The 288,358-nt window shown below is 48.0% G+C and overlaps 1 protein-coding gene and 1 long non-coding RNA gene across 10 annotated transcripts; one reads left to right on the top strand and one right to left on the bottom strand.

Annotated features, from left to right (window-relative positions):
- Positions 1-69,630: 69,630 nt before the first annotated feature.
- PAX2 (paired box 2) lies at positions 69,631-183,826 on the bottom strand. 7 transcript variants are annotated; one of them, XM_065551549.1, is made up of 10 exons: positions 170,765-171,449; positions 167,072-167,237; positions 165,692-165,889; positions 128,937-129,022; positions 126,785-126,904; positions 101,630-101,805; positions 99,751-99,877; positions 81,448-81,549; positions 74,589-74,675; positions 69,631-73,134 (listed from the first exon to the last, which is right to left on the bottom strand). In XM_065551549.1, the coding sequence occupies exons 1-10, from the start codon at positions 170,805-170,807 to the stop codon at positions 73,013-73,015; spliced, it is 1,227 nt and encodes a 408-aa protein (XP_065407621.1). In that variant the 5' UTR covers positions 170,808-171,449; the 3' UTR covers positions 69,631-73,012. The 7 variants fall into 7 exon arrangements, with proteins under 7 accessions (XP_065407621.1, XP_005285598.1, XP_065407625.1 ...); XM_005285541.4 differs by having other exon boundaries at positions 167,072-167,240; positions 170,765-171,422; XM_065551553.1 differs by lacking the exons at positions 99,751-99,877; positions 170,765-171,449 and adding an exon at positions 183,567-183,826 and having other exon boundaries at positions 69,631-73,153; positions 167,072-167,240.
- Positions 178,018-212,105, top strand: LOC112059977 (uncharacterized). 3 transcript variants are annotated; one of them, XR_010589168.1, is made up of 6 exons: positions 178,018-178,328; positions 178,910-179,074; positions 180,762-180,839; positions 195,192-195,297; positions 199,010-199,071; positions 210,113-212,105. It is a non-coding gene; the product is annotated as an uncharacterized LOC112059977 (long non-coding RNA). The 3 variants fall into 3 exon arrangements; XR_002889266.3 differs by lacking the exon at positions 199,010-199,071 and having other exon boundaries at positions 178,030-178,328; XR_002889265.3 differs by lacking the exons at positions 195,192-195,297; positions 199,010-199,071 and having other exon boundaries at positions 178,166-178,328.
- The last annotated feature ends 76,253 nt before the right edge of the window (positions 212,106-288,358 follow it).

Raw genomic sequence — 288,358 nt, 5'->3', positions numbered from 1 at the left:
GAGAAAGGCCTTTAGTCCTAAACTGTGTATGTATGGGGCTGATGAGAGGGAGTGAAGGGGGGTGGTGGAATTGGAGCAGGACTCTGAGCTCAGGGGTCCCCCAAAACATCTGTACCAGCTGTATAAAGAAAGTGAAATGGGAGGGAATGGGGCCTCAGCGAACATGATGTCCCTAGCCCCATATTTTTCTCAAGGTGTGTCCGAGTGCCTGCATGTGCTGGTGTCAGGGGCGACTCCAGGCACCAGCGCACCAAGCGCGTGCCTGGGGCGGCAAGCTGGTCGCTGCGAGGGCGGCAGTTAGGCTGCCTTCGGCAGCATGCCTGCGGGAGGGTCCGCCTGTCCCACGGTTTCGGTGGCAATTCGGCGGCAGGTACGCCGAATCCGCATGACCAGCGGACCTCCCACAGGCATGCCTCCGAAAGCCGCCTGACTGCCGTGCTTGAGGCAGCAAAATACATAGAGCCAACCCTGGCTGGTGTGTGCGTGTACGGTAGAGTGACCAGAGAGCAAATGTGAAAAATCAGGACACGGGGTGGGAGGTAATAGGAACCTATATAAGAAAAATACCCCAAAATCGGGACAGTCCCTATAAAATCGGGACATCTGGTCACCCTGGTGTACGGGTCTGTGTGCGCATTTGTGTGTCTTTGTGTTCCCGGTTCAGAGTGTGAATATATGTGGTTTCTTTTGTTTCTGCGTGCATGTGTCTCCAATTGTGTGTGTGTGTGCGTGTGTGTGCACACGTATGTTCTCATATGCATGTGTCTCCGATTGTGTGTGTGTGTGTGGACATGTATGTTCACATGTGCAAGTTGTGGGGATATGTGTGTACGCGTGCATATGTGCACAGAGGCAGATTAAGGTTTCCTGGGGTCCTGGGCCAGACCAAGTGGGGGGCCCCTCCCCCCTTCTGACTGCAGCCCTGCTCACAGCCCCATCTCTTTCTGCCCATTCCCCAAGGCCTGCTGCCCCTGTTTTACCCAGGATCCCCCCCACTCCACCCTCCATTGCAGCCACGCAACCCCTTTTGCTCCTTTCTGACCCTCCCTCACAGCCACAAGACCAGAGAAGCTTGGTCCCTGCGCCACAGCCCTGGGGCATAGCAGGGAGTTAGAGCTCCTCCAGTCCCAGGGCTGCAGCTGGGGTCCAGGTGCTGGGGCTTCCCCCACCACCCCCCGCCTGCCACTTCTGCTGGGGTCGGGCGCAGGAGCTTCCCCTGCCATCCCACGGCTTCTACCGGGGACAGGGTCAGGGGCCACTTGGGGGGCTCCCACACCCTGCCCGCCTGGCGGCTGGGACTCTGGGCTTCCGCTGCCTGGAGGTGGATTTTTTCCAGGCCCCCACACCTCCCGTTGGCCGGTGGCTAATCCACCACTGCATGTGCATGAGTCTCTGATTGTGTGCGTATGCGCATATGTACGGGTCTCCCATTCTGTTCATAGAATCATAGAATCATAGACTTTAAGGTCAGAAGGGACCATTATGATCATCTAGTCTGACCTCCTGCACAATGCAGGCCACAGAATCTCACCCACCCACTCCTGTATCAAACCTGTGTCTGAGCCATTGAAGTCCTCAAATCATGGTTTAAAGACTTCAAGGTGCAGAGAATCTTCCAGCAAGTGACCCATGCCCCACGCTGCCGAGGAAGGCGAAACCCCCCCAGAGCTTCTGCCAATCTGCCCTGGAGGAAAATTCTTTCCCCACCCCAAATATGGCGATCAGCTAAACCCTGAGCATGTGGGCAAGACTCACCAGCCAGACACCCAGGAAAGAATTCTCTGTAGTAACTCAGATCCCTCCCCATCTAACATCCCATCACAAGCCATTGGGCATATTTACCGCTAGTAATCAACGACAAATTAATTGCCAAAATTAGGCTATCCCATTATACCATCCCCTCCATAAACGTACCAAGGTTAGTCTTGAAGCCAGATATGTCGTTTGCCCCCACTACTCCCCCTGGAAGGCTGTTCCAGAACTTCACTCCTCTGATGGTTAGAAACCTTCGTCTAATTTCAAGTCTAAACTTCCAGATAGCCAGTTGATATCCATTTGTTCTTGTGTCCACATTGGTTCTGAGCTTAAATAATTCCTCTCCCTCCCTGGTATTTATTCCTCTGATATATTTATAGAGAGCAATCATATCTTCCATCCGCCTTCTTTTGGTTAGGCTAAACAAGCCTACCTCTTTGAGTCCCCTTTCATAAGACAGGTTTTCCATTCCTCGGATCATCCTAGTAGCCCTTCTCTGTACCTGTTTGGACCATGTATGTTTCTGTTGTCTATCAATCCATGTGTCTCCAGCTTTGTGTGTTTCCATGTCTCTTGTTACATGCGTGTGCATTTATATGCCTTTCTGTGTGTGCGTGTAAATCTGTGTGTCTCCAATGTGTGTGTGTGTATTTGTATAGCTCTGGTTCTGTGTGCGTGTGTGGGTCTATGTATTTTCCAGATGATGTGTGAAAGCATGTATCTCTGGTTGTCAGTGCGTGTGTGCACATGCCTGTGTCTTTTCCAATGGGCATATGTGAGCATTTGTGTATCTCTAGTTGTGAGTCTGTGAGTGCATGCGCATGATGTTTGTGCTTCCCAGTGATTGCAAGTTAATATCTGTGTCTCTCTGGTTGTGTCTGTACTCATGTGTCTGCATAAGTGTCCATGCATGCTAGTCTCATTGTGCTGGGTATTTCACCCTCTTTATGATGGGACCTTACAAATCAACAACTGAGGCCTGGCTTTGTCCATTTCGCCGGTGCTGTCCAGAACAGAGTGACATAGGAAGGAGCCAGGGGGCTTTTGGGTGAAGATCAAGAATGACTCAGAAGGAATTAAGGGGGAAAAAATATAGGGGAAGGTAACATAGAAGTACAACATGACACACAATCCTCCAAAACACAACACACACTGGTTTAGTATGACACACGGCGGTCCTGCTCCTTCACTATCAAAGCCAGTGGAAGCTTTCCCATTGAGTTCAAATGCAGTATTACTGAGCCTGATTGATTGTACAGCAGGCCCAGATGCTGCAAGCAGGGTGCACGTAGGTGGATCTACGTGTTCTCCAACCTCAACGACCTCTGCTCTGGCTACATATGTAAAACTCTTGTCCCTCGTCAGTGTGTGACTTATCTTATGGGCTGGCTTAAATGGGGATGCAGTTTGTCTTCTTGGTAGAGCAGGGGATTGGGAGTCAGGACTCCTGGGGCCTACTTCTTGGCTCTGCCACTTATTTCTTGTGCGATCTTGGGTCAGTCACTTAACAGCTCAGTGCCTCGGTTTCCTCATTTGTAGAAAGGGGATAAGGATACTGAGATGCCTCCAAGGGTCATTCTGAGGTTTGCTAGGCTAACGGCTGTAATGTGCTTTGAAATTGCTGGATAAAGGTGCAACTGGAGATCACAGTACTGTTGTCAGTGCCAACTGACTATAGCTGGCTATTCATTCTAAAGGCCATGATTAGTCAGGAGCACTGAAGAAATGTTCCTTAGGTTAACAAAGTGTCACCGGGGCTTTTAAAAGCAAAACTGAGATCATCAGTGGGGTGATGTTTGGACTAGACCCTAAGGGTCTGTTCTTGGCAGAGGGCAATAGGACAAGCGCTGCTGGTTTGCTTGGTGATTTGGGTTCTAACCCTCTAAGAAGTCCCATCTCCTCCCCACTTACAGTGGAGGTAGGGGTCAGTGTCCTGGCTCCCCTGCCTGCCCACCCTTGGGGCCAGGAGTTCGTTCAGCAGGTCCCCTAATGCATGGGAGCAGGGGTCTTCCCAATAAAGAGAGCGTGAGCATCAATGAGTGCTCAGCCATTTGTTAGCTCAGAGTTTGCAGAGCCATGTACGTCCCTGCTGATGAGTGCACAGATAGAAGAGTAAACAATGGCAGCCAGATTTCCTGCTGCAGTGAAAACATACCATTTGTCAAAGAGAGGAGAAAGTACTTGTGGCACCTTAGAGACTAACAAATTTATTAGAGCATAAGCTTTCGTGGACTACAGCCCACTTCTTCGGATGCATATCCACGAAAGCTTATGCTCTAATAAATTTGTTAGTCTCTAAGGTGCCACAAGTACTCCTGTTCTTTTTAGTAATACATCAGCAACCCCCATCAGCCCCCGCCCCCGCTACCCTCAGCACGTCAGGCTCGCCAGCAGCCCTGCCGATCAGCAGGAGCGCCACCAGCTTTTCCGCCGCCTAGGTCCCACCCGGAAGGTCCTGCCGCGGAAATACCGCCACGGTCGCCGCCCCCCAAATCGCAGCGCCCTGACTTAAAATCCCCCCTTCAATTCCAACCAGATTGAATATACTTTTGCCTTTCCAGAGGCACTACAGAGAGAGAAAGATAACACTGATGGCTCCCTCTTCCCAGTGGCCACATGGCAATTGCCTTTAGTATTAAGGGGGTTAGTCCCCATTCCATGTAGGGGACAAATTCCAATGGACAGGAAAGGACAGAATATACAAAGTACAAGTTTATGTGAAGTAATAAAGAGAGACTTATCCTGGAAAACTACAGCTGATCCTGATGCACAGGGGGAATATTCATAGATTCCAAGGCCAGAAGGGACTATTGTGATCATCTAGTCTGGCCTCCTGTACAGCACAGGCCAGAGACCTTCTCCTAAATAATCCCTAGAGCAGAGCTTTTAGACAAACATCCAATTTTGATTTGAAAATTGTCACCGAATCACAGGGTTAGAAGGGACCGCAATGGTCATCTAGTCTGACCGCCAGTCTGTGAAGGAGAATCCACCACAACCCTTGGTAAATTGTTCTGATGGTTAATTGCTCTCTGTACACCTTATTTCCAGTCTGCATTTGTCTAGCTTCAATGTCCAGCCATTGGATGGTGCTATCCCTTTCTCTGCTAGACTGAAGAGCCCATTATTAAATAGTTGTTCCCCATGTAAGTACTTCTAGACTGTAATCAAGTAACCCCTTACCTCCTCTTTGTTAAAATACATAGATTGAGCTCCTTGAGTTTCTCACTATAAGGCATGCTTTCTAATCCTTTAATTCATGGCTCTTCTCTGACCCCTCTTCAATGTATCAACATTCTTCCTGAAAGCATAAATATTCATTGAGAGGAATAAGCCTGGAAAGCAATAATGCTGAAAGAGAACTAGGTGTGAGTATGAGCAGTAACTTAGATATGAGTTTACCCTGGGAAATGCCAGGAACTATAAAGCCGTGGGACTGGTTCTCCCTTCCCCCACACTTTTAAAGTCATTTACACCTGTGCAAAGCAAGAGTGAAGTGGATCTGCTTTAGCAGCATTGTAGACCCATGCTGCAGTGGTGGTTTTAACTACTGAGGTGCAAGGCAATAGAGCAGGGATCGGCAATCTTTGGCATGCAGCCCATCAGGATAAGCCCCTGGCGGGCTGGGCCGGGCCGGGCTGGTTTATTTACCTGCCCCGTCTGCAGGTTTGGCTGATCATGGCTCCCACTGGCTGCGGTTCACCACTTCAGGCCAATGGGGGCTGCAGGAAGCAGTCTGGGGCGAGGGATGTACTGGCCGCCGCTTCCCACAGGCCCCATTGGCCTGGGATGACGAACCGCGGCCAGTGGGAGCTGCGATCGGCAGGTAAATAAACCGGCCCGGCCCGCCAGGGGCTTACCCTGACTGCGTGCCAAAGGTTGCCAAACCCCGCAATAGAGAATCAGTCCCAGTGTGAGTTTAGGAGAGGCACCTCACCATGGAGCAGAGACATGGCTGTCCCTCTGCATACAGCTCTAGTGAGACCCTCGCCCTTGGAGTACTGTGTTTGCTCTGGACCCTTCTTAGGGTGCCCAGAAAGCAAGTGTGAAAAATCAGGACAAGAGGTGGGGGGCAATAGGGGCTTATATAAGACAAAGCCATGAATATTTGAACTGCCCCTATAAAATCAGAACATCTGGTCACCCTAACCCCTCTGTCTGAGGCATCACATCATGGAACAGGGAGGGGATGGGTTCACTCTTTACATGACTCTGGTGTGCTTGCACCTAGAATATTGTGTTCAGTTCTGGGTACCTCACTGCCAGAGATTTCTTGACGAAGTGGAGGGAGTTCAGAGAACAACAAAGAGCAGGATGGGTGCAGAGGGAGTGACTTGGGAGGAATGATTAAGAGATCTGGAAGGCATCTCCTCACCTCGGGGGGAAGCACTCACTCCCACTGCATGTTAAGTAGAGGAGAATAAACATCTAAGAACATCTAGCTTGGCCCAGCAATGATCAAGGGCCTACAAGATGTTGAGGTGTTGGACATCATCTTGCCTAACCCACTGGGGATTGAACCAGGGACCTCCAGAGCTAAAAGTACAGGCTTCTACAGCTTGGGATAAAGTACCACAGCTAGAGCTAGCCCCAACTCCAACCTTTGGTGGCTGGGATACAGCTTGGGACCTGTAGCCTACACTCACCAGTAGGTAACACTGAACACTCTCAACTCCTATTAGCTTTGGCAGGAGTTGAGGACACCCATTCCCCACCAGAATGCACTCAGCACCTCCCAGGACTGGGCCCAAAAAGTGGATATGACCATCTGCAAATACCTAAGGGTGCAGGCACCATAAAGCAAGGGGTGTTATTTAGCATCTGTCACACTGACACTATTGGTTCAGAGACGGGTTGCAGAGCTGTGGCATGTGAAAGAGGATGTAGATTGGATGCTACTGCAGCTGCCCTCAGAAGTGAGGCTGCTGGAGGCTGCTGGTCTCTGCATGTGATGCTGCTCATCTTGACCCAAGAGGCCTTCTGATTGGAGCAAGATGAAGCTGTGTGTGCTGGGACATGTAGTCTCTGTAGACAACCTTTCTGCTTTAAAAATGGGGAAAGGGCTGCACTTCACTCCGTTTGATACAAACAAGGTGGATTACTTTGATTTTCTAATGTGGACCTTGGATGGGTACAATTTAGGGGTGTCCTTATTGTAGCCTGTTATGAGGGCTGCGGGTTGCCAGAGAGGGACAAGAATTGGCATCCTTCGAGTGTCTGGTCCCAAGGCTGGTGGGATGCAGGAGTTCTTCCAGGCATATTCATTGGCATGAATGGATGGGGGATGTGATGCTATCGGTGAATCAGACACCTCCATGTGTCCCGTCATCTCCTGTGTTGAAGGAAGCCATGTTAACCATTTCGGTGAACCCTCAGTCCTCAGGCAACCCAACACCTCTACCAAAAACCAAGGAAAGAAAGCCTAAAAGGGCGAAGAAGGATTTTCATTATGAAGTTAATTAGCTTCTGCGCCAAGCTGCACCTTTTCAAGAGGAGGAATTAGAGGGATTTAATTGCTTTATCAGCCTTCTCTTTGATTCTCAGCAATCAGGCCGATTCCATTTAATTTAACTGCCACAGATGAGAAGAGAATTGATGCACTCACCTGCCTCGGAGCAGAAAGAGAGAGGGAGCAAGAAAAGTCAGAGAAATTGGCAAATATAGTGTCTGCAGATTAATGAAAACCAACAGCATTTGCTCACAATTGGAAGCGATATGCCTGCCCCGAGGTGTTTGGAGCGGTGCGTGTGCTGCTGCGCACCGTGACGTGAGACCCACCTTAATGGGAGGGAAGGGGGGAAATGGGGTGGACCTGCCCTGGGGAAACAGGGAAATGTATTTCCAAGATGATCGGGGATCAATTAATGGGTGGCTATGAAGGGGGGGCTGGGGAAAGAACAGCAGTGTCTCATGCTGGCCTATCAGCAGGTCACTGTGCCAGTGAGATTGGTGTAATATTTGTTACATCTTCTGCCGTTGGACTGCTTCTCCCCTTGTGGGATGAAGGGCTTGGTAACATCATGGGTGATGCTGATGAGCTGTGTGTTCTTTTGTGGGGGTGCAGAAAACTGCAGTTGTGTGACTCCTTACTGTCTTATTTCCACCCCACATCGGTATGGGACTCCCCTTTCCTTGGACATAGTCGATGGAGGGGGGACAAGAGACAAAAACAACAGGAAGAAGAGAAGACGAGAAATGGAAGGGAGAGAAGGAGGAAGAACCATCAAGTGTTAAGGAAGGGAGAGGGGAAGTTGAGGGGGTCAGAACTGGGGATCTATCAAGGCAGGGGTGTGTTGGAAAGCATGTCTCAGGCAGATCCAAATAGGATTCCAGCATCACACGTCTCTCTCAGTGCTTCCCAACGGTAATCCCTTCAGCATTGCTAGCTCCCATTGGGGTGCTGAAAGGAGGTTGCTCCCTCACTTTATAGTAAAGGCCTTTGTTTTGCTGAATGTAGAAGCTCTGCTTTGTTCTTAGTCTCAGCAAAGGTGAGATTCCAGCCCAGATCTTCAGGGAGGGACCTTGCCCCAATGAAGCTGATGAGACTTGGTTGGGTAGGGCCAGCCATTCAGGGTAGGGTGACCAGATGTCCTGTTTTTAAAGGGACAGTCCCGTTTTGGGGGGCTTTTTCTTATATAGGCGCCTATTACTCCCTATCCCTGTCCCTTTTTTCCCCACAGCTGCTATCTGGTAACCCTAATTCAGGGAGTAAGCACATTCTCTTTTCTGGTGGGACATTAGACTAAGAAAATCAATGAAGCTGGTGGACAGTTTTCGGATGGAATGTTTTCCCCTCAGAAAACGTTGTTTCATCAAATCTGAAACTTCCCAAGGGAACCTGTCAATTTTGATGAAATTTTGTTTCTGAATTCTCTGCCCCCACTTGCCTCCCCCCTGAAAAAAAGCCTTTCCATGAGGTTGAAACATTCTCTTTTGACATTTTCGGAATGGAATGTTATGATTTTCTGTTTCAACACAACTTTTCATTCAGCAATTGTTTTTATTTTATGATATGAAATTTACCAACAAATCGGAACATCTGTGTCCAAACTAAACATTTTGATTTTATTAGAATGATTTTTTCTTCAGTTTACCCCCAGACAGAATGTTTTCTGAAATACCGTTTCAGGTACAATTTCGAAATTTGTGGTTTCCATTCCAATTCGGAATGAAACAAATTTAGAAATCACAAGGATTTCCTGTGAAATGGAAATTCTGGCTCCTGCACAGCTCCAATATTCAGGGCTCTTGAGTGAGCCCCTGAGAGCATCAGGACATAATCCCATCACTGGTTTATAGTGCTGATGCCATTGTAAGTAGTTGATAGTCCAAGTTTTAGATGTTTTAACTCTCACATGCTTCTCATCTGTACTAGGCTTTTGCTTGTCATTTACACTGGATTGGTCTTTTGGGTAGAATTTGAAAATGAGGAGGATTATTGTTCACAAAAAGCCAGGCTGAGATGAGGTTAGACCAGCTATCTGTTCGTAGGCCCTGGTACAAGCACACACACACACCAGCCCTTGACCCCAAAGGGCTGACAATCTAAATAGACAGAGCATCCAAGGCATAGAGAGGTGAAGTGACCCAGAGCAGCAAGGGACTCTGGGTAACCAGCAAGGGTGTAGGTCACATAGTAGGATCATCTGGGCACATCTCAATCAATCACCTGCTATCACAGAATCCTCAGTGGCAGCTCAAGCCCTCCTGTTCTCTGCCTGTGGCATACCAGAGTGTAATACTTCAGTCTCATTCACTCCAGTCATTGGGTTTAGTATGTGGGTGGTGGCCTGGGACTCAGGAGTCAGACTAGTGGATCTGAAAGTCCATTCCGGCCTTAAACTATGACACAGGCCGAGTTGTTCAGCTGGTTGGTAGCAGAGCCTGGAACAGAACTCAGGTCCCCTGACTCCTACTCTAGTGAGCTAACAACTAGATCACATTGTCTCACTAACAGCTCCTCCCTCAGCTGGAAGCCAGAGACCAGGGTAGATAAGAAACTGGGGTGGTTAGAAGCGGTCACCTTAGCTAGAACCCAGAGTTCAGTCTTAGAAGACAAAGCTGGCTCTTGGCTAGAGCCCAACACCCTTGGGTGGAGACTTAGAAAGCAGCAGCCTGCTGGTCTGTAATTGAAGTCCCGGGAGGGAAATCTCACCTGGCAACCCAGCTCGGCTCAGCCCTGGCGGTTAGATGAAGGGGTTAATAAGGTATTATTTCCCAGCAAAAGCCCTGACGCTGCATTTCCTCATGCCTGCCTGCCAGGCTTGGCCTAGCTCTGTGGATCAGAGGCTGGTTATCACTAATATTGAGCTGTTGTAACCTCTGTCCCCTTTGATTAAAGCAGTGCTGCTGTGAATTTCTCACTTAATCACGCCTTGGCTGGCGGGGTCAGCTTGCAACTCGGCAAGTTCAGAAAACTACAGTAGAGGAGAGAAAGGTAAAATGTATTATGCAAATGTGATTATGATTGAGTCAGACTCCACCTGGCCCAGACCTCCTGCCACCGGCAAAGCTGAAGAGATATTAATAAAGAATCCGTCCTTCTAAGAGCTGATCTGTCCAGACGGGGAGTGGATAGGAGAAGCAACTCTTGCTCCCCGCGACCTGCTGCATTGTTGGGGGGTGCAGGGTAGACAATGTTCCTGGAGTGTGTGGGGTGGTCAGGATGCTGGGGGCAGAGAACGTGACTGCCCAGTGTTTTCCAGCCCTATGGTTGGCTCTTTACAACTGTTCCATGGAGCACATGGAAATGAGATCTTAGCCAAAAGGCCCAGAAGCAAGAGCACTTCTTTCTGCTCTTCTCCTTGGGGTGCGCGGGGACAGTGGGAGGTGGCAGGTGGCCTAGCAACTTGTGGCTGATTCCAAATTCCCCAGGAGAGTCAAAGCAGCTTGTTGGTCTCAGGGGGACTAGGAGCCTGGGTACAAATCCTCAGGGAAAAACTAGGATGCTGGTAAATTTGTCAGACTGGATGATCACAGTGGTCCCTTTGGGTCTTAAAGTTTCTGAGAATGCACAAGCAGGAGGGAGGCACAGAATCAGGAATCAAGAGATCTGGATTCTGGCACAGGCTTGCTATGGGCTCTCCTTTCCTGGTGCCTCAGTTTCCCTGCCTGTACAATGCTACTGCTGTGCAGAGGGGGCGTGAACATTGGCAAAGTGCTTTGAGGCGCTTTAGAAGGGCACACTATTGCAGTAACTCCTGGAGGGCACAGCCCAGACACACAGTGTGGGAAAGGCCCAGCCTACCTCCAACAGTTTATAAACTAAGCAGAGAAGACAGGCAAGCAGTGGGAAGAGAGCCAGAAGCAAAGGGTCTTGCCCAAGGTCACCCAACCAGTCAGTGGCAGAGTCAAGAATAGACTCCAGAGTCCCGAGCCAGTACTGTTCCCTTTGGACCACACTACAGATCTCTCTCCTTCCTGCCAGCATCCCACCAAGAGTTCTTCCTGGCGGCACTGTCTTGCTGAGGATTGCTTTGTTAAGCTGAGCTTGGGAAGGAACAGGTGGGGGTGTTCCGAGGACACTGATGGGGAAATGGGGCTGCAGGGGTGCTGCTGGGATGCTGCTGAGCGGTAGGTGAGGGGAGAGACCAAGCAGGAGAACTGACATGGAGCAAAGCAGGGCTGATCTGGGGAGCAGGGCCCAGGGAATGGCTAGGAAAGCAGGGCCACTTCTGTGGTTCTGCAGTGCTGGTCTGAGCCAGGGAGCAGAGCACAGGGGGTGGGAGTGGGGGGGGCGCTGGCAGAGGAGTGAGCACGGCGGGGCATTCCTGATCAGACCCTCTAATTAACTGCTCGCTCTTGTTTTATTTCCTTCAATCTTTCCATTTTTGCATCATTTGTTTCCCTGTTCGAGCGAAACAGCGAGAAACTTTTTAAAATTTAAATTCCGAAGTGCTGGAGCTGGGCTCCCGCTGGGGAGAAAGTCCTGGAGCTCTGCTCCTGATGGCTTTGGGAATGGATGGTGATGTTTCATTGATTCCCGCTCCCTTCCAAAAGGCAGGTACCATTCTGCTCACTCGGGTCATGTGCTCCTCATTATGTGCTCAAACCTCAGAAGCAGGGGCCTGGAACTACAATGCCTGCTGCTATTTGAAAGGCCCCTAAGCTTGAATTTTAGTAGGTAACACAGGCAGATATCTTCCCATCATGGGTTCTTTCTCTATTTATGCCTGCCTTTCCCTTGGTTGCTTCTTGCTGTGTTGCTATAGACGCCACAGATATTTATTCTGTATTTATTAGAGGTGTCAAATGCTCCTGCACATGTGGCTCAGGGAACATGGACTAGTGAGTGATCTAATTAAAATCACATGCAATCCCCTCTTTAATGAGGGAACACTAATGCTTAGTGCTCTTTGTCCAAGTGCTCTAGGAAAGTAACAGCATTATGGTCCCCGTTGTGCAGCTGGAGGAACTGAGGGACCGAGAGGAAAGTGACTAACCCAAGAGCACGTAGTGAGGCAGTGGCAGGACTGGGAATAGGACCTAGGGCTCCTGATAGGCCGGTAGCCTATCCCCTGCACTACACTGCCATCCTAGAAAAAATGGATTGTCTCCTAATCTAGCTGCCCCCACACCCACTGCAGACCTCTGAGAGAAGAGATTGGCCATGCACCATGCTCTAAAGGTAATAAACTGAGCTTCTGGCTGGGGAAGCAGATGCCACAGTCAAAGGTTCTCCACTGAGAGCTCCTAGCAGCCAGCCCCATGATGTTTCAATCTAAGGACTGTTAACTTGAGCAGCCAGCTGGTCTCAATCAGCAGATAAAGGCAGATAGCACTGAACAGGGCTCTGTAAACCAGACTCAGTGCCTTGTACTGCTCCTGTGAATTGTAAACCAGTGCGGCGACTGAAGAATGGGTATGATGGGCCACCTCCTCAGCTAGGGTGACTCTGAGGATCTGGCCCTGGGTGCAGGATGTTCCCAGTGGCAGCAGCATGCAGCACAAGCTGGACTTCCAAAGTGCCCTTCAACTATAGTGTAGTTTCCAGTAGCAACTCCAGATCAGTATTTTGGACGGGTCACTGTAACTTCTGACTGTGCCTCCCCACCTTGGGTTGGAGTTGATAATTTGTTCATGGAAGTGGAGGCCTTATTCCTCCCTGGGGGCAGTCCTGCTGTTACAGCGCCCCCGACTGGCGTGGGCGTGGCACACCAGAGCAGCTGCCTCTGCCTGCACTCCCCCTATAGAAACTGGACATGCCACAACAAGCAGCCAGGGTTGGTGCATGGAAACAGGGATGAGGCTGGGTTAGGGTGAGAGTTTGATCCAAATCTGTCCCCACATTGAGATCAACAGGCGCTTCAGCTAGGGTGACCAGATGTCCCGATTTTATAGGGACAGTCCTGATTTTTGGGTCTTTTTCTTATATAGGCTCCTATTACCTCCTACCCCCATCCTGATTTTTCACACTTGCTATCTGGTCACCCTACATGAAGCATTTACCCTAGGCCAGTGCTGGGTGTGCCTGATGATCCTGCCCACATTTTGTGCCCTGTCGTATTCATAGCCCAGGCATGTCAAAGGCAGAAGCGCCCCCTATAGGCCTTGTTCCCTGGGTCTCACTGCAGCTAGTCTCTCTCTCCCCCACCTGAATGTCTTCCCATCTTTCCTATGGCCCATCTTCCTCTTTGCCTTCTATGGCAACAGTGGCTGGCTTATTCTCAGGAGACTCACCAGGCAAGAGGCAACCCAAAGCCACAAGCTAGGCTTCTTTTACCTTGAAAAGGAGTAGCCAGGAAGGGACCCCATTTGCCTAGAACATCAGCATTTCTTCAGCCCAGGGAGGGAGGAGAGGTATTTGGGTTCAGGAAGTGGAACAGCTGATAGGTGAGAACAAGGCTGAGGATTTTCTGTCATCACACAGGACTAGTCACCCCTGCATACTCCCACCCAGTGCTGGAGAGGTTTGCTCCTCCTGGGAAGAGGGGGTGAACTCTGTCTCCATGTTCATCCAATCCTAGGCCTCTTCCCCCACCACCAGTCGACCCCAAATGCCCCCCAACCCAGGCCTAGACCCCACCATTATATTTATTCACAGGGGCTGGGATTTCGAAAGGAGCTGAATGAAGTTGACACCCAGTTCCTACTGACAGCCAATTGGAGCTGGGCACCTCCCTCCCATGGTTAAGGTGCTTGGGAGCACTCTGCTGTACTCTGTGTACGGCTGTGCACAATGAGAGATTCACAGCTCCCTGCCCCCATACTCTGGGAAGCCTGACACTGCACCCCCTTAGGCTGCTTTGGAAATCCAACCTCCGGGTTTTCCCATCCCCACTGCTCTCCTGGAACCACAGAATCATAGAACCATTGGGTCAGATGACTGCAGAGGTCATCTTGTCTAACCCCTTGCCAAGGTGCAGGAGTTGTTGGGTCTAAACCATCCAAAACAGCCTGGCTGCTCAGTCTCCTTTGGACAACCTCCAGTGAAGGAGCTTCCACAATCTCCCTAGGCATCTGTTCCACTGTCCTACTGGTCTTACAGTTAGGAAGTTTTTCCTGAGATTTAATCTAAATCTGCTCTGCTGTAGTTTGAACCCATTGCCTCTCATCCTGCCCTCTGTGGCAAGACAGAACAATTTTTCTCCATCTTTTTTATGGCAGCCTTTCAAGTATTTGAAGACAGTTATCATATTCCTGTCCTTAATCTCCTCTTTTCCAAACTAACCATACCCAGTTCCTTCAGCCTTTGCTCACATGGCTTGCACTCCATCCCTTTGACCATCCTTGTTGCTCGCCTCTGGATCCTTTCCAGTTTCTCTACATTCTTTCTATACAGTAGTAACCAAAATTGGACAGTACTCCAGCTGAGGCCTAACCCGTGCCAAGCACAGCGGTACTATCACCTCCTGTGACTTGCATGCTCTGCCTCTGTTAATGCATCCCAAAATTGCATTTGCTTTTTTCACACCAGCATCATATTGCTGGCTCATGTTGAGGCTGTGATCCTAACGGATTGCGGGGGGGATTTTCTAAAGTGCCTAAGTGACTAAGGAGCACAAGCCCCAATAGGACTGTAGCGTCTCAATTACCTAGGCACCCTGAAGTCCAGCCTTGCTCTCCAATGATCATGCAATTGGCCAGACTGAACTGCACAGTCACTCTGGGGAAGGGGAGCCAGACTGGTCATTGCCAAGCCTGGCAACATACCCTAGCAAGGCCTTGGGGAAGTTGTCTGTGGGAGTCATTGATCCCCATCTGCAAGGCACTACGCTAGGTTACCTGAAGGCCTGGGAGGGGCTACCCCACCCTACCTGAGCCTCACTTGTCAGGGAGTGTCCTTTGGATCAGCTGTCTGCTGTGTTCTTCTCTCCTCACCACCCAGCCTCCTGCAGGCGATTCCATTATGGAGCCTTGGGGCAAATCCCAGTCTTCCCCTCCAGCCCTTCTATGCTGCCCTGGCAGGATATATGGGAGCCAGGGGAGTCACAGCAGCCCAACACTGCCTTGGTACAAAGCCCAGCGCAGGCAAGGTGGCAGGAGCAGGACTAGAGGTGGGAATGGCCATGGTGGGATGGATCTGTAACTCACAGTGCTACAGAGATTGAGCTGCTGTGGACCATAGATAATCCTTAAGGGGCTGCCATGAATTAGAGCATTCCTGGGGCTGCTCTGATTTACACTGGGGACCAATTTCATCCCCCAGCGTAGCCCAGCATCCCAAGGGTGCCAAAAATGGCTTAACGCTACTTCCTTCTGTCTGGAGGTGCAACGTAAAACCTCAGCCTTATTGTTGTCACAGCTGAAGCTTTTAGAGTGTGCCCATCACCATCATATCCTGCCTTTCCCCCCTCCTCTTCTTCCTCCACTCTTTCTCTCAGTCTTCCTTTCCCTTCTCTCTTCCCCCTCTGCCTTCCACTCCCCTGCCTGAGTTTGCTGCCTCTTGATTAAAATGTTGACTTTAACTTGGAATTAACCTGATTAATGTAATTGAAAGTAAAAGTCCACTGCTCAGCACTTTGGATGATGAGTGGAGATGGATTGAGAAAGAAAGCTTTCAGATTGAATACACTTCTCTCCTCTGGCTGTTAATTGCACCGTTTACTGGTACCTGACTCGCTGACCGTCAGTGTTTAGGCCAGTTAATGATGATACACAGTCCATACTTTCCAGAGATAATTAAAAAAAAACATTTCAGCAGACACTGTGCTGCAGGGAGCTTTCCTGCCTGTCGCAGTCAGCAGGCCCCAGGGCTTGCAGCGTTTGAAGATGGAAACGACTGCTCCTTGGGTGCACTGAGTTGAGCAGGCCTTTGTTCTGCTGTTTGGGAGGGAGGAGAAATGGTAGCAGTTCTAAACTCCTGCTCTAATGCGCTGGACTCCAGAGTGTAAGATAGCCGGTGCCCAGTTAGATCTCTGGGGCAGGAAACTTGTCACCATGCTTCTTATGAGGAAGACTGGTCTTGTGGGTAAGGCCCAGGGATGAGACTTAGCAGTCCTGGGTTTGATTCCTTACTCTAGGCCAGATTCTTAAGTATTTAGGAACCTAACCAGGCAGATAAGCACCTAGCTGCCTCACTCTTATTGAAACCCACGGGACTGAGGTGTTGATGTGCATTTAGAAGTCCCCTTATCTACTTCTTTAGGCACCTAAAGGCTTGTTAAAATCTGGCCCTCTGTGCTTCAATTCATGATCATGAAACATTCACTGAGAGAAGGGGCAGGTGGGTCCCCATTTTACAGATGGGGCGTTTCAGAGTCCGTATGGAAGCAGGAAGGCAATGGAGGCAGGGAACCCAAGCATGATATGGTTAATGGCCCGGCAGCTCAAGAAGCTATTCAGATCAAATCTGGTCACAGCCACACCATGAGAAAGAAACGGCAATTGTAGTGGGAGAAACGTAAGATGCGGGTTGAGGTGATGGAGAACTTTGTCTAGCAAATAACCAACCACATCCAACAAATAGCCAGACATCCTTTAAATGGCCCAGAAACATAACACTTGGCAAAGAATCGGCAGGAGCTATGAGAGAGATCAGGACATTGCAGAGAAACTAAAGCCCCATCTTGTTGTGGCAATCTTCACCGCAGATGATGTTGTGGAGATCCCTTCCCTGGACCTAGTCTGTTCAGGCAAAAAAGGTGAGGCACTGTCAGAGACTGAGGTGTTAGAAGAGGAGGAGGTGGGGGTAAAGTATATTAGAACAAGCCCCCAGGTGTAGATGGTTTCACACAAGGGTTCTGAAGGACCTTAAGAATGAAGTGGCTGAGCTGTTGATACAAACATGGACTCTCATTGAAATCAGCTACTATACCAGAGGGGAGCAAATGTTACATTTACCGTTTAAATGGCGCTAGATGTGATGCAGAGAAGTGCTGAAAACCTTTACTTCAGTACCAGGTAAATTGGTTGAAACAAGAATTAAATGCAAACGTGATTGAAATATCAACAATATCTAATGGAAGGTAGTGAGACCACATGGTCTAACAATCCCACCAGCTTTAATATGGCCAGTGCCCTCACACAACAGTGTCTGCATCCCCACCCACCAGAAACCCATCTAATGGAGGAAGGGGAAGCCCAGGACAGCACAATACAGAGAAACCAGCCCAGTGTCTGTGAAGGTAAATCCTTCCTCTCCAGTCTACTAAAACTCTGAGAGTATCAAGAAAATCAGAGATAAAGGAGAATTGATTGAGATAATTTTATTTGAACTTGTAAAAAGCCTTTGACAAAGTCCCCTACAGGAGATGTTAAGGAAAGAAAGTAGCCATGCGGTGAGAGGCAAAGTACTGTCCTGGATCAGAAATGGGCTAAGGGGTAGAAATCCAAGAGTAACTAGTCAATGTTTAATGCGGTGAAAGATTAGCACGGGTGACCCATGGCTTTGTAATAGTGCTCAAGTTGTTTAGCACAGAATCATAGAAATGTCAGGCTGGCAGTGTCCTCAAAAAGGTCATCTAGACCACCCCCGACATTGAGGGAGGCTTACGTACCTCTAGATAATCTCTGACAGGTGTCTGTGTAACCTATTCTCCAGTGATGGGGATTCCACAACTTCCCTTGGTAACCTGTTCCAGTGCTCAACTACCCTTAGAATTAGAAAGTTTTTCCTAATATCCAATATAAATCTTCCATGTTGTAAACTGAGCTGATTCCTTCTTGTCATGCCTTCTGTGGACACAAAGAACAATTGATCACTGTTCTTTTTATAAGAACATTTTACATATTTGAAGACTGTTATTAGATCCCCCCTCAGTCTTCTCTTCTTGAGACTAAACATGCCCAGTTCTTTCAACCTTTCCTCACAGGTTGTGTTTTCTAAACCTGGTTATCATTTTTGTTGCTCTCCTCTGGACTCTCTCCAATTTGTCCACATTGTTCTTAAAGTGTGGCACCCAGAACTGGACATAATATTCCAGCTGAAGCTTCACCAAAACTGAGTAGAGCGGGACAATTACCTTCCGTGTCTTACATACGACACTCCTGTTAATATACCCCAGAATGATATGAGCCTTTTCTGCAACTGAATCACACTGTTGGCTCATATTCAGTTTGTACATAAGAACGGCCATACTGGGTCAGATCAAAGGTCCATTAAGTCCAGTATCCTGTCCTCTGACAGTCGCCAATGGTAGGTGCCCCAAAGAGAATGAACAGACAGGTTATCATCAAGTGATCCATGCCTGGTCACCCAATCCCAGCTTCTGGCAAACAGAGGCTAGGGAAAGCATTCTTGCCCATCCTGGCTAATAGCCATTGATGAACTTATCTTCCATGAATCTATCTAGCTCCCTTTTGAACCCCGGTATAGTACTGGCCATCACAACACCCTCTGGCAAGGAGTTCCAGAGGTTGACAGTGCGTTGCGTGAAAAAATACTTTCTTGTGTTTGTTTTAAACCTGCTACCTATTAATTTCATTTGGTGTCCCCTTGTTCTTGTATTATGAGAAGGAGTAAATAATACTTCCTTATTTACTTTCTCTATACCACTCATGATTTTATAGACCTCTATCATATCCCCCCCTTAGTTGCCTCTTTTCCAAGCTGAAAAGACCCAGTCTTATTAATCTCTCCTCATACAGAAGCCGTTCTATACCCCTAATCATTTTTGTCGCCTTTTTCTGAACCTTTTCCAATTCCAATATATCTTTTTTGAGATGGGGCGATCACATCTGCACACAGTATTTAAGGTGTGGGCATACCATGAATTTATATAGAGACAATATGATATTTTCTGTCTTATTATCTATCCCTTTCTTGATGATTCCCAGCATTCTGTTTGCTTTTTTGACTGACGATGCACATTGAGTGGATGATTTCAGAGAACTATCTACAATGACTCCAAGATCTCTTTCTTGAGTGGCAACAGCTAATTTAGACCCCATCATTGTATATGTATAGTTAGGATTATGTTTTCCAATGTGCATTACTTTGCATTTATCAACATTGAATTTCATCTGCCATTTTGTTGCCCAGTCACCCAGTTTTGTGAGATCCTTTTGTAGCTCTTCGTAGTCTGCCTGGGACTTAACTATCTTGAGTAGTTTTGTATCATCTGCAAATTTTGCCACCTCACTGTTTACCCCTTTTTCCAGATCGTTTATGAATATGTTATATAGGACTGGGTCCAGTACAGATCCCTGGGGGACACCACTAATTTACCTCTCTCCATTCTGAAAACTGACCATTTATTCCTACCCTTTGTTTCCTATCTTAATCAGTTACCAGTCCATGAGAGAACCTTCCCTCTTATCCCATGACTGCTTATTTTGCTTAAGAGCCTTTGGTGAGGGACCTTGTCAAAGGCTTTCTGAAAATCTAAATACACTATATCCACTGGATCTCCTTTGTCTGCATGCTTGTTGACCCCCTCAAAGAATTCTAGTAGATTGGTGAGGCATGATTTCCCTTTACAAAAACCATGTTGACTATTTCCCAACAAATTATGTTTATCTATGTGTCTGACAATTTTGTTCTTTATGATAGTTTCAACCAATTTGCCCAATACTGAAGTGAGGCTTACTGGCCTGTAGTTGCCAGGGTCACCACTGGAGCCCTTTTTAAAAATTGGCATCACATTAGCTATCCTCCAGTCCTTTGGTACAGAAGCTGATTTAAATGATAGGTTACAGGTGACAGTTAGTAGTCCTGCAATTTCACATTTGAGTTCCTTCAGAACTCTTGGGTGAATACCATCAGGTCCTGGAGACTTATTATTGTTTCGTTTATCAATTTGTTCCCAAACCTCCTCTAATGACACCTCAATTTGGGATAGTTTCTCAGATCTGTCACCCAAAAAGAATGGCTCAGGTTTGGGAATTTCCCTCACATCCTTAACAGTGAAGACCGATGCAAAGAATTCATTTAGTTTCTCCACAATGGCCTTATCATCTTTGAGTGCTCCTTTTAGCATCTCGATCGTCCAGTGGCCCCACTGGTTGTTTAGCAGGCTTTCTGCTTCTGGTGTATTTAAACATTTTTTTGCTATTAGTTTTGGAGACTTTGGCTAGCTGTTCTTCAAATTCTTTTTTGGTCTTTCTAATTATATTTTTACACTTCATTTGCCTGAGTTTATGCTCTTTTCTATTTTCCTCATTAGGATTTATCTTCCACTTTTTAAAGGATGCCTTTTTGCCTCTCACTGCTTCTTTCACTTTGTTTAACCACGGTGGCTCTTTTTTGGTTCTCTTACTATGTTTTTTAAATTGGGGTATACATTTAAGTTGAGCCTCTATTATGGTGTCTTTAAAAAGTTTCCACGCAGCTTGCAGGGATTTTACTTTTGGTATTGTACCTTTTCATTTCTGTTTCACTAACCTCCTCATTTTTGTGTAGTTCCCCTTTCTGAAATTAAATGCTACAGTGTTGGGCCGCTGTGGAGCTTTCCCCACCACCGGGATGTTACATTTAATTATATTATGGTCACTATTACATTCATCTCTTGGACCTGATCCTGTGCTCCACTTAGAACTAAATCAAGAATTGCCTCTCCTCTTGGGGGTTCCAGGACCAGCAGCTCCAAGGAGCAGTCATTTAAGGTGTCAAGAAACTTTATCTCAGCATCCCTTCCTGAGGTGATATGTGCCCAGTCAATATGGGGATAGTTGAAATCCCTCATTATTATTATTATTATTGAGTTTTTTATTTTAATAGCCTCTCTAATCTCCCTGAGCATTTCAGAGTCACTAACACCATCCTGGTCAGGTGGTCTGTAATATAGCCCTCCTGCTATATTCTTATTTTTCAAGCATGGAATTACTATTCATAGAGATTCTATAGTACAATTTAGTTCATTTAAGATTTTTATTTCATTTGATTCTATGCTTTCTTTCACATATAGTGCCACTCCCCCACCAGCACGACCTATTCTGTCCTTCTGATATATTTTGTACCCTGGAATTACTGTGTCCCATTGATTATCCTCATTCCACCAGGTTTCTGTGATGCCTATTATATCAATATCCTCATTTAATACTAGGCACTCTAGTTCATCCATCTTATTTAGACTTCTAGCACTGGTATATAAGCATTTTAAAAACTTGTCATTTTTTGGCTGTCCCCTATTGCATGACGTAATTGAATGGGACTTTTTTTCATTTGACTGTTTCTCATCAGCTCCTCCCTGTATGCCATCCTATCCTCCTTATTAGGACATAGAGAATCTCCATTTATAGATCCTCCCCTAAGGGATGTCCGAACCACATGCTCCTCCGCACCTGTTGGCTTTCCCCCAGCCCTTAGTTTAAAAACTGTTCTACGACCTTTTTAATTTTAAGCGCCAGCAATCTGGTTCTGTTTTGGTTTAGGTGGAGCCCATCCTTCCTGTATAGGCTCCTCCTCTCCCAAAAGCTTCCCCAGTTCCTAATAAATCTAAACCCCTCCTCCCTACACCATCGTCTCATCCACACATTGAGACCCTGCAGTTCTGCTTGTCTAACTGGCCCCTGCACGTGGAACTGGAAGCATTTCAGAGAATGCTACCATGGAGGTCCTGGACTTCAGTCTCTTTCCTAGCAGACTAAATTTGGCCTCCAGGACCTCTCTTCTATCCTTCCCCATGTCGTTGGTACCTACATGTACCATGACCATTGCCTCCTCCCCAGCACTACACATAAGCCTATCTAGATGTCTCGAGAGAACTGCAACCTTCGCACCAGGCAGGCAAGTCACAATGCGGTTCTCCTGATCATTGCAAACTCAACTATGTTTCTAATGATTGAATCGCCCATTACTAATACCTGTCTCTTCCCAATAACTGGAGTTCCTCACCTGGAGAAGTATCCTCAGTGCAAGAGGATACCACATCATCATCTGGGAGGAGAGTCCCAACTATGGGATCCTTTCCCCCTGCTCCAATTGGATGGTCTCCTTCCCTGAGGCTTTCATCTTCCTCAACAGCACAGAGGCTGTCAGACCAGGGGTGGGCCCATTCTACTGTGTCCCGGAAAGTCTCATCTATGTACCTATCTGTCTCCCTTAGCTCCTCCAGCTCAGCCACCTTGGTCTCCATAGACTGTAGAGGGTCTCTGAGGGCCAGGAGCTCCTTGCACCGAATGCATACATATGCCACCAGCCCATAGGGCAGGTAATCATACATGCTGCATTGGGTGCAATAAACTGGGTAGCTCCCACTCTGTCCTGGACTTCTGCCTGCATTATCTTTTTATTCCCAAAGCTTGTTCCCTTGTTGGTGCTTTGTTTTTATCAAGTGGTGTTTTGACCTTGAAGTGCAAAGAATGTTTGGTGTATCTAGCCCCTGCTCACACGTCCCCTGTAAACTCCCTTGCCAAACTCCCGTTAGCCGCTCCTGTTTGCTAGCTCGAAGTGATCCACTATAATCCACAGATCCTTTTTGGCAGCACTACCACCTACCCAGTTATTCCCCATTCTGTAGTTGTGCATTTGATTTTTCCTTCCTAAGTATAATACTTTGCACTTGTCTTTATTGAATTTCATCTTGATGATTTCAGACCAATTCTCTAAGATCATTTCGAATTCTAATCCTGTCCTCCAAAGTGCTTGCAACCCCTCCCAGCTTGGTATCATCTGCAAATGTTGTAAGTGTACTCTCCAGTCCATCAAAGTTGTTAGTGAAAATAATGACTAGTACCAGGCCCAGGACAGGCCCCTGTGGGACCTTGATATGTCCTTCCAGTTTGACAGCTCTGAATATGGTTTTGCAACCTGTTGTGCACCTACCTTATAATGATTTCATCTGAACCCCATTTCCCTAGTTTGCTCATGAAAATGTCATGTAGAACTGTGTCAAAAGCCTTGTTTGAATTCATTCACTAACAACCCATGTGAAGAGCAATCTGACCCAGAGACTCAGCAGCCAAGTCTAGATCCCAAACAAACGTAACTAGCCCAGAGTCCAACCACCCTCCGCAGCAAGTTTCCAAGCACTGAGAGTGCCCTGCACACCCCATTCTCCCCCACCAGCACAATATTTCCAAAGGAGTCCAGTGTTTCAGATTAAAGAGCCACGGTATGGAATTAAGACTAATGCACCGACCGTCCCACCGAACAGTGGTGATAGCTTCACTCGTTGTATTGCTCCAGTGGAAGCTAATGCAGTGCCATTCAAAGTAAAATACATGCACGGGAAACTCCTTGTGGACACAACCGCTAATTTGTGCATGAGTAGAAGTCGCACTTTCACTCATTTCTCAGGAAAGCACCATGTAGGCAGCTGGGTGGGTGCCAGTGGCCAGGGAAACCGGGGTCAGGGAAGACACTGGCAGGGACAGGCACTGTGGAGTGTCTCCAATTACTGTCCCTTTGCTCAGGCCTTGGAGGAATTGTGTGCAGTGCAGGAACTCCATGGTGTTTAATGAGGGGCTCAGGGCGATCTGCTTCTGGGAGTGAAAAGAATGGGAAGGATTGTTAGGGATAGTCCAGGGCATAAACTAGGAGAGGGGGATTCAACAGGGTTGGGGGACCAGTTGCCACTGGGAGTTGGCACCTAACTGCTTTCGGTGCCTTTGAAAGTTTCCCCCCTCCCCCTCCGGACAATGGAGCGAGATCCAGCTGGCCATCAGGGAAGGTTTCCTGACTGTGGGCTAGATCCTGCCCATGACTCCAGTGGGGTGGCACAGAGGGAATGGAGCACCCAATATGGAGCAGTGGGACTCAGTGCTGGAGTTACAGAGAACTGGGCCCTTCCGGGGATGGAGTAGGGGCTCGAATAGGTCTCTAGTAGAATCTGTTCCCTGAGCCCTGTGTGAGGGAGTGGCACTGCCCAGACCCCTTAGAGGCAGGAGGCCCCTCTATGGAGGAGGAAGAGCAGCCGAAGGGGTTGCTGTGGAAGCATGGAGGCCAGCCTGGCTCTCCTTTGCTATTCCACACACACACAGCCCCCTGCACTAAGTGACATCAAGCCTCATTATTTTCATCACATGCCACATTTGTAACCTGTTACCAAGTAAATTGTGATAAAATAGACTGAAGCAGCCCAGGCTCTGACTTCCTTCACTGAGAGCCTGCGGGGAGCCTAGCAGCCAGGCAGAGAGCCTCGCACAGCTAACTTCTTAAAGGGGCAGGGCCCATTTCCGTACAACAGCGGGGCTTAAAGGATGGCAACATACACCAGAAGGTGGTTTAACAACACTCCCCTCGCACTTTCCATGCAGGGATCACAAACATGAATTGGTTCATCCTCATGCCAGCCCCAGGAGCTAGGTCAGTATCATTATCCTCATCTTACATCTGGGGAAACTGAGGCACAGGGGGAGGGAACCTGCGCATTGTCACCCTGCACCTGGGCTGGGAACAGACTCGCAGCCTCCTGACTCCCATTCCTGTGCCTGAAGCACAAAACGGGCTCCTCACGGTCTAGGATTAAAGTAGCAGTGTGAGCAAATGTGAAACATTTCTCTGCCTCCTCCATGCTGGGCGAGTCCTGCTGAGCCTGGACAGTGCTGGACCCCACTGGTGCTAGGTACTGTGCATGCACACAGTTAAAGACCATCCCAGGATACACTTCATAAGACGATACCCTCTATACATGGTTTATAGAGGGTTAACACAGGATTACTAGCTGTTATAGGCATGTTACAGACATGAGGAGCATGTGTTTTCGATGGCCACAAGCACAGCAGTAAAAGGCGTTTGGGATGGTTAGAAGCAACCACTGTTGGACTCTAACAACTGGTAACAACGGATTGACCATTTATTAAGTCATCTGTTCATCAGGCATTATCCTGGTTTAATCATAACCTTAATAGAACGTGTGACCTGTTTTCTGTCTGCGTCTTGTCCAGCAGGCAAAGGGAGCATTGGGCTCTGCCAGGTGACACAAGGACTCTACGGCAAAGCCAGATCTCCAGAGTCCCTTCTTCCACTCACACCATGACATGAGTGAACATGATTTTTAAGCCAGTCTGGTTTATTACTAAAGGTACACCAGTGCAATAGGTGGCTGTGCTGGCTGGGGAATGTAGCAGAACTCCACTGTCACCCCCCTCTGCTGTCCAGGGCACCTACTCTTCTGGTGCTCATTAATCTCATTTAATTAGTGATATTCTTCTCCCTCTCCTTCTTTCCTTCGCTCAGGCTAGTATCCCTGCCTCTGCCCTTACCTTCCCTGGGTGTTTTCTGGTTCAGACCTGCGATCCTCACTCAGGCCGCACTCCCGTGGAAGTGCTGCCCATGCAAGGGCTGAATAAGGCCTCCAGCATTTGGGCCTCTGTTTATTCCTCTGGGGTTGAAAGACTTGCCCAGTCACTGAGCTAGGAATAGAACCCACGTCACCTGGCTCCCAGTCCAGTGCCCTTCCAAGCCTTGTTTTGTATATTCCAATCTAACCTTGCCCTCTCTCCTTGTATTCACTCTTTAGACTGTACCTTTCTACTAGCTGATTTCCCCACTTCTATTTTCCCCATGTGCTATTAGCACTTACTCAGATTTCTCCTGCCTTGTTGTAAAGAAACACACCTCCTGGTACGGGTTGGCACCTCCACTATTTAGACTTAGATTCCTTGACTAAGGTGTTTTCAGACAAATCAACACTGACCCCGGCACCCAAGGTGAAGGTCCTTCCCCCCCCCCACATAGGCTACTGGCCCTGGATCATCAACAAACACGAAAGCCCTGTATGGTGGGAAGTTCCATCATTCCAGCAGATGGGTTCGTGGAGAGGACAGCATTGAATCCCTAGATGCAGCACCGCAGGCAGCCCCCTGGGCGGTGGTGGTTTCCTGAAGGGTCAGGACTGTGAGCTGTGCCGTACGTGAAATTCTCTTTTCTTTCATTAATTGAGGGTTGGCTGGTATGGAGAAAGTGACTGGAATAGCTCCCTATTTGGACACTGTTGTGGAATGAAAGTGATTTTATTCCAGAACAATGTTGTGGAAGTGCATTAATATTCCAGAATAAAGAATTATTAATCCAGAATTATCCTGGAACGGAGTGTCCATGTGGAGACCTGTTCTGGTTAATTTCCCCATGTAGACCAGATATACACTTCTACTTTGGCCAGGTGGCAGCTTCGTCCTCACAGCCTAGCAGTCTGGGGCATACCTGGCAGGTTGGCTTCTCTGGGAAGGGAAAGCTCTGTGCTTATGGCAGCCACTGCTTCCCTTCAGAGAGTATTCCATAGTTGATTAGATCTCACTGGAGTACGGGCCCTCAGGCTGAGCAGCAAACACGCTACTCCTCTGAATGGCCTCATTGACTCGGATGGGCCTACACATGGGAGCAATGTTAGTTACATGCATAAGTGTTTGTAGCATCAGGCACTGAATTTCTCCTTCTTTAATTCCACCCCATTACTCCTCTTTATACCCTCAACTCACTGCCAGTAATTCCTCTCCTGCCTTGGAGACAGACCCTAACTCGTGCTGAGTAGCACCTGACTCCATGATTGGTCCATTGACTTCAGTGGCATAAGATGCTCTTCAAGGTGCTAGGTGCCCAGATACTAAAATGTGGGTATGGTACAAGAACCCAATTATTTATCTGTATTACCATAGCACCTAAAAGTCCTAGTCATGGACCGGGAGCCCATAGCTCAGTGGTTTGAGCATTGGCCTGCTTAACCCAGGGTTGTGAGTTCAATCCTTGAGGGGGCCATTTAGGGATCTGGGGCAAAAATCTCTCTGGGGATTGGTTCCCCCTTTGAGCAGGGGGTTAGACTAGATGACCTCCTGAGGTCCCTTCTAACCCTGATATTCTATGATTGTGCTAGGTGCTGTACCAACCAGACAGTGCTTGCCCCAGAAAGCTGCCTCAGGTCCCCATCTATAAAACCACAGGGTAGGTCTGGTCTTACAGTACAGACACTGAGCACCCCACCAGCCCGGGTATAATAGCAATGAGGCACTGCGTAGGCGAGTAGAGGGCAGACAGGCCTGAACCCCTGGGTTTGTACCCTACACAGCTATCTACATGCCCAAGTAGTGCCTTACCCATCTACGCTGCTAGGCTATGCCTCTGCTGCCGGAGCCTTTCACGGCTGCCTGTAGCTACACATACCCTACACTGCAAGTGTAGACTAGGCCTAAGAGGACAGGCGTTACCCAGGATGGTCCAGATTCTGCTCTCAGTTGCACTGGTGTAAGTCATGGATGATCCCACTGAGATCAGTGGGGTTCCTCTGCATTTTCACCACCATAAGGTCAGGGGGAGTCTAGCTCTAAACATTCGTAGATGGTAAGTTGCCAACCCTCCTGGACTGGCCAGGAGTCTCCCGGAATCAGCCTCAATCTCCTGGTGACTATTAAAGGCAACCCGAGAGATTTTAATAGGCCAAAGTCAAGTGGGTGATGCAGCAGGACTAAGGCAGGCTCCCTACATGCCCTGGCTCCGCATGGCTCCCGGAAGCGGCTGGCATATTCGGCTCCTAAGTGCAGGGGTGGCCAGGGGGTCTTTGCGCGCTGCCCCCTCCCTGAGCACTGACTCCACAGCTCCCATTGGCAGGGAACCATGGCCAATGGGAGCTGCGGTGGTGGTGCCTGAAGGCAGGGATAGCGCACAGAGCCACCTGGCCGCCCTGAACCTAGGAGCCAGACATGCCGGCTGCTTCTGGGAACCACCCAGCTGGAGCTTGGACTCCACACCCACTTCTGCACCCCAATCCCTAGCCCTGTGCCCCCTCCCGCACCCAAACTCCCTCCTGGAGCCTGCACCCCGAACCCTCTCCCACACTCCAACCTTGGCCTGCAGAGACTGCCCTCCCTGGGGGGTCAAAGGCAAATCAAGTCTCCATGTGCATTAAGTGTTGGGGTTTCCTCATCCCAACTGGCCTAGAGAGCCAGCCTGTGGAACGGTCCATGCCCTGCCCCCCCTGGTCTCTCTACTGCTGAGTAATTCAGGTGGCTCAGAGAGCTGGGCACCAGCAGCTATTCAGGGCTTTATGGAGAGCTGGGGAACAGGTCACTGAGCTGCTGACAATGGGCGCCGAGAGAGCCACCAACCTGGGATCGAGTGTTGGGGAAATGGTGGGAGGTGCAAATTCACAGTGCCAGGGAAGCTGCTTCCCAGCTGCCTTGGGCACCAGCTCCTGCTTGCAGCCACCTGCACCTCTATCAAAGGCGCCTTTGATTATCCAGGTGCCCCTGGAAAGTTCTCCTATGGCAACTAGGAAAGGCTGTTTGGCTGGGAATGAAGTGCTCATCATAGGCAGCAGGGCAAAGTCTCACTCCTCCTTTGCACACACAACAGCAGTGGCAGGAGGGCTTTCCCCCTTCATCACACCAGGCCTTATAATTAGGCTGGGGCCCTGTGACGTGCAGTGTGCCCTCCACTCCCATTAGCTTCCAAGAGAGCACAGCATAAAATCAGGCCCATTCACAGCCCATCCCTGCTCTGCAGATCCAGAGACGACTCGGGACTGCTGAGGGGAAGGGGGTGTGGGGGGGAGAGGAGGGAAGAAGCAGAGTGAGGGCAACTGGCTTCAGCAGTGTTACTGAGCATGCTCAGTCTGTGTGAGCATGCTCAGTACAAGCCAAGCAGCAAGTTGGGGGTGGGGCACGTGACCCTGCATGCCCCCATCCATGTGTCATCTCTGACAGGGCCGGTTCCAGGGTTTTGGCCGCCCCAAGCAGCCAAAAAAAAAAAAAAAAAAAGCCGTGATCGCGATCACAATCTGCGGCGGCAATTCGGCGGGAGGTCCTTCGCTCCCAGGTGGAGTGAGGGACCATGCGTCGAATTGCCACCGAATACCTGGACCTGCCGCCCCTCTCTGGAGCGGCTACCCCAAGCACCTGCTTGAGAAGCTGGTGCCTGGAGCCGGCCCTGATCTCTGATATCTGTCCCAGCATCCTTTGTGCTGCCTTCCATAGTGCTTCAGTCCTTAGGGAAGCTCCTGGCACACCCCCTTTCATGGCATTCCGTTTCTCCAGTCATTTCGGTCTGGAGGGCTTTTATTTTACATTAAAGGGGAGCAAACAAGATGGCACCAAAGTACGGCCTCCATAAGAGCAACCGCTCTGTGCTCTCTCCTCTGGCACTACGCTGCATCTGCCCTGCTCCATGCCCGGGCAGCTGCCTCCAGTGACAGCAGCCTCCCAGGCACAGAAAATGAAATCCTAACATTTGCACCCCCTTGGCATCACAGATTAAAAACCTAGGAAAAGGAACTGGAGTGAGGTCAGGCCTCTCCCCACCCATGAACAACTGCTGGCGATTCCCCTTTGTGAGGTGTGAGGACAGCAACCCACAGGCTATGCTGAATCAGAGACATCACAACGTTGGCAGATGCAGCTGTCCTGCAAGGAGGGACCACGTTCTGTCCCCATAACACATATGCCCCTGCTGCCCACCCTGCGTTTGAGCCTTGTGTGTTCAGCCAAGCCTGGAACTGCCCACATAAAATCAAAACACCACAAAATGAAAAAAAAGGAAGCAAAACTTAACTACATCTACTTCCTGAGCAAATGCAAGAAACAACATCGCCAGAAGTCTCACCATCTATAACCTTCTGACCACTACATACAACTCCAAATGTGCCGAACAGCTCTGCAGATGGACTTCAGAAAAACTGAGGAACCACTTACTGCACCTTACATACTCCAGAAGGGGCCACCTCAAACAAGAAATCACCACATGCTCCCACACATTGCAAGGGGGGTGGGAAATCAGGAAATGTATCTGGAAATCATGTGAGAAGTCCAAAACAACTACCAAAAAACCTGATGAGAGCCATCCAACACAAAAAGAAAGTGGAACCAACCACTACTTCACAACCCACAGAACATCATATCTGGAGAAGCCATGGCACCCGTATCTACCCCATGGACCCCATCTACACAACACCTGAACATCAGTTTATCAAGACTACCCCTAACTGAATTAGCTGTACTCTAAGGGAAATTAACTTCTGCCTCACTACAGAACCTTATACTGTACTAACATGTGGAAAATTCTTCTGCTGACTCCACCTAAAAAATTCTTTCACAACAATTTCACAATTACCATGTCCCCACAATCATAAGAAATAAGAATCCTCTGACTGGACAGAGTGCATGAAGTCACACACTTGATCATTACATTGACTGTCTAAGGAAAAATATTGACTGTGAAATCCTTAAACATCATATCCACCACAGTCTCTCCACCACCAAGAGGACAGTTATGCAGTCCCTGAAATCTAACCACCAGATAGGATCAACCCAGCAGATAAAGGGGGCTCCATTGTAGTCCTCAACCACAAGGACTACATTAATGAGGCCAATTGTTGACTCTCCGACACCACCTACTAAAAAGTTCTCAAAGAAGACTCCACACCACAATTTCCCCAGGAATTTAAGGTTATCATCAAATCTTTCCTCAAACAACTTCAAGAGAAACTCTACAAACTCATCCCCCAAGAAGCCACCCCCAGGGACCTTCTACATGCTTCCCAAGATAAACAAACAAGGGAACCCAGACATACTCACATATCTGGCCACGGCGATCTTACTGAAGGAATGTCAGGACTCATAGAAACCATCCTTCAGGCCACTCACCACATAAAGAGCCAGCTTCCTCCAGGACACAACTGTCTTCCTCCATAAACACCACAACATTAACAATCTCCCTCAGAACACTATCTTTGTCACCATAGTTGTCATCTCCCTATACACCAACATCCCTCACAAGGATGACATCGCTGCCTGCCTCAAATATTTACAAGACAATGGACAGGTCTCAGCTCTCCACCCCAAAAACACATCGCCAAACTCATCCCTGTCATCCTTACCCATAACAATTTTATATTCAACAAACACTTTGTCCAAACCATGGGAACAGCCATGGGTACTAGGATGGCTCCTCAGTATAGCAACCTCTTTATGGGTCACTTTGAAGAAGAATTTCTGGACAAATGTGCCACAAAACCATGATATACCTGTGATACACTGATGATATTTTCATCCCCTGGACGGACGACTTAAACTCTCTCATAGATTTCCACCACAACTTCAGCCACCACCACCCATCCATTAAACTCTCTCTGGAACACTCCCACACTATCAACTTCTTTCACAACAGGATCAGTTTCAACAATGGAACCCTACAGACAACTATATACAAGAAATCCCCAGATCATCACACTTACCTTCACAGATCTAGTAAACACCCCCAAACACAACAAGAAATTGGTCATCTACAGCCAGGCACTCAGATACCACAGAATGTGCTCCAAAGAGAAAGTCTGGGATATAGGCCTTAACACATTCAAAACCGCCTTCACCAGACAAGGACACTCCACCAGAAAATTATATTGCATCATGGAATGGGCCACCCAAATAATCCAAGAGAACCTGCTTCAATTCAGAAATAAACCCACCTAGGACTGCACACCCTTAGTTGTCACCTACCACTCCATACTGGAACCCATAAAGGGTATCAAACTACTACAACCATACTCAGTGGGGACCCCATCCTGAAAGAAATATTTCTTGAATTCCCTCTTCTGGCCTTCAAACAACCCCCCAAATTCTCCAAACTCACATCACAAGCAAGATCCCTGCAGACCAGGACACCCCAACACAAAGCGGCACCAGACTCTGCCAGAACAACAGATCCAAAACCTGCAGACAAATCTCCACTGCTACAATGATCAACATCCCCCATAACACACCTTTCAAGATCCAGGGGTCCTACACATGCCTATCACAACATGTGGTGTACCTCATCCAGAGCACTAAATGCCCCAATAGCAACTATATGGGTGAAACCAGACAATCACTATGCTCTCAAATGAACTACGCAGGAAAACTGAGACAAAAACACCACACCACCTGTGGGTGAAGACTTTTCACAAAGCGATCACTCTATATCTGACCTCTCAGTCCTCACCCTCGAAGGAAACCTGCACAACACCTTCAAAAGATGAGCCTGGGAGCTTAAATTCATAACTTTGCTAGATACTAAAAATCATGGTCTTAATAAAGACACTGGATTTATGGCTTATTACAACAATGTGTAACCCACTAACCCCCCTTTTTGTCCTGTGACTATAGGGCTGTTAACAAGTCACTTTACCTTGAATGGTCCCTTAGAATATGTACTAATTACTAATGCTAAATTATCTGTTCCATCTTGTATTTAGCTGTGACACTCTCAGTACCTTTCCAGACCTCTCCATGTAAGAAGAGCTCTGTGTAAATTCGAAAGCTTGTCTCTCTCATCAACAGAAATAGGTCCAATAAAAATATTACCTCACCCACCTTGTCTCACAATCTCAGGCATTTATGTTGCTAACTCTCACGATGTTATCACTAGTCTCACAACAATTGGTGTTTTTCTTACAGCCCCAGCTCCCGGAGTCAGGTGATTGCATGAGAATCTCAGCTTTTGTTTCTTTAAAACAGGTACATTTCTAGCTCTGGTTGCTGAGGAGAAAGGCTTGCAAATGTGTCCTTAGTGCACCCTAAAGGTTCAGAAATCAGAAGGCAAAGACCTGCCCCCCACAACAACATTTATTGAAAAATCTCATGATGTTAAAATAATCTTATAAATGTTGATGCTTGTGGGTGAAAATATGGATTTCTACAATACTCGTTGGTCAAATGTCTCATTACTATGGTCTGCTGCTGCACCTGAGCTGCCTATGCTACCAGCCTATAGATGTGAGTGACTAGTCTCACTGGGGGATCCGAGCTATGGAAGTAACTTTCCCCGCTCGTCTGCCAGAATGAGAAGATGTACTGCAGCATTCTGCCCTGCTGCATATCAGGGTCATCTGGATCCCCGTGCACTGTGTCCCTGAGCTGTAATCCATGCTGCCCGACAGCGTGTCAGCACCACCTGCATTCCAGTGCAGTGTCCTTGTAATATACTGCTGCAAATCAATATCATCTGCATCCACTGCAAACCCCAAAGGATCCTGCAGCGTTACTGCAAATAACCATAAACTATACTACAAAGTAACTCTCCAGTGGCCAATAAAGTGACTTGATGCAGTACAGTGCAGCATCCCACATGGACAGGGAACCAATTAGTCACCTATGTACCAACCCAGGGAAGGAGGCTGCCATGCACTGCAAGGCGACAGTGCTCTGAGAAACACACCACAGGAAGGCAGTGCCAGTATGCTGTGATGGCCCCTGTATAGGTTCACAGCAGCAGGGCAGGGCTATTCGGAATGACAAGGAGAGACCAAGCACTGCACGAGATTGGGAGATGGAACCACTGTCTTACCCACAGAGGCAGTTTCCCTAGAAATGGGCTAAGGTGCATTAGCAGGCCAATGCAGGGAACTTTACATTGACATTGCTGCTGTTGGGTCAGTTGTGTTGAGGAATAGATGACTTGCGTCTCCAGTACTGTCAATCTTACACCTCTGACAAATAATATGGCATACCCCAAGCATTCAAAAATTGAGAGTCAGGCCCCCCAAAATCATGACAGTTGGCTTAAAAATCAAGAGATATTCAAAATAGCAGCTTTGGTGTCCTGCTTGTTTTCCTTTTTTATTCTTTATGGGCTACATTTTCCAGCTTTTCTCTACAACCACAAGGGCTAAAAAAGTGCCTCCTTTTAAAAGAGGAGAGCCTAGTCTCTCCTGTAATCCCAAGACTTCAACTGCTGGAGCCTTACAAAAAACAAACAAACCACAAATACTTCAAGACCCATGATAAAAATCAGGGGAGAACTTGGCAACATTGGTCAGAGAAGTGTGGGTTGGTTTGGAGCAGCTCAGGGAAGCCTACTGCATTAGACCAAGGCCATGTCTACACTACAAAATTATGCCAATCTAATTTATGTTGGCATACAGCCGCCACAGTAACTACATTGCTTGTGCGTGTCTACAATTTGCTCCTGGTGTTGGTGGTGCATGTATCGATTTTACTGTCAGTGTGGGGCATTGTGAGATAGCTCCTGAAAGCCAGTAACAGTCAATGTCAGCAATGCAGTGCCTACACTGACACTGCGCTGACCTAACTACATTGACCTTGACTCTATGCTGCTCATGCAGGTGGAGTTAAGTTGGCAGGCAGTTAACTGCCAGGCAGTTACATCGGCAGGAGCGAAATATAAGTGTAGACACTACCCTAGTCAGATTGATGTAAACTGCTTTTCCTCAGTCTAACTCAGTCATGTAGACCAGACGTAAGGAGATTAATAGGAACTCTACTGAGGCGGAGCCTGCTGGGTATAACACAGGGAATGGATAGATAGCACAGTGCAGCAAGAGTGTGTTCCAATGGGTGCATTCTCGAATCCTGAGGCTCTCACTCAATCACTGCTCAGTCTATAATTAGGCCAGTGAAGTCAATGGATGTTTCTCCTGGGGGACTGCTCTGCCACCTCAGTACCTTTAAAAATCTGGCCTTTAGTCCAATATGAGTAAGGACCTCAGGAACTTGAGGGTGCCTAGATCCAAGCTCCAAAAGCAAGAAGGTTGAAGCATTAGCTGCTGGCCTTTGTCTACCTAAACAGCAATGGAATCTGGTGTTACAAAACAAACACATCACACCCGCAGTGCTCAGAGACGCGGATGAAGACAGGTACTCAAATGCCGATTATCTGAGGTACAGAAGGGATGTCACAGAAAAGGGGAGACTAATTTTAACTGTGCTGGGGATTAAAAGCCTAGGAATACTATAGTGCTAGCTGCATTAGAGGCAGTTATGATTATTATTCCACTAGCAGCTAGATACCAATTAAGCTCAGGGCCCCACTGTGCTCCGTCCCGTACATACACATAGTGAGAAACGACCCCTGCCCCCAAGAGCTTACAGTTTAAAATAGACACAGACTGAGAAGACAAAGTAACTTGCCCAAGGTCCCAGAGCAGGTCAGTGAAAGAGCCAGGACTAGACTTGAGGTCTCCTGAGTCTTAGTCTAGCTGCCTGTCCCATAGGCCATGCTGCCTACAAAGACAATGACCTAGCAGGTATCATGAAGTGACACTCTTACACATAGTTATGCAAGTTCTTTTTCATCGTTTGACTCTTGGGAAGACATGCTGTGTTAGGTTTTTGTCGAGAGACTAGCTGGGGAGAGAGGCAGCTGGGAGAGCAGCAGGAGAGTTTGCCATCTGCTGTGGGCTCTGACTAGAGTCAATTCCCGAGGCACAGTTGCTCCTTGGGAACCAGGCATTGAAGTTTGGCCGGAACTCACAGACTTTAAGGTCAGAAGGGACCATCATGATCATCTAGTCTGACCTCCTGCACTTTGCAGGCCACAGAACCTCACCCACCCACTCCTCTAAGAGACCCCTAACCTCTGGCTAAGTTACTGACATCCTCACATCATGAGTTAAAGACTTCAAGTTACAGAGAATCCACCATTTACACTAGTTTAAACCTGCAGGTGACCTGTGCCCCATGCTGCAGAGGAAGGCGAAAAGCTCCCCAAGGCCTCTGCCAATCTGAGCTGGAGGAAAATTCCTTCCCAGCCCCAAATATGGCAATCAGTTGGACCCTGAGCGTGTGGGCAAGACCCACCAGCCAGACACCTGGGAAAGAATTCTCTGTAGTAACTCAGAGCCTTCCACATCTAGTGTCCCATCACTGGAGATATCTGCAGCAAGCAAATTCCTGGAAGAAGAGGTTGCCCTGCATGATGTTTAACCATATAATCTTGGGATCGGTTTGTGTGTATACATAAAGCAAGAGCACCTCAAGCATAGCCCGACTCCATGTCACTGGTTTCTAATTCAGTGGGGAGCCAACCTGCAAGACCCTGCCTCTGATACTGTTTGCCAGTGGGGCGAGGCTGGTGCCAAAAAGGGGCAGCAATAGACTAGATGAGATTTCTCCCAGTACACTCCCAGGGTGCTGCAGAGAAGTGTCTTGAATGAATTTGGTCCCTGAAGAAGTGCAGCTCTGGTGTGCTATAGAGCGGGGAGGAGCCCACGTTCTTGGATGGGCTGAAGACTTGTTTACCCTGTTTCTCCATGTCAGGTACTTGCACAAGAGCATCACCACAGCACCTCTTTCCACAGCCAGGCACTTTTTACTAACAAAAAGGTCACATGTTTTTTTTAAATTTAGATCTAATTATTTGTCATGCGAAAAAATGGCTTCTTTCCCTAGCCAAAAGGCTCTCTGAAGTGACCCAACAAGGAGAGGTGCGATGATGCTCTTTCCTTCTGTACTCTAAGCCTTGCACCACAGATAAGTGCTGATGAGGATACGCACTCTTCCGTGCTGCATGGCTTCCAGTACCAGTACTAGCGACTACTCCCTGCAGCCAGCCACACATCGTCTCTATCTGCGTGCACTCCTTGGTGGAGATGGTTGGAAAATGAGGCTTTTTTCATGGAAGTTTTTGATGAAGAAAAATCTTTTCTCTCTAAATCTTCCACAGAAAATTGATTTTTTTTCCAAGTGAAAATTTAAATAGTGAAAAATTTCAGCCAATGCCTGTGTAGTAGTTTTGGGCCGCGGTTCGGCCCTCAGCGGGGCTGTGGGGTAGCCCACCGCCTTGCTACAGTCAGAAAAGAGCCCCGAGCCCTCAATCAGGGTGGGGCAGTAATCACACAGTCAGGCAAATACCCAGGCCCTTAAGCAGGGGCTGGGTCAGAGTTTGTAGCAGCCCAGGCCCTAGGTCAGGGCGGGGCAATAAGCCAATAGTCAGGCAGGCACCCAGCCTCTCTAGGCCAGGGGAAAAAGGGGGAGTCTGCTACCCAAGGAGTGGGTGGCAGGGGGGACGCAGGCCCTCCCACTCCACTGCGTCCCAGCCCGGGGCCCTAGCAACGACGGACGTTCGCTGCTGTCAGTGGGGATCCTGGCCGCAACACACTGACATCGGCTCTGGCAGTGCAGCAGCCAGACTGGGGTCGGCTGCCCCCGGGCTACTTCCACATTCCCCCTCATATGGTACCTGGGCCGTCTTAGTGTCGTCGGTGCTCTCCACCAACATGGGCTCCTCAGGGTAGGTAGCAAAGGGCAGGCTCGGCTCCTCCTCGGGGTAGCTGGCACGGGGCAGGCTTGGCCAGTCCTCCTCGGGGTAGCTGGCGAGAGGTAGGCTCAACCGGCCTGGTGAGTCAGCAGGCTGCTCGCGGCCTGTGGCTGTTTCCCAAGCGGGAGCTCGGCCAGGGACGTCTGCTCTCTCCGCCGGCCTGGGCTCCACTGAGCTCTGCAGGCGGGCTTTTATACTTCCGGGTCGGGGCCGTGACCTCGGAGGGGCGGGCGCCGGACCCAGTGGCTCCACCCACGTTGGTAGTAGGGGAGGTTCGGCCCTCAGCGGGGCTGTGGGGTAGCCCACCGCCTCGCTACAGCCTGAAATACTTCAGTTCAGAAATTCTGCCATGGAGTTGTAGTTTGGAATGCCTCATGCTTCCATTGTCTTCCACAGGTTGAGCTTCTTGGTTAATTATACCTCTCTTGATGCACCACACTTTCCCCTCTTGGAGAAGGGTTGCAGTGCATCAGAGAACTCCTTGGCCATGGTGCATCATGGGAGATGTAGGGTACAGCTGGGAAGCTTAGACCATAGCAGAGAATAGGGACATAAAGCAACCAAACTTCTTCTCCTATGAAGCACTATGACAGCATTTCCAAATCAAAATATTTCAGGTTTGGGGTGTTCAGGGATTTTTTTTGGAAGGGAGGGTGTCAACATTTCCTGTGGAAAGCAAACTTCTCACAAAAATATTTGTTTAATTAAAAAACAATTTTCTGTTGAAAAACATGGTCATTAGAAAATTTTCAACCATATCAACTCCTCACACACTAACAGAGACCATGCCATGTTGGGCAGCACTCAGGTCATAGCTGAAGTGCTAAGCAGCGTTGCATTTGGCAAGCACTTGGATGGATAACCTTCAAAGAAAATTTAGGTTCTGGAGGAAGAGAGATTGAAGAGATTTGGATTGTTTGCCTGAGAAAGGGGATGAATAAAATGGGATAAGATAAAAGTATATAAACTAATGAATGGTCTAGTGAAGGTGGACAGGTAGAAGAGAGGCTCCAAGTCTTGTAATACAAGACCAAGGGGGTAGCCAAGGAAAATGAAAGGCAGCAAATTCTCAACTGAAAGGACACCCTGTACTTTTTCACTCAGCTGTGGAACTCACTGTCACAGGAAGTCATTGAGGCAAAGAATTTAGCGCGATTCAAAAAGAGATTGGACATTTATATGGATAAGAATAGCCAGAATTATCATCAAAATTAATGATAAACATACTGGAAGGGATATTAAACCTCCTGCTTCAGGTCTTAAACCAATCTCTAACTATTAGGGCTAGTCTACACTCCCGTGCTACACTGGCACAGCCGCACCACTGTAGCGCATCGCTGAAGATGCCCTATGCCGATGGGAGAGTGCTTTCCCGTTGGCAGTGATCCCTCTAATTTGTCCCATCCATGTGCGGAATGAATTTTGTTATGTGCACCAATGTGGAGGGGATGTGTGACGCATCACCTTCATATTGGTGCACATAAAATTCATGTGTCGTGGTGCAGCTGAGGGGTTTGGAGTGTGGGAGGGGGCTCAGGGCAGAGGGTTGGGGTGCTGGGGGTGAGGGCTCTGGCTGGGGGTGCAGGCTCTGGGGTGGGGCTGGGGATGAGGGGCTCAGGCCTGGGGGAGAGGGTTGGGGTGGGGCTGAGGGATGAAGGCTCTGGCTGGGGGTGTGGGCTCTGGGGTGGGGCTGAGAGGTTTGGGGTGCAATGGGGCTCCTTGGGGCTACAGCAGGGAGAGAGGACTCCCTCCCAGCTCTCTGTCTCCACAGCTGCACCTGGACTGTGGGAGGCTGCGGCAGGTCCAGGCCGGGCTGGGTGAGGGTGGGGAGAAGGGTGCCTGTCCCCCAACTGCAGCAGGTTCCGCGTTGGGCTGGGTCGATGTTTGGGGAGAGGCATCTCTCCCCACCACAGCCCTGAGCGCCTGTGCGGTGCTTAATAGGCAGCTGTGTGGCTGCACAGCTTAGAGGGAACTTAGCCCATCGGCATGATTACTCCACCTCAAATGAGAGGCGGAAGCTATGTTGGTGGGGGAGCATCTCCTGCTGACATAAAGTGGTGTCCACATCGGCGCTAAGTCAATGTAAATTATGTCGCTCCAGGGGGTGTCTTTTTCACAGCCCTGAGCAAGGTAATTTACATCGTTTTAAGTGGTAGTGTAGACAAGCCCTTAGAGACCAGGGTGAGACCTAATGGGGGAAAGATTATTTCATGTCTGCTTCTGTGGGTTCTTACACCTGCCTCTGAAGCAGCTGGTGCTGGTTAGTGTTAGTGATACTGGACTAGATGGGCCTCAGGTCTGATCTGGTCTGGCAATACACCTCTACCTCGATATAACGTGACCCAATATAACACGAATTCGGATATAACACGGTAAAGCAGCTCCGGGAGGGCGGGGCTGCGCACTCCGGTAGATCAAAGCAAGTTCAATAGAACGTGATTTCACCTATAACACAGTAAGATTTTTTGGCTCCCGAGGACAGCGTTATATCGAGGTAGAGGTGTACATACTTTCCTAGAAGTGTTAGCCTTACTATCCTAATCAGTCTGGGCAATTACATCCTGCCTCCCTCAAGTCCACCTGTTGTTTCAGTTCTACAGGCTTTTCTCCTTCCCTTTCTGCTGTGTAGTACTGCTAAACAGCTGCCACTTTCCACTCAGAGGTGGCTGCAGTTCAGTGGTGGTTGAGGCACTCTCCATGTATGGTTATAAGGCTGGGGGTTACTTTGAAAGGCAGGTGCTCTATAAAGGACAGCTAACATGTTAGAATTGAGGATTACTCCAAACCATGCACTGAGTGGGGATCAATTCTGACAGCAGGCCTCAAGGCTTTAAACATGGCCGGAGATGACATGGAGTGGTGTGATAGAGAGCTAGCTCTATCTAGGGCTCACTTACACAACAGGTGAGGGATATCTGACAGGGAAGGAGAAGTGGTGCAGCAGGACATGTGAAGGGAGATGGTTATGGTAGAGGCTACTGACCCAATCTGTCTCTTCTTCTGGTTTTTCCACCTGCTAGGACTTGATATGTTCTTCTGCTTCCCCTTCAGGTAGGTCCTGGGTGGGCAGGAAGCAAGGCGAGCACATCAGGGTCTTCTCTCCCTCCACCTGCTGAGTCCAGGGAATGGATGGGAGCACTGAGAGCTTCCTTGCAAGGGATTTTCTAACTCCCATCCCCTTGTTTGGCTGGGGGGAGGGAGAGTGCTCTAGGGGCAGGCAGAGAGCAAGGCACGGTTGCTTCTGCTCCCAGCTTGTGGGATGGTCGACTGTTCGTCAGCTGAGAACAGCATGAAGATCATTCATGCACTTGGGCAAATCTAATTTTTGGCACACATCTGTATGCACTGCATGTCAGACAAGCCAGGTGGGCTCAGTTTGGAGATCCACATTTTAAAGAGACAAAACTGGACAAAGTGAAGGGGAGAGCAAATTTAAAAAGTGATCCCAGGGTTTTGGGAAACAAGTCTCCTCAGGGCAGAGTAAGAGCTGGGTGTGGGTGCAGGGGGGCCAGAAGAGAAGGGGGAAGGTCCAGTGGTTAGGGCAGTAACTGAGGATTTGGCAGATCTGGGTTTAGGTCAGTCTTTTGCCACAGACGTCCTGCATGAGCTTGGTCATGTCACTTTCTCTGTGCCTCAGTTCCCCATTTCTGAAATGGGGGATAACATGTCCCTAGCTCCCAGGGGTGCTGTGAGAATAACCACATTAAAAATAGTGAGGTGCTCAGTTACCATGGCAATGAGGGGGCCTTACAAGTACCCTAGATAAATAGGATAGGCAGCATAATGGTCTTGTGATCCAAGCAGTGCTGCTGGTTGCTGTTAAACACGTTACATTCCCCTCCAGAAGTGGTTGTGTTTTAGGGGTGACTGAAGTGACCCTTGCACACACTGATGTTTGTGAAGTGCTTTGGGATCCTTAGGGATGAAAGAAGCTAAATCAATGTACAGTGTCATTCTAAAGTGGTCAGGGGTTATTCCTGTTGCTTGCTAAGCACAGGTGACCTGCTCCCTAGGCACTTTGGAGGACCAGGAGGACAGAACAAGGCAAAAGGGACTTTAGATGCAGCAATGAGAATTCACAAATCTCTAGGGACCACAGTCCCAGCTGGTGTAAATCGGCATTGCTCCATGGAAGCTACACCAGTTTATGCCAGCTGAGGACCTGGCCTGTGACTCTACAGACAGGTTGAAAATGGGGCAAGGTGCCAAGGGAGGTAGTGCAATAGGCAGCACTAGAGAGATTCGGGACAATGGTTCTCTGAGGGCTGGTGAATGTGGTGAGGGAGGGACTAGACTACTCCAACATTCTAACGAGGTTTCACATTGTACATTTCACAATGGTACTCAGTCTCACCCCCAGGCAGGGAATCATTTGCAAACAGTCTCTCAAACTACACCAGTTTCCTCGGTGCTGGGATAAAATAAAAGCATGAATTTACAATGTGTGGCATCTTTCTGAGCTGACACAGGGGTTCCATCTTGTCTCAGCTGATGGGTCTTTCCTCCCCACTCCAGCCAGACCACCAGAGTCTTAGCTGCACAGGGTACCCCAATGAGCAGGGCCTGGATTTCACACACACAGAGAGCAGGTATGTGGCATTTAGGAAAAGGTTATAGAGGAGATCTATGGCTGTCTCTCTACAGGAGATATGGACCAAAACTCAAACCCCAGAGCTGAACACTCCCAAAGTTCAGACCTGGCTCAGGAGCCAAACTCTCCGCAGAAGCCCTGTATCTCTTGGGCGTAGTAGAGTAAATGAGGTGGGTATGGGAGGTGCACAGATACCTGCAGCTCTGTACTTGTCAGCGGAAGGCAACCCACCCCAGCGTGGAGGGAGAAGTGTCTGTTCCTCCCTGGGATGCTTGACTCAGAAAACATACCCTTGTTTGAGAAAGCTGGGGAACCACTGCTGCCTTCCCATGCAAGAGGACCATTGCTGCCAGGGCTAGTTAGCAGTGAAGAGACACATTGCTCAAGCTTTCACAGGTAAGTGAGGCTAGAGTACCCCCTGAAGTCAATTGCAGAACTTGTATTAAGTCAAGGGGCCAACATTTCCCCCAGAGTTTTCCACCCAGAGATGGGAGATTAGGGGTTGCACATGGCTGATGTGTAAACCCTTGGCAGGCACCAGCACATGACAAATGTCAAACAGGGTTGCCAGTCAGTTGCATGCTCCTGTCTAGGACTGTAGTCAGGAGACTCCTCCAGTTCCTGGGTGGATTATTTAAAGAGGAAGCATCAAGCATGTGCTTCCTAGCCTTAAAGGCACAGTGAAGGGACAAATTGCCAAACTCCCATTCCAGCTACTGGCAGCCATGGGATTCCCCCTTTGCCTCCCACCCCCATGGTTTTTAACTCTTCCCTGCCTGGGAGTGCCACTTTTACCCAGGGCACCGGCACTGCTCTTGCTAGCTGGCCCCCTTGGTTGATCACGCAGGGTCAGTGGAAGGGGCTAGGGTGCGGAAACGACCCCTTCTGCCCACATGCTGTGAGATCGCTTCCCAGTGACAAGAAGGAAAGTTGATGAGTCCGTACAGAGACAGCGAAGTGGCCACCGTGCTGCTCCACATAATTAATAAATAAAGCACTGGGGGAGTTTTTGCCATGGCGGCTGCTATGACAGGGCTGTCTACGGTGCACTTAAGCATTAAATGACCAATTTCTGTCAGACTAACTTCCCAAGCCTCTCTCTCTCTCTCTCTCTCTCTCTCACTCACAGAGCTAGCTTCCTCGCTCCCTGCACTTGGAGTTTTTCAGCAACTGATGGCTCCTGGTTCATTTCTGTGGAATTAATTGGTCCCTGAATGAATTCTGTTGACAGGGCAATTTATCATGTGTTTGGGTTGACAGTGCTGGAGAGTGGCGGGGGGTGTGAGTGGGATGAGGGGAGATGGACAGGGTGGGGGTGGACAGGAAGATGAAGAGGAGGAGGAGTGGAAGAAAGAGGAGGAGGGGAAAGGAGGAGGTTGTTTTGGGGGGAAAAATAAAATTCTATTTATCTTCTGCTCCCTCCCCCACCCCAGCCTGGTGCTGTGAATATGAGAAGGGGGTGGCTGTTTGGCTTCTGATGGCTCCTCGCCAAAAGTCACACCATTGGCTGGACAAATAACAAAGACAAAATAACTTTCCTGGTGGCTCCAGGCTTAACCCCAGACCTCTGCACTGCCAACCCTCTATGGCTTGAGCAGGATCACAGGGCAAATCAGATTAACCCTTATAATGCCATCATGTCCCAAACAGCTTCTTCAGTGGCATCCCTCCAATAAGGCACAACCTGAGTTACCCTCATGGCATGGTTAGCCACAATACTCCCCTGCTGGCCACGGTTATCAAAGCCAGCAAGGGGATTTGGGAATTGGCCTTTGACAATCTCAACCTCTGCATTATGTCAGGTCATCCAGGTTTTGGACAATAAGGGAATTATCACTGTAATTAATATTGGGGAGTCATCTTCCAGTAGCTAAGGGACATACATATATATAGGTCTCACTACAGGAATCTCCAGGTGACAGTCTGATCTGTGCTATGCAGATCAGGCTAGGTGACCACAAGTGTCTTTTCTGGCAGTAGGTTCTAGGACACTTCACATGCGGAAAGATACGGGCTCAGCATGCAAAGAGTTAAAACCAACCTCAGCAACGAGGGAAAGAACTGGCACCTAGAGAGTTGGGTAAATAATCTAGATCAAGTCACTGGTCTCTCTTCCAGACAGCTGGGAGGCCTTTATGTAACCTAAGGACACAGTCTGGAAACACCTGTGCTGAAGGCAGGTCTTTGGAATGGGCGGGTGTCAGTAGCAGCCCCAAACATTATCTTCACCTTTGTCCCCATGCTACCTAGCTCTGCCCTCCACAATGGAGCTGGGACTTTCCAGAGCCCCCATTGTTGGCCTAACTCTGCTCCTGCTGAAGTCAATGGGAGTCAGTTTCAGAGTGGGAGTTTTACCATCAATGCAACTGGAGCAGAGTTAGGCCAATGTTGTTTGCTTCCGAAAGTCTGGACTCTGCTGCGACCTACATTTGGCCCGTGGAGCCAGGAGAGGCACTGAATTTCCAGTGGCCAGGGCCAATTTCAATGGTGAACCATTGAAGTTACACAGGAAGTGCACCAGCCAGGATTCATTTGCAATGGGCTAACGAGGCTCTCCTGGGATGAAATACAGGTACATTTCTGTCCATGCAGTGGAAGACTTGGGGCTCTTGGCTTAAAAAGGGGATAGATCAACAATTATTATTGCTGATGGGACTTAGATCATAAACTCTTCAGGGCAGGGATTAAAAAAGAACTAGATAAATTCATGGAGGTTAAGTCCATTAATGGCTATTAGCCAGGATGGATAAGGAATGGTGTCCCTAGCCTCTGTTTGTTAGAGGGTGGAGATGGATGGCAGGAGAGAGATCACTTGATCATTGCCTGTTAGGTTCACTCCCTCTGGGGCAGCTGGCATTGGCCACTGTCGGTAGACAGGATACTGGGCTGGATGGACCTTTGGTCTGACCCAGTATGGCCGTTCTTATGTTCAGGGCATTTTTTGTTCTGAGTGTATGTGCAGAAGCTCACAATGGGGCCTATGTACTAACAATAATAATAAATAGCAAATAGGGCACTAGGTTTCCCTGCTACAAGTTATACAGGAAGGATAAGTTAAGCACACAGAGCTTGGCGAATGTGAGCGATAGATAAAGGGGATCATTCCAGGCTGGGGTGTCTGAAGATGGAATCTAGCTGGTTACAAATTCCATGAAACAGAAATACCTGCCTAATGGTTTTCTATAATACACAGGCATTTGTACAGAAGCTGAGATCCACCTGGTAATGTGGTCAAATAGGTTTGATCTCAGAATACAGATCATAGATGTTTAACTTAAAGAAGATTAAGGGGTGACTTGATCATAGCCTATAGGTACCTATGTGGGGAACAAAAATTTGATAGTTGAGGGCTCTTCAGTCTAGCAGACAAAGGTATAATGAGATCCAGTGGCTGGAAGTTGAACCTAGATAGGTTCAATCTGGAAATAAGGCCCAAGTGGTTAACAGTAGGGATAACTAAGCACTGGAACACCTTACCAAGAGGTGGTGGTGTGACGCTCTGTACCTTGGGAGAACACCCAGCACCCCCATGTTCATCCTTACAAAATGATTGTGTGGTATCCAATGCAAAGTTTGTCATGTTGGGTGTCTTCGGAAGGCTTATGATACACTGAGCATTGTTATAGTAATTGTTACAGTAATGTTATAGGTTATAATTTCATGTATATAGTTATGAGGCTGAAACTGTGTCTTCATGGCTTAAAATAAGCCCAGGCAAAAACTCTCCAAGAGCAGAGAGGCAGTTCACACCTCATCAAGGCATGTATGGGACAAACCTAGCTCAGCCTCACAGGAACAAAGGATGCTGGCATAGGCAGCAACAAAAGGATCTCTTGGACTCGAGTGAGTCACCCCCCCTTCCTTTGGTCAGTTTGGGACTGCAATGAGGTAATGTTCATCTGACTCGGGGGCGGGTGGGGGGGAGGGAGGTAGCAAAGCCAAGAGGGAAGAAAGGACATGATAAAAAGGAGAGATGTTTGCCATGCTCTCTCTCTTCCACCTACATCTACAGACATCACCACCAAGCGACTGAAGCGCTGATCAAAGGGGAGATCCTGGCTGACGGGCAACCAGCCAGCCTGTAGTGAGAAGCATCTAAGTTTGTAAGGGCACTGAAAGTGTTAAGATCAGCTTAGAATGTGTTTTGCTTTTATTTCATTTGACTAAATCTGACTTGTTATGCTTTGACTTATAATCACTTAAAATTTATCTTTGTATTAATAAATCTGTTTGTTTATTCTACCTGAAGCAGTGCATTTGGTTTAAAGCGTGTCAGAGACTCCTCTTGGGATACAAGCCTGGTACATATCAATTTCTTTGTTAAATTGATGAACTCATATAAGCTTGCAGCATCCAGCGGGCATAACTGGACACTGCAAGACAGAGTTTCCTAGGGTTGTGTCTGGGACTGGAGATATTGGCTAGTGTCATTTGGTTGCACAATCCAAGGAGCAGCTTACAGGCCAGAGGCTGTGCGTGAACAGCCCAGGAGTGGCGGTTCTCACAGCAGAGCAGGGTAAGGCTGGCTCCCAGAGTCAAGGATTGGAGTGACCTAGCAGATCATCGGTCCGGATAACACCAGAGGGGAACGTCACAGGTGGATTCTCCATCACTGGAGATTTTTACAATCAAGACTGGCTTTGGTTGAACTAGAACATCTCAGAAAAACAGCCATTGAAAGAGGAATTAATGCAGGGAAATCCTGTGGCATGTAAAGGATCCCAGTGGTTCCTTCTGGCCTTAATATCTGATTATGAATCTGCCCTGGGATAAGTGTGGCAATGAACTTGAAAAGTTTAAACTAGATTCTAATCTCATGTAGTCCCCTTTTATATGAGTGCAACTCCACTGACTTCAGATATCTTATTTACATGGTGGAAGTTGAAGGAGAATCAGTCCTTCTGAGAAAGAGGACTGTATGGAACCAGCCAGGAGAACATTGGGTGTAAAAGGACACTGTTTCACTGAAGTCAATGGAAATGCAGCAATTTAAGCCCCATGACAATTTGGTCCATTGGGTCATAAACACCGATTTTTTATGAGATACACAAGAAGAGTCCCTATAAGAAGTCAATGGCTATTAGCCAAGATGGGCAGGGATGGTGCCATTTGCCAGAGGGTGGGAGTGGGTGGCAGGAAATGGATCACTTGATGATTGCCTCTTTCTGTTCATTCCCTCGGGGGCACCTGGAATTGGCTGCTGTCAGAAGACAGGATACTGGGCTAGATGGACCTTTGGTCTGATCCAGTATGGCTGTTCTTATGTTCTTAAAGTGGTGAGTAAAACCTATAATTTGAAATGGAGGTGAACATCAGTTTTAGGGTTGAAAAAAGCATCAATTAAAATTTGTGCTTTAATAGCACAGATAACAAGTAAGCTGCACATTGAAACTAGAATATGAGGGGCAAATAGCCAAAGATAGTAGGACAGAAGATTAACAAATTATTCAACACAATCTGCATGGACTGGAGAACTGATTGCTGTTAGCACTTAATGCAAGAGGTCTAGTGAGATCTCCACACACTCCCTCACACTGTGGATTTAGGAACATAGGAATTGCCAGGTGGGATAACACCTGAGGCCCATCTAGCCCACTATCCTGTCTCCAAGAGTGGCCAGCACCAGATGTTTCAGAGGAAGGTGCAAGAACCCCCAGAGTAGGCAGATGTGGAATAACCTGCCTCCTGCATTAGGACTCTCTCTCATCGCTAATAGCTAGAGATTGACTTAAGCCCTGAAGCACAAGATTTAATATCCCTGCCAAAGTTTGTTGGCATTAATTCTGGCAACTCTGGATATTCCTGTTATCCATATTCAATCCCTTTTTAATCTTGGTAACTTCTTGCCCTCAAGGGAATCCTGTGGCAGTGAGTTCCACAGTTTAGTTTTGTGTTGTATGAAAAAGTTTGATCAGTTTTGAATTTTGCCGCCCTTTAATTTCTTCATTGAATGTCTCCTTGTGCTCTGGTGACTTGCCAGGCCTGGGAATGCTAAGGAGGCTGCAGGCTCAGCCTCTGGAGAATGAGGCACCCTGTATTGCTTGTCAAATCAGTCCTCCTCGGCCAGGGAATGTCCCTGAAACATAGGGCTATGCAGATAGCTTAACCAGCTCAATGGCCGATGAAATGCAGCATGGATAGAGGTAAGGAAATGGCTCTGGGGCATAACTGAGCTGAAGTCCTTGTAGACACTGATGGCCCCTGAACTTCCAGGATTCTTTGAGAAGGGACCCCCTGGCATCATTGTGGATGGTTCAGATAATGTTTCTGCCCAGGGTGCAGCGGCAGCTAAAGCAAATGGGATGCTTGGTGGAGGAGACAATACATAGATTATCCTGGCCTTACATTGAGGGATGGTTGCCCACAACTGGAGGATCAACTGGGCCCTGTTTCGGTTAGCTCACTTTAAGCTTAACACAGCAGAGATTGCAAAGGTCCAGGGAAGGTCAATGAAATGGGCAGCAATACAGCAGGACACATGCATAGACTAAGACCCATAGGGCCCATTCGGATGATCAAGCCTGACCTCCTGCATAACATAGGCCAGAGAACCTCCCCCAGTAACTTCTACATCAAGCCAGGACTTCTGCTTGAGCTAGAGCATGTCTTTTAGAAAAATACCCAATTGTATGTCAATACTGCAAGTAATGGAGAATCCACCCTGATGGGAGCTGGCAAAGGCTGGGGCTAGCATCAGGGGATGACTCCAGTTTGCATTCTGTACTCAGTAGCTCACATGATACTATAGATGAGGGGTTGTTGTGGATCTTTTCCAGCCCCTTCCCCCTGCAGCTCGTCCTAACTCCAACTCCATCCAATACCATTACCCCCCTTTCTTTGAATGATTTCCCTATTTAAAAGCCAGAAGCCACATCTCTGGCCTTTATGGAGTCTGACACAGGGCAGGCTTCATGGGCAAGGGAAGAGCCAGGAGAGTTGATGGGAGTGGAAGGAGAGGGGGACACTTGGACACCTGTAATTTTTCCTCAAAACACCACACACCTACCTCCTACACAGAGCAAAGCAGACAGTCAGAAGGGCTTCATGGAAGTAGCCTCCTCCTTTCCCCCAGAAAGGCTCCACTATTACATGGCAGTCCCCTGAGCTTCTTCTGACCTCCAAACAAAGACCTAATGAACAAGTTTATGCTTCCATATGCCTGCACCCAAACCTCTGACCCCATATAGCCCCTGGCATAAGAGGCACAAGTCTCTAGGAGCTATGCCCACTTAAACCAGGGTGAAACTGGGCCCAGATTCCTGGCTATCATCTTTATCTCAAACCAGACGTGTGACCTTGTGCAAGTCCCTTCACTTCTGTGCCGCAGTTCCCATCTGTAACATGGGAGCAATAACATTCTTCTCCATCATTAAAGTGCTTTGTACAACACCAGATGAAGAGCACAAAACCCCCCGCTAAATCTGGCAATTCGAGTTCAGCCATTTGTGAGTTATTAGCATGGGGGGAAATCCCTGGAATTTCCCCCAAACTCAAAGGTCTATCCTTCCCTGGCTCAGATAACACAGAAGTGCCACCAGGGCCTTTTGTCAACCTTTCAACAATAGAAATCACATCGGGGGAGGGGGGGGGGAGAAGAGAAGTATGACACTAGCAGGAGAATGTTTGGGAAAGTTATGAGTGGGTGAAAGTTTTCACAGCCCTCTGGCCTAGTCCAAAGCCCCATAGAAAGACTTCCATTGACTTCAATAAGTTGTGGAGCAGGCCCTTGTAGAGCTGATACAAATATACTCCCAACTTGATTGCACCTTGTTCTGGGTGGCTGGGCAAGCTGGCACAAGGAGCTCTCTCCTCTTAGCTCAAGGGCTACACAAATCCAGCTCCTTGGTGATGTTTGACACCTCCATAGGGGTAGCTGGTTCTACATTGGTCAAAACATCCCCTGCCACCCCATTTACTTCTGGCTTGAGCAGAAGGCTGAGAAATCCCAGGCCTGCCATTTAATCATGCATGCCTCCCCCCCCACACACACACACAAATGCCCTGCATCTCCCTCTCCTCCAACACAGGAGGTGACATCTATTATTGGTCTCGGGGACAAAGAGGTCTCGAATCAAATCACAATGGCATTGATTTTTGGCTTTTGCTACATCAGCCAAGCAACATATGAACCACGAACAGGTCCAAATAGGCAATCCATACCCAGAGATAAAAATCAAAGAGACACCCTGGATGATTATGGAAACCCCAGTGGCATCTGCATAGTTAAGGGTCTGCCTTACTGCCAGTAATAACACCCCACCCCCCAGACTGTCCATAACCCCCATCCCCTTTGGGTCAGAAGCATCTCGTGTGGAGTCTCAGGTCAGGAGAGCCTTATTTTAGAAGGGAGTAAACTCAGAAAAGTTGTTCTCAAGGAATAAAAGTGTAGGACTTCACTAGGGCTCTGTCCAGCCATGGGATCAGAGCTTTTGGTTTGGAGCTTCTCTACCAAGTGAAAAGTGATTATTTCTACTACAGTATTGCCTGGAGCCCCGGTCATAGACCAGGTCCCATGGTGCTCAGCACTGTACAGGCAGAACAAAGAGATGGTTCCTGGCCCCAAACAATTTACAAGCTTAGTGAGAGACAAAGCAGGTGAGGTGATAGCTTTGACAGGACCAACTTCTGTTGGAGAGAAACAAGCTTTCAAGCTACACAGAGATTGAGACCTGAAGAAGAGCTCTGGGGAGCTCCAAAGAACATCTCTCACCACCAGAAGTTGATCCAATCACAGATATTACCTCACCCACCTTGTTTCGCTAATATCCTGGGACCACCACTCACTGCAAGCTATCATCTTAGTAAGAAAAGGGATAACAGGCGGACAAAGGCAGACAAGGGAGCACAAGGAAACATAGTATTGTATAGCATTGTATACAATGTTGTATAAGCTTAAGTGTTTTAGGAACAGAAAAGTGACTCACCACTAGCACTCCCTCTCATGGCAGGTTTTCCTCATTCACCACCCCCAGGTCACAACCGCTCTGGTCTTGCAGTGGTCTGCCCCTTCTCCCAACTCAGCCCTCCAGCTGGTCACTTTCAGTCCCACCCCTTCTGGGGTAACAGAGAAGGCAATAAACTGAACTCAGATCAGCTGAACTCTTCATCCCTTTCCAGGCTCTGCAGGGCTGGCCTCCCACACCTGCATCAAGTGACACCTCCAGGGCCCAGCTCCAAACACAACAGTCCATCTTCCCTTGTGTCAGGGTATTTCTGCACCACTTTTTCCTAGAGGAGCAGTAGGGGAACCCAGGCAATCCCCTTCCTTTGGGAGCAGCCCAGGGACCCCACAGCGAGCAACTAAGCCCTGCTCCCTCAAACTCCTCATTATCTCCCATGACTCCTTCCTTTGCCTGCCTCTAGGTCCTTTCCCACAACTCCTCTGTAGGCCTGCTGTATATTCACCTCTCTCTCTAGGCCCTTCCTTCACACCCTAGCAGCCAACAGGACTGTAGCCTCCATCCCAATCACCTCCCTTTATACTCACCACCAGCTCCTCCCCCAGCCGGGCTTCCTCTCCAGTTGGGCCTGGTCCTCCCGACAGTTGCAACCAGGTGCACTAATTGCTTGTGACCTCCAGTTAACTCTTGCATTACCTGTGTGGGATACACAACTCATCCCAGGAACTTACAGCGGAACCAAAAAAGGGCTTGGTTGGAGCATGAGAAACGTCCCATATACCCCTGCTGGTTGGAGAACTAGGGGCAGATTTTTCATAAGGATTCAAGGCCAGAATTTGGGGGGGAGCCAAATGCCCAGCTCTCATTTAGGCACCAAAAGAAGGGCCAGATTTTCCAAAGCACCCAGCAACTGCCATGGTGACACCTATGGCTTGGTTGTCAAAAGGGCTCCACAACCAACGTGCACCCAATGTCCTGACCTCTTATGAAAATCTGATCATTTCTTTATGTGTCTTGGGCCTGGTCTACACTAGGAGGTTATGTTGAATTTAGCAGCGTTAAATCGAATTAACCCTGCACCCGTCCACACAACGAAGCTATTTAGTTTGACATAGAGGTCTCTTAAATTCGATTTCTGTACTCCTCCCCAAGGAGGGGAGTAGCGCTAAATTCGACATGGCCATGTCGAATTAGGGTAGGTGTGGATGGAAATTGACGCTAATAGCTCCGGGAGCTATCCCACAATCCACCACTCTGTTGATGCTCTGGACAGCAGTCCGAGCTCGGATGCTCTGACCAGCCACACAGGAAAAGCCCCGGGAAAATTTGAATTCCTTTTCCTGTCTGGGCAGTTTGAATCTCATTTCCTGTTTGGACATCGTGGCGAGCTCAGCAGCACTGGCAACGATGCAGAGTTCTCCAGCAGAGTTGACCATGCAATCTCAGAATAGAAAGAGGGCCCCAGCATGGACTGATCGGGAAGTCTTGGATCTGATCGCTGTGTGGGGCGATGAGTCCGTGCTTTCGGAGCTGCGATCGAAAAGACGGAATGCAAAGATCTATGAGAAGATCTCAAAAGCCATGACAGAGAGAGGATACAGCCGGGATGCAACGCAGTGCCGTGTGAAAATCAAGGCGCTGAGACAAGCGTACCAGAAGACCAAAGAGTCAAACGGACGCTCCGGATCCCAGCCCCAGACATGCCGTTTCTACGAGGCACTGCATTCCCTTCTAGGTGCAGCCGCCACCACTACCCCACCACTGACCGTGGACTCTGAGGATGGGATATTGTCGACGGCCGCTTCCACGGAGATGTTAGCGGACGGGGAAGATGAGGAAGGTGAGGAGGAGGATGAGGCAGTCGACAGCACTTACAACGCAGATTTCCCAGACAGCCAGGATCTCTTCATCACCCTCACAGAGATCCCCTAGCAACCGTCCCCAGGCATTAACCCAGACCCTGAATCAGGGGAAGGATCAGTCAGTAAGTGTTTTAAACATGTAAACATTTATTTTGAACAGAACAGGAATATTAACAATGGGTTTTTCATGATTTGTTTGCCCTAGGCGCTTAACGTTTTAGTCCTTGGCAGTGCAACTACTGCAAAAGAACCTAACAATGTCCGGTTTATCATGATTAGTTTGCCCTAGGCACTCTACTTTTTAGTCCTTGCTAGTGCAGCTACTGGAAAAGAAGGTCTATATGTCCGGGGATAGAGCTGAAATCCTCATGGGACATCTCCACGAAGCTCTCCTGGAGGTAATTGGAAAGCCTTTGCATGAGGTTCCTAGGGAGAGCGGCCTTATTGTGTCCTCCGTGGTAGGAAACTTTTCCTCGCCAGGCTATCATCAAGTACTCTGGGATCATTGCCTTGCAGAGCATGGCGGCATACGGCCCTGGTTTTTGCTGGCTTTCACGCAGCATGCGTTCTTTCTCGGTCTCAGAAATTCTCAGCAGAGTGATGTCGCTCATTGTGACCTGCTTAGAATTAGGGGAATGTTACTATTGGGACTGCTTGCCTGTTCCTTTACAGAACTGTCACCGGCGTTTTACCACCACGCGGTGGAGGCGGGAGAGGGGCAGCATACAGGGATCTTTCCCGGGGACAGCCGCGAGGGGGTGGGACAGGGGCAGAGTTCATGCTTGCCGGATTGCCGGCAGCAGGAACTGCCCAACGATAGGAGCATTGCTTTGAACGTGAAAGGAGGGCACTGCTCTAATTTAAGTTTTAAGCAGCCAAAAGTCTACGGCTTACCATGTCAGCCTGCTACCCGAATTCCGCTGTCCTGCCCCGCTTGTCTGATCTCCACTGCAAGACCCCAGGCACACCGAATGCGAAGGCCGAAAATTCGACCTTGTCCTGAGTGCGCATGTGATAGGTGCTGTGCATGGTCTTGTTCACAGAGAAAGACTATGTTCATTGTTCACAAAAAATTATCTTTGTGAGGAATTCACTCCCTTTTTCCCATCCCACAGCTGTGACTGTCTCCCGACCTACCCTGGCATCCCCCTCGCAGAGGCTGGCGCAGATTAGGCGGAGAAAGAAAAGGACACGGGACGATATGTTCTCAGAACTTATGGGCTGCTCCCGAGCCGATGCGGTCCAGCAGACTCAGTGGAGGGAGAACATGTCGCAATACCAGCGAGCACACAGCGAACGGGAGGAGAGGTGGCGGCAGGAAGACCAGCAGGCGACTCAAATGCTGCTTGGACTAATGAGGGAGCAAACGGACACGCTCCGGCGCCTTGTGGATGTTCTGCAGGACCGGAGGCAGGAGGACAGAGCCCCGCTGCAGTCTATCTCTAACCGCCCTCCCCCACCACAAACTCCCATACCCCCCTCAGCCAAAGTCCCAAGAAAGAGGGGCGGCAGGGGCCGTGAAAACTGTCACTCCACCCCTGCAGACTGCTCAAGTACCAGAAGGCTCTCATCCCCAAAAATTTGATAAGTCCTTTCCTTCCCGCCTCACCCAAGCCCCTGTCCCAGTTTCACCCCCTAACTGTGTAGTTGCTAATAAAAGATACGTTTCTGTTAATTACTGTTTCCATCATGTTCTTTTAGGGGAGAGTGTGTTTGAAGGGGGGGAAGGGGGTTGGTAATTGGAGAGGACAGTCACCTTTACCAGGGTACAGACACGGGGGCAGGTTCAGCAGAAGGTCACACACACATTGCAGTCACTAGGCACCCTGGTCAGTCTGGGAGGTGGTTTTCATGTTCTGTGTGTGTGTGTGTGGGGGGGGGGGGGGCATGTGACTTTGTAGTGGGGGAGGGCGGATAGAGATCTTATACTGCGGTCCTTATCCTGGATCACAGAGCCACACAGCAGGGGATCTGTAACCGTCCTCCCCCGCCACAAAGTCACATAGCCCCCACACACAAAGTCCCGAAAAGGAGGGGTGGCAGGCTCCGTTGAAACAACCAGTCCACCACTGCGGACCTCTCTAGGAGCAGGAGCCTGTCATTCCTCGAGTTTAGAAGCGTTCTTTCCAACACTACGCCCGCTCCCCACCACAGTCTGCGTCCCAGTTTCAACACTTTACCACGAAATCCGTAATAAAGAAAACGGTGTTCATTAACAAAGTTCCATTTATTTTATTTTTAAACGTGTGTTGGAAGGGGAGGGACAGGGTGAACGGTGTATGTAGCTGGAGAGGATAGTCAACAGTAAGTGGGTAAAGAAACGGGGGCAGGTTCATAGATTCATAGATTCTAGGACTGGAAGGGACCTCGAGAGGTCATCGAGTCCAGTCCCCTGCCCGCATGGCAGGACCAAATACTGTCTAGACCATCCCTGATAGACATTTATCTAACCTACTCTTAAATATCTCCAGAGATGGAGATTCCACAACCTCCCTAGGCAATTTATTCCAGTGTTTAACCACCCTGACAGTTAGGAACTTTTTCCTAATGTCCAACCTAGACCTCCCTTGCTGCAGTTTAAACCCATTGTTTCTGGTTCTATCCTTAGAGGCTAAGGTGAACAAGTTTTCTCCCTCCTCCTTATGACACCCTTTTAAATACCTGAAAACTGCTATCATGTCCCCTCTCAGTCTTCTCTTTTCCAAACTAAACAAACCCAATTCTTTCAGCCTTCCTTCATAGGTCATGTTCTCAAGACCTTTAATCATTCTTGTTGCTCTTCTCTGGACCCTTTCCAATTTCTCCACATCTTTTTTAAAATGCGGTGCCCAGAACTGGACACAATACTCCAGCTGAGGCCTAACCAGAGCAGAGTAGAGCAGAAGGATGACTTCTCGTGTCTTGCTCACAACACACCTGTTAATACATCCCAGAATCATGTTTGCTTTTTTTGCAACAGCATCACACTGTTGACTCATATTTAGCTTGTGGTCCACTATAACCCCTAGATCCCTTTCTGCCGTACTCCTTCCTAGACAGTCTCTTCCCATTCTGTATGTGTGAAACTGATTTTTCCTTCCTAAGTGGAGCACTTTGCATTTGTCTTTGTTAAACTTCATCCTGTTTACCTCAGACCATTTCTCCAATTTGTCCAGATCATTTTGAATTATGACCCTGTCCTCCAAAGCAGTTGCAATCCCTCCCAGTTTGGTATCATCCGCAAACTTAATAAGCGTACTTTCTATGCCAATATCTAAGTCGTTGATGAAGATATTGAACAGAGCCGGTCCCAAAACAGACTCCTGCGGTACCCCACTCGTTATGCCTTTCCAGCAGGATTGGGAGCCATTAATAACAACTCTCTGAGTACGGTTATCCAGCCAGTTATGCACCCACCTTATAGTAGCCCCATCTAAATTGTATTTGCCTACTTTATCGATAAGAATATCATGCGAGACCGTATCAAATGCCTTACTAAAGTCTAGGTATACCACATCCACAGCTTCACCCTTATCCACAAGGCTCGTTATCCTATCAAAGAAAGCTATCAGATTGGTTTGACATGATTTGTTCTTCACAAATCCATGCTGGCTGTTCCCTATCACCTTACCACCTTCCAAGTGTTTGCAGATGATTTCCTTAATTACTTGCTCCATTATCTTCCCTGGCACTGGGTTGTTTTATTTCCCTTTTTATAGATGGGCACTGTATTTGCCCTTTTCCAGTCTTCTGGAATCTCTCCCGTCTCCCATGATTTTCCAAAGATAATAGCTAGAGGCTCAGATACCTCCTCTATTAGCTCCTTGAGTATTCTAGGATGCATTTCATCAGGCCCTGGTGACTTGCAGGCATCTAACTTTTCTAAGTGATTTTTAACTTGTTCTTTTTTTATTTTATCTGCTAAACCTACCCCCTTCCCATTAGCATTCACTATGTTAGGCATTCCTTCAGACTTCTCGGTGAAGACCGAAACAAAGAAGTCATTAAGCATCTCTGCCATTTCCAAGTTTCCTGTTACTGTTTCTCCCTCTTCACTAAGCAGTGGGCCTACCCTGTCTTTGGTCTTCCTCTTGCTTCTAATGTATTGATAAAAAGTCTTCTTGTTTCCCTTTATTCCCGTAGCTAGTTTGAGCTCATTTTGTGCCTTTGCCTTTCTAATCTTGCCCCTGCATTCCTGTGTTGTTTGCCTATATTCATCCTTTGTAATCTGTCCTAGTTTCCATTTTTTATATGACTCCTTTTTATTTTTTAGATCATGCAAGATCTCGTGGTTAAGCCAAGGTGGTCTTCTGCCACATTTTCTATCTTTCCTAACCAGCGGAATAGCTTGCTTTTGGGCCCTTAATAGTGTCCCTTTGAAAAAATACCAACTCTCCTCAGTTGTTTTTCCCCTCAGTCTTGATTCCCATGGGACCCTACCTATCAGCTCTCTGAGCTTACCAAAATCTGCCTTCCTGAAATCCATTGTCTCTATTTTGCTGTTCTCCCTTCTACCCTTCCTTAGAATTGCAAACTCTATGATTTCATGATCACTTTCACCCTGGCTGCCTTCTACTTTCAAATTCTCAACGAGTTCCTCCCTATTCGTTAAAATCAAGTCTAGAACAGCTTCCCCCCTAGTAGCTTTTTCAACCTTCTGAAATAAAAAGTTGTGTGCAATGCAGTCCAAGAATTTGTTGGATAGTCTGTGCCCCGCTGTGTTATTTTCCCAACATATATCCGGATAGTTGAAGTCCCCCATCACCACCAAATCTTGGGCTTTAGATGATTTTGTTAGTTGCTTAAAAAAAGCCTCATCCACCTCTTCCACCTGGTTAGGTGGCCTGTAGTAGACTCCTAGCATGACTTACCATGACTTACCAGCTTCTCTTTAAACAAACTTAATAGTCACAGGTTACCCTGCTCACTGAGGAACCTAGCTTTCAAAGCCTCCCGGATGCACAGCGCGTCCCGCTGGGCTCTTCTAATCGCACGGCTGTCTGGCTGGGCGTAATCAGCAGCCAGGTTATTCGCCTCAACCTCCCACCCCGCCATAAAGGTCTCCCCCTTGCTCTCACAGAGATTGTGGAGCACACAGCAAGCTGCAATAACAATGGGGATATTGGTTTCGCTGAGATCAGAGCGAGTCAGTAAGCTTCTCCATCTCCCCTTGAGACGTCCAAAAGCACACTCCACCACCATTCTGCACTTGCTCAGACGGTAGTTGAAGAGTTCTTTTTCAGTGTCCAGGGCGCCTGTATAGGGCTTCATGAGCCAGGGCATTAGCGGGTAGGCTGGGTCCCCGAGGATCACTATAGGCATCTCCACATCCCCAAGAGTTATTTTCTGGTCCGGGAAGTAAATACCTTCCTGCAGCCATCTAAACAGACCAGAGTTCCTGAAAACACTAGCATCACGAACCTTGCCCGGCCATCCTACATTGACGTTTGTAAAACGTCCCCTATGGTCCACCAGTGCTTGCAGCACCGTTGAAAAGTAGCCCTTTCAGTTAATGTACTGGCTGGCCTGGTGGTCCGGTCCCAGGATAGGAATGTGAGTTCCATCGATAGCCCCACCGCAGATTGGGAATCCCATCGCGGCGAAGCCATCTATGATGACCTGGACATTTCCAAGGCTCACTACCTTTGACAGCAGTAGCTCAACGATTGCGTTGGCTACTTGCATCACAGCAACCCCAACGGTAGATTTGCTGACGCCAAAGTGATTCGTGACTGACCGGTAGCTGTCTGGCGTTGCAAGCTTCCAGAGGGCTATGGCCACTCACTTCTGGACAGTCAGGGCTGCTTGCATCCGGGTGTCCTTGCGCTTCAGGGCAGGGGACAGCAACTCACAAAGTTCCAGGAAAGTTCCCTTCCGCATACAAAAGTTTCGCAGCCACTGTGATTCATCCCAGACCTGCAGCACTATGCGGTCCCACCAGTCCGTGCTTGTTTCCCAGGCCCAGAATCGCCGTTCCACAGCATCAACATGACCCATTGCCACCATGATGTTCACGGCGCGGGGTCCCGTGCTTTGTGAGAGGTCTGTGCCACTCTCAGACTTCATGTCCTCACCGCACTGCCGTAGCCTCCTCGCCCGATTTCTCAGCATCTGCCTCTGGAAAAGGTGGATGATAAGGTGCGAGGTGTTGACAATGGCCATAACTGCAGCGATGGTCGCAGCGGGCTCTGTGCTCGCAGTGCTGTGGCGTCCGCACTGTCACTCACCAGAAAAGTGCGCGAACTGATTGCCCGCCTGCGCTTTCAGGGAGGGAGGGCGGGAGTGACGGTTGGATGACGACAGTTACCCAAAACCACCCTCAACACATTTTTTCCCCCAGCAGGCATTGGGGGCTCGACCCAGAATTCCAATGGGCAACGGGGACTGTGGGAACTGTGGGATAGCTGCCCACAGTGCACCGCTTCCAATGTCGATGCTTGCCCCGTTAGTGTGGACTCACAAAGTCGAATTACTGTCCTTAGTGTGGATACACACGTTCGACTTTGTAATATCGATTCCACATATTCGATTTAAGTACAATCGAACTACTCTCATAGTGTAGACATACCCTAAGAGGGAGCTGGGCTTCTCTAGACTCTGCCCCAGACTGTGCTCCTTTCCAAATGTCCACCAGGCTGGAGGTGTGACCCTCTGGACTTTCTGCAAGTGGTTGGAGACCTAGTCTTTCTTCTGGAGACTTGTGTGGCTTTATAAAGAGGCAGCATTACCTAGTGGCTAGGGCACCAGCATGGGAGTCTGGAGAGCTATGTTCTACTCCTGGAACTGTCACTGACCTGCTGAATAACCTTGGTTGAGTCATTTCCCTCTCCATCATGTTGATGTAGTGTATAAAATCTTTGGGGCAGGGACTCTCTCTCATTCTGTGTTTGTACAGCATCTAGCACATGAGCCCTGATCTCAGATGGTGTCTCCAGGTGCTACTGTTATATGAATAATAATGCACATAGATTGCATGTTGTTTTCCATGCCTGGCACCTGTAACTTCACCACTTTCTAGGCTCATCCAGTACCCCAATGCTGGTTGCTATAAGCGCTGACTTTCTCCAAGCTCTTTTCCAGAGCTTGACCAATGAACCATGATGCAGAGTTTGCAACTTGATTTCACAAGCCACGCCAGCAAGCTTCCACGTGAGTGTTAGCTGGCACAATCTAGCATAGAAACCAGCCAGGGTCTCAGCTGGTGCATGTCTCACTTGCCTGAAGTCATATGTTCTAGATGCGTTATATTGCCAAGTCCAAGCATCAAACATCAAGAGTCAGGCTCCACAAATCCTGAGATCAGCTTAAAAATGATGAGCTTTTTTTAAATGTTTTTTTCCCTTTGCCTTGCGGGTTCTGTGCCTGTAGGTCACATTTACATTTTCAAGCTTTTCTCTACAACCAGGGCGGCTAAAAACTGAGATTCTCCCCTAATCCCAGGATTCCAGGAACTAGGTCTAAAGTGCCAGATATTACAAGTTCTGTGCTCAAGTCGTGCGAGTTAGCAATGCTGCCACACAATCGATTTCTGAGAGAAGTGGCTAGCTACAGCTGGGCTAAGCGAATTGCAGCAACGCCCACTAGACAGTACAAGAGACAAAGTGGGCGATGGAACCAAAACAGAAGGAAAGAGAAAATAAAAAGTGAGTGGGGCTGGGTTTGTGGGGTGGCTTGAGAGGCGGATCTGCAGTCAGGTGGCAGCATGGCAGGGGGAACAAGATGCCTTGGAAGGCAACGAGCTAGTGTGAGGAGAACATTCCAGTTTTGACACGCTCAGAACTTCAAGCCAAACTGTGCTAAAGCTCCAGAGCAGGGAGTGCCATTCCCATCTTTGCTGAGGGCTAAAGAAGCTGCCAGGAACCATGTGTCAGACATCTTTGTTGTGGGCAGCAGAGTACAGAATCTTATAGCGGAAACTGGTGGAGAAGTTCAAAGGGGCTGGCTGCTAAGAATCTGCAATACCAGACTAAACAGGAAGGAAGCAGCAATGAGTGAGGCCTGGTCTACACTAGGGGGTAATCGATCTAAGATACGCAACTTCAGCTACGAGAATAGCGTAGCTGAAGTCGACGTATCTTAGATCGATTTAGAATCACTTACTTCGCGACCTCGCGGCGTGGGATCAACAGCTGCCAGTCCCCCGTCCACTCCGCTTCTGCCTCTCGCCGTGGTGGAGTTCCGGAGTCGATGGCAGAGCACTCGGGGATCGATTTATCGTGTCTACACTAGGTGCGATAAATCAATCCCCGATAGATTGATCACTACCCGCCGATCTGGTGGGTAGTGTAGATGTACCCTTAGTTACAGGTTTGAAAGAAAACAACAGCAAGGAGCAATTGTCGGCATGATTGTTGCATCACCTAAGATCCCATCATGGAAGGGATGGAGCAGTTGTGCTTTGTCTACACTAGCACTTTTGTCAATCAGGGATGTGAAAAAACACACCCCGACCTACAAAAGTGCTGATGTGGCGAGTGCTATGTCGGCGGGAGACGCTGCCCTTCCAACATAGCCACCGCCGTTTGTTGGGGATGGTTTAATTACACCGGCCAGAGAGCTCTCTCCCGCTGGCATAGAGTGGCTACCCGGGAGACCTTACAGTGGCACAGCTGCAGTGCTGTAAGGTCCGTATTGTAAACTTAGCCTTACTCAGTGATGGCAGAAAGGGATCAGCAGCATCAGACATCTGTTGGGTGCCCTTGATACTGAAAGCCCTCAACTACGCCCTTCTGCCATGCTATGGCCCAGACTGTGACAGTGCAGCCAACTCTGCCTGTCCAAAAATCAGGACGCAGGCCTGCAAACAAACCCTGAGATTAGATTCAAACTAACAAATGTGGGGTTCTTTTTATTTGCTATCTGGTTCTGAAGCCTTTAAATGGTCACATTTGCAAGTTTTTCTCCTCAACCAGGAGAGCTACAAACTTTTTTTCTAAATAGTTGAGATTCCCATGTAACCACCTGACTCCAGGAGCTGGGGGTCTAAGAGAAACACAAGACATCACTAGATTCACCATCAGAGCTAGCAACACGGCTGCGAGTGGTCCATCTGCAGCTGCATGGGGGGTGACGTGGTGATCAAGAAGGCTTCCCCGGCTCCTGCAGCTGCCCGGGGACTGCCCCAGACCAGCAGGCCATGAACTCTGTGGAGTGCTCACGTTTGCTCTTCTCCTGGGGGCAGAATGCCGAAAGAACAGTGGGGAAGAGGTGGGGCCATAGTGGAGAGAAGGCGGGGCTATAAGTGGAGTGTTTCACACGAACCATGGCTAAGTCCTACAGCCATGACAGGCCACTCATTGCTGGCAGACGCAAGCACTGCCCAGCCTCACGGTGCCTGTTTGGATGTCACTTGAAATCCCCTCTAAACAGGTGACAGTTTCAATGGACAGGGTGTGAAGTTCCCTGGACTCCAATCTCCATGAGGAACAACCTCCGCCCCACAGCTCTAACTTCCATGGAATGTGTGGAGTAGATTATTGCTGCTTGCTACCCAACCTCTCCTTCCTGTGTTGTCTGAAACACCTCTTCTCTCTCACATCCAGGGTCTTGCACAGTTCCTTTCTCCAGGGTCCTGGCTGGCAGGACTCTGTGTCTTCTATTGGATGGGCAATTGGACCTTGGCGGGGTGCTCAGAAAAGTGGAGGGAAGGACTTTGGTGGTGTCACCTCCCACCCCAGCTCTGCTGTGGCTCATCCCCCAGAACCCCGATGGCATAATCTGCCAGATCGAACAGTCTCACATCGCCTTTCCAGTCATCGGGAAATCTGTCTGCACTGAGGGGTTGCGGCTTTAATTCACTACATGAGAAATGATGTACAGAACAAAGCCAATGGGAGCCCCAGGCCTTTCCCAGAGCCAGGAGGAAAGGGATGAACTGTGGATTTTATTGAAAATCTGAAACTGAAAAAGGCAAACTCCCCCCTCCCTCTTCCGAAGCCCCAGCCGCCAATAGGGATTCAAGGCTCCATGAAGAGTCCCTCTGAGCACAGGGCTGAACCGGAGGAGTGACAGGTGCCTCCTGATATGCCTAAATGAGAAGAGCCAATGGGAAGAGCCTACTCAGCTTTTGTTGTCATCTGGCTTTGCTCGTAAAAGATGCGTTTGATTGACAGATGCATCAAGGTTCACAGTTTATTGGTTTTTGCAAAAGAGCCAGATCTGCCAATTTAGACAGGGGAGTGACACAAAACTTTCCATCTAAATGGACTAATTTTACCACAGGGAATTCCCAGGCAGAGCGCACCAAGGCAGGCGCAGTCCTGTTTTATTTTTTAACAAGGACTGAATGACAAATATAAACGACAGTTCGAGGCTGATGGAACATCAGCATTTGACACTTCACAGGGGAGCGGTGAAATAAACAATAGGCAGAGAAATTGAATTAGAATCAGCTGAGAGTCAGGGGTGCTAGAGGGAGAGAGATGGCCTGATCCTTCACAGTCATTTACATCAGGGCAAAGTGAGTGCTAAGTCGGTGTAACGTAGCTTTGCTAGCCGTTTGCATCCATTTGCATTGATGTACATAGCTGCACAAAGATGCATGGCAGTGGAGACCCAAACCTGAGGGCAGCTAATCGCTCTCTCCCTGCTAATTCAGGTAATCCAAAGCTGCGTTATTGACAGCATCATCGAAGTTAAAGATGGCAAAGAACTACAGAGTGGTTTAATTGATCTCCCTGCCAATGCTGGACTGTTCCTTACAGGACATTGTCTAGGATTCTGTCCAGTCTCGTTTCATTCTGCCATCTGCTAACTTTTGAGTGCTTGGTTTTGCAGCCTAATTTTAATTTCATTTTTTGTATGGAACTTCATAGATCACAAAAATAAATAAAAAATCTCCATCATGTGCAAGTGTAATGATCCTGACCATAGGTCATCAGCCTTGGCCTTTCAGGTTAACAACAGAGCCGTTACAACTTGAACTACAGGAATAACACTGTTAGCTGATAGCTGTAGTAGGCTGTTATCCTCTTTGTGCACAAGCCACTTAGGGAGATGTGACTTAAACACAATTATTTGCTGCAGTAGCATGCTGGGAATCTGGATTCCTGGGTTTTATTCCTTGTTCAGGGGTTGAGAATGTGGGCTGGTCATTAAACCCAGCCAGGGAAGTGGAGGGAGACTGTGATGTAGGACTCTTAGGTCTGGTCTACACTGAGGGGATCGATCTGAGTTACGCAACTTCAGCTACATGAATAATGTAGCTGAAGTCAACGTACTTAGATCTACTCACTGTGGTGTCTTCACTGCGGTGAGTTGACAGCTGACACTCCCCCGTCGACTCTGCCTGCGCCTCTCGCTCCGGTGGAGTACCGGAGTCGATGGGAGAGCACTTGGGGGTCAATTTATTGCATCTAGACTAGACACGATAAATCGACCCCCACTGGATCAATCGCTGCCCATCGATCCTGTGGGTAGTGTAGACAAGAGCTGGGCAAATCATTGATTTTTTTTTGGTGTTTCGTGGTTGAACCAAAATATCGCCAAAAAAAAATGTTTTTTTTAATTTGACACGAAACAACAATTTTTCATTTTTTTTCTCACCAAAATAATAACCCTCTCCCAAAAAGGTGTCATTTCAGGACGAAAAAACATTTTGTTTCACATGAAACCCAATGTTTTGTTTTCAATATTTTTAACTGTTTTTGTTTGTAGTTAAATCTGGCTAAATTGAGAGGCACCATTTCATTCAGAAAATGTGGAAACAAAATATTGTGACTTTTTCAGAATTTTTCCCCATTGTTTTCCCCAGCTGAAACTATTTGCCAAATTCAACCCGAATTCATGAATAATTTTGCTCAACCCAAAACTGCATTTTTTTAGTGAAACCCCCCCGCAGGGAATCATGGTGGATGCAGGAGGTACTCTGAGTGGACAGGAGAGTGGGGGAGGAAAGGGGCAGAAACACGGGGACCATGCGCTTGGCAAAGTCATGTACAATATGGATGGACAATGTGAGTGGGACAGAAGACTGGGTGGGGGAAAGGAGGGGGCCACTGAGGGGAGAGGCAGAGCTGCAGAGGAGGGCCACATGATAGTGAGAGGAGCGGGGGATGGAGCGAGACAGACTGGCAAATCCCTCATCCCAGGGGTAAGGCTAGGGTAAGTGGAATGCCCTCTCCACAGCCAGGAAGGAGGCTACATTTATGTTTATGAATTTTACATTGAATCCGGAACTTGAAGTGACAAACACACCTTGGAAGGGTGGCTTCTCCTACAGGCTCAAACATAAGCTGGCAGCAGGGAAAAAAAGGATATTTTTGTTTTTAAAAACCACCCCAAGGCCTCATGATTTTTCAGCCTGTCTCATGATCTGTGTGAGTGTGTCTGATTCGTGATTTTTCAACACTTATGCTTGGCAACACTGCTCTTCCTTTCCCCTCCTACTGCAGTCCCCACTCTCCTCTTCCCCCCTTGTCCCAGCCCTTGGAAGCTCTAGGGAGGAGTGGGGGCAAGGAACTGATAGGCCAGCTACCACCAGCTTCCGTACTGTCCCAGCTCCTGTGTCTGAAGCCTTGTCAGCACTCAGTATATTATCCTGTGTCTTGTGAGATTTGGGGCACTTCCGGAAGCCCCAAGCCCTGCAGGGCTGCAATGAGTTGAGCAGCTCAGCTTTCATTAAAAGAGAAGTACTAGTAAGTTTCTGGCTCTTAAGGTTTGGAGAAAAGCTTGAAAATGTGCCCCAAGTGCTCCCAAAGCCTCCAAAACCAGAAGGCAAATAAATATTGGGTTCGTTTTAATATGTAGGTTTTAAAAAATCTCATGATTTTACCCAAGCTCTTGAGTTTTTACCCAAGCTCATGATTTTCAGAGGGCCAGACTCGTGCCTTTAAAATGATTGGGGTTGGCAATCCTGGGTTTGACAAACTTCCCATAATGCATCATGGGGAGCGAGGGCAGCTTCTCTGTGCTGAATCATGGGAAATTAATTGGCCAGACACTGCCTCCAGCTGCCATGCCAATGCAGTCTAGTTTTTGTTCTTTACAAATCCGTGCAGTTTATTGTCCATGTCTCCATTAGCCTCTAGCTGTTCTGTGAGTCTTCCCTTCACCCCCATATTTCCCCAGTATTTTATTCAGGATAGAAGGACCAATATGTAGACACGTGAGCTGTTAATTAGCAGGATCATTCTTCTTTTCTTTAGAAGATGGGTACCATATTTGCTTGTCTTCCATCCTCCCCAGTCGCCATGTTTTTTCAGAACTGATTGCCAGGGGACAGAATTCATTAGCTAACTCAATATCCTCAGATGCATATCATCAGGACAGGTTGGCTGGGACCATACACGCTCATGGATGCCAAGGGCTCTGTTACCTGCTCCTTATTCAAAACTCTTTTTATAGGGCCTTCGTCATGTCAGAATAGTTCAAGTTTTCTTATCCAAGTAGCTATAAAAAGAAATTCATTGTCTTGGCCATTGTTGTGCTATCCCTTATTTCATCCATCTCCTTGTTGAGGCTCAGATTCTGATGCCCTTACTCATGCATAGTACCTTGCCCTTGAGAATGGCCATGGGCTGCAGTAGGATTAGTAGAGGGATAAGAGTATGCAGGAGGATGGCAGAATCTGGTGCTCTCTACTATTTCTTTTTTCCAGGCTATAACAGCTCCTGCGACTGGATGTTTTCTCAAACTATGCTGTAGCTCAACCATGAATTACAGGGCTAGAGGCCGGAATTACAGAGTGAAATTTTCTGGCCTATGCTACGCAGGAGATTAGATTAGATGAACAGACTGGCTTTAAAAAACGATGTAGCTATTATTAAAACGGAATGAAATTTGAAAATCCATTTTCCTTTCCACCAGTGACACTGGTTGTTGACTCTTAGTGAGATACTCATCTCTGACAGTGAATGTAGATTGGTCAATTTCCTTTGTTTGTAGTCAGGTTCACTTCCCAGTCTTCACACATCAGCCTATTGCTGTCCTGGGCACAGGGGTGCTGGAACAATTTGTATAGTGTGGGAGCTGAGAGTCATCGAACCACACTGTAAACCCTGCATATGAAGGAAACCACTTCAAGCCAGGGGGTGCAGCAGCACCCCCTGCAACCCTAATTCCAGCACCTATGCCTGGGCGTATTCCTAACACCTGCAACTGTGCAGAGAAAGGTAGTTTTGTTTTGTAGAGGATACTGATATTTCAAAATTTGGTCTTGTTCTGATTTGGAACAAAACCCCAAAATTCTTTGTGAAAGGGACTGGAGTCCTGGCTCTGGGCCTGTCTGCCTGCCTGGGGGAGCTGCCGTGGACGCTGGCTGGAGGCACTGGGGTCTGCAGCTCTGAGGCAGTCCACCAAATGGTTCCATTGCAATATCGTCAATTTCGACGAATCAGCATTCTCCAAAAGAAAAAAATGTTCTGGAGAAAACAAAATTTAAATTGAACCAACTGTTTTGATTACAAAAACCGAAGCCAAAACAATTTCATGGAAGCATTTCTGTCCAGACTTCAGAGGAGCTATGCTGCTTTACATAAACTGGGGATCTGGTCCCTTGATGTCAATGGAACTATGCAAATTTACATCTGCTGAGGATCTGGCCCATTGATTTTGTGTAAAAACAATTTAAAGAAGCATGAAAAATGTGGATGCAAACCTAGTTTGGCCAAATTGCGAGCACCTTGCTAGGGTTTCACTGGGCCTGTACTAAGTTAAGCTCCCTTGGACTTCATGTTGAGCTGATGCCTGAGGAAACATTGAGTAAACAGTTCAGGATCTGGCCTGTTTACGGTTCTCCTTAAAATAACATACAGCTATTTCTTATGCAGAGGATGAATACTAAGGCTGGTGACTGGGCTATTAATGATGTTGCATTAAGTTTTGCCCCTCAACTGACCAGGATGATTCAGAGTAGAGAGGAGGGTGCGGTAAAGCACCAGGTTACAGGGATTCCACTCATGGAAATAAAGCATATGTATGTAAGTGTAACAGAGTGGCAGGGGTCTGCTCTGACAGCTGTCAATCACCCTCCCTTCTGTTGAGGCTTTGCAAACTACACCCACTCTGTCCAATCACTTTGGTTGAGAATTGGGACTAACTCTGGAAGGTTAAAATAGGCCCGGAAGATACCTTGAGCAAGTGATGCTAACCCCTAAATGAGACTACAAGGAGGCTGGAGAGGGGTGAAATGGGACCGGTGCCCTAGGTCACTGTAATGCAATGGCTAGCCCAGTAACATCTGGACTGCTTGGGAGACACCAGATGTATCATTGGGAGTCCATTGAGAGAGATCAGTGGAAGAGGAAGTTCTGCTGGCACTTCACAGGGCTGGGAAGCTGGGCTAGTGGAAGCTCACAGAAGCGGGACACATTGCTAGAATGCATATGGCGCCTTCTATCAAGCAGAGTGACAGTTAGAAGTAGTGGTGTTTATTGTTTACAGGGTGTCCAAAGGGTGTAGGTGCAGGGACTGTGACAACCCAGAAACCCCGGGGTGAATCTACTGTAGAGAGAGAAAGAGAAACAAGCCAGGAGCCAGCAGGGTGACATACAAAAAAAAATTGTTTTTATTTCTCATGTGCGCACACACACAAACAAAAAAAAAAAAAAAAAAAGGAGAAGAGGAGGAAGAAAGAAGAAAAGATTCAAACAGAATTGAAGCAATGAGGAAAAGCCAAGAATGGCTGCAATAGCCTAGAACAGGTATGACCCTACGCCTGACAATGCCCTCCTCTCCCACCCAGCTTCCTCCCAACGGCTGCTGCTAGTTCTGGTTTGATTGTGTCGTCAGTTCTAGAATTGTTATTTGATCCCTTTTTCCTGCCTTTCAAATCTTTGTCACCTTCCCAGACCTGAGCGGGGAGCACATTGCAGTAGCATGGGTGGGTCCTACAGAAACCCTCATCCAGTCAGTCCCGAGCAAGACGGGTCTGGCTGTTGTTTCTTTCCTTGGGGACTGCAGATCCTTTGGGCGAAAAAAGTAATTTTTTTTTTCAATAGTTCAGTAAAACAAGATTCCTTTTGGGGGGAAAATGTACCCAGAATAACACTCGCGAGGAGAGATGGGTGCAGGGTTGTTTGGGTTTTGTTTGTTTAATATCCTCACATTCATGTTGTGATTAGTTCTGAAGCCTTGCTCTGAATTTGACTCAGCACTATTGATGGATCAGAAAGCATGCAGACATGGCCCCGTTTCAGCACCCCGAGGTAAAAAACCCCACATTTACAGGTCATAAAAGGTGTCGCTTTAATGGAATCATCCCTCCCTCCCTTCCCTCCCCCATTGCTCCCATATCCCAGCAAGGCCGCTAAACAAGAGGTCAGTTAATGAGAGGACACAGGAACTTCAGAGAACAGGCCTCAAGTGCCACCAGGTTCCAAATGCCGCATTTCCTGTTCCTTCCAGCAAAGCACATCATTTGCAACAGCTCATGGGATTCTTTCCCCCGAAAGAGAAAAAAATGGGTTATGCCACCCTTCTGCTTGGTCTGTTAGAGAGAGCAAACATGGCGATGGAGCAAAGAATGAATGGAAAAGACAAGGAGAGCAAGGAAGAAGAGTAAAGAAAAGAATGACAATAAAGAGAAGAGAGAGAGAGAGAAAGAGGAAAGGAAAATGAGAGGGAAGGGCAGTGGAAATCATTGCTATTGCTAATAATACTTTACACTTCTGTAGAGCTTTCTATCCAAGGACCTCAAAGCAGTTGGCAAAAGTAACAAATTCAGCCTCACCACCACTCTGTAAAGTAGGGAAGTATGATCATGCCCATTTGACAGGTGGGGGACTGAGGTGCAGAGAGATGATGTGACTTGACAATGTTTCCCCAAAGCCAAGAAGAAAACTCAGGAGTCCTATCTCTGTCATCTGGTCTGACCACTGGAAACATCAGTCCCCTCTCCAGAAGTGATGGTGGGCTAGAAATGAAGGAGTAGTGGAGGAAGAAATAAAGGGTGTTGGGGAGGAAGATAAAGAGGAGAAATGAAAGGAGGGAGAGGAAAATAAAGGAGAGCGAGGGAAGGAAAGAGAGCAGAATGGAGGAGAGACGTGAAACACAGCGACAGATTTAGCTGGATTTTGCATAGTGATTTTGTTTTCCTTCCAAACTTTATTTTTTGTTTGTTTTTTGTTGTAATTTTTTTTTAAGAAAAATGAAAAAAAAAATCCACCTAAAATAAACCAACTCCCAGGCTCCTGGGGAAGGAGCCCTTCTACAATTTGGCTGTTCCCTCAGGTTCTGGATTTGTGCTGTGCTTTATTGAACAGATAGTTTTGTTTTCAGTGAGCACAACGAGACTTGCACAGTACAGACAGAGCGTTCCTTATGTACAGGATGAGACGAGGCTGTTTTAATAACTACCATGATGAAGATGGAGATGAACTTATATACAAGAGGAATTGCCTTCACATTACACACATTATCTTCCTACAAAGCAGCAATTGTATTTGCAAATAACATAATATTAAATAATTGGTAGAATTTTTGTGTTTCCTGCATAGTCCAATCTAATGGAATCTATATGAATATTGATGGTTTTCTTCTGCATAATATCACCACATAAATCCCCGTGTCAGCTACTAGACTTTAGCTATAATACTGCTTTACAATGCATCCATCGACTGTAACTCAAAACAACCAACACAAGAAACTCTTTGGCAAATGTAATTCAGTACATTCGCATGGGGCTTTACGGGGGAGGTGATGGAAGAGGATAAGAATGCCTGGTCCTCTGCATATTACTCTGTACTTCTGTTTTCCTGATCAAACCCACTTGCTGTTCTTCTAAACTTTCCAGGCCAAATCAATGCATGGGAGAAATCCCCTTGCATCAGTGGAGTTAAACCAACTATGAATTTGGCCCTCTGAGCATCAAATTAAACCAGCCATGACTGAGCCAACCAAATCCTGCCTTCTCAGCCTGTACTATCTCTCTGTGAAATGCCATCATAAGAGTGGACTTTTCTCAATGGCTAGTTGCTTTGGAACAGGCTTCCTAAACTGCATGTTGTCCAATGTGAGGTGTGTCAGTCTCATGTTTTCTAGCCCCTTGGGTTATTCTAGTTGTCAGGCTGGGTGAAGCTGGATTTTGGACAAGGAGAGCAGAGGTACTACTGAGAGAATCAAATGGGGACATCACGGCTTATGGTCCAGCATTTATCTAGTATGTGGGGGACAAACCAAGGGGATGATAAGGGTGAGTTTTTAAAAATGATTAACCAGTGTCTCTTTTTTCATAGACTGAGACAATAGGCAAAATTCTCAGCCCAGTCACAATGACATAAATCTGGATAAATTCCAATAACCATTGACTTCAGTGGGTTCACAGTAATGAATCTGGAGCAACTCCATTGACTTAGTGGAGGTGGAGTAACTCTGTTGACTTTACTGGAGTTACTCAAGATTTACCAGAACAGATTTTAGGCCCTTATCTTCTGTGTAAACAAAAACACTCCCTCTTAGCATTCTGTGCCATCCCATTGCAGAAAACGCATCCATATGGTCACCCTGAGATATGCAAGTGCTGAAAAGAGCTCTGGGTGAGTGGGGTCTTTGGGCCCATACAGCCAGTTGCTGACGATGGACTTTTCTTGCCTTCAGGCTAACCCTGGAGACAGAAAGCTGAGTCAATGTGCACATTTCATTCAGAGGCTGGGAACCATGGGCTATATACAAATGCTAGTTTTGGAAATTGCTCCACGGTTCACATTTCCACCCTCAATAGGTTGATTCTATCCTGCCTTTATTCATGGACAGTGGCCCACTCATCTTATCCCAATCCTCTCTCTAAACCAACAATAAGAATCTACCTCTTGCTGCCCAGGAGACCAGCTCTAGCCTTTATGTTTTCTTTGACTAGCTTTTTGGGAGTGTCAGTCCAAAGAACAGGAGCATCTGAAGTTGCCAGCAATACAGGAGTAATAAGCATTTCCACTGACAATCAGCCTTTTGCAAAACAATGCTTGGCAATCACTGGGGAACCAAAGAGAGCAGAGAATCACTACAGAACCATTACAAGAGCATTCAGGTATCAGAGAGTGAATATTATGGGGGGTAATATAGGGTTGAGGGTGCAAGGATGAGGGTATAGGGGATAGATGTTAGGGTGCAGAACACAGAGAACTAAGTGTAGGGATTAGGGTGAAGGGACCGTGGGAATGGGATAGGGCATAGATAGCAAGGCTGTAGGGGTTTGGGAATTGAGAATAAAACACTTAATGGGACTGTAGGGATTAAGATGTAGGTATTCAGGGACCGGTGTAGGGCACAGGTATTAAGGTGTGGGAGTTAAGATGTCAGGTTGACTGAGGCAGGTGTGGGTGAAGGGAGTAGGTGCAAGTTTAAGTGCATGGGAACCAAGTGTAGGGAACCAAGCAACAATCCCAGCCAATTCTGAATCTGTCTGTTTCAGCTCTGCTGGCTGAAGGGAGATCTAATGGACCTGCATGAAACCCCACACGTTCCTTTCTACCACAAGCGCAGTTAGAGCAAGAGACTGGGTTTGTTTTCTTTGTTTGATGACAACTGACACGGAAAAAGCTGACTTCCCACGGGGTGCGTTTAGTTGGCTGGTTTGTTTGGTAATTTTTTTTTTTGCCAGATGTGAATTGTCCACACTGCTCCCCAAAGAATGGGATTGGGATTAGGAAAAGAGGAGGTGATGGGGCCTCCAATCCTCTCCACCATCACATTCTAGTGCAAAACAGAAAGGAAATGAAACCCAAGAGTGAAAGGGGAGCATCAAACATCAGAGGAACTTGTGTGCCATTCGGGCGAGGGGATTTGGGTTTATTTTTCTAGGGTTTTTTTTATTTTGTTTTTTTGTTGATTTTTTTTTTTTTTTTAGAAAATTGGGGATTTGTTCATTTTTTTTCCTTTTTACAGACCTTCATGACAAAGCATAAAAACACAGTTATATTTATATATCTATTTATATATTTCTTCATTTCATCGGTCGGTTGGTTGATGTCGCTCCATCCTCCTGTCTGAGCTGATTGTGTGTCACAGAAATCATGTTTGTGTGTGTTTCAACCCAACTCCGGCCTGCGAGGTCACAACACGCCGGGTGTGGCCTTCAAACGGAACCTTGAAGGAAGCCAAGACATGAAGAGAAGAGTGGGGATGGAGCACACAGAGAGACCTGGGGCGGGGAGGAGGGAGGAGGAGGAATGGAGAGTGTTGCACTTGGGCCTTTCCTTCACTGCCAGATGGGTTGCCTCTCTGTGCTGCCATCCCCATGCTAGCCAGACCAGTCCCTCAGGCCTCTGAAACAGGCTTGTCGGTTAGCGTTTTGAAGCATCCACCAAGGAAGAAAGTTTCTCGAGGGAACAATTTGTTGCAGGTGGCTTCCTCCCCACTTCACCCTGCCTCTACCGCTCCCTGGAGAACAGGGTCCTGTATAAACAAGGGTTGCGGGTTGCATTGCTTGAATTCCCTCAGTCTTCAAAATCAGGGAGGCCTTGCATGGCTGAAGTGTGCCTGGGATGGTTTGAAGGTCTACAGCAGCAGGTGAGCTGGTCACAGGCCTTTCCTGTTGTCCACGGAAGTAGTTGAGTTGGGGCGAGGGCCAGAGTGCAGGGGACGCATATTTCTCAGTCCGATGTTGCGAGCGCTTCGATCCAGCACATTCTGCAGGGAAGGGGAGGGATAGCTGGGCGTGGAGGGGGACGGAGAAGTTCTCTTCACCCTTCCCGGGGATGGAGAAAGTTGATCAGACAGGTACAATATGAAGGCCTAAGCTGTCGCCCTGCAGTTTCATGTGGTTTCCATGGTAACTAGTGGCGGTCATAGGCAGCGGCAGCAGTGGGAGGTGCAGCGCCTCGGGATGTGGCACTATAATAATAAGGGGAACCTGAAAGTTAACACAGGAGAAGAATGGACTGGTTTGAAAGGACAAACAGTAAAAAAATAAAAATAAAAAAAGAAGAAAAGAAAACAAAACAAAAGAAAAGAACAAAAGGAGAAGGACCAAAGGAAGGACCTGTGGCCAGGAGCAGGTGGGCCAACACTTCCACCCAACTGCTGTATTTCTCTGAGGATACATTGCCACACATCATGCTCCTCGCAGAGCTGGTCTCGCCAGGGCTGGGAAATCCTCTTTCCTGTAGACCAGCCGTTCCCATGCTATGGGCTGCGCCCCCACTTGGGGTTGTGCCATCAGCAGATGAGACTGCGATCCCAATTGAATATGATGGCACCTCCACCAAATGGCGCCCTCTGCTTGATGTTGCATGCACCTTGAGTGCACACCTATTTCTGCTGGGGCCCTGTGGAGGCGCTGCAAAATGAGCACCCTGTCCTGGATTCTTTGGTTGCTTTGTTGCTTTCTGGTATTGTGGGAATCAATAAGTCTCCAAATGGGGGTGTGCAGGCAAAACATCTGGGACCCATTGCTGTTGCCCTTCTGCACAGGGGCTGAGAGGTGAGTGTGTGAGTATCACTCTGGCAGCACCCTGTACCTGAGCTACAGCAATTCATCTGCTGTAGGCCTCTAGGGGTTGGATTGACTGAACAGATGTGATATGGAGCTGTGAGCCATCTCCAAACACAGCTGGGGGAGAAACAAAACAATTGTCCGTTGTTTCATTGCTTGGGATTTTGGTCACACTTGGAAGAGAAGCTCTCCGGGTGGTTATTGTATGGGAGTTAAATAGTGATTGATTATTAAGATCACATTTGCTGAGGTTTAACAACACTGGAATAAAATTTGTATCTATTACCCAGTTGTTAAACCTTAGTGAATATGTAGTTAATAATCACAGCTTATTTATTTTACATACAATAAATCTCCTCCTGTTCCCCTACAAGGAAATGCTGTGTGAGAGGACAGAGTTTTAGGGCTTTTCTCCCTCCCCCCAACAGATTTTACTTTTTCTGTGAACATTAGGTTCAGTGGGGCTCCAACCCTGCTGGACAGACTCCACCAGCCACCCACAAACTTGGTCAAATTGACCCAGGCATTGTGGGCATTGCTCCTGGGTGGAGAACTTGCTGACCACCCTTGGAATGGGCTCTGGGTGCAACCCATGGAGAAAGGAGAATCTGAAGTGGATTTCTGCCCTAATCTGAAGTAGAGTCTTGGAGCAGCCTCAGGCCAGAGAAAAAACAGATGTCATGAAAATACTCACTGACAGGCCAGATTGGACAGTGAGGGAAAGGACTCTTAGCCTGGCCAGATACTTGCAGACCCATTTCAGAAAACAAACGAACAAACAAAAAGAAAACAAAGAGACGTACAGAAGGAGCGCGAGGCGGGTGTGTGTGTGTGCGGGCGGGCAGGTACTCACTTAGTAACGCGGGGTTGCTGAATCGCCAGGCCTCATTGTAGGTCGTGTACTGAGGGTGACTGTAAGGGTTCCCCGAGAACTCACTCCCTGCAAGGAACAAAGTGGGAAGTGAAACACAGTGGGAAAGACATGTCTCTACCCTTCCCCTGAGCTGGCGCTTAGGTTCATCTGACCCAGGCCATACCAGTTTGTGCAGTTTCCTCACCCACCTGGAAGTACAACTTAAGGATATACAATTCTTTAATTTTCAGTGCAATGCTGCCGACCCTGGACAGTCAAAAAGCATGAGTCAGGCCCTCAAAATCACAAGATCTTTCTAAAATGTTTAAAATATTGGTGTCTTTTTCTTTGCCGCCTGGTTTCCAGATCTGCAGGGTGCACTGTGGGGTCATATTTTCAAGCTTTGCTCTGCAACCATGAGGGATAGGAATTTGCTTTTTTTTTTTTTTTAAATGAAAGCCAAGTTCCACACCTAATCCCATGACTCCAGGAGCTGGGCCTTTAAAAGAAACACCAAATATTGCAAGACTCATGATAAAACCACAGGAATTGGCAACACTGTCAATAGCAACTCGCGTTGGTCAGTTTTGTTCTTAGTAGGATGCTGGGGGTTGTGAAATAGGGAAGGTTTGTTAAGGAGGAAATCGTGGGTGATCATCAGAAGCACTTCACAGGGAAGTGAGGGGGAATGCTATATATGAACTGCAGAGTGGAATATGAATGCACAGCCCTTTATTTCCTCCCCCCTCCATAGCATCGTCCAAGACACAAGAGTGGCTCTGATGTTATGGGCGCCTCATTGATATTCTCTCAATGACTCTTTCAAGTACATAAAAGGTTGTTACAAGGAGGAGGGAGAAGAGTTGTTCTTAACCTCTGAGGCTAGGATGAGAAGCAATGGGCTTAAATTGCAGCAAGGGCAGTTTAGGCTGGACATTAGGAAAAACTTCCTAACTGTCAGGGTGCTTAAGCACTGGAATAAATTGTCTAGGGAGGTTGTGGAATCTCCATCATTGGAGATTTTTAAGAGCAGGTTAGATAAACACCTGTCAGGAATGGTCTAGATCAGGGGTCGGCAACGTTCGGCACGCGGCTCGCCAGGGTAAGCACCCTGGCGGGCTGTGCCAGTTTTATTTACCTGCTGATGTGGCAGGTTCGGCCGATCGCGGCCCCCACTGGCCGCAGTTCGCCGTCCCGGGCCAATGGGGGTGGCGAGAAGCGGCGCGGGCGAGCGATGTGCTGGCTGCTGCTTCTCACCGCCCCCATTGGCCCGGGATGGCGAACCGCGGCCAGTGGGGGCCACGATCGGCCGAACCTGCCGCGTCAGCAGGTAAATAAAACTGGCCCGGCCCGCCAGGGTGCTTACCCTGGCGAGCCGCGTGCCGAACATTGCCGACCCCTGGTCTAGATAATACTTAGTCCTGCCATGAGTGCAGGGCACTGGACTAGATGACCTCTCGAGGTCCCTTCCAGTTCTATGATTCTATGACTTCCATACAAAACTTGCTCAGGTTACAAGTCAAAAGGTGATTTTTCCAAATGCTAGTGCAACGGATGCTGCTTGAGTTTGAAAGGTGAACTGGGTTCTTTCTGCCTCTGGGTTCTCTTTGTCTCTTCATCTTTGCCTGAGATGGGCCCAAACCAACATGCCTATGAACTCTGTGAAATGCTGGAAATCTGGATCAGGATCCAAATTTTGCAGCTTTGGCTCAGAAGAGCACCCAGTGCACCTCCCTCGCTACATGGGCTCTTCAGGGCTAATGAACTTGCAACTGAGAAAATATGACTGGAAGACAAACGTTGAGGTCAGACTGGGTGATCATAATGGTCCCTTCTGATCTTAAAATCTATGAATCTGTTGAATAAGGAGATGGCATTTTTAAATAGATACTTGTTTGATCATCACCTCTCTTTAATGAAACTGCAGACAGGCTGGGAAAGAGCAATGCCAGCCGAGAGCTAATGCAATGCACTCAAATGTCACTGAACATAGGTCTGAACTTTGACAGTGGGAAAAGAACAAAGTGGCCATGGTGCCTGGTCTGTACAGTCTGATAATAACTTGCCAGCTATTCTCTGTAGGGACCAGAGTCCTTGGTAGAGAAACAATGAGTGTAGAAAGCATCCAGGCCTTCTAATAGAGATCCACAGCATGGAGGTTAAAGGCAATAAAGCAAAGTACATGGAATGCCTCAGACACAATTACCAAAGAGATTTCAATTCATTATTCTCTAATCTCTGCTAGTGCTTCCTTCTCAGGAGCATTAGAGCCAATGGGCCATATTCTCTGCTGGTGGAAACTGAGTCCATGGAGTCAACACAGCTACAATGATTTACCCTTGATAAGGTCCTATTGGGTTTTCTAAGGAATTTAGAATAATAGCATAAACTAGTCACCATAAAAAGGTCAACTTTTGTCAAGAGCTATACCCTCCTTCCATCCTCCCCCCTCTGGGGTCTAAGGTACTGCAGTTACAGTAGTTCTTACTCTGAGGGCTTGTCTGCACTTGAAATGCTACAGCTGTACTGCTGTAGCACTTCAGTGTAGACACTACCTATGCCGACGGGAGGGGCTCTCCCATCAGTGTAGGTAATCCACCTCCTCGAGATGTGGTAGCTAAGTCAATGGAAGAATTATTCCGTCACTTTAGTGCTGTCTACATGATGACTTAGGTCGGTTTAACAATGTTGCTCAGGGAGTTGGATTTTTCATACTCTTGACTGATGTAGTTAAAACAACCTAATTTTCTAGTGTAGACCAGGCCTGAGTAGAGGGAAATAGATCAGATTCTCAGATTCTACCGAGTTGGAGCTGTTGGCAAATGTTGACTTTATAATGGCAACCACTGAATGTGCTTCCAATCCAGAAACATCCAGTCCTGGAAACCCTGACAGATAGATGGGGGATAGTCAGAACATCCCTGCTAGAGATAACACGGGATGCCCTGGGGGGCAGGCAGAGGGAGACTACACAGAGGCAGAGTACCAAGCATGGCCCTGCTGTAACACCACTGAAGTGTGCTGCTCAGCAGAGTTGTACCAGGGAGAAACCTAGCCCAGAGAGAAGGAAAAGGCCAACCAGATGGGCATTTCTGCTCCAAGCTGGCTCATATAGCATAGCCCATGTCTCGGTATGGCTGCGGGGGAGAGCAAAATTCTGATATTTCAAAGCCTCTCTCTCTCTCTCTCTCTCTCTCGCTCCCTTCTCTGTTGTCATCCTAAACTGTTTACAGTGATCCTAAACCACAGGTTAAGTAGAGGAGAAAGAGCCCCACTCTGGTGCAGCCATGGGGAGCTGGGGAGGATGGAGGGCAGCCATTGGAAACGGTGTTTATTGACGAGGAGTGAAAGCATGCATGCAGTAGGATAATGAGCTTTTGAGCTCAACTGTGACCAAGAGGAACTGAGCTATTGCCTTTCCCGATCGCTAATGAAACAAGTGTAATTTCCTCATCAGCATTGGATTCTGTTTAATGCTCCCCCCGTTGCTGCTACCAGCCCTCTGCAGGCTCCATGCTGCTCTCTCTAAACCCCTTCTCCTTTTGGAGAGTCCTCCAGAGGGTTTGCAGAGTGACTCCAGCAGGCAAAGGGGTTGAGGCTGGGGCTGCCAGCTTCTCTAAAAAAGAGGGGGAAGGGAGTCAGGGATTGAAAGTGTCCTGTCACTTGAGCAGCAAGCCTCCCAAGCCTGGAACATGCACAGATCCAGCATAACATTAAAGTACTGTCTGATTAATCCTCCTTTGAGTGACCAATTCCTGTCCTTTGCAGGACGATGCACTCAGTGACCTAGTAGCTTCCATCCATCTCTAGAGCCAGTGAGACTAAGTTGCAGCTGTGAAATGTGTGCAAACAGGTGACTGTGAATGCAGGACACATCTTAAGGCAGCATCTGTATGAGCCAGAGGGATACTTGTACCACAGATTACCCATTTTGCACATGCCTGTGTGTCTCTAAGGAGGACAAACTCCTTTCTGTTACACCAGTGCAACCCCATTGATGTCAGCGGGGTTTTACTGATGTAACAGAGATGCATTTGGCTAGAGCTGGTCAAAATGTTTTAGAGGGAATAATTTTCCTTCTCAAAATGCTGCTTCAACTAAATTGAAATATTTCACAGGAATGTGTAGATTTCAATGACATTTTCAACAGACAAGTTACAAAATTATTCAAAATTGAGTATTTCGTTTAGACGTCCTTGTTTTGTTTCCACTTTCTCATTTCATCTTAACTTTCCTGTTTTGTTTAACTTTCTTCTTTTGTTTTATTTTGCTTTGACATATATTATTGAAACTAAGCATTTTGATATTATCAGAATGTTTTGTTTCAATGTTACTGCACCAAATATTTCAATATTTTGATTTTTTGTCACAATTTGAGATAAAAAACAAATTTTGAAATGTTGGAATTTCCTGCAGGACAGAAATTCCATGTGTGTCCCTTTGGATCCTGAATGCAATCCCCTGAATCTGAACCTTTCTTCGCAGAGTCTGTGTTGTCTTATGATTCAGTTCTTTAGGCCATACATCTGCACCTCATGTCCAACCACAGAGTCACATCTATGCTCTGGCATCTGTATCATGGCAGCTTAACACAGGAACCAGTAAATCAGGGAGGACCTAAAGAGGCTCCAGTGGTGAGGACCTAGTCTCAAGATCCCTGCAGTGGAGTGGACGTTCAAAGCAACTGGACGATGCAGCTCTCTGGCATGTCGGTACATTTGATTACATCCCAGGAAGATGTTCTCCGATTGGTCAGCAAGAAACCTTCTCTTACATAATTCCTGTTTCTGATACACTTAAAGAGTTTCCTACTATTTGTATCTAAGTCTCTGGATGTTTGCATTTCACATTCCCCATTGGGCCTATCAACGTCTATCTTATGTTCTATGGAACACAGTTATGATGGCTCCAGTTGGACTAGAATACAGGAATTGCCAGACTGGATCAGACCAGTGGTCCATCCATCCAGTCCAGTATCCTGTGACTGAAAGTGGCCAGCACCTGGCACTTCATAGGGAGGTGTAAGAAATACCACAGCATGTCCAAGTAGGCACCAGGAAAAATGTCCTCCTAACCCTCAGGTTGGCTTAAGCCCCAACATGGTTGGATTTTCATTTTCAGAAGGATACCTATTTGGCTTGAATAATTTCTTACACATTGCAATTTAACTAGCCTGGTTTTTTTCCTTACCTTCCTGCTTCCATTCTTTGTTTTGGGTGTCTGCATGCCCTGGGTGTTAACTCTGTTGTCATATGGGTAAGCTGAATTCCCTTACCCTTGACTTAAGGGTCTCTCTGATTAGCTTCCTCATTGTTGTCAAATGCACATTTTCTAAAGCGGACTGTCCCAGAGCTAGATTTTGATATGATCTCTGCCATGGGGATGATGAACTTCATTATACAGTGGTCACTAGTATCGAGTGCCTCAAGGAGAATTACTTCTTAAATAGACTCCTGTGAGTTACTAAGCGTATGTCTACACTTCAAAAAGAGGTGTGTTCTTAATTTGGGTTAAAATAGCAGAGAAGGCACGGCAACACTACTTTAAGCATAAACCGGTTATAAGCTTTAAATATGTGATTACCTGAATTCACCCATTATGACTGGGTTTTGACTGCTATACATCACCTTTGTGTTCCCCTCGCCCTCGAACCAGCTGGGGGCCAAACCAGCTCTTGGCACAACTTAGAGCAGGTTTGGGGCTGCTCTAAATAATGCTGACTCTGCACCACTTGGAGATTTCAACACACAGATAGCGGCGGGGCAAGCTTTGCAGCCCCTCTGCACTGCTGGAGTGGTAAAAGAGGCTGGAATGGTGCAAGGGGCTGGAGTGGGAGCCAGAATCTGGCCCTATCACTTTTCCTGATCCTATAACCTTACAAGTATATCCCCAGTTATCTTAGGGCTGTAGGCAGTGGGTAGTTTGTTAGCCCTGGGCAGAGAACACTACTACTACTAGCCAGTACCTCTAGGGATGTAATCAGGGATTAGTCAGTTAAGGATATTAGGGCTCAGACCTGCACACATTTATCGTCAGTGATAGTGTTCACTGTTGTGAATAGCCCCGCTGACTAGCAGTATGCTCAATAACGTTTACTAGATCAGACCCTTAGCTAGCTATTCCTGGGGTCTGGGCAATGGCTAGTTGGCCTTTCTGTGAGCAGCAGGCAGTACAAGTTAGTCAGACTTGTGCTGAGTGAAGATATTTATCCGTAGCCAATGGGTAGCAGAGAGCCATTTGTCTCTTGGATGCATGGAGCAGGTAGCTAGATATCCTTATTCTGTGGGCAGTGGCTGTGTATAAGAGCAAGCAGTCTGTGGGTGGCTGGTTAGCCCTTGTGTTGTTGTAATAAGTAGTTTTCCTTGAGTTGTGCTACTTATTCCTGGTATGTGGGCAATGGGTTCTTAGTGAGTCTAGGCTGTGGGTAGCACTGTAGCCACCCATGGCTGTAGATATTAAGTTACCATTTGCATCTGGCCCTTAGCTGTCCTTTGGACAAAAGACAGCTTGTTACCCTAGGTGGGTGGGTAGTTAATTATCCTGAGTCATGAATAGTGGATAATAATTTACATGGACAGTTGGAAGTTAATTACGATAGTTAATGAATACTAAGATTAATTAATTACCATAGGTTATAGATAGCTAGTTGCCCTTAGCTGTGATGAATCAGTTTTCATGGGCAATGGTAGTGCATTATGTTTGACTGTGAGCCATGGGTAGCAGGCAGGGCTTTAAGGGCAGCAGAGACACTGATGGGAAGGGACTTAGAGCTGTAGCAGAATACTCCGGTGCCTGAGCAGAATGATCAAGGCCTATACACTGGCTAAGCACAACACAAATGCTTTTGGCATTGACTTACCAGGTACCATTCCTGCGAGAGTTGACGTTGGGTAGCTGCCCTGTCCAGTCGGCGGAACATGGGGTGGGTAACCGGGCAAGGTGGTGCTCGCCATGTCACGACCTGGAAAGAGAAGGAAGTGGGGACAGAGGATGAGCAGTGACTTGAACTGAGATCCTTCAGCACAGAGCCTGGTGTCTCCTTCTTTCCAAGTGGCCAGGAGCCTCTTGGGCAAACACTCTGAGACTCTGCCTGGGACCTCTAACCTTCCTTTTCATTGGAAGATTTTCATTTGGAGACCTTGATGCTTTTGAGTCCAAGCTGCAAAGAGGGCACTGAAAAGGAGCCTCTTCAAGGCTCAGAGTCATTCATTTCATCCCACTGTATACACTGAAGCTAGTTGGGCAGCTTGGATCTATTTAATCTAATAGAAGCAAATCTAAGCTGCATAGGAAGTTCTACCACATTCATCACTGGAGTAGCTGAGTTCCTGCATGTGGTGCAGGCAGAGAGAAGCGGTATGGTCCAGTGCCTAGAGCTGTCAGAAGACCTGGCTTCCATTCCCAGCTCTGCCACTGTCCATCCTTGGGCAAATCACTTCACTTCTCTGTGTCTCTGTTTCCCCTCCCACTATTTGTCGGTCTAGGCTGTAAGCTCTTTGGGGCAGGGAGTATCTCTTCCCACATGTGCACAATACCTAGCACAATGGGGCCCCTCTAGGTGCTGCTGTCATACAAATAAAAAATAGGACCTGAGGTTTTAATTTGATCCCTTCTTTACTTCTGTCACAGATACAAGTTTTCACTGGTTCTTTTGCAAGCCCCGGAGTCAGGACGCCTTCGCCTGCAGGGGATGGGCATGGGGATGGGTGCGGGAGGAGAGGGGCACAGGCCGGTAGATGACAGGGGTTTATTTTTCACCGCTGAGTAAGTGCAGCTGTAGGCTCCTTGCCTGCTGCCAGAGGCATGTCCTCATTGGGATGGGTTCACCTGGAAGCGGGCCAGCGAGGATGGCATTTTGCTGTGAGTGCTCATTGCATTTAAATGAACTAAAATCATCTCAGAAGCTGCTGGGAGTTTCAAGCCAAAACCAAAATAAAAACCCCTCTAAATAAATTAAGACAATCCTTTCCCCACCGCTGCTGGGATCTTCCCAGCTCAACCTCCTATGCTGCCTACCGAGATCTCAGCCCACACCAGCCCTCCAGATTCCTCTGCTGAGCTGTAGCTTGCCATGGAGCTTGTGCCGTTGGCTGCTGCCTTGTTAAATCCATTCTCTGTTCTGTTTGGAGACCTGAATCCCAATTCTCCTTCATCTGTGCCCATGTGAATCAGGACCAGCCACCCCCCAGAAGTCAACAGAGTAGCACTGGTATATGTAGATGTAAGGAAAACCAGGCCCACTGTTTCAGCTCAGCTTATGGGAGAAATCAAATCTGTGGACTGGGCCCTGGAACCAGCCTTACATTCAGCACTCAGGGTAAATGAACCCTACCTCCCAGCAGAGGGTGAGTTCTCTCTAGGGGGTGGTGGGTAGAATCAGTGTCATAGCTTTTGGACTTTGACTAGTGATTGGCGAACCAGACTGGTTAAAATAAGAAGAAATGCAAGCCTTGGTCTGTCCCTTGAGAGGGTCCCCACCCATTGCCATCTCTCCTCACCCTGGATGGTGGGAATTGGCGGGTTGGTTCTGCTGCACTCTGTCCATCCCCCAGAGGCAATGCCTAAGAGTGCATCGTGCCATTCTATAGGTTCTTATCCCACCCTCATCACGGTGGTACCTTAGTGATTTCCAGTCATGCATTAAGCAACGTAACTAACATCTGTCATGTGTGGGTTGTTCTTTCTTTCATCCTCTCCCTCAGGGGAGAATTATGTGTACAGTGGCGCGTCCATGCTTCGGACTCGCTGGGCTTTCCCAGGCTGAGCAGCCTGGCACATTACAGCAGGTGTCAAGTGGGGAAAAATGTCACCGAAAAGTGGTGGAGACCTCTCGGCTTGATATCCCTGTACTGAAATGCTGCCATGGCAGGTGAAGTACATACACGTTGACATTCCTACTCAAATGTGGGGAGGCAGGCACATGCACACAAATCACATGAGATCTACGCCCACTCAGATCTAGGTACACCCCCTTCAGATTCACACCCAGATCTAGGTACACCCCCTTCAGATTCATATCCAAGTATAGGCACCCCCCGACTCACATTCATACCCAGATGTAGGCACACCCTTCACTCTACATTCACACCCAGATGTGGAAAATACAGTTGGAGTTGGACACCTAATTCCCTAAGGCTCCTTCAACAGTGCCAGCCTGGAAAAAGAAGGTGACAGCTCTCCTCCGTCTGGGTCAGTGTGGCGATGCAGACTGTGCCACCATCTTGGCTGTGGTGGAATCAAACCAGATTACACATCAGAGTTTCTCCATGGGTTTCTCTGCTGACATCACATGGGGGCCCTGCTTTACTTTGCTGGGGTTTCACTTGGTTGTAGATTGGTAGAACCTGTGACACTCTGGGGTCACTGGGGGTAAAGCTGCCTAGTTCTTTAGATGGGGTTTTGGTTGCCTCTCAAAAAACATCAATGGCCTCATTGAGGAACATTTTTTCAGGGTGGTGAACACTCACTGACATCAATGGGACTATTCAAATAAGAAAGAGAACGACAAGGGGAATAAGAGTTCTGCAGTGGAGCCCTGGAGCATGCCCTGCACTCAAACTTCTTTCAGTGTCAGTGCGCAAACAGGCTCATCACATAAGTTCCCTGTAAGCTGCATGGCCACCATGCAGGCAGGGAGAGCCCAGCCTAGGCCCACTGGAGCTGCCGGGGAGAGGAGCCCTTCGCCTGGCTCAGCCCAGCCCAAGCCCACCAGAGCTGCCAGGGAGACGAGCCCGTCTGTTGGCCCGGCCCAGTCCAGTGCCACCGGAGCTGCGGGAGCCCGTCCGCCGGCCTGGCACAGCCCACGCCCGCTGGAGCTGCCTGGGAGAGGAGCCCCTCCCCCAGCCCAGCCCAGCCCATGTGCGCCAGAGCTGCCATGGCTGGGGAGAGGCACCTCTCATCCGGCCCCGAGCTGCTGCCGCGAAGGAAGGCTGAGGGGTGTCCTCTCTCACCACCACAGACCCGGGGCAGCCTGGACCCCAAACCCCTCATCACAGAGCCCGCACCCTCAGCTGGAGCCCTCACCCCCTCCCACACCCCAACCCTCTGCCCCAGCCCTGAGCCCCCTCCCGTACTCCAATCCCCTCATCCCCGGCCCCATCCCAGAGCCTGCACCCCCAGCCAGAGCCCTCATCCCCCCACACCTGAACCCTCTGCCCCAGCCCTGAGCCCCCTCCCACATTCTGAACCCCTTGGCCCCAGCCCCGCCACACATCACCTCCATATTGGTGCACAGAACAAAATTCATTCTGCACATGGATGTAAAAAATTAGAGGGAACACTGCTCATCACCCACCTGAGCTCACAGGTCAATGACAAAGCCAGATTGCTGTCTGATTTCTGACAAGCCTCCATTGCCAGGCCATTCCCGCAACCCAGGAACCTCCTGAGTGATCAAAACGGAGTCCTCGACTCAACTGTGGCTCTCTGAGCTAGAGAACGGAACCTTGAGCTTTCTCCCATCTACAGTTCCCTGGCCTGAAGGCAGAGAGATACTGAAGGAACCTGCATCTCCTGAAACATTTCACCGTGCTCTGCTCCAGAGGCTGCTTGTCGAATGTGCAACTAGAGGAACATTGCTGGAGATAGCTTGGGCTAGGCGAGACACAGAACTTAGAAGCACCAAGACGCTGCCTTAAAGCTTGGACCAAGAGATCTCACAATACTGTTTTGCTTCCTGGTCTCCTACTGGGAGGTTCTCAAAAGAGCCAGAAAATAAGGAATAGAGATTTTAACAATGCAAACCTCGATGAAAAGGGAGAGGTTAGAGGGAATAACAACAACATAGGAAGTAGAAGGTAGAGGTGGCACTGTTTTCATTGGGCACTTTCCAAACTTAAAGTAGTCATGGGCCCTGAGCTGAAAAGCTTAATGCACTGAAAGGACATAAAACACATTCCCTAGATGGTAGAGCCAGAACTGCCACCTTGGGTCATCCAGTCTGAGTCACCACACACTTTTGCAGGATGGAGTTCCTACTATTTGATAGACTCCAAGGCCAGAAGGGACCATTGTGATAATCTATATGACCTTCTCTATAGCACAGGCCAGAGAACTTCCCCCAAATAATTCCTGTTTGAACTCATTCAGAAAAACATCCAATCTTGATTTAAACATTTCCAGTGATGAGGACTCCACCACAACCTTTGGTAAGATGTTCCAATGGCTAACTGCCTTCACTGTTACAAATGTACACCTTATTTCTGGTCTGAATTTGTCTAGCTTCAACTTCCACAGCCATTGGATGGTCTTAGATCTTTCTCTGCTAGACTGAAGAGCCCATTATCAAATATTTGTTCCCCATGTCAGTACATCTAGATGGATCAAGTCACCCCTTAATCTCCTCTTTGTTAAACTAAATAGATTGAGCCCCTTGCATCTATCGCTATAAGGCGGATTTTCTAAACCTTTCAGCATTCTTGTGGCTCTCCTCTGAACCCTCTGCAATTTGTCAATATACTGTTTTAATTGTGGGCACCAGAACCGGACACAAGATTCCAGCAGAGGTAAAATAACCTACCTGCTCCTGCTCATCTAACCTGTCTGTGAATCTCTGCTGTGTTGGTCCCTCAGTTGCCTCCCACAGGAATCTGTTCCATTGTCCAACTGCCTTGGCAGGTAGATTTTTCCTTCTTGTCTTAGCAGCTTCTTACACTGTGAAGAAGCCTCTTTCTTCATTTCTATTGTTAGCTCTAAGGCTGGCCCATTTGAAGACTTCATAACTTTATCATCTCCACTCTCTCCCCACCACACCTCTTATCTTTCAGCCTTTGAACCATTGTTGTATTAGTTGCAGCTTCTTAATCTCTTTCCTTAGCTGGGGGCTAGGACTGCTCACAGCAGTCTGGTGATGCATGCACCAGAGCAATGATACTGGGATGGGAGGGAGCAGTGCAACAGAGTGGGGAGGAGAGGGATGCACAGGAGGGTACAGGGAGTGGGATGCAAGAAGAGGCAAGCAGAACAGGATGGGGTGTGGGCGGAAGCAGTGCAGGGGGCAGGGATGGAGAAGGATGCTCTGAAGCTTCTGGACTGTCCTTTCTGCTCCTCCATCCTCTCTGTGGGGTCAGGGTGCATGGTGATGTGGTGCCAAAACCCTTTTCCCTAGGAAAAGTGACTGCTGTGTCATCTCAGACCCAAGCTAGGGTTCCTTGGTGGAGGAGTATGGTACATCTCCATTGAGAGACTTCTGAATGGGAAACCCAGATGTGACAGAATTGGGCCAAGTCAAATTGGCCATCAGAGTACTCAGTGAAGACCCAAGTAGAACCTAGTTCTCAGGGAGGTAGGCTACCAGACAGAAACCCTGGGCCCCCAACCTAGGTGTCTATGTCAGGGACTCACCCAGCTCAGAGATCTAAAATGTGGCTATAGACTAGCACCCATGGTCGTTTGTGCCCTCAAGAATGAGGCAAGTGTCAGAAAATATGGAAGAGAAGACTGTATGGTGGGATCAGGCCCAATCCAAGTTTGACATGGCAAACCTCTACCCTCACGTCAATGAATGGCATCACTCTGCCATCATGGCAGGTATTGCCAGCGGCGTACAGGTGAGTCAGCTTGGGTGACCTTGGTTTGTATAGAGTTAGGCATGTGATAGATGGCAAAGTCTTTCAGACTCTCTCATCACTTGGGCGGGCCTTATCAACTTCAGGTGCCCGAATCGATGCTAGGTTGTAGCGCCTGTCTAGGTGGTGAGAGAGGGGAGTTTCTATGTCTGAGTGCTGCTTATTCTGAGTGCACCATACAATCCCCAACATGTCTGCCTCTAGCACATCTGTCTCAGATAGGTTTGCTGGCAGTCAAAAAGGCAAATTTGCTATGTGTGGTCTCCTCCAGGGATCTGGAACCTTTACGGCCAGCAAAGAACTCTGAGCACTGGGACCTCTTTGCAACAAGTCTGTCTGCAGTGAGGACACAAGTATATGACACATTTCAGTGCAAAATGACAAATGTGGTGAATCAGTGTCAAGGTACCTGTACCAAGTGCACTGTGGTCTAGCGTGATCACTCCCTACCTTTGTAGCCTGGAGATTTGCATGGCCACCCAGCAGCGTAGAAGCTGAGCATCTCCCACATAACTGGGGAGAAGCTGCCCTTCCAAACCGGGGTTCAATAACCAACCCAGGACAGATTAGCCTCAGGCAGTTGCAGGTCTCTATATCCCAGCGTAGCACAGCAGGTCTGGCTGGCACCCAGAAGGAGAGAATCGTGGGTGGGCAGGAGTGAGGGGTGATATGGGCAGAGGTTAATCCTGTTTGCACAGCCCCCAGGCACATGGGGTTTTTCCAGTCCCTCCTCTGCTTTATTTCTCTTTTAAAGCATTGAATTTTCAGCTCTAATCCTTTCTAAACCGCAACATTTTTCAGGCGCTCTGTGTAAGTGAAACCATAATCTCTGGTAAAACAGACTGCTTAAGCTGCTGCAGCATTAGGCCAATCTGATCCAGCCCCTGGATTTCCTCTCTGCCCAGCCACCACAGAGAGGATTTCAGCTTGAAAGGCTTACTAAAGCCCTCGCAATGGGAACAACAGCGCCAGGCCTTGCCTTGCAAAGCTGGGCAGGGTTAAGGGACCAGAAGCTATTTGTCCCAGTGTTTTGAGGTGGTTAAAGCACCTGCCAGACTTGCAGTGGAGATGATCCCAGTCCCCACTTGCACACATCAGGGCTTAGGAAGAAAAATTCCTCACACCTTTCAAAGGCAGCACCTCAAACTCAATGGAGGGGACATAGGGGTGGAGAGCAACACAGCATGGGTGACAGGGATGCAGATATACCAGAGACCTTCCTCTGGTGGGCAAAGAGTGCATGATCAGAGGGCAAAAGATGAGCATCTGTCTGTCAGTCTACACTAGGAAACTGCATAGTTGTAACTCACTTGCAAGACAACTCCACTGGTGGACAACACATAAACATGTCTACCACCATGTTATCTAACCCTGCCCTGAGTAAAAGCACCTATGTTTGTCTGCAACATAGCTTTCCCCATTGCTACCACTGGTAGAGCTACCCAGGTAGTGAAGTACAGCTACACAGTGTGCCATGTAGACAAGATCGATCAATTGATCCCATCCTCCTAAGAATCTGTCTCTCTCTCACACACATACACACACACACCCCTAAGCAGCTAGAAGAGACACCCATTTTTCATTTTAACTCATCCCAAACTTCAGTTGCAGATTCAGTCTGGATGGCCCTTTTCACTGTAGCTCTTCAATCCTGTGGTATTTCAGGTAAAGGAAGGCAGACCTCTCCCCACATCTCCCCCCACGCACAGACATCCTGGAAGTGGCATCAGTCCAACGAGCCATGGCGCTGCAATACGCTGGCTTGTCTCTTTCTCATTGGGAGGGGCGTCCCTCGGTAAGATTGCATTAGGGAACCCCGGCAGTATCTGTCAATGTCTTATTACTATGGAAATCAACCAGCAATTGAATCAGAAATGGAACAGCTTGTGACCCCTCCCAAGAAGTGAAGAGCCTCATCCTATCTTATTCTAGGTTCCCTACACATTGTAAAGGACGCTCGGTGTCCAGATGCTGCCCAGAGTCATGTTGGGGAAAGTTTTGGGGGGCCAGAGGTGTGGGGGGTGTAGCTACTATGACACTCATCTGTGACAGAGCTGCAGAGGACTAAATATCTTCCCCACTTTCAGCTCCTCTCTCCCCCCTGCACTGGCTGAGTTATGGCTGTTTTCCTTCCCTCCTAATACTCTCCTCTGTTATCCTGGTGGGCAGGCAGAATTGGTGATCTCTGGCCTAAATTCCTCCCACAATTTTGGCCAGACAGAGCGAGAGGAAGATTCACAGCTTTGGGTTCCTTCGGAGACTCATCTCAGCATTTATTGCCCTCTCTGTGGCTGATGGGGGGCGGGGGAAGCGGGTTGGTTTGCAGGAGGGATAAGCTGCTTGTTTTTCAGTGCCGGTTTCCTGGAGGACAAACTAGCTGCATTCAGGGTTTCTTTTCTTTACACAAAACAAGGAAGGGAATTCCTGGATGGCATGTCCCCACTCAAGGGGTCACTAGGCACACCCTCTTAATGCACTGCTGTGCACTGTCTTGCCAATATTTATGAGTCCCTCAGCATTTCCCTGTTCTATCTAAGGTCTTTATCTGGCCCCCACTCCTATTGTATCTGAGCACTTCCTGATCTTTAGTGCATTTATCCTCACACTGCCCCTGTGAGGTAGGGAGCACTATTATCCCCATTGTACAGATGGAGAACTGAGGCATGGAGATGCTAAGTAACTCACCCAAGGTCACACAGGAAGTCTGTAGCAGTGCAGGATCTTGAACCCAGCTCTCCCAAGTCCTATGCTAATACTCTAACCATCGAACCAGCCGCCTTCCCTATGGCAGCTCCCCCGCACTTAGAACAGATTGTCCCGTGCAAACTGGCAGGGCCAGATCCTGAGTTGGTGTAAATTGGTGAAATTCCACCAAAGTCAATGGAGCCGTAAGTCAATTCCACCAAAGTCAATTTCCATCTAATCAGGATCTGGCTCCAGAGGTCTTACGAGTCCTGCAGGTGTGACATACTGTATCTTGCACTGTGGCTGTTTCCACTCCTTCTTTGACCTTCCTTTTGCAAGAACGTTATGAAAATCATGCTCAAGCTAAAAATCATCCTGTATTTAAAACTCTCTCCCCCTTTCCCTGTGTTGCTAACATTCCCTTGGTTATAACAATGGAAAGGATGCAAAGACCCTAATCTGCTTTTCAGGGCAACTGCTCTTGCTTTCTGTTTGCACTGCACTCTGAGTGGACAGCGAACCGTGTGGAGCTAGTTTCTGTTTCTGCTCCGATTCATTCACCATTTTCCAAGCCCTAGCCCGATGCTGTCCTTTGAGTTCTCAGCACTGCAGGGAATTGCTGAAATACATATGCAAAGGAACAACCCCAGACCTGGTTTTTCTTGAAAGTCAAAGCTGTTGTGATTTTATTGATGTTTATATCAGGTTTTGTAATGCCCTTGCACCTTCCTTTTTAAAACTGTATTTTACAAAATCTACATTTTTGGTGTTGACAGTAGCTCTATAAATAAACAGACATGTTATCTTCACCTCCTCACCTACTGGAAAAATCGAGGCTCTGCAGTCCTCAAATACAGTACAGCACGAAGCTTCCAGTATATTGGGTGGATGCATGCATTCTGTCAGAACATGCTTAACTTTAGTCAGCTGTGTAGCCCCATTGAAGTCAAGTCTACATGGCTCTAGGAACATTTATCTGCAGGTACAACAGTTAAAACCTAGACAAAGAATGATGTGCCTGGTAAGTTTGGCAAATGCATTAGTTCAGTGAAGCCCCATTTGCTGACTCCTAGTTCATTGGGATGTTCCATGCACATGAAAATATTCACATGCTTAAAGTGAAGCACATGTGTAAGTGCTTTGCTGCACTGGGGCTTAAATGTGGCCAACTACATGAAGGTGCCTTCAAAGTATGCTCAGAAATACTGTCAGAGCAGGAGACATGTCAGTTTCCAGTATACTCCAGGGCAGGGCCAGTGCAAAACTTCCACCTTGCACCCCCCACCCAGCCCTGCGGCAGCTCCCCACCCCCCTCTCCACCCTGGCGCGCCCCCCCCCCCCCCCGCGGCAGCTCCCCACCCCCCGGCCCGGGGATCCATGCAGCAGCTCTGACCCAGGGGAACCCCTGGGCTGCCGGTGGCGCGTTGACCCGGGGAACACCTAGGCTGCCGGTGGCGCGCTGACCCGGGGAACCCCTGGGCTGCCTGCCGGTGGCTCAGACTTCCTCTCCCTCCAAGCACAGCAGCCGCTGTAAAAAAAAAATTGGGGGCTCCACTTTTTGGCGCCCCCAAATCTTGGCGCCCTAGGCAACCACCTAGTTGGCCTAAATGGTAGCACCGGCCCTGCTCCAGGGCCATCCTAGGCATGTGCAGTCTTTCCTCTGTAGAGATATTCTTCTATTGATACTGAAGCACAATGAATTTTCCTGGAGAATCCCTCCCCAATTCTACACTGATGAGAGAAGGCCAGAGCCTTCCACACACTATCCAGCTCTCTGAAGGCATGCATTTAATGATGGCTGTTGACTGACTCTGATGTAAAATAGATTGGTGGGTCCATGTCACAGAAATCGCCATCACAGGAGTCACTCATGGGCAGCCTCTTAAATCCTAGGACTGAGGGGGAATGGAGACTACATAATCTTCTTCCCTAGAGGTGGCCCCTTGTGGTCAGGGTTGAGGCACAATTGCAAGGTCGTACCTGCACTGAGGCCAAACAGATCTAGGAATGTCAATTCACTACTATCTCTAGCACCAACTTAAACATTAATTTAAAGGTGGCATCATTTCTTGCAGGTCCAGCCATATCCAGCTTATCACACACATCTGCCTTTCATGCTCATTCAAGCCTGAGATTCACTAAGTCCTTCCTCTTCAAAATCCTTGTCTATTCCCTCCCCTGTGCCTTCACAATTATCCTCAATGAACCTTCCCCTGAAAGCTCGGAACCAGCTCCTCTGATTCCTGTCCTCTCCCTGCTATCGCTAAGCTGTCTGGCCAACCATCAACTTGGGCCATTTGGTCCTGGAAGTCATTGAGCAGAGTGATGCCTTTTGCTTTCCCAACTCTTCTGCTGAGATAAGGAGATAACATCTCTCCTGGTGCTGGAAAGTCAATCCTTGTCTGCAGACGTGTCATGAGATCTATTACTATTGTCTGATCACAAATAGAGAAGGAGCTTACGCTATATCTTAGGTCTCCAAAGTCTAAACAGGTATCTTGGAAGGATACAGTTGCGAATCTTCACCCTCAATGCAGTTTTCCCTTTACGCCTTAATCTATACTGGCTCTGTGCACTTGACCTAATTTGACATATTTCCATGCTGCAGTCTGTCCTTCTCACAGAAAGTATCTCCATTCTGCTGGAGGACCAGAATCATTCCCAGTAACAAGTGATCTTCTCAGGGCTTGCGGCAGCACCATGTGTATTTGTCATATGCCTCTTGGTGACAGCCATTCAGTGGAGGCACTGGGTATGCAGGAGTGAGTGTTTGGTGTAAGAAGTTCCAGCCAAGCAAGTGACCTGTAAAAGCTTGGAGGCCTGTCTTTCTCTAGTCTTTACCATCTATGAAGCAAATTCCTAACTCCCAGCAGTTAACTGCAGAGGAACTACTAGGTCAGCTCACTCAATCCCTGAGCAGAATTGTTCTCTAGAGTCAGCGGTTACAGGAGATTGGAGCAAGAGGGGAATTCTCACCAACCCAAACAAGGAGCAGGGGAGGTTGCTTCAATCCCAAGCCAAGGAGAGGAGGAGGAGTGTTCTGCCTCATTTTAATCCGTGCCTATAGTATTGTCTTAAGTTCTTTGCCAGTCCACTAAAGTACTGGGGCTCTCACCATGCCATTGGAGAGACTATTTCTAACTGGAGCTCACTGTTAAACTGTTTCACTGCAACTTGCTTGAGTGGCAAAGACAGTAGCTGAAGGTGTGTGCTGTAGTCAACAGACCCTCAGAGGAGGTCACCATTGCAACAGGTGGTGAATTCTATTTTCTTAAATGTGGATCATCACAAGCACATTGCAGTGCCTCCAGGAACTAGTTCAAATGCATGTGTTTTTTCTCCAGAATGGGATAGGATCCTGGTTCTCTATTACACTCATTCCATCCTTTCTCCATGAGGAAATCCTCATTCCCTTTCCTCTGATGCACAAGGTCTTGAGGAAGGTGAGACTTTAAGGCACTTGCACATTTCTGGTAGCCTCTGCTTGGGCACATCATGGGTTAGTTCTCAGGCCTTGACGCTCTGGATGCTATTTGTTCTTCTAAGAACAGGCCTTCGTTCTCAGGGAGAGGGAAGGGTTTTCCATGAGAGCCAGCCCCCCTGCACTTGGTGGCTTTGCTGGTGAGAACCATGATGTGAAGACTATCCTGCTTCTGTCCATATCCGCTAACCAGCTCACTACAGTATCTCGGAATCCTCCGCATCGGAAAACAAATGGAGATCCTTTTCCATTTCAGTTGATCGCAAAGTGTTTTAAAGTACCTGTTTGCCCCTTTGCTTGGACCATAGATTGGTCTGGACTGCAGGTGGCTGCAGTCAAGATTCATTTAGCTGATACTACACCTTTCTAGGAGCGAATTGAGGGAAACAAAATTTTCCCTTGCCTACAGACAAATATTTCTCAAAGGACTGTCTTCAGATACAGCCTCCTGCGAAACAGAATGTTCTCAAATAAGCTTGCAAGCCAATTGTGAGTGTTCACTGCATTTTATTTTCCTCAAGATTGGCCTTCTCAAATCTTCTGATGGCTATCCTGTTGGCTACCCCTCCTTGATTGAATTGAAGGACCTCCATCCTGATACCAAGCTATTACTGAAAGCCACTTCAGAATTCCATCTCAATATTCTCTTCTGTTCTCAGGTGCATATTCCAAAAAGGGAGACTTTCCTCCATATGGTGGATGTTAAGGAGGGCCCTTAATTTTTGTTTTAGTAGGACTAAGGCCTTTTTTTAAGCCTCCTTAGTTTGTTGAAAAGTTCCACATCCCATTACGAGCACACCTGGAAACATGCGGCTTTCCTCTGTTCCCTTCTGTGTGATAACTACTTGTTAGTTTTCAAGAATGGGGATCTGTGAAGCCACTGATGACAGATGAGAACAAGCTGCTGAACTTTTTTGGGTTTACATTCCCCATCCAGGTGCACACTCATCTCTTCTCCATGCCTACTGGCTTTTAGAGCTGTTACTTCTGGGTTGGTAGTTACAAACAAGGGAGACGGGCTGTCCTTGCACCCAAGGTGTCAACACCTCCATGCACATGCATTGAGACCCAAAACCTGGGTTAGGCTCCAACTATGCTATCAATCCCATGGATAGGGCACAACCCCATGGAGGACAATATTCTTATTGGTTGTCACCAGCAGGTAAAGAACTTTCTGTACCATTTCACTCTGGCTGCTCCTGAGTTATTATTTCTCAGACTTTTGGGGTGCTGCACTCCTATAGACGAAACTGCAAGCCCTGAGCACCTCTGAAAATCAGCTCACACTGTATATATTGTCGCATTAGTGTTGCTCTTTGCTTTCCCAGTACTACATACCCTCCCCGCTCACATGTCTATGGGGACTATCAAAACACGTAGGAGCATTCAGGGCCAAAATAACCAAGGGACATGGTGGATTCTCCATCACTTGAAGTCTTTAAATCAAGATGGGAACCCTTGCTAAAATAAATGCTCTAGCTCAGCCACAAGATATGGTCTGGATGCAGGGATCACTGGGAGACATTCTCTAGCCAGTGTTATGCAGGAGGTCAGACTAAATGATCAGAAATGTCCCTTTTGGCCTTGAAATCTAAAAAAATGGGCACACATGGGTGGCCCAACATTAGTCTCCTCCCTTCCTAGTTAGGTAAGGGGCCCAATTTTCAGAGACGCTGAGCACCTGCAGCTCCTACTGACTTCAGTGTAAAACACCTTTAAAAATCCAGCCTCGCTCGTTCTTAGGTTCTCAGATACAGCTGCAGCTGCTTAACTTGAGGCCCCCAGGCTTGGCCTTGGTTTCTGAGAAAGCTGTTTGGTTCCCAGGGATCTGGGATTTGCCCCAAGTTTCATCTCCCGAGCATTCAGCTTGCTGTCATGAAGGAAACTGCCCCATCCCCCTACGCATGCAGAAGATGAGCTGAAGAAAATGGGGCTTCTAGCAGCTCTGATGCCATCCTCTGGCACCTGGGGGACAGCAGCAGCACACTACACAACTGGACTTCTCTAGCCCACTGGCATCAACTTGGGAAGGAAACGACCAGCTGATGTTCCAGAGGAAGCATAAGGGTGGCCCGTCCACTCCACTGTGAATGAATGGCGTCAGGTGGTCTCTCTTCAGGAGGTGATGGGGCAAACAGATCATCAAAGGTGTTCCGGATCACTGTTTGGAGGCTGATCCTCAGTGTTGGCCATGCTAAGCAAGGTTCTGCCTTTTGTAACCACACCACTGCAGCTGCTCTTGGAATATGCACTGTGATATTGCTCTTGGCAGATTCTTCCATTCATGGTGGGGAGGCCCCTGCCTTCTTTGCTTCCAGTAACATCATGCAGTGTTGGTGACCACTGGCCCTGACTTTCAGCACCACACACTTCCCTTTGCTCTCAGGATTTCCCTAGAGCACTCTGTGGGTCAAGGAGCCCACTGGTGAACCTGCCCTTGTCTGGGACACCAGAGGAACACAAGCCATACTCTGCAATCCCTCTGGGGTTATGGGCTGCAATATTTAACTTACACACCTCCCAATCAGATTTCACAGACAGAAAAGACACCATCAACTGCTGCCAAAGTAAAGCCAACCACCATATTATTCTTTCTGGAGACTTCAGAGAGAGCCCCTCCTTCTGGCCCCAGCTGGCTGGAGCCCCTGGAGAGCCTCTCCCCCCATCCAGCCCCCTCCTAAAATGGCCAGAGCTTGGACAATAGGCAGCACTCTACAGTCTCAGATTGTAGCGTGTCCAGTGTTCAGAGGCGTCGCCCTTTCCACAAGCTGAGATGGCGCACTGCTGGGAGTCACAGGGACCCCCAACAGTACAGAAGAAAAGGGTACCATAGGTATGGGTGACCCCGAAGCCCCTTTATCTCACCTCCCAGCCTCATAAGACATGGCCCTCATCCTAGCGCTCAGTCGTGATGGTCATCCCTATGCAACACACTGGGAAACTGAAACACTGGAAGATCACATGACTTGCCCAATGTTACACACCAAGAGTGAAATTCTGGCTCCACTGAAGTCAATGGCAAAACCCCACAGGGGCCAGAATTTCAGTCCAAGTGAGAAAGAGCCAGGAACAGAACCCAGTTCTCCTAAGTCCCTGTCCAGTGCTGCATCCACTATGCCACACTGCCTCCTCCAAGCACCCAGAACAGCCAAAGCCCTGAACTTCAGGCATGCACATCCAGTGTCCCTTTGCTGGAGGGGAACCTGCTTTACCACAGAGTACCCCCATGGTCCTGCCCCCACATAGCTCCTGGCCAATGGATGATCAGGAAGTGATTCACCGTTCCTCACCTTGACAGCCCCTCCAGAAAACTCTGCCTATCCCCATAACAAACACATTGTGAACCATTCATCTTTAATGGCTTATGCAAATTAGGGGGGACATCAAATCAATGAAGATCAATAACTGCAGCCGTTTAATTGCCAGCAAAAACATTTTAAGAATGAGCATTATCTGCAGCCCTTTCTCGGGTAATGGCGCCATTAATCCAAACGTTGGATCCCGGCCTAAGTGCAGAGGAATAATCCTCCACCCCTTGTTCTTCGCCCCTCCCCGCGCCTCTTGGGTTGGGTTTTATCCTCTTTTCATTTCCAGTTTCTGAGTTTCCCCGTCATTACCGCTGGCAAACAGCTCCCAATGTTAATGGTTCTGCTTTTGTTACTCTGTGCCTGATTGAAATGTCGCATACAGATTGAGATGTTAGTGCTAAGTTGCCACCTGGGAATGTCAAGCTGGGCCTGAAATGAACTTTTTCTCACTCTCAGATCCAGATGGATCAGGCGGGGATGTTCCCAAGCTGAGCTGGGAGTGTTCCATGGTGCAGGGTGGGTGGATGGATGGGGGAGGCACTGAGCTCAGTTTCTGCAGCAGTTCAGGGCCTCCTTTGCAGCCCCCTCTCCTCCAACCCATTCCTGAGGGTCAGATCCAAAACGTGTGCAGAGTCTCAAGCCTACTGGGATTCTGCTCGAGTCCCACATTGAATGATGTTCTCTGGCCTGTGCTGTGCAGGAGGTCAGACTAGATCATCTGATGGTCCCTTCTAGCCTTAACAGCCATGAATCTTTGCCCCCCTCCCTCATCACAGGCCAGTAGAAGGAAGAAGAGGGGATGTGCTGTGTCTGATCCTGTCCCCAGGTCAGAGAGATGCCTCTTGTGAGAGAGATAAGGGTGCCCTATTCCTCTGGCACTGCCCCATAGGTGAGCGAGGTGAGGTCCCCCAGATCCTGTGCTCTTTGTCAGGGAAGCACCCTCTGCTAGAGGTGTGTCCGGCCCCTGCAGCTGGGCTGTGCCCGGAGGCGCATCTCCAGCCATATATATCTGAACAGGAAGGAGGAGAGGCACAATTGTTCCACAAATTCCAGCTGTCTAAGTACCTCTGTAGTGCTTGGCGGGGTCAGCCTCGTACTTATCCCAGGTCAGGCTCTGATATCAGCCAAACCAAAACCTATCCCCCAGGAAGTCTCAGGACGCACATTGCTTGGCTCCCTCAAACCAAGCCCCTGACCTTGCCCCAGTGCCCAGTAACCCTTTGCAGGCCTCTGGCCAAATAGCCCATGTATCTGTGGGTGACTCTCACCTACGCTCCTGGATCCCACCTGGCGGTCAGAGGTCTCCAAATCCTAACATGGTGTCGTGCAAAACCCCTGTGATCAGTGACTACTCTTGGGGAAGCTGAGTGGTGCTGGAGCCAGCCACGCCAGCTGCCTAGGAGCCATACCCAACTCAGCCACCAGCGACACTGACCCTGTGGGCTACTAGGCAAGGCTGCTGCAAGAAAATGTGGGAGTCTCCTACAGAGGATGAGTGAGGGCACATGGTCCCCCCGGAACTGTCCCCGACTGGCCACAGAGCATTTTCCATTTCAGGGGACTACTCCCCAAACAAATCACCTAGGCAAATGCAACCTTGGAGATTTGGGGTACTAGAGCCATCCACCCACTGGCTCAGCTACCTCTGAAGGCTGGAGAGCAGTGCCTTGGCCCTCACAGACAGGCTATGTCCCATGGCTCACTCTTGCATCTCCTCTGAAGGATCAGCAAGAGTGTCTGGGCCCAGCCTGAGATCCCAGCCAGCTGCTTCCCTAGCGAGGAAGATGGCTCAGCTCCACCTTGCTTCCTTCGTCATTACCACCAGTCCTTAGTGCCATTGTGCTTGAGGTCATTGCATATCCCTGTACCTCCTCTATTCCTCACTCAGTCATGGGATACCTCTTCATCCTCTGCCATTCTCAGTCTTCCTGTTTCCTGGGGAGCTGCCCCTTTCTCTTAGAGCCTCAAATGCTTCACCTACGGGAGTTAGGACCTGTGTCCCTGGCTTGTGCTATTCATAGATACCTGGGCCATTGGGATCTCCTGTATAGCACAGGCCAGCGAACTGCCCCCAAAATAATACCTAAAGCAGATCTGTTAGAAAAACATCCCATCGTGACTTAAAAATGGCCAGTGATGGGAAATCCAACATGCTCCTTGGTATATCATTCCTATGATTAGTTACCCTCACTAACAAACTTTTACGCCTTATTGCTAACCTGAGTTTGTCTAGCTTTATCTTCCAGCCATTGGATGGTGTTAGAACTCTCTCTGCTAGACTGAAGAGCCCTTTATCGAGTAGTTGTTCCCCATGTAGATATTTATAGACTAATCAAGCCACCCCTTAGCCATTCCTCATCTTACATTGCTACGGATCAAGACAGTCTAACTCCGGCACAAGGGTGCCACCCTCAGCACTAGCATCTTCTGAGCCATCCATGGCATGTGGATGCAACAACGAAAGAGCCTGCTGGCTCAGAAATTGTCCGTTGCTCCTTTGTGCTCTGGTCCCCCAGCTGTCTCACATTTGGTTTCATTTCCTCCCTCTGGCTTCCCACAAACACCTGATTTTAATGTGCCTGCTATGAGAGAGAGGGGAAGCTGGGAACTGAGCTATTTTGACAGATGCTGTAGGAGGCACATGTGCTGAGGGGAGGGGGAGCTTAGCCAGGATAGTTTAGCAGCACTAGCTTGCAAAGGAGAGTCCTGGCTAGCAAGTATCCCTTCCAAACGTTAGGGCCAAATACAAACCTAAACAGCTAGTTCTCCCCGAGAAGTCCAGGTGTGAGCAATGAGTCTGTTGTTCCAAACATGAAGGAGAAATCTAGGACACAGCAACACAGGCTCTCTTCTCTGTCTGCCTATCCTATCCCAATGAACAGCTGGGCAGACCTGTCCCTGCGTCACACCTGGGCACACCTGTATGTAACCCCTGGATGCCAGTGCTGTGAATTTTAACCTTGTCTTTACCTCTTACATTCCTCAGGCTCCCTTACTCTCTCTTTCTATTCCGGTGTTAGCCACAGAGTTGCATCTTGCATCGGGAGAAAAAGCAGAAGCTAATGGTGATGACTAGGGAATAAATGAAAGGCTTAGGAGTGCCGTTTGGGCAGGCAGCTTACCGGTTACCACGGGGTACGTCTGGGGTCCTGACACGTTGGTCCCCAGGTCTGGGTTAGCAGAGGCAGATAGACTTGACTTGACTTCATCAAGACCAGGGGTCAGAGCTGGGAGGGAGTACTCATTACCCTGGGGAAGAGAGGAGAGACAGCTCGCTATTGATGCACCGAGAAGAAGGGAAAGCATACAGATGGGGGGAGGAAGAGGAGCGACGCCAAACCCTGCACAGATGGGAGAGGAGGAGGAAACAGAGCAGATGAAGGAAAAAGGTGATGGGGGGGCAGGGAGCTGTGGACGAGACCCTCACTTCTGCTGTGAGCAGTGGCTCCTTCCCCATCTGGGCAGCAGCAACAGAGAGGGACCAACAATGGGCATTACTTTGCTGTGGCCGAGCGCAGAATGTGGCCCATTCCCTCTGGTGTGGCCAAGCTTCCAGGCCTGTGGGTGAGGGGGAAAGTTGGTGGGTAGAAGCTCAAGGGGGATCAAGAAGGGATGTGACAGCCTCCCTGGCAAAGGAGAGTTGGGGGCGTGGCTAACACATATGTCCCCATGGTTGGGGCAGGAGGTTGCAGTGGAAATGAGAGGGATGCCGGGGCATTTCTGCTGCAGGCAGGGCCTGTGTAGGCCGGTGGCCATTGTATCTGAGCTCAGTTTGCTTGGAGATTCCCCCCACCTCTTTCCTGGCTCTTGAGAAACAAAGAAGCCTCATTCCCCACCTCTGTCATTTTGTGCATCAGGGTATGAAATTGGGGAGGGGGGAGAACCACATGGCTAACAGAAGGGTGGGAGGGGGAGAGCCACTGAATCTGAAAGGGTGTCCTGTCCGAAAGGCTCTGGTAATTGCCTTTTTATTGTGGCAGCCTCCAGACCAGACGCGGAGCCAGAGAAACCAGAGGGACTACAAAAACACAGGAAAAGTTGCTCTGATTAATATTACGTTAAATTAAAACTGATTTTCTGCTCTTTCTGCTCTGTTTTTTTCCATCCGCTTTCCCAATCCACCTACCCCCCATATGCTGTGTGCAAGTTGCACCCTCCCTGCCCCCTCCTGTCCCTGTCCGGCCACGATTGCCTAGTCATTTCCAATTCCTTCTCGTATTGATCTTCCTGTAGAAATCAGTTTTGTAATTAGCTGCAAATTAGGCCTTCTACTGGGGGTGAGCCTGCCCCCTGATTTATCACCAGAGTAATTCGCTGTGATCGGAGAGAAATTAAAATGAACTCAATTAGGCTTTGGATTTGCTTTATGGGCCCTGCTCAGAGTTTCAGGGGGAAAAATGACTGTGTCGGTGTTTAATAGTCTAATGAAAGTAAATAAAGGTTATTCATTGTAATAAAGCCAGGGACTCGGGGATGAAGGGAGTCTACAGCCAGTTTCTCCTTCCCTTCCTTTGTTGGTTTATGGCTTGGGGCGGTTTAAAAAGACTTTTGATTTTCATTTTATTAAGACAAACAGCTTTCGGGATAAAAGGCGGAGTGTGGGGCAGGCGCTGCTGAAGCACAGAGGGGAGCTGGGTCGTGAGAGAGAAGCCCATGGAATTTGTAACAAGCTCACAGCTCCCTGGTTACTGGTACAATCTGAAGTTGCACGTTTCCTTACAATAATGTGTGCATGTGGATATTTAGAGGGGTTCATGTGTGTGTCTATGTGGAGAGGACTGTACATGTATGTCCATGCAGAGAGGGATGCATGTGCATGTGTGTGTCCATGAAGCGGTATAGGGGTATGTGTACGTATACATAAGTGCCAAGATAGGCATACATGCAGCTGGTGTGGGTCTCAAGGGTGCATGGGAGAGTGAAGGAGCTCACTCCTTGCCATGTCCCCCACGTGCCTGATTAACACCCATTTGTGCCCATGTTGCTGGGTGAGGCCCCCACCTGCTCAGATTTGATGTGCTCTGATGTTTGAAAGACATCAGGGTAAGAAGGACGTTCAAAGACTCGATCTAAAGCTTCCAGCTGTTGCTGGGTGAAAGTGTCGGCACGAAGGTGCTTCCGCAAACTGTCCACGCTGCTCTGGGAGTCTCCATTGGGAACCGAGCCCTCAGACACATCTGTGGGACACAGACAGAGAGAACAGGGAGTTAGCCCCACCCAGTCCCTGAGGAAAGGTGTTTGCTGGCTCAGATCAGCAAGTGATGCAGTGCAAGGCCCAAAGGGGCCAGGAAAGGAGCACCCCCCCACTCCGAGGGAGCTGTGCCTGTGGGGAGGGAAGGCTGAGAGGTCTTGGGGGTGAGCCCCTGTGCCCTGCCCTCACCCCTGGGTTCCAAGGGGAACATTACAGCGCTCCCGCCCAGCACACTTGAGGGCATGGAGAATGGCACTTGGCTCGGAGATGAGTTTCAGTTCCGCTGATTTCCAGTGTTAAAAATTGCCATATCTCCATTGCAGAGCGTAAAATGGGAGCAAAGCGCAGAGATTAGCATTGCTAGGGGACCACCAGAGGTGCAACTCATTCCAAAGCGATGGGCCTGAGGGATGGGGACATGTAACCAAATCACAGCGCACCAAAAACACCTGGAATTTAGGGAGTGTTGTGGTGTGGCATCAAATCTGTGGAAGTTTGTCTGTTATAACAGCCTGTTCCATCCAAAATGAGTCTGTCTGCGTTCTAACCCCCCTTCCTGCCAGACGTGAGTCTCTCTTCATTCTAACCCCCCTCCCCACCCGCAGCGACTCCGTCCGCGTTCTAACCCCACTTCCCGCCCGAGGCGCCTCCATCCGCGTTCTAGCCCCCCTTCCGCCCGAGGCGCCTCCGTCCGCGTTCTAAACCCCCTCCCCGCCCATGGCAACTCCATCCGCATTCTAACCCCCCTTCCCGCCCGAGGCAAGCCTGTCCACGTTCTAACCCCCTTCCCGCCCAAGATGAGTCCGTCCGCATTCTAACCCCCCTCCCCACCCGCAGCGACTCCGTCCACGTTCTAACCCCCCTTCCCGCCCAAGATGAGTCCGTCCGCATTCTAACCCTCCTCCCCACCCGCAGCGACTCCGTCTGCGTTCTAACCCCCCTTCCCGCCCGCGGCGACTCCGTCCGCGTTCTAACCCCCCTTCCCGCCCGAGGTGACTCCGTCCGTGTTCTAACCCCCCTTCCCGCCCGAGGCGCCTCCGTCCGCGTTCTAAACCCCCTCCCCGCCCATGGCAACTCCATCCGCGTTCTAACCCCCCTTCCCGCCTGAGGCGAGCCTGTCCCACGTTCTAAACCCCCTTCCCGCCCAAGATGAGTCCGTCCGCATTCTAACCCCCCTCCCCACCCGCAGCGACTCCGTCCGCGTTCTAACCCCCCTTCCCGCCCAAGATGAGTCCATCCGCATTCTAACCCTCCTCCCCACCCACAGCGACTCCGTCCGCGTTCTAACCTCCCTTCCCGCCCGCAGCGACTCCGTCCGCATTCTAACCCCCCTTCCCGCCCAAGATGAGTCCGTCCGCATTCTAACCCTCCTCCCCACCCACAGCGACTCTGTCTGCGTTCTAACCCCCCTTCCCGCCCGCGGCGACTCCGTCCGCGTTCTAACCCCCCTTCCTGCCCGAGGTGAGCCTGTCCACGTTCTAACCCCCCTTCCCGCCCGAGGTGACTCCGTCCGTGTTCTAACCCCCCTTTCCACCCGAGGCGACTCCGTCCACGTTCTAACCCCCCTCCCCGCCCGAGGCGAGTCCGTCCGCGTTCTAACCCCCCTCCCCGCCCGAGGCGAGTCCGTCCGCGTTCTAACCCCCCTCCCTGCCCGCGGCGACTCCGTCCGCGTTCTAACCCCCCTTCCTGCCCGAGGCGAGTCCGTCCACGTTCTAACCCCCCTTCCCGCCCGAGGCGAGTCCGTCCGCGTTCTAACCCCCCTCCCTACCCGAGGCAAGTCCGTCCGCGTTCTAACCCCCTTTCCCACCTGAGGCGACTCCATCCGCGTTCTAACCCCCTTTCCCGCCCGAGGCGAGTCCGTCCACGTTCTAACCCCCCTCCCCGCCCGAGGCGAGTCCCATCCGCGTTCTAAGCCCCTCCCTGCCCGAGATCAGGATCTCCCTCTTTCACCTCCCCTTCCCGCCGTTAGCGTTCAGCTCTGTTCGTTAACCCCTCCCTGGCAGCCTCTCTGTTACACCCCCATCCCAGGGATTGTGCCACCTCCCCAGATGCCAGGCTCTCTCTGAGTCACCCAAACTGTGAGACTCCCGAGCGAAACTCATTCCTCAGGACGTGGTGCAGGGTGTAAGCACCCACTTTGCCCTCCCCCTGCTGCATGTCATGGTGGCCTGCCTGTGGCAGAGACAGTGCCCCAATGGGCACCTCGCCCCCCAGAGCTCTGCTGTCACTCGTCTCACCCTCCTGCCCTGGAGCAAATGCCTCCCTGGAATAGTTCCTACCCCAACCTGAGACCAGACTGCAGTGGCCTGGAGGAATAGCCCAGCCTGCTCCCTCCTGGCTGTAAGATGTATCCCTTTATAGGTGATTATACGATATGATATAATCAATAGTACATTATATACAGTAACCTAGTACAGTGCCACTTGCACGACCATAGAAAATATTACATATTGATTTGTCCAGCTGGCAGCCTTCCCCTACAACAGCACCTTCTCATTCTCCCTCCTCGTCCCGGGAGGGAGGCAGCATTTCCTGGCACTAAGCCCTTTTCTCCTCTCTTTTCTCCTCTTATTCCATGGGGCCAAGTCCTGAAGTCTTTAACCAGGCAAAGCAAGGATTTCAGTGTGCAGGGCTTGACTGTTGAAGAGCTAGGCGTGCCGGGTGCGGCGAGCTTTGGGTGAACTGGATGTTATGTCAGGGGTGATGTTCAAAAAGTACCTCAGGCATTAAGGAGCACAAGTCTCAGTGGCTTTCAGGGAGCTTGAAAATCATCTCTCCAGGTGCCGAAACGGCAGTTAGGCTCTTTTGAAAATGCAGGCTGCCAGCTCAGAGCCCAAGGAAAGCCAGTGCGGTGCTCTTTGGAAAATCTGGGTCCACGCTCAGAAAGAGGAGCATATGTGTGTTGATGTATGTGTGTGCCTCAGTCTGTCTCTCTGGAGAGAGGGTGTGTATCTCTTTAGGTGTGTCTGAGTCAGTGGGCATGTCTGTGCGAGTGTGTGCATAGTACCTCGTATGTCACTGTGTGTGTCTCTCCACCTACTTGTGGGTGCTGCATGTACTAGTACGAATGTGTGATTCTAGGCCTATGAGGGCTTGCATCTCTATGTGTACCTATTATTTCAGTTATTTGTGTGTTTGCATGCCAGTGTGTCTGCATATCCATGGTGTATCTAGGTGGCAAAGCTCCCACTGACTTCTGAGGGGCCAGATTTCACCCTCTCTGTTTCTCTGCTTGGGTGTTTACGTGTGTTTGTGTGCACATGCATTTGCAATTTATGCGTGTACATTTGTGTGTCTGCTATGATTCTGCGCTTGTGTATCTCCAACATCTCTGTGTGTATGTGCACTGGCCAGGCTTGTGTGTGTAGGAGCTTTCTTAAGTTGCTGCAGGAGTCTCTTTTCCTTCATTTATTCAGGGGCCCTTCAGATCTTGACAAATCTGTCACTCTAAATTTGCGAGAGATTATGGTGCTCTCTCCCAGCACGGAGAGAGGTGATATATGATATCTGCTGCCTCTATTGATTGCCTGATCTGGTGGCAGAGGGCTGGCGAAATGAACTTGAAATGAACATCATGCCTCAACTCATTGTGCGTATAATACACTACTTAATCCCACATTTTTCAGCTGCTATGGAATTCAATTGATCAATCATGTCCACTGATAGTACTGTTTTTAGGGGTTATTGCTGCTCTGCTCACTGACCTTTTTATTTATTTATTTATTTATTTATTTATTTATTTATTTATTATTTTTGTTGGTAAACTCAAGACCTGGTGATAGGACAGGGCCTGCACAGTCCCCAAGAGAGGGGACAAAGGATGAGAATGGGAGAAGGGAGGGAGGGAAGGTCCAAAGCAAGAGAGAGGAGGAGGGACTAGATGGGAAAAGGGATTTATGCCAGGGACATAAGGAAAGTTATAAAGAGAAAGAGACACAGAGAATGATCTAGCTCAAAGAGGAGTTATGGGCTTGGTGCAACAATTGCTGGGTGAGGATCTCTGGCCTGGGCTAAACAGGAGGTCAGAGTAGCCAATCAGAATGGCCTCCACTAGCCTTAAAATGTACGAGAGATGAGGAACACAGCGCAGGAGGGAGGAGCGAAGTCTGGTCTGGCCTAGGGTCATCTCCTAAACTCTCCTAGGGGTAAGAAGGATGGTTCTGTAGCCTAGGGCTTGGGAGAACCAGGTTTAATTCCCTGCTCTGTGTGACCTGGGGTAAGTTATCAAGCCTCGCTTTGTCTCAGTTCCCATCTGTAAAATGGGGATCATACCACCTCCCTGCTTCACAGGATAAATACATTCAAAAACCTGCCACATGCTTTGTGTGTTGTTATACACACAAGGAAGCAGGACCCCTACAGTGTAGTGCTTTGAGTTCACTGCCCCTGAGAGGTGGTTTATGAACAGGGAAGGTCAAAGATTTGGCGATTTCCAGGTGGAGTGTTGCCAGCTCACAGAGTTCCATTATGAGTTTGGCCCCCAAAAATCATGAGACTGTCTCAAAAATCATGTGATCGTAAAGGGGGTTCTATAATTCTTTGTATTTGCCTGCTGCCATAGGACCCTGTCAGGTTTCCTTTTCAACTGCAACCACAAGGGCTAGAAACTTACTTCTGTTTTTAGAAAAAAAGAGCTGAGATTCTCACCTAATCACATGACTCCCGGAGCTGGGGCCTTAGAGAAAACACCAAATGTCATGAGAATTGTTATAAAATCCCCAGGGTTGACAGCACTGTGGGTGGGAGAGAAACAGAGGAGAGGGACAGTATAGAGAAGGGATGGGGGATGACAGGGGACACTGGGTCAGAGTGAAGGGAGGATTCAGGGGAAAGAGTACGGGGTGGGAAAGGGGAGGAGATCCTGTGGAGAATGAGTATCATGATGGGCAAGGGGGGACTGTAGGGAGTGAGATGGAAGAGGGGGGGTCCAAGGGAGTGGCTCAGGAGTAGAGGATGCTGGAGAAAGACCCTGGGGCTGTTTAGAAGGAGGAAGGGCAAGGAGAAGAGCTCACGGGGTGAGAGAGCTTCTGGGAGTGGGAGGGCTCATGGAGGAGGGCGAGAGTCATGGGGACGGCTCAGGGAAAGCAGGCAGATTCTGAGAGGAGACAGGGTTCAGCTGGGGAGGGACCACTGTTAGGTTTGGTAGAAAGGAAGGAATGACAGAGCAGGGCGTTATTATGATGAAGTGAGGCTGTAGGTAGGATTATTGGACAGGTGACAGGCAAGAGAGTACCCAGTCAGGTAACTTGGCAACACTTTGGGGATTGGCAAGAGAACCCCCCCATTCGTGCCTGGCCCAGGGACCCCACCAGCCCAGTGACACAGGGCACCCATGTTGGATTGGGAAGGCCTGCACGAACAGCTTGAGAGCTGGACCACGGACCTCAGTCACAATCTTTCTTACAACAGAGTATGAACAGTACAATCAGAACCAATCCTACACACATAATGGGAATGACATCTGCTCCCAACGGGCTGCCAGAAGAACCCGAAAACAATTGCACAACTGGTATAACCGCCTGACAGGAGACACATCAACACCCCTGTGTGTGTGTGACAGAAATACCCCAACAGGTAACATGGAAACACACCGCCAAGTGACACAGAAACACCCCCATGGGTGTCACAGAAATAGCCGTACTGGTAACATGGAAACATGCTGACAGGTGACACAAGGACATTCCAGGATGTCACAGAAACAGCCCTACAGTTCAATGTGATTCCATGTTACAGGTGACACAGGGACACCCCTGTATCATAGAAACAGCCCTACAGGTGACACAGAAACACTTATGTCTCTCATGAGAACATCCATACAAATGACATAACACTCACACTGTGCTCTCTTTGGAGCAGGGACTCTCTCACTGTGTGTTTGTATAGCGCCTAGCAGGTGGCGTTACCAATAATATTCACACTCATAACAAAAATGGATGGATCTGACCTGTGGACACCTGCCTGGTGACAGCAACACTCATCAGAAGTGCAGAGGGGAATGCATCTGGGTAAGCGAAACTGCAGCAGAAACACTGTCCCTCTTCGCCAGCTTTGTCAGTCTGGGGGTGGTCCCCTCCCATCTGTCTGTCCCAGCGCTACTCTGGCCTAGGATGACCAGATGTCCTAATTTTATAGGGACAGTCCCGATATTTGGGACTTTGTCTTATCTAGGTGCCTATTTCCCTCCACCCCCATCCCAATTTTTCACACTTGCTGTCTGGTCACCCTACCCTGGCCCTCTGTCTGACCGTTGCCTCGGCTCTGTTCTAACCACACACTCCTGTCCCCTTACAGCAACACTGCTCTTTCCCTTCTTCCTTTTCCCCTTCTCTTTTTCCCCCTCTGATGTGTTGCTGGGTCCCAGTGCAGCCAGGGCCTGTCAGGTATCTTTCCTGGACATCCCCTGAGGGGGCTTTCACAGCACTGCCAGTTGTAGCAGTTTCAAACTCAATTGTTCTCCTCAGTACTGAGGCAAATGGAGTCATTAATTACCTTCCATCGGCTGGGCCGAGTTCAGAACGCGATCAATACGCAGCGCTTGTCATTCACGGCAGCCAGCTCTGCACACCCCCTTGCTCTCACTGCATTCAGCACTGGCCCAAAGAGCTTTGCTCCAAAGCCCTGGGGCAGCTCTCCCGGGATGAAGCAAACCCCCAGTTCTGGAAGGGAGATTAAACCTCCTACTTCAGGGTTCAGTCCAGTCTTTGATATGGGAGGCCAGGAGGAAACACAACAGGACATATCACTCCACCTCTGCCCACTGCAGAGTTCTTCCACCTCCCTCTGACGCATCCGGTGCTGGCCACTGACAGGATATTGGAGGGGGTGGGCCTGTGGCCTGATACAGTCTGACAGCTCCTGAATTTCCAGACACCTCAGTTTGGCCCCCGATGCTTATATCAATACTAAGCCTTTGTGATGCCTGAGGAAGCCTTTACCCGTGGAGGGGGCAGAAAGCAACAGCGCCAATCTGATCTTGCCTGTGCCGCTCTCTGGGCCCACCCAGCAGGGGAGGCTGAAATATTGGGGTCACAGCTCCCCACAGAGGGCTCTGCCCTACATTTAGGGTACCACCATCTCTGGGTGAGTCAATTCTATGTCGAGCAGGGCTGCCAGAACACATGGGGCTTTGACTGAGGATATTGGAGCAGACAGGGTGGAAGTCAAGGGCAGGGATTCAGCTGGGAAGGAGCTCACTGGGATGGGAGCAAGGTATGAAGGGTGCCAGGAAGGTGCGGTGGGTAATGAGGTGGTGAAGGGGTGTGTTAAGGATATTGAGGTAGTGGGGGGTGTAGCAGGGATAGTGGTTCGGGGGATAGCAGCTTGGTAGGATATTAGCCTTCAAGAACCAAATATGTATTCAAACCCCCATGTCCATATGCATCGGGTAAACCTATGTGTCTGAACCTCTTTATGCAAACCCCACATCAACAAACCTATGTCAGTTTGTAACTAGGGATCTCTATCACTAATCAGCATATAAACTGAGCACATTTGCTGTGTATCTGGACAGGTGGAGGGACGAAGGACAGCAAGGTCGTGTATTCTGGCATCAATGTATAGCTAGGATTATGAATCTATGAGTGAGGAAGACTGCATATACACATATGTGCCTGGGTACAGAATGGATAATGTGGTATGTGCATTGGGCATTTAATACAGGAGGTGCAAACTTACTCTTAATTGTGCAGGCTAAGTTGCATTTAATATTGTGTGAGTGTGCAAATATGCATTGGATGACGTCTGCACATACAAATAGCATGCAGTTAATGTCATGTTTAGGTGTGCAAATGCATATGTATTAAGGTCTGTGGGCAAATTTGCATTGGATTACTATGGAGTATGCAAATGTGCATTTAATGAAGTGGGTGTGTGCATGCACAAATAATATGCATTCAACACAGTTTGCAAATGTACAAATTCAAATTCAGCACAGGGTTTGCGGGACACTGCTGGTATTGAACACGGTCTCTGTGTCTGGTTGTATGCCCGAGGCTGTGAGTGAGCATGCTCATCTGTACTGAATACAGCTGTAGTGTGCATGAGTAAAGGCACTTTTGTGTCAGCATGCACACAGCTGCCATATGCACATGTGCAACATGTATAACCATGCTACATGGCTGTGTTTGAATGAGCATGCACATGCTGATGTGTAGTGTTGGTGGTTGTGGCTGTGCTATTTCAGTGTAGGGCAGGGGTCGGCAACCTTTCAGAAGTGATGTACCGAGACTTCATTTATTCACTCTAATTTAAGGTTTCGCGTGCCAGTAATACATGTTAACGTTTTTAGAAGGTCTCTTTCTATAAGTCTATAATATATAACTAAACGATTGTTGTATGTAAAGTAAATAAGGTTTTTTAAATGTTTAAGAAGCTTCATTTAAAATTAAATTAAAATGCAGAGCCCCCCGGGCCGGTGGCCAGGAACTGGGCAGTGTGAGTGCCACTGAAAATTAGCTCGCATGCCACCTTCAGCACAGGTGCCATAGGTTGCCTATCCCTGATGTAGGGTGTACTGGTGGCTGGCTTATGTGTATCCAGTGCAGCATGATGGCTCTGTGCGCTGTATTGGAGCCGACTAGGCAAATTCTGCTCTCAATTCTGCTGTAGTAAACCTGCAATGACTCCAGTTACCTCAGTGGAGTCACTCTGGGTTTATACCAGTGTCACTGAAAACAGAATGTGAATCCAGTAACTCTTGCTGTGTTGGGTTTGACCCTTTAGAAGATAGAAATGCAGCTGTCATTGGTGTGTGTATTTGCCTTGTTTATATCAATGGAGCAGCAGCAATGGTACTACACAATGGGCCAACCCCCCGACTGGTATAGGTCAGTGTAGCTCCATTCATTTCAATGGAGCGATGCTGATCTATGCCAGCTGAGGATCTGGCCCTCCAATCCTCTCCCCAGCTGGTGCACACATTTCCTCTAGCACGGAGCCAGCAGGGAGAATGCTGCTGCCTAGCTAATGCAGAGCAAACAGGGCTACTGCAGCTCCGTCTCCCAGGACAGAAGACCTACTTGGCTTTGTCATGGGGTACGGCTCTCTCCCTTCAGATCTTGAGCCTGTGTGTCGTGGTGCTGGACCTGCTGAGGATCCCCTTGGTGAGTTTATAAAAAATGGTGGTTTTTGTTAGCTCAAAAGGACACAAGCAAGGCAAAAAATTACATTGCATGCAGCCCTAACTATGCTTGTTTAGAGAAACTGCTTGCATTTATGAAGCCTTTGGTGCGGAAAGCAGGGTTGCAAATGACTGCATCAGACCGACAGTAAAGGCCATTAATTTCCTGTTATGTTTTCCTGTGTTGGGGGCTTTATTAATTTAATTTTACACTGTCGAACAACAGCGAGCGCTGACACTGCCACGCTCAGAGGGATTTTTTTTTTCCAAGCAGCGCTTTGCCTGACATGCAAATCAACACCATTACTGGAACCAATAAAGATGAGGAGGGGACGGCGGTACCCGTGCAACCCCGTCTCCCTGCTTCTTGAGAGGCTCGGGTTCCCGGTCAGGGCGCTGGCGCCTGATTTAGCTGTTGGCTGCCTGAACTCAATTGACCTGACTCAAGCCCCAGGCAGCTCTATGCACTCCCCAGATTTTATTGGTCTCACCCATCCTCTCCGCCCAATAAAATACTCCTTACTTCCTCTCCCCTTTCTGTTCCGTTCTGCTCTCACTCCATCCCAGACCCCATTCCCTCTACATCATCCTACCCTGGGTCACCTCAGAGCCCACACATCCCCGTCCTTTTGCCCCATCCCCATCATTCTCCCCTTTCCCCACGTACACACCAGCAGGGGCAAACGCACACTCCAGTCCTGAGCCAGGTGCCAGTGAATCATTTTATTGGACACTTCTGAGTCAGCAGTGAACCAGTGCCCCGGAGGGGGTGTTGTTAGCGGCTGCCATCTTTTTGATGTGCCATAAAACAAAGGCTCTGATCACTCTGAGTCGTTAAAATTCCCATGGCACTTTTTGCAAGAGTGCAGACATTAACCTGGCTGGCCTGACAAATTCCAACCTGAGTGATTACACACTGCCTAGCTAAATCCCCCATGCAGTTTCAATTGGACTCTGCAGTCTCCTTCCTAAACTGCTGTGTCATTGCTCTGCACTGTTCAGTAACAGCTGTGCACCACCCCAGACTTAGCTGCATTTCAGTGAGGACTAAAGTGGTTCCTATACAGTGAAACTTTCCAAAACAGCCTGTTTTTTTCTCTCACTAAGCAACTGAACTGTGACAGAAAGGTCACTGAAAAGTGCAACGCACTGAAATACTGTCTGAATGCAATGCTATAATACACTGCAGCTATCTGGGATGTGCACTTTACTTCAGTACCATATAAACAGAGTGTCACTGTACCCTAGTTCCCTGTAACTCCTGTAACTTGCTGGGAAAGCGCTTTGGGATCCTCCTGAATGAAAGGTGCCATATCAATGTATAATGAAAGTGATGAAAAACGGTCCCTTACAGCAACATGAGGCCTGCTCATCATTAGCAAAACAGTTCCAGATACACAACGGAGCAGGGCAGAAAAGAACCTGAAAGACCTTTAAGGCCTTACAGGATATTTATTTCTCCCACTGGGAGGCTAAGATGCACCCAGTGTCATAGAGGTGAAAACAGATGGGACTCAACCAAATCCTTCCAAAATATGGGAAAGTTCAGATCTGGATGCAGGGTCAAACTCTGTGCTTGTGGCCCGTCTCTCTAGAACGTCCTGCCTTTTCCCCCCAGCCCAGTGTTGTGGGCAGCCACAAAAGCCTTCACCCCTCTGGGAGCCCAGTTATGGAAATGTTGTGCCACCTTCTGCAAGGCCATTGACTGTGGAGAAGCGTCTCCGGGAGGGTAGCAGGTCCTCCAGAGCCTGGCGAGTGTTTCATGTGCAATTGATGTCACGTTAAAGTTTAATTAAGTGCCTACTGAAGACACTTCATTAGGAGCCTGTCCCAGAGAGACATGCAGACCCCCTTGCTCGGCCCACCAGCTGCGCCCATGGAAATTCTCTGCCTCAGCAGCTGTACGACACCTGTGAGCTGCTGACAAACACAGCATGGGGGGGAGAAGGGAAGCTCCTCAGCCCGGCCTGGGCTGCCTCCCTGAACCAAAAAACACCCCCCGCTAGGGTGACCAGACAGCAAGTGTGAAAAATCGGGATGGGGGCGGGGGGTAATAGGAGCCTATATAAGAAAAAGCCCCCAATATTGGGACTGTCCCTATAAAATCGGGACATCTGATCACCCTACCCCCCACACTCTCAGCCCCCGCAGGCTCTTTCCTTCCCACCCGGCTTGGGGGAAGGGGGAGAACCAACCCCTACAGCCCATGGAGCTCGGCACTCGACACATCTCGGCAGAGAGATGCATGGAGGGAGAGCGAGAGAGACCAATGAGAAGGTGGACAGAGGCAATTACTGAGGCCTTTATTCTCCTTGACACTAAGGCCCCTCCCTTTACACCACTATGGCAGCCTTAAAGTGGGCACAAATTACATAGGGTCCCACTTGAAGCTGCCAGAACAGTGCCAAAGGGCTTTCCTATAGATGAGAATGAGGTTCAAAGAATTATAGGCAGATTAGACAGGCAGGTAGTTCATCCCCGGGGTCCTACTGGAGACGTCCTCGATGCACAGGATCATAACCTCGCCCCAGCCTCGGCAGGCTGACCCGGCCAACGGGCGCGTCTGTTCCAGGAGCCATTTGGCAGCAATGCCGGCGTTTGGAGGGGATCCAATGTTCCCTGAGAGGTGAATTAAAACTTCATAAACTGCGTTTTCTTGAACGCAAGTTCCTGTGGCACAATTCAGCCAGAGAGCCTTCTCTCTCTCCCATCTCCAATCACCTTCCCCCCTCTGCTCCGCTCGCTCATAGTGGGCTAATCGCTAAGTGAGATCTTCCCGCCTTCCCCGGGATCAAGTGAAACACAGCTGGAGGATCTGATGCCGTCCCCAGACAAGCAAAGAGCTCCTGCTCTTCTTTCAAATAACACCAGCCTTTCTAAAATCCCCATCTTCGAGGGAGGCGGGGGATTTCCCCGGCTCAAACCGAGAACAAGGTGCTCAGTGCGTTCCCTTAGCAGATGAAGACTTGCCTCTGGAGGGGCGGTTTCCATCTGCGGGCAACAAACAACGTTTAATGTTACGTCATCTCCACCGTGGGCTGGGGAGCACAGAGACGGCCAAATTAGGAGCGAATCGGCTCACGGGGGATTGACTGTCAGGCCCCAGAGCTGCTTGGATGTGGTCGAGGAGAGAGAACACGAGCCATCCTCCACCGACGCCTCCGTAAAGGTTGGGATTTCTGAGGCCGCCGTTGTCTACTGCCGTCAAGGTCAGCAGGTTCGGGTTCACTGAACGGTCAGGACGGTTTGAATTACCGGCGCTGCCTGCCGATTCCCTCGCTGATTGTGATCCGTCTTCCAGCGCCTGGCTGTGGGATGCCATTCCCCGCCCATGTGCCATGCACCGGGGAGGGGGAGGGGAAGGGAGGGTGCACAGGGACGTGGGAGAGGCAAGAGCTCTCCAGAAAGGAGATGAGTTTTCAGCCACATTTCAAGAGCGAAGTCAAAGAGAGTGTGGGACCCACAGCACATTCTCCACGCACAGGGAGAAGGCGGGGAGAGATGCATATCCCATGACTCTTGAGGACACCCCAGCTGGAGATTATGCTTTCAATATTCACCTTCCTCTGGGGAGTGAACATCCCTGGTCCTCTTTCCCCAGCCTGGAGATCTCTGAACTCCCCCCACCCCTCATCTCCACCCTCTATGGAAATGACGGGAACTAAAATTTACCAAGCCCTAGGGGGGTGCAGAGGGGGACTGTTGGCCATGAGCTCCATCCGGTTCTGTGCACATGACTTTAGTAGTCTGAGAGCATGGAAAGACATGCAGGCCTCTACAGAAACCATATTGCAGGGGGGTCCTCTGCCCCAAACATACCTATGTGTGTGTACAGGAGAATAAAGGGCTGAGCTAACTTAGTGTGCTCCTAGATTCATCGCCCCCAAGGGGACATGACTGCTGGGCTGGCGTGCAAAGTTTCTGAAGGGAGGAGTGACATGACTTGAAAATGTAACTGTCACCTCAGCATTTGTGCAAGAGAAGCAGCATGGGTGCCAGCGTGAGTGGGCGCATGTGTGTGTGCGCATTGCATACATAACAGGTGTGAAAGTGTGGAGGGCAAGGGTGACAATGTGCATGCGAATGAGTGTGACATACAGGGACGAGAGAATGATAGTGGACCCACGTAAATAGCCTTTGCCATTGTACGTTACATGTAGGCTTGGAAGGGTTCCGTTTTCACTGGTGAAGGTCTATGAACATTGATGTCACTGTACACGTGCAAACTGATGAAACAATATTTCCACTGATAACTGAAATTTACAGCGAGGCAAAGTAAGAAAAATGCTGCTTGAGAACTTCTTAGAGGTTAAGGCTATTTCCTTTGTATACTTTGACGTGATGTTGATGGTCATTAAATAATTATTATCTGCCCCCTCTCCCCAATTTTCTGCAACTGTGGAAATTTAAATAGATCAAAATTGGAAAAAATGCTTAAAAATAAACGATGTTATCCATTGAAATTATAAAAAAAAAAAAGAAGTTGAATTCTGCCAAGCCTAGTTACATGTCTCTATGGGCCAAATTCACCCTGGGCATCACTCCACTGACGTCAGTGGGGTTGCGACAGAGATGAACATGGCCCGGTACATACATATGTTTACAGTCACACCACACGCCTATTTGTGTATAAGCCCTAGCATGTACAGCTGTACATGTGTGTATCTCTGTCTGGCTACCCCATGTATGTGCATCAACAAAGGCCTGTGCATACCTGTGCATCTGCCTACATATGTACACCTAGGGGTGTATGTGTGGTGGGACTGTCCGAGTCAGACACTGATGCTGTGATAGGCTGACTGTGGCTGTTGACATACACTCCCAAGACTCAACCTTCTTCAGGCCAGCAAAGTCAGAGGCCCAGACCCTACCCACTGCCAGATACATCCTACCTGCCCCTCACTCCCCATCCTACCCCCTCCAGCTGCAAAGAATGAAGGGGGGCAGTACCCAGTGTCTTGCTGGTTTACATTAATGAGATACACACAGCATAATCCGGCAAAGGATTCAGCTCTACAAAGGGAGGTAATAGCAGGCTGCCATGCACAGAGCAGCTCAGGTAATTGGTTTATCTGTCTAGAAGCAGTGGTAGCAATCTCTGCACAGACAGACTAGCAGTAAAGTCTCTTCCTTAAGGCTATTTCCTTTGTCTTTTCAATTGCTTGCACATCCATGTGAGATAGAGAGAGAGGGAGAGAGAGAGAGCGAGCTAGAGAGAGAGGGAGAAATGTTAATTTGTGAATTAATGGCTTTTCTCAGCGGAATTGTAAATTCAAATGTCACCTCGCACGGTGACACTGTGTCTGGGCTGCTGAAGAAGCAGCGTTCACATACCACCCCTCTAAACACACACACACTGCCGTGCACCTCCCCTCCCCAAAGGTAGCTGCAGAGTGGAACATGCTACTTTTAATTCGTAATCACACCACAACAAAGCTATGCAACCAGGCTTGCTCTCCAACCCTCCTGGCCACAACCCGGACGGCTTGCCCGCTGCACCTCACCCCCTATTTCAAACATGTACAGCTCTAGTCCAAGACAACACATTATCTCACCCCACCCCCGACTAATCAAAGGATAGTTGTTTTTAAGGGAGGGCTTTAGAACGGATGCTGCTGCAGCCTTCTCTTCTCCTGCAATAATCAGGTGAATTAATGACCCTGAAGTTAAAGTGAGCGCGGGTACTTGGGTCTGCATGGCATAGGGGAGAAAGCCTTCATTGTTTTTGAGCAGGAGGCGGGCAGCAGTGAGGGAGATTCATGGATGGAGATTGAATATGCAATTTTCTTTCACCTTGCCAAGAGCTGCCCCTGGGCTGTGCCTGGCCTAAATTTTTTTTTCCCTTTTGCCATCTCTGCCTTATCCGGCCCTCCCACCTCCCTTCCATTCTTTCCAGAAAATTACCTTCAAAATTGATTTCCACTTTTACAAACAAATATAATGGGAACATGAAAAAAAAAAAAAAAAACTTGGGCTGTGATGAATTGTGGCTGTCAGGTGCTTCCAAGTTGCCTTTGTTTTTGTTTTATTGCCCAGTAGGTTCTTTGTTTTTCCAGCCACTGGCAATAGTGCCCCTACCTGCCCCATCATCATGGTACACGACCTCCATCATGGTGATACCCCCGGTGTTATTGTGGTGTTAACCCCATTACTCCTGATTCCCCGCCCATGGTATTGCTGCTCCGCATCACTGAGATGCTACCAGTCCCCATTACAGTGTAACCCAGTGCTACCACCACGATACAACTGAGCCCCCGTCATTGTGATACAGCCAATCCGAGTCACTAGGCTACCCTGATCCTCTAACACCACCAATCCGAGTCACTAGGCTACCCTGATCCTCTAACACCACCAATCCGAGTCACTAGGCTACCCTGATCCTCTAACACCACCAATCCGAGTCACTAGGCTACCCTGATCCTCTAACACCACCAGTCCGAGTCACTAGGCTACCCTGATCCTCTAACACCACCAATCCGAGTCACTAGGCTACCCTGATCCTCTAACACCACCAATCCGAGTCACTAGGCTACCCTGATCCTCTAACTCCACGCTACAACAGATCCCCATCACTGTGATTTGGGCCTGTCACTGTGTAGCCTTGGATCCTATTGCCATGTTACATAGATCCAGTTTTGCTACTTTAGAGCTTCATCACTATGTTACTCCTGTTCTCCGTTGCAACGTCAAACTGACCTCCAGTGCTGTTACCCCGACTGTACTTTAATGTTACATCAAACTGGGGCATCACCAGGTTATCCCATGTTCTCATTTGCCTCATTGCAACATAACCCCCGATCCCCACTGCCAGGTTCCCCTGATGCCATCACTTCACCCTTGTGTCCCATCGCCATGTTACAACATCACCCCTGCACCCCATTGCCATGTTAGCCCCGTGCCCCATCGCAGCCTCCCCCCTGCACCCCATTGCCATGTTATCACTGATCCTTGTCACATCACCACCCAGCGCCCCATTGCCATATTACCCCAGTCCCCCATTACCATGTTACTCCTGATCTCATTGCATCATCCTGCCACGCATTGCCATATAACCCCTGATCCCCAACACAACATCAGCCCTGCATTGCACTGCCATGTTACTGCTGAGCCTTGTCACAATATCACCCGGTGCCCCATGGCCATGCTACCCCGCATTTCCACCACTGCTCTCCCGTCCCTCCTCACCTTCTTAGCCCTGACTCCAACCACCATGTTACCCCGGCCCCCATCCCACTCAAAGTCCAGAATAGATTCAAACATCCACCTCTTTGCATGCAGACAGCACCAGTGTATACCTGGACTGCAACAGACAGAAAGACCCTGAGACCCCAAGAGACAGATGGACAACAAGAGATCTGGGATGAAACACACAGAAAGGACACACGAGGTGGACCCGGGAAGGTGCTTTTCTGAAGCATTGCGAGGCGTTCTAGCTGTGTGATTCCCATTGGACATGTCAATGGGAACTCACCCTCAGAGACACAGACAGAGGAGGGGGTCTCCAGAATTCTTCCACCATGGACACATGCAATCCCCTGTGTCCAGGTCTCCTGAGCTCTACCAACACAACTCCACAACAGCCAGTTGCTACCCCCAGCTTCAGCTTTCTATATACACAGGGCTGGAAGTGGTCTGAAAAATGGGAGGGTTCTGTTAGAATCCTGGAGCTGCAGCTGTGGTAAGGTTCGGCTAAAGCCCCTCAGCAAGCTGGTTTGATTGTTTAATTTCTCTTTTTGCTGGGACTGCAACCCCTTGCACCCCCTCGTCCCTTCAAACACTGTGTATACCTTGCAGCTCAGAGCAACAAAGAATGCCTGCCCTCTTTAGGGTAATAACTTCATGTGCGCAAGGCTCTGACAGCAACTTGTCAACCTGAACACACATCCACTGATGTTAACACACAAATACACAACACTCACACAAATATGCACACAAATGCCCAACTCTTGCACAAGTACACCTATACCTAATATACACACAAATACACAACTCCCCAAACACATACAAGTACATAGCACCCACCCACATACATAAAAATATATACACAAGCACACCCCGTTCACAAAATATATATTCACACAACACTAACATAAATCCAGATACACACAACAATGCACAATACTCACACAAATCTACAAAACACAAAACTACACAGCATTCACGCAAATACACTCAAAATATGCACACAGATACAGCATTCACAGAAATGTACAACATGCCTATACTCACAATGCACAGATTAACATGCATAGTGCTCGTACAACATGCACAAAAATCCAAATACACAAGTGGCACTCTGCCAAGGACAGATGTACAGACAAGTGGAAACCAGTCACACTAACACACACAAACATAACAAACAAATGCACATATGTTCTTGCAGCCACAAATACAAATGCAGAGAGGTACACACACATACACACACACACACACCAGGACAGATTTGCTTGTCCTCAGTATTACTGATCCATGGCAAACTAAACAGCAACTCCAGCTTTGCATGTGTTCTGCCTATCTAGCCTTCTGTGATGCACTCTTTTAACTCTGTCTTACCTACAATTCTGCTCAGCAGCGGCACATCCATCACACAACTCTCCACCATCCCTAGCGCACGCTTGCACATACACAAACACACACACACACTCAGGCTGGCTGTCTCTTTTACTTACAGACAGACCTCATGCAATCACAACCCATATTTCTGGCACAGCCACGCTGGCACCTGCTAATTCTGCCCCTTTTCATCAGTGTTGTGCTGCTTTTATGCCTTGTTCTGCCATCACCTCTTCCTCCTCTCTTCTTCCATGCACGTTCTGCCCTCTCTGGCCAGCCTTCCACAGTTCACTCAGAGAGGTGCGGGGCTACTGGCAGCTGTCGCTCATTTCTACATTCTAATCTCTTGCTGTTGGGAGTCTCACCAGCGTCAGGACTAGGGGGCTTCACAGACAACAAACTGCCTCTTGGAGCTACAACTTCATCTGGTGCATGAGGGAGTTGTTAACTACACTTGCCTGCATTGACACAGCCACACTGTAGGTTCAGCACAGACACTGCTGCCTACAGGGATACAACACGGCCATGGGCAGGCACAGCCACGCTGTCTGAAACAACACAATCATAGGGACAGGGGGATAAAATCACAGCACGAAACAACACAACCACACCTCACACACAACCAGATTAGCCAAAAGTGACACTTCCAACACCCACCTGCGACAATAAGTACACAAGGCTATCACATGAGGCAACACAACTACACCCATCTGCAGTGCCACGAACACAACCATTCACCTGCAACAAAGCAATCATACAGAATAATGCAAACACCCTTCTGGGTTGACACGGAAGCACAGCATGAAACGACACCACCACACCACAGACAATGTTGCTAGGCTTCACCTGCAGTGACCCTGCACACTCAGTGGTCTTTAACACAACCACACGCAAAGACACAAACTCATCCAACTGCACTCACACAAACACACGTCAGATGCAGCGATACAATCCCATGGTCTGACACAAGCACATTGTTTGCAGCACCACATTTAAAAGCACAAAGGCATATCCCTGTAATGACACAAACACTCCCATTTTGCTGATACAACCACACTACTGATAATGGGATAATCACACTACAGACAACAACATAAATACGCTACCTGTAATGCCACAATCATGGAAGATGGCGCAACATAACTACAGTTCCCAAAATAAACATGGTACAACATGATAACACTGACTGAAATGACATCATCCCAGCACTGCAATAATACAACCACACTGCCTACAGTGTCACAACCAGATGGTACAACCCACCACCTGCAATCAATGACCACATCTGTTGCAATGACACAGCCTCCTCAATAGAAGTGACACAACAATACTGCCCGCAATGATGTACTGATGATGCCTACAATGGAACAACCTCACTGCCTGCAGTGACACAAACACGCCATCAGGAATGATTCAATCATGCCTCCTCAAACAACACAATCACTTCAGCTGCAATACTGCAAAATTGCAAGCAATGATGCAGCTATACCGTCCCACCAGCAGTAATGGTAGAGCCCCCCAACATGAGCACTGTGGCCATGCTGCCAGCAATGACACAATCAAATCACCTGCAGTGACAACCATACCACCGCTAGTGAGATAACCATGCTGCCTCGAACAATACTATTGTACCACACTGTCAATGACACAACCAGCTGCAGCAAGTCTTCTCAAGCACATCACAAGCACAGGCTGCTGCACACACATCACACCTGTCATTGTGCAAAAGTCTCCATCCTGATCTTCATGGCATGGGCCCAGGATATGTAAGAGCCCAGAGCTCCTGCATGGACATGGTGGTCGTCAATTCCACTCTTTTGACCCAGTGGAATTCTACAATAACGGTAAAGCTCATCTGTGCAGTGATTGCCAGTTCTGGACTGTGGACTGAACTCTCCCAAGAGCTAAGGGCCTGCCCAAACCTCCCTGCTTTCCGCTCTAAGAGCAAGGCACATATCTTCAAGAGGCCTTCGCTCACATAAACACAGAGCCATGTTAACGGGGCGGGAGGGGTGGGAACAACCACCAAACTAACCAATACAACCAAACAAAACCACCAATACAAATCCTTTTCCAAAACCAAACCACTCCGCCACACCCACGATTCTCCCCCTGGGGAGAGGAAGAACCACATGTGACAGACTGAACACCACAATCATACCACATGCAATGACAGGACGCATCTTGAACATCACAATCACCCCTCCCTGCCGCAATGACAGGACGCACCTTGAACATCACAATCACCCCCACACACACACCCGCCACCGCAATGACAGGACGCACCTTGAACATCACAATCACACACCCCCACCCCCTGCCGCAATGACAGGTTGCACCTTGAATATCACAATCGCCCCTCCCTGCCGCAATGACAGGACACACCTTGAACAACACAAACACACCAACTACAATGACAGGATGCACCTTGAACACCACAATCACACACACCACCTGCAATGACACAACCCACCTTGAACAATAAAATTGCACCACCTGCAACGACCTAGCCACTCCACTTTGAACAACACAATTGCACCCCCTGCGATGACTCAGCCCTGTCTCCCTCACTTAGATGTATATCGTTCCAATCATCCAAATGTCAGACTACAAAAGAGAAGGAAAACGCTGAACTGCATTCAGCCTCTCTCCTTCTGGGGATATCACACTGGAAGCACTCTGGGTATTATTGCCACTTAGACTAACAACCACCCGTCCACCTCCTCTCCCACAAAACCACTGCTGATATTAGTGCTGATAATGCTAACAGCCCTCTGGGTTTTATTACTGCTGATACTAATAATACTAGACACATTACGGCTGCTCCTGCCAATAACACGCCGCCGATATGATCCCTGCTAATGCTGACAGTACTTGTGGATAATATCGCTGCCATTGTCAGCACCGCAGATCTGATTGCTGTTATTGTCGCAGGCCAGTACAAATAAACACTGCCGTTGTTACGGTGGAGGAATTATCAACACTGGAACAGGAATCCAAAATGAGAATCTGGATCTATAAAAGAAATTTGCCCACGCCCTGCTCTCAAGAGAAAGAGCTGCCTTTAATCATGACGGTTTTCTAATGGTCACAGTGGTCTCGCCTATCATATGGAGCAAAAGTCCTCCTGGGAGCCTGAAGAGGCCAAGGGGTGCAAAAGGGCACTGGGAATGGTGCTTTGATTATCCATTCATCCATCTCCTCCATATGCAGCCACCCATCCATCCCCTTACATGCCCATCTAGCTCATATATAATGCCCATCACCGTAGCAGGTGAGCGGCACTCATTTCTTTATTAGAATCGGTGGGTCTGAGCAGGGCCTCTCCGTTCTCTCATGTGCCCCGTCTGATCCTGTTGGAAGGAGGGAAGAGGAGGAGGGGAATAGCCAATCGCTCTTGCCACCTTTTCACTGGGGGCCTTTGTGTCCTCTCTCCCATGGCCGTGGTGCTGCCATACCCAGCTGGACCTGCTGTGCACAGCAGGGAGAGGGGCTCAGCCTAGGTCTGGGAGCACAGGAGTAAGAGCCAGGGATCTTACCATGGCTGTGATACGGGGACAAGGCTCTCTGTGGCCTCAAGCTGGTCCATTCCCCTCTCTGTGCCCGGTTCCTTGGGGACAGCTGGGTGGTAACAATGATACATCTGCCCCATGGCATGGCCATGGGTGGCCCGGGTCAGCTGACTGCGTGGGCTCTGGGACCCTGCGAGTGGGGTGGGTTTCAGAGCCGGGGCTCCAGCCTGAGACCAAATGTCTACACTGGGATTTTATAGCCCCGCAGCCTGAGGCCAAGTCAGCTGGCCTGGGCTCTGAGACTGAGGTTTTTATTGCAGTGTAGACACCCCTCCTCCCCCCGCCCCACAACAGGGCTGAGGATTCACCTGTGAATGTCTACAAGGGACTGAAATGACAAGAAGTGCTAACTACTCGTCGGGGACGACCCTGCAATCCTTACGCAGCCTTTAGGGACTGGCCCCTTCCCGACTCTGATTAAAGGGCGCACAGTGTCCCTTCCCTATTCACTCTCCACCTAGCCCCCCCATCAATCCCCTGCAAGTCCTCCTCTGCGGGACACCTGGCTGCCAGCGTCCCTTGCCGAGCCCACCTCACAGCCGTCTGGCTACCTCTGCCTGACTCGGGAGTTTGGCTACATCATCCTGACACATAATTATCTCCCCTCTTCTTAATCATCTGCGCCGCTGTCTAATGCAGGCACCAGCTGCCGCAAGGAGGAGCGGGAGGGGAGCCGGGGATGAGGGCAGAGGCTCCTCTCTGCTCCCTTTCCCCTCCAAGCCACCCCGCATGCTGCTAACGAGGTTTTCAGAACCAGGGGCAGCCTGGCTTGTCCCCTCTGCTCTGACTGGGACTTCCGGAGAGAGCACTCCCATTTACCCCATAGATGGGAGAGGGGAATTGGCACGGCTGTTCCCTGCCCCCTAGCATGGCTGGGACTGCAGATCTGCCTTCGGAGGCAAACTCTTGCTCTTTCAATGCAAGACGCAAGCCCCAGCCGGGATCACTGGTACGGACAGCACCCATGGAACACATGGGGAAGATGACTCCTTACAGTACAAAATACCAGCAGCTTGCCAACTATAACCCCCTCCAGTCTCCCATGCCTCCCACCCGCCCCTTCCCACCTTGCAGCTAAGACAAATTAGAGCCTGCCAGGCTAGGAGAACACTGCCGGAGAACAAGAGAAAGGCACTGGCTGCAGACACACCACCTTGGGAGAGCTCCTGCCAGGAAAAGAGATCTGAAGCAGAGGGACCTCCAGTTAGTACTGTTGGTGGGTGGGGTATGATGCCGGGGTATCCTTGGGAGGGCAGGATCAAGACATATAAGGGCAGGTTCCTCTAAGGCACTGAACACACGCTGCAAAATGCAGCGGCCACTGGCAGCACTGAAAGCTGAGGGTTCTCAGCACCACACAGGGAACGGCCGATGACTCCCCCAGCTCCTGACTGGAAGCAGGGACTGCAGAGAATCTCCTTTCCTTAATAAATCAAATCTGGGAAGAATCAGAGCAACCAGTAAAAGCTGCCCTGTATGTCTGGGTTTCAGATACTTTTTTTTTTTTTTGGTACTTTCATTGTACTGCGCCAAACAGCTCAAATTCTTGGACTGAAATCTAGGGAGTGGATCAGCCCGTCATAGGCAAAGCTCCTGGGATATTTGTGAAGAGCAAAGTACTGATGCCAGATGATCTGGTTAGCATTATACCGAGTACTAAGGGATCCTGCCAAGAGCCAGATCACAGCAAAACTCCACTACAGGTGAAACTTACCAAATCTGGGTTTTCCTGACAATGCCAAACACAGCCGTGGTGTACCTAGAGGTTTGCAAATCTATAGGGGAACCTGGATTCACTTGAAATTGAGGTACCAGGTCAATTTATGCTTTAGGTGTAACCATGAAAACTACCGGAGCGTTTGCATTCCAGTAGCGACGGGTCAAAACCAAAACCCTGGATCCTAGCACTCCAAAACTTTGAGGCAGTAGTTCTCAACCTCTCCCTTAATGTCCTCCCCTTTCCATAGTGGGACTGTCCCAGGACCTCACTGCCATCAGTCTGGGGACTGGATCTGCACCTGGGTCCTGATCCAACTTCCAGTGGAATCAGCGGGAGTTTTCCCATTTGCTTTAATGGGGTCTGAATCTCTGCATTCCAAATGTCCCTGGTTTTCACCAGTAACCAGGCAGAATGAGGCTGCCGGAGCTAAGTTTTACTAGGGGTTACTGCGTTCATTTGAACCTGAAACTCAAAGTGAAACTCAGGAGTGCGTGAACCCTATGAGAACCGAAGCCATGCAAGTAGCTGGCACAACCCCCATACAGCTCTTCTGCTGCAATAGAGCCTCCACCTCCCCCTAACCCACCAGATAACACAGGCTCCCTGCCATTAACTTACCCCCATTTGGACTGGGGGTTGCAGGCAAGTCAGCCTCCTACTGCTAGGAGGGGCCATCCACACAACAGACAAGAGTGGGAAGTGACAGATTAAGGCAGTGGTTCTCAATCAGGGATACGCGTAACCCTGGGGGTCTGCGGAGGTCTTCCACGGGGTACATCGACTCATCTAGATATTTGCCTAGTTTTACAACAGGCTACATAGAAAGCACTAGCAAAGTCAGTACAAACTGAAATTTCATACAGACAACAACTTGTTTATACTGCTCTATCTACTATACCAGTATTTCTCCACCTGGGGGTGTCAACGCGGGGTTATGGAATGGGTTTAGAGGAGTCTCAAGTGCAGGGCCAGCATTAGGGAGTGGCAAGCAGGGGCCCCACGAAGCTAAGATACATGCCAAAGCCTGAGTCCGCCACCCAGGGCTGAAATCAGACTCCTGATGGGGTACAGTAGTCTGGAAAGGTTGAGAACCACTCAATTAAGGCAGGATTGAACGGGTCAAACAACTCAGGCCTCACACTCTGAACAGCCCCTCCCCAATTTTGAGTGCATCCAAATACAAGAACAGATTTAAGGCAACAAGTACGCAAGCCTTATGCCTCCCCCCACCCCCACGAATGCTGAGACTCCACTCCCACTCCTTACACTGCCCACCTGGAAACACGCCAGCAGGTGGGCTTGGCTCTACAGCTTTTTGCTCATTCCAAGATCTATTTAGCCATTAATCCACCCCGGTGTGGGAAGGGGGGAGGGGGAAGAGAAGGAACAATCTTAATCCCTAATTTCTGTGGGTTTGGAGGTGGGGGTTAGATACCACCCCCAGGGCCAAATACTTAGTAGATCTCCTGTACTGTGTAAGCAAGTCTGTTTGGTGCTATGAAGGAGGCCAGATGAAACCGGGGCCCTTAATGTCACTGTAAATAAGTGGCTGATGGCAGGTCGTAGGGAAAGGGCTGCTAGCACCGAGAGCCTGAGAGTCACATTTCCTCCCACCCCGCTGCAGGTGCTGAGCTGAGATGGCGTCAGGTTAAGAAGCGAGTGAGTCAGAATGACCCGGTTTCCTCGCAGTTCAAAGCGCGGGCACCTGCTGGCACCTGGGGAGTTGGGTTCCAGCCCTTTCCAGTGGAGAATGGGCTTGGGATCAGCTCCAGGAATGGAAGCGGCTGCTCAGCCCGCTGAGCAGATGTCTGGAGAATGTAGCCTGTCACGAAAGGCCTTGGAAGAAGAACATTCCAAGCCAGCAGGGCGGTGCGAGAAATCGGCCGCTGCTGCTAAAACTGATCTAGCCCCGGAGCAGCTGCAAGGCCTGGTTTGAAATTGGAGCCTGTGCATGGGGACAAAGAATATAAAAGGGGAGGATGAGCCTCTCCCCTCCCCCTACCTTCATCACGTTTCCTCTTCTCGCCATTCGACCGAGGAATGCCCAGGATCCCGTTAATGGAGTAAGAACCCACTGGATCATTGGAGGCACTGGAGACGGGAGGGGATGCTGTACTGGGAACTGGACAAAAGGAAAAGGGAAAAGGGCCATGAGGAGAGCAGCACAGCACTCAGGGAGCACCTAGTCGAAAGCTACCCCTTCCCGCACTCTCCTAGGAAAGCCTCTGGCACCAAACAGACCCCAGTTCGTGTCAGTGAAGGAGCCATAGACTGATATTCCATAGACTGACAACGCCTCTTGCTGCCTCTCAGTCTTGCCACATATCTCACCATACAGCAGCTCCACAGACCCCAGTGCATACCACCAAGCAGCTACAACCTGCCAGTAGATCCCAGTCTAGAGCAACAGCTCCCCAGTGCCTTCCACTGGAGTCCCATGCAAGGTCTGCATGTGCCACGCAAGCTAATGACTGCCCACTCTGTCCAGGTACAGCCAAGCGCCTCCCAGGAAAGCCTAGTGTAGAGCGTTCTCTCCCAGTATGCCCCATTCAAGAGGTACCTGTCACATAATATCCCAGACATCCTCCCCTCCAGGATACAGCCTAGCACAGGTGCACAGCATTTCAGTGCATCTCAGTACAAGCCAACGCCTTCTACAATCTCCCAGTGCAGATCAAGAGCTCACAGTATGTATCCCGGTACAGATTAACACCATTGTGGTGCATCCCAGTACAGACCATCTCCCAGTATAGGCTAGAAGTCTCCCACTACAACCTAGTCATGGCCATCATCTCTCAACAGTTTCCAGTGTAGCCCAGTATCAGCTCAGAAAACTCATTCAGAAGAAAGAAAGAAAGAAAGAAAGAAAGAAAGAAAGAAAGAAAGAAAGAAAGAAAGAAAGAAAGTGCAGGTGTACAGGGTAGTACAATGCATTCCAGGAGGCTTGCCATCACTTCCCAGTACATCCCTGTATGCATCTTAGCAATTAGCAGCACAGCTCAGATATACATCGGTGCTCCCCTGTGCAACCTCCCCTGCACACCTCTGCCCCCCCCGAACATTGTACTCATGTGATCAACACCTCTCTGTGCAATAGGAGCTTTCCAGTACAGTACAGACTTTGCCAGCCCCATCTAGTACAGACCAGTACTTCCCAGTACAGCCCAATATGGTGTCACACTTCCAGTGACAGTACCCACAAACACCATTCCATAGAAGCCAATGCATTCTACTACATTGCAGGACACATCACTTTTCTTCCAGTTCAGAACAGAACCCACCAGTTCCATCCAGTATCGACCAGCACTTCCCAGGAGATCCCCGTACGGTGCTTGATTTCCAGGAACAAAACACCCACAATCGCCTTCCTAGATAGGCCATCACATTTCACAGCTTCCCAGCATACAGCACTGTTCTTCCAGCACAGATTAGTAACCCCACCCTGTACCAGCAGGAGCAGAACATACACACAAGACCACAGAGCCAACAGTAAAAAATGCCTTATACGCCCTTAGCACAGAGTCTGTAACACTATAGACTAGCAAACTCTCTGTAGACGTTATTACAGGCTCAGAATCCTGCGCACACCATAGTCAAGCCATCTCCCATTAACGTCTCAGTGAAATACATCCCGGCACTGCTGGACTCAGTGGCCAGCTCTCAGGAATGTCTTTTCCTGCTACAGGCGTATCCTTGTCCCTGAGAAACGGGCTCATTCCAGGGAGGGGAGAGATGGATAAACAGAGAGGGGGAGGTGAAAGAAGAGGAAGAGTGTGAAGGAGGCAGGAAAAGGGAAGCACAGGGAGAAATGTGCTTGGACACTCCGGTGATGGACACTTTATATACAGGGAGGGAAAGGAGAGAGAGGAAAGACAAAAGGAGGTAGAAGGATAAAGAGTGACTCAACATGAGATTCCAACCCCATCTACATGCTGAGTCGCATTCTGACTTGGACGTAACCCACTGACCCCATTGGAGTTAGGCCAGCAGAGAATTTTACCCTCTGCCTTTAGCTGCACTGTTTAGTGCCTCTCTCATGCTAGTCTGCCCTAGTGTCCATCTTGCTTCACTCCCCCAACCTCATCCTTATTCCCTTGTGTCTAGATCCAACGGCCCCATCCCTCATTGTGCCGGCCCCTCCACTGCCTTCTTACCGATAGTGTGTCCAGGTGCAGTCACTCCTGTCCCAGTCCCATCTGGTGTCGGATGGAAAGGCTGCTGAACTTTGGTTCTGATAATCCTGTAAAAGAGTGAAACTGGGTCAGAACTCAGTTCCTTCCACAGCTCCTCCAGCCCCTCAGAGCCCATCAAATTCTGGCACTGCCCTCACCAACCCCAGTTGCCAAACCAGGAGGCCTGATCTGCTGTCAATGCACAGCACAGCAGAAAATAACCGTGTGCAATGGCTTCTTCTGACTCAGCATGGCCACAACATGGTCACGGGGGTTTCGCCAGGCATGTCAATGAGAGTCCCTCTGAGTCCTTCTCTGATGGGAGTTTTCACTGTAAAGCTAACACAGCTCAGAACGATCACCGGGAATAGCAGCCTGTCTCATGTGTCAGCAACTAAGTTATCATTGACGTACTGGCTGTTCAGGACCATTATTCCCGGTGATGCTGGGAGAGGTTGGACGAACCCAGCTCAGTTGCCAGACTCTGGCAGCCTTAGCATCTCGCAGAATCACTGTGTAATGTGTGAGTGGTGCATATCTGATCTGTAGTGTGACTGAGAGGGAAATACTTGTGAAGGGTGACAGGGCCCAAGGACATAGATTCATAGAGTTAAAGGGCAGAAGGAACCATTAAATCATCTAGTCTGACCTCCTGTATGTCATAGATCATAGAATGTCACCCACTTTCCCCTGTATTGAACCCAATAATGTGTGTAATTATGACCCATCTGGGTGTCAACCAGTAGCGTAGCTAGGGAGGGAGTGGGGGAGCAGCCGCTCCCCCACTGAGCACAAGTGGTGCTTTGTCAATTTTTTGGCACCTTTTTACTCACCTGGGGGAGCGATTAAAAAAAAAAAAAGGTGCCACCCACTGCGGCACTTTTATTTTACTCACCCGGCGGCGCTCCGGGTCTTCGGCGGCGGGACCTTCACTCGCTCTGGGTCTTCAGCAGCATTTTGGCGGGACCTTCAGTGCTGCTGAAGACACTCGGAGCAAGTGAAGGGCCCACCACCAAATACCCAGAGCGCTGCCGAGTGAGTAAATGCGCCGCAGCGGGTGGCGCCTTTTATTTTTATTGCTCCCCCTGTTCCCTCCACCTGGCTACGCCACTGGTGTCAACATCATGCTACATGATCAAGAAGTTCTGACCCAAGAGAGCAAGAGACTGGAAATACAAAGCACTTTGTTTTTTTAAATAAAGTATAGCACTTATTAACCGATTAAGCATTACCAAGGACTTTTCCTTGGATAAGTGAGCAACTGGGGGCACAAGGTAGCCGAAGGAACTGGCAGTGGGACATAGATCATAAGTAAAGACAAAGCTCCCATAAACATGGGGCTTCGGCATTTATCGGGCAGTGAATTAACATAACTCAGAAGCATAGAGAAGGTGTGTTGGGGAATGTGACGCAGCAGAGGAGACAGCCCAGAATGAAGATGGAAAGTTAAAACTCAGTTTATGTTCCTGTCCTTGTTACATGAAGTTTTTTGCCGCTAGATCACTGGTTCAAATCCAGCTGAGGTCAGTGATGAAAGAAAATCATTACCTCCTGATGGCTGCTGGTGAAAAGGGCTGGAGAGGTTCCTAGCCTGTGCTGATGGGCAAGTGTTTGCAACCCAAGCACCACCTTCACTAATAGTCCTCTTGCTAGTGAGCTCAGCAAAGCCACCAAGAATTGGAGAGGCCATGAAGGCCGAATCTCCCTCAGACCCTAAATGGGGGTCCCTCCAGGTCAGGGCTGAGCCATGGGGTATGGGGGGCCACATGAGGGCTGCCCATGCTGTTCAGGGATTGGTTTCCAGAACTGTCAATCCTGTATTAAATTCACTTTAAGCTCTGTCCTAAAGTCCCTCCTAAAAGAAAAAGCAAATAACTGAAGGTGCCTGACATCCTCCCCTGCTCCACCTAAGGTGGGAGGCAGATACACTGCAGAGCTCTTTCTACAGAACAAGCTGGCCAGACTTCAAAGAGAAAAGGCATGTTCTGCGGCCCAGCGTGGCACGGCTGTACAGGGCTTGGGGGAGGCCGGGCCAGGGCCAGGGCCAGGGCCAGGATAGCATAGGTATGGCTGGGATTCTGGGGGCTGTTCCCAGGCGAGAGAACAGTATTGTAGGGCTGAGCACCTCAGAAGCATCAGGATGTTCAGGCGTTACAGGTGATGGAGCCTGAAGTGTGCTGGAAGAGCAAGTGTTGCAGAGGATGGTGCCTGGAAAGTATGTAGAGGCAGGTAATGTAAAGGTTTGTATCTGAAGAAGCCCAGCTGGCATAGTCCACTCATGTCAATGGATCTGTGCTGATTTACACCAATTGAGGATCTGGTCAGGAGGTATTTGAGAGCCTTGTACATATGGGGCCAGATCCTGGAGCTGTGCTGATTTACACCAGCTGAGGAGCTCACCTAAGAAGTCCATGAAGGGGCAGGTATTGTAATTTCTTTCTTTCCCCCTTCTCCCCCATTCCCTTGAAGCACCCTGAAGTGCCACTGTGCTTGTGTGAGTTTATTGATTCAGCCCAGCCCAGAGAGAGCAGAAAGTGGGGCTGGGGTGCAGGCACAGGGATGGAAATAGAAAGCTATAAATTATTTGTGACAGGAAAGCAATAGTGCCAGAGAGCTGAGCACAAGTCCCGTGTCACTATTAGATTCCTTTTAGCCTGATGACACTGTAAAAGAGGTTAAGTGTCTGATGGAATCGTACACCTAGGGGGCAGGGGCAGGCTGGGAGCAGAACAAGCCACACAGAGCGGGTATATCAATTCTCCAGGCCAATAATATTCCTCTCATTGATCGAAACACAAAGTTCAAAAAATCTCATTACAGCCAGGCAGACCTGGAACTTTTTAAAAAAATCAATAGAGTGATATAATGTATGTATGCTTAGTATAAATGTATCTATTCATCTATCCATCCATCCAAATTCTGCCCAAGGGGGGGGTCTGAGTTAACCTACACATTATACTATGTTACGTTGTATTGTACTATATTGAAATGAGCGAGTTAGAAGAATTCCCTGCAGCCTTAGAGGACATACTGTAAAAAGTCCTATTAGCAGGGAGATGACATCAGACATCCCCATTCATACTTTGAGATGACCTCATACTATACTAAGTTATTCTGTGCTGAAATGAACAGATGAAGACAATTCTTTTTGAGTCTTACCCTAAATACAGTAAGAAGAGCATTGAAGTGACATCAGAGGCCCTTATTTGTACTAAGGTGACCTGAGATGCTTCCATTCACAGGGATACCAGCAGGACTTTTTTGAAGTGAAAAATATAAACAAATTAAATGTAAAACGGAAATATCCTGGCCTGCTGTTATAAGATGTAGCCCCTCTGATTTGAGGGCAGCCGCTTTCATAAGCTCTGTTCACCAAATCTTGGTATTACACGGTTGGTTTTCTATTCAGTTTGATTCCCAAGACTTTCACCTTGCTCTAGAGAGTCTTGATGAAAGCTGGGTGGAGGGGAAGAGCGGATGAGGTTGAGGTGGCATTTAACATACCAGTGAATGGCTCTGATCTCAAAGGGTGGGATGCTGTTCTACAGGGAAATTTATCTCCCTCCCTCACCACCATATTACCTGGGCACTTCACAACATTAGCATATTTAACCTCACAGCACCCCTGGAAGGCAGGGAAGCTATAGCCCCATTCTCAGAGGGGGAAGTGAGACACAGACAGACAAAGTGATTTATCCACATTCACACAGAACCAATGGCAGAGCTCGGAATTGAACCCAGGTCTCCAGAGAACTACGCCCTGCCCGCCCTACCACACCAGCCTTTGTAGGTTGGTTGGACACGTGGTATTTGCGTCACTCTCTGGGAGGTTTTAGTCAATTCAGCACAGTGAAGGTTCTGGATTGACAGTCCAGGGGCCAAAAGGCCTCCTTATCCACAGAACAGGAATAAAAGCCATGCAAGATTCCCCGCTATGTCCCACCAACCCACGTAGCGGGGAGAAGGGAAGCTCAGTCTCCATATCCACCCACACCTTGGACTTTCCACTGGGAATGCCATTACAAGGTTGCCAGATAGGGCCAATTGGGATGGTGGTTGCTGAGATGTGTCCATTAGGAACTGGATCTAGACTCACCAGCAGCTGGTAATTTTTGGTCACTACCAACCAGGACCAGTGACTTGAAGGTGACAGGCTCTGTAGAAAATATTCCTGTCTCAAGAATGAAGCTGGTTTTGTGTCACAGGCTCACAAGGAAGTGGGTAGAAGTACTGAGACTGTGTTTCTGCAACCCACTAATAAATCTGATCAAAGTAATTTTTAGAGAGATAAGATGGGTGAGGTAATATCTTTTATTGGCCCAACTTCTATTGGTAAGAGAGACAAACTTTCAAGCTGACACAGCGCTGAAGGACCTGGAGAAGAGCTCAGCTCCAAAGCTTGTCTCTCTTTCTAACAGAAGTTGGGCCAATAAAAGCTATTATCTCACCCACCTGTCTCTCTAATATCCTGGGACCAACACAGCTATAACAAGGCTACATACATAATAATTATTGGCATACAAGGGATAAACCCAGTGGAGTCTCAGAATGGAAGACATTTCCTATGGCTAAAAACAGCCTGGCACCCTAAAAGAATCCTCATGTTGCAATCATGAATGACATTGTTGGAAAAGAAAGAATGGAGCTTTTGGATGGGTTTGACTGTAACTCTAACTTGGAATTTAGAATGTGGCCATTCCATTACCTTGCAGTCTATCTGTGGATGGAGCTAAATAGTCACACTAACAACTAGAGCTGGGTGAATAAGTGATTTTTTCCAGTTTTCTGCCAGCTCTGAAAAAATCAGGAGGAAAATATCATCCCAGGTTGAATGATTTTTTTTTCATAATTTTCAATGAATTTGAAAAGTGTTGAAAATGTTTTGTTTTGATTTGGAGCATTTTTTAACATTTTTGATTGTTCCTTTAATAAAATTGAAATACACTTGAAAACAAAAAGTTCTCTTGAAGCAAAACATTGACACATTCCATTTAGAAAACATCATAAAGAAATGTTTCCTTTTTTCACTTTTTTGGGGGGGGGCGGACACAAATTCACAAAATGTTTTTGTGTTGTCAAATGTTTTTTGTACGAAAAATTTTGCCCAGCCCTACTAACAACTACTTCTGTCACTTTAAGAGGTAAAGTGAGCCCACTGTGAACAAGAACACCTGAAGCATGTTCCCCAGGCAAACAGCAGATGAAAGCTGAACAGAGTTGACCCAATCCTGGCCATTGCAGCAATCCACACAGCATAACAATGCAACCCTCAAACACCAGGGTTTTCCTGAACTTTGAAACTTCTTCCACATGTGATCCCTAGGTGGCCCTGAAACCTTGGCCTTCTGGATTTCTGCTATGGGAGAGCAGAAGTCCAATTCACCTCCTGCTGCTGCTGCTGCTGCCTCATTGTCATTCCCTAGCCAAAAAGTTGAAAACACATATGCTTTTGACCTTCTTGCACAACTACTTCCTGAGTCCTTCTCAAATGCGGAGAAGCCACGATTCTCAACGACTCAAATCAGTGGTTGTCACCCAGCCAATGCAGTAAACTTCCTTGCAGTACATGTGAATCCTTTCAAAGCTCTTTCATCTAGACAATGTCTCACTGGGGTAGATCCATCCCTGGTTTCACCCCCTCATACTCAGTGGCTGATGTAATAGCATTTGTGTTTAACTAAGGGCAAACTGGCTACCAGTGCATGGGCATATTGGTAGTTATTGTAAATTCCCATTTTCATTTTCCAATGGGAGACTTTTGCACAAGCAGCAAGTGTGCAAATCGCACAGATGCAACTTTGACACTAATCTTTGAAAACACGGCTCCTTCGAGTTTAGTAGAATATGCAGAAGATTTAATATATAAGCTTCTGAAGCTTCAAATTATGGGACATTTAAAGACATTTGATGGCAATAAAGAAACAAATTCATTTTGCCAACTGAGTTTAATATGCGATATTATGTTAAGTAATGGTATATTATATCATTACAGGACATGACATCACACTGTGAAATAGTGTCTCTTTTAGGAACCTGTGAGTTATTGTAGTTGGTTCCTGGTATCACCCTCATAGTTAATATTACAAAACAGTTTCCACTGAAACCAACCCCATTTTCAAATGCTCATAACTTCCTGAAACATTCACTGTTCGGACTGAAATTTTCCATGTGTGGCCTCTGCCCAAGGGTGATTATTTTTGGAAAGTTTAAGTTTAAAGTTTAGGTTAAATTTATTTTTGGAAAGTCCCTTCAGCTAATTTTGAGTTCAGAGAGTTACAAAAATTCACCTTTCCTGTTATTAAACATAAATCTGCTAAGGACACTTATCTGATTGAGGCTTCACAACAAAAATGAAGTATCAAATGTGAAGTTTAGCAGCATGGACATAATCCTCACTCAAGTATAGCAGTTATGCTTAGCCTGCAGAGCATTTTTTCTCCTGATAAACAAGTGATTGAAAAATTCCTTCTGTTCAGTGAGAATCCAAGATTGTGATCAACTGTAAGAAAGGTCCTGCCCCATTTTGTGACATCATTACATGTTCTCACTTCCCAGCCTGAAAGGCCCTGGGACTTCTATCTTACTGCAGCTTGGGATGGTTTGTGAAAGGAAATGGGTAAGTGCCTCAGTGGAAAACACACACCTTGTCAAATCTCACCAGAAACTGACACAGCGTTGGCCACAGGAGAAAATTGTGGAGTCTAGAATTTCAGGGTTTCTGCAGCTTGTGCCACATTCTATAGTATTCTTCAGAATCTTTTTCATTACAGAACTGAAGGTCAATGTTTCCAAAGCCGGATGCCAAAAGCTAGGCGCCAACATTCATGTAAAAGCAGCAGAGTCCTGACTAACAGACGTATTGGAGCATGAGCTTTCGTGGGTGAATACCCACTTTGTCAGATGTATTCACCCATGAGAGCTCATGCTCCAATACGTCTGTTAGTCTATAAGGTGCCACAGGACTCTTTGCTGCTTTTACAGATCCAGACTAACACGGCTACCCCTCTGATACATTCATGTAGGCATTTAAATAAATAGCCTGACTTACAGCAGCAGTGAGCACCCACCGCTCCCATTTACTTGCATGGAAAGTAAAGATGCTCAGCAGCTTATTAATTTACTTATTTAGGCACTCAACTATGGATTATTAGTATTATTTATTTTAAACAAGGACTTGAGAGGCCAGTACTTTGCACCTTGCATAAACTGAGACCTAAATAAGTAATTTACTAGGCTATTTATATTCTAAAATCCGCACGCCATGCACTGTGGTCATGTTACGTCACCGTAGCTCTCACACGTCCTGCCTTTAGGTGATTTAAAATGGATGAACCAAACACATTCTCCCTCCCCCATTTATTACCAGGGTGGGTGTAACAGTATTGTGCGTGTACGACACAGTGCACAGCAGACTGAGACATCGCCATCACTCAGAGACTCTGCTCTATGGAAGTAGAGGGTAAGGACTTTTCCTTCACAGAACAACTCAGAAATGCTTTACACTTTTATACAGACAATGAAAACATCCACAGTTACGTTAGACGGGGTAAGATGATAGAATAGATAGATCCTCATGCTTCTGTGCAGTCGTGAGCACAATACCATTACAAACTGTGAAGTGCTCAGATACTACAATGATGGAGGCTATGATAAATAGCTGTAATTCAGCATTGGTGTAGCTTCCCTGCTTAGTGGAATGTCTAGTATAGACAGGGCTTGGGTGTTCTATGGGTAGGATTGGACATCATGTTGGTAAGAACATCTGCATCCTGTCTACACTCAAGGTCCCAGTAGGGGACCTGCACTGGTGGTGAACTGTGGCTTTGAATTTGCTAGTGTAGATGCAGCCAGAGAAGTGGCTGCTCCATTTTGCTGCTGTGTACTATAGCCATAATGTAATTTCCACCATTCTGTGACATGGATAATAGCCTCTCCCGTTGCTGCTAAAATGTACTGTGACATCCATGATCCAAGAAACAATGGGTGATGCTGGTAGGAGCAGTACACACGAGTTGGTAGCTAACCTGAGGCTATGGCGCACCCTGCCCTGAGTTCAGAATGCCCCCAAAGTTCAGCGCTTTCCGGAGGAAACACAAGACCCATGTATTCACCCAAACTTTCCCTGACAATGAAAAACAAATACAGCTTTTCCTACTCTTGGGGCAGGGAGAGACAAGAAGGGAGCTTAGATACTGCCGTGGTAAGCATAGAATGGGTAACTAGATACTAGATCTGGGAGGACAGGAAGAGGGGATGGATTTTTTTTTGAAGCTTTGAGGTGATTGAGGGTGGGGAAGGAATTCAGTAGTGGTCTCTGTTCAACACACTCAGGTTTCATACCTTCTACCTTGTGCACATCAGTCAAACCGTGCTGCCTGTCCTGCTTTGCACACTAGGGGATCGTCTACACAGCGAGTTACTGTGAGTCAAGCCAAGGTCTGAATCTACACCCACCAACTTTCCGTGCAGCATTCCACATAGACACCGAAAGTCCTGCCATTCGAGGTGTCCTACTACACTTGCAAGTAGTCTTGCACCAAACTGCACTCCAAGACGCTGCACTGTGGCAGTATCCACACGGGATGTTACCGCATGGCAAGCCGGTGCGCTGTAGAGTCACACGCTGGCTTGGCAAACAGTAACATGTAGACAAGCTCTAGGCGCCCGTTCCCCGACTGATGTAAATCACTGTCGCTCCACTGACTTCAATGGAACTATGCTGATTTACACCAGCTGAGGATCTAGGGAAAAGGAACCAATCTCTCCCAACTTAGCCTCAGCCCCAACCCATGTGCAAGAGAGAAGCCCAATCCCTTCCCTCCCCCCGCAAGTCTCTGACGAGATTTTCCCCAGACTGAGAAGGCTCCTGGCATGCCGGAGACAGGCAGAATCCTCAGCAGTAGTTTTACCGTCTGAAGGGCTTAGAGGGGCTGGAGTTTTGTTGCTGTTTTAAATCAGTGACCCGTGATGACACCATACGGTTTTATTTCATTTAATTTGAGCAGAGCATTAACGTCAGCTTGTAGCAGCTCCTTGTCCATCCCAGCTCCACTGCACTATGCGGTCCCCAAGTAGAGAAGACTGGTGGAGGGAAGGAAGAGCAGCAGCCAGATCAGGGAGGGGGTTGGGGGTGGGGAAGCAATTCTGTAGGGCTGGATTTTGAGGGCTCTAACTCATGTGGGCGAGCAGTGATCCAAGCCCATCCCATTGGCTTTAGTGCATCTAGTTAGCATAAGACCTGGGCTACACTTCACATTTAGATCAATCTACCCCCAGTGCTCAGGGGTGGGGGAAAATTCACTCCCCATGAGCTGCGTAGTTAAGATGATCTAACCCCTGATTTAGATGCAATTTGGTCAATGGAAAAATTATTCTGTCAACCTAGTTACAACCGCTTGGAGAGGTGGATTAACCACATTGATAGAAAAACCCCTTCCATCCACATAGGAAGCATCTGCGCTACAGCACCTGTAGTGTAGACATGGCCTAAGCCATGTAAAGGTTACACCATGTAGCCACTAGTCTGGCTGAACAGACAGCAGTGTTATATTATGGAAAACAGGCTCTCGCTACCACAACTGCCATCGTTTTTTTTATTTTATCTGACGAGCTCATGGTATGTTTGTATTTATACACTCAATAAGCCAGATGTTTAGCTGTGTAAACAGGCATAACTCCACTAACTGAAGTCAATGGATCTATGCTGATTTACACGAGCAAGGATCCAGCCCTCTCTGGCCATGCCCATGGCTCTAGTTGGCCCTACAGAGTAGTTTTGCTTTGGGTTAATTTTCTGTGAATTCTGTGCCAAGAGCTGGAAAAGGGACCCACCCTACACCAAGCCCTTGGAATCACCAGCAAAGCAGCCCCTTTATTTCCACTGAGGTATTATAAAGCATCCAGGGCTTGGGACACAGAACAGCTAGAGAATCCAGGCAATTGGGGGGGATACTACCAGGAAAGACAGATGATAAAGCAGGGTATCAAAGTCACTCTGGGGAGAAGGATGGGTTACATTTTTAGTTATAGGTTGGGACATAAACTTAGGACTACCCCCTGTCCATCAACCCACTGCAGAACTCCCACTGGGGTCAATTGGTAGTTTACACAAAGACCCAGGATAGAATATTTTGGTTTTGTACAGGAACTTAACTTCTAATTACTCTCATTACTTATTAGTGGCTTGGTTGGTACCTTTAGTATTGTTCAGTGGGAAAGTATGCTCTCCTTTCAATCCATGGTTATTTCTGCCCTCTATTCCTTTTGCTGGTTTTCTCTCTCTCCCATCTTTCTACATTTCCCCTGCTCTTTGGTCAACATTTCCTTCTCTTCAGCAGCACCCAGTTCCCATCCCCACTCCATCCAGTGCAAGGATCCAGCAGTGCAGTAATTAACGATTACAATTTTTTTTAATGTTGTGTTTAATTTAGTGTTGTGATGAGGTTTGAGATGATACACCCAGAGATCAATAGAGGGCAGGGGAGTTCACACTTCTCAAAGTGATTATTTCAGGCTGGCTGCAGACTCAGGCAGTCAGTGCTTTGATTACATGCAGTTCCCATTTGAGAAGTTTTCTTTGCAAACATGAATGCTGAAAACTTCTATTAAACAAAAATAAATGGCCATATTCACAATATACAGAATACCATGCAAGCCACAAAATTACAGGAAGCAAGCTGCATTCAGCCATAAGGCTGAGTGGTTGGTATCCCTACTATAAAAGAAACTGAGGAAATTCTTAAAAATGACATGGGCTTTGCTGGCTCCTGATTTGTCTTTGAGGAATGAAGAGTCAATTCATCTGGGAGAGTCTGACTCAGCCTGGAAGTGTCAGACAGTAGCTGTGCCAGCAGCTGAGTTTAGAAGACCTGCAGATGTCCTGAGGCATTCCAAAATCAAATGCCTTGGTATGGAGCCTTGGAACATTACCTGAATATTTTTGCTTTCAACCGATTTCCAATTAATAAGTTCACATTTAAAGTGCTGAATTCCTCATGGAAATTTCATTTTGATTAATCATAGACAAATGCATGCTACAAAGAGAGTCCTGAACTAGGAAGAAGCAGGTAAATGCTGCCACCTCTTGCAATTCTATTCTGAGTCTCGCGCTATTTGGTGTTTTATATAAAGCCCCAGCCCCTGGAAGCAACTGATTGTGTGAATCTGAGGGTTTTATTATTAATTAATTTATTATTAATTATTTATTATTATTATCATTATTATTATTATTATTATTATTATTATTATTATTATTATTATTATATGAAAAGTCACGGTCAGCCCTCGTGGTTGTAAAGAAAAACTTAAAATGTGACCTAAGTGTACCCTACTAGCTCAAACCAGACAGCAAAGATAGAGAGACCCAAATTAATTTTTATTATTCAAAATCTCCTGATTTCTAAGCCAATCTCATGACTTTTGAATGCTTGTGGTTTGGAACACTGCAGGTTATAAATAGGTAGCAGTGGATACATTATAAATGTTTATGCATTTTTGCATGCTGGATCATGTGCTGATTTTGTAACCTCCATCTCTGTATGTGGTTGTATCTCCGTATGTATGTAAGGGATCGTGTCTGAGTACTGATAGATTTGGTCAAAGATTTTCCAATGAAGTGTTTTTCTGTGAGAAAATGCCATTGTCAAAATCAAAATAGAATTTTGATGCAGAATGTGTTGATTTCAACCTAAGTTTGTTTTGGGGGGGAAAAATAACTGAAACGAAGCATCTAGACAAGGTCTCAACTTTGTCGTCAGAACAGAACATTTCAATTCTTAATTTTAAAACAAATTCAGTTCAAAATTTTATATTATCCTTAAAAAGTCAAAATCCGAATGAAACATTTTGATAGTCTTAAAACAGAATATCTTGATTGATCCACAAATTTTAAAATTTCATTTTGCAGAAAACTTTTAAAAAATTCAGAATGAAAAAACAAATTTTGAAATGTCAGAATTTCCCACAGAACAGAAATTCTGAGTTCCAACCAGCGCTAGTTTTTATAGCTGTGGGACAGATCCTCAGCTGATGGAAATCTGCCTCACTCCATTGAAATCATTGGTAGGAGTGAAGGTTGAGAAGTATGCACTGTGTTTGTGTATGGAGCTACATAGGGAGAAAAACCAGTGTATGTTTTATGTAGCGTATATGGGTGCATGTGTATCTGGGCATACGTGTTTACAAAAGAATAGCACAAGCCTGTAGGAACAAAGTCAGAAAGGCTAAGGCACAAAATAAGTTATACCTAGCAAGGGACATAAAGGCAGTAAGAAGAGGTTTTTAATATATTAGGAGCAAAAGAATGATGAAGTAAAGTGTAGGTCCTCTACTTAGCAGGGAAGGAGAGCTAATAAACTGATAGCATCAAGAAGGCTGTGGTGTTTAATGCCTATTTTGCTTCAGTCTTCACTAAAAAGGTTAATGATGACTAGATATGGGGGGGGAGAAGAGAGGAGAGTGGGACACCTGATAACAGTCATTAGATATGTTCAGAGCAGTTATAAAGAGGACGGGGATCATAGATTCATAGATTCATAGATTCTAGGACTGGAAGGGACCTCGAGAGGTCATCGAGTCCAGTCCCCTGCCCGCATGGCAGGACCAAATACCATCTAGACCATCCCTGATAGACATTTATCTAACCTACTCTTAAATATCTCAAGAGATGGAGATTCCACAACCTCCCTAGGCAATTTATTCCAGTGTTTAACCACCCTGACAGTTAGGAACTTTTTCCTAATGTCCAACCTAGACCTCCCTTGCTGCAGTTTAAACCCATTGCTTCTGGTTCTATCTTTAGAGGCTAAGGTGAACAAGTTTTCTCCCTCCTCCTTATGACACCCTTTTAAATACCTGAAAACTGCTATCATGTCCCCTCTCAGTCTTCTCTTTTCCAAACTACAAACCCAATTCTTTCAGCCTTCCTTCATAGGTCATGTTCTCAAGACCTTTAATCATTCTTGTTGCTCTTCTCTGGACCCTTTCCAATTTCTCCACATCTTTTTTAAAATGCGGTGCCCAGAACTGGACACAATACTCCAGCTGAGGCCTAACCAGAGCAGAGTAGAGCGGAAGAATGACTTCTCGTGTCTTGCTCACAACACACCTGTTAATACATCCCAGAATCATGTTTGCTTTTTTTGCAACAGCATCACACTGTTGACTCATATTTAGCTTGTGGTCCACTATAACCCCTAGATCCCTTTCTGCTGTACTCCTTCCTAGACAGTCTCTTCCCATTCTGTATGTGTGAAACTGATTTTTCCTTCCTAAGTGGAGCACTTTGCATTTGTCTTTGTTAAACTTCATCCTGTTTACCTCAGCCCATTTCTCCAATTTGTCCAGATCATTTTGAATTATGACCCTGTCCTCCAAAGCAGTTGCAATCCCTCCCAGTTTGGTATCATCCGCAAACTTAATAAGCGTACTTTCTATGCCAATATCTAAGTCGTTGATGAAGATATTGAACAGCGCCGGTCCCAAAACAGACCCCTGCGGTACCCCACTCGTTATGCCTTTCCAGCAGGATTGGGAACCATTAATAACAACTCTCTGAGTACGGTTATCCAGCCAGTTATGCACCCACCTTATAGTAGCCCCATCTACATTGTATTTGCCTAGTTTATCGATAAGACTATCATGCGAGACTGTATCAAATGCCTTACTAAAGTCTAGGTATACCACATCCACAGCTTCACCCTTATCCACAAGGCTCGTTATCCTATCAAAGAAAGCTATCAGATTGGTTTGACATGATTTGTTCTTCACAAATCCATACTGGCTGTTTCCTATCACCTTACCACCTTCCAAGTGTTTGCAGATGATTTCCTTAATTACTTGCTCCATTATCTTCCCTGGCACAGAAGTTAAACTAACTGGTCTGTAGTTTCCTGGGTTGTTTTTATTTCCCTTTTTATAGATGGGCACTATATTTGCCCTTTTCCAGTCTTCTGGAATCTCTCCTGTCTCCCATGATTTTCCAAAGATAATAGCTAGAGGCTCAGATACCTCCTCTATTAGCTCCTTGAGTATTCTAGGATGCATTTCATCAGACCCTGGTGACTTGCAGGCATCTAACTTTTCTAAGTGATTTTTAACTTGTTCTTTTTTTATTTTATCTGCTAAACCTACCCCCTTCCCATTAGCATTCACTATGTTAGGCATTCCTTCAGACTTCTCGGTGAAGACCGAAACAAAGAAGTCATTAAGCATCTCCGCCATTTCCAAGTTTCCTGTTACTGTTTCTCCCTCTTCACTAAGCAGTGGGCCTACCCTGTCTTTGGTCTTCCTCATTTTTTCCTTCATGTCCATTGAGGGTAGGACAAGTAGTAATGGGCTTACTCTGTAGCAAGGGAAATTTAGGTTAGATATTAGGAAAAACTTTCCAACTCTAGAGATAGCTAAACTCTCGAAATAGGCACCCAAGGGAGGTTGTGGAATTCTCACCACTGTTGTTTAAAAAACAACAACTCCAAGTTGAACACACCTGTCAGGGTTGTCTGGGATTACTTAGCCCTGCCTCCGCGTAGAGGGCTAGACTTGATGACCTCTTCCAGCCCTATATTTCCATGATCTCTAAGTCTATCTAGAGTTAGACATTTGGGTCACACTTTATATTAAGATCCCCTTTATAAACAGTTAAACAGAGAAGGTGGGTGAGGTAATCTCTCTTATTGGATCAACTTCTATTGGAAGAAGAGCAAGCTTTTGAACTACACAGAACTCTTCTTCAGGTCTGAGTCCAACTTGTCTCTCTCACCAACAGAAGTTGGTCCAATAAGAAGCCCACCTTGCCTCTAATATCCTGGGACCAACACTGCAGATAATAGATGCTTTACTAAATGCTCAGTTGTCAGAGTCCGAGGCTCATAGGTTGTTTCTAACTGTCTTATAATCAAGAGCAGTTTATACAGACGTCCTTATCACCATGTTACAGACTTGAATTTCAGTGTTCTAGAGGGTTATAACATCCAAGTCATTTATTAGCCTTTTATGTGCTAGCTCTAAATGGAACCTTAATATAGAAGGTCTGATATTTGTGAGCATACATTTTTGTATGCATATAATGCATTCTTCTGCTAATTTGCAGAACCATATAACAACTTGCACCTTGGACAACTGTGCTACTGTTTAGATCACATCTTGTTCCAGTTGCAGTAGCAGCTAGAGGGCCCAATTTGGATCTGGGCCCTATTGTGCTAGCCATTGTATAAACATAGTCCCTAGCCCTAGGAGTCTGCAGTCCAAGACTGCATTCTGCCAACACAGCCATCTTACCAGAAGCTACTTCTAAAATGCCAAACCTCTGAACACCTTTCAAACAGTTGCCAAGGTTTTACTTAAATAAAAACCTGCCTTGTGATAGGGCTGGCCAACTCCTGAGCACCCCTGTATGGCCTCACTCTACAGCAGTCCTGCCTCAGTTTCCCTTCTTCAGGGTTCTCTCACGCACACAACAAAAACAAAACACACACTCTTCTGGTTCAGCAATACCCCTCCTTAGGGCTGGATTTATTAAAACAAACTCACTCCCAAAAATAAAGTTCTGGGAGCTACATCAAGTCTGTGCTTCTACTGGGAGTCTCTCAGGCCCTCTCATCACGGAGCCTTTTCCAGGAAGGCTCAGGGTTTCCTCCTCATAGAGCCATAGGGTTAGAAGGGACCACAAGAGTCATCTAGGCCTAACCCCCCTGCCAAGATGCAGGATTTGTCGGGTCTAAATCAGGAGTGGGCAAAGTACGGCCCAGGGAGTGGGGTCAGGGACTTTCTCTGCACGGCTCCTGGAAGCAGCGGCACGTCCCCCTCCGGCTCCTATGCGTAGGGGCAGCCAGGGGGCTCCGCACTTTACCCTCGCCCCAAGTGCTACCCCCACAAACCCAGCAAACGGGGCCAATGGGAGCTGCAGGGTCGGCGCCTGTGGACGGGGTGGCGCGCAGAGCTGCCTGGCCGTGCCTCCATGTAGGAGCCAGAGGAGGGACATATCGCTGCCTCCAGGAGCTGCTTGTGATAAGCGCCACCCGGAGCCTGCACCCCTGACCCTCTCCCACACCCTAACCCCTTGCCCCAGCCCTGATCCCCCTCCCAGCCTCCAAACTCCTCAGTCCCATCCTCCTTCACCCAGAGCCTGCACCCCCCTGAACCCTCACCCCCCAACACCTGCACCCCTGCACAGAGCCCCCTCCTGCACCCTGTCCTCCTCATTTCTGGCCCCATTCCAGAGCTTGCACCCCCAGCCGGAGCCTTCACCTCCTCCCACACTCCAACCTCCAACTTCATGAGCATTCATGGCCCACCATACAGTTTCCATACCCAGATGTGGCCCTCAGGCCAAAAAGTTTGCCCACCCCTGGTCTAAACCATCCAAGACAGATAACTGACTAGCCTCCTTTTGAAAATGTCCAGAGAAGGAGCTTCCACAACCTCCCTAGGCAGCCTGGTCAATTGTCCTACTGTTCTTACAGTTAGGAAGTTTTTCCTGAGGTTTAGTCTAAATCTGCTATGCTGTAGTTTGGACCCATTGCCTCTTGTCCTGCCCTCTGTGGCAAGAGGGCACAACTTTTCTCCATCTTTTTTATGTCCGGCTTTCACACTATCATGTTCCTCCTTAATTTCATCTTTTCCAAACTAAACATACCCAGTTCCTTCAGCCTTTGCTCATACGGCTTGCATTCCATCCCTTTGATCATCCTTGTTGCTCACCTCTGGATTCTCTTGCTCACTCCCAGCAGAGCCTTTCTCATTTCCCCCCAGTACCACAGGGTTCCTTATTAGGATTTACTCACTTCTAGCAGCCACTCCGGTTTGCACCTTTCTGCTGCTCTTTACAGGGTAATCAGCTCCCCGGCACCCAACTGGTTCTATTAAGCCCCACACTCCCTCCAAGGTATGGAGGCAGGGCTAATTAGACTGGGCTGGTCAGCTCCAGGCCACCCCATTACATACTCCAAAAATGTTTCCTTTTCCCCCTCCTTCCTCCAAAATGAGGCATTTCTCCCCCAAAATGACATTGGTCTGAGACACACGACAGGTAATACTCAATGCTGTACTTGTAACAGATATCAGGTCTGATAGGTCACAAGCCACCAGGGCTAGAAATAATGGGCTGGCTGCTCTGTGGGTCTAAGTCTTCACAAGTGTAAATCTTGACTGTATTGGCTCCATGATGAAGATCTGGCTTGTAAACTTTTCACTATCAAAGAGCTGAAAATGTCCCATTGCCCGTGGGATACAGCACTTGTTTCTGAGTCCCAACAGGTCACAAGAAGTTGCTTCTTAAAATCATGATATTGTAGAGGACCTGGATAAGGTCATTTTTACCTAATGCAGTTATTTCCAAATGGGGCGCTTTTATTCTGAAATAAGTATTTGCTTACAGAATTGAATTGAAATAACTACAGATGTGAATGAGAACTGATTTAGTTATTTTGTTAGTTAGTCCGTTTACCATGTAGACAGGCCCTGAGAAGATAGCTTGGTAGGTAAAGAGATATAAAAGAACAGGGCCAAAGACATTTGTAAAACCACCCTAAGTTATTTCTACATTTGTTTTTTTCTGCAAAATATGTGGTTTAAAGAGAATACTTGATGGCGTGGGGTGGCATGAAGATTTTACGTGCAAAATCAACCATGAGCAGAGCGAGTTGGGAAATACAAAGAAAAACTTTTCTTTTCTTTTCTTTTCTTTCTTTTTTTTGCAAAAATTTTTACTTTTTAATATATTTTTCCATCAAACTTTGGACATTTTTCATGAGATTTTTGAAATTAAAAAAAAAAAACCCTCTGCATACTCCAAAAATGGTCAAAACCCACCAAATCGTGAAAAAATTTGTCAAACTGTTAGAGGGATTTTGGAGGGAATTCATCAAAAATTCAAAACTGTAATGAAAATTTTCATTAAAAATCAAAATCTAGAAAATGTCAACCAGTTTTATTCATGAGCAATGCATCCATCCTGAACTCTGACTGAAAAAATGACCCTTTGTATCATCCACATGATCATGTGCTCTCTATTTACAGGGCTATTAACCTTTGTGCGTATCTGTTGTTATGTTTATATGCGCTTATGTTTCTATAGGTGTATGTGCTTATGGATTTATACCAGTGTGTGTTTTGCAGGCTCAGTATTATGGTCACATCCTGAGTAGTGTGAACTGTCATAGCTCCATTGAAACCAACAGAACTACTCCAATTTATTCCAGCTGAGGATCTGGTCCATTGTGTTCATATGTGTATGTACAATATATCTATAGCTACATATGCATCTAGATGAACAGAAATAGCAATAAAAAAAATATGTATTTGAATCATTGCATGTGTTTGCATGCACATCTGAGTGTATTTGTGTGTATTTACATCTGTATGTGCATATATTTAATTTGTATCTGTATATGCATTTGTATACACATCTATTTGTGCTTGTGTGTCAATCTGTGTGTATGTTTCTACCTCTGTATGGAATCTGCCTCTGTGTTTTATGAATAGGGATAATGTACGTGTATGTGTTTATATATTTGTGTACATCTCTCTCTGTGTGCATATATAGCTGTATATGTGTGCTCTTGTGTTATGCATCTGGATGGGCTTATATTTGCTGGTTTATAGATGATGTGTGTATTGTGAGGGGGATCTTCTGCATTAATCTCTGTGTTTTTGCGTAGCCTTCACAGGTCTGAGAGGCAGCACGGCCTAGTGGACAGGGCTCGGAACAGGTAATCAGGAGGCGCAGCTCTGCCAGTGATCTGTTGTATGACCTTGAGCAAATCTGGTTCTCCTCCCACCTTTCGTCTATGTAGACTAATATCTTTGGGGCACAGTCTGAATCTCACTGCACGTGTGCAGCGCCTCGCACGGTGGAGTCCTGATCCTGACAGGGGCCTCTAGGTGCTAATGTAATTGCATTCTAATAATGCATATGCACTCACAAACCAGTAAATGTGTGTGTGTGTGTGTGTGTGTGTATGTGTATTCCTGTGGCTGAGTGTTCATAGCTTTCTGCCGGTGTTTATCTCCCTATGCGTATGTGCAGGGCAAGGGGAGATGGCAATCAAAGAGTTATTAAATGCCAAGCGGATAGGCAATAAATCCCATTGATTTTACAAACTCCAACTTGTCTTCAATCTCCTTCCATTCTTTATCCTGGGGGCATTGCACCACAGCCCTGTTTTAAATACCTTTGCTTCCCCTCCCCCCACACCTCCCCCGCGCCCCAAAAAAGTGTCAATATTTTATTTGGATTTTTAACTTCACTCCATAACAGTTGTTTGACCTCCTGACTCGGGCGAGTCACATAAATTCTGGGACTTTATTCAGGAGCCATGTTCCCGCTATTGAATAAGCAATTTGGGAGGGTGAATTAATGACTTGTGCTGCTGCTGGAAAGTCCCTGAAGAAATATTAAAATTGCTTGCAGACTGAATCAATACCCACTGAACACCCAGCATGAGGAGCTGGGCTTTTTAATGGCTATGAACAGAAGCGTTTGGTAGAGGAAGGGGAATTCCTACACACACGCACACACACGCACACACCCGACAGCATCCGCTCCTCCCTGTCCTTGTTGTCATCTCCAATAACAGCAAAATCCTTTTATGCACAAAAACTGGTTACAGCTGATGTGTCCAGTGCCTGAAAAGCGACTCAGGGGCTGGTTCCCTTCTCTCACTCTCACAAAGACCATGTAGGACTTGCAAAGGCTGGATGTGCTGGCTCTGTGTTATGTGGTTACACTGGTGTGCGCTGGCCAGGGCACCCGAGTGGTTGTGTTAGCATCGGGGAGCACTGATGAGCTTGAGGGAGGTCTGCTGTTGTGTTGGAGTGTGGGCTTGTGTCATTGTGACCGTGTTTTATGGGGGTGCCCGTTGCATTCCGATGTTGTGCCTGGGGGAGACAGTGGCATGAGGATGTCTGTGTTACTGTGTTGTGAGGGATGCTTTTTGGGTTATATAACGGTGTAGCTGTGATACGTTTGTGTCGTGTGTGCTCAGCACCTTTCTCACTCAGGCTCTCTGTCACTGTTTGTATTGCTTTTGCAAGGGCGCTAATTTTAACCCACAGGCCCCTGTGCTTATGTCGGCTTTTGTGGTCACACTTTAGGATTCCCTTTGAAAATGTAGCCCACATGGTTTGGCACTGTGTGTTTGAATGGCTGTGCTCCGTGTTAGCCAGCTGGGCGGCCATTATTGTGTATTAATCCCCGGGTGTGCGCTTTGTATGACTGCATGTCTGTTTCATTGATTTGATCGGGATGATTTTGTAATTGTGTGTCTCCGTGATTGAGTTAGTGTGCATCTCGGCACTCCTGTGTATTGAATAATGATGACAGGGCTTGTGTTGTTGTTTGACTGACTAATGGCCTCGTTTCAGTGCTGTGAGTGAATGTGTCCTTCTTCTGTTTCCATGTCTCTGCTGGGGTTGGCTAATTTACACTAGATGATTCTTTAAGGTGCTCATATGAAGTAAAAATGTCGCCTCAGCACCCAACTTGTCCTCTTTATTGGGCTGTGCTTGGACTACAGTGCTTGCATATGCGTGTACAAATAGGACTGTGTGTGAGAAAGGACATGGCTTGCAGCTGCTTGCGTCAATGAATATTGTGAAGTCACTTAATTGTGCACAACTGCATGATTGTGTGTATGTCTTGTGTATATGTGGGTCTGTATGGCTGCCTGTACATCGTGCTGCAGATGTCTCTAGGCCCGGTGTGTGCACGTGCAATATGTATTTCTCTGTGCATACATGTAGGAATGCATACGTGTTTGCACAGGTGTTACATGACATGAGTGACTGTGTGATTGACTGTGGATGTACACATATACAACTATATGTATGAATTTATGTAGGGAACTATGGGTATATGCATGTGTTCATCTCTGTGTCTGCAAGCCTGTGTTGTGTGTATGTATGTGTGTATGTTTTAAAAAGCAACAGAGGGTCCTGTGGCACCTTTGAGACTAAAGCTTATGCTCCCAATACTTCTGTTAGTCTCAAAGGTGCCACAGGACCCTCTGTTGCTTTTTACAGATTCAGACTAACACGGCTACCCCTCTGATACTATGTTTTAAAAGATGCAATATATATGAATGTAGATATGTGTGTGCATTTGTGTGCAAGCAATGTGTTTTCCCTTTTGTAGACATATTATGATCCATTGTCCCATGACAACTTAGCCTCAGACTGGGCTGAAATCTAGTCCCATGGAAATCAGTGAGCGATCTCCATTGTTTATTTTTATGTCGAGGATGAGTATTTTTATTTTGTTTGTCTATTTGCTACATACTATCAAGGCATTTGACACTGAGTTTTCCCATTAATTTTGGTGCCATCAGGGTTCGGTCTAGCGGCAAAGTCATCACAGGGGCATTAGAGGACTGGAAACCGTTTGAGGGAGTTCTCAGATTTGTTCCTTCACCGAGGTAGCCCATCAGGAGACAGCCTATACCCTGCTCTGATTACCCATGGAGCCATTTGCAGTGTAGGGACTCAGCAGGCCAGTAAGTCTGGCTGATATTTCCCTGTGAGGTTTTTCACAGGGAAACTCCTCCTCGCATTAGCTAAGTCCTTGTGACTGTCTCTGCTACCTCCCTCTCACCTCTTCATTCTCTCCCACTCTTTTTTTCCCTTCCGCCTCTACTCTCCCTGCCTCCCTTCTGCATTTGACCTTGAACATGCAACTGTATCCTTAGTCCCCCCCCTCCTGTTAAACACACACACACACACACCCCTCACCCCACTCAGGAGGAGCAGCATGGGGGTGGGTGGGCAGGGGGAAGAGACCTGGTTGAAAATAATTGAAGGTTGTTAAACAGAAGAACGCAGAATATCACTCGGGTAATGGAAATAAATTCCATTATATTTGCATTTTAATTTTCCACATAAACAAAGGCCCAGTGTGTGCCGGCTTCACCAGAATCACCGGCCGGAATTTAATTAGAAATGAAAAGTTTATAGGGCCCTCTTTAATGCGATTAATGCACGGTTAACATTTATCACATACATATGCTGGAATCGCCTTTTTTAAGCAACCACCGTCCATGAAATGAATTTCTTTTCAACTTTTTTAGCGCGTGTGAGGAAGGCTGTCTCTGGTGAGGCGGTCCAGTGAGCACACTCCTGACAGCTTGGTAAACTGCAGCCCTCAGAGACTCAGCAGCCCCTACTTACCAAGACAAGTTCAAGGTGGCTTGGAGGGAGCATGGTCTAGTGGTTAAAACGCAGTGCTGGTTGTCAGGGGATCTGGGTTATATTCCCAGTTCTGCCGCACACTAGCTGTGTGACTGAGTTGCTCTCTGAGTCCGTTTCCCCAGGTGCTTTTTTAAAAGAGAAATGAGCCAAAACAAGGAATCTCATATCCAAAGCCCTTTGCATTTCAGGGGATCTTGGATCCAGATCTCGGGATCTGAACCTGGCTCGGTGGTTTGGGATCTAGGTAGGGGCCTATACCATAAGAGACCTATATTCTGGTTCTGGTTCTAATGCCGGCCAGATATTTCCAATGCAGCTCCCCTCATGAGAATTCTGCCATTTTGGATAAGAAGAACTTGTGAGATTTCAGCACATCAAATCCATTCCCAACCCCATAGGGCTGATTCAGCCTCTTGCCTGAACCCCAAACCCTAACCTAAATCTAGTCCAGATTGCAGTCCAATTACTGCCTCCTCAGCCCATCTCTAGTAAATGGAATAACTGCACTTCCCTAATTCAGAGGGGCACTGTGAGGTGAAATTCATTAATGTTTGTAAAGTGCTTTGAAATCCTCTGATGGAAGGCATTTTAGAAGAATGATCCTAAAAACCATGGTGATGGGCCCATTAGAAATCCAGCTGTAGAGAGACAGTCAGATAGATGATTATTTGCCCTTGCTCAGTACCTTCACCTGACAGAGTAAGACACAGAGGTAAAGGGTCAAAGATTTCCACCTGTCCTAAGTACTGTGTGAATCTATGCTCCCTGACCCACTCCAGCATCAGGAGGGAATCACACTTATCGCATCACTGCCTCCTCCTGGAGCCAGGAGTATTACACCTGTCCAATCGCCTTTTATCACCTGCCACAGATATTCTTGACTGTTCCTTCCCACTTCCTGCCCCAATTCTGTGACGGATGAGGCTTTGCAGTCACCCCACCACCCCACACACAGACACTTCCATGTCTCTCTCTCTGACTTGCAGACACACAGAGTGATTAAACTGGGCCTGTGGACAGATAGAGAGTGTTAGGGACGCAGAAGAGAAAGGGAGAATATGAAACCTCTATTGGTCCCTTGAGGAATGATGTCCTTTCCTTATCTTATCAGCTTCTCTTCGCTCTTCAATTATAGTCTATTGAGACTGGCCTCTTAACCCAAACAAGATAACCTGGGTAATGAGGAGGAGAGTGTGAGGGGAGAGGAGAGAGGGGGGCTGAGTCTGATATATCTTATACCGCCCCCACCCTCATTTGTACCCTCCCTGCAAACACCAAGACACTCCCCCTCATACACAAATAATCCATCAACACAAGCATTCCGTACCACACATATACACTCTTCCAAACGTAATGCCCTAACACCCCCACACTGTCCTAGACACTACCACTCACACACACTCCCTCATGCACAATCTCCCACGAATACATACCTGCTGTGCTATACACACTTATCCATCCACATCATCTCAATATGCACACACTCTGCCATGCTCACAACTGCATACATAGACACTCACTCATACAGTCTCTCTCTCTCACACACTCTACCATGCCCACTAGCATACACAAATTCACCCATACAATCTCAAACTGCCACGCACACACTACTATGCATACACACTTGCATTATACCCACTACTCACTTCACACATACATATTTTCCCCAAACACATATACGTGATATGATTTCCATATTACAGCACACACTGTCCCCAAATGCACACAGAGACTACTCCAAATACTTCCAGTGCTAATTGTACACTGCTATGCATGTGCTGTCCCCAAACACACATTTGTGGTCCGAGATACACTAACAAATTTCTCAAATACATTCACACTGCTGCCCAAATGACAGGATATAACACACATACTCAGACAGAAACACAAACAGATCCCCACAAAGCCATCCTCCTAGCATGTATCTATGCCCATGCATGCACCGCCACATGAACACGACTCCTGGCATATGCTCATAGACACACAATACACTCTCACAGATATGATCCTCTCCATTCCTCATATAGACCCCAATACATACAGTCACATTCTAGTAACAAGCATAACACTCCCACACAGACACATTTCCTCATAGACCCACGCACACCCCTTCTCTTACATGTTGTGGTGTAGAGGTCATGCCTCACCTAAATATCCATTACAGGGAAGAACATCTGATCAAACATTACAGGCCTCATGGTGCGCCCTCAAAAATGCACGTGTCTGTCGTGTTCCCACGCTGCTGCATTTGCATGCACAGATCAGTCAGCTTTGCATCTAAGTACCCAGTGGCATGTACAACTGGTGCAGTCAGCACTTTCTCTTTGGCAAAGATGGTCTTTTGAGTTGATACAAATGATTAGCCTGAATGCCCCCTGCCTCTTCCTTCCACTCTTGCTCCTACAGGGCTTCTTTACTCTTTGCATTCCCAAGGATTACTTTGCCCCCTGCCTACCCAGTTCAGGGGTCGTTCCCTGCACACATGTTCACCTGTAAGCTGCAGGGTTACTGTCCCCACCAGCTCTGCCACTTACAGCTGCCTGGGAACCCTCAGGCACCAACTTTCCATTCGTCAATAGTGTACACTCCCTCTATGCATCGCACGCATCCCTAAGATGAACTGGATGGTGGCCACGGCAACGCTATGTACAAACACCACAGATTTATTTTCAGTGATAATAACGCGGCCAAATTTTGCTTAGTCTTTCACTCTGTTCCTACCCCCTTGCCTTCATGAGATGCTTCTTTCTTCTCTCAGCCCACCCCACCCAGCAGCCACCTTTGCTTTCTCCTGCTTGCTACGGAATCATCAGACCCCAACGTTCAATTTAGCGGCTGTTAAAGGGACAGCACCCCACATGCTTTGTCTATTTCAAACTTTTGATTTGCTGTTTGATCAGTGGGAGGAGGGCCTGCATCACATTGTTCCTATTCTAATCTTCTTCCACCCAGGCGTGGTCCCTGTGTAGGCAGTGCATACACAAACACACTCTCTCTTCCCCTGCCACAAATCCTTCTTCACACAAAAATAACCCACTCCACTTCCCCCCTATATCACCTGCCTCCCTGGTCATTTTATAAATAAAGGTCAACACGTTCAGTCGGCAGAATTAAAGCTGGGCTTCTAGACCCATATTCAGGCAACCAAATGTGAATTTAAGAGCCTAGCTTCCGGCACCATGCTTTGGAAATATTAGCCTTAAACAATATTATGCAGCTGCATTGGGCTGCAGTGTTTTCTAAAGGCAGACAAGCCAGAAGTGATCCTTTAAAAAACTGTTAGAAAAGCAATGGCTCTTTATAAGGTGATGGTCCCTTTAAGAGGCATCCACATGTTAATGTCTGAAGGTTCCATGGCAATTTAAATCAAAAGCTTGGTTTAGAGTATAAGGCCAGGAGGACCCACCAGATGATCTAGATTCTAGTCTGATCTCCCGTATCTCACAGGCCACCACCACCACCACCCATCACCCGCATGCTAAACCCAACAACTAAAATTAGACCAAAATATTACAGCCCACAGGAGACTAGACTATTATGCGCCACAGACAGAGAATAGGAGGGACTGAGGTGCACCAGTGCTCGAGGCCCCCGCTATGGCAGGGAAATGGTTAAGTGAGATATACCTGGATAATCCTGGCAAGTGACCTGTACTCCATGTGGCAGAAGAAGGCGAACCCCCCACCCCAAGGTCTCTGCCAATCTGACCTGGGGGAAAATTCTTTCCCGCCCCATTTTGGAGAATCAGTTATACCCTGTGTGAGGTCACACTGCCTTGTACCTCAGCCCCAACCAAAGGAAACGGTAGATCTGTTAATCGTTCATCACAAAAATTAGAGCTGTCTGTAGCAAACAAAGGATTGGGATGTCAATGGACCCAGTCAGAAAATGGGTTTTCTGTTCTACAAAAAATGGTGAGATTTTGAAGTTTTTTTTCAATCTGAGTTTGGGACAAAAAGCCAAAATTTTGAATTTTTTTACAAAACAAAATTCTGAAAAAAAAATTGTTTTGGTTCAATCAAAACGTTTCATTTTGAGTTCAGTCCTTTTTTATTTTTTTCCAATATAAAATGAAGTAAATTTCAAATTGAAAAGTGGTTTCAAAACAAAAACAAATGGAACTTTTCATTCTGAAAATGTTAAATGTTTAATTTTCCAATTTTTTCCAAACAAAATTTCATCCAAATCAATACAATTTTGAAAAAAAATCAGTTGCATAACAATGGCATTTTCTGATGGAAAACTGTTTTAATAAATTTTTCTGACCAGTTCTAGCTGCTAACCCTTCTAATTAAAGCAGGGTGGGGGGATTTTGTTGTTGTTGCCAGAAGAAGCTAAACCACTGTTAAATCAGAGAGTCAGGATTTTGAGTAGAGCAAACTTGCTACGGAATAAGTTAACACATTTTGTGCCTCGCTTGTTTATTTTGTCCCTTCTTCCCCTTCTTCTGTTGCATTATTCACTTTTCCTTCTATATCTTGATTAGAGATGAGCCTAATCAGCAAAGTTTGGACACCTTCTCCCTCAGCCGAAGTTGAAGGCTGTTTGGCTCTGGGGTTTTGGCCTAGGCCCACATCTAATCTTGGTGGGATTTGCTCTCCCTGCCAGAGATGGAAGTTTAATCCTGTGCCCTGCAATCTACAGAGAGGGAAGGGGATTTACCCTTGGAAATGAAGAAAAGCTGTTCAGGTGGGGCCAGGAACAAGACAGGGAGAATGCAAGGTAAAGACTGTGATTGACTCCAGAGAGAGCACAACTAATGGAGGCAAACCCCAGTGTATGTGTGTGTTGGGGGACTTGCTAAGGGCCCTGGGGAGAAGATGCCGCCCACAGCCAGTGAGATTATGGGAGGGGCATTGCTATAGGATGAGAGCAGCAGGAAATGTTAAATTTCTGCTCTTTGGACAGGGGGATTACATGAGATGAGAACCTACTTTCCCTGGTTTTCCCCAATTTCACTCGGAGCTTTGGGTAAAGATTTCATCAGCGATGTTTCTGAACGGCATGTTCTGTGTAACAGTCTATGAGCTCAGGGTTATACCTGCAAGCAAGTTACACTTCCCTCTTGCTTTGCACACACATACGCTATCTACAACATCAGCCATACATTCTCCACTGTCAGACACACACATACACCCAAAGCTCCAAGGAATACATTCATCCAGCCACATATATACTCCCCACAAGCATAAATAGCCCGGGTATAAACTTCTCTCAATTTACTTGCACTCCCTCTCCCCATATGTATGTATATATACCTCCCAAGGACTATATGTTCCCTGTGTACAGACACTTAGATACGCACATATAATCCAATCAACACAAACACACTCCACATACAGTCCCTATACACACGTTTACTATACCCACAATGCTGCTCACTGAACAGACATACACCCCCAAAAACCCACCCACAATTTACATAAACATATACACAAGTGTACCCATCTGCATGCACACACAGACACACACACATACACATTCACTCTTCCTCACACATATCTACAGGGACACACGCACATATGCTGTCCACACATCACACATGGTCTCTTTCTTTTTTCTCCCTCACCCCCAACAACAGCTAATCTCCTCCATGGCCCCGGTATTGAACTATTGTGTTGTCCATTTCCCAGTGACAAGGGGTCTAGTTACAGGGTTATTGATTGGTTTTCATGCAGACAGATGGATCCGTCCTGGTCGCCCATCGAAACCCACCTCTCTGTGGGCTGATTGTTGCAGCTCCGGGGATAGGATTGCACAAAGAGACCACCCTCCACGCCAGCATCCTTCACCCAGACCGCAGATAATAATAAATGGAGCCAGGCTGAGCCGTAATAAAAGCAATTGAGTGGGTTACCTGTGCAGACGTGGATTTATACCGCCTCGTATTTGATGTGATTGTTTTATTGAGTTCTCAGCACAGTTAGGACCCCATTTATTTATTTATTTTGTAGCACTAGCCAACGTCCACCTTTGATCTTTTTCTGAGATGTGCCCTACAAGAACAGGAGTGGATGGCAGGACCCCTCCAATCTTGCTCTTCCTTATAGGCCGATGCTGATGATGCTTTGGTGGGAAAGCCCTAGCCACAAACAGCTCCCTTATTCTGCAAGTCTGACTGGCAGCTAGCCATGTATATTTGTTTAACCATTAAAATGCTAGATTTTTTTCTGGACAGCCAGCGAGAGGAATGTTGAGGTCCACTTGCTGATTTTCCAGAGGAGCCTCTACTCAGACCCACGCAAATGCAGTGTTTGCACAGTGCCTAGCACAATGGGGGCTTGATCTGTGAATGGGACGTAATACAAATGATAAATAATAACAGTAACTCGGCCTCTTATTCAGTACCCACATTTGGGTGCCCACAAATAATTGCAAGTGTACATTTCCTGGGTGGGACCGTTTCCGGGCATATTCTGAAGCACTTGGGTGCCCTGTGATCTAATTTGCAGGTTGCAATCAGGTAGATGGCTGTCTACATGGTATGAAACGTGCTCCCAGATATTTGCACTGTGAAAATGGGAGGTTGCTTCTGAAAAATCGCTCCCTGTAGTGTTTTATCAGAAGTGCCATGGTATTTGCTGTTCTTATTAAAGCTCCAGCTGCTGGGGTCAGTTGATTACATGAGATGCTCAGCTCTCAGTTTTTAAAAGTAGTAAGTTTCTAGCCCTTGTGGTTGCACAGGCCAGGTCTACGCTATAAACTTACATCGGCAAAACTACATGAGCTCAGGAAACCCCCACACCCTTTAGTGACACAGTTATACCAAGCTAACTTCTGGTGTACACAGCGCTATGCAGGCGGAGGGCTTCTCCCGCCGACATAGCTAGTGCCTTCACTGGAGCGCTAGAGCAGGGCAGCTGCAGTGTTTTAAGTGTAGACCTGCCCAGAGAGAAGCTTGAAAAAGTGACCCGAGTGTGACCCGATGGCTCCGAAACCAGAAGGCAAATAAAAACACCCCCCAACTGGATTATTATTATTTTTAAAACTCAGGATTTTTAAGCCACTCTCATGACTTTTGAGCCCTGACTCATGATTTCTGAGCACTTGGGCTTGACAAATCTGCCTGTAGATTGATAGCATATGACAAATAAATTGGGGATGGGGGAACCCTCCCCCCCCATTCTAATCAGCTTTTTCAATTTCAAGAATGACGGATTGACAAAGCCAAGCAGAACTTTTCTAACTACCCCTAATCATTGTCATAATCATTCATACTCTGGGTGGGGTCTTCTACAGCATTCAACCTTGGCTTAACTCAGCTGCTATTGACATTAACCCCCATTGACCTCAGTGGGAGCACAGTTAGGCTAATGCTGAGTACTTATGTTTAACAGGCCCCTCGCACCAAGAAGGATGCCCGTGTACTTTGCTGACTGAACCCTGCCTGCCGGACCCTCAGATGGAGCACTGACACCTCTCCCTTGAAGTCAATGCCAATTTAATTCAGGTCAAGATCTTGCCTAGTTTAACTGTTTTCAAAGTCAAATCCTGGATTTTTTTGCTATAACGTGAAAGTCATTTGATAAGATGGGGTTATGGAGAAGCAGGGGCTTTTCCATGTGTTTGCTATATGACTTCCTTTTGAATCAATCGTATTATCCTATCATAAGGGTAACAGATGAACTATTAGATCATCCAGTCCATTTCTCTAGCCAAGGCAGGAGTGTCCCCTACATTTTCTTGTGTTTTTATCCTGTCTAGTTTGAAATATTCCTAAGCGGTGAGGAATTCCTGTGAGAGACAATTCCACAGCCTAACAGATCTCACTACCAGGAAATTCCTTCTGCTACTCCGTTTAAATGTTTCCTTTCTTAATTTAATCCCTTTACTCCTAGTATACCACTTTGTACAACCCTGAGTAATTTCTTTTCTCCCTCAGAGTGTCTGAGCCCTTCAGATATTTGCAGATCATTTTTTTGTCCCCCTATTTATTCGTCTCTTAGCCAAACTACTTATTTCTTTACTCATTCCCCCAAAGTCAAATGAGTTTTTCGGATAACAGAGGTTCTGATAAATGAGGTTTGACTGCATAGGACTCATTCACCCAGCACTGAAATGCAGCTGCCTCTAGGGTGTAGTACAGCAGCCATTCGCTATACACAAAAACTTACATAAGCTTAACTCGCAACAACAATGCACCTTCTGGGACATCCATACAAGACTAAAAGGGTTAGGATTTTTAAAAGGCAAAACGTACATGCAGTCTCTGAACATATAGGGTTGCAGAACAGGGAAGATAAATGCCAGGAGCTAAGATCTCTCCTTTCCAGCCCCATTCATTGGGCCAGATAGGAAAATCAGAGGGAATATGATTAACTCAGTCCATGCATCACAATACAACCTGCCAATGGCCAGATGTGAGGAACACAAGTAATGGTGCCACAAACAAAAATGTAGTCTTTTAACTGAAGCAACATTGTCTATGACCTCAGTTTTATCGGCTTGTCCTTTATTTGCAATGATGGAAAGGAGGTAATACTGGGTTTGTGTGGGTAATACAGGGGAATCTGGAATTAAAAGGAGGATGTAACGAAGTCCTACATGACCCAATCACATTCTCTGCTCAGTTGAAAGCAATTGGGAATAGGAGCTGCTCTCCCTGGGGTGGAAAATTAAATGGAAAGCTGGTATCCAGCATTAGATCAATGGGGAGATCGTAAAAGGTGCCGCCACCTTGCTGGGATCCAGAAAGAGTTTCTTTTGTGTGTGAGGAGAGGTGCCAGATTGAGAGACCTGAAAGCCCCGGCCCCTATTTATCCAGACAGCAGATACAGCATTAGGGCAAGCATTCCCCACCCATGCCCTCCGTCACTGGATTACAGGAACCCACCTCGAGTCAGAGGCTTGTTCACTGTACCCGGATGGGTTAATCCCTGGCCGCTCTGCTGAGACAACCAAGAAAGTGGCGGATTAAGCACCAGCTATCAAAACTATGTTTATGTGACGTGGACACTTTCTGATTAGGAACTGGACTGAGAGGCACCAACTCGTTTAATATAGACCATCCAATAGTTGTTACTTTTGGTCACTATTGACCTCGCTCACATTACTGATGCTCTGAGCTATCCAGAGTCCTCAGAAGAATCATTATTCATCCTTCAGATTTCATATCTACTTAGTGGGATGTGGAAGGTGGCAGGGACTCCAGGACTCAGCCACAAGTGACAAAGATGGGTACGGGGTTCTTTTGGGATAACTCACAGATTGACTTACAAAAGTTGTGTACTATAGAGGAAGAGAGAGAGGGATGTGTATAGAGATTAGATAGATAGATAGATAAAATGATGGGTGTGTATGGGGATGGATGGATGGATCAATCCTTGACTGATGTAAATCAGCAGTACTCCAGGATTGGATCTGTAATAATTCTACTTTGAGCTATATGGGATCTTAAATTTAGGCAAAGACACACAGCAGTGGCTTACAAAGGTAACTAAGTATCTTATTTCCATTTTACAGAGGGTGAAACTAACACACAGAGAAATGAAGTGAATTCCCCAAGATTACATATCAAGTCAGTGGCAGTGTCGGCAAGAGAACCAAAGTCTCCTGACATGAAATCCCCTGCTCTGACTGTTAGACAAGGCTGCCTGCAGACACTGATGGTTTATAGCCACATGCTCAATATTTCACAATACAACAAACACAGTTCCAGAGACGATATCACCTGAATCAATGTCTGACTTTCTATTTGTATTTATAAAAGAACATCATAAAAGGAGGCCGTGTGAAGAGCTACAATAACTAGGAATCATTGGCCAATTATTACATAACGTAACAGAAAACATTTTCCAAAACCAATCACATAATTCTAGAAGTGCACGTATACTAGATACATCTTGGGAGGGGACTGAAAAAGCTTTATCTTGCCACCTAGCATGTGACAGCCCAACTGAGGTTTATCATGTCCAGCAAACTGCACACCCTGCTATACGAATCAGAGAAACACACAGTCCAAAGAGTAACTGTAAGCATGCAAACTGACTATAATATTATTCCACAAGCCTGTGACTCCTGCATTCCTCAGATAGGGATCATGCCTGTTTCTCACAAACTGCAAATCTAATAGTACTGAAAGCCACCTCAGTACTGGAATGGAGGGGCACTTTGTCTGTGGGCTGGGTTGTTGGGTTCCGCACTTGGGAAACTGTACAGTATATTGAGTGTTAGAGGGAGGTAAAAAAATAATGCTTAGAATAGAATGGGGGTTGAATCCTTAACTACGGAACTATGAACACGGTTCCATGATGTGCTGTTCCCACTAAAGCACACAGCATAGCTCATACAGATCTCAGTGGGTTATCATAACATGCACAACCTGGGTTCTTAAGGTTCTCCAAGAGCAGCAAAACAAAGCCAACATCCCTATTGACATCAGATAGCCTGGTCCCAGTGGGAAGTGATATCCAACTCCCCAATTCATACAAGAGAAGCCACTCTACTGCTAACAGCACTGCGGACGCAAACCCAATTTAAACAGTCCACGTTTAAGTGATCAAAGATAACCAGTCTGCTTCCATGTGATAATGGAAACTCTCTCTAGTCATTTGAGATCAACATTCGTTGCTTGCTATGTTGATGGAATTAGAACTTTATGTCACTTAATTGCTTCTCAATGATATATACAATATCTATCCTATAGGTATATAATATATTAAACCTGTACTAATTATTATTATATAATATATGAAATGTGTACTAGAAATCTCCCATCTTGAGACTACCAGTTGAAGTCTATTTTGTCCATTGACTAAAGCATTGTGCATATTTATTCACCACCGTTAACAGAAGACCATCAACTGGTAGGCAAATGATTTTTGCTGGTGTCTTGAGGGTTACGATAGGTTTTTCAATGTACTCTATATGTAGAGCTAAAACACAGCATTGCAGCATACAGGTTACATCAGCATACGTTTAGGATGATCGTGTTACTCACAAGTGGCCCAGCCGAGAGTAAGTTATAAATGTCGTCCCAAATGCATGCTGATCAAACTTTTACAGTCCAACATGTATTCTGTAGGTGCCACAAATTTAACAGAAAATCTATTTGAAACGATTTTAGGAAGATTTTAAAAATTTCACGTTGACTATTTTTTGTATCCTTGCACCTAGAAACCCATGTACCTTTGTTAATCTTAGTCCAGCTGTACAGAATTCAGAACAAGCAAAATCAAAATGTAATTAATACATTTTCAGAACCTCTTAAAATGCCCTAGAATAGCTTTTTTTTTTATACATACAAATGTCATACACGGCTTTAAAGTCTAATATATTTGGTCTTTCCAGGGACAAAAGCTATTCTCATATCCCGTTAGAAAACTGGGATTCTGCCATTTCTGCAAAGATGTCATTTCTAGAGCCCCTAGATACTGGACTTTAAACCTGTCATTAGTGCACGTCTGAAAACTGCCCACGGTGGACTTTGGGCCAATACAGTTTTGGGGGTAAATTCCACATTGCAGGGGTAATGAAATGTTTTTGTGGCAAGTTGGTTTCAAGAAATGGCGTCTGTCTGAAGCCGTTCAGGGAGTTGGAATGTTAGAGTAAATCCAAACTGGTGATCAGAGGGCAGGTGAGGTGGACACAGATGCATGATAAATGCAGCTTGTCACATGACTCGGCAATTTATCACACATATGCGATGTCTACATGATCTGGCCATTTCAAAATGTTTGCTTCGACAATGGAAGAGAATGAGAATTTGCATTTTAATTATAAATGCAGTCCTGTCTCTTTCTGCTATCTTCCCGGTGTTGTTCCCACTGAAGTGAATGGTGAAACTTGCATTGTTAATGGCAGCAGGATTGGGCCCTTGTATTCTCTCTATTTCCTGTTTTGCTGTGGTTCCCTCACAACACACTGCTGTGTTCCTCCCCAGCACACATCCTAAAATGGTGCTTTTTCTATCATTGGCCGCAGCCATTAAAGGAATCATTTCCTTGCCAGTCTGGGATTCTGGAATCCCCACACAAAGTTAATGGGTGAACGGGAAGGAGGTCATGCTTGCATTATGAAAGAGATTGAAGAGAGTTTTAATCACCAGAAACTGAAAAGATCCCATTCTTCCTTGGCAATCTCACAATGAAATATCGCAGTGGTGAGAATTGGGGCATCACAGTTGGGCCTATCTGATATAATAATATTTACCATTTATAAATCAATTTACATCCCCAAAGAGTTGTATGAACATTAGCTAAGTACAATGTCCCCGACCCCTCTGAGATAGATCATTATTATTATCTTCATTTTAGAAGTGGGGAAACTAAGGCACAGTAACGACAAGGCAGCACAATAAGTCAGCAGCAAATATATGATTAGAGCTGGAAAGCATGTGGCTCTGGTCTTGTGCATGAATACGACACCGTGCGGCCCGCTGCAATGTGCTACTCTTCCCAAATAGGTTACAAGTCCCTGCCTTCAGTGGCTATTGGATGTCAATTTGCTTTGGGCTAGCTAACCTAGCATGCATGTTCCAGCTAAGCAGACTGCATCTTTGCTCCTCTCTGAAAGAATGTGCTGTTCCTTCAAAGAACCTAAAACCCTTCCTCTGGACTTCTGGGGCATTGGCTTAATTCTTTTCAGGGATATCTGGCTGTCCTTCCACAGCTGCCTTGTAAGGTGTCTGAATGTCAAACTGTTATTTCAATACCTGACTGAGACAGTAACAGGGACCTGGAGGTTTTTTAGGAGGGTGTATAATTACCTGATCAGTATTATGTTACCCTGTTCATAACTTAATAACCATTTTAATACAGATGGCACACACAGGGATAATTTCCTGGGGTAGCCGAGCAGTATATTACAGAGACTGTGTGTCTGAGGGAATCTTCTTTAGCCAAGGTACATTCTACCAGCTAATTCTACCTGCTGTTTTCAAGATGATTTGGGATAATTTCATATCATTTGCAAAATATTTAAAGCTATTTATATAGGATGCCAATAAATATATGTTGTCTGGGTTATTAGACTTATTTTGATAAATCTCCCACGGATAGCACAAGACAAAAAATACTGTAGTGTTTCCCCAGTGTTTATTTTTCCTGATGTTGGTGTGAACATACAGTGTTTTTCAACATCCTGGCTATGCCTAAGTGTAAATATACAGGCATATGCATGTATGCACGCACTAGATACTACCATGCTGGTCAGTGTGCATGTGTATAAGATAGGTGTATGTATACTCCATGTAGTGTGTGTATTTGTGAGTGTGTGTGTGTATATATATATATATATATAGCGGTAGTATTTGTATCCAAGTGCGTAAATGTGTATGTTTTTGTAAGTGCCTGACTAGATGTGTTACAATATTTCTAATAGTGTGGCATATGTGTGTGTAAGTATGTACAGTCTTGTGTATGTTTGCATCTTTGTGTTATTCTACCTGGGCCGGTGTGATATTTGTATGTGTGTGCACAAGCGTCTACCTGTGTGTTGCCAATGTGTGCCAATGTATGTTGCAGGTGAATGTGCATGTGTCTACACATGAATGTGTGTGTTGTTCATACACGTTTATATGCATCACAACATCTTGCAGCATTCCCCATTTTGCCACCTGGCAATATCCTTTTTGCCACCAAAGAAAGGATTCTTTCTAAGTGTTGGGGAGGGGTGGGTGGTTTGTTTTACATCCATCCCACTGCAATCAAAACTTCTGCAAGGGGCTGTGATCTGTGCAGGTTTGAAACAGCAGCTAGACGCCTCATGGAGCTCTTCCCTGCCTTCAGAAGAGGCGTCCTTGCTGGCTTAGCAGCTGCCCCTGGGGGTGGGGTGAAGGAGCCTCGCATTTGGGAAGCTAAGTCTGTTTGTTTAAGATAAACAAACATTTGGTGGTTTAATGGCTCAGGAGTGCGGGCTGTGATTGTCTTTAGATATGGGCGCTTTTAATCTCACAGTCTTAATTACTGAAAACACTGGCATCCACTGACACGAGGGAAAGAGCGTTAGAGAAGCAGGACAGAAGGAAGCAAGTCTCCTGGCAGGTGCCTACCCTCGCACTCCCAGCCCCGCCATGCACAGCCAGGCAACACCCCGCGGCGCGTACTTTCACCCAGTAATTTCACCCATCTCCCTGCCCAGCCGGTCCCCTCCGAGGGCCGCCCACGCGCGCTGTCTCCAAGCAGGTTTCCAACACCAGCAGGCCCCAGGAGAGGAAAGCCCCGGGCGGGGGGGTTCGCCACGGGGGTAGGGGCACGGATGGGGTGCGCTGCCTCCAGGGACTAACCCAGTCACGCCGGGCCTTGGGGAGCGGCAGGCTCCGTGTTGGAGGGCTGGGAACTCCAGTGCTGCAGAGGAAGCGGGCGCCTTAGAGGGGGAAATGTTAGAGCCCCTCGGGCCGGGTAACCCGTAGGCTAAAGGAACTGGTTGTCTGCCTGCTGGGAGAGCTTTATGGGGGCCATAAAAGGGAAGTGGCGTGGGGGGAGGGGAACTGTGGGAAAGGTGGGTCGGACTGGGCGCAGGGGAGGGGGCCGGACACGGAGGGACTGGCCCGGGGGCAGCGAGCGCATGGCCGGCCCCTTGGGCAGGGCGCTGGGGGCCGGGCCGAGGGGCGCCCTTACCTGTTGATGGAGGAGACGCTGGGCACCGTGTCGTTGTCGCAGATGCCCTCGGCCAGGAGCCGGTCCCGGATCTCCCAGGCGAACATGGTCGGGTTTTGTCTCTTGTACTCGGCGATTTTATCCACTACTTTGGGAGTCGCCACTTTGGGCTTGGAGCCGCCGATCACGCCGGGCTTGATGCTGCCAGTCTCGTAATACCTGCTCCAAAGCAGAGCGCTGTCAGTGCCCGGGGCCTGCGCTCCACTGCCCGAGCTCATCCATACCTGGCCACCGGCTGCCATGCGATGTCCTCCACACTGCCAGTGACCCCGCACCGCCCCCGAGCCCCGCAAATCTAGCTGCCCTTGCTGCCGAGCGGAGCCTCCCCCGCCTGGGGCCTAGAGGGGCACGGCTTCGGGGAGCCATTGCCTGCCTCCTGGTCTGCTCGCCCTGGGGCGCGGGGGCGCCTGGCTGGGGTGGGGGGACGTGGACAGTGGAGGGGGGGCTGTGCCCTTGTGCGGCAGCGGGGTGTGAGCAGCGGAGGTGGGGCTGTGCCCTTGGGCTGCGGGGTGTGTTGGGGGGCTCCTTGGCTGCGGAGGTGGGGCTGTGCCCTTGTGCGGCAGCGGGGTATATGGGGGGGTCCTTTTTCCACCGAACGCCAGGCCCAGCCAGCGATGGGGAAACAAAACGGAAACCGTGCCCCGGATAAAATCCAGGGGGATGGAGACCAGTGAGGGGCCCGAATCGCTGAGCTCAACCCCTTTTAGCGGATGTTTTCTCCTCCTTCCCTGGCCCCCCAGTCTCACCCCAGCCCCCATCTTTTCTCGCCCCCGCTGGAACGGCCTGGCTGTGCCGCAGGAGGCGGAGAGCGATTTGCTTGGCCTGGGTGCGCAGCGGTGATTTCGGGGTTCCTTGCCCTCTCGGCTCATCTCTGGCCCTTGCACCCCCACGTCCTCGCGTGGCCATTAGCTCGGCACTGTTTGGACACCGCTTTTGCAAAGGGCAGGTCGGAGAATGGCCGGGAGGTTCAGACACAGACAGCCTGTTTCCTTAACCCCAAGGCCGGGCTGAGGCAGGTTCCCCCACCCGATCTGCCTCCCGGGAGATTTCACACCAAATTTGGTCGCGACCGTTTTTTAAGGCTGCTCGGCAGAGTGGGGGTGGGGTGAGGATTTTTTCCCTTTTCTTTCCTACTCCCAAAATGTTCCTACTTCAGGTTGTTTCCCAGGCAAAGGGGAGGGAGAGGTGGCTATTGGTGGGGAGGGGTTGTCCTGCAAATGGTACTTCTCCCCTTTCGGGCTGCGTGACAACCCGGGGGCGCAGAGGGGGACTCGGGGGGATGGGAGAGGAGGCTGTTTGGAGGAGGGGAAGGGGTGCACACGCTGCTCGCCCGTGCCTTACCTGCCCAAGATCTTGCTGACACAACCGTGGCTGACCCGCAGCTGCCTGGAGATGTCACAGGGTCGCACTCCTTGGTGAGCCAGCTCGACTATCCTTTGTCTCACCACGTCAGGTAGGGGCCTGCCATTCACAAACACCCCCCCGAGCTGGTTCACTCCCCCATGCCCTGCTGGGGAGAGAGAATAAAAAACACAACAACCCACGCACCCCAGAAACAGACCGTTAGTCGGGGACAGTTAGCGACCCGCGGGTAAAATCTCCAGTGACTAGCTATGAATGGAGGCGATGGACGGGGCGAGGGTGTGGGGAAGGACAAGAAAGAAAGAAAGAAAGAAAGAAAGAAAGAAAGAAAGAAAGAAAGAAAGAAAGAAAGAAAGAAAGAAAGAAAGAAAGAAAGAAAGAAAGAAAGAAACCCTAACCCAGAGCAGTGAATTTCTAACGAATGTCCCTTTCCTCCCTTCACACACCCAGATACTCTCCAGCGGCAATTGTGCCCCTTTATTCCCAGGATCTCTAAAACGGCCTGATGGAACAGCAGAATTTCAGGGCATTATTCTGGGGACGAGCACGGGAACAATACCAATCCCTAGGCTCGTGCCTGCTCCAGGAGTTGGGAAGAGATTTTCTCCCGAACTCCTGAGTTTCGCTTCTAGCGGCTCCAGGCAGAGCCCTTTCGGATTTCCCCCTCTTTCTGCGGCTGCTCCTTCCCCTCTCTCACTTCATTCCCGTGCCATGATTTTTCATCACATTGCCTGCTGCACCCCTCACCCCGGAGAATTGTTACCTGGTCTAGCTCGTTTTCTCCATTTATTTTCGGATAGATCTAAAAGAAAGAAAGAAAGAAAGAAAGAAAGAAAGAAAGAAAGAAAGAAAGAAAGAAAGAAAGAAAGAAAGAAAGAAAGAAAGAAAGAAAGAACGATACCTTTCTTTGTGTCCCGCAAACGGTTACAGTTTATATAAACAAAACCTCTCTCTCTCTCTCTCTCTCTCTCTCTCTCTCTCTCTCTCTCTCTCATAAGCTTTCGATCTTTTCGGGGGGGAAAAATCCCCCAGAAAAAAAATCTCGCCTTGATTTTTTTTGAAACAAGGATTTTGTTCAAGGGGAAATAAAAATTCCCCATTGGACCCCCTTCAGACAAAACCCCAGCTCTGTCTTCCATGGGGCGCCTGGGTTGCCTTTTTTCAGTAATAATTCGGATGAATACGGCAAGAATGGGCTTTGCACCTGCTAAATGTTGTCAGGCAGGAAACGCCTGCCAGGAATGAGGAAATATCTTCATTCGGATATTAGCAAAATATGAACTGTATTTGTGACGCTTGCACCTAAGTGTGTGCGCGAGAGCTATACTACAAATGCGCATTCGTAGATATGTATGTGTGCCCATAAATATTTACAGAAGGTATATCTTCATTTGCCATGATCCCTATGTATCCGTATCGATAGAACTGTGCAGTGTGTGTATACTGTGTTTAGAGCCTTCCTTTCACACAGAGCTAACCTGCTGCAGCTTCTCCTGGAAAGAGATCTTCAGTGGGTTTTGCAGTTTGCTGAAAAATGATCTGTTTATATTTTTGCTGATTTTTTTTCTCTCCTGCTTTTGACACTGACTTATTGGCTCTGAACTTAGTGGGAACTCTCATTGCCCTACGATCGATCCAAGTCCTTCTTCACAAATAGAGTTTTTTCATCTCTCACAACCCCCCCCCCCCAACACCTAAGAAACACCCTCCAAACTGCCTTGAGCATAATCCCAGGATGGTTTCTTTAGACCGTTCTTTTTGACCCGGTTAGTTATTTTTTAAAACCCCATTGTGAAAAAAATGCTTGCGATTATTGGGTGGTGGTAGTGGACATTTCTTCCTGCCCTCTACCTCTCCCCACCCCTTGGTATCATTTGGGTCTTTCTTGAATGGTGCGTGTGTGTGTTTTTTCCTCATTTGTCCAGACCACCTTTTGCACATGTTGCCTCTAAAGTTACAAGCCAGCAGTTTCTTCAGCACCTCGCTGATAAATAATTCAAGGCACCTTTGATAACTCGCATTACAGAATATTAAAAGGCATCAGATGCAAAAAAGATTAAAAAATTAATAATTAAAATTATTGCACCCAGTGTTTTTTCCCCTGGGCTTGTTTTAATTTAGATCGGTCCCTTTCAAACCTTTTTTTCCCTCTCTCTCTATATATATATATACATCTGTCCCTTTGAACAGAACACATTCTGTAGTCTGTATACATATGTGTGCGCGAGAGGAAACCGGCGCTTACGTGTATTATAACTGACTGTTAATAGATGTATTATATATTATATAAATGGCCCAAACTGAATCATGCTTTTTTTCAAAGTTCGGCAGCAAAAATAAAACCTTCCCAAATCTCATTGGGTTTTCTTTAAATCATCCGCTGTGTTGTGAAATATTTCTATCGATTAAATATATTTTCCAAATTAAATTAAATGCAAAGGTATTGCAATCAATTAAAGAGTAAGCCGCCGGGGTGCAAACAAAATATTTCCAAACGCTGGGAGTATTTTCAGTGAATATACTTGGGAAACAATATTTTTCCCTAACAAAATCGCTCAGAAAGCAGCAATTTTGAAAGAGAAATAAAGCTGCAGCCAACCCTCTTCGTGGGCTTTATATTTCTGCTCTTTTTCTTCTTGCAAATCATTTTTTAAAACCCAAATATTGTATAGTGTATCCTTTAAATATTGGGTTATTTTTATACAGCTGCCAGGGCAGCGTCTTGAAAAGTTGCGCCGTGGAAAGTTACAAATTGTTCTTAATTATTCATTTCCTGACTCAGTATGGTCTCTAGCTCAGATTTTTATTTTTCTTTCTGTCTTTTTAAACCCCTGAATTATTTTTCCTGCCTGCGGTTAGCTCAAATGAATTGTAATTTCATTATTACAATAATTGTCATGGGTTGTTTTTTCCTTACCCCCCTCCTTCGATTGAAATGAGATTCTAGGCTGAAAACATATCAGGAATCCACTTTCTTGTATGTCAATAATGTATTTAAAATGCACCCCAGGGATCTTGTAAATAAATAAATTTAAAAGAAAAAGAAAAAAGGAGGACTGTGACTTCTTAATAACCCTCGAAAATGCCAGATTTCCCAACAACATAATTGTCCTCTTTCTTCCCCTAATTCATCCTTAAAACAAACAATCACCTTCCCAGTCATTTAAAAATGACATTTACCCCCTCTTCAGTTTAAAGAACAAAAAATTACAGGGAGAACTGTGGTTCCACACATATATATGTATTTAAAATTTAAAAAATAAAGCTTTGACCCACGTTGCAGATTAAAATATAAACGATCAAAAATACAATTGGACACACGCGTCGGAATCAACTACTCCCCCTCGGAGGCACAATTTGCAAAGTGGATTTGGAGCAAGACCTGATTTTGTTGTTGTTGTTCCCTTTCACACACACACTCATTCCCTCCAGTAAGTTTGGGGGTTTCCCAGGCTCCCGGATCCCCTTTGATGGGGATCTTACCCCGAAGGAGCTAGGGAGCAGCTGTGGCCGGTGGTGGCAAAGCAAGGCAGGGGGCTCGGAGCCCACCTTGGCTGGGGAAGGCGGCAGACGGCTGGGAGGATGGCCTGGAAAGAGGGTCAGGTGAGGAAGAAGGGTTGGGGAAGAAGGCATGGAGGGATGCAGCAGAAGGAGCTGGGCTCCGGTACTCACGGTGCATTGCCGAGAAGGGGTCTGCCTTGCAGTGCATATCCATGGGGAGGCAAAGGAAGGGGAAGAAGTCGGCTGAAGCCGCCGTGTCGCCTCTAAAACTCAACTTCAAGACTTAGGGGAGAAAACAAAAACAAAAAAACAGCCAGCAGGGCGAGGGGAGGCGGGGGGGCGGGCGCTCGGCCCTGCCCGGGGAGCGGAGAACTTTCCGGGGGCCGTGGACGGGGAGCTGGCTCGAGCTGGGGCAGAGCAAGCGGAGCCCGATGGTTCTGGTCAGCAGCGTCCCAGCGGGCAGCGAGAGGCAGCGGCCGGGGGGCAGGTGGATGTCATGGCTGGAGCGCTCGGGTCAGATCATCCCTGGCAGCCGGGTCAGTGAGGGGCTGGAGGCTAGAGCGCGTCGGAAGCAAGGTGAGGATGATGACGGTGGTGAAGCAGCAGCGGCAGAGGATGATGCGGCTTCCTTCCTCTTCCTCCGCCAAGTCTGGGGCTAGTTCATTTAAGTTCAAAGTGGAGTAGAAATCCCCGGGATCTCTGAGCACCGGCAGCCCCCTCCCTGAGTCCCCTCGCCTCCTCCTGCTCCCCAGGCAGAGGGTCCCGCTCCTGGCAGACTTTCTCGCAAGGTGGGATGTGTTTGCGAGGAGCTTTGGCTGGAGAATGGAGCCTCCTCTCCCCGCGTGTGTCTCTCTAAAAGCTGCAAAGCCCCCTCCAGATCTCTCCCCCCCACCCCCCACCCCCACCCCTCCTCGCCCTCCCCTTTGCCGGGAGATGGATGACTTGTCAGACAAAGGCAATAGATTCCAACACTCTCTGATTCGCCAGCGCGCGGAGACGGAGCCCGGGCGAGGAGGTCTGTGCTTCTGTCACTCGGGCAGAGGAGAGGGGGAGGGGGGAATGCCAGGGCGCTGGGAGGGGGGGGGGAGAGTTGGGATTAAAACTACAGAGAAAAACGAAACTAGCAGATAAGACAAACTCTAGATAAGGGCTGCAGAGGGGACGGGGCTCTAAATATTTAGGGGACACAGGAGGATGCGCTGAGCTTAAACAGCCTGATTCCCTGCTTTGTTTGCGGCGCCTCCAACTCCCCTATTTAAGCACATTCTCTCCCCCACGCATACACAGCGCTTGTCAGTTTCATCGGCCTTTTTTCTTTTTCTTTTTTTTTGCACCCTCAGCCGCCGATGAAAGTGCTTTCCGCCTTCAGGATCCAGGAGATCTCTCGAGCTAAAGCGGCTGGGATTTGATACACATCAAAGCTTTCTCGGTGTTTAACTTAAAAAAAAACCCCTCCTTATTGTATCGCTTTGAAGTGGCATATTTGGGACTCGGAGATGACAAATCCGGGGGTTACAAAGTTTCTCTGGTTTTGCGCGCGCGTGTGTCAAAATAAGGAAAATAAAATAATCCCGAGTGTCCCTCCTCCCCGTTTGTTTGTTTTAAGGCAGAGGATTTATAAAGTATTTCGGAAACGGGTCGAAAAGTAAAAGAGGCGGCTTTGACCTAACAAGAAAGCAGAAGAGAAACGCCCACCTGGGGATAAATAAATTCACACGTGAAAACGGGGCAATTTGCTGTGAGCTAAATTTTTGTTTCCATATGTGTTTATCATCATATGAAACACTGTTCGTTTCTCCTCTTCCTTTCTTGGTCCCTCCTTTCCCACCTCTTTGCTTATCTGTCACAAAATAGCCCCTTTGTTTTCTAACTGGTTAAGTAAAGAATCTCCGAGAGATCTTTATGAAATATTTTCCACCATCTCATAAATCATTTTGGCACTTCAGCTGATGTTTTATCTCTCTCTTTCCCCTGAGTTTGCAAACCCTGATTTAAAAATCTTTCCGATACTATATATGGTTAAATGCAGAGAAAGACAACAATACCTGTTTTCAATGTGTACATTAAAAAAAAAAAAAAAAAAGCTAAGCCAGTGGAAACCGAAATATCCAAACACTCCCTCCGAAGGCTACATTTGTCTTACGTTTTTAATGGAGGTTTGCAGTATTCGTAGTCGGATCTGTAATAATAATTATTGCTGTTACAATTAATGCTAATGTTTATTAATGTTCATTATTATTGTTATCAAGCCCGGCATGACTGTGATTTTCCTCCCTGATTTTTGGAGAAAAATCCCAAGACTTTAAATTTCCATCAGATGTAAAGTTTGGAAGAGGCTTGTGAGCGGTTCTGGCTCAGAGCCCCTGTGTGTGCGTGTGGAAATACTCCGTACGGAGCATTATTGCTTCTGGTTTTGGGGGGGGGGGGCGCTTGGGAGGCATCTGTGCCCCTTTCTCGAAAATTCATTTCTCCCCTTTGCAACTCACATAGCCCTAATTTGCCATCGGCAAACTCACTGCTCCCCATGGTGAACCTCCCCCCCCCGCCATCCATCCTACCCCCTCCCCTCTATTCATTGCTTCCTACTTTGCTAGCTGCCTTTCTCCACTCGCCCGGCTGAGGAGGTAGATCAAAAAGGAATCTTTTCCCCGCTCACGCACGGAGCAGGTGGGGGGAGGCGGGCAGGGAGGAGGAAGGGGGCAGCGTTCAGGACTGGACGGCTGCAGGTGAAGCAGGCCTGACTGCTCGGAATCAAATCCTGTGTAAGGTGTACGGGAAGGGGGCGGGCGTTCCTTTCCCTCCCAAGGCCTGTAGATGGCGCTCTCCGGTTTGTTTTTTGTCTGCGGCTCCAAACTGATACACATCAACTTCTATCGCAGGGGGAAAGTTTCAGATTAACCGGATTTGAACTTAATCCGCCACCCAGTAGCCGCAGCAAATATTAGCAAATGGCTGACAAACCTCTGACACTCACCGGCCAGCGCTGGGCAGAAGGAAAGGGAGCGGGGGGAGAGGGAGACAGACTGATAAACACACACAATTACAAAGACATTTGCCATGAACTCTTCCCCCCTCCAATAACTTCGGTTTGCATTGCGGACTGGGAAAGCCAGTAACTGTCCTAGCTGTAGCCCGCTTGCTCCCAGTCTGATAGCTCCTTTCCCTGACTACCCCGCCCCAGGGGCCTCCGCTGCTAGGGGACAACCTGGACCAGATTAGCGCTTCGGGGAGTCCTTTGGGGGGAGCTTCCTCGACGCAGATGCTCTTGGGGCGTTATAGCGCCTGGTTGTGTGTTAATGAGACAGCAACTTTCCTCGGGTGGGGCCGGGGGAGGAGAAGACGAATTTCCCCCCAGCCTGCGGGAGGTGTCACTTTGACTCTGTTCCCCTACTACAGTCCCCGCATTAGCAAAGGGGTCCAGGAACCCGCAATGACTCTGGAGCCGCGTCGGTGCCAGCGGCTCGCCCAGTTTAACGAAACCAGTGTCTGATCCAGTTAAATCGGGCCAATGTTCCCATGTGGACAAGGAAGTCTTTTGCTTCCCCAAGAGGGGAGGAGATAATCTCAGAGAGCTCCCCCACCCCGCATATCGCACCGTCACCTGGCGCCCGTTCCCTCCCCACGGCTTCCTGGAAGATTTGCTTTGTCAACATTCAGATCCACAGAACAATTTCTATTTGCGGGCGGAGGGGGGAATATCCAAGACCACAAGGATCTCTGAGAATATTCCCCGCGCACGCTTAATAATTCGAGATCAGGAACAATGCAAGATCTGCTGGGAGCTCCCACTCTTCTTTTTAAGTGAACCCCCCAAACTCGGCTCCCATTCGGTCAGGCTTGGCTGCTTTTTCCCGTCCGACTTTAAATGAACCTTTCTGTCTCTTTCTTTCTTTTTTTTTTATTCCAGAGAGAGTCTCTCCCCTTCCCCTTATCCCCCCCCCCCCAGCTAGAAACATTTACACTTCAAAAGAGGCGACCGCCTCTCTGCGGAAATTTAAAGAAAAATAAACTTTTGGAGGAGTTGAGGTGATACCGATCTTTGGATTTGCTTCATTAGCTGCCTTTCGCCGACTGATCAAGCCCAAATCTTTGCTATTGATCCCACTCGCCCCCACACACACCCTAATGCTCTGCTCAGCTCCCCTCAAATTTTCGCTGAATGCTCTGGGGCTGTTCTTCAGACTTGGCAGGTTTGTATTCGCTCTTGGAAGGGAGTGAATGAAATGTTAGTTTTAACAACCGCCTCTTCCCAGTCCCGCAAAAGTGGGGAGCGGAAGCGATTTCCGAATCTGAAAGCGGGGGAGGGGGAGGGGTGGTGGGAATTATGATCCGGGCCTTTTTGTTCATTTCTTTTTAGGATTCGGGCCTATTTAAAAAAATGATTTTGACTGAGATCATTACGTCCAAAACCATAACCCGCACCCATGTTGTCTGGTCGTTTTATATACATATATATAGGGTTGGAAAGACGCCGAATCTACTGCTACAGAATTGGGTTGTTGTGGGGACAATTCTCATATTTATGTTATCTAAAAATGTTGCTAACTCCTGAGCGTCACAAAATCATTTTTTTCTTTTTGCAGGCTTGTGAAATGATTCATTCTAAATATACTTCGTTTTTAGGTGGTTTATTTCAGGCCTCTCCCCCCCCCACACACACACACACTTACTTATGATTTTACATTAAAATCCACCCTGGCTATCCTCCCCTCCCAAACTCTGCAAACTCCTTTCACCCCAAGTGGGTCAAGAACCTTATTCCCAAGGAAGAAGAAAACCCGATCCTGTAGGTTGCTTCTGGGGAGAGTCAATTTGGAGGAAGGGAGTTGCCTCAAGGTGAGGTGTTTGAGGGTTTATGAAACCATTATGTGACTACTTGGATTTGATCCCCCGAGTTAGAGTCTGATTTGAGGGGGTAGGGATGAGGATACACCTTGGATCTGTCCTTGATACCCCCCGCGGCCCGCATACCCCTCACACATGCGCGGGAACTCCCAAACGCAAAACTTTTTGTCTGATTTCTCCTCTTTCTTCCCAACAACCCAACTAGGGAGCTGCGCTCGGAGGGATTTTTTTTGGCGGGGGGAGGAGAGTATTGCATTCAAGAAATTCCGAAATTTAAGGGCGGCTCAAAGGGAGGACTCCGGACTTCAGGAGAGTTCGAGCAGAGAAGGGGCGCTGGGAGAGGAATTAGGGGGTGCTGGTTAAAGTCCCTGGCGCTCTCTCGCTCACACCCCGAAATCGGTGCATCGGGGAGACAAGAGGCCACTGCTTTTTTCCTTTCCCTTTTGAAATAAAGTTAGCTTCAAACGAACAATTAAAAACGCCTAATATTTGTCTCGGCCCCTCCCTCTGTGTGTCTCCGAGCCCCCCTCTCTCTAAGCACCTCTGGTCACGTTGGAGGATGAGCTTTTTGGAGAGCTTCTGGTACAATATGGAGCACCATGGGCTGCAATTTCACACTCCACAGCACATTCCCCCTAAAGCTACTTTCTTTCTTTTTCTTTCCCCCTCCCATCTAAGACCCCCTCGTTTCTCCCCCTCTCTCTTTCTCTCTTTTGTGACTCATGGGTGGGTTCCATGTCTGGGGGACAGGCTCCTTGGGCATCCTGGCACTGGGCAGAAAAGGAAGGAAGGGGCTTTGCTTTGCTCCTTTGCTCTGTCTGCCGCTGCTACTGTTGGCTTTCCCCTCTCTGCATTTGTTTGCCCTGAATGGTAATAGCCCACGTGTGCTGCTCTTTATTCAGTAACCGACACTTTAACCTCTCCTCTTTACAAGAGAGCGTTTGCCACAAAAACGAGACAAGCCGGAGACCTTTTACAGCCTCATTGAGAGGGGGTGGGGGGAAGAGCCAACATTGTGGAGAGACTCTTTTGCAACAAAGCCACCTCTTAGCGCACCGTGCGGGCCGTCCAGAGCTGGAGGCAGACCCTGGCCAGGGTTGAAAAAACACGGCAAGTAGTCTCCCAGGCCATGGACATACGGACAGCCTTAATGCAAACATGCGTGTATGGATATAACCCCCTCCTAAGCATGCCTCCAGAAAGCAGAAATACATGCCTGCGTGCACAGCACCAACATGCAGGCACACAGACTGCAAACCTGCATACAGTCTGCAGATAATAATACTATGCACATACACCACCAAACACACGTGTGTACAGACAGACTGTACATATTCATGCACGTGTGCACCTCGTCATGGTGCATGCATTCAGATGGACTGCAAACATCCATGCAAACACACCACCAATATACCGGCACACGGACAGATGGCAAACATGCAGGCAGACATCACATGCATGTGAGACGTGTGCTGACGTGATCACGTGTGTACTTAGCATGACTGCGGTGACATGTTTACAGATAACAGACATACCTGCAAAGAGACTGCAAACTTGCATGCATCTAGACAGACACCTGTCCTGCCTGCACATACATACAGAAAACATGCATGCAGAGGCAGACAGCATAGCCACAGTCAGAACGCTGTGGGATTTGGAGATGTAGGGATAAAACCCTGCCGGATCTCTCATATTTCCCCTGAATATCAGAATATTTGAAATCCTAGTTCATTTCTTCTTTCCCTGGGGACATAGGGGGAACGGAGGGTGATTCTTAATAGGTATGTGCGGGGAGAGAGAGGTGGACACTGCTTGGCTGTCCCAGACAAACTGGGTCCAAATGTACCTTGATTTTGGTATGGAGCTCTGGGAGCCATAAAGCCGGCCTGTTCTGGGTTTCCCTTTGCTCCGGGCAGAAGGTAGGGGTAGGGCCTGGGATTCCCCCCCCCCCCCCAGCTGGAGATATTTTTTGTCCTCCTCTAATTTCTCCATAAAACTCCAGATGAGTGAATTAGACGCTTTTTAAAGTCTCCTTTTAATCAGCGCTAAGGGGAGACCCTCCCTCTGTCCCCTTCCTCTCTCCTTCTCTCTCTGCCCGTCCAAGGCTAGTTTGCCTTAGGGCCATTTGTAAATGTTCGGATTTACAGTTCTCTCACACACAAACCCATTTCTATAACCCCGCTATAATGCACCCATAAAACGGGGAGAGAGCGAAAAGTGCTGCGGATCAGCGAAAACCCCTTCGCTCTCCCATTAAAGTCCCTGGAAAGGGTAATTCCAGCAGTCCCAGGGGCCGAGGTGGGTAATTACTGCCTGGAATTCATTTCCAAAAATCATCTCATAAAGAGACCTGAGGACAGAAAGGCAGCGACTGCGTCCGGCACCACAGCCGGTTCCCCATGTTACAGGGCCAGACGGGCAAGTTTGGTGGAGACTTCTTCACACTCGTAAGAAAGTAACATATTTCCCAGTAACTGCTCTCCCTCCCTTTCTTTCTTTCTTTCTTTCTTTCTTTCTTTCTTTCTTTCTTTCTTTCTTTCTTTCTTTCTTTCTTTCTTTCTTTCTTTCTTTCTTTCCGAGCTAAGTAAGGGCCGATTCTTTAGGTAAATTAATCCATCAGACAGAAAGAAAGTTGCAAAATGTGGCATTTCTAGCAGCTCTTTCCAGTCTCTCTGTAACCCTGCCGCTACCTCCCCCCCCCCACACACACATACACTTTTTCTCCCCTCCGCCCTCCCCGCCCGAGTCCCCTTTCGGAACTGGCTATGTTTATAACCAGAGGGAATCTGAGAGGGAGTTTCTTTGGGGAAGGAAGGCCCATTTTCGCCACCGAACAAAGAATGAAAATGCACCAACAAAGGGATCCCCCTCCCCAGTGAGGGAGACGCAGGTGAGGAGAGGGCTTGGGGAAATTTGCCAGGAGCAGTCAGGGGCTCTTGTCTAGGGAGTTTATTTGCATATGGGGCATTTTCAGGGACCGGGCACAAACGGGCCGTAAGTTTCTGGGGGACACCCCCCCCCCCCCCACACACACACACTTTCCTTCTGTGAAAGCAGCGAGAAATGACGATTTTGGATCGTTTTTATTTTTTTTGAAGGTGACGATTCCCACCACCGGTCAGAGCGAAAGCCCGAGTCTGACGCCTAATTAAAAAGAGTGGCAGCGAGAGTCATTCATCTTTAGCATCAGCTGCTAACGGGCTCGGAGTTCTAGTGACTCCGAACACAGGACTGGGAGAGCGGGGAGCCGAGAGAAGCAGGCGAGAATGGATTTAATCAGAGCCACTGGGAAAGGGAAGGAGAATTTACTGGGGGGGGGGGGGGGAAGAGAAGGGGAAAGAGACAGAAAAAAGAGAAACGAACCCCCAAAAGGAGTGACTGGATAAAAGCGGGGGGGGGGCAAACTCCGGCTCCCCAGAACTAAACTGTAAGCAGGCACCAACCCTTTCCATCTCCCCTTTGCCTCTGCAGGATCAGAAAAGCGAGAGAGACATCGGGGGAAAAACGCACGGGCTAGAGAGAGCCAGGCAAAGGAAGAAAGGATCTCCACTGAGCTGCGGAAGGTTTTGCCCACCTCGCCTGCCGCTCTTCTCCTTTGCCACCCTGCTCCCTTCCCTCCGTTCTCCTCTCTCTGAGGTTTGCAAACAAAACGTCACCAATCGATAAGCCTCTCGCTGAGTGTGTGTGTGTGTGTGTGTGTGTGTGTGTGTGTGTGCGTGTGTGATCCTGACCGGCCGGACTCCCAAATCTGCTGCTCCCGACTCGTTCACTACCTGTAAGTTCAGAATTACAACCTTCTACTTCTATACAAACTTTTCTTTGTAAGCGAATCCTTTCTCTGGGAGGGACGGAGACAGAGAAACAACCAGCAGGGGATCAGTTAATTTCTGACACGCAGGTTTGACGCCCCAAAGTGGGCAAACAAAACAGCCCCTTGGATTTTGTTAACAATATACAGAATCAATAATTTAAAAAAATGTATATAAATTGTGATTAACCGAAAGAAATCTTTAATTTACCAGGCTGCGGGGGGAGACTGGCATTCAATCTTTGGGGGCGAATACACATGTATGCCCAGGTTTGGTTTCTAATTAAATTAGCTCTAATTTGCAGTGTGTGTGTGTGTGTGTGTGTGTGTGTGTGTGTGTGTGTGTGTGTGTGTGTGTGTGTGTGTGTTTAAAATGTATCTACTCCGTGAAATTGAGGTTGGGGCCACTTTAAATGAAAATCTACCTTTCGCCTTCAGGGCTACTTTATTAAGGGATAGCCGGGAGCTCAGCGTCCGGCAGAAAACTAGGTTGTACTTTCCATTAGGAAATGTCAATCAATCCTTTTCAATACACCAATTAATAAATCCGATTGGTGATAGCGCCTCCAGGGTACCTCTCTGGGTAGGTGGAGAAGTGAGTGGGGACGGCGAAGTTAGAAGGAAACTGTCCTCAAATAGCAGCCAGACACCTTTCCCCCCTCCTCGAGACATGAACTGAGAAGCATTCAAATCCTGAGCTTAAAAATAAGTACAAGGACCTCCCAGCCAAAACCAGAATGAGATCTCAGGCGAGGCAAAGGTTTGGGGAGCCAGTATAAAGCCCTGGCCTGTGGAAACAAGCCGGGTGTTAGAAAAGGGGACACATAAGAACGGAAGGGAAAGAAAGAAAACAGAGAGGGGGAAATTAAAAGGAGAGAGAATTTCCACGGTGGAGTCTTCAGGATGTGTCTCTAAGCCTTCTGTGTAGTTAAATTAGTACAGTTTAGTGAGATAGCTCAGTGGCGAATATTTTGTTGTCTCTGTGTGTGTTTGTGTTTGTTTGTGTGTGTGTGTATATATGTGTGTGTGTGTATACGCGCGATTAGAACAGGGCCTGTAAATTCTCCTCGTTATTTGATTTATATTTAGCCTGCACTTATTTAAACTACACCCCCTCTCCCTAATCCACGCCACGCAACTCTAACCCGGGGAATAAACATCATCGGTTTTGTTCGGTTAATTTCAAAGTGAACTGCAGCCCCAAGGTTTCATTTTTCATAATTAAAAGGGGCCGGGAAGCTACAAAACTCCTCCAAGCTGGCGATTCATCCTAGGTGGGTTGCTCTCTCTTCTGCTGCTACGCTTTCCACATATGTATACAAATCAGGGGGGAAATGGGAGGGAAATAGTGGCTTTATTATTATTTTTAAAAGAAACGGTTACACGTAGCGCATAATGGATTGTATCCTAGGACTTCGATGCTTGCTCTGTAATGTAGCCATGACATCAGGTCTCCTTTCTTTGAAATGACGCTGCTAATGCAAAACAAAACAAATGTTGTGAATATTTGTGTAGCTGTAGGAAGCCACAGGAAGTTTTCAGCCAGGCGAGCGGCCCCTTTGGCGGAGGATGGCGGAGCTGGGACAGGTGCAGGTATGTGGTGGAGGTGGGAGAGGGTGGGTTACGGGGCAGTTATGGGTTGTGAAGCCCCCCCCTAATTAGATTCATTTCCAGGTTACTCCATATGGCCAGAACAAAATCAAACAACAACTATCTGCATATTCCCTTCCTGCCAGCCTGCGCCTCCCTCCAGGGAAACACTCACATACACTCAGACTAATAGTGCTAAAGGAACTGATCACTTTTCTCAAACCTGAGCCAGTCAAAAGGACCCTTAAAACAGAGCGCGAGATCCCCGAGAAACCTGGGTACTAATATCTATCTAAATAAATAATGCATAATAATAATAATAATAATAATAATAATAATAATAATAATAATAATAATAATAATAATAATAATAATTAATACAGTAACCCGGCCGCCTGTCTTAATAAAGGGGAGCGAACGAAAAAATTCATATTATTGCACGTGGTTTCACCCTGAAAATAGAGATTTTTTTTTTACACTCAGGGACGGTGGCGGTTGTTGCTGGTTTTGGTGGTGGGGCACAAGCCTCTTTTGCGAGTCTCTAATGTGCGGTGTAAATACAGAGCGGAGGGGAAAGCGCAGAGGAGGCTGATTTTGCAGGTTTGCACTTCAGAAAGGAGAGAAGTAAAAAAGAAGAGAGAGATTGAGAGAGAGAGAGAGAGAGAGAAGTCTCCCAGGCAGCCTGATCCCATTAGCTCCGTCCTTGGGTTGCATATTTATACGGTCTAGGAGGTGAACAGATGGACTATCAATTTAATTCCATCTTCAACACCATCAGAGATTGATTTTCTACTCGCTTTTAATTTTGCCATAATTAATTAGATCATTACAACTGTTTGCTATTGATCTCCCTACTTAAACCTCAGATGCAAAGGGACTTCAGCAGACCCTTTAAAAACACAGAAGGGAAAAGGAACACCGGGTATATATTCACAATCAAATCCACTATATATACACAATGAACCTGCCTATATTATGGATATATATAACCCTGCTCGTATATATGTACTAGACCTGGTGCCTGGTAGGGGTGTGTGCATATGTATGTATACATGTATGTGTGTGTGTGTGCATATCTATATGTATCTCTCTCTCTCTCTCTGCCTAGATCTGTATACATGCGCGCGCGCACTTCCACGTCCCTAGCTCGTGGATATTGCATTTTATGACTCGATCAGAAATGGCAAAAGAAAATCATAGCAGCAAACCTTAGTTACCAAATGTAACAAGGAATCCCCCCGCTCCACCCCACCCTGGCTCTTAGCAGCAGTTAGACAGCAAACGAGTCAGCGCTGGCACACAGCAAGGTTTGTCACATAAACCTCAAGTAGGGTTCTGTTTTTCACAATGAAATTAAAAATCCCAGCTCTAGATGTAATTTGAAAGAACCAAACTGCACAATTGTGCGCCTAGCCCGTGATCAGCCGGTCAGGAGCCCCGAGGAAATTCTCCTGCACAGAAGGGGTTGTTTGAAGCTTTGTTTGCAAATCATTAAAAAAAAAAAAAAAAAAAAAAAAAAAAAAAAAAGCCGTCAATGGGAAAGGAAGATTTCCCGTCAGGTCATGGTCTGGGGGCAGGAGGTGGGTGTGAAGTAGCTAAATGGAGCCAAATCATTAGCTCCCAGTGTAAACCTCGCAATCCCTGTTCCGAGCTCCAGATCCTAGCGCTGGGACCTGGACTCTCCAATGCCGCCCCCCCCCAAACCAATGCACTAACTCACAACACGCACAGCACACCCAAGGCGCACAACACACACACGCGAGAACTGCTAGCTCCTCACACCCCACACTTCCACTGGCAAGGCGCAAACAACCTTCAGCACACGCGGGAAACCCAGCACACGCACCAAGCAGCCCACGGGAAAAGCGTCCGAGGGGAGATGGATACAATGCCGTTAGCCTTCTCCAGGCGGGACAAAACTCGTGCTAGGAAAAGTAGAAGTTTCAAAAGTAAAATTATATACGGGGTAGGGCGGGGGTTCAGTTTGCAACAGATGCAGCCAGCTGATCTGGGAAGGGGAGAGCGAGCGAGAGTAAATACGAGGAGCCCAGGCTGAGCACACACGCGCGCACACACACACTCACACACACACACACACAATGCGCATGTCACACAAACAGTGCATGCATGTCACACACACACAGAGTGAATGCATGCCAGCCAGACACAATTCATGCATTTCACACACACACACACTGCATGTCACAGACACACACAGAGTGCATGCATGTCACACACATGCAGTACATACATGTCACACATACACAGTGAGCAAGCATGCCAGCCACTCACAATGCATGCATTTCTCTCTCTCTCTCTCTCTCTCTCTCTCTCTCTCTCTCTCTCTCTCTCTCTCTCTCACACACACACACACACACACACACACACACACACACACACACACACACAGAGTGCGTGCGTGTATGTCTCTCACACCCATCTGGCCGTTCTATTGCGGGTTGCCAGCAAAGCACTCACTAGAAACAAGGTGAGAAACCAAGTCTGACGTGGTCCGAAGCGCGGACGCTGTAGGAAGTGTGCCGGGGAAGGGGTATTTAGCAGGTTGGATGGAAATGTTGGGGGACCTGGTGGAGGAGAGGAGGCCCAGGCGGTGAGGCAGCTCAGCTGCCTCCTGCCAAGGGAGGGAGTTGGGGTGACTGGCTCATTCCCTCCCTCCTGAATATTCAGGGCTTGCCCCCTCACTGCACCCTCCCTCCCCCGCCCCCTTACCTGCTCTCCCTGAGCTCTGAGCCATGGCTCCTTTGCCTAATGGTCCGTCTCCCCGGGACGGCTGTAGCCCAGGAGATCGGCCGCGGCCTTGGCTTGCTGCGTCTCCTCCCCGCTTGGGTGTCCCGCTTCCCCCCGCGGACTCGCAGGATCTAGGCGCAACCACCCAAAACTAAACGGTTTAGATAAGAGCGCGCACCCCGCCGCCCCGCGCACACACAGAAAGAGCCAGCCCCGGAGAGCGAGCCGCCGCTCTACTGAGCCGGGACAGGCGCGAAGGAGGGGGAAATAAATAACAATCGACGCCAATGCAGCGCTGCTGCTTCTCAAAGTGCAGCCGGACTCACCTGACCCCAGCATCGGGGCTGGGCAGCCGCGGGGCTGGGCAGGGACAGGGGCGCGAGATGAGGCAGGGCTGCGGAGGAACTTCCTGGAAGTTTACAGGGAGGCTGCTGGGGGTGCTGGGCTAGCGGGGGAGGGGAGAGAACTGGGTCCAAGCGAAGGGAATGCAGAGTGGTGCCAGGCAGGTTTTCCAGCCGGAGAGAAAGGGGGTGGGGAGGCTGGGAAGTGGACAAGGAGGACGGGGTTCAATGCAGCTCGTCTAAACAGATGGCCAACTCTGGAGGTTGGCCTGAGGGGCTACGCTGCCCCTTCAGTCTCCAGACATACCGGGGCTCACTCGTTTAGAGGAAGAAGCAGTTTTGTAAAGTCTCTGTCTGTTATGATGAAGTTTTGGCTGTGTGTTTCAGTGAGACGTTTTAATCTATCTATCTATGATTGTCACATTTTGGAAGCCCTACTAAAGACCTCACGGTTTCAAAGCGTAAGAGCTGTGAAGAAAAATCCTCAGTGGTAAAGACACCCCTGAGCGAATATTTTTCTTTCTCTCTTTCGCTTCCCCCCTCCATCCCTGCATTGATTGAAAATCCCTCTCAGCTCCAACAAGGAGTCCCAGGAAAAATGAACCATTCTCCTATCGATTCTTCATTAAAATTGCATTTCTGCATTTGCTAAATTGGTTTTAAAAAGCTTCCCCTGATATTATTGTCTTGTCAGGGCCGACAGTACTGGGCAAACAGTATTTAAAAGCTTGGGATTTTTTTCCCTCCAAAATGAGGCTGAGTTGTTGTTTTTTCCCTAACGTCTTTAGGAAAATGTTAACACCAGATACAGGGGGAACAATGCAGCGAAGTAGATGATTGTATAAAATACAGGGCTGGAATGAGACGTTGGTTTCATCACATTTAAAAATCATCGATTGTAGCTTCAAGCAAAGAAAAAAGTTTCCTTTTCAATATTAAAATAGGAGACAATAAAAAGTCAGTGATCGCAGGAATGATTATTTTCCGAAGTCATCATCACAAAGGCTACTTTGTGTCATTGTCTAGTGAAATTCACCAGATCCCCTCACCCGGGCAGAATCCTGCTCCGAGCAAAGCAGAACCGCTGCTTTGAAACATACCTCCACGGGGACATATTTAAATAATTCCAAATACCTCCCCCCAACACACACAAGCACCCCGGATTCCTCCAATCCTGCCCCCAACAGCCGCCGAAGGATACCCCTCCCCAGCTAGTGTGGGGAAAAAACACAACAAAAGGGACTCTGGGAGATTTACTTTGAGTTCTGCAAACCTCTCTCAAAAGAGCAGGGAAGCAGAAATGTCTTCCTGATGTGTTTATCCCCTAATCAGTTCATTAGTTATAAACAACATGACATTAGAAGTTTGGAGGCAGTTGATATTAATTTTTATTTAACTAGTTGATGTTTAATCCGTCACGCCAGGCTACATCGGAGTGAGAAAGAACTGCCTGACACAAACCAGTTAGAACTTCATACACCGCGGTCATTGTCCGGGCCCCCGGACAAACTGGGGGGGAGGGGGAATGTGGTGTATGTTGGGGTTCTGGGGGGTGTAGGTGGGGAAACACAAATAACGCGAGGGAAGGGAAACGGGGTCTGTGGGGAGTGAGAGAGAAAGGGGGAGAGAAAGAGAGGCTAACGGGGCAGGGGGAAATCCCAGGGCAAGTGCAGAGAAAAAGAGAAATTCAGGGCGATGAAAGAAAAAATAGCGGGAGCAAAAAATAAAAATAAAAGGGCGCGGGAGAGACACAGGAAACGGGCAGGAAAAAAGCGAGGGTGGGACAGGGATCGAGAGGGTGAGCAATGGAGAAAGGTAGGCAGAATGGGACGACAAAGGGGGGGGGGGAGTCCTTGTGCCAAGCCTGGCTAGGGGAGAGAGGGGCTCCAAGTATCGCGGAGAGACCCGTGCGGTGTCCCCGCACGCCCGGGGCTGTGGGGCTGTGCGGCTGTGCTATGTACCGGGGCAGTCCCAGGTCGCTGCAGGGCAAGGACCGGGGAGCTGAGCCCCGCGCCTGTCTCAGGTGCGGCGTGGGGCAGGGCGCTTCTTTGCAAAGCGCCTTGTGTGCGACCACTTCTTCCTCTTCATTCAAATAGGCACCATTTAATTAGAGCGGGATTGGCGGAGGGATAAAAGCAACACATGGAAGGATCCGGATTTATGTTGATCGCTCTCTTCCCAGATTTCCGGGATGTAACATTTCCCATTGGGGTCAGGCAAGAGGGCACAGATCCTTTGTTCTTAAACAAAAAGCAAAAGTGCTTACCGAAATAATTTCGGTAAATCCCTGAGTGCGAGATACGTATGTGTATGTGTGTACGTATGTACCTATGTATCTATACACACAGAAATATCAGTTATATTTGCTAAAGGGATATACAATTAATTAGAATCTAGAAATATAGACACACCTGCTATATCCTTTATTTTCTTCCTATATATGAACATAGAGGGTACACACACATATATATACACATACACGGACTATGTATAAATATATATATATGTGTACCCTCTCTGTTCATATATAGGAAGAAAATAAAGGATATAGCAGGTATGTCTATGTATAAATACATATATGCTGTGTACATTCAAATCTATACGTGTGTAAATATCTAGTTAGATTGTATATACACATGCATATACTTCTACATAGTGTATGTATGTATATACATATGTATGTGTGTACATGTACATTCATATGTACATTCAAATCGATATGCGTATAAATATATAGTTAGATGCTAGAAACAGATATACTATATAGACGTACTATAGACGTGCTATATACATTCTCTATATTTTATCCCTATATAGGCAACATACAGTACACAAAATTATATTTCTATATACGTTTATACATAGTCTTTTTCTTTAAAATGTATTATACACATCTATGTATCCATCTAAGTGTATATTGTTTTAAATATAAAGCTAATGTTAAAATTATCTAATACACAGGTTAAGGAAAGAGTGTCTGTACATCTGGGTATAATGCTTAAATTATCCAAAAGTACTAAGTTTAGTTTAAAAGTCATAACATGCATGTAGTACATAATCTCATATAGTATATAATTACATTAGTAATTGCACATATTAAACAATTAAAATACCGCCCTGCAAACAAAAATAAGAGAGAGAATCACTTTGAATGCATGAATTAATTTCTTTTCCTGGGGTCTGCATAGATCTACATTTGTATTTCTCTGGGCGAGGTATATCTAAAATGAACACACATATTAGCCATATTTAATTTTAATATCTATTTTCAGATTAATCAATCACTCCGTCTATCTCCCGTATAAAGGAAATAGTTTACATTCCGAAGAAAATTGCCTGCTTTCCAGCAGTTAATAGTTAACTCTAGAAGAGAAAGTTCCCAGGGAAGTGCAGCGAGAGAGAAGCGACTCTCCCCTGCAAAGTGTGAGCACCTGGCACTCATTCCTATAACTGTGATAATTCAGTTCATAAAACCCCCTCTTGGAGAAATCTGCTCCTTAGTTCCGGGCTCAGATCACCAGCTGACTCTGGTCGTTTTAGGAAATAAATCACGGAGCCAACATTTAAAGAAACAGAGGAGACGGGGGGTGATGGCACAAATCACCTTCTCCATAGGTCAAGAAAGATTTCACTGCAACAGGCAACACAGTCACAAGCAACTGGCTTCCTTGGGGTGGGGCTGGTACATTTTAGTGTAGAATAAAAATGCAGGTTTCTCTCCTGTTTTCCTGTAGAGAATCGCCAGGAAGCCGGGACCGTTCCGTTTTCCTGACATTGCCTACCGATTTGTCCAATGCAGAATAGGTCTTTTAGCAACCAGACTCCACAAACCAGGGCTCATTCACCCCACCTCCTCTGGGTGCTTGCCCCGGACACAGAGCAGTGAGTGTCGGAGGAGGAAGGTAGCTGGGGGTGAGCGCTGGCTTGGGACAGGCGCTGCTTTGGAGCGCACTGGGATGACCTTCGGGCTGGTCTGGTCGAGGGGACTAGAGTGGATGGGCTCCGGGTTTAGAAGTGGGGTGGGCTGGTACAGGGGTGCAGGGACGGAGGTTAGCTGGGTGCTGGGGTTGCCATTGAGCACTGACCGCCCAGGGTAAGGGGTAGTTTGAGAGGAGCCTGAGTTTGGAATAAGGCTTGCTGGAGTAGAGTGGTTTGGGATTCGCTCTGGTTCAGGGGCTGAGTGTGAACCGGGCGGTGTTTGGTGTGATGGGGGTAGCAAGGAAGAAGGGGGTGCTCCTGGGCGCTGAGGACAGACTGGAACTGCGGGATTTTGTCTTGGCCCCCGGATTCATTGCAGAGGGAACGGGGTCCAGGTTTGCAGTAGGTCCCACCTACAGCGGGAGTGGAATTAGGGGTTTTGGGATGAGGAGTCCGTTGGGGGTGAAACTGCACGGGGATCCAACTGTAGCTGATTTGCTGTGGGATTAGCGCTGGGCCGGCTTCATGCATGGGCTGGGTTGGCCGAGACTGGGCTAGGTTGGAATTAGCTGCGGGGTTGGGATGGAGCCAAAGGTTTGGGTTGCAGTGAGACGGGGCGGGGAACGCCAGTATTCAGGGATAGCGATGGTTTGGGGCTGTAGAGGGTCGACAAGAGGATGGCTCTTGGGTGGGGCGAGCCGGGTTTAGGAGTGGGATAGATGAGGATGCTCATCTGATACTGTAGAGAGATGCAGAGATGGTGCACGTGGTTTGCAATTGGGTCTAGGGTAGGCCAGGGAATAAGGAGCCACAGGGAATGGGCGATTAGGGAACTGGTACAGGAGCTGCCATGGGGCAGGACCAAGATGTGATCGAGGCAGGCCAGGTTACTGGGTGAACTGGGCCTGGCCTGGCCTGGGGGGATTTCAGTGCGTTGTTCCTGACAGGGATCAGTGACTAGACCCCCTGGGGCCAGGATCTGGGCTGGGCCGAGTGTCTGGGAGTTCTGTGGGGGGTTATTCTGGGATGTGCCTGAGACACACGTGAAGTGACATAGCTGGGAGGGCTGGGTTCGAGGCAGGGACCCAACGGAGCGAAAAAGCGAACAAGCTGGCCGGGGGTTAAAGTTGCAGTCGGAGTAGATGGGCGTGTGGGGCAGGGCCATTTGGAAGCCACAGCAGAGCGGATTCAGCCCAGGTTGTTCAGCACTGGGCTGACGGGTATCATTAGCATCATAGTTTGGAGCTCCAGGAAATGATTAACCAAACTGTTCAGAACATTTGCAATTCAAACACCTGCCCCCGCAAAGGGAATTTTAACCAGCTCCTACACACACACACACACACACACACACACACAAAGTTGAAGCGGACTTTTCTCCCTTCTGAAACAACCGCGGGTTAAACTTCCTACCGAAAGCAATACCTGATGCCTGTCGATTATGACCCAGGCACTGTGAGGAGGACGCCTGCCCTAGCCGGTTGTTATTTCAGGCTAAAGCGCCCAGCAGTAACTCCGCTCGGGCATTGCACGGGGAGCGGATCCGTTTACCAGAGGGGATAGTGCAGCCGGCCTGTGCGGGGAGCTTCTCCCCACCCAGAAACTCCTGCAGGCTGCAGCTCTCTTCTGCGGTGTCTCCCCCAGGCCACGTGCCCTGGAGCACAGGCGAGGGGGCGATATTTTTGGACATCCCCTGCAGCTCAGGTATAAATCAAGATCCATTCCCAGCAGCTCCCCGCACAGAGCCCCCACCCAGCCGAGAACAAAACCCAGCGAAGTTGCTCTGAGATGCAGTCAAACTCCCCTAGATGGCTGCTCAGAGCACAAAAGTGAGGAGGAGTTGCTAGAAGCGGGCGGGTTGCAAGCACATGAGTTGGTGAACTATTATTATTTTTCTTCCTGGTGGGTTCTGAATAATTTCTAAAGATCGGTTTGCCAGGTGAGGAGCTGTCAGCTGGGGTGGGGTGGGTTTGCCCTCTGTAAAGGACAGCCTGGGATGGGTGGAGGGAAACCCCCCTATAGAGTTAGTAGCTTGGATTTGTCGGTGTGAATTTGTTGGGGCTAATGTCCTTAGCAGAAAAGGAAGGGAAAACAGAGAAAATCAAAAGGAGGGAGAGCGAGGAAATTTCATTAGTATGAAAAAGAAAGGAAAAGGAGAACATAAGAGAAGGATAAAAGTGAATGATAGGATGAAAATCAGGAGAGAGAGATTTTTTACTAACAAAAGACAAAGGGGGAGAATAAAAAAGGGGAGAAACTGAATGAGAAAATGAAAAAGAGGGTGGATAGATTATAGTATTGTAAGAAAGAAAAAGACAAACCAAGAGAATGAGGAAAAAGAGGAGCGAGAGAAAGGCAGGACGGAAGCAGAGATATGATGAGATTTTTTAAGAGCAAGTCAAACTCTTGGTGGATATTAGCATGAAAACGGAAAAGCAGCAACATTTATCACACATCGTGACGAGGTGGTTTTTACACTGGAATTTTATGAAGCCCCTCAATCGCTGTTTTAAATTGTTTTTAAAGTTTAAGATTTTTTTGCCACACTTTTTTTTTTAGCTTGAATGTTTATTATTCGGTTTAGGATTCTTTGAGTGTGTGTATCTGTGTGCACCCGCCCCTATGGGAGGGACACACACACACATACACGTTTAACGCTCAATTTTTTCCAGAAAGTGATTTCCTGACAGTTCTTAGAAGAACTGGGGATTTGATTAGGGAATCGGGCCTTGCTACTGTCCTTCTGCAGCGCTGGAGTTCCCGTTTATATCTATTCTAGTTCATTTCTCCTTTTCCACCCTTGACAACTAAACAATAATACACGGTAATAATGGATAATCCAACGCCCTGTATGACTCTCAGAAAACTTTGTCAGGAAGTTTAGTTTGAACTGACTACAGCCTTCTGCTTTTGCATATAAGCCCCAGAGGACATTGCTGGGCACAGTCTCATATTTCTCAGTAGCTTGCCTCTCTCCGGAGCCAGAACTGGGTGGCTAACACAGAGATCCCCGCATCTGATACCGTTGCTACTACGAGATCAGTCGCCCAAGGGGACTTACACCCAAGGAGGAAAAATCAGCTTGGTAGAAGTAGCAGTTTAAAAAACAATAGAGAGCTGAATAAACAGCCACCTTCCATAGAGAACTGATTTCTAAAAGAGCAGGGGTGAAATCCGGGCCCGCTGCTGGTTTGAATGGAGCCGGGATTTCACCCTCGGTGGTTTATGTGACCACACTTGAAGTTTCAATAGACTGAAATCCATTCTCCCCTCCCAGCGGGGGAAAGGAAGATTTGGAGGTGTGGAGAACTGTAGAAGTTCCAAATAAAATGTACCCTCCCCTGACAGCCTGCTTTGAATGGAGGAGGATTAGAAATGCTCTAGGAAAACAAATTATTATAAGTAGAAATAATTGTAATAATAGCCCCACTGGTCGCTCCGGACTGGCTGAGCACTGCTATGTGAAACCCCCTCTCTGCATATTCAGAGAGCGACAAAGATTTTTGTGTTTAGGGGCCGGCTCAGAACGTCACTAGAGACTGTAAGAGGCAGGGGAGAATTTAACTCCTGGGCCTGTCACCTTAGCCCAGGACCAGCACCGGGTGTCCCTGCTGTGGTCTGGGAGCTGCAGAGAAAAGGAAAGTTGCAGGTCTGCCTCCTAACTCTGTTACGGCCGGCTCTCAACCAGTTGATATAAGGGGGGTTCCAATCTCCCCCATGGGGGGAAAAGGCTGCAGGGGTAGGAACAAGCCAATTTCAAGCCGATTTCTCATTAGTCTCCTTAACGCCTATAAGGGAGAGAAAATTAGGCACCCAGCACACGTTTTGGCCACTTCATACAAAATGCAGATTTGCGAGATGATGTGAAATGTGCCCTCGAGTCAATGATCACAGATAGCTGACTGCCATTTTTTTCTCTCCTATTCGGAGTTGAGATGAGAAATGCCCCTGAGCTCTCCAGGCCCAGGCAGGGTCCTTTAATAACTGACAAATTGGCTCAAGATCTCCACCCACCCTCATGCAGCAGGAAGGGAAAAAATCCCTGCTTTTCTCCAGCCAATCAATAGGAAAGCTCTCCTGTTTCCGAAGCGATCCCTGTGCAAGCAAGGACAGGATTTAGCACCGGCGCGGCAGGAATCGCCTCTTCGTATGTGTCCCTTTCCAAGATCTCCTTAGCTGCACTCCCAGCACAGCCAAGTGACGGGGGCAGCTTCTGAGCGCGGTCCCGCACAAACAACCAGCGGCATTAGAAAAAGAAAGCAACATGCCCAACGGCTACCAGCCCTGGAAGCACATGTCAGCAGAGAAAGTTGCTAAGGGCGGTGTGTGATGGGCACCTCTGGCTGTAGGGATAATTTCTCGCCATGCCAGGAGTTCAATCTGCTGGCAAGTCCTGAGACTAAAGTTTTGTAGAGTCGTGGAGGGATTCCTCACCCACCCAGACACAGAGATATTCCCCGAGCCTTTAAAGAGAGAGAGAAGTTTAAGGAAACTTGAAAGGAAGCTGACATGCTTAGCCCGACGTGTGCCATCTTCATCTCTCTGGCACCCATTTGCATGGAGGGGCCAAGCAGTTCTGGCTACTCACTCAGAGATTTGGGCTTCTAAATAGAAACCAGCACAGCAAATGCTGGAGCGGGAGGCTAGAATCAGGAAGAAGTATCAGTTAGGACATGAATATCCAGTTCACTCTTTGACATTCTCAAATGCATTCCCTCCCCCGCCCCAATCAGGGAAGAAGGGGGAGGTGGGGGAAAAGAAAGGGAAGGAAAGACAAGAAGAGAGGGAATATAAATAAAAGCTTTCCAGCCCGCTGGAAGAAGAAATGTGTATTTCTTTTTTCTAAACACTCCTAATTTTTCAACCCAATTGAAAATAATAAAATGTATAAAGAGGGCAGGGATGCAGTTTTCCAGAGCTCAGCTGCTGAATAACTCCTCATCAAATGCACCGATTTCTTTGATTAATCCCGAGGTCTAAAGCAGAAGCAGTTCCAATATGAAACCTTGCACGCCAAGCTGCTTCTGCTTCCCTACTTTGTTGGAATCGTTTATGTGCATTTTTTACAATAATTTGAACTCTTTTCCCCCTTAATATATCCATTTTTCTGAAGCGGTTCCTGCTCTCTAATTGCCCTGAATACAGATCTGAGGGTGACCAGACAACTGAACCCTTCTGGTAATTGCCTCGATGGCACAGTAGTCAGAAACTTACAACTGCTCTAATTCCGAGTGGAAAACTGTATATATAGTTCTATGTAATCATATCAAGAATCGAGAATATATATAAATATATATGTTTATATATATGTGTGTGTTTATATATTATACGCGCATACATACATATACATTGTTCGTCTCTGTGTATATTGTTTTATATGGTCATATAAAGAATTTAGAATATATATACCATATTATATATTACCAATTCTTTTTATATGACTATCTATGACTGTTCTTTATATTATCAATTCTAACTCGCTGTATTACCAGTTCTCTGATTCTTTGTATAGACCTGTAAATATGTGTCCAGTGCAATATATAAATAACCAATTCTCTATAAAATATAAAACATTTCATATATAAATGTATTATTGTAAATAACCAGTTATTGTAAGACACCAAGTTAATATTTCACATACATATATAGAAAGGTACACATGTATATATACATATGTGTATATATCTCTCTGTGTTTATATGGATCTCTCTTTCTCTGGGCATGTGTATATGAAATATTAACTTGATGTCTTCTATAAAGAATTGATAAGATCTGCACAATTCTTTACTCTTTCGCAAGATGATTTTGTTGTTGCTAAAACAACACTCCTATTTCTCAAAGAAACTCCTATTTCAGGGATTTGTCCCCTAAATACTAATAACAATATTGAATAATGTCTCCAGCTCTTGACCTGTATCATCCGACTTTGAATTAACCACAAGCGCCAAATTTCAGCCCGTGATGAATGTAAAATTTGTCTGTGCATTTCGGGGACGAGGAGGAATAACCCTGCAAAGGACACTAAAATCGTGGTCTATTTGGTGGCTACCTCGCAGGGACCGGAGTGGGTTTGATTCTTGTTTTGTTGGTTTAAACGGATTAATTTTCAATCCACAACCCAAATATGATAGCACTGAATACTCTCTCTGTGTGTTTGTGTGTGCGCAAATACATTTTTTGGTAGCGAACTTATTTTAAAGGAATCAGGAGAGTTTTTGGCTGAGTCTGGGCTGCCCAGACTGGGGGCTAGACCTTTTGAAGAATGTTAGTTCTGTGTTGTGTTTGATTTTTTTGCACTGGCTCAGGGCTGCTTCGCAGGAGGCGCTAATTGGAGTGTAACTGCCAGGTCATTGATTTCATGTTACCAAAGTTGTGGTGAGGTTTTTTTTTTATTTGGTTGACTTTTTGATGTGAAATTTCAGCCCAGATCAGAGACACTCGGAGCCGGGTGCAAAGCGGCACCCCTGGCCCAACTAGTTTTGTCTAGGCGATCCCACAGAACCCAATTAACGCAATCCACACACGCTGCTTGGGAGAGAAACCTACAAACGCAGCGATCTTTATACCGGATTTCCCCTTTGCTGGAAATCTGTTTCTGACACTAAACTCTGAGTGCAGGAGAATTATCAGTGGCTTTTAAATAACAACAAAAGGGGGGATAAAAATAATTAGCCCCACCCTCTTTGGGTTTCAATGGCTCTAATTAAAAACCCGAAAGGCAATTCCTAGGCAATATGTAATAATAGAATTAGCAATCGGTTCCATCATTTCACAGAGGGATTTACTTCTAGGGGTAGTGTGCGAGCTCTATTAATAATAATAAAAAATCCTGCTAACCCTCTTTTTAAAATTAATAACTCTGTAATTATAATAATTTTATGTGCCTTTTTATAAGAAGAGGTTAATGTTGCCACAGTCTGGGGATGGGAAGGATGAAGTGAAGCGAGATACTGCTGCTTAAACTGACACCTTCCTATTTTATTAGGAGACATTATTATTATCAGACATCTGCAGGTAGAGAATTAAAATTAAAATCGCTTTCAACAATTCAATACACTTTTTATCAGCCATCTATCTGAAAATCATGAACATTCATCATCAGAGGCATTCTCCCTGAAAACAAGAACCCATTCAAATTTTATACAAATTATCATATTTATCATAGTCTGAAACTCTGGAGTAACATCTCCACAAACTGTCTGCTAACTCCCCAGGGAACTGAATTTCACTCCATAGCAGCTCAGAGCAATTCTCTCTCTCTCTCTCCCTCTCCCTCTCCCCCCGCCCCCCTTCTTCCTCTGTCTTTCTTCTGGCCCTTTCACACTCCCCGCTTCTTGCATCTCAACAGCCTTGAGAATGGAGAGAGAGCAGAGAACAGAGAGAGAGATGCAGCGACAAGCAACATTAAAACAACAGACAACAGGGAAATGAACCCCCCACCTATTGCAAGAGAAGTAAGTTTCGCCTGATGCCGTAACAGCTCAGGAGTGTCCTTAACAGTTTTGGAAGCAGCCTGAGTACTTTTCCTTTAATCTGGCGTATTTGCAACAGAACTGTCCCTATTAATTCCCAATTAATTATTATTATAACGCTTAATAAAATCAGTAATATAACAACACAATAATATAATAACCTGATTCTCCTCCATGCAACATTTAAAACACCTCGACTGTTTTGACGTGAAAAATTCAATCGGCGCTGCAAAATATATTGACTGTCGTTTATATGGGCACATCGGGCTGGCGACAAATCAAAAGAATCGATGCTTTGGGTTTGCTGCTCTGGATTAGACAAATCACTGCCCAAGCCGTGCTAATGACAAGAAGTTCATCAGCTCCGCATCAGTGCAGGGCCCCCACTGAACCCCCGAGGAATTTTTGTGTAAAGACCATATTCCTTGCAAAGAGGGAAACCAAATGACCAAGAGGCGCAGATTGGACTGGGGTGACCCGGGGCACTAATGCACATTTCTGATCAGATAATACACAGGTCACCTGTGGACTAACTCCGCTCCACCATTACTGCTTTTCTTTCTTTCTTTGGCTATCCATTTTATAATGGCTCGATCCCACTTTTCTGTGGATCTAACTATTCAGCTAGGGCGGATACAACTGGCCTCGCGGTTTAAAGTAACTTTCCAGCAAATTCAGATGGCATTTCCCTCTCTGGCCACCAGCAAAATAACTCAAGGCTGAGCATAGCCAGGCCTGGTGCCACTTCCGGATCCCCAGCTGCTCGCCCCTCCTGCCTGCCAGACCTTGGAGCCGTGTGGTTCTACGGCTCAAGCCCAGTATTTCCCGACTCCACGTGTGTAGTGGACACTGGCTTTGTAATCGCTGCAGTCCCATTTCCAGGGAGGAGGGTGACATATGGGTCGTACGGGGACCCACTACAGAGATCCCACCCTCACCTTCCTATCCCCTGGCACGCTTGGCTCCCTGCCCCCCCCTCCCTCCAGCCCCATCGCCTTCCCCTCTCTGCCCTACCCGCTCCCCTACTATTCCCGCATCTCCGTCTCCTCTTCCCCCTTCCCATGACCCTTTCCAGCGGAGGCCTGGGTCCCGACCCTCCTCGGGCACGCGCCCCCACTGCAACAGCTGTGACTTGTTCTCCCTGCCCGGAGATCTGTGCACCCCGAGGTGCCTGGGGCGTCGCCCTGGGAAGCAGGACAGGGAGCTGGGGGGGGGGGTCCCGTCCCTTGAGCTGCTGCCCCCCAGCCTTCTCCTGGGTGCTGGCATCCGCCGAGGAAAGGGACCCTCGATAGGGGAAAAGCCCACTGTAAAGGGGCCGGAGACACCCACCCCAGCCGGCCCTCGACCCCTGCAATCAGAAGCGAACTGGCCGCCTGGAAGTTTTCTTTGGACACGGGGTAACCTTTGGGAGGGGCAGGGGTAAATTGGTCGAGTTAGGCAAACCCTACAAGTGCAATTAGCTCCCGGGAATGGCTTTAAAGAGACCCCGAGGCAAGGGAAGGGGGGGCGGTTGTGACCGAAGGCACTACGCGGGAGAAGCCGGGGGTAAGGAGAGCCCGGGAGGGACTGGGTTCAACACTGGGGCAACCTTAGTGTCCCTTCTGCCCCCCACGCCTTAGATGTCATGCTGTGGGGCTGGAGCCCTGGCCCAAGTGGGATCCATAGGTCAGGCCATTTTCCACTGCTAGAAACACCGACCGCACCTACAGCGTCCCCCCAGGACCCCAATGGCCACCCAGCCCCAGCACCCATCCCACCAGCTGCCTCCTCTCCCTGCTGGCCCCAGCACTCCAGCCTGGGCCAAGCGTATCCCTCAGCCCTGCAGAAAAGTAGTTCCAATACAATGTTTGTTAACTAGGTTATCTAGGCTGTAGAAGATGTTAATGTTGAATTTTATGGCTTTACCACGCTCTACCGTCCTTGTGAATATTGTAATATTGCATTTTTTACAAGTTACTCTTCTGTTAATGTTCCAGCTAGTAACTTTTATAATCCTCCTCAATGAAATTTTTTTGTATTCTTCCGCACCGTTAACCTCAATGGTGGCACCTCAGCCCCTGGCAGGAGGCAGAGATGAAATGAATTCCTCTTTAATCAGAAATAATAATAATAAAAACACACACAAGGCTCCCTCTGCCTTTTATTTCAGCTTCCCTTCGAAGGGAGAAGGGGGGGCGGTATTCAGAAGTCTCCATTCTCCCACTCTCTTGTGCTGCCTCTTCTAGATCGGGTTTATTCCTCCCCCCACCCCCCGTGGGGTGTTAAATAAGGAGTCCCATTTCCTTCCCTAGCCGAGCGCTATCCAGCTTCACCTGACCCTGGTTTGCTGGGGAGAGGGACCGAGCAGCTAATTCTCCTGCACTGCTGGTTGTCGTGAGTTGGCAGGTCTCACTAGAGCCTCTTCCAGGATTTTTTTTTGGGGGGTAGGGGCATTTTTGCACATGGCTGGGAGCTATTCTGATATGCATCTCCTATGGAAGTTGTTCTGCTTTATTTAAATAATTAACTTGTCATTGGGCCAGAGAAAGAATTAGGAGGACTCTATAACCCAGTGGTTAGGACACTCACTGGACAAGTGGCAGAGTCCTTGCCCTTATCAGGCAGAGGGGAGACTTGAACTAGGGGCCTCCCACATCTAGGGGAGTTCCCTGACCCCTGGGCTAGTGGTTATAAGGGAGCTAGCACCTAAGGTCACTCAATACAGTTGTGGGGAGGAGGTGCTAGCTCCCTTATAACCACTTTGTATTCTTTGCAAATACAAAACAGGTCATTTCAGTAATCTGAAAATGTCAGGTGTGCTGGGGCTGATTGATAGGTGGCCTCTGAGCATGCCTACCAGACCTAGCCCTGCACATAAGTTAGGTGGCTGAAAGCCCATCTTCCCTGGTTTGTGACTTGCTCCAAAGTACAGGTGGGAGAAAGGTGTCTGGATACCTAGACTGAGGCAGCAGTGCAGGCCCAGAGGCAAAAATTCAGGCACCTGGGGACCATTTATTCCAAACGCTTAGGCAATGAGCAAGTTTAGGTGCCTACAGGGTAGGTGGTAGCCAAGTGGGAGTTTTGTGGGTCGCAGTGGTGCCTAAAAACAGGACTTAAGTGTGTAAGTACCTTTGGGGAGCCCCCCAGAAGAGCTGGATGGTAAAGGATCAAAAACCATACCAGCCTAGCAGAGGTGAATTTTCAGAAAAGAATGTGTTGAAACTTATTATATTAACTGCCCCTATACTTCCTTAGATTTAAATAGGAATAAAACCCCACCCAGACAAAAAGCTGTCAGTGCCCTGATGATGAATTAGACTTGCAATGGCAAATGACTACCCAACAGGAAAAAGAATCCTATCCCAATAACAGACTGAGTGCCCCCTCCCCTGGTGAATGGGAAATTCTGAATGTATTTCTAACCTTGATTAGATGGTTTGTATTTCCTTGGGTTGTTAACCTTTCAGAACTTTGTTCTGATACTCAGCCTAAACCTGAGAGTTGCGATATAGGCATGGCTTGCATATTCATGACAGCAGCATGAATAGGGGTCAGCTACTAGCTAGGGCTATATCTCAGGCTGTGGTCTCTTAGAGCAGCTAAATTGCAAGTCTCACAATATTTGGTGCTTTTTTTAAAAGCTCTTGGTGTCAAGTGGATATGTGAGAATTCCATCTCTCGTATATATTAAAAAGTGTGTTTCTTGTCCTTGTAGTTAAAGGAAAAAAGCTTGAAAATGTAACCCAAAATGGAACCTAAAATCTCAAAAACCAGAAGGTAAATAAAAAGAATCCAAATTTTATTATTCTTTTAATATTTCATAATCAATAAGCAAATTTCATGAATTTTCAGGGGCCTGACTTGTAATTTCTAAATGCTTGGGGTGGGCCATATTGCTCATAAAACATAGTGTGTTTTAGTGATTAAAACAGCTTCTACCTTCTTTTCAAATACAAAACAGGTCATTTCAGTAGTTTGAATGGCAAAGATCATTTTCCTAACTTAGAATGCTATTAGTTGGCCATATGCATAATTTGCTTTAAGTTCAGAGTCCAAAGAGTAATCTGAAAATTATAACAAAACAAACAAAAGCAGTTTAATTATATATACAATTTTCCTGATTTCTCATTTTAATTTTAATTTTTATTTAATTTTATTATAACTATGCTTGGCAGATCTTGATTTTATTATAATTTTGAGAGATAATACTGATGTCTATTTTTAAGCATTTTTTTATCAATTTAAATTTTTCACAGTTGGGGAAATTATTGGGGGCATCAGACAATAAATATTTAATGACAGTTTATGTTGATTTCAAAAAGTTAAAGCTTTAAAGCCATTAAAATACAAATTGGCAACATCACATGTTAAAATGTAGAGTAGATAGCTTTAAATTAAACTCTACTAAGTTCTCAAGCAGCATTTTTCTTACTTTGTGTATCTGTAAATTTGTGCTATTATCAATGGAAATATTTTTTCATTGGCTTGTATGTGTACGGTGAAATCGACATTTATTGACATTTACCGATAAAAATCTAATCTTTCCAAGTCCAATTATAACATTGTAGGTGTCTGTTATTTATTTCATGCTCTTAATTTAAACAAATGAGTTGCACAGCTGCAACTTTCTCTTTAAAAAATCAAGAGGGTTTAGAATCTTTTAGTGGAACCAAATTATTTATTTATATTACAGTAGCACCTTGATCTGAGATTAAGGCTCTGTTGTTCTAGGTACCACACGAACACCTAATAAGAGACAGTCCTTGCTCTGCAGAGCTTGCAGTCTAAGACCCTTACTGAGGAAAACACTTAAGCATGTGATTAACTTTAAGACCATTTGCTTTGCTTTACTTAACTTTAAGCACCATTGAAGTCAATAGGATTTAGCACATGTTTAAAGTTAAGCATGTGCTTAAGGGCTTTCCTGAATCCGGGTCTAAACAGAGAAGGCATAAAAAGGGAGTATTATCCCCTTTTTATTGCTGAGGAGCAGAGACATAAAAAAGAGGTCAAGTGATTTGCCCAAGGTCACATAGGAAGTCTGTGGCAGGGCTGGGAATTAGCTTCGCTCTCCTGAGTCCTGATGGACAAGTGCCTAAGTCACAAGGCCATCCTTCCTTTCTAAGGGCCTAGTCATCGCAGTGGAATGGCTCTCATTGACTTAAATGGTCTTTAGCTCAAACCCCGTCTGGTTTCTTAGTCTGGTGCTCATGGTGGATTTCATGATTTTTACCCTACTATTTTATAAGGGATTATTAAATTAAATATTTTAATTGACTGGGAAGTGCCCTGGGCAAGATCAGGCCACTTTTCCATTGTGTCAGGAGGGGAGATTTAAGGATGTCAGAGACTCAGCCAGAGGTGGTGATGGGGCTGTTGCGGGAATGGGTGGGTGAGGTTCTGTGGCCTGCAATATGCAGGAAGTCAGACTAGATGATCATAATAGTCCCTTTTGGCTTTAAAGTCTATTAATGAGTTACCTAATAAAGCAAAGAAGAAGCTTGAGAACATCTTTGCTGGATGCAATAGTTTGCATCAGGCTTTTTGCAGCAGCTAATGCGTTTGCACAAACACACATTGGCAGTTGGCTCCTGCCAGCTCCACATTAGCGAAGGACTCATGTGAGACCTGTCTACTCTGCCTCAAGAGGTGTCCTAACTGGCATGCAGGGCTGGCTCCAGGCACCAGCCTTCCAAGCAGTCTGCAAGGGGCAGCAGTCCGTGTGTTTTTGCCCCCAAGCAGCGCGCCGAATTGCCGCTGCGGACAGCAGGGGCAGTCCGTGCACCATTAGGGTGGCACGCGCATTTCCATGGCGGTGGCAATTTGGCGGCAGCTTCTATGTTCAGCTGCCCATGGCGGCAATTTGGCGGCAGCTTCTGTCTTCCGGCTGAAGCTGCCGCCAAATTGCTGCCACGGCGGAAACACGCGTGCCGCCCTAACGGCGCACGGACTGCCCATGCTGTCCGTGGCGGCAATTCGGCGCACCGGTTGGGGTGGCAAAAACAGTAGAGCCAGCCCTGCTGGCATGCATGGTGTGGCATGCCCTTCCTGCATAGCTTTCTGTGCAGAATTGGGTATTGGGTTGGCCTCGCCCCTTTTTGACAAATCCCCTCCATGTCTATAGGATCTACTGCCAGAGGCACAGAAATGCTGCCTCCTGAGGGGCACATCTGATGCACATACTGCACAAAGAAGTCCTGAAGGTGCGGAAGTCTGGTTCTGCTGGAGGACTACTTGGGATCTCACCAGTGTTTTGGTGACCTCTAGTAGCCTGACTTGGAGACACAGGGAGTGCTGAATGTTTAACAAAGATGTCCTTTCTCACACATGCTCAATAGACATCAGAGTTCAATAGGTGTTCACAAAATCCAAGAATTTTACATAGTCTGAGGAAAAATCCTTCTCCCTCTCAGCTTTTAGTTTCCTGTGATGCAGTGGTGTAGCCAGGTTCTAAGAGCAGGGGGAGCAAACATAAAAAAGGCACCCCCCCCAGCTCCTCCTCTGGAAACGCTGCCCCCCCCCCCCCATTGGCTGGCTCCTCCGGCCACACTGCGGCCATGCTGCACCCCCCCCCCCCTGCTCCTCCGGCCGCGCCGCCCCTCCCATGGCTGTAGAGGGAGGCTGGCAGAGGGCAGGGGGTTTGAGGGAAGGTGGAGGGGAGGGATGTAGAGGGAGGGGGACAGGGGGGTTGACTTGCGGGGAGGTGGAGGGGAGGCTGTAGGGAGCGTGGCAAAGGACGGGGGTACGAAGGGAGGTGAAGGGGAGGGAAAGGCAGGGGCACGGGGTACATGGGAGGGGTACACGGGGTATGGAGCTTGGGGAGGTGTTACCGGGGATGGGAGTGGGCTGGGGTCCCCGGGGCTCTCTGTGCAGAGGGGGCTGGAGCTGCCCCCGGGACCGGGAGAGCCTGGGAGTCTGCTGCCTGCCCTTCCGCTGTTTCTTTCTGGGGCCCGGCCGCTAGGCCCGGCCCAGCCAGCAGCAGAGAACAAACCCCACTGTCACTGCCTCGGAGGGGCTCGCCGCGTGCAGTGCCAGCCCAGGCTCAGCGCTGGCCTTACGGGGGGGGGGGGGCAGAAGGCAGCGAGCCCCGCCAGGCGCGGTCGGAGCGAGCTGCAGCCCGGCTCGCCCGCTCAGCCCGGGGGCGCTGCCCTGCCCGGGGCTGCTGGCGGAGCCTGGCTGTGGGCGGGTCGCGCTGACAGGCCGTGGCGGGAGGGTGGGGAAGCCCCCCCCATAGCTGCCGGCCACCAGCCTGCGCCTCCCTCGCTCCTCCGGCCGCGGCTGCAGGCTGCGCTTGGGACCCCATGCCGTGCCCCCCCCCCCCCCCCGTCGGCCGGAGCCCCGGGAGGAACGGAGCAAAACCCCCGGACCCGCTCCCTGGCCAAAGCTCCGGGCGGAGTGCAGCGAAACCAGCCTGTCCCCCCCCCTCCTCCAGCCGCTTTTGGAAAGGCGTGGGTTTGGGGAAAATGTGCCCAGAGGAAGCGGCTGCTTCCCCTGCACCCCGCTAGCTACGCTACTGCTGTGATGCCATTGTCTTACTAGTTCTCTAGAAGCCATAGACTCTCCCAGGGTATTGGAGACCTGCTTTATTAATGAATCGCAAAACAAGCCAAGCCCCAAGATGATGGATTTATTTGTGGTAAAAAAAACCTTCCAGGCCATCTTTATCCATCCTAGAGAAAGCAAAAGGGCTCAAGGCAATTTTTTCCTCCCCATTGCAGATCACCTGTAAGCACTTCAGTCAGGAATGCATCTGCTATGGCTGGGTCATCACAGAGCATGGCAAGATGTTGCAGGGGATCCTTGTCTTTAATGGCCCTTGGTGGCCACGTCCTTGGCCCCACCATTGCCTGTCTCTGATGGGTCTTCTGTGACCTGGGCCTCTGGCTAGGTCACTTACAAGTTCAGTCCCCTGGTGGGTAACAAAGGTCCCACTGCTAGTTCAAAATCAATCTCTAAGCTAATAATTTCTCCTGCCCCTCTCGGGCTGCTCTAAAGGCTACTGCTTTGCCCCTACTCCTGGGCCCTGCAGAATGCCTCTTAGACTGCTTCTTCCCCAGCAGGATTCCCCCACTGCCTCCCTTCCCCAGGGACTCCCTGCCCCTTACAATTCCCATCTCAGGACTGCCCCTACAGGACCCAAACGTACTCTCCATGGGTCTCTTCCAACCTCCTAGCAAGTTCTCCACTGGGTTTGTATAGTCTTTTCCCCACTCTTACACAGGTGGGGGTCACAAATTATTATTCAGTTGCCATATCACCATCAGCTGGGGGCTGGCTGGTAGGTCACAGGCAAGACTGAGCCAAGCTTGCCGTAAAGGGCCAGCCAGCCTGTGACAACATCACATTGGGATTGTCAGCTCTTTGGGGCAGGGACTGTCTTTTTGTTCTTTTTGTCCAATGCCTGGCACCTGGGCATCCTGGTCCTGCTAGGCTTTGCAATAATACAAATAATAATAATAATTAATAAAGTCACTCCTCAGAATTAAGCAGGTGTGGATCTTACTGTGCTAATTCAACGTGATGCGCACGCGCATACACACACACATATAGCAGGGAGAGGAAAGGCTCTTTCCTCAATGCCAGGTCTGAGGGTGCAGAAGGATCCTCACACCAGCATCTGGTGCCAGGGTTCACATTCCCAGCCTTACAGGTCAGTGATATCCTCACCCTGGAATGGTAGTTCAAGGAGTTACAATCTTCGGAAGAGGCTGATGGCCAAATCTCAGGGCTCTGGTGCGAGGCTGTATATTATCACACTGTAAGTGCAGTAGAGTCCATAGCCCAGCATATTAACACAGGGGATTTTACCTCTAGTTTTAGAGCTAAGTGGAAAATAGCAGCTGTGATCCTGAATGAAGTTATAGGGTTGTCTTCTATGGGGTAGCTCCTTGACTCTGACTCAAATCTGTGATTTTCCGAACAAACTGGAAGGTGTTTGTGGGGCTGGGGGGGTTGAGGGCGATTGGGGGGGGTGGGATATTGCTGGGGTTAGAGTTGGATTTGCTTCTTGGTGGTTTTGCAGCATGAGTGGAGGCTGCTGAGCCAGCCTTGTCTGAATGTGATTTTAATATCGATTCACATATTCTAAGGCCACAAGGGATCACTGTGACCATCAAGTCTGACACCTGCACAACACAGGCTAGAAACTCGAACATCGCTTTTAGAAACAAATCCAATCTTGATTTACAAATGGCCAGTGATAGAGAATGCCCGGCAGCCCTGCTAAGCTGTTCCAATGGCTAATGACTCTCTCTCGGCTAGTGGCTTTTAGTTATTGTTACTAGCAAGTCAAAAAAAGAACTGGATAAGTTCATGAAGGGTAGGTCCATCAATGGCTATTAGTCAAGATGGCCATGGACACAACCATGCTCAGGGCAACCCTAAACCTCTACCTACCAGAAGCTGGGAGTGGAAGATGGGATGGATCACTCGATAATTGCCCTGTTCTGTACGCTCCCCCCTGAAGCTCTGTACAGACCACTGTCAGAGACAGGATACTGGGCAAGATGGGCCATGGTCTGAACCAGTATAGCAACTCTTATGTTCTTAATTGAAATAAATAAAGCCCAACCAAAGTTAAATTAAACCCTGGCCAATAATTGCCCTCAAGCCCAGTGAATATATGTATTTAGAATACAAGGGTGAGGGTTTAGCAGAGGGACATAGGGATGTAGTTAACCTGGAGTTACAAAGTAGGAGGGCAACGTAGAAGGTGGCAAGAGGGCTTGGTTGCTATAAAGGAGATGCTGCTAATTCAGTTACAGTGGAAGGTTCATATTAAGGCCCCAGTCCTGCAGGTGGGTGCCCTGGCCTTCCAGAGAAGAGCAGAAGTATCTGTTGATGTATTATGAGTATCATTTATTATTCGTATTGTGGTAGAACCTAGGAGCCCCGGTCATGGCCCAGGAGCCTGTTGTGCCAGGTGCTGTACGAATATAGAACAAAAAGTCAGTTCCTGCCCCAATAACTCCTGGAAGGCATGGAGAAATAAAAGGGAACATACCCACAAGGCAAAGCTGAGCAATACCAGGACAGAGTAGTGGGCAATGGAATGAGGGTGGGCCAGTGCAGAGGATGCACTGGGATCCTGTTCTGCTATGAAGACAAAGAAGACTTCTGCTGCATGAAGGGATGTGACTGTGTCAGCCATAGAATGAGCAGATCTGTTGACAGACAGCTGCGGAAAGCACCACTGGAAGGGGCAAGACTGGCAGAGATTAGGGTGATGCAGGAGAAGGAAGAAGGTGAGGAAGAGAGTGTGCAGAAATATGATCCCCAACAACTCCTGTTATCTCAGAAAGGGACCCGGTCCAGGGTCACCTCGAGGAGTAAAGAGGGGAAGGGGGACATGATGTAGGAAGGGATCGCTGATATATTCGGGAAGAGCCCATTGTATTCAATGGGAATCTCTCCATCCATTTCAATGGGCTTTGGAGCATTGAACTTAGACTCTAATAACCAATGCACTGAACTCAGAACCTAACTTGGGATCTTCTAGTTCTATGTGGGGTTTGTTTGGGGCATAGAGCTGATATTCAAAGTTTTTCTGCTGGCTGATTATGATATTATTAATAATAATACAAATAAATAATAGCGGTCTATTGGCATAAATTAGGAGTAACACAGTGATGAGGCAGGCACATGCTTTTCATTTATCCACAGGCAGAAACAGTGCAAAATTCCCTGTGCTGTCCCTATCCCTGTCCTGAAGTCTGGCCTGGAAGGACCAGCCATAAGGATGGCCCATGCAGTCCTTGGCCTTGCTGTAGAGACCAGGGTAGAGGAAGCCCATCAGTGGTGCTGGTTTGTGTGATGGGGACACCTGCCCCGTCTGGAGGGAGACCTTTTTCACAGAGACCAGAGAAATGCAGACATGAGATGGTAACAGTTTTCACTTTCTGTAGATCTGGGTTGTACTCAGAGTGGTGGTGATGAAATCATGCAAGGCTCTCTGTCCCGTTACTGGTTTCTTAGTTACCACAAGAACCAGCCAACCTGCTTTTTCAGCTGTTTCAAAGAAAATAAGAAGTTGGCTGGCTGCTGTTGGGTACCAAGTGAAGGTAGATGCCATGGACAATGGAGTCAGCTGAAGGGGAAACCCTAAAAGCCTATACTATACTCCACTAGGATGGGATCTCTAGAGATAGCTTAAGTTTTCATGAAACAGTCAAGCCACAATGAAAGTGGTAAGAACTGTTCCATTCTATACTCTGCTTTTTCTCCCCAAACCCACAGGTCCAGTCCTGAAAAGGCTGGGGCTTAGTGCCAAGCCAGAGAATGATCGCTGTGGGAAACAGTTGTGCTCACCTGCGTTTAGTGAAAATGCAGCCTGGTTTTGACTTCTGCTTAGCACCTCACATATTTTTGGGGTGTCCTGATTCCAACACAGAGGGGTTTAATAAATTCAAACTTTTCATGCCCTTAGATTTTCCTACTAGCCGGTGCATTGGCTACTTTTGAAGGAAATTGTTTTCCAACTAAAAAGTTATTAAAGCTTTTAATGTGAATGGAGTGGTTATGAAGCAGCCACTTTGGAGAGGAACAGCGTTTGCATCTGTGACTGAAAAACTAGATATGCAGCAGATACCACAGTGGTGAAGTAAACGCGCATTGGAATGTCTGTGGCAAACTGAGTGTGCATCAGAGAGTTTGACGAGAACCCAGTGTGCAATAGGGAGTCAGTGGAGGGGAAATGGAATCTGTAGAGGATGGCTGGATTTGTGTCACTGAGCCAACCATGGAGAACAGTCTGTGTGACAGAGAAAATTAGGTATTTGTCAGCAAAAGAACTTGAACTTGCAATCTTGGGCCTTTAGGCCTGGCAGGCCTATGCTTTTGTCTAGACGAGGGAACTATATTCATAGTTATACCAGTGCAAACAGACTCTGTGCAAAACAGGGCTCACACTAGTAATTTACTCTCATGCAGTGTCAGGCCCAGAAGTGCAGGGTGACGATCTGTGCCAGGCCCCGGGGAGAAAGGTGTCATGGTGCACTGGGCGCAGAGGTACAGGCGAGACGCAGCGGGAGAGGGACCATGTACCAGGAACAGGGTGGCATTTCAGTCTTTTCCCAACAGCTGGTTTGTGGGAGGGAAAACACTTTTAGACACACACATATTCAATTATTTGCTGCTTAATATGGTGACAAAAACCTTCAATTTAAAAAGTACTCCAGGTTCCTGCCACAATAATCTGTCTCTGAAGGGGTATGCAGCAAGGAGCAGATTCCTAGCAAGGGAAGTTCTGCTCCCTCTCTCATGGGACTGGAATCACTTCATTTCCCAGTGCATCCTCATTCGGATATGTGCATGAATGTAAGTGTGCTTCCTAAAATGCCAGAGTCTCTCTAGGGGGTTGCATGCGCTCTGTGAGCCTGTGCAGGCATGTCTGAATATGTGTGTAGTGTGCGTGTCCCTGCATGTGCGTGTAGGTAAATATGCTCGTATGTGAGTGTGTTTGTGCATAGATGCTTGTGCATCTTTGCAGGTATATATGTGTTTGTATGTCTTTAGAGTGTGTGGTGTGATTGTGCATCCATAGATGTTTATATGTCAGTGTACATGTGAGTGGGAATGTGTAGCTTTATGTTTGTGGATCTTTGCACATATGTGTGTGTGAATGTGTGTGTATATCTATGTACTTGGGCATCAACGTGTGGGTGCTATAGTGTGCATCATTGTATGTCTGTGAACATGCATGCGTGTGTACAGGGGTGTGGATTTGAATGTGTAGGTCCCTGTGGATTTGTATGTTCTGTGTGTGTTGGCCTGTGGATCTTTGCACATGCATGTAGTGTGTAAGTCCGTATCTGCATACAAATGTGTGGGTGTCTCAGTCTTTGCATGTGAATGTGTGCATACATGTTTGGTGTGGGAGCGGGACGTGTTTGTGCATGATCTGTGTGAGTACACAGAGCTGGGTGTGCAAGTGAGTGTACACATCTCTTCCTGTTGCAGTACAAGTATAATACTGCACTGTCAGGAGGACCTTGGCTGACAGCCCAGCAGTGTGGGACATGTTTGCAGAAGATGAAGCAGAATAGATGTCACAAAAGTTATTTTTGTCTATCAACTGAAGCATTATAGAGACATCAGCAAGCTCTTGTCTCATGCCAGCTTAATTCCTAGTTAATCAGCAGGCTGCTTGGGCAAAGGAAGGAACTCACATCATGGGCTGATGAGCCAAACTTCTCGGCGAGGACTGGGGGCCCTGACAGGCATCCTAATCACTAGTTTGGCTTTCGCTTGGATGCGCTGCAATGCTCCCCTCCATGGAAGAGCTGCATGCCTTGTAAGTTGTACCTTGTTATCTCCTAATCTGCCAATGGGATGGAAAAGACCTGCTAGGTCATTTTATCACCCCCTTCCCCATGGGCCACTGCAGGGCTTTTTGCAGTATATGCTCCAGTGCTTTGTCCAGTCGAGTTGTAAATGACTCAAACCCTGAGGCTTCCTTCACTTCCATGGGGAGGCTGTTCCACAGCCGCAGAGATCTCACTGCCAGGAAGTTTCTCCTGATATTTAGCTTAAATTCCCCTTTGCTCATTTCCACCCCATCACTCTTAGCGTCACCCCTGTGGAACACCCTAAATAACTCATCTTGCTCCTCACTGTGCTGGATGCCCTGCAGAGACTCTTTCCTCCCTGATACCCCCTTGGCCAGCTGCCACATCACACAAACTATGCTGGTTTGCACCAGCTCAGGATCGGACCCCTTTAGTTCTTGTAACTTGCTCTCCTGAACTGATCCTATAAGACCCCCCGGCATTATTGTTGCTCTTGTTCACTCTTCTAGGGAAGGCCCATTCCCTTCCTACTTCGTGACTGGCACGTGTCTATCCCAGCTCTGCAGCCCAGCTCATTTAGTTTCTTGATCACATGAATTTGGGTGACTCACCCGATAGCCACTTTCTGGGAGCTGCTGGCCCCATATCTGGTTATCCGAAGGTCCATGAACAGCAAATAACACAGGGATAAGAACAGGCCAAACTGACAACCACTGTCTCATTTGGCAGACTCTTCATGAGCAGGTTTCTAACCTCATCTGACCATGTTCTTTCCTGTTCATGCTTCTAACCCTCTGGCTGCTTTAGGTTACTGGGCCCACTGGAGTCAATGGTAGGACTCCCATTGTCTTCAAGCCCGTTATTTATCTGTCCCCAGTGGCTTTTGCAACTACTCCCCTCTTAGTATCAGCCACACACTCATTCATCCCTTTCCCATACCATTAATAACTATTTGAACACCAAACCCTAAAGTTCCTGAATGGGCATCTCCCCCAGCTCGGTGCACCACTGTGTTACCTGACCCTTGCTTTCTGGTCCAGCAACCCGTTTTCAGTCCACATGATGCTGCTTCTACCCAAGCTGATCTGACTTTGGTTTTCTAGGGGGATTTTGCCAGACACTTTTTCAAGGGCCGTTACAAAGGTACAGGAACATTTGCTGTCTCTCTGCTGGTTGTTGAAGGTCATGCCTGTCCCCGTGTTTCCTCAGTTCTCCATGACTTTCCCCTAAGTGGCATGCAGTGGTTACTGTTATTAATTATTATTATTAGCATTACAGTAGCTCTAGAGATCCCAACCAATATCTGGGCCTGAAGTGCTAGGCGCTGTACATACACATCCCAGGAGACAGCTCCTGCCACAAAGAACTTACAGGCTAAATGGACAAGACAGACAAAGGAGCATAGAGTGGAGAAGGGACTTGCCCATGGTCACATCAATTCCTGGAGCACAACCAGATGGAGGCCACCTGCACCCACTGCTATGTTTAATATTTCCAAGTCTCCCCTTACTCTTCTGTTTTTAAACCAACAGCTGCAGCAACAAGGACCCCATCATTCCCTGATTGTCTGGACCAATGGCACTCAACCTGAAGCTTGGAGGCATGAGCAGCAGGGCGTGTGGAGTGCAGATCCCAGGATCACACCAAGTGGGGAGGGATACTGAACAAACCGACTGTCAGTGGGGGAAGAAAGTAAGATCTGTCAGCTCTGCAGGAGGAAGGAAAGAAGCTGCCTGGAAGTGGGCTCCTCCTCTCTGGAGATGGTTGTCCCCACACCCCGAGGGAAGCTGTGATGCAATAGGACTTTGCAACTTATGTTTCTCCTTTCATTTTAAAATTCATTGAGACCTGTTATGAGAGCTGAGCAGATTTCAGTGCATAGATATGATTCCCCACTCCCTGGCATGTGTGAAGTTTTTTATACTAAGGCAAAGCAGGTGCAAAATGTCACTATTCTGACTTAATAGTATTTGACATCCACCCTGCACTGGTGTACGTGGCTCCATAAGGAAGTGGAGAAGCAGGCCCCTGGGGCATGGGGACCATCCATTGATGTCAGTGATGCTCTGCTACCTTGCACCAGGGAGGATCTGACCCTGGAGTCTGAAAGAGAGAAATCTGAATGAATTGCCCCAAAATAGAGGTGAGGGGCTGAAGCAAAGTGGTGCAAAGGTCCCAAGCCCGCATCCCAGGGGAAGGAGCAGCTGGCAAAGCAAAGCGTGAAATGATGGGGTTTTCTCCACCATATAAGGTGGACAGAAAGCTGGCTAGATTGTTGGGCTCAACGGGTATTGATTAATGGCTCCATGTCTAGTTGGCAGCCAGTATCAAGTGGAGTACCCCAAGGGTCGGTCCTGGGGCTGGTTTTGTTCAATGTCTTCATTAATGATCTGGAGGATGGTGTGGATTGCACCCTCAACAAGGTTGCAGATGACACTAAACTGGGAGGAGTGGTAGGTACGCTGGAGGGTAGGGATAGGATACAGAGGGACCTAGACAAATTAGAGGATTGGGCCAAAAGAAATCTGATGAGGTTCAACAAGGACAAGTGCAGAGTCCTGCACTTAGGATGGAAGAATCCCATGCACTGCTACAGACCAGGGACCGAATGGCTAGGCAGCAGTTCTGCAGAAAAGGACCTAGGAGTTACAGTGGACAAGAAGCTGGATATGAGTCAACAGTGTGTCCTTGTTGCCAAGAAGGCTAACGGCATTTTGGGCTGTATAAGTAGGGGCATTGCCAGCAGATCGAGGGACGTGATCATTCCCCTCTATTTGACATTGGTGAGGTCTCATCTGGAGTACTGTTCAGTTTTGGGCCCCACACTACAAGAAGGATGTGGAAAAACTGGAAAGAGTCCAGTGGAGGGCAACAAAAATGACTAGGGGGCTGGAGCACATGACTTATGAGGCGAGGCTGAGGGAACTGGGATTGTTTAGTCTGCAGAAGAAAAGAATAGGGAGGGATTTGATAGCTGCTTTCAACTACCTGAAAGGGGGTTTCAAAGGGGATCGATGTAGACTGTTCTCAGTGGTAGCAGATGACAGAACAAGGAGTAATAGTCTCAAGTTGCAGTGGGGGAGGTTTAGGTTGGATATTAGGAAAAACTTTTTCACTAGGAGGGTGGTGAAGCACTGGAATGGGTTACCTAGGGAGGTGGTGGAATCTCCTTCCTTAGAGGTATTTAAGGTCAGCTTGACAAAACCCTGGCTGGGATGATTTAGTTGGGGATTGCTCCTGCTTTGTGTAGGGGGTTGGACTAGATGGCCTTCTGAGATCCCTTCCAAGCCTGATAGTCTATGATTCTCAGGACTTTGGGATGAGTCACCATTAGACTGCTTGGCAGGCGCCATTTCCCAAGCACGTGGCAAGATAAGTTACATGCTCTCCTACAAATGTTATGAGGTCACAGTGCATTCCACCTGAACGGTGTTTCCTCTACCTTGTCCTTTCTGCCTTGCAAATGTTGTTAATAAAGTTTACAGGGCTGGGAGCATAAAGGTTCAGCTTGCAGCCTTTGGTGAGCACTGAATGGACATGGTATGTCAATGTTTAGGAGAGGCGTCTATGTCAGATGCTGTCCCAATGGCCTTGAGGAAGGCTGTGCACCACCCCAAAGAGGACTATCCTTTACTCCCCGAGCTAGGCAATCCCAGTCTTCTATGAACAGCTATTCCAGCACCGTCCCATTGCATGGTTGCTTGGTTCTGAGATTACTGTAGTTCTTATTCCAACCCACCCTGTAGCATTGCCATGCAGGGTGCTTTTAACGGTCCTAGAGCTGGCTGCATCTTGGTGGCTGATGAAACTACCCTTACGTGCAATGGTATATCAATTTGCTAAGTGCCTGGCCGATGAAAACTGCCCATCAAAGTACAGCGATCGCCATTGAACTGTGCAGTTACCTTGTAGTACCACCTGAGAAACCCCAGCCAACCAATGTAGGAGGAAGCAGATGTCTCAGATACCACCCAGGAGAATTTGGTGGCACCTACTGACTTGTGAATCATAGAACTGAAAGGGACCTCAAGAAGGCATCTAGTCCAGTCCCCTGCACTCCAGGCAGGACTAAGTATTTTTATTATTAATGGCTAACTGTTAATTGTTACTATGCCCTTCACCTCTCCTCCTGCTCCATTACCCACCCCAGACCAGGGAGTGAGGTTACATAGTTCTGTGCTCCCCAATCTTTCCCACCCCCTTTCCCTAGCTCACTGCCTTGCTTAATTAAGTCCAGCCACCTCCCCCGATCTCCCACTCCACCCCCGGCACTTCTCCACAATGGAAATATGCCTGGCAAACACTGTCTGTAAGTACCTGGCCCAGAGCTCATTGGGAGGGTGTCTTTTCAGTGATTGGGCTGGGTGCTGGATCAGGCCCTATGGGAGTAACTGCAGTCGACAAGTGAGTGGGTTGCATATGGCAGTGAAAGGAAGGGAGTGGCCGGAGATCCAGGGCTCCCCAGCACTTAACCCCCTGGCGTCTCTCTGCTTGTTAAGCCCTGTCAGCCCTCCCATGCCATATGTTTTCTTAGTGCTCCTGAGGGAGTTCAAGGCCCAGCCCCTTCTCCCCTGCTGGTTCCCTGCCTGCCGTTCCCAAAGGAGCTGTGCTGAAAGAGAGGGCATGTCAGAGAGCAGCGTAGGCCGGGAGGGTGCTCTGCCTTTCTGGGCGGCGCCCATGCCCCAGCTGTGTGGCCCAGTGGCCACTCTTGACAAATGGGCATGAATGGAAATGCCAGACCTCAGGCGAAGTGTGGTGAGGAACTGACCTGTCACCTCCATAGGGAGGAAATAGGCCAGTCAGAGATGCAGCGAAGACTGCTAAAGTTGGACACTTATAGACACCAATATATGAGCTGGAAATTCCCATCTAGCCAGCCCCCCTTTGGCTCGTCCCTTGTGGTATGTTCCACATCCCCCATGCTCTGGCCAGGCTAGTTTTGGAAGGACTCCAGCAATTAAGCTTTCACTCAGGTCTGGATGAAAGTCTTCTGGGTGCTTAGGCCCACTTGTCCCACCCTGTCTCTCTGCTCTAGGATCCTAGCTTACTTTGGAGCCAGCGCCGCCCGGAACAGGAACATTGGGCTGGTGAACCCACACCCAGCTCAATCTGCAGCCCATGCTGCTGGGCCATACTTATTCTTCAACACAAAGAAAAAGAAACATAGACCAATAACATCAAATAACAGTCCTGTTCCCAGCCAGGATTGGGGGGCCTTCTGGCCATTCTGCCCCAGTTTAGGGGCCTGCTTGCCCTCTCACAACCTTCCGTTGCAGTCACATCTGAGTGCGTAGCCAGCCCTCTCCTGGCCCGAGGCTGGGGCCTCCTTTGTATCTCCGAGCTGGGAATCATTAACCCCAATCATTCGCTGCTGCCCAACTGGATCGGATGCTTCCAAGCACCTGCTGGCTGGGTTCTTCTCTAGGGCAGGCTGCTCTCGGCCCTCAAAGGAGCTAGAGCTGCAAAGCTGGAGCCCCACCCATCATCCAAAGAAAGAAAAGGAAGAAAGAGCAGTTCCCTACTGGCCGGCCAAGCAGCAGGGTGGGTTAAGGCACATCCAGCTGTTCAGAGATCCATGCAGGGAAGTGGGGTAGAGAGCCAGAGATGGGAATGTGGGTGCATGAATATGTGCTCTTGCCTCCCTCCTGCCCCCACTGGGATGAATGCGGCTCAGAAGGAAAGCGTGGCTTGTTTGGGAATGGGATTATAGGAGGCAGCTGCTTGCCCTGGCAGGGGACTGGACTCGATGACCCAGGAGGTCCCTTCCAGTTCTATGTCCTTATGCAAGGACATGGCAGGCAGTTGCCCCCTGGATATAAGTGCGAGCCACAGGAGGGCGGTGGAAGAGACCTTGAAGAAAAGGAAGGACCTCCGTGTGAAGGGCAGCTGGAGAATGATGTCATGTAGCCGAGGTTCAGGGGAGCAGCAGGAGACCTGTACAATCCAAACCATCCAGAGGGCCAGTGGTCAGGACACCATACTGGTGAGCAACCAGAGAAAATGTCTGCAAGTGAGGAACTTATGCCATTGTTCCTCCACAGCTGCCTCTTTGGATGGCCAGGCAACCAGCAGAGGGGTAATGGGAAACTACTCACCTTTGTCAATGCTGGCTCACACCTCCTGGCCTCTGAGTAATTTGCATGGCCTTGGAGACCCTGGTGGGGTGTCTACCTCACACAGGCAGTGAAAGGGTTAGTGGAGAGGCAGAGGACACAAAAATTGTGGGAGTGGTAAATAATGAAACAGACTGATACAGAGCAATCTGGATCACTTGATACAGGGGGCACAAGCAAACAATATGTGTTTTAATACAGTTAGATGTATAAATCTAGGAACAAAGAATGTAGGTCATACTTCCAGGATGGGGGACTCTATCCTAGGAAGCAGTGACTCTGAAAAAGATTTGGGGGTCCTGGTGGATAATCAGCTGAACTTGAGCTCCCAGTGGCCAAAAGAGCTAATGTAATCTCGGGATTCATAAACAGGGGAATCTGAAGTAGGAGCAGAGAGGTTATGTTACCTCTGTATTTGGCACTGATGTGACCGGTGCTGGAATCCTGTGTCCAGTTCTGGTGCCCACAATTCAAGAAGGATGTTGATAAATTGGAGAGGGTTCAGAGAAGAGCTAAAAGAATGATTAAAGGATTGGAAAACCTGCCTTCTAGTGATAGACTCAATGAGTTCAATCTATTTACCTTAACAAAGAGAAGGTTAAGCAGGGGTGCTGGAACAATTTGTATGGTGGGGATGCTGAGAGCAATCGAACCAAACTGTAAACCCTGGATATGATGGAAACCACTTCAACCCAGGGAGTGCGGCAGCACCCCTAGTTCCAGCATCTATGAGGTTAAGAGGTGACTTAATTACAGTCTATAAACATCTACATTGGGAACAAATATTTAATAATGGGCTCTTCAATCTACCAGAGAAAGATTGAACACGATCCAATGGCTGGAAGTTGGAGCTAGACAAATTCAGACTGGAAATAAGTTGTATATTTTAATAGTGAGAATAACCAATCATTAGAACAATTTACCCAGGGTTGTGGTGGATTTTCCATCACTGAAAAAAAATTCAAATCAAGATGGATATGTTTCTAAAAGATCTGTCCTAGGAATTATTCTGGGGCAGTTCCCTGGCTTGTGTCATAGAGGAGGTTAGACTAGATGACCACAGTGGCCTTGAAATCCAGGAATCTGTGATGGTGAGTCAGCCCTTGGACAGAGATCACCATGGAATGCTGAAAAGAGGATGTGAGTGTATGTCCCCAGGGCAGAGGTGACTTGTACCTGCCCATAATGGGAGGGCAGTAACTTCAGCAGATATTACTGAGCGTGCTCAGTCCAGGTCAGCATGCTCAGTGCAAGCCAAGCATCAAATCCGCGGGGGGGAACGGACATGACCCCGCATTCCCTCCCATGCTTCGCCTCTGCTCCAGGCCACACACCCATGACACAGCCCATTTGCTTCTGACTCTGTGCATATCCATCTGCCCTCTTTGACAATCCTCTGTGCCATAGCCTCCTTTATTATTTAAGGGAAACAAACAAAAATTACTATGTGCATATCCTTGGCATCCCTTGGCACAGAAGGTACAATGTAAGTATAAGGTTATTACTAGGTAGTGTTACTACTGGGCCAGATGGATCCCTCTGCCAATGAAGTCTCTGGGAAAGGGCCCTGGGGGCAGGACATCTCTGCAGGGTGCGTTGACAGAGGTATCCCTAGATGGCACTGTCCTTGGGATAGTTTTGGCTGCCCCCTGAGGAACAAATGGGATTCCTGCCCCAGAAATCTTCTCGGGAATCTTCCCTGTGCCACCTCTTGACCCTCTGCTGGAAGCTTCAGGGGTTTCTTGGGAAAGCAAGAAGACCATGGAAGCTGCTGCTAGGATTGTCATCTCCTAGACATTATCACATGTGAATAACAATGGTCCCAGGACACAAGGAGCTTCTGGAGTCGTTCCGGTGCCTTCCTTCAACTGCACGAGGAAATCCGAGGCTGACAGCAGAATTTGTCATTGGAAGTAGCCCAGTGCCCTGTCTGTGTATGGAATTGCATCACAGTGTTTCCAAGACCTGGTGCCCCAGGCCCCTTTGGCGTGTAAGCGGTAGTTTGTTGTCTCTGCTTCCTTCCCACTGTCAGGCAGTATTTTAAGAAAAATGGGTGCAACCCCCTGGAAAGATGTCCTTATTAATCACCGTTAGGGCTGACGGGAGGGTGGGGGAGAGGAGTGGACGCTCTCTCTCACACATCCTGATGCAGCAGCGAAACTGGAAAGTCCACTTCCCATACTGTAAACAAGGCCCTGGAGCTGAGCCCAGAGCCACTCAGATGGAAGCAGACGAGCTCTCAGTGTGTTTACAATCTGACACGGAGATGGACAGGGCCAAAGCAGGCTCACTGGGGCATTCCGCACCTGCCAACGTTATCAAGAGGAGCGTCTCTCCCCTCGGTGAATAGCAGCTCACCGGGGTCATTTACAATCTGGCTGAGCTGCAGCTAGTGCCGTGGTGCCTGGGGAACTCATGTAGATTTAGACTGATAGCGGCAAATGGAAGAGCAGAAACCTTTACCGGCCCTGCTGAGAGAAGGGCGACACAGAAACGGAGCCACGTTTCGGGTTATGCTCAGCACTTTCTCATCCTCTATTAACACCCATGGCTGGCTGTGACCAAGCTGGAGTCTATGACATTCCCTGCAGTGCAGCCCCCCCCCACTCCCGCTGCAGCCAAGAGGGAGCATTGTAGCTGATCTGGGAGTTGGCAGGGGCCATGAGGCCAGACCAAGATGTGGATCTCAGCCCTGTGCTTTCTGCGCAATTTCTTTGTGCAGTAAAAGCTGCACCTCCAGGAGATCAAACCCACCCTCCCCCCATTTTGAATAGCCTCTTTAAGTATCTATCCAGGATATGAATGCACATTGGTTTCACCTTTAATTGAAAATCAGTTCTGCTATAGGCAACCCATTTTGGCTGGTCCCTTACAGGATCGCGGAGACCGGTGTGACTGTATGTTGAGATGAAGTCCTGGTTTGTGGATGGGATTGCACATGGTCAGGATGTGAGCTGTGAGGGCCCTAGTACTGAAAAGGCCCATAGGGCACACGCAGGTAGAAGCATGTAGTGTTATGAGAGCGAGACGCAGTGGTTAGTGAACTGTGCTGAGACGTGGATTCAATTCCTGGCTTGGCTACAGACTTCCTTGGCCAAATCATTTAATCTACCTTCTTTTGCTGCTTCCCATCTGTAAAATGGGATAATTCTTCTCTACCACCAGGGTGCTCTGAGGATCAATTCATTAGTGATTGTGAGTTGGTCATTACTGTGGGGATGAGGACTGGATAAATATTGTGAAGAGGATTACTCTAATATTTCCGTTGGCTTTGACTGTTCATTCGGCTGAATAGGTTCCAACTTCACTGCTGGCCTATTTCCATCGGCAGAACCAACGTTTGTGGAGGGCAAAGAGCATGGACCCTCTGGTGCAAAGGGGACGTTTCTCCTGCACTTTCCAGGTTAGCTTTGTCTAGGACTCACCTGAGCAGAAATCTCCAGCGCTGTGCAATAACTCCTTGGGATAAACAAGGACAAACAGTGCTGCCAGCGGTAGAAAGCTCTGAATTTACTGGGAAGCCCTCAGAGCGCTGAGGTCCCCATGTTCTCCAGCTGATGTCAGTGTCTCTTCACTGGCTAACAGTAACACTGCTGGATCCTCCACGTTCTCCCTCTGATTTCATCAAATGCTACAAATTGTGGGGGAACCTTCACCAGGATCCCTCAATTCTCCATCTTTCCTTGTTGTACAGACAGTTATTAAACTTGTGGGCTGCTAATTCTTACTCCAGGCTCCCCCTCTGTGAAGAATTCCCAGCATAATTGTGGGGGAGAGGATGTCAGCTAGACAGCCCTGAGATTAGACAATCTATTGCATTCAGGTTTTGTTCCAGGAGACATTTGGTCATGACACCCAGAGATGATGGGCACTAGCAGCTCCCAATGGTTGCAGCAGGAGCTGCTGATGGCTCTGAACATGGTGATCAGGCCCATACAGGGCCTAATCCTGCCAGGTGCTGAGCACTCACATCTCCTGTTAAAGTCAATGGGAGCTGTGGGCACTCAGTGCCTCTAAGCAGTGCTCAGCATATTGCAGGATTGGGACCTAAATAATTGCAACAGCCCATGGAACTGCAGAGGTTGTAACTATCCCAGAGCAGGGTTCAAGGAGTGACAGCGCTGCTCATTGGCCTGCAGCAGAATCCGGATCAGAGCTGGCTGGAAAACAGAACTTCCATCCGAAGGGAAATCTGGACATTTGGAAATTTGTTTTCTTTCCAAACTGGGACGGAGAGGTGACGTTTTGAATTTTTTTTTGGCCTGGAAATTCCGAAAGATGTTGACCTAAAAACATGAACATGTTTAATTTTGATCATGATATATTGTAATATAATGTATTAAATATAACATATAATATATGCAATACTAATATTAGTGTCACGTCAAAGTTGAAACAAAACCAGAATGTTGAACTGAAACATTTTTACCTTATCAAAATGAAATGATTGGTTTTGACACTTTTCAGTCAAAAATGTTGTGGGATGGCCTCCCTAACCTCTGTTTGCCAGAAGCTGGGAATGGGCAACCGGGGATGGATCATTTGATGATTACCTGTTCTGTTCATTCCCTGTGGGGCACCTGGTATTGGCCACAGTCGGAAGACAGGACGCTGGGCTAGATGGACCTTTGGTTTGACCAGTATGGCTGTTCCTGTGTTCTTATGAAATTGACACATCTGTGTGGAACATTTAGAGTTCAACAAAAAAGCATTTTTCTGTTAAATTTTGTTTAGACCACTCTCCTGGAGTCCCTGACGTTTTTGTAGGTCCTTGGGAGTCATTTCATGACCTTGCAGGGAGAATGCAGCAGATTCTGTGTTCTGGCTGTGACCAGCTCACTCCAGCACAGCCAGGGCCTTCTGCTCCGTCCCCTCTGCATGGCACAAGCTGAGCGGAGTAAGTAGGGCGGAGAAGAATTGTCACTATGTGGCCACAGGCTTACGCTCCCCTAGGGCTGCAGCATGTATGAACAAGAGGGGGATGAAAGGAGGGAGAGGACAGAGAGAGGAGTACAGAGCATCACTTCCTAACCTACGAAGGGCACAAACACGGAGCTCTGATCAGCACAGGCTGGCAGCCATAGTTATGCCCCACACCTGCATCCTGTTTGCATCTCTGTTTATCCGGAACTGGAATCACTTCTCCCGGCCTACTGATAGGAGGGGAAGGTGGGTGGGTGTGGCTGGAATGCACCTTCCATCTAACAAACAAACAAAGGAAGGAAGGAAGGAAGAAGGCAGGTGCCCCTTGGGCAAACACTTGTTACATTGACAAACTTGTAGAAAATGATTAAGGTTCTAGCTATTTGTGGGCTGGAGGGGACCTGCACTGCTGCCTCTTGGCTGAAATAGAAAAGGTAGTTTCTTGGGAGGGGAGCGGAGGGAGGTGAAACAATTACTGTCTCTGTGGTGCCGTCTCTTGTCAGCTGTTGTTTTTGTTTTCCCCAAATGTCGCAGCCTTCATACAGGGAAAAAGGCCTACCGATCCTCTGCGAAATGGCTACTGTCCCCTCTCTCATGCCACATGTAACCCTCTCTAAGCCAATCTCTGCTGGAAAAGACCAGATTCATCAAGAGCAGGGTGATAATGCAAACACCCATCACGTATTCCACATCGCCCTGGGATTTCCGCTAGGACAGGCAGGGATTGGCAGAGCAGTGAGCCTCCCCCAGATGTGGCCTCCTCCTGTGTCATCATCCCGTAGCATGGAAAGGCCGGGACTGGAGTGGCTGTGTGGTTCCCCCCAGCCAGCCAGCGCACCTACACACTTCTCTGCAGCAACTCCTGCTGGTAGAGTCAAGGAGCTCAGAGCCCATAATAGTCCTTCACAGTGTGCTACAGTGACTCCTGCTGGAGTAATGTTCTGCTCCTCAGAGCCATTGTCTCAGAAACCATCGCTCAGCTCCTGTTGAAGGGAAGGGGTTGGAGTAGTTATGAAGTTCTCCATAGGGCGGGCTCCTATTGCATACTTAGAATGACAGTTGCTAGGGGAGGCAAGGCCTAGAATATGTGCTAGGATCTCAGCTGTGCTCAGCTCATGCGTGGTGCAGCTGGGGGTGGGGAGGGAACGTGGCTCTAAGCCACCTTCTCAACTGCCCTGATCCTGGGGCTGCCCAGGGCAAAGCCACTGTTCTCTGGCTGCAGAGCTGCCATAAGGTGACCCATCCCTCTTCCTGTAGCAGTTGGGTTTTCCTTGGAGCTCTCCCATCTATGCAGTCATAATGTTGACCCATCTTAGCCCAGAAAAGCAGCTCAGGTCACAGCAGGGCAGCTCGTAACACCTGGAAGCTTGCCACCCTCGAGTGTTAATGGAAGATGCCCTGTCTGCCAAGGGGAGTTAGGAACACCATTCTGGGCAGATGAACAGAAAAAGCACATTCATTTGCAGCATCTCTGGTAACATGACAGCCTGCCATGTTGGCTGATACTGGGGATTGAACGGGGGCCTCTACAGCTGACAGCAGGCATCATGACAGCTTGAACTAAAGAGAGAGCTGGCGGAAAGGCTGTAGCAAACTCACAGCCTCTGTGGATCAGGCACCGAGCAACTGCATAACACACACTAACCAGTGGGCTACAGTTGTACTGCACCTTCCTGGAGACCTTCATATGGGTCTTCCCATGGCTCCCAGCAGCCACTTGAGCTGTTGTCCGAGGGGCCTGTACTGGTCAGAGGTGCTAGACGTGCGTGAAGCCTGAGAAACAAGTGGAGGTGAGCAGGCAGGGACAGCCAGGAATGAGGGCCTGCGGCTGGGCCTGGGACTAGCTAGTTCAGTCACCAGGCCGACTTCTGAGCCCAGATGAGCTACAGCACAACTGCCTGATTGGTTGAAGGGAGCCAGCCAGCCTGCTCTTGAGCCCAGCAGCACCAGCAGGTTGCTGGCTGCTCAACGCTTCTGCCCGCAGCTGCCATCGCTCCTTGTTCCCAGCCCTGCTCAGTTCCTGACTCTGGGTTCTGACCCTCAGCACTGTTCCTGGCCGCTGACGCCAGCTCTGACTGCCCACATCCCCTATCCTGACGGGCGCACAGTGAACATCACCACCTATTTTTGCATCTCCAGGCATCCCAGCGCTCTCAATGAAACAACTCTAAACATGGCTGTGACTTCAACCTCGCCACTCCTGCCCCACTCCCCCACGCCAACAGGCAGGCAGAGCTCATCAAGAAAGGGTTAAGTACCGCTCCCCTAGCCAGCTTTGCGTATTTAAAGTGAGTAAAGGTTTAATTACCAAATGATGACAGTGTCATATGGTTTTGGTGATGGCGCGTGGCATCCGATGAATGCAGAAGAGGGGAGGATGTGAGAGAGACACTGAGTGGCAGTGGGGAAGCTAAAAATGCCAAAGACAGTAAAACATCTGTAATTTGCAATTCGCTAGTGTTCGCTGATTGCTCATGGATTAAAGATTAAAATCTATTCTCTGGCAGATGGGGGAGAGAGCGAGGAAATTCTTACGAGCATGTTTTGCATCTGCATTTCATTCTGCTCCTCTTTCCAATAATCACGGATGAGGAAATAAACCCAGCTCTGGGCTGGCGGGGAGGCGGGGAAAGCACACAATATGGGCAGGACTCAGCATGCTTCCCATGATCAGCAAATGCAAAGCCTGGCACTGCAAGAGGAAAAGAAAGTGACATCAGAATCCCTTTTCTGATGCCCAGGTCTCTGCTGTCGCTGTTCTGGGTTGCACCTTGCTATGAGGCTCTGAGCTGCCGACGAGCTTTCTTCTGGTCACCCCGACACTGCATTTGGGGTTTCTTTGATCCAAATGGGATGTTAGCCATCTGTCCTGTCTCCAGGGACAGCCAAGGCTGGCTACAGTGTCCGTGACATGATGCGAACGCTCGCAGGCAAACAATACAAGTAGAAATAATGTTTGCGGGTATAAATCATTTTTATAACTTCAGCTAATCAGAATCCGTCCCTTTTATGGGCGTGATGAGCTCCCTCTCCCTCTCTTTCTCCTTCTCCCTTGTTCCCTCGCTCTTGCAGAGAGTTTCTCAAGTGTGCAGGACATTAAAAGAAAAATGGATAATAAAACTGCAAATGAGGGGCCCAATCCTGAGAGGCGCACCGTGTCCACAACTCCCATTGACTTGTGTGGTGACACCGCTCAGGATCAGGCCCATAGTTTGAAAGGTCCAGAGCATGCCTAGCACCTGTTAAAGGTGGGCAGTGATACTCACTCCCCAGCAGCGTGTCAGCCATAGAGGAATAAAATAAGCCTTGCCTTCTTTCTAGTACAAGGTAGATATTGGCAGCAGATCCATTAGTTATAAGGATAATCTGTCCTCGAGGAGGCTATGAGACTGTTATAAAGTGGTTAGAGATGGGAACTAGGAGTCAGGATTCCTGGGGTCTCTGCCTGGCCCCCACTAATTCACTGGGTGATTGTGGCTAAGAAGGCAAAGCGCTCCGTGCCTCGGTTTACCCAGGTGTAAATGGGGATATTAATACTACTTGGTGCTCAGACTGAACCCGCTCCACCGAAACTAATAGGCGCGCCTGGGTGACACAGAGAGTAAAACTTAGTCCAGTGTTTATAAAGTGCCCTTGGATAGAAGATGCCATGGAAATGCAAAGTCTTATTGACACTAAAACCCATCAGGGGAGAAGTGAATCCTCATCCCCAACCCTATACACCCCTCCCCACACTCCTTCTTGGATGGATAACAATCAGCCAGTGAGCACGCTGCATGGAACCTATGCTATATCCGGGCAACTGTTCACTGTGACACTGGCAAGAGAACGTATCCCTGAAACATCCTGAAATTGCCTTTGGGCTCACCAGATGCAGCAGGTGAAATTCTCTGCCTGTCGCACTTGGATGTCCGGTGGGCTGTGGGGGTGTAACTTAGAGCAGCCTCTGGCCCATTCATCTTTACCACCCGAGTTTGCTTAGAAAGCAATCCAGGCTGGTATTTCAAATGAGCCTAAGGGAGGGGAGTACCCACCTGCCATTGTGCCTAACTCCTTTTGACCCCATTGAAATCCCAGCCTGAACGTTCAGGTCATCATGAAGGGACAGCAATGAGAATGGCTCTTGCAGTTGTAGTGTGACAAGCTGAAGTGGAAGAAGAGGGCCAGATTGCTGGGGGGACCTAGTCTGGGGTGATACTGAGGGCACAGGGATGGACACTGGGGGTAGGCTGCTACCACACAGACTCTAGAGCTTCAGCACATAACCCCAGCCTCTCGGCCTGCTCTTTCCTACAACTCTGCTGGCCGCACCGCTCCTTGCTAGTGAAATGGGCCTGATCGGAAGCCCATTGAAGTCAATGGGGATCTGTCATTGGCCTGCGGTGCATAGACAGATCCCCGCCCAGGAGGAAAACCCGAGGCTGCCGCTGTTGTGTGTTCTGGCCAGGCTCAGAGGTGGCTGGAGTAATTTGGGGGTGGGGGAGGGAATCCCAGCCCTACTGCCAAGCTCCAGTGAGCTAAAGTAACCCCCCCTCCCCCGAATACTGTTTAGCTCTTTATTGGCCATCCCCTCTGCAGAGCCGCTCAGGTCTCCAGAGATCCCCAGACTATTTGTTTTCCATCTGCTGCCCGATGGCCTGGAGTGGCACTCATCTGTTATGAGCTCCCTGCTAAGGCTCCATTGGGATAAGCACCTGAAAAGTATCAGTGTTGCTCAGCACAGAGCGGGTGGCACGGTGGGGCCACTGGCTCCTTCGTGGGGGCCTTGGGCTGCTCACCACTGGGGAATCCTCTCCTCTGTTCAATTGTCACTGGGCTGGCTGTGGATGCAGTGGGTGATACTGACTGGGGTTGGCAGTGGAGAGAGATTAGGGGAGCTTAGCAGAAAGAGGGAGGCTCATTTTTCTGTTTTCACCCCTTCCACTCCAGTGCCACTCTTCTGATGCCATTTCCACCTCTATAATTAATAGTTACATCCTAAGAGCACCATTGGTCCATGTTTTTTTCCCTATGGGGGCACTCCTGCCACAACCTGCTTCTCCTTTTTAACCCTTCACACATAGATCAAAGACCCTGCTATGTCTGTCTGCTGCTAATTAACAATGTGTGTGTGTATGTGTGCGTTTGTGTGTGTGAGAGAGAATATGGGAGGATCTGTGAAGAGCTCTGTATGTGGTGTGTGTGTGTGTGTGAATGTTTGTAGGTCTGAGTCTGTGGACACAAACAGGTGTATTTGCCAATGATGTATATTTGGTTATTTGTGGCTGTGTGTTGTGGGTACTAGAGTGTTGGTGAATCTGAGTGTATCTGTAAATGTTTGTGTGTTGTGTGTGAAAGGATGTTGGTGAATGTTTGTGTGTGTGTGTGTGTGTGTGTGTTGCGGGTAATAGGGCATGTGTGTGCAAATGTATGTGTGTGATTACCTATGCTAGTATTGTGATGTGCATGAGTGTGTGTTTGTGTACGAGCCAATCCCTATTTGGGAGTTGGAGTGTAGGTATTTGTGCTGGTGTGTAAATTCCTGGGCAATCTTTCACGTATGTGTGCATTTGTGCAAGTGTGAGGGTGTTTATGTGAGCACACACACGTGTGTGAGCTGGGATCTCCCTGGCAGACAGATCATCCATATTATCTTGAGCCTTTCCTCTCCTGGTGCATTAACTCTGTTGCCATAGGAAGATCCAGTTCCACAGAGGCTTTTTGCAGCCATTTCTTGTAATGCTGGAGACTGTCTGGGACAGCAGTGATTCCACTAGGGGCTACCAGCTTGAGTATTGCTTAGAACCCCATTTACTAGGAAAGGGGCCCCTTGAGGTGAATGCGGGGGAGGGCTCAGAGACAAGGCCATTGCTCTCAAATTTGCATCCTTCTGTTAAAAGTGCTGTCAGGTACCTGGCCTCAGGTTTCCTGTGGAGCACTTCTGCCATATTTGTGCTCTCCAGCTGGCAGGAGCTGAGCTGGCCCAGCAGGCCTGGAGAGGAGAGGATGGGATCGTAGGTGGTAGCTGTTGGGCCTGTCAGAGTGACATGCAGTGACAAGCTGCCTGGCCCTCTGCTGCTGCTAAATCAGACTCTTCCTGGGAAAGGCTCTGAGACCAGCTGACTGGTAGGCCCCATGGAAACATGTCAGACATACACAGCCATGGGGGCTGAGAGAACATCTCCCAAGACCTTCATGACGGGCAGGAAGGTGGCTTTCCCTGGAGCTCCTCCTGCACAGTTAGGCACGGCGGTGGGGTCATGTCAGTGGCTCTTTGTTTATGTTTCACAACAGAGCACAGAGAAACATAGGCCAATAAAGGAAGGTGTAACAAGGAGAAGCGGTTATGGGGAGCAGAGTGGGGGTAAGGGGCTCAGAGAGTGGAGGGGGCAGAGCAGGAGAGCAGGGGATAAACTGTTCTGTGGAAAGGATCTGAATTTTAAAAAGCAAGAGGCCATTCTGGGGCTATGTCGCAGCGTCCCTAAGAGACAAATCAGCCCTTTCTATGTTGCTGTGATACAGGGGAGGTGGATGGACGGACAGACAGGAGATGGACATGGCACCAAAGCATGGAAAAAAAGAGAGAGAGACTAAAGTTATATCTAGCTAACTATCCAAAGAGAGTGAGCAAAACAAATAGGGAATGGAGCATATTCCATTCCCCTACACTGTGCAGAAGGCCGGCATGCAGAAAGCAGGTGTTCTCTGTGTTCTGTAAAGCAGCCCGGAGATTTAAGGCATATGTGTATTCTAAACCAATAGTAATCAACAATAATGTGCAGTCTGGGATCCGTGCAGGGGAGACAAGTCGGTAAGTGAGTATGTTCTCCCCCTCATTGTGTAACTGCCTGCACCAGGCCTGGCCTGCTCGTGGTGAGGGATATGGAAGCAGGGATTGTGCCACTACAGGCAACATTCCCCCCCCGCCCCGGAAGCCTCGATGCCTGAGCTGCAGTTTGTAGTATAGGTTATTGAAGCGCCACGTGGCAGCTGCCATCTCCCAGAGCCACACAAACCCCGTTGGAGAGGGTGGAGCCATGGCTGGGAGGGGAGCTGCACAGCCACAGAAGGGAGCGCGGGGCCCTGTGCATCATACGGGGGCCAGGTGCTATGCATGGGGAGGCCATGGAGCTCTGGGATTTGGGTTTCCTGTAGATCCCATGCCCAATGACACGCTACTTTTCCATGGGCCTTGCATGCAAGAGGGTGACATGCCACCCCAATCAAACCTTTGGGTCAGACCTCCCCTCCTGCACAGGTGCTAGGAGGGGAATTAGGCAGAGAGAGAAACGGAGAGATAAGGGGTGGGGATGGAATGGATAGAAGGAGGGGGGACCCAGGCCAGCCACAGATAGCACTAAGGCAGTGTTTGATTAAGAAGAGTAAAACAACCTCCTTTGAAGCAGGCCATAATTGGCAGGCTAATGGGAGCACATTGTCTCTTGTGTGATCTGTTTTACCAAGCGAAAAAAGATGAGGCAGCGCTGAAGAAAACTGAAGAAAGATCAATGGGAGGAGGGGGACAGCATGGCAGATATAATTAATTACTGCATATTAAAATGTTTGTTTACAGAAATGAACAGCTACAAGAGGTCTGATGTTAATTAATTTACAGCATTTTTCACCAGTCCCTGTGCCGTGCTGGCAGTCATGGAGGTAGCTCCGTGGCAGGTAAGCCAGTGTCTCTTTGGATTTGCATCAGCCTCTTTGAGGTGTGCTGGAAAGCCGGCAGAGTTTCGACTGGCTGCTTCATCATGGAGACGGACTTGCAGTTTGGATTTGGGGAAATGTCTTAGAGAGCCAGGAAAGGGGAGTGTAATTTATGGACCTGTGGCCATACAAACCTGCGCTGTTTGCCTGTCCTAGTTCAGAAGCTAAGTGGTGCTACCATGGGCCAGAACTTGGAGAGATCTTCAAGAGAAAAGCAGGTGGTGCTGGTGAATTGGTGTGCTAGGAAGTATTGATCCCCTCCTACAGCACGCTGCTAGGGATACTGCCAGGAGCGCCGCCAGCTTTTTTGCCGCCCTAGGCGGTGGAAGGTCCGGCCCCCGAAATGCCGCCGCCAACCGGGGCGGCCGAAGATCCGGCCGCCATGGTCTCCGCCCCCCAAACTTTAGCGCCCTAGGCGACTGCCTAGGTCGCCTAATGGGTTGCACCGGCCCTGGATACTGCACTGCCTTTCAAGTACAGGGTGATGCTAATGGCTGGCTCAATGGCATTGTAGACAATGTATGACCATTACCTTGGAGTCCTGGCTAATTCCACTCTCTCCAAGAGCTGCAGTTGCATTAGGTGTCTATTTCACATTGATTAGTGCTTTTACAAGCTGCCATGTGCTTCATCCCAGAGCAGGATGTGAATACAGTATTGTCAGTCTGCCCAACATTCTGCTGGCTCAAACATATGTGATGCCAATGGGTAATAGTTTTTTTTTTTGAGGGGGAGGGTGCCACACTTTCCAGGGTCTAACCTAGGGCACTAACTAGCTATCCAAAGAGTGAGCAAAACAGATAGAAAATGGAGCATATACCACTCCCCTACACCTTCCAACGAGCTTCCTATAAGATGATCCAGAGCTGCTTAACAATTTGGGTCCTAATCCCAGGCCCATTGAAGCCAATGGAATTTTTAATGTTGACTTTAACAGAATCAAGGTTTGCCCCATTGAGAAATCTCCATCTGTGGTCACATGTGGCATTGTCTGGTACTCCAGTCTCTCTTCCTCATCCACATCCTCCTCTGAATTGGCTTAGAGGTCAGAGTGTGGCAGAGGCATGCTTTGCATGCTTTCATGGGGGTAGCATTTCCCTTCCTCTGATAGCTCTCGCTGCCCACCTTGTTGTGCAGGAAGCAGCTTGGCTGGGGAGGGACGGATGTCTGTCTAGCTGATGCTATCACGCAGGTTAGCTGGGAATGGGGGCGAGGTGCTAAGAACAATGTGTGAGCTGTAGAGATGGAGTGAAAACCCTGAGGTTATTCAGCAAGCTGATAAGGCCTTTCACACACTCTTCATAATGTGCTGCTGTATCGACAAGTTTCAGAGTAGCAGCCGTGTTAGTCTGTATCCGCAAAAAGAACAGGAGTACTTGTGGCACCTTAGAGACTAACAAATTTATTAGAGCATAAGCTTTCGTGGACTACAGCCCACTTCTTCGGATGCATATAGAGTGGAATAAATATTGAGGAGATATATATACACACATACAGAGAGCATAAACAGGTGGGAGTATCGACAAGTAATTAACCGTGGAAAGGGATCAGAACCAGGGCTGCTAGGTTCTCCAGTATCATCCCCCCCAAAGGCAAGGAGGCGGAAGGCTAGATTTCACATGTGAAGTGACTCCTTTGTAAATATAGCATGCAGACCCTCCTCCCATCCCATTCCAGGCAGGCATTTACAAACACAGGGCTGTTAACACCACCGTGAAGAGTAACCAAACCTTCCTTGCACCTCAGGTCCCATTCCCTGCATCCCCACCAGCATCAAAGCCACCCCGTAAGAGGGCCATTTCATGGACACAATAAAGTTGCTGGGCCAGCTGGTGTAAATCGGCCCTGATAGTGACCCGTTATCAATCTTAATATTGGCTCTCTTACTGGCCCCTGTGATTTTAATTGGCTCTTAGTACTTGCAATTGTTTCTGGCTATAGCCCCCTGCAATTAACTCCTGTAATTGGTTTAGTTCTAGCTCCTCCATACTGGCTGTTATTAGAAGTCCTAATGTTGACCTATTTTAACTGGCCTTTAGCTACCACCGTTTGCCCTGCTGTAGCTTTGAGCAGTTTCACTCTGCTTAGCCCTAATATTAGCCATACCACTGATCTTGACATTGGCACTTAGCTGTTGTAATTCTCCCTATTACTGACCCTGGCAGTCAGCTGAGGAGCATAACAGTAATTGAGTTATAATCCACAGAAGAATGTTATACTGGCAGGACTACAATATGTTAGAAGATGAAACCCAGAAGGACTGAGTTAAGATTTCATATTTATTAAATATGCAAATAAGGTAAAAAAGTTCTCATTAATACACCTGGCCCACAGTCGCTGGGAATGTCCAGGCTCTTGCAGGTTTATATTTTGTCTTTCACAGTGGGGGATTTTTTTTTTTTTTTTACCTTAACTGCAAGTCAACTGTGTTTGGGCCTAGGGAATTACAGGAGGGTTCTAGGTGCTAAGTGTGGCAGGGACATTCGCTTCTGTTGTTGGCATCATGTTAGCTCTGAGCTAAGCTAGCAAGGGGGCGAAGTCTGTGCTGAAGAATGATTTCTCAAACCATTAATGGGCTGGAAGTAGCTGAACATCTGGGAAGATACCGGAGCAGCTGTTGCTGCTCTTTAACTTTCCTTCTGCTTTTCCGTTAACCAAGAAGGTGCTGGGAGAAGCCAACGAGCTGCAAGAGAAGAGGTCGTTTACTCTGTGGCCAAAGCCACAGGGGACCACATCTTTGTATGTCTTTGTACAGCACCTTGCTAGATGCAGTATCATTCCTGATTGGGATAGTAAATAATAATTTCATAATAATAATACAGCTACTTCTGCAGTCTGCCTCACCCAGGCTTTGCCATATTGCAGGCATGCTGTATTTGCACAGTTGCCATTTACTTTGCTCTCCCAGAGTCACTAGAGAGTCTAATGATAATCTGCTAAAATACAGTGTGCAAATCCCCTGAGTGTGGGCCTGTGAGAGATACGCTGAGCAGGTACACTGAGCATAGGTAGGGACTGATTCTGATCTTACGTCCTCTGAGGTAAATCAGGAGTAATCCCAATGAAGTTAGTGGGCTAGCTCCTCTTCAAATGTAAATCAGCATAGTTCCACTGACTTTGACAGAGTCACACTGGTGTAAGATGAGAATTAGGCCGGTGCTGAGGACATACGCTGTGAAGCCGTTATTTAGTATTATTATTATATTATTATTACTGTAACTTATTTATTTTTATAACAATTGTGCCTAGAGACCCCAAGCAAGATCAGGGATCCATTGTACTCTGCGCTGTACAGACATGGAATAAGAGACAATCCCTGCCCCCAGAGAGTTTACTATCAGAATAGACAAAACAGACTCAGACCAGGTGCGCTCTGGGTATAAAGGATGGTCTGCTGTCATGATTTTATTGCAAGTCTCGTGATTGTTGGTGTTTTTCTTAAAGCCCCAGCTCCTGGAGTCATGTTGCTTTGCGAAAACCTTGGCTTTAATTTTTTTTTTTTAAAGGAAGCTTCTTGGTCTCATAGTTGAAGAGAAAGCCTGAAACTCTTTTGCTTAAGAGCAGCTCACAAGAGAGGTTATGCCCACTTCTGGTTTCAAATGAAATGGAGTGAAGCCTAATGAACTTGTAGTCATGCACTGAGTGCACCATTATTGAGTTTGCTGCATTGGCACTCCAACCTGCATCAAATCAGGCCTGAACTGGCCCCAAGACCTGTAGGAACCACATGAAACAAGACATAGATAAGGATGTTGTTGAGATCTCTGTGAGCTGAAACTGACGAGGAACGTCCAACTGTAGTTTCCACTGTGTCTGAACATGAGTGAGAATTACATACACATTCATTTTATTTCTTTATTATTCAGATCTAAACATGCCATTTGTCTTTGTCAGGAAACAAACGGACACATTGAAGTGCACGGGGGGAGAGGAGGAAAATGAATAGTACACCATCAATCGAGGTGCATCTTGGCCATGTGACCATGACTTGGGAGCTATGTACTAGCTGATAGTGGACCATCCTGTGGTTAGATGTGGCTATTGAAGCCTGGGTCCTACTCACTCACCCTGGCCTCACCGGCACCGTGCTGTTATTTAATTTTATCATTTTAATCAAAGAGAACAGACGGTGATTGCTAAAAGGCAGCTTTTGCCTGGATCATTTACCCTTATTCATGAAGGCACATGGGGTGGAAGCCTGCTGGCTCCAGGAGGCACAGCACAGAGCTCATAGCTCAGCAGGAGGGAAACCTTTGGTGGCTTTAAACCACCTTTGTACCCTAGCAATATTGGGCAGCTCCAGGGCCTGGAGGGGCCCCCTGGGGGCCTGTCTGTTATGGCAGCCTCCCTGGGCCATGCTATAAACTGAAGTGCTACCTGGAACCTACCAACATGCCCCTCCTGCCATTAGCATCACCACCTGCATGCATCCTACATCAGGGCTTGCAGGGGGGTCTTTGGGAGGCAGCCGTATCTCACACAGAGCCTGCCCCAGGGGAATTCTCCTCTGAGGCCGCTTTATGACCCCTTTTTACCCAGCGTAAGAGAGCTGGAATGGAGTGAGGATCCTCCTACTAACACTGCTTACGATTCTTCAGATATATGCTGGAAATGGAATGGGGTAAATTCACCATCCCTTACTATATTGTAAAACCCATTTGGGCAGGTTATTATAGTATCATCACAACATACATATCACATTCATTTATTATTATTACAATAGAGTACAGAGGCTCCAGCTGAGACCAGAACCCCATTGTGCTAGGCACTGTACATGTACATAGTGATGGACAGTACCTGCTCCTGTGAGGTTCTGTTCAGGACACCCAGTACTGTAAGTGATCGTGTTACCCCCCTCTGTCAGCAAGTGTGGCAGGGCCCTGCCACCCAGACTGTCTGCTTCACTAGCAAACTCCTGGAGTCTCTGCTGGTCTAAACCTTGCCTTTCAGGTAACATACATTGAACTCCAGTTCCCAGGATCCCCAGAGACGTCTTCTGCCATGTCCAGTCCCTCTCACAGGGCACTCGAAATCTGCTTCCAAGGAGACAGAGCACACACCAGCCTGTTAGTTTACTTGAGGACTCATACTTAATTTCATCATCACAGCATGGAAATGGTTTATAGTAAAACTAAGAATAAGTTTATTAAAAAAGATCAGAGGTTTAAGTGACACTAAGCAAAATAAAAAGAAGCAGGGCTAGTTACAAATAAAACATGCTTTCTAATGACTAAAACTTAATTTTAGCAAGCTGATATAAGGACCCAGTGACTAGCACCCAGGTCAGTAGAGCCTGGGACAGCTGATAGCTCTACAGTGCCACTATGTGACTATGCAGCTAGGGACATAGGTGCTGGAACTAGGGGTGCCACGGGTGCTGCCACACCCCTGGCTTGAAGTGAACTTCATTATACAGGATTTACAGTCTGGTTCAATGGCTCTCAGCACCCCCACTATACACATTGTTCCAGCACCCCTGGCCAAGGAGCATGCTGCAGGAAGTACTGCCCAAGAGCCCCAGAGTCACAGTACCCTGGAGCCCTCTGATTGGCCAAGTGCCCTATTTAACCCCAAGGGTTGTCCCAGGAAGTTGTCTGGGCAATCCTATGGACGGGGACATCCTTAGGGGGGTGCAGGGCCCAGGGCGGAAGTAACGAATCCGTCACTTCTGGGACCGACTGTGCCAGCCAATTGCACTGGCCCATGGGGCCCCCCAAAGCCTGGGGCCTGGAGCTGTCGCCCTGATTCACCGTACCCAAGGGACGGCTCTGCCTATGGACTTTGGTCTGTTGCCATGCAAGGCTTTGCTTGACCTCCAGTCTCCAACTCCAGCCTGACTCTGACCCTGATTCCTGCCTCTTGATTCTAACTTGGTATTATCACCAGTCTCTGATCCCGGCCTGACTCTGACTCTTGCTTATAGCACCTGGCTCTTGTGATTCCTCCAGCTCCTGCCTGGTGATTACTGTCCCTGGTGGGCAGTCCCCAGCCCCGCTGTGATTGCTAGGTCAGACTGCCTGCGCCCCTGTCCCTTACAGACACAACCTTTGCCTAAGCAGTTTTCTCTCTTACATGAAGTTCTCAGTGGCTTCAACCCACATGGGTGAAAGATCCACCTTCCACCTGTTCCAAGAGTGCTGGTCTCTCTTGTCCCTAAAGTGATGGATAACTAAAATGTCTAATGCTCCCCTTATATTTCCCAAAGTCCATTGTCTCTGCCTCAAGAACCAGGAAGGCTTGCTGGGGGTGCAGACTCCATCCCCTGGCACGCTTGCTAAGTTGTCTCCTCTGCTGCTTGTTGGCTTTGTTTATCTTATATGTAAATGCACTTTCATTGTTCTCTGCCTGTAACCAAGCTGGTCAGACATGTAATCCACATTCCTTTGTCTAGGGAAGGCTTGGTGTGTACACCGCCTCCCAAACATATTTTAAGAGCATACTTCCAGCACACATACAGATCTCCTTGTATACACCCGTACATACATCACACAAAAATTTTCTGAACCAGCTTGTCACCAGTTTACATACGATACCTTACATGACACCTCTGAGATACATATTCTGACAACATTGTGTTGAGGGTACTGAGTGTGTTAGGCCTGATGTGAACTACAGTATGGGGGGCCTCCTGCCAGCTAGCATGAAGGGGCTCCCTAGGTCACAACCCCCAAATGAGAATATTCACCAATTACTTCTGTATTATTCCATCAGCTCCATTTGCCACTGACACGCCAATATCAACCCAGGGCCAAACTGGTCCAAGAGTAAATACGCTGGGCCAGATCCTCAGCAGGTGTAAATCAGCAGAGCTACAGTGACTTCAGTGGACCCATGCTGATTTACTCCAGATGAGGAACAATTGAGGATCTGACTCATTGTCCCTGGACACCAGCATGTAACATTGGAATGAATGTAATTCTGGTAATCGCTGATCCAACAAACATAGTTATGAAAATGATCTGGGCTAAAAACTGATAAATCCAGTTCATGAGCTCAGACTGAAATGGAGGTCTTGTGCCTAGCATGACTGGCTCGCACTAACAAATTAATATAACTGGTAAATTGTTACTCCGAGTACATACATAAAGACACTTGACTGGTTGACGTCAGAGGAAATCGTTGATGACTTTTCAGTAAGTTCTGAAAGGTCAAGTTACAGATCTGGGATATTTTCTGTAGACATCAGCCCACCATAAATGAGGGCACCAAATTTCAATGTGCTAGCTCAATGGGAAACTTGGTCATTAGGGCCAATATTTTCAAACCTGTCTGAGTAAAATTAGGATCCTTTTGGACCAGACCCTGAGCTGGTGTAAAACAGCATTGGTCCGTAGAATTCAGTGGAGTTATACTGATTTACACCAGCGGAGGATGTTAAATCAATATGTAGGCACTGAAATAAAATTGGCCTGATTTCCAATGGTGCTGAGATCTGCTAGCTCCCACTGACTTCAGCGGGAGAGCTGGATTCGGAGAACTTCTGCAGATCAAGCCACTGTTATTTAGGTGCCAATGTGTGGATTTGGGAGCCCAACCTTCAGCTCCCAGCTTTGGAACTCTTGAGCTGATCACATTGGCCAGGGAGTGGGATCTGTTACAAACCATGTATCTTATTTCTTCTTTCTTTGCCCTGTTCCATCAGTTGGGTTCAATAGCTCTTGTTCTTCATTGCCAACTGTTCTTGTCAAGTGCATCTTTCAAGCTGAAACCACCCTTTGTCTTGTCCTCCTTCAGCAGCTCAAACTTGAGGTCTTCCTAATGGTCTTTGTCCCATGACTACTAGCTTTTGTATTCTCTGGCCAGTATATCCCACATAAACCACTGTATCAGGGCCGGCTCCAGGCACCAGCATAGCAAGCAGGTGCCTGGGGCGGCCAATGAAGGGGAGGGGGTGGCACGTCTGGTCGTTCAGCAGCAATTCAGTGGCAGGGCCGCCACTCCCTCTCGGAGTGAAGGACCTGCTGCCGAATTGCCGCCGTAGAAGAAGCGGCAGTAGAGTTGCTGCCGGATTGCCGCCGATCGCGAATGCGGCTTTTTTTTTTTTTTTTGCTTGGGGCGGCAAAAACGCTAGAGCCGGCCCTGCACTGTATCATACAAATGTTTGAAACAAGGGCTCTGATCCTCCTCTCACTTAGCCAGTGTGAATTGGAAGTACTCTCACTGATGTCAAAGGAGCTGCCGGTGAGTGGCGTGCCAGGCCCTATGGTGTTTGATTCAGTGGTGGTGTTCAACAAAAAACAGCTATCAACACAATGCACATCTTAGAGAAGGGCCTGAATCAAAACCTCCCTTCTGGACATGCCTGATGTTTGGGACTAACTGAGATCTTTCTCCAAACTCTGGGGCTAATGCTTGTGCAGTATGTGATGTGGAATTAGGGATAAATGGCACAACTCCTCAACTGTGGGTTGACCGTGGGCTATAGAACCAAGACAAATCAGAAGGTTGTAAGACTGACCCCAGCATTAAACATTGTTATATTTAACCACCGGTTGGGAAGGGGAGGAAGACCTTGACAGAGCAGCAATTCTGTCCAACTTCCTTGTTGCTCTGACTGTGTTACCAGTATAATTTGTAGCAATAATATGGCCCCAGTGACTTCTGTGTTCCTGGATCAGGATCTTTATTTTCCATTATATTTCCATTAAAGATGAAATCCCAGCTGTGCCATGGACTTGCTGTGCAGCCTTGGCTGAATCACCTTGAGCCTGATTTTCAGAAGAGCTGAGCCCCTGTGGTGACAGTTGACTGCAATTAGAGCTATGGGGGTACAGCCTATTGCAAAAACAGGCTGGTTACCGTTCCATGCCTCAGTTTCCCCACGTGTAAAATAGAAATAATGGTAGTAGTGATCATCCTCACTTGTGAGGATTAATTAGCTGATGATAATAAAAACCCCAAACCAAACCAAAAATAGGCCAGAACCTCTGCTGGTATAAATGGTGCAACGAAGCTCTGCCCATTTGTAGCGGGAAATGAGCTGCTCCAGGGCCTCAGATACTACAGTGGTGAGCACAATTTAAGAATCTGTATAGAATAGATGAGATTCTGGCTCACTGTGTGGAAGGCTAAGGGTTAGCTGGTCATTTGGTGTAAGTTGCCCTAGCTCCACTGGCATCAAAGACGCTTACTCTGCATTACCCCAGCTAGGATCTGGCCCTAAGTATTGCTGATCAGTACAGTATGCTTGCAATCGTGTACATCACTCTAATAGTATATTTCATGCTTCCTCCCACCTACGCCTCTCTCCTGCTCTCTTTCTGCGGTGTGGACACGTGTCTCTTTCCCGTCTTGCCGAGTTGATATTGTGGTGAAATGAGCGGTAGCAAAGCCACCCTGTTTAAATGTGTTTTGAAGAATCAGCGAATGCATCTGAGCGGCCCCCTTCACGTCCCGCACTAACAAATGAAGCTCCTTGTGCCGTCAAAGTAAGATTGATAACTCCGCTGGCGTTTCATATTCACTATTCTGAATATTGAGGGAGGTGTGGGTTCCCCTGAGACACCAACCTGCTTCTTTCCCCATTGTCTCTGGAGAGCTGCCGAAAATGCACTTGCAGAGGCGCCATGGAGCTCCTTCCTCTTCCAACTTCATCAACATTTAGTCTCTCATTTCAGAGCTTGGCAGCTGGAATTCTGTCTGCCATGCACGATGGATGACCCTGTCCCACCGCCTCCTCCTCTCCCTCAGAAGGGGCACTGAAATTGTTCTCAAAATTAAAATCAAACCAGGCCCATTTTTGTGGACACAAACCTGTGATATATTTCACTTACGAACTTTGGAGAGGAAAAGCAGGGAAGGGGGGGAGCCAGAACAAACCCAAAGCAGCTTCTTTTTCAATTTGCTGTCAAGTGGAGCTGTCTGCCCGCAAAGAACTGGGGACTGCTAAAGAACAAGATAATTTCCCATTGTGTTTCTCTCCTGCTCCTTTGCTTCCCATAATGTTAGGGAGTGGGGGGTGAGGGGAGGAACTTGTGACGAGAACCGTTTGTAGCTTGTGGATGTTAAGAAGACGGTAAGTCCAGCTGGTGTAAATGGGCCTAACTCCACTCATTTCAGTGGACCTAGGCTGATTTATGCCATCTGAGGATCTGGCTGTAGATGTTTAGCTTACAACAGTGATTAAAACCCTACCAGATCCTCATGTATCTCATCTAATACCTGCTTGTGATACTGAGGGCACACCCCATGGTAATATGTCTCATTCCGTACCCCGGCATAACACTGCCATGTCTCCCCGAATACACCCATATAATAGCATAGCTCATCTAGTAGCCCTGTACACACCAATATATCTTACTAGATAGCTTGACCTCTGGTGCCAACCTCCTTCCCACAATCCCCCTATAGCACACCAGCATGAGAATCGATTGGACGTTTTTCAACAAAATGGTTTGGGGGTGTTTTTTTTCCAGAAAAATGTAGGTTTGGCCAAATTGAAACTTTTCATGGGAAAGGTTCAATTCTGATGAATTTCTCGACTTGAAGAAATTTGGAAAAATAAATGTTGAAATGTCTTGTTTGGATATTTTCGAAATGAAAAATATCCGTTTTCTGGTTTGAAATGACTTGAAATTTAAGCTAATTTAAGTGTAATTTAAAAAATTGTTTTACATGGTTAAAATCAGCATGAAATATTTTGAAATTATAAGATTTCAAATGATGTGAAACAAAAGGTTTTCTTTGGCTTTTCAGTTTATGAAATTCATAATGGGAAAAACTCCTGAAATCTCATTTTTTGGTGTGTTTTCACAAAAACATGTCCCACCCAGCTCTGTCCAACACAGGGTAGCTTTCTAAAGAAACCCTGTATGACACTGATGTATCATACCAAATGTCCCTGAGTGATATCAACCTATCCCACCAAATACTACCCATCTCCCACAAAACCACACTTTCTCAAATGCTGACAATAACACAGCCCAGTGATGGGTGAACCTATGCCAAGGATGCAGTTACACTAGCTACTTGTAAAGTAGGCTACTCTAACAGAAGGGCTAGATAGCCGGTTCTTGGCTTACAGAGCTGTATCCCTTTTTTTAGTTCCCACCACAGCGTATTCCAAGCACTGAATCATCCTGGAGAATATGTCCCATCCAGAGGTTCAGACCGCAGCCCATGCACAGAAAGGAGGTGTGTTCTAGATGGCTGGTGGTGATGTGAGGTAGACTGTGCTGCCCAGTGAGGAGGAAATGTTATTATCCAGCTAATGGGAAGGGTTTTAGTCCCCTGTATAGGAATCCAATCTGTCCAGGTTATGGGATGGGCCGGATCCTTTTTACTGGGATAATGGTACTTACCCAGCTCACTTGGGAAGTTTAATGAATGAAGGTAAGTAAAGTGCTCTGAGAGCCTGCTATGAAGGGTCTGTTATTATCATTATTTTATTACTATTTCTTTCTTTATTTTCCACGCTACAGAGCTGTCTCTTTCCCTCTCTAGTTCAACATGGGATATCAGTGTGACTCAAGAATGGGCTTTGCTAATGCCATCTACATGTTCACATGTTAATGGAGAATATAAATACGTAGGGTCTGATTCTCACCTTTCTTACCCGAGCTTGATTTTACACCACTCTGACTCTACTGTCATCAGGGGAATAGCTCCCAATTTACACCCATGTAAGAGACCAGGGATTGTGAACGAAAATAAATCGCTTTGACCCAGTTAATTGTTGCTGGCTCTGTCTGCCTGTGGATTGTGTTAGAAGGATGTTCCCTGTGGATTGGAGACAAAGGGAATAGTTTCCTGCAGGATTATTGTTATTTGGGGGCAAGAAGACACAATCTCACTTGTGGCAGGGGCTGTACAAATGCCTAGTGAGAGGTAGCTACAGCCCTGAAGAGTTTACAGTCTAAATAGACAAGGCAGACCATGGAAGTGTTGTTCCACTCCATTTTACAGATGGGAAATCAAGGCACGGAGAGAATAAATGATTCGGCCAAGGTCACAGAGCAGGTCGGTGGCAGAGCTGGGAATAGAGCCCAGATCTCTTAGATCCAGGCCAGTGCTGTGACTGAAAGGCCATCCATCCTCCCTGCACCACCTGGAGAACCTGCTGACTCTAGCTGAATGGTATATGGCCCGGGCACAACAAACAGAACAGTCTGCATAGGTGACCGCAGAGCAGGGCAGGGTGGAGACTAAGTCTTGCAGAGCCAGACAGGGGCTCCCAGCCCTTGAATCCATGCTGTTCTGGAGCAGTTCCAGCACTCCCAGGCTCTTACCTGAAGCCCTAGAATGAGTGTAACTGAAGCTGTCAGTTCTGTTGACATGAATTAAAAGCAACACGGCAAGTGGCATTTTCTAGCTGCCGTAATTATCTCCCAAGGAGGAAACCAGCAGCTGCCTTTGGCGCAGCTCTGATCAGCTGCCTCAGGCAGGGAGGTTCTTACAGCTTCACCTGTTGGGTTCTCTCTCATGCTGCATAATGTGACATTCAGAGCAGTGGGCTACGGGGCTCTGGACCCGAGCACACCAGGCATTGGGACAGTTTGGAGCTGGAGTCCCACTGCCCGTCTGAATTCTGTCACTAAAATGGGCTGCATGAAATCCCAGCTCTGGCCACCTGCACGTTGGGATTTGGATCCAAACCTGGCACCCATCTCTGAAACAAACAGGCACAGGGACAGGGATGGGGGAGCGGGTCCAAACCCTTCCTCTGAGCTGCCACCGGTTGCTAGAAGAGAAAGTTCTTTAGGGTCCTGAGATACTTGGACACATAAAAAACTCCAGCCATCTTCGTACTTCCCAGGTCTGGACAGGACTGCAATCAGCTGTGACCAAACCCTCTAGGACAGATGTTCTCCTTGTCTTTGAGCCAGGGTCTGAAGCAGATGTGCTGTATCTCTCAAGGGAAAGGCTGTTCTTGGGGAATTTGAAGCCCAGGTTCAAATGGTTTGGATAAGCATCCCATTCTGAACACAAACTGGCCACAGGGCCATCTATATAGTCAGTGATGCTATGCCATGGAGTGGAGCTATGGCATTTCACACCAGCTGTTGGCCTGACCATAAATCTTTTGATGTTCACCTTCTACTAGGAACATCTCCTTGGAGTGGGACAGGGAGAGGAAGGGAAAGTTGTTCAGAATGGCTCACCATTCAGCTGATTAACAAGCAACTCTCGCTAACTCTGTAATGAGTCCTATCCGATACTTGGCCAGTATAGATATCAAGCAGAGGAGGGGGTTACAAATACAGTGCAGACATCATGCGCATATGCTGTACACACATACATGACTGTGTGTTCCCATGTGTTTGTACACCACCTAGCACAGCAATGGTGTAATCCTGCTCAGGGCAAAGCAAAGAATAAATAAGGATAATAGCACGCTTGGATATGACACTGCTACCCCACCTGCTCCATTGATTGTCCCACCACCTCCAGGCTTTGAGCCAGCCCCCTGTGTGGGTGTGGGTTCATCTCTGGTGAATAAAAAGTCAGATTCATGGGCTGAGTGGAGATCCCTCCTGCAGCCCTTCAATGTGTCTTCAGCTGCCTGGTGAGGGTAAAGGAAAGGAGGCACCTGAAAAGCAGCAGAAAAGAGTGGTAGCTAAAGGAGAAATGATCGAGTGTCAGCAGGCGAGGAGAATCAAATGCGGGAGGAATGTATTTGTTTTTTATTCTCCCAGTACCGTGTCTGCTCCCGACAAAGCCGCTGGAAATTGTTACAGACAGATCGAGTGTCTTCCAGTTTCTGTGTCAGAGAGTTTTCCTGATTTCATGAACCATGCAAGAGAAAGGTCAGGCAGAGAGAGTGGGAATGACCAATTCAGCAGAGCTCTGACATGATCACTGATCCGGTCAGGTTCACTGAGTTTTAACTCTAGGAGCCAGTCAGGCTTGGAGACTCACAAGGTGTTATCACCTTTGGGAGGGTCACCTCAAAAGGCAGGTCAGGGACCATCTCCTATAAAACACAGCCCCTGGGGAACATCTTGCCCTCACCCTACTGAAAGCACTAGACACTTTGCTGCTATCTGTCAAGAGTGATCACTGGTTATTACATTAAAACATGAACAGGAGACTGGGGGAGGCTGGAGAAGAGTTTGGAAATCTATCCATCCTTGAGTGTTCAAATGCTACCCTCTTGGCTCACTGAAGCACCAAGGAGGGACACTGCCCCTCTTAAAATATGGGACAAACGGCCAAGAACCGGTGTTAGGCTAGTAACAGGTGATGCTCTTATAACTAGCGATGGGCCTGAACTAAATCCCTGGTACCAGTTTAGGTGTGGTTCAGAATCCAGCTCTGGAATTTGGGCCTTTACTTGTGCGACGTGTTATAGGATGTGGGCATATAATGATTCCAATACACTGTGCACTACGTGTGTTCACTTTTAATACATAGAGAAAAGCTATTGTCAAGCTGGTGATGAGAAGAAAAATGCAGAGAGGCTCATTTTGAACCAGTACCTAAGGCTGAGGTTTGCAATGCCGCCTAGAAGATTGGACACCCAATTCCTGTTAATTTGAATGGCTTCACAGAATCATCCCAAGTCTGCAACGCGGGGCAGGAAATCTCCTGAAAGCAGGTTTCCCGTGAGATTCAGAGCACTTCCTGTAGGAGCCGGAAACTAGAACTTCAGAGGCAGCCACAAAAATGAAAAGTAACAGGCAAAAGGTTATTGTCATGTTTAGAAACCTCAGTGACTGTTCAGCCCTGTTGAGTCTGGGTTTGGGGTGAAGATCTGGTTGATTGCTATTTGGTCTGAAGTGATTCATTCCTAGTTAAAGATCCAGATAAATTAATTAAGGGCAGAAAAATGTGACTCGATATGGAATCCTTGCTATGAAGTGTTACCAATATCATCATTATTGTGAAGGAATCACACATTCCAATTCCCTAGTAAAAGACATCGCGCTAACTTAGGAGATGATGACCCACTTCATCCTGGTGTTCTCCAAGTCTTTACAAAGTATGGCTGCAAAAATGGAGGGAGCATTGTCTAATGGTTAGAGGAGAGGACTGGAAATCAGGACCCCTGGGTTCTATCCCTGGATCTACCACTGCATGACCTTGGACAGTCACGTCATTGCTCTGTGCCTCAGTTTCCCTATTGTAAAACGGGTCTAATGATACTTACCTCACAGATGCTGAGGGCATTGCTATATGACTATTGCAAACAAACAGATCACTAGCTCTTGCTGAGCTCCCCAAATGTTAGTGAGAGATGGGGACCATACCAAGACAGTTCTATATGGAAGTCCAACCACCTGACAACAAATAACACTGCAGTGCTCTGCGTGGCTGCTATACAAACTGAGCCTGAAGTCAGAGCAATAAACCAATGCCAGCTCTGGGGACGGCTGGATTAGGGAACAATGCGTACGCTTTGGTGATGGGTTTGGCTGACACTCAAGTGCTGATGCTGAGTTTCCAAATGACGTTTACAAATAACAGCTGGGCTAAAGCTTCTCACTAAACCAATGGAAACCAGATTTCCTGCTGATCGTTGGCCTAATGCCCTATGGAGAGAATCAGATGTAGTCTGGATTCCGGCAAATTGAAAATATGGTGCCTCTGCAGCAGAAGGTTCCTGGGTTTTAGGTCAATTCATGGGAGGTGGAGAGGTCAGCGGTCTTTACCCTTATCCCCAGTAAGAAGTGGAGCAGGATATTTGACTGCGCGAGCAAGGAAGACCTGACTAAGGCAGCACTCTGTATGGAGGGATTGGATTGATGAGATTATTACTATTAATTCCCATAGCAACTAGGAGCCCTAGTCATGGCCTGGGATTCCAGTGCGCTAGGTGCTGTACAAACACAGAACAAGAAGGATGTCCTTTCCCCCAAAGAGCACACAATCTGAGATTATACTGGGCTGTCACTGTGGAGGTCATAAAAGAACCTTGCGGAGGAGCAGGACTTCTTATCTTCCATACTCTGGTAGGTTCCGCTTCTACTGTTAGTGCCTAGAGTCTAGGACATAACTGGTGTTTGGAGACCACCCCATAAAGGATTCAGGCCCAGATCACTTCCATTGAAATCGATGGACGTTAGGAACCTAAATACCTTGGTGGATCTGGGCCCTCACTCCCTCTGGCCTCTTAGCTCTGATCCTAAGGGCATGCACTGATGGTGGGTACTGAGCCAAAGGGAAACAATGTGAGGCCAGCAACACATGGCAGTTCAGGATCACTGAGCTCAGATCCAGACCCCTGCTCTGTTCCCTCTGGGCCAGGCTGGCAGCATAAAGGGGAAGGAGTGATGCCCTCATGTGGCAGTTAGGGACCCCCACACTGCACAGGGAAATCCCTGGGTGGGCTTTATGCCACCTGCTTTGTCTCTCCTGCTATGCTAGGGGCATGGCAGGAAGACATTGAGCTCTGGTAACTGGGGGCTGTTGGAAGAGTCTCTAGGATGGTGGTTCTAGCGGGTGCAAGTTAGAGCAACTCTGGGGTTGCTACTACTTACACTAGGCTCTGTTGTGACTGTTAAATGGAATCACTGTAGTGCTTAAAGGCCCCGGTCCGGATTGGAGCCTGTGATGGGGTGTCTACCCAGCAGAGGCACTGAAAGGGCTAATGTGGGATGGAGAGGCCAATTTACACACTTGGTTGTGCCTGGAGAGTGGGCCAGGCCTACCTAGAGATAAAGGCCAGCTGGAGAGGAGCTGGGTGATGCTATAAAGAAAGGAGGTCTGGTGCTGAAGGGGTGTCAGGAAGAGATGGAGGAACTCTGCAGTCACTGTCTTGGTAGCAGAGAGACTAGGAAGGCTCTTGCAGGGTGAGGAGGAAGGCAGAGGTTGGTTTAAATTTGTACTGTTGGTTTGGGATTTTGCTGGGGGATTCCAGGGGAGAGCCCTGCAAGTCCTGCCCTGAAAGAAGGGACAACCTGTGGGGAGAAGGCCTGGGAGAAGGCTACGGTAGGAAGAAGTCCAGGGAGGCAGCAGCAAGGATTCTGATGGAACAGACCTTGACTGCTGGTTATAGTGCCCCTGGTCTAGTGGGAGGGCCTGGGTCCCCCCACCAGCTGCTGGGGAGGGTGGTATGAGGCTCCAGAAAGGGGTGCAAGGGCCACATGGCACAGAGTCAGGGTCAAAGACCTTTTGTAGGGACACTGGACTTTTTTTGTTGGACTTTCTGTTACCCCCAAAGGGGTGGAACTAAAACAATCAGGGGGCTGAGGTGGACTGCCCAGGACTGGGATGGCCTCGGGAGGGGGCACTAGAGCAGAAAAGAGCTGCTACCTCATGCCCAGCCCCTAGGGATACCCCAGCAGGGAGTCCACTCTTCTACAAGGCCCCATTCTGGTAGGCACAGGTACAAACACAGGGCAAGACGTCCGGCCTGCCCCAAAGAGCTTGCCATATAACAGAGAAGCCAGATGAAGGGTGGGAGGGAAAGTGGAGGAGCAGAGAGGGGACATGACCTGCCCAAGGTCACACAGCAGGGCAGTGGCGGAGTTAGGGATAAGCACAGTTCACAGAAGTCCTAGTCCAAAGTCCTGTCTTGCGGGTCACACTGCTTCTCTGCTTGCTTAGTTCCTGCACTGCCAGCCTGACATGGGGCAAGGGGAAGCAAAGATGACGAACCCCAAGGGTGGACAGTGGCTCTTCCCGCAGTTATCCCCATGCACTCCCACCAGAGCCAAAGTAACCGGGAGGAGAATTTGGCCCAGTTTGCCTATAGGGAAACCACTGGAGATGGGCTGGATGGGCTACCTTAGCAGAGACACCCTCTGCTACATTGTTTTGTGGGTTTTATCCCCCCATCATCACCTAATATCTGAGGCCCAGATATATTTCGGCACTATTCCAGGGAACGTGAGGGTGGGAGCCATGATTGTGAAGCTTGCGTCATTAGCCTCCATCTGTTCTTCTTCTTTCCCCCCCAAAGTCTCTTTCTTTAAGGCCCCGGAAAGGAGTGATGGGTGGACTAGCCCACTCTGTTATTATTTTGTTCACCAATTTGGCCTAATATTTGACACACCAGCTTTGATTTGTTAATTTGTGGGCCCACATTGTCTTGTTTACCATGCATGACTTTGACACAGTCCTTGAGTTACATTAGAAGGCTGTTTTGCTTGGATTAATATAGTTTTTCTGTCTCGTTTCCTTGCTCCTGTTCCCATTAACATTTGTGATTATAGGGTTATTGTGACATTTCATGAACTTACTCACTTTTTACAGCCGAACTCACCATTAGAGTAAATTTGCTGGCCCCTTGAAATCCAAGAGAGTTAGGTACCTGAATATCTTTGAGGATCTCGCCTTGAGCACCTTCCAGCAATGCATTAAGTGATGTGACTAATATTTGTCTCCTTTCTTTCTCTCTAAGGGGAAAATTATGGAATGTTAAAAATATCTCTGTTTTCTACCTGCTGTGCTTTGTGTGTGTTAGAGAAGGCAAGTGTCGGACATTGGCCTGGCACTTGGAGTGAGCAGTTGGCGACATTTGAGGCTGTTCTTAGCTCCTGAGGGAGTTCGTTACATGCTGTGGGACTGACTCCTCAACAGCTCTGTCTCCTGCACAGACTGTATGCTTGTGGTGTGCAGTTCCATCATGCCTGACGGGTGGAATTGTCAAACATCATCCTCACCCTGGAGCTTCGGAGAGCTTTTAAGTGCCCTAGGCCCAGATCACTGAGCCCTTTGAAGGTCAGAACAGCGTGCATTAATTCGACTTGACAGAGTGAGCAGTATTCCAACCCCGAGCATTCAAAAATCATGAATTTGGGGGCTTAGCCCCCAAATCATGAGATTTTTAAAAATCAAGTATCAGGGGGTGGCCGTGTTAGTCTGTATTCACAAAAACAATGAGGAGTCCGGTGGCACCTTAAAGACTAACAGATTTATTTGGGCATAAGCTTTCGTGGGTAAAAAACCCATTTCTTCAGATGCATGGAGTGAAAATTACAGATACAGGCATAAATATATATGTGCCAATATTTATGTGCCAATATATAGTTCTGCCTATATCTGTAATTTTCACTCCATGCATCTGAAGAAGTGGGTTTTTTACCCATGAAAGCTTATGCCCAAATAAATCTGTTAGTCTTTAAAGTGCCACCGGACTCCTCGTTGTTTTTTTAAAAATCAAGAGATTCTTTTTAAACGTTGGGTACTTTTGATTTTACAGTCTGGTTTTTGAACCTGTCGAATATGCTTGGGACACATTTTCAAGCTTGTCTCTGTAACAGAGGCTGACAGGAGACTGACTGGTAAAATGCAGGCTGAGATCCTCACCTAATCACATGGCTCCAGGAGTTGGGCTTTAGGAAAATGCCAAATATTGCAGAGGTTTGGCAACGCTTCAGGAAGAGACACTGTGAGCAATGGTGCATGGCTCAAGCAGGGCTGGTCCTAGGGCTCATGGGGGTCTGTGCAAAGCATATATACATGGTTCCATTGGGCACCATCTTGGTCAGGTTCTGATCACTTGGGACCTGCCCCCATCTCACTCTGACTGACTGCCCCCCTTACTAGCTTGGCTTCAAATCTATGGGTGTAGGGGTAGGGCTGGGGAACCCTTGGTGCTAATGGGCATTGGGAGTGGGGCGGCCATGGGGGAGCCATCCAGTCATAGATGAATGATGACTGGCCTCCAGAGTGTGGTTGGTGCTTCTGGCGTGGAAACATGGGCAGCCACCCCTTTGCCATAGGTTGTTGGAGGCTTGGTGGCACAAATCTCCCTGCAGGAGTCATTGGCCACACTCCCGGCAGCTTGCTCTGAACCACCATTGGCTGGGTCAGGAAGAAGTGCCTCACCAGTAGTCACGGAGACAAACCCGTTGTGTGGGACTCAGAGGACGGGGAGCCTTTTATTACACCGTGATTACAATTAGCAAAGGGTGTGTTTGTGCTGAGACTGGGGGGTGGGGAGGGAGGGTGCCCTGACCTCTCATCGTAGCCCTGACTGTGTCCCCATCTGAAGGTCTGGCATATCCACTCTCACTACTTAATGATACTGACATTACCCATCCGCCCTGCATCGTGGGGCTTTTGTCTTCATTCAGGCAGAAATGAAGTTCTCCTGGGCGCACTTATCAATCACTGCAGAGCTCCAGCTGTTCAGGAGCCTTTGGATCGACTTCAACAGCCGTGCTTACAAATTGTCTCTGAATAGCACCGAGCTGAGACCCCCTTTTTTGTCATTGTCTTCCGACAAATGTTTTTTTTCGGCAGCCTTTCGCAGACGTTGCCGGCTGCCTTCTGCCGCGGTGATTGAAAACGGGCCTGTTTTGCATTCTCCTGCCGGAGTCCTGGGTTCAGGGAGCGCTCCCCGAGTGCCACTCCACCCGAGCGCCGTGCCAAAGCCAATTACATGCATAGTTTTGCTGATTGCATTAAAATCATTAGAATGAAAGATTCTGAAATCGTACATTAAGGGGGGAAATTAGAAAAAGCTTCAGAGACAGACAGAAGCGTCCCCAAAGTGAGGACTATACAATTAGCTCAAATTGTGTTACATACACACAGACTAGAAGTAGCTCCTGTAACAAATGACCTTATTATTGCCAGTCCCTCTCTCCCTCCGTCTCTTTCTCTCCTTCACTTCCTCCTTCTCATTCTTTCTTTCCTTCTCTCTTAAACTTCCATTCTCTCTAATGCTTTCTTCTGACCATTCCCCTTGCCTCCTTCTGTCCTCCCCCCTTTGATTTCTCTCTTCCTCCTACATCCCCCTCTCCGTCCCTTCTTTTGTCCGAGTTGGTAGTCGTGCAGAGAATGAAAGGGAGATTGGGGATGGGATTGCTGGGAGAGAACGTGTTTGGAGCTGCTTCACAGGCTATTGAGAATCAGTGAGAGGAGATGGACAAAGGGTGAAACCCTAAAGTTAACTTTCAACTGAGCAAGAGGCAGAAATGGAGCAAAGACATTGCTTGGAATGCTGTCTACACACGAGTGGTAAACGATAAGCCTATTTGCAAGCCTTAACCTGTCTAGCTGCACTTCATATCCAGTGCCAGGAAGCAGGCTAACATGATGGAAAAGAGCACCTGGAAATCCAAAGTCCAGACTGCAGTACCCCATAGAGAAACGTTCACACAGGAGGAAAGAATTTGGCCATTTTCTGCATTCAGCTCCACTGGTATGAAATCCAAGTAACGCTGTTGAAATCCAGGGGGTTACTCAGGATTTACAGAGGTTGGCAAGTTGGGCCTAGCTGTGATCTCGAACTCATGCTAGAGGGAGTTACTCCTGCTTAACAGTGGTGTATTTTAGATCCAAATCAGGCCTGGTATAGCTGGGAAGAGAATTCTAGCCCCCTGAATCCATCAAAACTTGCAAAGCTTTAACATACATTTTTCTATTGTGTCTCATTTCCATGCACCATTCCTGTCAACTGAACTCTATGTGCCCCACTGTTCCAGCAAGTACTCCAGTATTCACCAGAGACCCTTGGCTTACTGCTCACTGTGATCTGGGCCCTCTTGCCCCAGATCATCTCATGTGCATTTGTGAGTCATTCACATCCATGGTGTTGCCTAATTCTGTATTCCAGACTCTAGGTCCCAACTCTCTACTGTAGGCTCTGTGTATCCTTCATCCTCTATGTACCCACTCTGTCCCTGGCACTAAGCATGTTAATTGTCTTCTCTGTATTTTCAAATATTATGATCATTTGTGGTTATTGCTACTACTACTAATCCCTTACAGCATTGTATGTTCACTAGGCACTGTACAAACATTGAGTAAGAAGCCATGTTCCCTGCCCTAAAGAGTTTCGGAGCAGAAATGGGATTCCAGTGCACAGGGAGCGTGTAGGGATTATTGGCAAGGAGAACGAAAGAAGAAAGACTCCTGGAAGAAGTGAGTTAAGGGGAAGGGAGAGAGGGGACTTGGGAGACCAGAAGAGGGGCTGTTGCAGGTATAAGGGGCAGCATGAGGCAGGGCATGAAGCTGGAGTGGGAGAGGGAGATGAAGGAAGAGAGGTTATTGAGGAGGGCTGGGAACAGGTGTGGGGGACGTAAAACCAGAGATCTAGGTGGGTGTGGGATTAGGTTGTGTCCCATACTGTAGGTGAGAATGAAGAGCTTGATGTGGGCAGAGACAGGAAGCCAATGGAGGGGAGAGGCAATGTGGTCAGGGTGCAAGGTGACTTTCCTGGGGGCGTTCTACACAGACCGGAAGGGGGCTGGTAAGAGGCAGGGACACCAGGAATAACCACCCAGGTGACAGAGGACCTGAGGGCAAGGTAGGAGTAGGTTTCAGTGACATTAAAGAGGAAAGAGTGATGGACGTTAATGTGAGAGATTAGGGAAGGCGGGAGAATTACAGGGAAGAGTCAGAGACGGCACCGGGATACAGGTGTGGAGGGCAGGAGAGTGGAGTGGTGGAAGGGAGGCAGGCAGGGGCTTGGGGGAAGCTAAGTCAGGAGATGTCAGAGAGGAGCCTGGAGCCATGAAACTGGGAGAGGCTGGGGAGCTGAGATGTTACTTTGAGAATCATCCACAGAAAAGTGGTAGTTGAAACAGTGGGAGTGGGTCAAGGCTGCCAAGGGTCCACAAGCAGCCAGGACTCCTCCCAGCGAGGCTACAGAGCTGGCTACAGTTCCACTGCAGCTGTCTTCTGCCTCAGACACAGGCATTCTTAGCCCATTGGCAGAACCTAGCAGCAGTTGATGGAGTCTCTCTCGGGTGGTTCTATTCATGCCTCTAAGGCAGGTTCCTCCCTGTGGAGTCCCACAGGGCTCAGTTCTTTCCCTTCTCTTCACAAGGGCACTGTGAGATGCGGGGCCTCAGACGCCAGCCATACATTGGCAGCACTCATCTCTGTAGGTTTCCTCCCCATCGGCAGCAAAGCAGTCACTCAGCGCCCCCCGGGAGGGTCACAAAGCAGCACCAGGATGAGCAAACACTGGCTCAGCCTCAGCCCTAGCAGGATGAAGGTGCTGAAGAGGGCATGGGGAAGCACTGAGAGGATCTGGCAACATCCAGGGAATCACTCCCAGCTCTACAGCTGAATGCCCAGTTGGCCACTTATTTCCATCTTCAATTGGTATGAAAATGGCGCCCCTTCCTCTCGGACCCAGACTGGGGCACGGTGATCCATACCTTTGCTCCTGCAATGCCTTCTGTCTGGGGTTGACAGTGGGAGCCATGCCAGAGCAGCAGCTCTCCAGAAAGCAGGTGCCCATCTCCTAGGCAGGACATGTGGAAGAGATTACATCTCTCCAGTTACTGGGCACCTTCTGTTGGCTCTCCATTCAGTACCAGATCCAATCCAAGGCCTTCATCCTCACCTTCAAGGCCCTCCATGGGGTAGGGCCCAGTTAGACTAAGTGCCATCTCTCCCTTTGTTCCGCTCCCATACTGTGAACAGTTGGCATGATGCCACTGCGAGGAAGCTCCCCACCAGTGCTGGGGATGAGGCAGCTATGGGGATGGTCACCCAGCTGTGAGCTCCTCTGCCACAGGGGATTAGGATGAATCTTGCCTCTTTCCAAGAACCATGCAAGACACATCTGTTTACATCAGCCTGTTCTCAATAGCGGCAATGACATTTCTGCCAGCGAATCCTCTCCTCCTCTTCATAGACATCAGCCCTGAAGAAGGGCAGCCGATGGAGGAGGCAGCAGAGAACACAACCCTGACAGGATGGCCTTGAAGCTGCAAATGTTATATTTGGTGCCCAGATAGCAAGGTGATGGGCACATTAAAATACAGCAGAGAGAGAGAGAGAGGGCAGGACCTAGAACGGGGCCAATAGAAAGGGGGCAATGGAGGTTGGGGACCTGGCCAAGCAGACACTGTTTGAGCAATAGCCCAAGCACTAAATGCCTTTACAGTATCTCGGTTCAGTGTGCCCTTTCTGTGCCAGAGCTGTGTCTCTTCAGTACGTCCAGGCCTCTCCCTCTGAAATTAGGCTCTCTCTGCTTTCTTGTGCCCAGGTCTTCATGTGCCATCTCCAGACTCTGAGCTATGTCTTTTCTGTACCTGGAGCACCATGTGGTCTCACTATACACTCAAGAATCTTTGTGCCCCTCCTCTTTCTACCTTCAGTTCTATCTGCCTGCTCTTCCCCTGGCTCCTAAGCATCTCTTCTCTGCTCCAAGCCCAATGGTGCTGTCTGCCCCCTTCTCTTCCCTGCCAGGTAGTCCCGTATGATGAGGGCTGTTGGATAGAGAGGATCCAGCTTTGGAGGGCAGGGGGTGGGTTTGGTTTGCAGATCAGAGCTGCTGCTGGTTGGGTTGAGCTGAAGCTATTACTTTTGATGCAACTTATAAAGGTGTTTTCTCTTGTTTGCTTGGGAAAATGTGGACGGATCTGCTGCAGAAAGCCCATGGGGTCAATGGGAGCATCTCCATTGCCTTTGGATAGGGCCCTAAGCAAATGAGTATGTTGGTGTGGGTGGACTGGCTGGGGGATGTGTCCTATGGTAGGATCAATGCTGAGAAAGGATGGTGCTTTACTGGGGGTGGAAAATGGAATTGTCACCATGGAATGAATGAATTGTACAGTTTCTCTTTTGTAACCCAGGGAATAATTAAGATAGATGGATAGATGAATTAGCTGTCCTGCAAGGTCAAAAGTGGATTGCCTTATTACTCTATTATTTCACCGCTGTGGAACTATCACCACTAACACCTTTTTCATGATATTTTGTACATCCGCACCAAAAAAAAAAGTGAGAGAGATACAAATTGATCGTTTGCCGGTGAAATCAGTCTTCGTCATTGCCGGCAGTGCTTGGATTAATGGGATTGAAGGCTGCTGGAGGTTCAGCCAGAGAGACGGGCGGAAAAACAAGAGAAATTGGTTTGCCCCCCTGGGAATGGGATTGATGTGACTTGTACGGAACTGCTGCTACGGCGGCGGCGGCGGCTGTGCTGTTAATGCTGTTTTAGAAACAGGGTTTGGAGATGGGTGAACAAAATAAATCTCAGGCTGGAATACTGTAGGCTGCCATGCTACCCCCCGCTGCAGGCCCCTGGGGAAGTGTAGGAAACCCTCCTTGCTGGGCCTTAGAGAAAGATAGAGCTCAGTCCCTGGAGAAACCCAACCACATTCACATCTCCTCCCACCACTCGAGTGAGGCTCTAATGACGGACTTTTGGATGAGAATTGGCAATTGCTGGGGAATTCCCTCCAGTCGGCTCAGAGTGCTGTCCATGGAGACCTCCTGAATGAACAGAGAAGGTCCTGGGAGGCATGGGGGACTGGCAGGTAGGGAAGGAAGATGAGCTGAGAGAAAGGTGGCCTGCAGAATGAAAGGGCTGGAGACACGGTAATCTAAGCCAACGTGCCTTTAATGTGGGGAGTGGATGGAGGAGACTTGTGAGGCCTCAGGAAAAGAGGAGCTCTGTTTTTTGCATCTCCTGGGCTTCCAAGGCTGAAGAGATGGCTCTGAAAGGCTTGCCTTCCTTTGCGGTTCTTGGTTAGCTCTTAGGAAGGCGCGGGAAGGGATCTGGGATTCTCCATTCCCCTGGCAAAAGGATATTTCTGAGCGTGGTGCCCCATTCTTGTCCAGTGTTGGAGTATCTCTGATCTTCGTGCTCACAGGCATCAGGACTGGCATCAGTGGGGATCTCCCTTCATGTGCACCCAATGTTAATGGGCTTCTTCCCCTACCCTAGTTCATTGCCAATGCACATCCCCCCCCGCGCTCACCCAGTGGACATTTCCCTGGGCCCAGTATTGACAGGTGACTATAGATTTGTTGGGATGTAGATGGAGAACAGAACTGGGCAATGCTGAGCTGAGGGCTACAGCACAGTTATAAATATATTATTTCTATGATGATCCAAGAAAGACCCAATCCCTGACACTCTAGATCCCCACTTGGTGTAAAAGGGCAGAGCTCCAATGGAGCAAGACAAGGGCGATTTACGCCAGCTAAGGCTCTATACACACTTTTTGTTATGCATCCCTTGGCCAATGATGGTTTGAAGGTCGAAGGAAATGGTCTGGGAGCCTCCAAAGAGTGTTGTGAAACCCCAAATATTTGTAAAAACATGCCCAGAGTGGCCCCAGGCCTCTGACCCCACTGGGCCCTCCCACTTTGAGGTGGGTGGTGCTCCCCAACCATGCAGCTGTGATATTGCTAAACAGTGTGGGACTGTTTACATGGGGGAGGAGACAGGCCAGATCTGAAACACCAGATCCAAACACCCCTGAACTTTGGGAGTTTCAGAATCCAAACCTGGATCTGGATCCAAATTTACCAGCTGTGTCCTGTCTACAATGGACCGTACTATGACCCTACGGGATGCTCAGACTGATGATTGGCAGCAATGGCCCTAAGACTAGCCTGAGTACAACGGTGCGCTGGACAGGTTCCCTTCTCCCCTGGCATCATTTCCATCCTGCCCCTACGCTAGGGGCTAAGAGAGGGAGTGTCATGGAACCATTCACTAGCTCTAAGCCTTCTGCACCTGAGGCCATTCCCTGGTGGCTGGTTAAACCAGCTTTCCTCCTACTTTATGATAATAGCAGAAAGCAGAAGGAAAATGTCTCAAAATCAGGAGCAGGAGGGTATAACACAGGTGTGACCTGTCCCTATTCCTCTCCATGGCCTGTTAACTCTGAAGTTGAAAGAGGACAAATTAAATCTCAACCTAAACTATTTAGTTGCTGATTCTTTCAGCAGAAACATCCAGGTCTTCTGGGATTGTGGGTGGAATTTGGGATTTTGGGTGGGACTGGGGTAGAATACCAGGACTATATTTCCTTCCCCCACATTCTGACTCAGGGACTTTAATGTGGACCAATGTGAGCTCCCTCTTGTTTCTCTGTGTAACCACTTGATCCACAGCACTAGCCAGGCTGGGACCCAAAGTGAATTAGCCAGGCATTGGGCATAGAGCTTGCACGATGAAATGTGAACCCAGAAATCTGCACAGACTTTCCCAGTCTGCTCCCTCCCTTGCCTGACACACAGCTCAGAATGGCCCTGGGGTTCTGGGAAATTTCTTTCCCGGCACAGTGAGCAATAGAAAAACCTTGATGCAAAACATTCTGGTGTTTGCATCAAGCAACTGTCTCTGAAGATAGTCAGGGTGAGCTGAGCCTATTTAATAGCAGCGAGAACAGACGCAGTGCAGGGCCACTGCCACTGGGACAATATTGTGCTCTTAGATCTGCACAGTGGATCCTGCCTTGTGCTTTCTGCTTACCAGATGAGAGATCCGTACATACTTGGGAGGGCAGGACACTAGAGTCCAGAATCCCCAGGGCAGAGCTGAGAGAAGTGTTTTGCTCTCTGTGGCTGGGAGTAGCTGCCTTTTGTTAATGCAGTGAAATGATAACAACTAATCCCGGTGCTCCTTCCCCTCACCTCTCTGCTCGTTTGTCAGCTGATTTGTATATGACTGTTCCCAGAAGGCCTTGCACTATCTTTTCTCTTCCCAGAACACTTAAAAAAAAAAAAAACGCCAGTTAAGGCGCCCCAGCAAACACTATAGGATGGGAACTGTCAAACTGGTGCAGCCATGTTGCACCTCCATCCAGTAGCTCTCTGTGTGTTCTAGAACCATGGAAAATCCTCTAAAAATATAAGGACAGATCCTCAGCTGGTGGAAACTGGTGTCGGATCTGGCCAACTCTGTTAGTAGTGCAGGGGCTAGTGATGCACTAATGGGGTTACAGCAGGTGTAACCAAGGAGAAAATTTGGCTCCATATAATTTTCACTAAATCTGAATTGGAGACACAGGACTATATCTTGCCCTTACCTACGCCCCAGGCCGCCTCACTGACTCCCATGGGCTCAGAGAGGGTGTATGTCAAGGCAGAATGGGGCCTTCGTACCATCCATCCTTGGCTCCTGGCACTCTCATAATCCAGGCATGCTGGGTTTTGATGAGAACTCTTGCCACGGTGGGGCTCCGATGAAGTTACAGGCAGACTTGGAGCACTCCAAATGCAGGGACCCCAGCAGTGTCCGACAAGACATTAAGATCTAGATTGGAGCCCTCAAGGCACAATCCCTCTCCAGGGATTCCAGTGTGGAAGGAGGTGAGTGGGCTGGCTGCTCCACTCTGGTATGGAGCCCTGGCTCTGCCTTGTTCCTGTCCCCTTTGGGGCTAGGTGCACCTGCGAAGGGGGGGATAGGGTGGCGAGGGAGCAGTCTCTGTGTGCCCCAATCAGAATTTGGCCCTAGACCATAGAGTAACAGGAATTAGAGATAGAAAAGGCCAGAAGGTCCCAATTAGTCCATGCCCACAAGGGCCACCAGTAATCTGTCTGTCTGCTCAAGCTAGAGGGTTTCACCGTCGGGAAGCCTGAGTGGCATGTGGGTACCAGGATGGGGAAATGCTCAGAATGGTGCATGTGGGAAATACTACAGCGCAGGGAAAGCAAGGCTCCCAGCCAGGTGTGGGACATCATTCCTAGACAGGGAGTCATGTTTCTAGGCTGATGTATTGTGGGTAAACAGTGGTAGGAGGTGGCAAGACATGGCAAGATTCTGCCCTTTGGCCAAATCCTGTCTCTTTCACTCAGTCCTGACTCAGGCCAACTCCTGTTGATTTCGAGAACAGTTTGGCTAAGTGAGGACTGACGAAAAGAAGTAATTGCCTCAGCGTTGGTCCCTCAGTGGGAATCGGCCTGCACGAGGGCTGGGGGAAAACAGGGGCCCATTCTGTCCCCATGAAGTCAGTGAGGTGGTTTACGAATGAGGAGGCTCTGAGCAGCGGTTCAGGATGTGGACCCTTAGGAACAGCCATCAATAGCCATATAACCATGACGCACAGCAGGGTGCTCTATAGGATGCGACATCTGTCAGTCATTAGTGTCCAGCTGAAAGGGCTCCACCTCACTGTACTGACAGTCCACTGGGACTGTGCTGGAAACAGAGCTAGCTCAGCTGCTTCAGCGAGCTCATGCTGCTGGATCCATGGACAGAATTCGGTTGGGATCTCCTTGGAGAGCAGCCTTGACCCCACCCTGTTTGCAAGGCGCATCCCCCTGGTGCATTCTCCAGCACAGGCCTTCCCACCTTGGCACATCAAGAGGCTTTGGAGCCATGAAGGAGCAACGTTACCCTGCCTTCCAAGTAGGGACACTGCACCCATTGGCACCAGGTGGGCAAGTGCATATTTCTCTGTGTGTATGCATCAGTTATGGTCATTGTCATGGGGCGACTGGCCCCTTTAAGGGGAAATGGGGCCTGCCTCACCTGGGCCATAATTAGCTGTCTCCCAGCCGGAGGGGGCAGGGCTAATGGGGTGAGATGATAGCCTGATGGACACCTGGGCTGCATAAAAAAGGGCTGAGATTACTCAACAGGAGAGAGAGGAGCTACAGGGCGCAAACTGGGCTCCTTAGAAGGCTCTGAGGTAGGGCCTGCAGGAAGGTCCCTGTGGAAAGCTGCTGCAGTCCCCTGGGAGGGGCAGCAGTGGGGACATGCTAGGGGGAAGGGCCTCCAGGGCGAAAGTGCCGGAGACTGTGCTCAGTCAAAGAAGCACCTTGCAGGACCTGGGAGAAGGGCTGAAGAGCAGAGGACTTCAGCGAGTGAGAGGCACTCCAGGGAAAGCGACCTGGGTGTCTACAACAGGGCAGGGAAGGACCTAAAGGAGCTGGGAACTGGACTGGCAGCCAGACGGGGTGCTCGTGGAGAACAAGCCCTGCGAGGCCATGTCCTGGTGTAAGAGGGCGCTCTAGCGGTGAGTTCTCTTCCCCTCAGCATTAGGTCTGCACCTGGAGTTGTTTAGGGGCTGGAATCTTTGAGTGCGAGAGTCAAAGTATCCCACGCACATAAGAACAAGCATGTTAGTCAAAGCACAGTTCTGCCTTGTAAAGAGGTGGGGGCTGTTACAGGCTCTGACTCGCGACGGGGTGATGCTGAAATAGCCCATGACTCCGCCCTTTGATGGTGTTGAGCCCAACTCAGGATTAGGGGGGGGGAGCCTTGTGCTCCTCTAAGAGTTTGCACCATTGCAAAAAAGCTAGGAGCAGCCTGGCAATGCCTCCTCTAGCAGTTAGAAAGACCCGTGTTTTTACTTGCAGATGGGTTGCATTTGATCTAGAGTCACTGAGAGAACACACAGAACCCTGTACAGCTTCTTCCATCGCCTTTCAAGTTAAAACTGCATTTTTAAGATGAAAATGTTCAAAGGTGGTCACTGACTAGCTTGTTTTTATGGTGCCCAGCTTGAGATTCTGCCCTCCACTGGATGGAATCAAAGCCGCTCAATGGTGTGTCATAGGCCCTGTGTTGTGAATTGCCTCAGTGACGTACTTGCAGATCAGCAGGAACTGAGCTCTGGGTGCTGCTGCCCGGAGATTCCGAGCGATCCTGGCGTGCAACATGGTGATCATTAAGTTACCTGGATTTAGTAGGAGCAGCCTTGTGATCTGACACCGCTGCCTCTGGAGCATTAGGGCACCTCTGGTTTAAATGAAATGACCAGCCTCTTTCTCACCTGGCTGATATCACAGCTGTAGCCGGCCCATGTCAACCTTTTCCAACCTTATCTATGCCAGAGGTTATCTTGTTTGGTGGTTTTTTTGTTTGTTTTTTGGGGGTATTTTTGCACTGGTGAAGCAAAAGCTGTGCAAACCCTCAGTGTAGACACACTGAACTGATGTGAGTTGGTGCTTGCACTATTGCAATTTAGCCTAGTAATTTACTTTTGCACCAGTGCAATGCTATACCTTCATCAATGAATATGTCCTTAATTTAGGCAAGCCCCAGCTGCCAGCAGTCCATGCTCTGTTCCACTCACACCTTTTGCCTGTCTGTACCCCACACCCTCTTACATCACCTCTGACTTTAGCCCACTGTCTTTTTATTATTATTATTATTATTATTATTATTATTATTTTTGCCTTAGAAAAATGAGAGCTAATTAATCTAAAATGACCAATAAAATAAAGTGAAGAGCATTTAATGAAAGTACAATCTTAAACTCGTGGCTGTACCTTCAAAAGCTGAAGTAGGCACTTTATCTGCTAGGTTACAGTCTCTGGTTATCATCTATGGGAAATTAAAGGTATTATTTTTACCACCGGAGGGCTCCCATATTTTTCCATTAATGCAACAGAAACATATTGAGAATGACTAATACACGGAATATGAAGGCTGCAAAGTTCAAACAAAGTGTATTCCCTAGTTCATGGCAAGATCTATATGCATGAGACATTTCAGGGAAATTAGACTCAATGATGTCTATTATGTTTTGTTGCTTTGACAAAAAGAGGCTGGACAAATTGTTCAGATGAATGAAATATTAGTGGGAGATATCGATGTTCAGGCATTGAAAACATGGAGGGCTGTTGGACTCGAAGGTCCAGATCCGCAGCTTGTACAAATCACTGCAGCTTTGTTGATGCTAATGCATTGACAGCAGTTTACACTATTTGAGGATCTAGACAAAAGAATAGAATTCACCGTTGTGCACAAGTAACCCACACACCTCCTGGGTGTGGTGTTCTGTCCCATCTAGTAGCACTGAGACCACCTAGAGAGAGAGGGGTAAAATGAGTCTGCTCTACAGCCTTAACTAACAGCCTGTTGGCTTTTAGCTCATGCGGTAGAGGCTCATGCACTAAGCTCCAGAGTTTCCCAGGTTTGATCCCGCCCGCTGACGACCAGGGTCTGTCGGTGTTACACACAGATGCCACATAAGCCCTATTCGTAGGGGTGCATAGAGCTTGTTCCCCCATTGAATGAATTTCACCCATTGAAAGACAAAATGGATGATTTGGGCCCACTGAGAAACAGGATAATTGGATTTTTAAAACTAAAAATGTGGTGGGGGAGGGAACACATTTCTTATTAATTTGGGAGGGGAGAAAAGATTGTATGTGATGATTTGGGCTCCATATCATTGTGGTAGGGTTCATGCTGTGCATTCAAGTGGCCAGGTCCCGCTCCTCTGCATAACTCCACCCACAGAACCCTGGGGGTGTGACATCACAAAAGGAACAGGCGCACACAGCTCAAAGCAATGGATGCTTTTAACATTTCTCATGCACAAAATCAACAATTTCTTTTCTGGTTATTATCTTAACCAGAAATGAAACAGTCAGCCAATGACTGATAGTGGATCTTTGTCTTACTAAAATAAAATGCCTGTAAGAAGACACACTGGTCTTTTGCCTTCTATAGAGCCTTTCAACCTCAGGATCCCAAAGCACTTAATTGAGATGGCAGCATAATCTAGTGCAATGAATTTGGAATGAGGATCCCAGAACTCCTGCTCAGCCACTGATGTGCTGTGTGGTCTTGCACGGGTCACTCAGGCTCTCTTTGCCTTGGTTACTTTCTCTGTGAAATGGGTACTATGAGGAGTACTGCGGGAACACCTCCAGGCCCAGTGGAGATCAGTGCCCAATTATGCAAGGTATTGTACAAGCACACAGTGAGAGACAGTCCCTGCCCCAAAGAGTTGACAATCTAAGCAGACAAAACAAAGGGTGGGGCACAAAGACATGAAATGACCTTCCTAAGGTCATCAGCAGGCCAGTGTTTGAGTCAGGGACAAAACCTAGGCCACAGCTCAGAGAGGATGCATCAAAGGAACCAGTTGTGGCTCCCTGATTCTGGGGTCCCCATATAGATTAGTACAGCCTCTGGGCTGCTCTAATCTACGCTATCTATGGTCTCCAAGGAGTTGTTTCTTAGCCAGGGATTGCCAGAACACACTAGCAGTCTAGCCACAGCTGCTCTCCGCTGTGTGTTTTGGCCACGCCCCCTACTACCTCATAGGCTTGCTTCTAGTAGTTGGTACTTACTTCGCATGGAAGGCACTCAGATATCATGGTGACGGGTGACTGTACAAAAACCTACACAGATAGATATACAGGGCCACAGGCAGGCATGGTGTAGGAGCTGGCGATTGCAGCTGGGATCTCTCCCATTCTGGGGAGATTTAGCAGTTTTCTGTCCCCTTTACTGCAACAAAGTGGCACAAAGTAGCTGGAACAAACCAGAAAATCTGGCCCGATATTTTATCTCAGGTTACACAAGCTGTCTGGACTGCTGCTGCCCACTCCTGCGGGGTGGCTTGCCAGCATATTGGTGGTATGTTGATGTGGGAGCTGACAGGTGCACACTTTGATCCAATTTGGATTAGACATGCAGGCCCTTCATGGCAGTGATTGACAGCTGATGTGGCAGGTAGAGTTCAAATCATGCAAATACAATTCTCCCCAATCTATTAGTGCTTTCTGAATATTATTTTGTAGTGCTACCGCTGGCGTGAGTCACTGAGTGAATTTACTCTTCACTGGGGTGCTGAGAGCTGTGGTAATGACTGAAAGCCAGGTTACAGGAACAGCGATTCTCTGACTCTACCTGCTTACAGTAGTCACCACCATGACCCTCTGGTGCAGTTTAACTTGCTGAGCAGTCGAGGCACTGCCTATATCACACAAGTGAAAGGACTTTGGATTCTATCTTCAGCAAGGAGCATCCTCCTCTTCCAGGTGTCCTGTGGAGTTGCTTTGGTGAATGGGTGGAGTTTCTGGAATCCTGCCCCTCCAGCCTGCTCATGCAATTTAAATTGAGTTTAGCTGAACACTAGAAGTAGTAAGAGATTATTGTTTTTCCTAACTTGCCTCTGGATTCATAATAGTGTTTTCAGCCACATTTTCCAGTTTTTCATTGAAAAATTGGAAATCAAAATCCAAACAATTTTGTTTCATCTTTTTTTTTCTGACGATTTTGAACAAAAATGGTAGTCGAAAACTAGACCTTTTTACCAAAAAACTTTTTTTTTTACCAAGAACATTTTTTCAAAAATGGAAAATGTTTACTGAAAGCCCAAATCTGTTAGATTTTGTTCTTGCAACTTTTTTTTTCAGTTTTCAATTTCAGTTTTTCATGGAAAAACTTATTTCATTGGACATTTTCTTGTTGACTGGAAAAAATATTTTTTTCAAAATTTCCCATGAAAAATCATCAGTATTTTTCAACCAGCTGTAATTCTTAAATGCAACAGGTTAGATTGTGATAGATAGCCACAACTCCACACTAGGCTGAGCAGAGGGCTGCACCCTACAGGAGCCTCTGGAGTTAGGAATGATGAGAGGCATCTTCTTTTGGTGTCATTTGAACCTCTTTTGAAATCAGTGAAGCAAAACCAGTTGAGACAAGTGGGGGATCCAGCCTCCTGCCAACTAGAGCACGAAGAACACCATGGGGCTGGTAGCCAGGCCAACACAGCTGGCTGGAAAATTTTTGTTTTGTGGAAACGTGGTTTTGATGAACATTTAGTTGAGAGAGTTTCTGTCCAAGATGGAATTGCTGGTCCCAACCAGAAAGAAGGAGACACCCTCCCACCGTGGTGGCTAAAGCACTTGCGTCCCCAGCTAGCCACTTTGGGAGAGGAGACTTGAAGCTGGCTCTCCCTCAGCCTCATTGAGTGCTTTAATCACCTGGCTATTCGGGGGGGGGGGGGGGGGGTGGTTATCTGTTCTTCCTGACAAACTTTTTTTGTGAATCAGCATTGTTGTTTTCCAGCCAGCTGGTGTCCTTGGGAGTTCAGGTAACTTGTTCCAGTTGGGACCTGTCATTATTCCAGAGAGAGGCAATACTTTTCCTGTTCTCAACTTCTCCTTAGAGACATTCTGGCTGAGGTTTTCAAAGCTACCCCTTGGGGATATGGACACCCATTTCTATGGGAATTGAGTGCCCAAATCTCTTAGGGAGCTTTGAAAATCTCACCCTTTTGTGTGTTGATTTGGTTTACTCCCCCTCTTTTTACCTTCAGTGCCTTCTCTCTCAACCCTCCCTCTCTGTCTTCCACCTGTTTTTATCCTCCCTTAGTTCTCCCCACCCCCCATCCCAGTTTCTCTTTTGGAGGTCTCCTGAGATGGTGACCTCCTCACTTGCTAAATATGGTGGCAAAAGAGTATTGGCTAAGGGACAACAGAGGAATTTTCAGCTCCCGCCCTCCACGGGGGCAGGAGGTATGGGGGAACAAGCTGACAGCCTTGCAATGCACCTTTTCCCTTTGTTTAACTTTACTGCTGTTGTTTCCTAGATAGGCTGTTTGCCAACCATCCTGGGCCAAATTTAACTCTGGTACAAGTCCACTGGCTTCAATGGGATTACACCAGGGATGAATCCCCCCAGTCTTTGTATGGGTGGACTGTTCTGCTTCTAATTTGTTCCTTTTGCACACGTGAAATGTTTTGGATCAAATCATTGGGGCCTGGGTGCAATGCTGATTAGATTATTATACTCAGGACTTTCCAAAGCACTGGGCATTAGCCTGCATCTGCTCCTGTTGATGTCAGTGGTAAAACTTCCATGAGATTCAAGGGGTGCAGAGTTAGGCCAACGCTGAGTGCACTGGAAAATCCCACCATTTGGGAATGAATATGAATGCATGGATCTGAGGCAGAGCTGAGTGTTGCACACTTACATCGCCTCTGCCTTTGGCCCCTGGTTCACACTGGGCGAGTCAGCGTGCTTTGCACTGCACTGTGTCGAAGTTTGTCTGATGCCGCACAGGTGTCATTCTTGGGAATGAAAGAGGAATTCTCACCTGCCACACAGACTCTGAGTGACCGTCATGTGTGTAAACCAGCCCTGCATATGGACATAATTCTCTGCATCAGACGCAGGAAGCTGCTTCCGACAGTTGGACTGCCATCCCAATGGCAGTTACATGCCTTGTTTGGTTTGAACATCCTCAGCCTGTTCAAACAGGCAGATGGCTGAGCTGTGAACTGTAGTGTTTTTGCTTCCATTGGATTTGGGTTGCATTGAGCAGGGGCTAATATTTTTAGCAAAGTCCCCAGAGGTAGGTCTGATGCCAGTGGTTTAATAGCTGCTGTGGGGCTAATCCTGTGGGTTTCATGTTGAAGAAGACATTGAGGATTTCAATCTATGTCTCCAGCCCTCTGTTATCTTCTTTCCTTCCAGCCCTTCCACCTCTGCTCCTCATTTTCATCCTTCTGGTTTATTTCTTTCTGCTGATCACTCTTTTCCCATCTTCTCATTTCTGGAGCCTTTTCTTTCTTCACAATCTTCCATCTCACTCCCTAATCCTCACCCTTAGCTCGCTCTCTCTTTCTTCCTGATGAATCAAGACCTTGTTCATCTTCAGATTCTCTTCCTTCAGGTCTGACCCAGTCATGTCTTCTCTTTACCCGGAGTTTTCTTGTTCTCCGTCCCATTTCTGTCTTTGTCCAGTTGGCTTGGCATATCTTTGTCTTGACTCCAGTCCTTGGGAAACAGTCCTACTTCCAAACAACTTACAGTCTAAATAGATTACACAGACAAAGAAATGTTTCTTTTTTGTTGAGGATTGAAGTAACTTGTGCAGTGTCACACAAGAGGTTAGTGGAAGAGCTAGGAACAGAACCCAGGGCTGCAGAATCTGGCGCCCTATCCACTAGGCCACATTGTCTCTACGTGATACTAAGGCCAATTTTTTAAATTTCTTTTTGTTTTGGAGCGTTCCACCTTCTGGGTCTTCAGAGGTCTGTGTTGTCTTCCCTTCACCCTCTCATCCTTTTGTAATCTCTTCTTTCTGGATATCCTGTCTCCATTCTCTTTTCTCTACACCTTCATTATCTCCTGCTGTAAGGTGCTTGCCTCATCTAATCTCTGTCTGCCTTTGAGACGTCTGTTTTCTTATTTTTGGAGATGTCCCAACTCAGCATTTCTGCTGGGCCTGAGGCTTCAGCTCCTTCATAACTTCTCACAAGCTCTCCACATCTGAGGTGAGTGGGATTTCAGCCTGTAATAGTGTCCAGCTCTCCCACGTCATCCCCTAGGGTGATTCTTATGCTCCTGGAATATGAAATCCCATGGGCTGATGAATCATCTCCATTTTTGGCTCCTCAGTTCTTCAGTCTTTTCCCTTAGCGTGTCCAGTAAGGTCACCACGCGGACATGATCCTGCAGATCTTGTCACCTGTTTATCATTTTTGTCCAACCAGCTGCTTCCTGCTGCTATGGCCCCCTTTCCTTGGCATTTCTGGGGGCAATTGGGGGGATGACATTTCCTGGGAGTGCAATGAAGATCATACATCCCCATCACACCATCCCTTTGGCTCTGTGGGGCGGGGCTGTTGCTTAACCCACAACCAGCGCCCCATGCCCCACAGTTCCTGCAGATCCTTCTATTTGGTTTCATTTGTTTGCCTTTGTGTTTTGCAAAAGGCGGCAGCAGCAGCAGCAGCTGTACAGCAATGGCGCAGCCGCTCTATTCCTGGCCAAGAACCCTGTGAAATTAATCCACATCTCGCTGAAATCCTACCCCGCATTCGGGTCACTGCCTCGTTCCAGCACCGCGAAAGGCAGGGATCCCGCGATGATTTATTACCAGCCCCAACGCACATATTATTATGAAATGAGTTTATTACACTCTAAATCTCCTGTTAATGTGCTACTGTTTTAATCCCTTTATCCAATTTTCAGTCTCTCAGGCTTGGCTGCCGTTCACTTGCACAAAACTCTCCATTCTGAAGGTTTTATTGTACGATATCCATATCCATTTATCCTGCTTTAAGGCTGCAGCACGGAGGCTCCAGCAAGGAGGGGGAGCCGGGGAGCAGGAGAGAGGCAGGAAGGGCTGGGAGAGGGAGGGACGAGGGGAGGGGGACAGCCGGCTGAGCTCACAGGACAATAAAGGGGACCGGAGGAGGGGAATCAGAGGGATGGAAGTGGGGGAAGTAGATTAGTGGAGAGGGTGGGAAGTTGGAGGGGGAGAGAGCAGAGATGGGCATGAGAGGGATGGCAAGGTGAAGGGGGATGGAATAAGGCAGAGGGAAGACAATGTGGGGTGAGATGGGGGAGTAGATGGGAGGAGCATGAGGCTATAGGGAAAGAGGGAGGCCAAGCAGGAGAGGGAGGGGAAGAGTAAGAGATGGAGAGGGGTTGGGGAGGTAGAGAGAGCTGGAGAGAGGGACCAGGGGAAGAATGGTGTATGGGAAGGGGGGAGTGGAAGGAGGTTGCATCAGGGAAACCACCCAAGAAAGGCTTCTGCAGGGACAGAGTGGCGATGCAGGGGGCTGTGACAGCGCAGTGAAGGCCAGGGTGAGGGAGCAGAGGCCGTGTCCCCTAGCTGTCAATTGGCTGTGTCTGTGTGCAGACTCTCTGCTGCTTGGCCACCATGTCAGTGGGCAGAAGGACATGGTCTCCAAGCCAGCTGGCCTCCTGAGTGGGAGGTGAGTTATGGAACATCCTGCAGGTCAGCTCAGTATGATCCAGGGTGGACGCTCAGCAAAGGTGGCTTGTCCCCCATACACCACACCTTGTCCTCTCCGTGCTGGGCCCAGTTAGGGCAAACAGATCCCCGTTGTCATGGCTTTGCCCACCAACAGTGTGAAGGAGGCCTCCTGCTGGGGGTGCTAGACAGCGACCTTGGGCACAAGGGGATTTGCCTTGTGATGACTCAGTACACGTGCCAAAAATCATGGTCTGAGATTCTTTCCTTTGAAATTCCTTCTCACCATTCTTCCCCGGCAGCCTGGGTATTCCCCACTCTGGTAATAAGGATGTGGGCCCTGTTAGTGTGTGTGTGTGTGTGTGTGTGTGTGTGTGTGTGTGTGTGTGTGTGTGCTTGACTCCCTGAGCTCATTACATGAGAAAAGAGGTTTGAGGGGTAGCGTGACTCTGATGGGAAAATGAGTCCAAGGCTCTTCCCATTGCAGATGCCCAGGGATGAACCTCCTGGGCCAGATGCTCAGCTGATGTAAGGTGGCACAGTCCCATTGACAGTGCTGGACCTCTGCCAATTTACACCAGCTAAGGATCTGACCTAGGCCAAATCCAGTCTTTGTGTAAGCGTCCATTGAAGTCAATGGACTTGCACGTACTTACACCAAGCCTGGATTTGGCCCAAATTTTCTGCACAAAAAGATAGATCAGTAAAATGCCATTGCACGAGGGAACCAACTGAAGTCACATGCCATACCCCAAGTATATACTTTGACTGAATTAATCCTCAGTTTCCCCAGCTATGGCAATAATTAAATTCTGCTTTAGAAAGGTCGGCTAGTGTGAGCCATCCAGAGTGAGCCAGGACTCCTGGATTCCATTCCTGGCTCTGCCACTGATTTTCTGCATGATCTGGGGCAGTTCTCTGAATCTCAGTTTCCCCATTTGTAGAATATATACAATACTACTAGCCCACCTCGGCTCGCTCTGTCTCTCCAGATAGAAAGATACAGGATTATGTATGTATGCCAAATATATATGTGTGTCTGTACATTACACGTATGGACTAGTATTTTCAAAGGCATCTTCAGGAAATTAAAATTACATGAGTATTTGGTACCTAACTCCCTTAGGCTGCCAGCCATATAGCACTATGTATAACATCTATAATAGAATATGCCATCCAACAAAGTGGGTATTCACCCACGAAAGCTCATGCTTCAATACGTCTGTTAGTCTATAAGGTGCCACAGGACTCTTTGCTGATCTATAATAAATGGTCCTCTTATATATTTTATGACCTTGCACCTTGTGGTACTATTCCTTCCAGATGTATAATATGGTATTATATTTATATAAAGAACATATATTATGATATTATATTCCCGTACAGAATATTACATACAAGGTGCACGGTCATAAAATATACTATTCCTTACTGATGTATAATACAGTAGTTATTTATATAAAGAATATATATTATGAGATTATATTCTGGTACAGAATAATACATAAGGTACAAGGTCATAAAATGTCAGAGGAACACCTTGTTTGTGATGGAGTATATCTTTATGACTATTCCCCCAAATGTTATTATAGTTATAAAACAGCTCATTTTTATTTCTGAGTTGAAAAGGCATGAGAAAACTTTGGGAGTTTGCAAATAAAGATTTAGAAGGAAGAATACTTTCAACTAAAGATGGATCCACAAAACATATTTGGAAACAGTGGAAAAATCCAAAAACTTTAACTCAAGATGTAGAGGCAAAGAGACTTGCTTAAAATAGCATGAAGCTCTTGTGCTAGAACTGCTGAGTAGCTAATGTCCTTGGCTCTTTTAGCTAGCCATTTATTTAAAATAGCTCCTGCCCGTGGTGTTTGCTTTATGCCATTCTTCTCCTTTCCCCCATCCTACTCGCTCTTTCACGTTCCTCTGGGAGAGATTTTATGCCCATGGAGAGATAGATACAGATAGATTAGATTAGTGGGTCAGGAGGCAAATATGTTAGATCCAGAAGAGGAATCCAAAAGTTCAAGAAGGTTTGGATCCAGTGTTCTGGTTTGGGTAGATCCATCTTCCAATATAATTGGTGCTACATGGAGAATTATGACTGGCTAGGGAGTAGACCAAAGGACTATATAGTTCTATTCCGAGCGCTACCTGTGTGACTTTGGACAAGTAATGTCCCGGCTCTGTGGCTTAGTTTCCCCATCTGTAGGATGATAATCCCTACCTCAAAGGGGTGCTGTGAAGTTTAAACAGGTCATGTTTGTGGATCACATTGAGGCCCTTGAAGAGAAGGCCTCATACCAATACAAGTCACTCTATTATTCTTTGGGGTGCTTTAATAAATGTTGGTCCTTGATCTTTTAATAGGCAGCTATGGCCCAACTCTATCCTTGAAAACAGAGTTCGGTCCTGAGTCCCCGGTTTCCACAGTGCCATTTAGAAGAGGGGCTTAGAGAGTTCTCCCCAGAAGTGTGGAGAGAAGGTTGCTTAGATATACAGGGTGAAAGCTAGCCCCATTGAAGTCAATGGCAAAACACCCATTGACTTCACAGGGGCGAGGGATTCACGCCAACCCTCCAAAGCCAGTCCCCCTGGCTCCCTCTCATTGTGACATATCTCAGGTGACCCATGCCAATGGGGCTGCCATCTGCCCAGGTATCTGCAGCATCTGCCCAGCAGCCAGCCCTCCTCAGTCAGACTTCTTCCACTTCTACCCCCTTTCCCCATTGCCCTCTCCCTCTGAAACTCCTCTCTTTCTGCCAACCCCTTTCCCCATCCCTCTGGTTCCTTCCCTCATCCATTCCCCTCTCCCCAGACCCCCTTCTCCTCCCTCTCTTCCTCTGACTCACTCTCACTTCTTTTTTGTCTTCCACACTCCCCCCATCTGTCTCTTCCTCCCCTAGTCTCCCACCTCCCCTCCCATTGCTACATTCCCTCCCCATTTGTTCTTCCCCTTTTCTCCCTGTCTCCCTCTGCCCTCCCACATCCCTCTCTCCTCCCCCCTCCCCGCACGCTCTCCCTCTGATGTCGAGCAGTTGCCTCTACACTCTGACACAGAAGCCTGTATCACTTCCAAGGCTCTTGCTGTCAGCTGGGGAATAGATAAAGATAAATGATATTATGTTAAATTCCACTTAATGACAAATTTTTAATTTTCTGAACATGGTCATTTTCTGGCTAGTGAATCAAGTGTAGGGAGCTAATTACATGAAGATCTGAACAAAAATAACTCCTAATTTTCAAGGATAATGGAAGAGAAATGTTGGAGATTAATGGCACTATTTATCTTTTTTAAATTTCTATCTTTCTCTGTGATAGCAGTGCTCCCCAAGGAAAATATTCATAAAATGAAATTGAAGTCGTAACTTAATAGGTTATTAAAATTTTTGAGTGCATATCACTTTCCTTCCGCCGCACTGTAAATTTAAATTGAAGTTTGCGGCTCCTCGAGTCACCAGCGGAGTTTTTTTTATGATGGCACAATAGAGGGAAACATGCATCTTTGTCAGGAGGTATTTGCTATTCTAATTTTATGGCAGGCCGGATTATCAGAAAGGAATGTCAGAGCACGGGGAAGCTGACAACACTACAGCCTTCAGCCATGTGTTTCCATTAGCGCCCAAAGCCGTCCAGGGGTTTCTCTGGACTGTTATTTTCCATTTCAGTCTTTTATCTTGATTTAAAGTGAGGGTGCCGAAAATTCAGCTTCTGTCATTTTTCTCACTCTCTCTTTTTCTCACTTTCTCCCCTCCCACTCCTTTTTTCTTTCTCTGCCTCTGCTCATTGTCTCTTTCATCCTTTTTTTAAAAATTCCCCTCTCCTCTCCCAGACATCTATCCCATATCCATCCAAGGCCTTGGCCCTGTGGCAGGGAGGTGGCAAAGCTCAGGACAGGTGTTTGGGTCAAGGAGGGGATTTTTTTCACCAATGTTTTAGAAAGAGGCCCATACCTTGGGTCTCCACTGCAGTGACCTCTCCTTCCACCTGCAGCTCTCACAGAGCACTCAGGTTATGCCCAGATGGATTGTGACAGTCAACAGTGCCAGGCAGGCTTGGGCTAGGCATTTCGCTGCCCCGGATCCTGCCTCTTGCAGATGAAGAGAGGCAGCAGGATCTAGTGGCTAGGGCACACACTAGTAGGTCTGGGATCTGTTCCCAGTTTCACCCAGTGACCTGCTGGATGAACTTGGCCATGTCACGCGACCCCCTCCCCACCTCTGTTGGTCATGTCCATTTAGGTTGTGAGCTAGTTGGGGTAGGGCCTATGTCTTACTGTGTGCATGTACAGCGCCGGGCACAATGGGGCCTCTAGGGCCGTTTGTAGTGATTCTAATATCAGCGTGATGGCCTTGGATTGGTAGGTTCCTCCTGTCAGTGCTCTGAGCTTTGATGTTCTTCACAACTGTATATAAGCTACCTACACTTACATCCCTGATGACCCAAGGGTGACTCAGTGTCCGGCTCCTCTATCCTGTTTCATTCCCTCTGGCTCCTCTTAGGTGCCAGAAGCTGCTGCCCTGAGTCCCATTTATGAAGCTCTGGCTGACCCATACGTAAGGTTGAGGCAGGGGGTACAGGTGGGATCATTATCCCAGTGAGTTTGGACCAGATCTGCTGTGGATTTGATACTAGCAGCAGGCTTCGGGGGGAGGGAGGGCTCGGACTCAGCTCTCATGTCACAAACTCATCACCATGCTTCACACCCATTGGCAGACACCCAGCGAGACTGAGAACTGCATGGGCCATGGAGACTGAAGCAGGTGTCCCCTTCCAGATCATGTGAAGCCTGCTGACAGGCCAGCGTGTGTGGGGCGCTTGCCCTTTAGATAAACCAAGAGCTTCATTCACCAGGGCTGCACTGGCACTAAACCCACATGATTGCTTGCAAAGCTGGAGTTTATGGCCAGATGCAAATCAGATGCAAATAGGCAAATCAGACCAGGAAACAATTTGCATACAGTGTCAAAACTGGAGCTGCCCAGACCTTGGCAGCTCTGTTGGATAGTCTTCAAGCCCTCCCCAACCAACGAATGTGGACTCTGCAACCTGCCCTCCCCTCTGCCCCCAGGTTCTCTCTGTACATCCGTCAAGTACATATTAACCTCTGTGGCTCGAGACTTTAAACCAGGGAGGGCACCAAGCCAAGACTCCTCTTAAACTAAGGTTCACTCTGCTTCAGTCACCTCTCTAGCACATTTCCTCCTGGGTAGTGCAGCTATTCCTGCTGTTGACTCTGGGCTAGGATTGGGGGAAGGACCCAGGCTGGGGATCTTTAACCATTAAAGGGGCAGAGGGACCCAAGCTGCCCTAGATCTCAGAGGCATTAGGGTCTGTGAGGTTCAGGCTGAATGAATGCTTGGTAACTTTTTCAGGATGGCCAATCCCAGGCCTCTAAAAGTCATGAGTCTGCCCCCTCTCTCCACAAATCATGAGATTGGCATGAAAATCACGAGTGTTTTAAAAACAAGAAATCCAGGGTTCTCTTTATTTGCCTTCTGTGGATTTTTTTTTTGAGCCATTCGGGCTCCCATTTCCCAGCTTTACTCTGCAACCCTGAGGGCTAGAAACTTCCTCTTTTCAATGAAGGTGGAGATTCTCACCCAGTCCTGGGGCCTCGGCTGCCGGAGCTTTAAAACCAGCACCCAATGGCGTGGGACTCAAGATAAAATCATGAGAGTTGGCAAACATGGCTTGTTTTTCCCTCCTTAGAAGAGCCAATGCAAAAGCCTGGGTCTCTCCATGTGAAGTGGGCCAGGGTGCCAGGCACCTTCCACTCACAGGCTACATTCTACTCACCCCGGTGGGAACCAGACTTTGGGCCTGGCAGCCTGAGTTAATTCTCAGAGAGTAGGAGCCCTGCTGGAGGCGGAGTGACTAGGGGAGGCGTTTGCAGGCCTCTTCCCTAAACGGAAAGCAGTGGGGGCAGGTGTTTACTTGGTGGAAGCCGGCTATATGGTCTAGTGCTTAGAGAAAAGGAGTGGGTGGAGCCAGGACCCTGTTTTGGGCTCTGCTGCTGAGAGACCTGGGGCAAAGTCACGAAGAGGCATCACTTTGTGCTCTCATAAACAGGGCCGCCCAGAGGATTCTGGGGGCCTGGGGTCTTCGGCGGCGGGTCCCGGGGCGGAAGGACCCCCCGCCACGGGTCTTCAGGACACTTCGGCGGCAGGTCACGGAGTGGAGGGACCCCTCGCCGCCGAATTGCCACCGAAGACCCAGAGCAGAAGAAGCTCCGGGGGCCCGGGCCCCGTGAGAGTTTTCCGGGGCCCCCGTAGCGAGTGAATGACCCCACTCCAGGGGCCCCAAAAAACTCTCATGGGGGCCCCTATGGGGCCTGGGGCAAATTGCCCCACTAGCCCCCCCCCCCCCCCGGGCGGCCCTGCTCATAAATCACATAGAGACTGCTCCCTGCCTCAGTTTACCCACCTGTAGCATGGCAATAATAATAAAGCTTCCCGGTGGCCTGCCAGGCTTAACTTGTTCACATCGGCGAGGGGTTGAGAGTCTATGTGGAAGGTGCAATAGAAATGCCAAACCAAATGTAGACCTTCACCATAATAACCTCTCTCACTCGCTGATGCAAGTGGCTTCAGAAAATGCAGGTCCTTAAGGGATGAGAAGGAAATAAACGCTTTTCCATTTTCTTCAGCCTCTTTTATTTGCCTTGCCCATAGGAATCTGAGTAACAAATGAAACACGACTGCTATCTGTACGTCTGATCTATTTGTCTAATGCTGTCTATGGACTCAGCCCTCAGTAGACACATAGAAGGGGGGAAGTGGTGGTCGGGTTGGGAGGATATTTATCCTAGACAACTTTTTGTTGTTGTTGATGACAGCCCATCATCCAGGCGAGCGGGAACGCACTAGGGCTCTGTTACCGGAGATGAAAATCTATTCAGGAAAGGCACAATTGCTAAATGGAAATGGGAAAGAAAGAGGTGGAAAGAGACAGCCCACCTCCCCCCACCCCCAGGGGAAGAAATACCATGTTGTGCATGCTATGGTGAGGGAATGGCCCTGGCTGTTGCTGCAAGGGGAGGGACGGTTCTGGGAGTCAGGAGAGGGGGCAGGAAGGACATATAGGGCCAGATCCCCAGCTAGTGTAAATCAGTGTAGCTTCATAGATGCCAAAGGGCCTCATACCCCATTGGTGTCAATCAGCATCGCTCCATTGAAATTCATGGGCCAGATCCCAGCTGGTGCAAACTGGTGTTGCTCCAGTGCAGCCAGTGGAGCTCCACCGATTTACCCCAGCTCTGGGCCGCTTTTGCCAAAGCAGAGGAGCCGTTGTGAGTGCAGTACCGGAAGCGCAATCTGGCTTCCAGGCCTTGGGCTGACTGCTCCTCTTGCTGCCACAACCCCTTGTACTTAATTGGATCTTATTAATTTGATATACTAATGTGAGCGGCCTGGGCCCTGGTAAACCAGCCCCGACCCCAGGAGAGAGGGGGCCGTGCTACCACCCCTGCCCAGACAACAGGGCCAGTCAGCCCTCAGTAATTGAGTATTAATGCACTCTGAGAGGGGCGTAGCTCCCTGGGGAACAGCCTCAGCTGGCAGCCCAGGGGAGCACAGGCCTATTGAAATCAGCAGGAAATTCATCCCTCCCCCCACAACCCGGCGGGGAAGTCAGCTGGAAAACCTGACCCTGGGTTAGCCCAGCCCTAGGACCCAGCCCCTTGCCGAGTTATTGCAGCAGGAAAGCCTGGAGCATTCGAGAGGGGACCTGCCCTGGGAGTATTTCAGAGTGACGCTACCCACCAGGGGTATTGTCATAAGGCAATGTGCTATGGTACGTTCCATAGCATGCAGCAGAGGCCATGTACTGCTCTGGCCTATGGAACTGACCGTCTGTCTGACTCTCAATGTCATCTGCCCAGAGGGGATTTTAAGAGGACAGCCTGCCCCACCCAGAGTAGCCTAGAGTGAAACATGTCCAAGGGACCTTCTAGCACTAGTACCCAGGGTGACCAGACAGCAGATGTGAGAAATCGGGACAGGGGGTGGGGGGCAATAGGAACCTATATAAGAGAAAGACCCCAAAATCAGGACTGTCCCTATAAAATCAGGACATCTGGTCACCCTACTAGTACCTGCCCACTTGGAACATCCAGCTCTGGAGATGGGTTCCAGCGAGAGGCGTGCACCTCAAGTTCCTGCCCAGCCCCTCTGAGCTCGGGGGGGGGGGGAAGGGTTGGATTCTGCTCCCGCTCTGAGAGGGGCGTAGCTCCCTGGGGAACAGCCTCAGCTGGCAGCCAAAGGCAAGACTGGGGCCTAGCTGCATAAGGGGCTGGGATGGGAATGCCCACTTAGAAACCTGGAGGAGTTTGAATTCCAAACTCCGGAACCTGGAGCTCTCTGTGCTCAGCACTAGGTGTTCCAGCCCTGGATCGAGGCCCTGGGGTATTTCAGCACAGATACTCTGTTGCCCAGCAGGAGGCGCCGTAAGGAATGGTGCGGTAGCGCTGGCTGTGGGGAAATCCTTCTCGGAGCTACAGCAGTGTCCGCCTGTCCCAGCAGGAGTCACTGTTAGATAATAACAATAAAGTATGTTGCATTTCTCTAGCACCTTTCAATGAATAGTCCCATAGGGCTTTACAAAAAAGTTACTGAAACGTTAGTTACAGCGCTCTTGTGAGATCAGGCTCATCACCCCCAATGTACTGAGAGAGATGCAGAGGCCCACAAAGCTGAAAAGACAGTGAGACCTGGAAATAGAATGCAGGAGCCCTGACTCCCAGCCCTTAGCTCTAACCAGTAGATGACATTGTCCCTTAATGGCTTCTTATATGCTCGCCTATATCGGACAGCTGAGGTGTCCCCAGATAAGTGTAAGTAACATACAGGTGAGCTGTTGTGTTTCGGTGTCACAGGCTTATATATCAGCGAATATTAGGCTTTCTTTATAGATACTTCTCAGATGAACTGGCATGTGACTTTCATATATGGCCAATGTTTAACATATCCTTCTACTTTGCCACTGTTGTAGGGTTTTATATGATGTTCACACATACTAAGGCCAGCATCTGTGTGGCTTTCATGTTATATATAAGTACACATTAGCACATGTATAGCGCAAGCTAAATGGTGTGTAATGCATGTTATCACATGTACCACTGTACTTTCATGTAATTTTCATGTGGGATCTTACATATTTCCAGGCCATCTTGCTGCTGTTCTTCATACACGTTCTGCACATATTTATTAACTGTACCATCAGTGATCACATGTATTATCAAACCATCTAATCTGTGCCTTTCACCTGAAAGCCTATCAGTTCCTAAGTGACTTCCAAAAGCCATAACAGACCATACAACCCAATCCAGATATAGCTAAAGGAGTGGACGTGCAATTTATCTGAACAGTGAAGAAAACAAGGAGAGAGTGGAATTATTTAGGCTGGATCATAAAGGTAATGGGATGAAATTAGTACATAAATTAAGCATGTTTAGCACATACCATCTGCAGATCTTAAAATGTTTCACAAAGGTGGAAAGCAAAGTTGGGTGGGAAGTTGTTTTTTTGTCTCTAACAAGAGTTTTTAAGATTTTGAATTTTTTTCCTGTTCTGAAATGGAGGAAAAAGTCAAAATCTCAAATATTTTTAGTGAATTGAGAATTCAAAAAAATAAATACTTTGGCTCTGGTCAATTGAAACATTTTATTTTATAATTTTGAAATGTTTCATTTTGATTTCAACCTTTTACAGAATTTTTAACCCTTTTTTTATAAATTGACTAAAATTCTGAAACACAAAGTCATTTTGAAATAAAAAAACAAAACTTTTCAATTCAGAAATATCTCATTGGGGGATTTTGACAATCTAAAACATTTGCCAACCAACTCTAATGGAAAAGTATCATTACTCTCGGTATCCAATTCTCGTGATATTTGATGGTTTTCTTAAATCTCCAGCTTCTGGAGTCATGTAATTATGTAAAAATCTCAGCTTTTGTTTAAAAAAGAAAAAGTTTCTAGCCCACGTAGTTATGGAGAAAAGCTTGAAAATATGAATCCTAAAGGCTCAACTCCTAAAGGCAAGTAAAGTGAACTTGGTGTGTCATTTTAAAAATATCAAGATTTTTAAGCCAGTCTTGTGATTTGGGGTCTGATGCATCATTTTTGAATGCCCAGGGTTAACAGTACTGCATTATTGCCAAAGAAGAGACAGAGAAACCAAGTGATGATGCGAATTACAAGCAGCAAAGCCAGAATTAGATCCCAGGGCTCCTGCTCTTGTGCCTAACCCACTGGACCACAGATCCTTCCTTCTCTTGGTGAAGGGAAAAAGCAGGATGGATATCAGGGGAAACTTCCTACTAGCGAGGTAGAATGCCTTGTGGAAAAAACTCTCCCAGGGCCCAGCGGGCACCCCATCATGCAGGTAGGTGACAAAGCATTGGCAATGTACTGTAGGGCACAATCCTGTGCCTCTGTAGCGCCTTAGCATAGATGCTTCCTACAGCGCCAGAAGAGGTTCCTCCATTCCTGCAGTAAATCCACCTCTCCAAGAGGCAGCTGCTAGGTCGGCAGAATTCTTCCCTTGACCTAGGCACAATTATACTGAGGGTTAGGTCCACCAAGCATGGCGCTCGGTGCATGACATTTTTCCCAGCCCTGTGTGGCATAGCTAGGTCAAGCTCATTTTTAAGTGTAGATCAGGCCCAGGTCTTTTCCAGCTCTAATTTCTGTGCCCCCCATGATCCTGTGCATGGCTCTGCCATTTAATCACATGTGGCAGACAGATCAGTTCACGGGTGCCTTTTCCACTTCGCTGCGTGTACCACACAGGTCATCCCACGTGTGGTTGAGCACGGCTGTGGGATGCTGCCGGCTCTTGTGTTTTGCTGCCTTCAGGCCTAGCGGAGCTGAGGCAGTGTCTGACTCCCCAGCCACAGTCTCTCGTTAGAAAGAAATTAAAAGCCACTCAATTTTGGCTAATATCCCTCTGTAGGCCTTTAACTCCACCTGTGACTAACCCATTCATAATAGCTCTGCTTTAGTGGCTTGGGTTGATGTATCCTCAATTAATTTGGGAGGCGAGCAGAATGGCCATATCTCTTTGTCTCCCCATTTTCTACTCCCCGTCCTGTAGTCTGTCTTTTCCAGCTATTTCATCATTCCCCCAGTCCATCTTTCCTCTCACTCTGGCATTTTCTTCCCTAACTCCAGGTTGTGCCTTTCATTCCCCTTTGTTCTCCTCTTGTTCTTTAACCTCCCTCTTTCCCTCTTACCCTTCTCTCTTCCCCTTGCCTTTGCCACCACCTCTCTCTCTCTCTTTCCTATCTCTTCCTTTCCTCCTCCTTCCTTTTCTCTCCCTCCTTTCCCCTTTCCCATTCTTTCTTTCCCCCTCTTCCATCACTCCATTTCCCCCTTCCTCTTTCACCTTCTCTCACACACACACCCGATTTTTCTCCCTCTGCTGCCCCTTTGTTTCATACCTCCCTTTACTCCTCCCCCTCCCCGCTCTCGATTATTATTAATGATAAAGGCTAAAACATCACATCAGTAATTTCTGAGTGAGTTTTGCAATGAAACTGGGGCCTTATCAGCCCCTCCCGAGTGCCACAAATTTTACTTTTGCAATTTCACGCCTTTGGTTATTATCACGCTGCTTCGTCCCTGCTCTGCCTCTCTCTTTCCCTTCCCCCTCCTCTGGAGAGAGTACTTAAACTTGTTTTCATTCCCTTATTCTTTATTTTTTTAATGTCCACTCTCTCTGGAGCCAGTAATGTTCTTCCTCTTTTTTCCTCTCCCATTTTCTGTTAATTCTGTGCCATCTGCCTTAGCATCTGTTAAAAATAAAATTTCCCTCACAGTGAGAAGCCCTCCCTGTCTTGCTTCCCCTCCCCTTCCCTCCCCCCATGGCCTCAGCCCCCCCACTTTTCCTGCCAGTGTTGTCAGAAGCTGCTTCCTTCTCTCTTGGGGTCCCTCCCAATCCCACTCCCCAACTCCCTGCCTGCCTTTCAGATCTGGATCAGCAGCATCCGCTGACACTTGGGGATCTGTCGAAAGAATGCTGCCGGGCTTTAGGAGAGAGAGGAGGTGTGCACACACCTCCATGTGCATTTGAGTCTGCATTGCCTTTGCACCTGGTGGCCCCTGTGTGCGGGCGGGCCTGCTCCTGGCACATGTGGGTGCACACAGGTGCATGTGTGAGGAGAGGGGTGCAGCTGACTGACTGTATTGGGGGGGAATTGGCACACGTGTGAGAGTGACTATGCAACCATGTGGGCCCAGCCTCAGAGGGCTGCACTGATCCCAGTGATGGGGCACCTCGCTGGCGTGTGGCACTAGACCAGCCGGGGAAGGGGAGGTCCCTTTTGCTTCTGCTTAGAAGAGGGGTGAGAGTTCTGCTGAGATGAGCTTCAGTTCTCGTGTTTGGCTTTCTTGGGCGTTGATGGGCATAGAACAGAGCTCCTGGAATGCTGGGGCACTCAGCTGATCCCCTGGCCCAGAGAGAAAGAGGCTACATTCCTGCTTTGCAAGTCACTCCTGTATATGGACCAGCTTTGAATAAGAGATGGGCCAGAACCCAACCCCCAGCACTGTGGGGAGGAGGGCGCACCAGCATGCACTTAGAGCACAGCCCTCGTTAGAAATCGCGACATCTGGCATGAGTGGGGAATTCTGCTGTGACAGCATTTGACACCCACTACGCACAGCTGCTAGTGACTACCCAGGTGCAAGGCAATGGAGAATCCAGCCCAGGGACTCAGGAGTTTGGGGCTTTGTTCCCAGATCCACTAAAGACTTCCTGTGTGACCTTAGGCGGGTCACAGTAACGTATCCGTGCCTCAGTTTCCCCACCCAATGGGCTGGACTCAATTTACTGTTTATGAGGTGCCAAGCTCCATAGAAATGTCTATACACAAACAAGCACCTCTGAACCGAGTGGGGCTTCCAAATCTGAGTCACCATCTGGCCCCTGTCTGTGATGGGCTCGTCCAAACACCCCCAGAAGACTTGGAGGGATCTTGGGTGAGGTTCTCCTTTGCTTTCAGTCAGTATCATCCCGGGGAGGCTTTGGGGCATGGGCCCTCAGAAGATTCTTATGCTGAGTGGCATTTTTGACAGTACTTACATAATAATCAGCATAAATAATCATTAATATGTCGCCCATGTATAGCGCACACAGACAATGGCTCAACTCTTCTGGCCTGCAGCACAGGTGTAGCTGTGAGGCTCAAGGACTGCTCAGTGTCAAAACCTTCTCAAGAGCTTTGTGGTCCCCTTGTGGTGCCATGTGGTAGGAGAATGAGCCTTCCTAAAGGGGGGATGATCTGCTGGGACTTTACTGGCCAGAGCTGCAGAGAGGGGTGTGCCATCTGTGCATGTGTGCATGCGTGTGTGTGCGTCTGCTACGTGTGTGGCTGCACAGATGCAGATTTGTGCATCTTGTCATATGTCTGTAGGTGCATTGATTCGTGTGTGTGTGTACTTGTGCATACGGCTGTGTTTGTTGGCATATGTCTTTGGGTGTCTGCCTACGTGTGCATTATGTCTGTGTGCATGTGTCTGTGTCTGGCATATATCTGTATGTGCATTCATGTGTATGAGCACATATGTCTGTGTCTGTTATCATATGTCTGTGTGCATGTGTCTGCATGTGCATTCGTGTGTGTGCGCGCATATGTCTGTATTAATCAGGCAATGGCTTTGTGTGTCTCTGGGGGTGTGTGCATGTGTTTGTGTGTGTGCATGCGTGTCTCCATAGGTGCATGTCTGTATCATGTACATGTGTATCCAGGGGCGGGGGGTGAGCAAAGGCCTGGAGACGAAGAGCCCTGCAAGTTTGCACTGAGCAAGCCCCCCCCTCCCCCTCCCTGCAGCTTTTCCATTAACAGCCACATTCAGGGAGCTCAGAAACAGCACGATTGTGCCCCCGCACAATAACCTCCCTGGCTTTGATAACAACCAGCCCCCTTAAGCCCCCTCGCCTGTCCCCCCCCACCCCTCTGCTCTCCCTTTGAGCGGCGCCGACAATAGCCAGGCCTGCTGCATTGCTCCCCACAGCCGGGCGGTCACACAAAGCCAGGGGGAGCTTACAGGAATTCTTTGGCAGGCTCCTGGTTGCTGAGGAGAAGAAGGACCCTTCATACTCAGAAGCTGTCTCTTTGCCCCTGGCCCTATTCTCTCCTCATGTTTGATAGACACTGAGCCACAATAATCTCTCTCTGCCCCGAGGGGAACAACAGCTTTTGTGAAACAGATTTTTACAAACCGTTTTGACCCCATCACCCCCTGCCTCCCCCCAGTCCCCTTCAGATCACTGGCTGTATCAGTGTCACATAATTAAATCAGCTTTCCTGTTTGCCTCTGCTTCCTGCTAATTGTTTGCTCACAGCCAGGATTAACCAGTCAGGGTTATTTTTCACATTTCCGCACGCAGGTTGGCCGCAGGAAGCTGCACGCTGCACTTTTCCTTGTCCTCGGCCCGTTTCCCTTCCTTTCCCAGAGCCCCACCGGCAAACGAGCCCCTGCAATGGAGGGATGCCGGGCAGTTGTCAGGGGTTAGCTGGGAATGGTGAGCACTGGTGGCTCTAGCGCTGCAGATTTTGGGGAGCAAGAGGCAGGATGGTTTCATTATTTTTCTGCCCCCTTTTGGAGGTGGGAGGCAAGATTTTCGGAAGAGACCAGTGATTTTGGGAGCCCAGCTTGACACCCAAACATCAGAACGTGCCAACCCCCTGCCCTCTGCCAATCAGGCCCTCTCAAGTATCTCAAGTTGCACCCCTCAAAAATTAGGACACCCCGTTGTTGCTCTTGAAAATCTCAGCCTAACTGTTGCAAGTTTTTATTCTTATTCTTAGAGATGAGTCTGGAACAATGTACAGAGCTGGTGACTGGGAACTGATCAGACATTTTCTATCAACACCTTTTTTTTTTAAAGATGGAAAATGGCTTTTTTTGACAAAACAGAAATGTTGATGGAAAATGTCCATTTTCATCAAACACTTTCAGGGTTTCGTCAGTAACCCCCAAACTGAAAAAAAAATCATTATTTTTGCAACTGGTTTTTGGTTGCCAGAAGCCAAAACATTTTCACTTTTTGATGAATGCTCCCTCTCCCTTCCTCCCCCAAATCCCAAAGAACATTTTAAACCAAACCAAAGCAAAATATTCCATTTTTGTCTAAATTTCTTACAGGTAACTCCCCACCAACCAACCCACCCCTTTCCCAACCAGCTTTACTGTTCAGCTTTGAATCTGAGGGTGATTGGAGGGGGCTGAGAATCCAGCCTGGCACAGATACAAATTCAGTAGCAGTCCCTATTTATATATAGCTTTAGAGTGGAACCTCCAAGACCTTATAGAAGGGTGGGTTTTGCTTCTAAATCTGGCTCCAAATCATGCTGTGTGAGCCTATATATTATTATTAATAATGATTTATTTGTACAAATAATCATAGAATATCAGGGTTGGAAGGAACCTCAGGAGGTCATCTAGTCCAACTCCCTGCTCAAAACAGGACCAATCCCCAGATATGCTTTTGCTCTAGATCCCTAGATGGCCCCCCTCAAGGATTGAATTTATAACTCTGGGTTTAGCAGGCCAATGCTCAAACCACTAAGCTATCTCCTCCCCAATAATACTTTGCTCTCCTACAATAAAGCACCTTTCATCTGCATATCTCAATGGGCTTTACAAATGTTGGGCCTAACACTATAAGCTTTACTTGCTTGAGTAACCCTGACTCATGCAAGCAGCACCATAGACCTCAGTTGGGCAGCTCTCATGAGTAAGAATTACTTGCGTGAGTAAGGGTTTGCTGGATGGAGCCTTAGGCAACACAGTGCCACTCAACATGCAATTCACAACCTCTTACTGCTTTGCAAAATGTTTCAGCTTTCTGATTTTTTTTGTGTTTGTTAGAAGGAAATTCCATCCAGTGACTTATGGTTTTGATGATTGTGCTGATTCAGTGGGATTTCCAACCTTGGGAGATTCCAAAGGGGATAAGGTTTTACTCTGAGGAAAATAACCACACAATCCCTTTGCAATAGAGAACCACAGATTTGGTGGGGCCCAAAACGTCAGTGCATTAAGATTCTATTGCCAAAAATATAGTTTGCTAAGGGCTCAGCAGTGGCCTTGCCATGAGCTCCGTGTATGAAGCACCAGGTTGTTGCACTGCACCTGGAACAGCTCAGGACACATAGCGTGACTCAAGAAGTTGCAATCTGCCTCGCAGCCTCTCCTTGCTTTGGGAGGGGAACCTGCATCCCCACACCCATGTATGTGGTACAGTGTACATTCCCAGCATGCCAGTACAGCTGGTAAACGGGTGGGAGGGAGTGGCTCAAAATCTGGCCCTGTGTAAACACAACAGGCTGAAATCCAGATCTCCCCAGCTGTGCCTCTAACAGGGACATTCTTGGCATCTGATCATTAGTATTTATATTATGATCACACATAGAGGTTCCAACTGAGATTATATCTCCATCGCACTAGGTGCTGTACAAACACATAGGGAAACACAGTCCCTGCCTCCATGAGCTTACAGTCTAAGCAGAGTCCCTTGCTAAATGGGGGACTATTCAGTTGCTATCTGACTAGTTGCCATCAGCTGGTGAAGCCCTCATCTTATTCAGACCAATCTCCAACTGAAGCCAACATGAAATTTGCCTGAGTAAGTGATGCTGGCTCCAGCCCTGGATGTTTAGTGTCTGAGGGTTTTTTGGGTGGCTATTAATTAATTTGCTAATTATTAGGCTGATGGATGGTTTAGTTGATGGTTGGGCAGCTGATGGTTGCTTTGTTGGATAGCTAATAACATTAACCACAGGAATTTCTTCTAATCCTGATTCTGCTGCTGCTTTGCTTGGGCAAGTCTCTCTGCCTCAGCTTTTCCATCTGTAAGGTGGAGATAACAATTCCTAGCTCAGGACAGTGTTATGAACATGAATTAGCTCATGCTTGTTGAAGGCACTTTGAAAATGCAAAGTGCAATTACCTGATTGTCCAACTAACAAGCTGGATTTCTGGTTAGCAGGGTGGTGAGCACATAAGAAATAGCTGGAACAGCATCATCTAATATTACAACACAATTTAGGCCAGGGATCTGGGCCAGACTGGATCCAAAATCAGTGTAGGGTTAGGAATTTGTGTCCTAAGGGTCAGATTTGATGATTTACCAGATTTCAGCCCAGATGATGGAATCTAGTGAGATCAGCTGCCCTTGCATGGTTTCCATGATAGTGGGCTGCATTCAAAGCATATCTGGCTAACAGGTTCCTTTTGGCTTTGGATCTGGCCTGCGCCCAGAACTGTATGAGGGAGTGTAGGTCCAAGAGGCTAAACATCTCCCAAATTCATGTGTGGATGGGATGCAGGAAGATCTGAGGTTCTAGTGTAGGCCCATCACTAATCACAAGTATCCTGGCACTGGAGAATGAGCCCACAGCCATCAGCCCTTGTATGATCATTATGCAGATTAATCTTGCAGTTGACGCTGTTGCTCCTAGAGTGCCAAACCTTGATGTCCTCACTCAGACAAACACCCACTGGATTCAGCTGGGCGCAAGCTGCCTGAGAAATAAGCATATAAAATGGAGGCAGGGCTAAGAGATTCAGCCCACTGATATTTGATTTGTGGTATATTTATTACTCTGCTGTTGTCATTCTAAGCAGGGTTGAGGTCAGATCTCTGTCCATGGTACTGAAAGATCCCTTCTTGTATAACTTCTCTATAGTTTTCCTAGAAACTTTCTGAAGAACAGGCCATTGAATGAAACCTGTTGTTCTAAAACCATGACACATTTTCTATAAGATTATCCATTCAAAGGCTGCTGGAAAATTCATAAATATATTTCTGAATGGAGTAAAACCTGGATTCTAATTGTATTCTTACAATAGTGGGGTTTTTTTAAGTGTGGTCCTGGGTCATCCATGGGTAAAACAATCCCATGGGTTCTGGTGCCCTGTAGGATGACATATTTTGAGAATCAAGCAGAGGGTGGTTTAGGGGAAGGTCTCAGATAGTCTGTCTTTATAAGTGATCTGCAGAATTAAAGAGCCGAAGGATTCTTGTTCTAGGAAAAATAACAAGTGGCTCAGAAACAATACGCGTGGTACAAACCACAAGTAAGAAAATCAGGTTAGAATTCATGGCATTATTGCATTGGAATAGATCTGTTGTGGGGCCAATTGGCCATCCCCTTGCACTGGGTTAAGAGTGATTTCAGGACTGTCTACCGAGGTCCTACTATAAACACTGCCTGTCTCTGAGCAGTATTAACCCTTTATGTTATAGTTGGTGTTGGTAACACTCTCTATTATTGAGGTTGGCCAACACTTCCCATTATAAGACCCTGTTTTCAGTTGCTTATAACTTTGCCAAACTTTGACTGTTTGGGCAGAAAGTTTAGATGCTTGGTGCCTGCCACAGGCTGAATGTTTTGGGAAACGTCACCCAAAACAGTTCAGCCATTTCCAAGAACAAAACTAGGGAAAAATATTTTGTTTTGCCCAACTTAAAAAAAAATTAGGGAAGGCTTTTCATTGAGAGGCTCCATGCTTTGGAGAAGAGACTTGAAATTTGGCTGGGGTGGCCTTTGTGTCAGTGATGTGCCTTTTGACATCTCCATGAAAATCTGTCCACACTGGGCCAAGTTATAAGTCAGTGAAAAATCACAGCTTTTACATGTTCTAGACTTACTACAGCTCAGTAGCTAAAATCTCTGCAGATTCCACCCTCCCTGAGCATGCTCCATCCCATCACAACATCTAAGACTGCCCATGTGCCTTCCCACAAAGCAGCTGAACCATGCTCCAGCCCCAGGGCTACAGGGGATCAGAAGGAATTTCCCTGTAATTGCTGCTCTGGACCAGGGTGGGGCTGGGCACTGAGAGCAGGGAGCTTTCTCCCCTGTGCTATCTGTGACTGTCCCGCCCCCCAGCATGAAGGCAGCCTGGAGGAGGAAGCTCTCTGATCTGAATACAGAGGGGACAAAAGACAGTCCAGGAGGGAGGGAAGGGAGTAGATGGTATAATCAGTCTGGTGGGACTGGGACTGGATTGTTGGGGGAATGAAACTGATTGGGAGGTGTGGATGGAGACCAGGACTTGCTTGACAAGGAGACTGGGAAGCAGGGGGAGGAAAGTTGGGACTGGTTGGGCAAAGTAACGAGGACTGGGAGCTCATGGAGGACTGGGAGCCAGTGAGAGAAATGGATCCAGGTTGGCTGGGAGGCAGGAGGGAACAAAGATCAGATAAGGAGCTGGGGGTGCAGGGAAGACTGGGACTGGCTGAACAAGGAGACCAGGATGGGAACCAGCATGTATGTGTGGGAATGGGGCACTAGGAGTGGAGAGAGACCTGACAAGGAGCTGGGGTGCTGGGGGAGAGCTGGGACAAGGAAACAGGGCAGGAGGTGGGAGAGAATGAGATTTCATGAGGATCCTGGGGCAGGAGACTAGACCTGGGAGCCAGTGGGGGTGGGAGGGGAAAGACAGATAAAATGAGGAGCCAGGAGGGGGAACTGAGACTGGGTGGGCAGGGAGACTGTTGCTGGATGTGGGGAGGAGGGGAGACAGGGGGTGGGGTGATACTTGGATTCAGACAGAAAGGCCAGAGGGGGAGGCTATGACTGGCTGAGCCTGGAGACTGGGACTGGACTAATAAGTCTGAGAAGTGGAGACTAGGATTGAGTAGGCAAGAAGAACAGGACTGGGACAAGGAGCCAGGGGTTGGAAGAGACAGGACTAGGGCAGGTACAGGTGAAACAGGTGGACAGGAGGGGACAAGCATGCGGCCAGGAGTGGGGGAGAGGCAGAAGACTCTGTGCCCAAAACAAGTCTGGATTGGAACCCAAGATTCCTGAGTCTCACCATTCCTCTGAGTCTCACCATTCCTCTGTTGTCAGCAAATATCTTTGAAATCTAGTGCTGGTGCACACAGAGGATGACAACCTACTATTTCTGTCAGGTACTCTGTTAGCTGAAGTGGCAGAGGACTGTGTCATAGATTTAAAGGTTCCAACCTTGCTGATGACCCATGTGAATGTCAATATGAGGCCATTTCTGTTTTACCACTTTGCTCTTTTAAAAACCTAGGATATTCCAGGCCAAAAAAAGTACATTAAAAGAGCATTATTAAGGTTGCAAAGTCAAGCATTCAAAGGTTAGGAAATGCCAGAATTAAGGCTGCCTGTGCATGATCAGTTGTTATTTTTCCCAGGGCCCCTGCCTCATTCAGTGCACAGGATGGAACTGCTCTGGGGATGATTCAGGATTGGTTAGTGAAGGAAGATGTAGTCTATGGGGCCCCAGCCTCGTTTGTAGCAGAAGTTGGAAGGTGTGCTGTGAAAGAGTCAGGGGATTGTGAGGAGGGCCTCATTGTTAAGGTAGTTGAATGCTACCTCGGAGAACTGGATTCCATCCCTGCCTCTGCCACTGAGTTTCTATGTGATGCTTGGAAGTCACTTACATCAAACTTCAGGGAAGGTTGCTATTTGTGTTTTTCTCATTTTCTGGGTGCCTGACTGAAGACTCTGAGGCCTAATTTGCAGAAGTGCTGAGCACTCCGAGCTGCAACTGAAGTCAATTGGAGCTGTGCTCTGAACATGGAACGTGCTACACAATGCTACATAGTCTGAAAAATCAAGTCCAAGGGGTCTTTATTTGAGCACTCAAAACTTTTGACATTTATGTCTCTGTGCCTTAGTTCCCCATCTGTAAAACGGGAATAACGCTGCCCTTTCATCTCGCAGGAGTGTTGTGAAAATAAATTTGTTAATGTTTGAAGCTCTCATATACCAGAATGTTGTGTGTTATAGAAAAGTCTCTGCGGAAATAAATAATTCTGTCTTTGGAGCAGGGTTTGGACAGAGTGCTGTACATAAGGCCTAGGGACACACATTGAACCATGAGAAAACAAAATATTGAATAACTGCTCATTAGCTGAGCACCATCCATCCTGTGCACTGAATGAGACAGGGATCCTGTGGAAAAAAAATAGTATGTCATCATGTCATTAAGGACTGTATCACAGTGTATATGTACAGGAGGCTGAATTAAGGTTCCACAGGCATCCTTAATTCTGGCATTTCCCAACTTTTGAATGCTGACTTTGTAACCTGAATAATGTTCTTTTAATGTAGGGAGGTATTATGGTCATGTATATATACATTTTCTGGGAATAAGAAATAGCTGGAACAGTGTCATATAATAGCCAGATATGGACCAGGGACCTTGGCCAGAGTTAGATCCAAAATCAGTGTGGAGTTATGGATTTGTGTCCTGATTCAGGTCTAAGGGTCAGAGAGATGGCACACTCACTGGCTTCAGCTGGGTGCAAGCTCCCTAAGCAAGAAGAGTATAAAAACGGAGCCAGGGCCAAGAGATTCGGCTCATTGATATTTGATTTGTGGGGTGTGTGCATGCGTGCATATGTCTCTGTGTGTGTGTGCATGTATTGTTTTCACGTTTGTGATGGGGAGAAATGCCACATTTTGATGCCAGAAGAATTAATCTTGGGCTCTACCGGACCTGAGAAGTGACGATTTTGCTTTCATATTTCACACTATCTGTTAGTGAAATTTTGGAATTTCAATGACAAAATTGAGTTGAAATTTCAGATTTTGATTATAAAATGGGAAAAGTTTTTTTAATGACATTTTCATGATATTTTGCCCCTTCAATTTTTGACTAATATAGAGCTGGTGGAAAACTTGCACATTGTGAATAAATTTTGACAACAAAAAGAAGAAAAAATAAATTGATAAAATAGTCACAATTTGACCCCTTCTCCCTGATTTTCCAACCAGCTCTACTGTTGTGTGCTGATATCTGGTGTGAGTGGCTGAATGGTATCTCCAGAGGCTGGTGGAATGTCTTCTTCTTTACCAGGTTAGGAAATGTCTCCTTAGAGCTAAGGAGGAAGGACATCTTTGTTCACATGAGCTCTTAGTTACTTGACTAATGAGAGTGTTTGGATTGATGATGGATCTATAATATATTAATGAGTGTCTAGCTTAAGCAGTGCAGTACAACTGATCTCAGTGCTGGAAGAGATGAAAACAGCTAGCGGGAGGGAGAAGGGAAAGGAATGTAGAGAAGGTGGAGGAGGAGATGGAAGAAGGGGGTGAGCCTGATCATTGCCTGAAGTGCTATAATCCAGACACTCCCTCTGGGCCATGGTAATAATATTGGCTCCTTTATACGATGACTGCTGTTTCATATTTGTAGATAGTGCTGCTGATGTGCTCCTCCCCCTCCTGAGGAGCTTGCAGTCTTGGAGAGGTAGGCCCTGACATCACATAGGGATACATGTGATAGGTCAAAGGAGAGGGAGGAAGATTTATACCCCTAAGGTTAGGAGGCTGCTTGAGCTGGGTGGTACCGGTTGTGCAGGCATCTTTCACATGTATCAAAGTGATTTACCAGAATGCGGAGGATGGGCCTCCGCTTGCTCACCTTCTCTTTGAAGTCAGGGAGGTGATGTGTGTGATCAAGGCAAACAGGATTCTGCAGATGGCGTCACCCACCACTGAAATGCAGCCACCTCTGGCATGGGATGCAGCACCTTGAAGAACTGGGGGCGGATGGTAGGATTTGGAGAAATGTCCTTACTACTAAATGAGCATCACTAAGAGGTGGAAACTTACATCCTGCTATACCCAGAGCAGTACCCATACCTTCAACATACCATTTTATACCATGTATTTTTACCTATAGTGTGTTCAGTCAAGATATCCATGTAACAGAATGGTAAACTGAACTTAACATGTACATGTCACTGACTCACCCTCACTATGCCCACTAGCCATATGCCCTGTGATTAGTTCCAATATAATTTTTCTCTTTCTCAGTATAGTTGGGCTTATGGGAACTAAAATGTTAGCATTAAAGTTTAACAGGCTGGAGTTAAAAAAAATAGCCCCAATAACTTTCTCAAATGTTTCTAACATACGTTTTACTGCCAAAGTTGAATCCTCTGCAGAATACATGATGGGGTGGTAGAAATGTTTTATTGGTTTTCATTTGGGATGATTTGCATAACTCACTCATGAACAGGTCTGGTCTGGAAACTCCAGT

Source organism: Chrysemys picta, chromosome 7, assembly GCF_011386835.1.
Source record: "Chrysemys picta bellii isolate R12L10 chromosome 7, ASM1138683v2, whole genome shotgun sequence".
Taxonomy (NCBI): Eukaryota; Metazoa; Chordata; order Testudines; family Emydidae; genus Chrysemys; species Chrysemys picta.
The sequence above is the reverse complement of the archived record's forward strand: the minus strand, read 5'-3'. Positions and strand labels throughout refer to the sequence as shown.

Bases quoted from the DNA above. Each gene is read 5' to 3' on its own strand.
- PAX2 (XM_005285541.4), bottom strand. From the start codon at position 170,807: ATGGATATGCACTGCAAGGCAGACCCCTTCTCGGCAATGCACC. The intron at 129,023-165,691 runs GTAAGGGCGCCC...ACTCTTTTACAG, and splicing joins AGCGTCTCCTCCATCAACAG to GATTATCAGAACCAAAGTTC. The intron at 99,878-101,629 runs GTGGGGGCCTCA...TCTCTTCCCCAG, and splicing joins AGCACATCAAATCTGAGCAG to GGTAATGAGTACTCCCTCCC.